At 42.9% G+C, this 288,358-nt stretch overlaps 1 protein-coding gene across 1 annotated transcript; it reads right to left on the reverse strand.

Moving 5' to 3' along the window:
• Window positions 1-35,350: 35,350 nt before the first annotated feature.
• cntnap3 (contactin associated protein family member 3) lies at window positions 35,351-224,492 on the reverse strand. The gene is made up of 24 exons (XM_071374431.1): window positions 224,246-224,492; window positions 192,347-192,457; window positions 173,235-173,428; window positions 162,608-162,755; window positions 146,455-146,664; window positions 124,520-124,701; window positions 121,928-122,068; window positions 119,978-120,278; window positions 119,615-119,764; window positions 115,710-115,881; window positions 102,863-102,969; window positions 99,610-99,729; window positions 98,763-98,960; window positions 97,168-97,324; window positions 95,812-95,939; window positions 94,491-94,661; window positions 76,289-76,510; window positions 68,409-68,648; window positions 57,526-57,750; window positions 47,903-48,036; window positions 43,907-43,994; window positions 38,612-38,830; window positions 37,687-37,758; window positions 35,351-36,626 (listed from the first exon to the last, which is right to left on the reverse strand). Exons 1-24 carry the CDS (start codon window positions 224,367-224,369, stop codon window positions 36,427-36,429), a joined length of 4,014 nt encoding a protein of 1,337 aa, XP_071230532.1. The 5' UTR covers window positions 224,370-224,492; the 3' UTR covers window positions 35,351-36,426.
• Between the last annotated feature and the right edge of the window lie 63,866 nt (window positions 224,493-288,358).

Genomic DNA, 288,358 nt, shown 5'->3' on the forward strand with positions numbered 1-288,358 from the left:
AAATGCATAGTATACATAACATTATGTAATACAATACAATACAAAATGCAAAATACAATACAAAATACAGTACAATACACAATACAAAATACAGTACACAATACAATGCAAATTACAATACAATACACAACACAATGCACAATACACAATACAAATCAAATAAAAAAATCTAAAGAAATTCTATTTGTCACATGCGCCGAATACAACCTAACTGTGAAATGCTTACTTAAAATGCAGTTTTAAGAAAATTGAGTTACGAAAATATTTACTAAATTAACAAAAGTTTTTAAAAAGTAACACAATAAAATAACAATAACGAGGCTATGCAGAGGTTAACGTTACAATGTGCAGAGGTACAAGTTAGTTGAGGTAATTGAGGTAATTTGTACATTTAGGTAGGGTAAAGTGACTATGCATAGATAATAAACAGCGACTAGCACCAGTGTAAAAACTATCTTTCCACAGTCCCCGTTGTGCTGTAAGGTCTTCTTTTATCTGGTTTTTGGATCTGGTTTCGTTGCTAGCTTGAGTTACCTGGGGTGGCATGGAGTTCCATGTAGTCATGGCTCTATTCATGTAATACTGTGCATTTCCCAGCCTCTGTTCTGGACCTGGGGACTGAAGAGACCTCTGGCTGCATGCCTTGTGTTGTACCGATGAGTATCCTAACTGTGTGCCAACTGCTTGAACAGACAGTTCTGTACCTTCATCACATCAACACAGCCAGGAGAGATTGGCAGGCATACCACTGACATTTGTCCTCAGTGTACATCTAAGTGCAATATGTGCTGCTCTGTTCTGAACCAACTACAATTTACCCATGTCCAATTATCAAATGGTACATACCAGAAGTCTTTAATGTCAAAGGATATAAAATATCCAACTACCTTTCACAGTCTTGCATCAGAATTAGACGTTCATCCATGTTTCTCAAACATCAAATTTAGAAGTTGTTGCAAATGTAAATTGTTGAAGTGTTTAAGGTTAAGTTTAGGCAATAACTCCGAATGGTTAAGGTAAGGGTCAAGGTTTGGGATAGGCTTAAAGCAAAAATCTCAAAAACAACTTTCTCTCACTGAATTTGAACTTGCAGACTTTGGAATCCGATGCTTATGCTCATCCACCATCCCCATCCACAATGCCCTAGCAAATCCCAAACCTACTTGAACGTAACAGCGCTCACTGTTGCCCCTAGTGGCCAGTTCTACATCATCTCCTGACGTCCTCAGACATAGGTGGATGTCCAATACTGACTTGTATCACAGGTCACCTGGCTGAAATATCTTTAGTATAAAAATATAAAAAACACACTATAGTGTAAAGAAACCTATACCAGGAGATATTTTGGTTGTCCCGCATATTATTTGGAAAGGTTAATCTTTCTGCTTTGTTTGCTTAGCCTACCTATTGAAACCACATATTTTTGGCATTATTCACACACTCAGAATTCGCTGCTTCATCTTCAGTTGCCTACCCCTCCTCTCCTAGTTGGGCGTGCAAGTTCAAGTGCGCCTAGTATGTGTGGTCTCGTTAAAATAGAGTAGTCTGCCTACATGGGCTGGGAATCACATGGCAGTTAATGTAAATATGTAATTAACTTAAATATGATTAGACTGTAGTTTACTACAGTGTCTGTAAATAAATATTGATAATGGAAAGAAGTGGAGGGCGCTCAACCAAAGTGAGTCGAGGTGCAATCAGAAAATGTGATCATCATTGAAAAGGAAAAGGCACTTTTCACTTTTCAAAATTGTATAACTGCCTTAATTCTGCCAGACCCCAGGAAGAGTAGCTGCTGCCTTGGCAGCAGCTAATGGGGATCCATAATAAATACAAATACAACAATTATTATCCATTTATTTGTCTCTGAATTCAAATCGTCCTCCTAAAAGGTAAGCTATATCTTATATCCAAAACTAGCAAGTATCACTGTCATCATTCTTGCTGCTTCAAGTTCAGTAGCCATACCTGCGAGATCAGGTGTGCGTGTGATCTCAATTAAATATAGTCGGGGCAGTTATCTTTCCAAGGAAATGTACTTCCTAAATATTATTAGCTGTAGTTTGTAGTTTACTGTAGTTTAACTACATTGTCTTTAATAAATATTGATCACCCATATTTCTCCAACTAAAAATCTTCCCACTCCTAAAAGGTAGGCTATAAAAATAGCTCCAGAGAAAATGCAAGGGTTGCGGTTGAGTTTGGGAGCAGTTCTTACGGTAGAGGGTGGGAGTCGGTCAGAAAGCATATGAAAATATGTGAGCGGGAGCTAATTAACATCACTTTGTTTGACCAAAACAATAAACAAAAGGTATAAACACGCCACATGCATTCTTGAACCTAATCATCACAACTCTTATCTAAATGATAGGAGCGCACATCTGTGTTTGAACCGACCGGCATCCAACAAACAGATTAACACAGTAACTCTGTAAAAATAAATCCCTAAACCATACAATACAAGAAGAACTAATTGAAGCTCTAGATGAACTCTTGAAACAATCCAAACAAGACAATTTAATTCACACAGTAACATTCATTTAGTCATTCAAGTGTCTGTGCTCCCAGGGTTCTATGGGAACATCACACCCCTGAGAAGTCACGGATAAGGTGTGTTTTGACTCTTGTGATAGCCAACAAATGGTCAGCCATCTTGACAATGCCTTGAATCGCGATTGAGTCATCACACTGGGCCTCAGTGCCTGCAAGTCACTAGATAAATCTTCATCACTAGCCTTCAACATCATTCACATTTGTTCACTCTCTATATTTTTCGACTACACACACACACACACACTACCTGGGGCCCTCTCTGCCCAGTTCCCTGTCTCCCAACAGAAAATGACTGGGGATGCTGTAAGATAGAGCAGCTGAATATAAAACACAGCACTAATGTCTCTCCTGTCTCTCCTGCAGAACATATACCAGTATCATGGGAAATTGAGGGAGTAAAAGGGAAAATAACAGCTATCAAAAATGAAAGAACATTCAGGAGTCAAATTTTTCAAGCCTTGGTTCCAGCTGGCCATTCAAACTGAGTTTTTTATATTTTGTAGGCAGAATGATACCTCTGTTTGAGTACAAAGGCTCCTGTATGAAATATCATTAAAAAAAAAATTATTATACCATTTCCAAAGCATTAACTGAGTACTGGACAGAGATAAACTGCCATGTACTGGACAGAGCTAAACTGCCATGTACTGGACAGAGCTAAACTGCCATGTACTGGACAGAGCTAAACTGCCATGTACTGGACAGAGCTAAACTGCCATGTACTGGACAGAGCTAAACTGCCATGTACTGGACAGAGCTAAACTGACAGGTATTGGACAGAGCTAAACTGCCATGTACTGGACAGAGCTAAACTGCCATGTACTGGACAGAGCTAAACTGCCATGTACTGGACAGAGCTAAACTGCCATGTACTGGACAGAGCTAAACTGACAGGTATTGGACAGAGCTAAACTGCCATGTACTGGACAGAGATAAACTGCCAGGTACTGGACAGAGATAAACTGCCAGGTACTGGACAGAGCTAAACTGACAGGTACTGGACAGAGCTAAACTGCCATGTACTGGACAGAGCTAAACTGCCATGTACTGGACAGAGCTAAACTGCCATGTACTGGACAGAGCTAAACTGCCATGTACTGGACAGAGCTAAACTGACAGGTATTGGACAGAGATAAACTGACAGGTACTGGACAGAGATAAACTGACAGGTACTGGACAGAGCTAAACTGCCATGTACTGGACAGAGCTAAACTGCCATGTACTGGACAGAGCTAAACTGCCATGTACTGGACAGAGCTAAACTGCCATGTACTGGACAGAGCTAAACTGACACGTACTGGACAGAGCTAAACTGACACGTACTGGACAGAGATAAACTGACAGGTACTGGACAGAGATAAACTGACAGGTACTGGACAGAGCTAAACTGACAGGTGCTGGACAGAGCTAAACTGACAGGTACTGGACAGAGCTAAACTGACAGGTGATGGACAGAGCTAAACTGACAGGTACTGGACAGAGATAAACTGCCAGGTACTGGACAGAGATAAACTGCCAGGTACTGGACAGAGATAAACTGCCAGGTACTGGACAGAGCTAAACTGACAGGTACTGGACAGAGCTAAACTGACAGGTGCTGGACAGAGCTAAACTGACAGGTACTGGACAGAGCTAAACTGACAGGTGATGGACAGAGCTAAACTGACAGGTACTGGACAGAGCTAAACTGACAGGTACTGGACGGAGCTAAACTGACAGGAAGGTTATTAGTTACTAATGAGTAGGAGAAACATCACAGATTAATATAATTACTTCAGTATAGTAGGAGATAGTCACAACACCTGATAAGGAACTGGAACTACACACCTGATAAAGTGATGGAACTACACACCCATAACCCTAACCGTAGCCCTTTTAGCTAACCCTTCGCATAACCCTAACCTTGACCTTAACTCTACCCCATAACCCTAACCCCTAGCTAATGTTAGACACCTAGCCAACTAGCTAGAATTCGTAACATATCATACATTTAGCAATTCATAACATATTGTACGTTTAGCAAATTCATGACATATAATACGAATTGTAATTCGTTACATATCGTACGAAATGGGGGGTGGACATCCACAAATTAATACATACAATACAAAACGTAACACATCATACTAAACGGAGGGTCTCGGATTTAAGTACAGAATAATACGAAATACTCTGAGACCAGATTCGATAAGGAGCTGGAACTACAAATCTGATAAGGAGCTGGAACTACACACCTGATAAGGAGCTGGAACTACACACCTGATAAGTAGATTGAACTACACACCTGATAAGGAGCTGGAACTACACACCTGATAAGGAGCTGGAACTACACACCTGATAAGGAGCTGGAACTAAACACCTGATAAGGAGCTGGAACTCACACCTGCAAGCTGTGTTCATCAAAACAGTCTGCAAAGAAAACAATATGTCCCTTATTCAAAGACTGAAATCTGAACAAAACTCTTACGATATTGATCAAAATGAATAAGCAGTTTTTCCACACTAAATGCTACAATGAATCACAAACATGTATACCCATTGTATCTATAGCACATCATCCTTCAAGATAAAGTAATGAACCACCCCAAGAGGAGATAAATATGAATCCCAGCCCAGACAGGGCTGTGTCCCAAATGGCACCATATTCCCTATTTAGTGCACAACTTTTGATAGGTCTCTGGTCAAAACGAGTGCATTAAATAGGGAATATGGTGACATTTGGGACATAGCCCTGATTAAGGGATTGGAATGTGTGACCAGGTAGAATTGGAGGAGGCATACATACGACTCTAATCAATGATTTGTCACAGTGTACTCTAACGGGAAATTGCTGTCTTGGAATGTGGAACGTAGCAGTCTTGTCTGGCTCAAGGTAAACTGTGCTTAATTGCTGTTACACTTGATTATGCTCCAAATATTAGGCAGCCTAAGAAACCTGTAGTGTGGTGCATCTTAAGCAGTATGCTGTAACAGTGTATGCATAATATACAGATTTCTGTTCACATTCCGGGATATCTCTGCTGCCAATATTCTATTTATATTCCAATAGCGCTCATCCATGCAAAGTCAATTTACTCATCTGAAATCATATTGTCTTTACACGCTTAATATGGGTTACTATGGTTATGAATTAAGGAGTAAAACCACATATTTCTCTGTTTTGCATATGTGACCAACCGGCTCGATTCGGTCTTAAGTAGCAAAATTTGAAATAGTGTTTTTTTTATTTTTATTACAAGCCATGAGGCCGAAGGAATTGTCTGCAGAGCTCCGATACAGGATTATGTCGAGGCACAGATCTGGGGAAGGGTACCAAAACGTTTCTGCAGCAATGAAGGCCCCAAGGAACACTGTAGCCTCCATCATTCTTAAATGGAAGAAGTTTGGAAACATCAAGACTCTTCTTAGAGCTGGCTGCCCAGCCAAACAGAGAAATCGGGGGAGAAGGGCCTTGGTCAAGGAGGTAACCAAGAACCCGATGGTCACTCTGAGAGAGCTCCAGAGTTCCTCTGTGGAGTTGGGAGAACCTCCCAGAAGGACAACCATCTCTGCAGCACTCCACCAATCAGGCCTTAATGGTAGAGTGGCCAGAAGGTCAAACACAGATCAAACATGTAACGTTAGCTAGCGAGTCAGCCAGATAATGTTAGCTTGCTTGCTAATAGTACGCTTTAACTTGAAAATAAAATGACTTTCTGACAAATTAGAAAAGTATAATATCTGAAAATGTAGCTAGCTAGATGATCTTACCCATATACATGGATGGACGTTTCTCCCTCTCTGTCACGGATGCCATGGTTGCCTTTAGTTTGAAGGTAATACAGAGACAGGCGTTTTATACGACAGCCTTCTGTGTGTTCTCTTTTTGATTCCCTCTACATATTTGCAATCAATTTCCATAATTTTCTCTATCTCCTTAGCTATCATACTCTAATTCCACTGGGCATCCCACTGATTTCAAAACTCGGTCCTTTAGAAAGTGGAGAGCAACACTTTTGCAGTTCTACTGAGTGACATCTTTCAAAAAGAAGCTTTAGAAAGGATTACCTACACATACTGACCATCTCATGTTATAGACAGAAGCCTTCTACATGGCAGACCAATCCAAACTCATCTCTCGACATCTCCAGTCCATCCATTATCTCAGCCAATCATGGCTAATGGAAATTAACTCTTGGAAGGAAGATATTCGGGAGGACATAGTCTTGGACGAATGGAGTAGTATATGTACTAAGGCTCAGACACAGATTGTGAATACTCGGCTAAAACTATTGCAATACAATTGGTTGATGCGAACATATGTAACCCCTGCTAAGTTAAATACGTTTAATAGTATAGTTCCAGATATATGCTACAAGTGCAATCACTCTAAAGGGATTCTTTTCCATTGTCTGTGGGACTGTGAGAAAATTCTAGATTTTTGGAAGGAGGTATCACGTATGATATCCCAAATAGTATCAGTAAAATTGCCTCTCCATCCCAAAGTGTTTACCCTGGGGTTGTACCCAATCAATCATCATCTAAAGAACCAAGAACAAACTCTTATAGATATGTGCTTGTTGCAAGCAAAAGGCTTGATAGCTCTTGCCTGGAAAAGTGTGAACAGGCCTAGTATTGCCCAATGGCATAGGGAAAGGTTGTCTTGCCCAACAATGGAAAAGATAACATATAAGGTTAAGGGTAAACAAGACACTTTTGAAAAGGTTTGGGGACCATTTTTGGATTTTGTTGAGCAGGGTGATGTGGGTGAAATATTGGCTAATAAAGGAAACTCAGGGTAGTGTGCTATGCTTTGTGTGCATGTGGTGTGGTGTGGTGGTGAGAGATATCCAATTGGCTTCTGGCACTGTGTTTCATCTTAAATTTGCACCAAATATATTCTATCCTATTGGATCAGACCACTGTAAAATGTAATTTTGGTGGTTTTATGCTTCTGTAACACTTTTGTTTTGCCTTAGATGTTTCATAATATACTATATATATATTTTTTTTGCTGTTAACTTTTGATGTGGTTTTTGCTGTTATATTTTTTTCATGTAATATTTCTGCTAATATATGTCTTGTTAAAGAATAAAAATAAATAAATATATTGTTTAAAAAATATATATAATGGCTAATGGGAAGGTTTTACTTTTTTTCCGTGGCTAATCCAACTAGGCTCGTAATTTTCCAATTTTATTCGTATTTACATATGGCATACTAGTTTGTTATTAAGGCACATGAAAGCTTAAAAAAACAATGTTAACATGCCTCTCCTGTGAAGTAGTGATGGTGACATACAGTACCAGTCAAAAGTACTCATTCAAGGATTTCTCTTTATTTTACTATTTTCTACATTGTAGAATAATAGTGAAGAGATCAAAACTATGAAATAACATATGAAATCACATAGTAATCAAAAAGGTGTTAAACAAATCAAAATAGATTTTATATATTAGATTCTTTAAAGTTGCCACCCTTTGCCTTGATGACAGCTTTGCACACTCTTGGCATTCTCTCAGCCAGCTTCATGAGGAATGCTTTTCCAACAGTCTTGAAGGAGTTTCCACATATGCTGAGCACTTGTTGTCTGTTTTCCTTCACTCTGTGGTCGAACACGTCCCAAACCATCTCAATTGTGAAGGCCAGGTCATCTGATGCAGCACTCCATCCCTCTCCTTGGTCAAATAGCCCTTACAAAGCCTTGGGGTGTGTTTTGGGTCAATGTCCTGTTGAAAAACAAATGATAGTCCCACTAAGCGCAAACCAGATGGGATGGCATATCGCTGCAGAATGCTGAAGTAGTCATGCTGATTATGTGTGCCTTGAATTCGAAATATATCACTGACAGTGTCACCAGCAAAGCACCTCCACACCATCACACCTCCTCCTCCATGATTCACTGTGGGAACCAAACATGCGGAGATAATCCGTTCACCTACTCTGCGTCTCACAAAGACCGAGAAGGAGAGTGATGGAGTGCTGCATCAGATGACCTGGCCTTCACAATCACCCTACCTCAACCCAATTGAGATGGTTTGGGATAAGTGGGACTGCAAAGTAAAAATGTGAAGAGTGTGCAAAGCTGTATAATCAAGGCAAAGGGTGGCTACTTTGAAGAATATAAAATATATTTTAATTTGTTAAACACTTTATTGGTTACTACACTTCCATATGTGTTATTTCATAGTTTTGATGTCTTCACTATTATTCTACAATGTAGAAAATAATAAAAATAAAGAAAAATCCTTGAATGTGTAGGTGTGTCCAAACTTTTGAGTCGTACTGTATATGTACAGTTGAAGTCGGACTTTTACATACACTTATATCGAAGTCATTAAAACAAATTTTTCAACCACTCCACAAATGTCTTGTTAACAAACTATAATTTTGGCAATTCGGTTAGGACATCTACTTTGTGCATGACACAAGTCATTTTTCCAACAATTGTTTACAGACAGATTATTTCACTGTATCACAATTCCAGTGGGTCAGAAGTTTACATACACTAAGTTGACTGTGCCTTTAAGCAGTTTGGAAAATTCCTGAAAATTATGTCATGGCTTTAGAAGCTTCTGATAGGCTAATTGAAATCAGTTGAGTCAATTGGAGGTGTACCTGTGGATGTATTTCAAGGCCTACCTTCAAACTCAGTGCCTCTTTGCTTGACATCATGGGAAAATCAAAAGAAATCAGCCAAGACCTCAGAAAAAAAATTGTAGACCTCCACAAGTCTGGTTCATCCTTGGGAGCAATTTCCAAACGCCTGAAGGTACCACGTTCATCTGTACAAACAATAGTACGAAAGTATGAACACCATGGGACCACGCAGCCGTCATTCCGCTCAGGAAGGAGACGCGTTCTGTCTCCTAGAGATGAACGTACTTTGGTGCGAAAAGTGCAAATCAATCCCAGAACAACAGCAAAGGACCTTGTGAAGATGCTGGAGGAAACAAGTACAAAAGTATCTATATCCACAGTAAAACAAGCCCTATATCGACATAGCCTGAAAGGCCGCTCAGCAAGGAAGAAACCACTGCTCCAAAACTGCCAAAAAAAAGCCAGACTATGGTTTGCAACTGCACATGGGGACAAAGATCGTACTTTTTGGAGAAATGTCCTCTGGTCTGATGAAACAAAAATATAACTGTTTGGCCATAATGACCATTGTTGTGTTTGGAGGAAAGAGGGGGACGCTTGCAAGCCGAAGAACACCATCCCAACCATGAAGCACGAGTGTGGCAGCATCATGTTTGGGGGTGCTTTGCTGCAGGAGAGACTGTTGCACTTCACAAAATAGATGGCTCCATGAGGAAGGAAAATTATGTGGATATATTGAAGCAACATCTCAAGACATCAGTCAGGAAGTTAAAGCTTGGTAACAAATTGGTCTTCCAAATGGACAATGACCCCAAGAATACTTCCAAAGTTGTGGCAAAATAGCTTAAGGACAACAAAGTCAAGCTATTGGAGTGGCCTTCACAAAGGCCTGACCTCAATCCAATTGAAAATGTGTGGGCAGAACTGAAAAAAGTGTGTGCGAGCAAGGAGGTCTACAAATCTGACTCAGTTACACCAGCTCTGTCAGGAGGAATCGCCCAAAATTCACCCAACTTATTGTGGGAAGCTTGTGGAAGGCTAGCCGAAATGTTTGACCCAAGTTAAACAATTTTAAAGGCAATGCTACCAAATACGAATTGAGTGTGTGTAAACTTCTGACCCACTGGGATTGTGATGAAAGAAATAAAAGCTGAAATAAATAATTCTCTCTACTATTATTCTGACATTTCACATTCTTAAAATGAAGTGGTGATCCTAACTGACCTAAGACAGGAATTTTTTAATAGGATTAAATGTCAGGAATTGTGAAATACTGAGTTTAAATGTATTTGGCTAAAGTGTATGTGTTGAGTCAAGTAATGCTGACTTGCTGACTTGCAACTGTATAAAGGGGTCCTAAAGGGGTCCTAAAATTCTAATAGCTTAATGATTCTTGGTATGACCATTTTGCTCGAACAGCACTCCACCCATGGTACAAACACAGTATTTCACCTGACAAAGTCACAATGACTGCAGTGGACCATCATCACTATTGTCTTCAGTGGAGGCTACTCAGAGTAGGAAAGGGAATTTCACACACCCTTCAATAGACTTAAACAATAATTATTGTTGACTCAAAGAAAGAGAAAGACAATAGTTGAACAGATTTTAACAATTTATTTAAAAATGAAAGAGAAGTAAGAGAGAGAGAGAAAGATATATTTCTAATTTTTTTCCACTTTCACTCAGCTAGCGAATACAGCTAGCTAGTTTAGCCTACTCAAACACCTGGCTCAAGCGGAGAGGGAAGCTATTCAATACTAGAACTCTTCCAAGTCAGGGTAAGCTTTTCATTTTATAAATGTATTTGCACCGGGGCCCGCCAGTGGAACTGCTAAACTGCTTGCTGACTGTACACTGTACTGCAGGATTGTAGCAAGTTTACTGCTGCATTAGCTGTAGTAGCTATGGTATCTATGACATTAGCTTATGTGGTGACAACGATGTAGGCTGGGTGTAGTGGTTATGATATGAAGGTTTGACTTGGAAAGGTTTTTTCACCTGGTCAAAGACAGCTGATGAGTTGAGCACTGAAGTCCACAAGCGAAGGGAAAGGGTGAGAAGGTGAGAGCGCGTAGCAAAATGTTCATGCTGTTTGTATGTGGCTGCTATGAAAGTGAACTATGTTTAAGTGTGATCAAGGGTGTATTCATTCCAGCTGATTCTGTTGGAAAACATAAAACGGAATCAAATGGAACAAAACGGGGAAAAGCAAACCTGAACCTTGTTTGCAACTGTTGGACTAATGATTACACCTTAGATCAGCTAGTGTGTGCAAGGTGGTACTGAATTTGTCACTGTCTGTCACCGTGATTACACAAATTTTTCTCAACCTGTGCACCTAAGTTGTAAACGTTTATTCATAGGCTAGCTAGGTTGTCGGAACCTCATGATGCATAAAGGGAAATGTTGAGTATCACGTAGTAGACTTAACCTATCGATGTTATATTGAGCTGGGTGAATAGAATATGAATGACAGTCATCCAATATGTGATAATAGAAATAAGGCCATGCTCATAAAAAATATAACCTTCCTCCCTCATTTTAAACGTCACCGACTGCCACTGATTGTCATGCATGAGCACGTTAAATACAATGTCCTAACAACAATGAGATTTATTCAAATGAACACTTTCCATGTTCGATGAAAACCCAGAGATGAATATTTCCCCTGAAACAGAATCTGAGTTTTTTTATTTTTCAGAACCAGACTCACTGACGGTTGGGCATGATTCATTTACTGTAAATTGGAGTCTGTAATTTCCATGCGGTTTGAGTGTATCCAGGAAATTGTGTGCCCATGTGATGTCATAGTGGTAATGATGACTTGCATGAGATCAGAATAATTAATTGATAATGCCCGAGAAGCCGGTGTGTGGAGAATATATTGCCACGGGTGTTGTTAGGCCCGAGACTAATATACAGGTTACCAACATATTCAAATAATGATTGACATATTTTCATAACATTTTCATTTTGATGAATTTATTCGTACTATTTCGTCCTTCCACAAGACATAGTCCCGACACTAATCTAGGGTTGCGCTACCAAAGCCGGCTGGTTTTCGTTCTATGGGTTCAGTTGCTAGAGACGCCACCAGGTCGTTCAGTCTTTTTGTTCTGTATCTATCTATGGACGCAACAGTCGTTCGTTCTAAGTGATCCGTTGCCATACTGGCTGGCAACATTCTCATCCCTTGCTTGCTAGCTAACCAACTACAGCTAACTTACAGTCACGTAAAAAAAACAGAAAAATGCAAAGTAGTTGCATTTGAATAAGTTGTTTTCTTCTGAGATTTATTTGGATACATCCAAAACAATGAACTAATGAGGAGCAATTTTGCCTGGCATAGAAAGTGTGCTTACTTGTCAGAACACTGTTGTTTAGAGCAGAGGAGCTAGCCAACAACACAGCTAACACAATCACTTCAAATTGATGCTGTAAAAACTGAAAACTAGCTTCAGTTCAATTTACCTTTTTTCCAATTTATATTTCTATGTATCCATAAACATTTTGTCAGCTGATTCATGATTTAGACTGGCTGAGAAACGCTGCCCGTCACGTTCATTAGTATGGGACAGCTGGAGATCGAATTTGAATATTGAAACAATGTTGCAAATGTTGAGGAGACAGACAGACAGCAAGGTTTATACAAATGTCCGCTGTTGAAAACGAAATGTTAGTCTTAAAGAAATGTGAGATAACGCCTTGATGCTTTTTATAGTGGAGATCAAGTTTTTACATTGCTTGGCTGATGAGACAGTGGATTGCGCAGTCAGATGGAACAGAGTAAATAGGCATTTTAACTTCATGATTTAGCCGGTGGAATAGACACTGGATGGAAGTCGCTTTTAACCAATCAGCATTCAGGATTAGACCCACCCGTTGTGTACTGATCAGAGAACTTGTTATGGATAGGGGGCAGCATTTTCACGTTTGGATGAAAAGCGTGCCCAGAGTAAACTGCCTGCTACTCAGTCCCAGTTGCTAATATATGCATAGTATTAGTAGATTTTGATAGAAAATACTCTGAAGTTTTTAAAACTGTTTGAATGATGTCTGTGAGTATAACAGAACTCATATGGCAGGGGCAAAACCTGAGAAATTCAACCAGGAAGTGGGAAATCTGAGGTTTGTAGATTTTCATCTCTTGGCCTATCGAATACACAGTGTCTATGGGGTCATTTTACACTTCCTAAGGCTTCCACTAGATGTCAACAGTCTTTAGAACCTTGTTTGAGGCTTCTACTGTAAAGTGGGGGCGAATGAGAGGGGAATGAGTCAGAGGTCTGCCAGAATGCCTTGAGCTCGTGACGCTCGTTCACGTGAGAGCGAGCTCTGTTACATTGCTTTTCTACAGACAAAGGAATTCTCCGGTTGGAACATTATTGAAGATTTATGTTAAAAACATCCTAAAGATTGATTATATACTTCATTTGACATGTTTCTACGAACTGTAATATGACTTTTCGTCTGAACTTTTGCCTGGACCTGCTCGCGCATCGTGAGTTTAGATTGTGTACTGAACGCGCGAACCAAAAGGAGTAATTTGGACATAAATGATGGACTTTATGGAATAAATCAAACATTTATTGTGGAACTGGGATTCCTGGGAGTGCATTCTGATGAAGATCATCAAAGGTAAGTGAATACTTATAATGCTATTTCTGACTTATGTTGACTCCAACCTGGCGGATATCTTTTTGGGTTGTGTTGGTCTCTGAGCGCCTTACTCAGATTATTGCATGGTTTGCTTTTTCCTTAAAGTTTTATTAGATCTGACACAGCGGTTGCATTAAGGAGAAGTATATCTTTAAATGTGTGAACAACACTTGTATCTTTTATCAATGTTTATTATGAGTATTTCTGTAAATTGATGTGGCTCTGTTCAAATTCACGGGATGTTTTGGAGGCAAAGCCAAATGTAAACTGAGGTTTTTGGATATAAATATGAACTTGATCGAACAAAACATACATGTATTGTGTAACATGTTGTCCCGGGAGTGTCATCTGATGAAGAATATCAAAGGTTAGTGATTAATTTGATCAATATTTCTGCTTTTTGTGACACCTCTCTTTGGTTGGAAAATCGCTGTATGCTTTCTGTGACTAGTTGCTGACCTAACATAATGATATGTTCTGCTTTCGCCGAAAAGCCTTTTTGAAATCAGACACTGTGGTTGGATTAACGAGAATGTTATCTTTAAAATGGTGTCTAATACTTGTATGTTTGAGAAATTTGAATTATGAGATTTCTGTTGATTGAATTTGGCGCCCTGCACTTTCATTGGCTGTTGGCGAGGGGTTCCGCTAACGGAACGGGGTTCCGCTAGTCCTAGACAGGATAACCGAATTCTAAAGGTCTGACTATGGCTCTGAGGGAACTAGTCACAGAGGCATATACCTAGTACTGAAAAGTCAATGGTATGGTTTCTTGAGCGGAGCTAAACTTACAAGTACTGGACAGAGCTAAACTGGCAGGAGAGTTAATAGTGAGTAATGGGTAGGAGAAACATCAGGGATTAATATCATTACTTCAGTATAGTGGAGTTAGTCACAACATCTGATAAGGAGCTGGAACTACACATCTGATAAGGAGCTGGAACTACACATCTGATAAGTTCAGGAATATACATTTGCTTAACAAGTCACATAATAAGTAGCATGGACTCACTCTGTATGCAATAATAGTGTTTAACATGATTTTTTAATGACTACCTCATCTCTCCACCCCACCTGTACAATTATCTGTAAGGTCCCTCAGTCGAGCAGTGAATTTCAAACAGTTTCAAGCACAAAGACCAGCGTGGTTTTCCAATGCCTCGCAAAGAAGGGCACCTATTGGTAGACAAATAAACAACAGACAATGAATATCCCTTTGAGCATGGTGAAGTTATTAATACACTTTGGATGGCCTATCAATACACCCTGTCACTACAAAGATACAGGTATCCTTCCTAACTCAGTTGCCGGAGAGGAAGGAAACTGCTCTGGGATTTCACCATGAGGCCAATGGTGATTTAAAACAGTTACTGAGTTTAATGGCTGTGAAAATATCAAACTGAGGATGGATCAACAACGGGCTCCCGAGTGGCACAGTGGTGTAAGGCACTGCATACAGTACCTGGTTCTAATCCAAGCTGTATCACATCCGGCCATGATTGGGAGTCCCATAGGGCGGTGCACAATTAGCCCAGCGTCATCAGGGTTTGGCCAGGGTAAGCCGTCATTGTAAATAAGAATTTGTTAGAAAAAAATAAATACAAAAATAAATAATTTATTCTTAACTGACTTGCCTAGTTAAATAAAAAATACATTGTAGTTAATCCACAATACTAACCTAAATGACAGAGTGAAAAGAAGGAACGCCTTACAGAATACAAATATTCCAAAACATGCATCATGTTTGCAATAAGGCACTAAAGTAATACTGCAAAAAAATGTGGCAAAGCAATTAACTTTTTGTCCTGAATACAAAGTGTTATGTTTAGGGGCAAATCAAATACAACACATTACTGAGTGATGGGTGATGGACATCCACAAATTAATACATACAATATGAAATGTAACATATCATATAAATGGAGTGTCTCAGATTTACATACAGAATAATACAAAATGCTCAGAGAACAGATGGGATTAGGAGCTGGAACTCACACCTGATAAGGAGCTGGAGCTCACACCTGATAAGGTGCTGGAACTCACACCTGCAAGCTGTGCTCATCAAAACAGTCTCCAAAGGAAACATTGTACCACACAGCAGGAATATGTCCCTTCTCCAAACACTGAACAAACCTCTTACGATATTGATCAAAATTCTACACTAAATGCTTCAATGAATCACAAACATTCATATCCATTGTATCTATATCTACATCTTCCCTCAAAGCAAAGTAATTAACCACCCCAAGAGCACAGAAATATCAACGCCAGACCTGTACTGCGTCCCAAATGAATGTACTACTTAATGTACTACTTTTGATAGGTCTCTGGTCAAAACGAGTGCATAAAATAGGGAATATGGTGACATTTGGGACGTAGCCCTGATTAAGGGATTGGAATGTGTGACCAGGTAGAATTGGAGGAGGCATACATACGACTCTAATCAATGATTGGTCACAGTGTACTCGGAAAATTGCCTTCTCGGAATGTGGAACCTAGCAGTCTTATCTGGCTCAAGGTAGTCTTCGCTTAATTGCTGATACACTAGATTATGCTCCAAATATTAGGCAGCCTAAGCAACCTGAAGTGAGGTACATCTTAAGCATTAAAATTTAACTGTGTATGCATAATACAGATTTCTGTTCACATTCCTGGCTATCACTGCTGCCAAAGCCAATATAACATGTATATTCCAATAGCTCTCATCCATGCGATTTACATATATTTATGTGAAGTCACCTTGTCTTCAAACACTTAATGGTGTTAAGAATTTACAAAAATTCAGGAGAGAGGACCAGACTTGAATGCAACACTTAACTGGTTACCTTGACCGCAGCTCCCTACTAACTCAACAAGCACCAGCTGCTACTAACTTCCAATCAGCTTCCACACCTGTTGCAATACTTTAACTAGTTGCCGTGAACGCAGCTCCTCAACAGCATCAGCTGCAACTCATTGCTAATCAGCCTCCACACCTGTCCTGACTCTCCTTAATCACCACTGCCACCCTACGTAAACCTTACCAAACTAACATTCCTCCCGTGAGGGGATACAGGAAATGAGTTTATTATTAAGGGGCATATTGAGTAGAACATGATTAGATACGGTCTCAAATATTTAGTTGTCTTTTTATTTTTAAGAGAAACTGGGCTGGCAGGTAAGCTGTAGTTTCTCTCTGTCTCTGGCCCTCACTCCAGAACAGTCGGTGACGGTAATGCATCATAACGTTGGATGCCATCCACCAATAATCCCCACCGAAGAAGCATTCCTCCTGTGTTCCACAGTGCGTGTTGTAGAACGCTGGCGTTACTAGCCTTGTCAAGTTCTGCTGAGCAAGTTTGCTGCACAGCAGGTTATTTGTAATATTTTGTCGAATCTCGCACCAGCTCCTCTCAGGTCTTGTTCTCTAACATTGTATTGTTTCTATCTTTAACCTTGCTGATGAAGTCAGTTGGTCCTTGCTGCTTAATGCTTTAGTTTTATTTCGTTGTCAATTGCAATTTCTATCCCTTGTTCCTCTCATATAATGGCCCAACAAGCTGCTTGCTTTCACACCGTTTCCTCTCCGACAAGCTGGCCAACTCCATGGTCCATTTCCACGTGCCCGCCCGAACGCATTTCCCAAAGATCCATGACTCTGCTTCACTGAACGTACCAGCACATCTTCCGGCCACATGCCCTGCTCCTTTGTGTACCTATTTACCATATTGGCCACATCCATATCCTGCAGACCGACCTTCTCACTCTAGAAATGCCATCTTCATGTCACTGCATGGTCCAGCCATGATTGTTCTCACTTTTGTTGCTATCTCCCTCATGCCCCCACTAAACTAATTCTCACTCTCTCTGTTTGGTTGACTATGGCTGCCAATCCTGGTGGGACCACAACCACCTCCACCCATGTTGCTACGGCATGAGGACACCACGCATCCAAGGGCCACCATGATAACATCGCAACACCACCAACTTGGCTTCCAAGTCTCAGATCAGGCCTGAAAGACTTCGACCCAGGCCCCCAAACCAGCTCTGGACCTGGCTTCTCCCTCAGCCTCAGATTACGACTTGACATTGGACACAGCCTAAGTCAAACAGCAGCTACCCCCAACAGCTCAGCAGGCCCACATTCTTTCCCGCCCTCTATCTAATACCCGACACAGGTACACATCCCTCTCCCTTATCTCATCCACTCTCCAAGCCGGCAGTGCACTACCTGCATCCAATGGCCTCTCTGGCCCCCAGGCTCCCTTGCTTCTTGCAACTACTTTTTATTCCGGCCCCACTGATCGCTGCTATGGAAGTGGCTCACCTACCCTCTCTGCCAGCGTCAGCCTATCTCTCTCAGCATACTGCTTCCTCTACCCCCCCATATGCTCTGTCTCTGCCGCTGGTGCAACTGGTTTTCCAGTTGCCCGCTCTGGCCTCCCGGCTCCCTTGCCAGCTCGATTTTCACAGCCTTTGGATCCTCTTGCCCCCAGGTCTCACTTGCTCCATGTGTGCTTCTCTGGCAGCAGCTCACCCTCTTTCTCTGTCAGTGTTGACTGCTTTCCCTCAGGTCTCGCTGACCTCCTGGCTACCTTGCCTGCTCCTTCTTCACAGCCTCTGGCTCCCCTCCCCCATGCCCAGGTCCTCCTGGCCCCGTCTCAATCCAGTGATTCACCCTCTATCTGCCAGTGTTGACCACTTTCACTCAGGCCCCGCTGCCACCACTGCAATGTCTCCTCTGCTCTCTGCCAGCAACGAATCCTCACATCCCCCACCTACTTAGCCAGATGTGCCCACTGCCACCACAGCAGTGCTGCCACTGGCCTTCCCAGCTGCAACCCTGTCCCAGTTCAGTGAACCAACTGCTTCGCGGTTCATCATAACTGCTGGCCGTCTGGCCCTGGCTATAGCCACCAGAAACTCTCCCCACCTCAGGCCCCGCTGGCCCATGACTGTGACACACAGTGGTGGCTCATCCCCTCTGCCAGTGACGACTTCTCTTTTCATTGCTGGTCCCATGACTGCAATCTGTGCAGTGCGTCACCTTCCATCCCTACCAGCCATGAAATCCCAGACGGTTACGTGCCAACTAATCCTGCAGCGGTTCGGCCCCTGGTTTTACCAGCTGAAACCCTCTCCTCGATCAGTGAACCATCTGCCTCTGTTCAAGTCTTCAACTGCCTGCCACAGCCCAGCCTTGCCAATATCCCCCAATCTCCTTTTTCATCCTCTCTGTATGCATCCAGATGCTGAGGTTATTTCTCCATCGCAGTCTCTACGCTGGGATTTGTTTATTTTGGTGTTCTTTGGCTTCCTGCGATGTTCTGAGTTTATATCCTAATTTTCTACCTACATCTCTTCTCAGCATATCAGACATCGCCATCCTCGACAAAGATACCTTCACCATCACACAGGAAACTGACCAGTTTGGCAGAACCTCAAGTCTACCTGTTCTGGCTAACATCTGCCTTTACTAACCACTCACCTACTTCCTACAGCTCGGACAATCTCAACATGCCTCACTCTGATCCACTGTTCATCACCAAATGTGGTTTCATCGCCTCACCAATGGTTCCATTCCCATCTGAGACAAATACGATCACTGTATGGCTATCTTGTTGATCAATTCTCCGGACACTACTTCCACATCGGCGCTGCATCCATGGAATCTCGAAACAGCATCCCAGACCATACCATACAATTCCTTGCACGCTGGTCCTCTCAAGCCTATCGTCCAATAGAGCCCAAAGTGTTCTTCAATGGAAGCTTCGAGAACCTTTTCACGAGTGAGTTCCAAATCAAACTTTTTATTTTATTTATGAAGAACATTTCAAACAGGGAATGCAATGCAGTGTGCTTAACAGGAAAAAACTATGAAAATAAAAGCTGAAATATTTACTACACAACAAACATAAGATAAAATAATGACAAACTGAACAACTTAAAAGCACCCTAAGGAAAAGCAAAACTACAAATCTTTTAAGATTTCTTGTAAATATGTCCAGTTTCGGCCCCCCTCAGGTTCTCTGGCTGGGGGCATAATAACTAAAGGCTGCCTCTTGGTCCTAGGCTGTGGGGTAGTTTAAAGGCCAGTGCCAGAGGACCTGAGGGAACAGTATCAGACCCAAAATGTAACCTTGTGGAAGGCCACATGATATGTATTTTCTCTGAGGTCCTAAACCAATTTTAAAACTGGACTGGCGATGCCAACCCACCTCTCCAGTTTTTCCAGGAGGACATGATGGTCAACAGTGTTAAATGTAGCACTTTTTAAATCTCAGAGGACAAGGACAGAAAGCTGTTTGGCATCTAAGAACATTTACCACTTTAAGTAAGGCTGTCGCTTGGCTGTGATGGGCACAGAAATCAGATTGGAATTTTTCTGAAATACAGTTGTCACTTAAATCATTTAGCTGTTTGAACCCCAATTTCTCCAGACTTGTGCTTAAGAATGGAAGGTTGGAGATTATTCAGCTCAAAGCAATTTTGAACCAGTCTAGATTTCACCATAGCAATTTTTTGTGCAGTGGGGAAAGTGCCTGTGAACAGGGAATGATAAACAATATTTTGCACTTCAGATATGTAATTCACCCTTTTGAAGGTGGTGGGGATAATATTGAGAAGGCAGGTAGAAGGTTTAAGTTGTGATGCCACTTTCCTGAGCATGTCTGTGTCAACCAGGGACAATTAAATCCATAGTGCCTGTGTGTGTGGTAGGCTAGGGCACATATTATCAAACTTCTCATCAGGTCTTGCTTGACTGATACCCAGCCTAATGTTGGTTATCTTATCTCTGAAATATGCAGCAAACTCATCACATTTAGATGTGGAGGAAGGTTCGCAGGTTTGTGGGGGTAGGCTTTATCAGGCCATCCATGGTTGAGAAGAGCACTCTCGACTTATTCTGATTAATAATGATCAAGTTAGACATCAACATCAGGAGAGCACACATGCTCATCTCTCAGAACCTGCATTAACTCAAGCAGTGTCCTCTAGTCCCTGCCTCCTATTACGGACATCATCTACCTCACGCACTGAATCCTACCGATCCAGCCAAAAGAGGATTGGCTTCCTAGCTGAACCTGGTTCCTCAAGGTTTTCTTCCTTCAAGGGATTTTTTTCTTTCTTGCCACATTCACTTCTTCTTGCTCTCCTGGGGTCTACACGCTGTACTACCTCAACTACACTGCTCAAAAAAATAAAGGGAACACTTAAACAACACAATGTAACTCCAAGTCAATCACACTTCTGTGAAATCAAACTGTCCACTTAGGAAGCAACAATGATTGACAATAAATTTCACATGCTGTTGTGCAAATGGAATAGACAACAGGTTGAAATTATAGGCAATTAGCAAGACACCCCCAATAAAGGAGTGGTTCTGCAGGTGGTGACCACAGACCACTTCTCAGTTCCTATGCTTCCTGGCTGATGTTTTGGTCACTTTTGAATGCTGGCGGTGCTTTCACTCTAGTGGTAGCATGAAACGGAGTCTACAACACACACAAGTGGCTCAGGTAGTGCAGCTCATCCAGGATGGCACATCAATGCGAGCTGTGGCAAGAAGGTTTGCTGTGTCTGTCAGCGTAGTGTCCAGAGCATGGAGGCGCTACCAGGAGACAGGCCAGTACATCAGGAGACGTGGAGGAGGCCGTAGGAGGGCAACAACCCAGCAGCAGGACCGCTACCTCCGCCTTTGTGCAAGAAGGAGCAGGAGGAGCACTGCCAGAGCCCTGCAAAATGACCTCCAGCAGGCCACAAATGTGCATGTGTCTGCTCAAACGGTCAGAAACAGACTCCATGAGGGTGGTATGAGGGCCCGATGTCCACAGGTGGGGGTTGTGTTTACAGCCCAACCGTGCAGGACGTTTGGCATTTGCCAGAGAACACCAAGATTGGCAAATTCGCCACTGGCGCCCTGTGCTCTTCACAGATGAAAGCAGGTTCACACTGAGCACATGTGACAGACGTGACCGAGTCTGGAGACGCCGTGGAGAACGTTCTGCTGCCTGCAACATCCTCCAGCATGACTGGTTTGGCGGTGGGTCAGTCATGGTGTGGGGTGGCATTTCTTTGGGGGCCGCACAGCCCTCCATGTGCTCGCCAGAGGTAGCCTGACTGCCGTTAGGTACCGAGATGAGATCCTCAGACCCCTTGTGAGACCATATGCTGGTGCGGTTGGCCCTGGGTTCCTCCTAATGCAAGACAATGCTAGACCTCATGTGGCTGGAGTGTGTCAGCAGTTCCTGCAAGAGGAAGGCATTGATGCTATGGACTGGCCCGCCCGTTCCCCAGACCTGAATCCAATTGAGCACATCTGGGACATCATGTCTCGCTCCATCCACCAACGCCACGTTGCACCACAGACTGTCCAGGAGTTGGCGGATGCTTTAGTCCAGGTCTGGGAGGAGATCCCTCAGGAGACCATCCGCCACCTCATCAGGAGCATGCCCAGGCGTTGTAGGGAGGTCATACAGGCACGTGGAGGCCACACACAGTACTGAGCCTCATTTTGACTTGTTTTAAGGACATTACATCAGTTGGATCAGCCTGTAGTGTGGTTTTCCACTTTAATTTTGAGTGTGACTCCAAATCCAGACGACCATGGGTTGATAAATTTGATTTCCATTGATAATTTTTGTGTGATTTTGTTGTCAGCACATTCAACTATGTAAAGAAAAAAGTATTTAATAAGAATATTTCATTCATTCAGATCTAGGATGTGTTATTTTAGTGTTCCCTTTATTTTTTGGAGCAGTGTATATTGCCAACCATTCAGCACCTGCAGTCCAGAATGGCTCACTTCCTCTCCAGAGTAATTTGGCCTTCTCTTCTTGGGGATTGGCACTACCAGGGCCTGACGATAATGTCTACCTGAGACGCCAAACCAAAATCTAAAGTCCACTTCCGGATCCTTCATCTGGAGCCTTCGGCTTTATCCGACCCATTTTCATTCCCCTCCTGAATTTTTCTCATGTCCATTAAATTTGCTCTAAATATTTTTAACTAATTACAATGTCTGGTCCTTAAACTTGAGAAATATGGGTTATTAAGGTTATGAATTTAAAAATAGAAGCACATTTATCTGTGCTGCGTATGGGTACATTTGTGATAAAGGCCTGCAATTAATACCTCATAGATGCAATTGGTAAAATGTAGTGATGTCGACAGTACTTGAGAATAAAATCACACTCTTGTTTATCACAAATGTTCTGTTATCTGGTGCTTCCTTTCTCTGGCGAGGATATTAGTGGATAGCAGATGCAGCGCCTTTAAAAACACCTCAAGACACCCTTGCAAAGCACCTGCCTAATTTCCACCTGACGTTTCCATGTCATCTTTTCAGATGCAGAGAAAATTAACTTGCCGTGACCCAAGAATTGTAGTCCACCATTGTCAAGGTGGCTGCTTGCTGGAGGAACATTTTGCACAGCGCTCTCTCACCTGCATATAGGCTTTGTAAGCAGTGATGTGGTACATTTTTTTTTGTTAAACTATAAACTCCAGTGGACGATCAAGATAATGAGACAGTTTTTTGTTTTATTTGGCCTTGTACAGCCACTTGCCGTTGGTCAGTTGAGCTCGACTCCAAGCTGGGGTAGTTCATTTCACGTCTCACTGGGCATCGGCTTGTGCCGCATCTCGTGAGAGGGTGGAGTTAGCCGTTTGAGTAGTGAATTTGCTTGCTAACTGGGCAAACTCTGGACTGATGGTTATTGCATCATGGTAGTCACGGTGCTTTCAAGACAACTGGGAACATTGGAGGTGGGGGGGAACGAGGTCAAATCATGTCAGTGATTGGAAGGTCGGAGCTCTAGAAAGATGTTAGTCTCAGTGGAGGGAGCAGCAAAGGGTCCGCCCCTCATGGTCCCTGCTCTCTCCTTCCTTTCCTCTGGTGAGACTGACCAGAGAGAGGGGACACAGTCTTCCACCTGACGGCAAACTGGAGTTGCACCGCATCTGCCTCATGCACAAATTCATGTTGGTCTTATGACCAGAAAATGTGAAATATTCCTCTATTAAAATAGACAAGACACCCTGCTAATAATAATAAAAACTGCAGCGCGGGTGGAAGTAGGGAGAAGCGTTTCTAATGTTGTAAGAGTCTTGAATAAAAACTGTGACAATGCTGAATAAAAACTTAGACATGAACTCAATAAAAACAGCAGCTATTTGCCCTATTCTATTAGTCTTTCTCTCTGGTCATGGTTTTAAAAGTTACGAAATCTCACATAGGCTAGGGGTTGTGGAAGCTGTAGGAACAGTGATATGAGCTAACCGAGTAGGCACACTAGATGGCTTTTCTACATAAATTACTTCTAGGAATGCTTTGACTGATTTGGTTGGTGACCACTGGATTAGTGTCCGCACTGAGATTAAAAGGTTGGGATTACGATCCCCATCTGAGTCATACCAAAGACTGTAAAAATGGGACCTGGTGCTCCTCTGCTTGGCACTCAGCATTACGGAGATAGATTGGGGGTAAGGCCCTGCAATAGACTAGCGTCCTGTCCAGGGGCTGTACTTGTGCAGCAAGCTGCCTCACACTACAGAAACACTAGATAGGCTCCTGCTCCTATTAGCTCTTCCGATTGCACAAGCCAATGCTCGTGCAAGGCTACTTAGTATACCTATTCTAGCCTTTGTCTTCAATTCAGTGCCTTTGAACATTGAATGAACTACTGTAGAATATTCTTTGTGTTCACAGTTGGCAATGCATATAGTAGTTCGTCCTACCAATAGAAGTCTTAATGCCATAGGGACATTCATATAGAGCATCAAAGAGTACTATCAAATATTTGTAGCCATAGAAATGCTGGGTAACTATTCTGTGATGTTGATGACAGATCATTTAAAGAGGGTTGTATTCTGGGAAATGAGTGGTCGGGGGAGGGTTGATCCCATGGGTTCAAGATTTTATATATAATTCAGATACAAATCTCATATCAATTGGCTGTTCAATAACAGTACGTACCGGTGGCTTAGTAATATTTTTGTAGGGGAGAGAGCACATTTTTTTCTCAGTTTGACAGATGTAGCCAATTGAATAGCCTATTATTATAGAAATCAAATCAAATTTGTATTTCACGCTTCGTAAACAGGTGTAGACTAACAACGAAATGCTTACTTTTGGGTCCTTTTCCAACAATGCAGAATTAAGATGAAGATTTAAAAAAAATATATAGAAATATGCATAAAATGCAACCTCCAATTGCAACGTCTGCCCATGCCTCCACATATTGTCTAAATATTTTTTCTTTATATATGTTTAATACCCTCAAACACCAAGTTAGGCATAGGCTACCTAATTTCAAAATAGGCCATCATCAATGCCAATCGTGAATTATAATTCTTCACGTTTTACCGGTGAAATGTCCAAACTGCAACTCCATTAAAATCTTCTTGAATTACCTTTTCGTGTGCGAATTAGTGTTGGTGTTGACTATTAGCCTTGTATTTTGTTTCAATCAAGTCATATATCCTGCCCAGTGGAGGCTGCTAAGGGGAGGACGGCTCATAATAATGGCCAGAACGGAGTGAATTTTGAGGGGTTTGTCATGCGTTTGATACCATTCCATTCACTCCATTCCAGCCACTGCACTCCATTTCTGCCATTATTATGAGCAGTCCTCCCCTCAGCAGCCTCCACTGATTTGCCTGGTGGCACGCTCTGAGTTTTGATGCATTTTCATAATTTTTTGACTTTTCAGCTTTAGCTAAGCATCCTAAAATCTCATTAGAAATGAGGATGTGTTTTTAGTGTAACAGTAACGTTAGAGGCCTACAATGCTATGCTATTATATTCAGTTCTGTTATGTAACATGCAAATTAATCATCATGTGATCTTGCAAGACATTGATTCAGTTTTGAGATAACTTTACTTAACGAGCACCATTGTGAGAAGTTATAATCTTCTACTTGTAATAGAAATTTGTCTTGGCACCTAAAACCCTCACACACTTTTACAGATGCACAATTGAGAGCATCCTGTCGGGCTATATCACCGCCCGCAACTGCAGAGCTCACCAGAATGTGGTGCAGCCTGCCCAAAGCATCACCAGGGGCAAACTACTTGCCCTCCAGGACACCTATAGCACCCGATGTCACAGGAAGGTCAAAAGGATCCGGACAACAACCACCTTTACTGACCTCCAGAAGGTGAGTGCATCAAAGCTGGAACCAAAAAAACGGAAAAACAGCTATCTCAAGGCCATCAGACTGTTAAATAGCCTTCACTAGCACATTAGTGGCTGCTGCCTATAGACCTAGACTTGAAATCACTGGCCACTTTAATAAATGGAACACTAGTTCCTTTAATAATGTTTACATAGTTTGCATTACTCATACGTATATACTGTATTCTATTCTACTGTATCTTAGTCTATGCCGCTCTGACATTGCTCGTCCATATATTTATATATTCTTAATTCCATTCCTTTACTTAGATTTGTGTGTATTGGGTATATGTTGTGAAATTGTTAGATATTACTTGTTAGATATTACTGCACTGTCGGAGCTAGAAACATAAGCATTTCGCTACACCCGCAATAACATCTGTTAAACATGTGTATGTAACCAATTAAATGTGATTTAATTTGAATAAGTGATGCTGAAGGATAGCTGAAAGATAGCTCTGCCATTTGGCCAGTTCACTAACAAACAACAATTTCCAGTAGGCCTATATCCTAATAGCTATATCATGTAGTCGTAGGCCTAAATGTAGACTATAGCCTGATGTAAATACAAATACATTTAACTTAAAAATCTAGAGTTGATGTCCCCACCACGTGGAAATTGAATTAGCATAATAAAAAAGACCCCATAAAAATCTGTCTGTGAAAGCTAGATATCAGTTGTTTTGCATGGGGTATGTCTCAATCGATCACATCCACCGATGTCAGCCATCTGCAGCTGTGGTGAAAGGTAGCAAAGCTACAGCGGTGTGTCAGACCATGAGACATACAAAAATAATCAGTCTTATCGCGAAAACGTCTATCGTTTCTGAGCAGAAAGATGAGACACTCACGAACACGATGGTGTTCTCTGTTTTGCTCTACACGCTGCAAAGACACCCTAACTCTTCGCCATTGTACACGATGGCCCATTGCTCTGAGACTTCCTTTGACCATTCTAAAGCCCGCATGGGGCATCCTTGCCTTAATGGCGCTGACTTTCTGGTCTAACTCTTCATCTGAGATATCAGAATAGCATTCCCTGACAGACATATTATGTTCTTTCATCCTTCTGTAAAAAAAGCTAACTGTTACACTGTCATGAAATATGATTATATATTGACTATGAAACTAATAGGACATGGCCTGCTTATGAGTTGCCATGAAAGAAAGTTTGATTAGTTCAACTGAAATGACAAGAACAGGTGTTCGTAGCTAAATGCTTTTGGTAAGCTTGAGAATACAAATTGTATGATTTATCATTCTACGGTGTGTATGTGTGTAATGTAGTAGAATGTTATGAACCGACACTAAATCGTAGAAGCTAACTACCTGCTATGTAAAAGTTGGATGGAAGAACGCCCAGTGCTGCTTACCTGAGATGCCATCATCACACAGTCCTTCTTCGTAGGTGTCCGCTATGACTTCCTTTGTGTTGGAAAAAAGGTGCTTTCAGGAAGAAAAAAAATTGATTGAAAATAAAGAAGTTGTGCTCTTGACAAAAATACACAAATGTACCTCAATAGCATATAACAATTTGCCTGTGAATAACCAGACCGTCATACAAACTTGCTCTGCAGAATTCTTGACACATAACTGAAGGTGCTGCCATAACCTGCCACCACGCCAACAAGCGAGCCACTCAGGCGCATAATGACGCGTGGAAGAGGGCGAAGAACGAGTTGGGAGTAACAACAATTTGTTGCAAGTTGGGGAGGGGGGCTAATAGCTGAACAATAGACTATTCAACCTTTACTAAAGACCAGTCTCAATGTCAACAGTGAAGAGGCGACTGGCCTTCTAGGCAGAGTTGCAAAGAAAAAGCCATATCTCAGACTGGCCAATAAAAAGACAAGATCAAGATGGGTAAAAGAACACAGACACTGGATATAGGAACCCTGCCTAAAAGGCCATCATCGTGGAGTCGCCTCTTCACTGTTGACATTGAGACTGGTGTTTTGCTATTATTTAATGGTACTATTTAATGAAGCTGCCAGTTGAGGACTTGTGAGGCATCTGTTTCTCAAACTAGACACTTTGATGTACTTGTCCTCTTGCTCAGTTGTGCACCAAGGCCTCCCACTCCTCTTTCTATTCTGGTTAGAGCCAGTTTGCGCTGTTCTGTGAAGGGAGTAGTACACAGCATTGTACAGGAATAGACTGACATGTTTCAGAAGAAATGTCTTTGTTTCCTGCCATTTTGAGCCTGTTACTGAACCCACAAATGCTGATGCTCCAGATACTCAACTAGTCTAAAGAAGGCCAGTTTTATTGCTTCTTTAATCAGGACAACAGTTTTCAGCTGTGCTAACATAATTGCAAAAGGGTTTTCTAATGATAAATTAGCCTTTTAAAATGATAAACTTGAATTAGCTAACACAATGTGCCATTGGAACATAGGAGTGATGGTTGCTTATAATGGGCCTCTGTACACCTATGTAGATATTCCATAAAAAAATCTGCCATTTTCAGTTACAATAGTCATTTACAACATTAACGATAACTACACTGTACAGTGGCTTGCGAAAGTATTCACCCCCTTGGCATTTTTACTATTTTGTTGCCTTACAACCTGGAAAAAAAATATTTTTTGGGGGGGTAATCATTTGATTTACACACCATGCCTACCACTTTGAAGATGCAACATATAATTTTTTATTGTGAAACAAACAAGAAATAAGACAAAAAAAGGTAAACTTGAGCGTGCATAACTATTCACCCCCCAAAGTCAATACTTTGTAGAGCCACCTTTTGCAGCAATTACAGCTGCAAGTATCTTGGGGTATGTCTCTATAAGCTTGGCACATCTAGCCACTGGGATTATTGCCCATTCTTCAAGGCAATACTGCTCCAGCTCCTTCAAGTTGGTGTACAGAAATCTTTAAGTCATACCACAGATTCTCAATTGGATTGAGGTCTGGGCTTTAACTAGGCCATCCAAGACATGTAAATGTTTCCCCTTAAACCACTCGAGTGTTGTTTTAGCAGTATGCTTAGGGTCATTATCCTGCTGGAAGGTGAACCTCCGTCCCAGTCTCAAATCTCTGGAAGACTGAAACAGGTTTCCCTCAAGGATTTCCCTGTATTTAGTGCCATACATCATTCCTTCAATTCTGACCAGTTTCCCAGTCCCTGCTGATGGAAAAACATCCCCAAGGCATGATGCTGCCACCACCATGCTTCACTGTGGGGATAGGGTCTCGGGGGGATGAGAGGTGTTGGGTTTGTGCCAGACATAACGTTTTCCATGATGGCCAGAAAGCTCTCATCACCCTGAGTACCTTCTTCCATATGTTTGGAGAGTCTCCCACATGTCTTTTGGCAAACACCAAACGTGTTTGCTTATTTTTTTCTTTAAGCAATGTATTTTTTTCTGGCCAGTTCCGTAAATCCTAGCTGTGTGGAGTGTACTGCTTAAAGTGGTCCTATGGACAGATACTCCAATCTCCGCTGTGGAGCTTTGCAGCTCCTTCAGGGTTATCTTTGGTCTCTTTGTTGCCTCTCTGATTAATGCCCTCCTTGCCTGCTCCGTGCGTTTTGGTGGGTGGCCCTCTCTTGGCAGGTTTGTTGTGGTGCCATATTCTTTCAATTTTTTAATAATGTATTTAATGGTGCTCCTTGGGATGTTCAAAGTTTCTGATATTGTTTTATAACCCAATCCTGATTTGTACTTCTCCACAACTTTGTCCCTGACCTGTTTGGAGAGCTCCTTGGTCTTCATGGTGCCGCTTGCTTGGTGGTGCCCCTTGCTCAGTGGTGTTGCAGATTCTGGGTCCTTACAGAACAGATATATATATATATATATATATATATATATATATATATATATATATATATACAGTGGGGAGAACAAGTATTTGATACACTGCCGATTTTGCAGGTTTTCCTACTTACAAAGCATGTAGAGGTCTGTAATTATTATCATAGGTACACTTCAACTGTGAGAGACGGAATCTAAAACAAAAATCCAGAAAATCACATTGTATGATTTTTAAGTAATTCATTTGCATTTTATTGCATTACATAAGTATTTGATCACCTACCAACCAGTAAGAATTCCGGCTCTCACAGACCTGTTAGTTTTTCTTTAAGAAGCCCTCCTGTTCTCCACTCATTACCTGTATTAACTGCACCTGTTTGAACTCGTTACCTGTATAAAAGACACCTGTCCACACACTCAATCAAACAGACTCCAACCTCTCCACAATGGCCAAGACCAGAGAGCTGTGTAAGGACATCAGGGATAAAATTGTAGACCTGCACAAGGCTGGGATGGGCTACAGGACAATAGGCAAGCAGCTTGGTGAGAAGGCAACAACTGTTGGCGCAATTATTAGAAAATAGAAGAAAATAGAAGAAGTTCAAGATGATGGTCAATCACCCTCGGTCTGGGGCTCCATGCAAGATCTCACCTCGTGGGGCATCAATGATCATGAGGAAGGTGAGGGATCAGCCCAGAACTACACGGCAGGACCTGGTCAATGACCTGAAGAGAGCTGGGACCACAGTCTCAAAGAAAACCATTAGTAACACACTACGCCGTCATGGATTAAAATCCTGCAGCGCACACAAGGTCCCCCTGCTCAAGCAGGCGCATGTCCAGGCCCGTCTGAAGTTTGCCAATGACCATCTGGATGATCCAGAGGAGGAATGGGAGAAGGTCATGTGGTCTGATGATTCAAAAATAGAGCTTTTTGGTCTAAACTCCACTCGCCGTGTTTGGAGGAAGAAGAAGGATGAGTACAACCCCAAGAACACCATCCCAACTGTGAAGCATGGAGGTGGAAACATCATTCTTTGGGGATGCTTTTCTGCAAAGGGGACAGGACGACTGCACCGTATTGAGGGGAGGATGGATGGGGCCATGTATTGCGAGATCTTAGCCAACAACCTCCTTCCCTCAGTAAGAGCATTGATGATGGGTCGTGGCTGGGTCTTCCAGCATGACAACGACCCGAAACACACAGCCAGGGCAACTAAGGAGTGGCTCCGTAAGAAGTATCTCAAGGTCCTGGAGTGGCCTAGCCAGTCTCCAGACCTGAACCCAATAGAAAATCTTTGGAGGGAGCTGAAAGTCCGTATTGCCCAGCGACAGCCCCGAAACCTGAAGGATCTGGAGAAGGTCTGTATGGAGGAGTGGGCCAAAATCCCTGCTGCAGTGTGTGCAAACCTGGTCAAGAACTACAGGAAACGTATGATCTCTGTAATTGCAAACAAAGGATTCTGTACCAAATATTAAGTTCTGCTTTTCTGATGTATCAAATACTTATGTCATGCAATAAAATGCTAATTAATTACTTAAAAATCATACAATGTGATTTTTGGGATTTTTGTTTTAGATTCCGTCTCTCACAGTTGAAGTGTACCTATGATAAAAATTACAGACCTCTACATGCTTTGTAAGTAGGAAAATCGGCAAAATCGGCAGTGTATCAAATACTTGTTCTCCCCACTGTATATATATACTGAGATCATGTGACAGATCATGTGACACTTAGATTGCACACAGGTGGACTTTATTTAACTAATTATGTGACTTCTGAAGGTAATTGGTTGCACCAGATCGTATTTAGGGGCTTCATAGCAAAGGGGTTGAATACATATGCACACAAGTTATTTTTTTCATTTCACTTCACCCATTTGGACTATTTTGTGTATGTCCATTACATGAAACACAAATAAAAATCAATTTAAATTACAGGTTGTAATGCAACAAAATAGGAAGAACGCCAAGGGGATGAATACTTTTGCAAGACACTGTATTTCTGATCAATTAGATGTTATTTGAATGGACAAAAAATTTGCTTTTCTTTCAAAAACAAGGACATTTCTAAGTGATCCCATACTTTTGAACGGTAGTGCATATATATAAATATATATTTTTTGTTTTGCTAATTAAAATAAACTGAATAGCAACTATAAGGCATTAGCAATAGGCTAATATGATAAACATAGCACACAATATATACAAGGCCAACTTGCATAGGTAATAAGTTAGCATGCTAGGCTAGCAGGCTGGATAAGGCCATGGGGGCCGTTATCTTAGATTGCATAACAACAACAACAACAACACTGGCCGGCTGCCATCTTAAGGCCGATGTCAGGAATGGCAATCAGATAGTTACATACTAGCTTACAGTACAACCAGACATAAAGTGCCCAGAGTGCTCCTCACTCTGCCACTGCTTGCTGAAGACTGTCCTGCCACCCCAATGGTGGAACCAGCTTCCCCCTGAAGCTAGGACAGCAGAGTCCCTGCCCATCTTCCCGAAAACTCCTGAAACCCTACCTCTTCAAAGGGTATCTTAAATAATCATCCTCTTCACCTTGACCCCCCCCCCCCCCCAAAAAAACCACATTTAAAAAAAGACTGAACCGCCCCCACCCCTTCTAGTTCTTTCTTTGCTGATAGCTACTTTGAGGAAATGTGTACCTACTATGTTGTCCCACCTAGCTAGAAGATGAAGGCACTAACTGTAAGTCGCTTTGGATAAAAACGTCTGCTAAATGACTAAAATGTCAAATGTAACAATGAGATTTATTCAATTGAGCACTTTCCATGTTTGATGAAAACCCAAAGATAAATATTGCCCCTCAAACACAATCTGAGTGTTTGAGTTTATAGATTTTTTTTGAGAACCACACTGACTGAAGGTTGGGCATGATTGATTTACTGTGAATTGGGGTCTGTAATTTCCAATGCGATTCGAGTGTGCCCTGGTGATTGTGTGCCCATGTGATGTGGTGGTGGTCAGCATAATGAGCAGATAAGGAAGTTCTAAACGTCTGACTATGGCTCTGAGGGAACTAGTCACAGAGACATATACCTAGTACTGAAAGGTCAATGGTATGGTTTCTTCGCAAATCAAAAGATTAAAATGGGGGGTATATTTCTTTATCCTAACAGCTGCCCTATATGCAAAGAGAAGACACTCCAAATCCGCCTACATATCGTGTTTCTGAATTCGGCAGCAAATTGCTTCACTGTTTTTATCAATGAGCTGCTTCCTTTGGCACACAGTATCTTGCATATCAATAAAAAAGCAGATTTTCCTGCAATTGTAAAGATCATCGCTATACATGAGGAACATATGCCAACACTAACTGTGTTTTCCTCTGAACAGACTCATCTGACTGGCCCTCAGTTTGTTCCCGGAGTCTAGCTCTCAGCATGTGGACTGGGTGACAAAGTCAAGCATTTAGCCATCTGTTCTTGGTTATTGTCTGCAGTGGCAGGCCAATAACCCAGCATTCAGCAGCAGATGTATGGACGGGCCACAAGGCCTGGGAAATGTAATCTCACTGCTCAAAAGTGTGAATTGTTACAGAATGGATAAAAAAAGGTGTGAGGAGAATGAAGCCAAGATTTTTCCATCTGTGTGACACACCAGACAGGTATTTGGGCAGAGCTAAAGTAGCGGGTCAAATTTAGAAGGATAATTCCTTGAACAATGAGAGATACTGTTGAAATGCTTCTCAGAATAATGTTGCATTGTCATATCTTTTCTTGCATGGACATATACATTTTTGGAATAGATATTACCTACATAAAGACAAACAACCAACATAAACAAATCCTTAAGCCTTGTGCCATAGGTTTCTCAATCTTCAAATGCATCTTGCCATAAAGTTACACAGAATGAGCTCTTCCATTATGGACAGTGGACAGGAGTTTGATATTGAATGGAAGCGTTAGTAGTGACAGAAGTGGTGGATGGTTTCAATTGTCAACACTTCCTTACAATCCTTTACACATATATGGTGTATCATGATGTTGTCTATAGTGCATCAAAAACATGTTTCTCATTCAACACTATTCAATAACTGATAGATTTGAATTGTTTTGAACAGGATATAGTTGTTAATCAAAACAACCTGAATATAATGAAAACAGTGACTGACGTTATACTGCTAATCACCAATAAGCATCATTCCATTATAGTTACATTGAGTAGTGTTCAGTTCAATCCCAACCATGTGTAATGTACAAAAAAAGTGAAACTAAAGGCTCCCAAAAAGAATAAACCTTTAATACCCATCAAACTTCAGTTATGACAACATGCCCATTACTGTATAGTTAGCACTTCGTTTCTTCAACTTACGGTATACACAGCTTGTCCCAGAAATCAAAATGAATGTCTTCACACCTCCGATTGGATCTATTCCCAGGCATATTGACACTGCTTTGCATGACAAAATACCACAGGGATGTGAAGAGTAGGTCGTTTAGGTTTTTATACTCATTAGGCAGACTCAATATGCTGTTTCTGTCCATAGGTATTTTAGATTGGACTCTCTGTGGTCCTATAATCCATGATATTGTCTAGTATCCTGCCCTAAAACATACCAACATGGGAGTGTGAGGGTTTTTATACTGAATAAAGGGATACTAGGCAGAGACTCCATATCAGCTATCCATTTGTTTCTGTCCATGGGTATTTTAGACTGCACTCTCTGTGGGCTTATTATCAGAGGTTGTGTCCCAAATGGTACCCTAATCCCTATATAGTGTACTACTTTTCACCATTGCCCTATGGGTCCTGGTCAAGGGCTCCAGAATGGTGCAGCGGTCTAAGGCACTGCATCTCAGTGCTAGAGGTGTCACTACAAACCCTGGTTCGATACCAGGCTGTATCACAACCATCTGTGATTGGGAGTCCCATAGGTCAACGCACAATTGGCCCAGAGTCGTCCGGGTTAGGGGAGGGTTTGGCCGGGTAGGCCGTCATTGTAAATAAGAATTTGTTCTTAACTGACTTGTCTAGTTAAATATTGTGCAGCGGCGTGACTTTGAGGGCTGTAGAAAGACCTCCTTATGGTCACCTGTCTCCAACCAACATCTAGTAGATTCATACAATGTTTAACGCTTGAGAACATCTAATCTGACCAGGAAAAAAAGCACTGTGGAAGTGTAGAAATGTAGAAATTGTCTAAATTCTTCCATTTAAAGTACTAGCTATGTTCTCCAGGGTTCCAACTAACACAGAGAGCAGAGCAGTGTTTGTGTGATGAACAGCAACTGATGACGCCAATCCTCTCCTCTTTATCTTCCTGATCTAGTCTGTACCGCTGTTTGAACCGAATGAAGACACGCAGACAGATCGACAGGTTGGCATTCATCAGATCCATCTCCTCTTCTCTGACAGCGTGTCTCAGATGAACTTCCTCTGATTATCATTCTGCTTCCTATGAATCACCAATCCCACCAAACCTGTCTGTCTGTGTGACAAACCAAACTGTTTATTCTCATAAAGATTAGCACCTTGTGAAAGGAAGGTGGCGATTAGCCAGAGTGTTTTAGAGTGAGCCTAATGTTGTGAGTTCCGTTCAAAGCTTTTCTGAGAATTTGGTCTGTCAACGTGTTCTAGCTGTGGGTGGTAAGGAAGCAGTGTTTCAAAGAAAATCGTTAAATGGCTATGCTTTTATTTTTATCCAGGATAATGCAGAGCAAGCACACAAAATTACAGGTTATGCTTGCCACGGAACTTTCTGAAGTACAGTGAAGTAAAAAAAAAATAAAATAGACAAAAAAAACAACATTTGGAACATAATACTGTATTTACATAAGTTTTGTCAGTGGGATGTTCGATTCGATATGTTTGTTCAATACATGTTCTCATGTATATTGGTCAACAGATTTTGAGATGTTATTACTGTGTGTGCTGTAGAGGGAATCTCTATGGCTAAGACATCTAAATCTCTCAATGAAGCAAATGCATCATCATAATACCAAAATACTTTCAACTCAATAGTCCAAACATGTATTGTATCATCTTCATAACCGTACTGCAGGTACATACAGTATAAATCCATCCAGGCATTATTATATTTTCAGTACTGTACCACCGGAGAGAAATATTAGACAGCGATTGTTATAAAGACATTAATTAATTCAACATTTACATTTTTAAAGAATATTTACACTCCCATGAATGACAGTATCAACACCTTTCAAAGTCTATCATCTACACTTGTGTCATATTACCAGTACAAACAGTGTGTACAAAACACAGTAAACAATATGTGGTCATCACTAGTTACTACAGCCACAAAGTCATAAACCCAGCCTATTTCTACAATTTCTCTAAAATATGGTTTCAAACCTAACCCTAACCTTAACCCAATCCTTAACCACACTGCTAACCTTATGCCTAACCCTAACCTTAAATTAAGACCGAAAAGCAAACTTTAGTTTCCATTATTGTTTACGATATAGCCAATTTTTGGTTTTGTGGCTGTGGTAACTACTTGAAACCACAATACATGGATGCATTTACATATTATTTGTTGTCTTCTTCAAATCTTGGTCAGCCATCTTGTTTTGACAGTTGCTGATGGTCTTTTACTGCATGTACTGTGTGTATAATGTACTGTGAATGTAATTAACGTCTCTAGGGCTTGGCAAGGCATGTCCTTCCTTAATCAGATTCACTGGATTAGTCCAACATCGAGAAGGTCGGGAGGTGGATAGTTGGACCTATATGAAATACTCCTTTTGGTTTTCACTTAGTATGTTCTGTGAGGTGGGCTCGCTGTGGAAAGGGTATTCAGGACTGTCGGCCTCAGGTTTGATTCCCTGGGGTTCTTGGGTGTGGAATGTCTCTTTCCGTCGATACAGGAACCTTGCCATTATTGCCAACGCACACAGAATCACAAATATCCCCACAGCAATCACACCTGCGAAGGAGTACAAAACATTAAGTTAGGAAACAACAAAACAGCACTCATTTGAAAACAGAAAGATTAAGTCCAATTTAATGGTGTAAAAATGCACTTTAACAGAGTGCTTTTTTAAGACATAAAACACTGAAGAATTCTAACGTGAAACCAATTAACATCATTTCACATTGTGACATCTCTATAGGTTTCCTTTTTCAGAAGCAAAAATAGAGAAAGCACAGTGGCTTTCAGAACACATTAACTCCTTTCTCAGCATTCTCAAGTTTAGTTCTGCGACATTTGTCTGCGGCGTAGAAGCCTTAAGATAAATAATATGCCAATTTCTCTTGTGGGTATTTCATTGCTATTACCCGGCCTGCCTGATTTCCGTTGCTAATCTAAACTCTAAAAGGCATTACACAAGCTTCTAAAAGCTGTAAATGCATCTCTGTACAAGGCACAGCACAAAGATCTCCAGTTCAATTCTCACAAACGTAGCAGGCATTCATTTCATAAACCTTAGCTACAGTCCTTGTACACTGCAATGCTATGTATGGTGCGTTTTATTATCAAGAGAAAATGATACATCTTTTTGGGAAACCAGAACACACCCAGACTCAATTTAATGGTAAATTACAATGGTTCTAAAAAGAAAAAATATTTGAAGATAGCTGTAAAAGTTCCTTAATCAGCAAATAATTTCTTTAAAAGTTTAATTCGTTTTGGTGTCCTTTGTGCATTTGGCACTGAGTCAGCCTGTATAAGGAGGACTTTGAACTACTTTCTATATTCCAGCAACTGAACCAACTGGAACCTAATCAACCACCGCTTCAAAGCTTTGGGATGTGATGCTGCAAACATGCCATATCTTATCTTGAAATATTGTATTTATTTATTTCACTTTTATTTATCCAGGTTTGTCTCATTCAGAAAAACATATTTTTTTCAAGTGACCTTTATCTTTGTCTATTTTGAACAGGATAATTTCTTATCTGACATGTTGTTTTACTGACTACAATATAAGTATGGTTTATTATGACACTATAAGTGAAACACATGAGAAACATGTTCCCGTTACCTCCAATCAATGCAGAGTCACTCTTGATTGCATTGACTATAGGCTCACCAGTACCTACTGTACCTAAATGATCTACAGCAGAGAGAGACAGAGATTGAGAGAGAGAGAGAGAGAGAGAGACAGAAAGACAGAGAGCGAGCAAGAGAAACACAGACAGAAAGAGAGAGATACACAGAGAGAGAGCGAGCGAGAGAGAGAGAGACATACAGAAAGAGAGAGAGACAGAAAGACAGAGAGAGCGAGGGAAACAGACAGAGAGAGATACACAGAAATAGTGAGAGGCAGCAGAAAGAGAGAGATACACAGAAAGAGAGAGAGAGAGGCAGCAGAAAGAGAAAGAGAGAAAAGGGGACAGGAGAGAGAGAGAGTCAGTAACATCAAGGGTCATCAGTCCATGCAGGATTCATTTAACACTACACCCTCAGTCCTAAACTGCATGAGGAGGACTACAGAAGATAGATTATGCAAATGAGAAATGCCTCTCATCCAAATGAATGAACTCATCTGTCACAATGTAATCACTTTCATTCTCATCTAATTAACAAGGAAGATGGTGTATGTATTAAATGGGCCCTTGATAAAGTTTGAAAAAGCAGTTTGGAAAAAAGTGTAGATTCTCAAGTGGAATTAAAGAAAAACAAAAGGCACTCAAGCAGGAGAGAGAGAGAGAGAGAGAGAGAGAGAGAGAGAGAGAGAGAGAGAGAGAGAGAGAGAGAGAGAGAGAGAGAGAGAGAGAGAGAGAGAGAGAGAGAGAGAGAGAGAGAGAGAGAGAGAGAGAGAGAGAGAGAGAGAGAGAGAGAGAGAGAGAGAGAGAGAGAGAGAGAGAGAGAGAGAGAGAGAGAGAGACGGAAAAGGGTTGACCAAGAGTCCCTGCTATTACCACAGACTCCGCCCATCATAGGGAACTTGACACCTCCCCTCTTACCTGATAGGGAGTGTGTAGTTTCAGCTGGGTAGGGATTGGCTGGAGATGAGGAGCCACAGGTGGACTCTGCTAGGGATCCAATCACTATAACTGGGCTGGTGTTGGGGTAGAGCAGCGCTGCCTTCAGTGGGGCTACAGAGTTAAACTGGACCACCGACAGACAGCCACTGAAACCCTGGGAGTTCAGCCTGGCAATCTCTGGATCCAGCTCACCAGACTCTAAACACAAACGCACACACACACACCCATGCACACAACCAAAAATGCAGAAACAGTCAGTGAGATCAGAGGTAAGTCAGATCATTACGTACTGTAATGGATGAAGGTATAGATTAAAATAGATCCCCTACATCAGGGGTGTCAAACTCAATCCATGGATGGCCTAGTGTCTGCTGGTTTTTGTTTTTCCCCTTTCAATAAAGACCTAGTCAACCAGGTGAGGGGAGTGCTTACTAATTAGTGATCTTACTTCATCAATCAAGTACAAGGGAGGAGCGAAAACCCGCAGATACTCGGCCCCCCACTAATGTGCAGTATAGTGATCAGTCTAAGGTAAAAGAAGTGGGATTCATTGCTCTCAGAGTAATATTGATTGATTAGGCAGAAAGTTCATCAACAGCTCACAATACACAAAGTAGATAATGAGAGACCCCAGTAACACTGCTTCCATTTGAAAGTAGATGAGAGACCCCAGTAACACTGCTTCCATTTGAAAGTAGATAATGAGAGACCCCAGTAACACTGCTTCCATTTGAAAGTAGATAATGAGAGACCCCAGTAACACTGCTTCCATTTGAAAGTAGATAATGAGAGACCCCAGTAACACTGCTTCCATTTGAAAGTAGATGAGAGACCCCAGTAACACTGCTTCCATTTGAAAGTAGATAATGAGAGACCCCAGTAACACTGCTTCCATTTGAAAGTAGATAATGAGAGACCCCAGTAACACTGCTTCCATTTGAAAGTAGATGAGAGACCCCAGTAACACTGCTTCCATTTGAAAGTAGATGAGAGACCCCAGTAACACTGCTTCCATTTGAATGTAGATAATGAGAGACCCCAGTAACACTGCTTCCATTTGAACGTAGATAATGAGAGACCCCAGTAACACTGCTTCCATTTGAAAGTAGATAATGAGAGACCCCAGTAACACTGCTTCCATTTGAAAGTAGATAATGAGAGACCCCAGTAACACTGCTTCCATTTGAAAGTAGATGAGAGACCCCAGTAACACTGCTTCCATTTGAAAGTTGATAATGAGACCCCAGTAACACTGCTTCCATTTGAAAGTAGATGAGAGACCCCAGTAACACTGCTTCCATTTGAAAGTAGATGAGAGACCCCAGTAACACTGCTTCCATTTGAAAGTAGATGAGAGACCCCAGTAACACTGCTTCCATTTGAAAGTAGATGAGAGACCCCAGTAACACTGCTTCCATTTGAAAGTAGATGAGAGACCCCAGTAACACTGCTTCCATTTGAAAGTAGATAATGAGAGACCCCAGTAACACTGCTTCCATTTGAAAGTAGATAATGAGAGACCCCAGTAACACTGCTTCCATTTGAACGTAGATAATGAGAGACCCCAGTAACACTGCTTCCATTTGAAAGTTGATAATGAGAGACCCCAGTAACACTGCTTCCATTTGAAAGTAGATAATGAGAGACCCCAGTAACACTGCTTCCATTTGAAAGTAGATGAGAGACCCCAGTAACACTGCTTCCATTTGAAAGTAGATAATGAGAGACCCCAGTAACACTGCTTCCATTTGAAAGTAGATAATGAGAGACCCCAGTAACACTGCTTCCATTTGAAAGTAGATAATGAGAGACCCCAGTAACACTGCTTCCATTTGAAAGTAGATAATGAGAGACCCCAGTAACACTGCTTCCATTTGAAAGTAGATAATGAGAGACCCCAGTAACACTGCTTCCATTTGAAAGTAGATAATGAGAGACCCCAGTAACACTGCTTCCATTTGAAAGTAGATAATGAGAGACCCCAGTAACACTGCTTCCATTTGAAAGTAGATAATGAGAGACCCCAGTAACACTGCTTCCATTTGAAAGTAGATAATGAGAGACCCCAGTAACACTGCTTCCATTTGAAAGTAGATAATGAGAGACCCCAGTAACACTGCTTCCATTTGACTGGCTAATATCCAGTAAAACCCTATGTTTGCCAGGGTATCTGCCTCTTCAGAATGACCAAGTGACTATGCATTTAATTAATGGTATGAATTTGCATGGTTCTCAGGACCCCTGAGCAAGGCAGTTAACCCACTGTTCCCCGGGCGCACGAAGACACGGATGTCGATTAAGGCAGACACATTTCAGTTGAAGGCATTCAGATGTACAACTGACTAGGTATCCCCCTTTCCCTTCCTTAAAGAAGTCAGTGAGCCGATGGCATTGTACTGCATCACACAAGCTACTGTATCCTGACTGTAACTTTCCCTTCTTACAGCAGAGGAGCTATTCCTCCTCAGTCAGGCCTCATCTCTCTGTCTCTCTCTGTCAATTCAATTCAAGGGGCTTTATTGTGGGAAGAAATGTGTGTTTTTGCCTATTTTAACCGCACACTTGTTGTTTGTGTACATGGATTTTATAATGTCGTATGTTTTACCCCCAACACCACTTTCCATCAATTTGTATAGCAGCCCCTCATGCCAAATTGAGTCGAAGGCTTTTTTTAAATCAACAAAGCATGAGAAGACTTTGCCTTTTGGTTTTGGTTTGTTTGGTTGTCAATTAGGGTGTGCAGGGTGAATACATGGTCTGTTATTTGGTAAAAAGCCAATTTGACATTTGCTCAGTACATTGTTTTCATTGAGGAAATGTACGAGTCTGCTGTTAATGATAATGCAGAGGATTTTCCCAAGGTTGCTGTTGATGCATATCCCACGGTAGTTATTGGGGTCAAATTTGTCTCCACTTTTGTGGATTGGGGTGATCAGTCCTTGGTTCTAAATATTGGGGAAGATGCCAGAGCTAAAGATGATGTTAAAGAGTTTTACTATAGCCAATTGGAATTTGTTGTCTGTATATTTGATCATTTCATTAAGGATACCATCAACACCACATGCCTTTTTGGGTTGGAGGGTTTTTATTTTGTCCTGTAGCTCATTCAAGGTAATTGGAGAATCCAGTGGGTTCTGGTAGTCTTTAATAGTTGATTCTAAGATTTGTATTTGATCATGTATATGTTTTTGCTCTTTATTCTTTGTTATAGAGCCAAAAAGATTGGTCTCTCTCTGTCTCTCTTCAATTTTAATTTAGAGGCTTTATTGGAATGGGAAACATATGTTAACATTGCCAAAGCAAGTGAAGTAGATAATAAACAAAAGTGAAATAAACAATAAAAATGAACATTAAACATTACTCACAAAAGTTCCAAAAGAATAAAGACATTTCAAATGTCATATTGTTTGCAAATAGTTAAAGTACAAAGGGGAAAATAAATAAACATAAATATGGGTTGTATTTACAATGGTGTTCGTTCTTCACTGGTTGCCCTTTTCTTGTGGCAACAGGTCACAAATATTGCTACTGTGATGGCACACTGTGGTATTTCACCCAGTAGATATGGGAGTTTATCAACATTGGGTTTGTTTTTGAATTCTTTGTGGAATATTTGTGTAAACTGAGGGAAATATGTGTCTCTAATATGGTCATACATTTGGCAGGAGGTGCACCTCAGTTTCCACCTCATTTTGTGGGCATTGTGCACATAGCCTGTCTTTTGAGAGCCAGGCCTGCCTACGGCGGCCTTTTTCAATAGCAAGTCTCTCTCTCTCTCTCTCTCTCTCCATTCATTACACTTCAATTTGTTAGCGTGATTGATGACAGGCGTCGCTGGGAATGACACAGAATCCACTTTCATGCCAGCTCTTTGATCCTGATATGACACACAGACTGTGGCGGGGTTAGAAAAGAGAGTATGGGGAGGACCCGGTCACGCGTTAACATGGTCCATGGCACCTGAGATACATTCCACTACCACAGAGCAGTTTGTTTGTGTGTGTGTATGTGCCGGATGACTGCACCTGCAGGCATAAGAAGTTAAACTAATGGAGCTTTTGGATTAGTCTGACTTTATACTAATGGAGCTGTTGGATTAGTCTGACTTTAGACCAATGGAGCTGTTGGATTAGTCTGACTTTAGACCAATGGAGCTTTGACTTTAGACCTATGGAGCTTTTGGATTAGTCTGACTTTAGAATAATGGAGCTTTTGGGTTAGTCTGACTTTAAACTAATGGAGCTTTTGGATTAGTCTGACTTTATACTAATGGAGCTTTTGGATTAGTCTGACTTTAAACTAATGGAGCTGTTGGATTAGTCTGACTTTAGAATAATGGAGCTTTTGGATTAGTCTGACTTTAGAATAATGGAGCTTTTGGATTAGTCTGATTTTAGAATAATGGAGCTGTTGGATTAGTCTGACTTTATACTAATGGAGCTGTTGGATTAGTCTGACTTTAGACCAATGGAGCTGTTGCATTAGTCTGACTTTAGACCAATGGAGCTGTTGGATTAGTCTGACTTTAGAATAATGGAGCTTTTGGGTTAGTCTGACTTTAAACTAATGAAGTTTTTTGAAAGTTCATGAATAAGTCAATAACAATATCACAGTAGCTACTGTTTAACTTTGTTATTGTGACATTCTTGACATTGTTACATATGGATAGAAATGGATTTGCATCTGAAATGAGTAGCAGTGCATTGTGTATTTTTGTATACAGGCATAGTATGGGAGTATTATTTCCATTTGACATGGAATATTTTGTTAATTATATTGTATCAGAATGTACTGTACGACTGTAACTGCTGTATTTTATGTGTCTGTTTCCTTTAATCATTCCTCATTACAATTGAAAGCAGGCCTCCTATTTTAAAACAAAGACATTAGCAATAGGCCTTCATAAAGTGGCCTATTTCCGAAGCAGGGGATAGACAATAATTACACATAAAGACAATATTATTCAGATTTTAAGTAAACAGACACACAACAACGCTCCGATGATAACATGTCATGTCGAACTGTGATTACCTGAGTGAACAGGTAATATTTTCATTTTAACAATCTTTATGTCATTTTAACAAGCTTTAGGTTATATTAACAAGCTTTATGTAACAGCTTCAGACAGGAGGGATCCTCACAAGCTCTCCAGTTCTGTTAATGAAACATACAGCGAAACACCTCTGAGCTCTTTATTAAATCACAATTTCTTTGCAAGTTTTAACTTAAATGGCCTTCTCCTTTGTCATTTGAATGGAGTCTTCTATAACTCACCATGCACTTTCCCCAGGACAACTGACTTGATAGCATTGAATTCTGCATCAGATGTGAGATTGAAGTCTTCCCTTTCGTGCTGGTCAATCTGAAACAAATTGCAGAACAGGACCTGTAAACACTTTGTCGAATGGTCAAATTGAGGATTTAAAAAAAGACAATTAACACTTTCAGATGATGGAGAATGTACTCTTCCATGTAGACTGTTTAATTAAACCCTGCTCTTCAAAGTACTTTAAACACATTATCACGTGGCTGTTTAGTATCTGTCATTCAACTAAAAAAGGAAAGTAGTGAAATAGCTTGGAAAGGTTTTCTAGTTGAACTTATATGATTGAAAATGTGATTACGACTCAAAGCTTACAATAATTGATGCAGTTTTGCTGGGACTTGCCAAACAGCAGCTTTACAAAATGGATTGTTTTTTTGACTGGTCAAACTAGACAGACTGAAGAAGGCACAACGTGCCAAAACATTTGGGAGCATAATTAGAATGTGATACTTTCATTCTTTCTTTTATAGTTTACTCTCCATTAGTCAGCACCTGTAAAAAACATTTTGGGTGTCCGCAGTGCTGGAAAAAGTACTCAATTGTCATACTCAAGTAAAGATTACTGAGTAAAAGTCATAAAGTAAAATACTAGTTGAGTAACAGTCTAAAAGTATCTGGTTTTAAATGTACTTAAGTACAGCGGTGGAAAAAGTACTCAATTGTCATACTTGAATAAAAGTAAAAAGTAATTGTTATATATCAAATTACATATATTAAGCAAACTAGACAGCGTACTTATTATCATTTGTTTATTTATGGACAGACAGGGGCACACTCCAACACTCTGATATAATTTACAAATGCAGTATTTGTGTTTAGTGAGTCCACCAGATCAGAGGCAGTAGGGATGACAATGTGTTATATTGATAAGTGCGCACACTTAACCATATTGGAAGGGAAAGGGGGATACCTAGTCAGTTGTACAACTGAATGCCATCAACTGAAATGTGTCTTCTGCATTTAACCCAACCCCTCAGAATCATATTGCTGTCCTGTCTGAGCATTCGAAATGTAACAAGTACTTTTGGAAGTCAGGGAAAATGTATGGGGTAAAAAGTACATATTTTCTTTAGGAATGTAGTGAAGTAAAAGTAAAAGTTGTCAAAAACATAGATAGTAAAGTAAAGAACAGATACGCCAAAAAACAACTCAAGTAATATTTCAGATAGCCTAATGGTTAGAGCGTTGGGCCAGTCACCGAAAAGTTGCTGGATAGAATCCCCAAGCTGACAAGGTAAAAATCTGTCGTTCAACCCTGAGCAAGGCAGTTAACCCACGGTTCCCTGGGTGCTGTAGATGTCGATTAGGGCAGCCCCCCCAACCTATCTGATTCCGAGGGGTTGGGTTAAATGCGGAAGACACATTTCAGTTGAAGGCATTCAGTTGTACAACTGACTAGGTATCCCTTTTGATGTATTTTACTTAGTTACGCTACACCACTGGGTGTGCGTCATCTTATTCCTTTTACTAGTCAGACTAGTACATGCTGGGTGGTCGGAAACATGGAAGTAAAAACTTCTAAGTGTGCTGTCCACTAAGTGATTACTATGGAAGGGTAGTACATTAAAGAGGTTTATAAATGGGGTGTCTAAATTTGGGCGTTTGTATGGCCTTGCTGTTATAGTTGGGTTGCTGTACTGTAGTTCAAATCCTCAAAGAAGGGTTAATACAGGATGATCCCTGGCGAAAAAGACTTTACCTTGCTTCAGCAAATAGCCAGCAAGCCATGACCTTCAATTTGTATTGCAGAGCACTTAGTTAAGAACATTACACTGTAATTAAAAATAGCTAAGGGTGATGCGGTGGGGTTAATATCATGTTAACTAGAGTGGCAGTTTCAGATCACATCAGGGCAATGCTAAACAGGAATTCAGAATTATCTAAATAATAGATTTTACTATATGGGGTAAAAAACGCAACTTGCTTTCCATGTGTCTGTCGAAGAATGGCTGAAAAGAAGAAGGTCGACCAACTTTGTGGTTCAATTCTTGAAATGTGTGTTCAGTCTCCTCACAGATTTCAGTCCCTTACGCTAAAACTGTATCGATTTCTCTCTACTGTTCTCTTGTCTGCCATCCTATTCCTTTAATTCTTTAGAGTCATTCATGTTGCCTGAAATGTCTCTGAATTGTGAATGAGTGGGCCTACTAAATGACTGAGAGTTGGAATGTGTCTGTGCATTCTGAGTAAGTACAGCTCTGGAGCAAGGCCTGGGTTTGTGTCCTGCTGTGCAAAGGGCTTGGACTTGATAGATACATATGTAGGATCTTAATTTGATCACCCTGTTGCAGGAGAACTTTCCTGCACTGCAGGAAAAACTTGTAGTGTACAGTGATCCCTCGCCACTTCGCGGTTCACTTATCGCGGATTCGCTATTTCGCGGATTTTCATAATGCATTTTTTATTTTTTTTTGGTGCATTGTGCTCTGCATTCTGATTCGCTAAAAACTCACTCCCGCTTCTTGTATCAAAACATGCTACGAATTGTGCTATCATTTTGTCGTCTCGTGCAGTTATGTGTACGTACATAAAACAGCTTGGCAAATTTACATTAAGTTGGCCAGGAAGGAAGGAAGGACTAACGCTTGGTCGCTTAGCAACCATGGTGCGAATGGCCACTGAACTTAAGCGAGTAGCTGAGGAATGGGACCCTTTGATGAGCCGTTCATTACAGTTCTCCAACGTAATCGATGGTGGCATGTCGGTGTACAAGGATCTTTTTGCAAAGAAGAAAAAAGAGCGACAACAGCTGCCTATCACTATGCTCTTCTCCCGAACAAACACACCTGCACCGCGGGCTTCAGAAGAAGAGAACACTGCAGAGCGCAGTCAGGATGCAGCGGCCCAGTCTGAAGAGCAGTGAAACGGCCTACACGTGAGTCACTGTATTTGTATACATGTAATAGTTGCTAATTGTAAAAAAAAAAGAAGTTTTCTATTTCGCGGATTTCACTTATCGCGGGTCATTTTCGGAACGTAACCCCCGCGATAAACGAGGGATTACTGTATTTGAGGTTTAAGAAGTATCCTGACGTTTCTCATCAATGACCATTACTCATAATCTGAATAATTATTTCCTGTTGCTGTAGGATTATTTCCTTGATGTAGCAAACTGTCTCAAATTAAGATCCAACATCTGTAGGGTTGGCTTCTCATGTGAGGTTAGCAAAGAACTTGGACTCCATGATAGGTACAGAGTCCCAAGAGGTAGAACTACACTATAGAAAAAACCTGCATCACTCTTTATCCACTATCCTCAAGTGGTATCACATATCACTGTATATTTAAATATTTTGGGAGTAATGTTATTTTCCTTTCGAATTAGTTTTACTCACCATGATAAAGATCCCACACTGCTAACATGTATACACTTACAGCTCAGCAGGTTAGTTACATTACATATAGGCCTACTTGTCTTTAAATACCCCTTGCTGACATTCAAGGCAGTGATTCTCAATCTTTTTACGTTATGCTACACCCAATTACCCTTTTCTCTGCCTGCAGAACCTCCTCATGTGCAACTAATTTTTAGGCCTATGTTTTTATTAATATTCCCAAGTACCCGTTGTGGATAGGCCAGGTACCCCCAGGGGTACTAGTACCTAAGGAAGAGATCCACTGCACCAAGGTAACTGCTCAGCTTTACTTTATTTTGAATGAGAATAAGTTACTTGAACAGTGACAGAATAAATGACCTGAACAGTGACAGAATAAATGACCTGAACAGTGACAGAATAAATGACCTGAACAGTGACAGAATAAATGACCTGAACAGTGACAGAATAAATTACCTGCACAGTGACAGAAAAAGTAACCTGAATGGTGACAGAATAAGTTACCTGAACATGGACAGAATAAGTTACTTGAATAGGAACATAATAAGTTAAATAAGTTACCTGAACAGTGACATAATAAGTTCCCTGAACGGTGATGGAATAAATTACCTGAACACTGACAGTCTCTGAAAGCCTTCTGATGGAGACTCTGTGAAGTTGTCCGTTGGCCAGGTTCCTAACGCTGGTCCTGAACACCTCCGCATCTCTACTGTTCTGCAGCTTGTATTTAACGTCCAGGTAACCTTTGAGAGATATAGAGACAACTTTCATACCAGGTAACTTTCAGAAACATTATGGGACAGTTGTCCAGAAACAGATTAAACAGACTCCTGCACTGAAAACATTCTAAACTGATATTCTCATTTGAAAGACACTTTTAGTCCAGGACTAAAGTTAACTGAAACTCCCATAGAGATTAAACTTGAACAATAATCAACACCATTTAAATGCAGACAGCCACTGAACAATCTCACTTCTACATGCGCAGCATTCACAATGTACCCAGAAAATCGTTTTTTTAATTTTTTAAATACAGCAGTACAGATGTAGGATCTTAAATTGAGCCAATTTGCTACAGCAGGAGAATAATCCTGCAGCAACAGGATATGGGAATTATTATGTTGATTATAATTAACTGACATTTTTATGCTAGGGCAAAAACAAAAATGTGTACCCTTGGGGTCCCCAGGACCGAGTTTTAAAAACTCTGTACTAAGCGGATTAATCTCTAATTCCCTATCAATAACAGAGATAATAAATCAAATTAATTTTCATAATTTGCAGGGAATTAAGTGTCTGAGGGGCTCTGAGTAATACACTAGTGTGTTTGTATTGTCAGTCAGCACCAAACGAATCATTCACATTCAGATGAATGGACAAATTGGAAATGTATTACATCGCTTAAAAAACACATTCTCACTGATGCTGCAGCACACAAATGATCACTTCATACAAAGGTGTCTTTTTTTATTATCTTTAAGCCAACATGAAAGCCCTTCATGATAATTACAATAACATAATTACAATTCTTCATGGAGGGATTGGGGGTACAAATATTATACTGAACGAAAATATAAATGCAACATGTAAAGTGTTGATATCATGTTTCATGAGCTGAAATAAAAAATCCAAGAAATTATTCATACGCACAAAAAACGTATTTATGTCAAATTTTGTGCACATATTTGTGTACATCCCTGTTAGTGAGAATTTATCCTTTGCCAAGATAATCCATCCACCTGACAGGAAGCTGATTAAACGGCATGGTCATTACACAGGTGCACCTTGTGCTGGGGACAATAAAAGGCCACGCTAAAATGTTTTGTCACACAATACCGCAGATGTCTCAAGTTGAGGGAGCGTGCAATTGAAATGCTAACTGCAGGAATGTCCACCAGAGCTGTTGCCAGAGAATGTAATGTTCATTTCTCTACCATAAGCACAGACCATGTGTAACCATGCCAGCCCAGGACCTCCACATCTGGCCTCTTCACCTGCGGGATCGTCTGAGACCGGCCACCCGGGCAGCTGATGAAACTGTGGGTTTGCACAACTGAAGAATCTCTGCACGAACTGTCAGAAACCATCTCAGGGAAGCTCATCTGCGGGCTCGTTGTCCTCACCAGGGTCTTGTCAGTCACTGTCTGTATTTAAATAGTGTTGATTATTGTTGAAGTTGACCTGACTGCAGATCGGCATCTTAACCGACTTCAGTGGGCAAATGCTCACCTTTGATGGCCACTGGCAGGCTGGAGAATTGTAAGAATTTGGCACGCTGTTTCAACTGTACCGAGCAGATGGAAGACAGCGTTTATGACGTTGTGTGGGCGAGTGGTTTGGTGATGTCAACGTTGTAAACAGAGTGCCCCATGGTGGGGGTCGGTTATGATATAGGCAGGCATAAGCTATGGACAACGAACACAATTGCATTTTATCAATGGCAATTTGAATGCACAGAGATACCGTGGCAAGATCCTAAGGCCCATTGTAGTGCCATTCATCCGCCGCATCACCTCATGTTTCAGCATGGTAATGCCCGGCCCCATGTTGCAAGGATCTGTACACAATTCCTGGAAGCTAAAAATGTCCCAGTTCTTCCATGGTCTGCATACTCACCGGACATGTCACCCACTGAGCATGTTTTGGATGCTCTGGATTGACGTGTACGACAGCGTGTTCCAGTTCCCACCAATATCAAGCAACTTTGCACAGCCATTGAAGAGGAGTGGGACAACATTCCACAGGCCACAATCAACAGCCTGATCAACTCTATGTGAAGGGGATGTGTCACGCTGCATGCGGTGAATGGCGGTCACAGCAGATAGTGACTGATTTTCTGATCCACGGCACTACCTTGTTTTTAAAGGTATCTGTGACCAACAGATGCATAGCTGTATACACAGTCATGTGAAATCCATAGATTAGAGCCTAATGCATGTATTTCAATTGACTGATTTCCTTATATGAACTGTAACTTAATAAAACCTTTGACATTGTTGCATGTTACATTTATATTTTTGTTCAGTGTTAATAAAACATGAATTAGTTACACACATCCAGGTGAAAGAAAATAATCTTTGAGAGGGTAAGAGTGTTAAATAGACATTAAAATGATTTGCGCCATTGGACAAATGAAACAACTATTTTATAAATGAGGGAGATGGCCCATTCTTCGATTAAAGCACAGGGCCATCATATCAGAAAGTCTACAATTACTGAGGCACTGTAAGGGCAGGAGTATTTCATTTTATGATTTATGATTTGTGCCCTGGGAAAAATAAACTCTTATATAAGTGGAAAGGGCGCATTCCTATATTCAAGTAGAGGGCCATCACATTAGATAGGCCACAATTACTGTCACACATTGACATGGGCAGAGTGTAGACTGTGTGCCAGTGGGACGTCGCTGACCACTCGGAGAAGAAGCTATCCAGGGTTTCCGAGAACAACCGCTCACTGAGCTCTAAATGGACGATCGTTCAGGAAGAAGTGCGTTAACTAACTGGATGACTGTACACTGCACGGTAACGCACTTGGCAGTCCATCACACTTCTCAGGACCATAAAAAAATGTATCAGAAGCAACCTTTCTGAATTAGCATATTCGTTAGACATACAGCATAGCAGTGGAGGCTGGTGAGGGGAGGCCGGCTTATATTAATGGCTGGAATGAAGTGAGCCGTCCCCTCCCTCACCAGCCTCCACTGCAGTACAGTACATGGTAATGTAGAGGCAGTCTTACTGCAACTTCTATACAGTAGAGAATATCAAACTTCTTAAACACCTACTACACTTTGAGTTTCTTTAACCTCTGCAGTTAGTTTTTGAACATGCTGTAGCTAACAGTATCTACTTAAACCTTGCGTGGTGTTCATGTTTTTGTTATTCACCCAATGTTCGCGGGTCTGATGGACCCACAACATTATTGGGTTTTTAAAACAATACAGCCATAACAATTTACGTAAAAATACTTAGATGCTGACTTATATCAATTACAAGCAATATAGACAGCATACATGGTTAATATTTGCCATTTACCTCTGCTAGATCACATTTATCAATAAAAGCGCTAGTCGTTATTTTTGATAAAATGTGATTTTTGTAAACAAAAATGTATTATAATCAAGACACGGGTGGAATAAATCATGTACATCGCGAACAAATATAAATGAAACATGGTTTTCATCACTATTGATGTTTATTGCTTTGAACTGAACAAATTGGAAGAACTAATTTTACATTCAGTATTTTATGGAAATGATAAATGAGCCCCCGGTCTAGAAACCACATGAGGGACAGAGTTTTACTGTGTGTGTGTTGCAAATGTATTTCCTGCACTTGATGCATGTGTCCTTGTCTTCCTGTTCTTCTTGGGTCCACACACATCGCAACGCTTCTTCTTGTTGCTACCGGTTGCAATCTAGAATGATGAAACACTTAGTTCAGGAATTTTACTAACATCTCCCTCACTCACTCACATATATAGTCATAGCAGGCCAAGGTAGGAGAGTCAGACAAACACACATGCAACAACATCACTCACACTTACTTCCGGTATTGAAGTTGTTGGTTCTGTGGGTCGGGCGGATGGGGCACCAGCATCCTCCTCACAATGGCTGCAGAAGCTGGGGTCCTTGGGATATGTGGCCTCATCTGGATTTGAGGTCTTACCAATGCCTTGCAAGAAAGAGCCGTCTCCTCTGGAGCTTCCCTCTGTTCCAATCTGGGTTCAACGCCATCCAGTTGACAAACGCGTTGTACGCAGCGTACTCATGAGTACCACATTTTTGCCTTTCTTTGGCATGTAGGACACTAGAGACGTGTCGGCCGTGAACACAAACTTAGAGGAATTGATAGGCCAGTTGTGTATTCAACAGCTGAGGTGGGAGCTCTGACTTGTTTTTTCGTACTGTTTCTACCATCGTCAGCTTCCTCGAGGAGCTCCTGTCCCAGCTTGTGCGAAGTAAAACAGTTATTGCATGTAATGTTATGGCCACGGTTGTCCCTGTCACGTCCAGGACAACCTGCATCCCTTGGTTCTTCTCAGGGGCTCCTACATCTGGCGTCCCTGTTCTTAACTGACTTGCCTAGTTAAATAAAGGTTAAATAAAAAATATATCAAACACTACACTTGCAAGTTCCACGCATATGAGGAAGCAGCACCACAGGCAGCCCAGATCTTGATTCCATATTTTCCAGGTTTAAACAGTTTGTACTGCCTGAAGGGGCAGCGACCCCTAAATGGCATAAGCTGCTCATCAACAGTAACGTTGGGCCCAGGGTTGTAAAACAGGGGAAGGCGGTCCACCCACTTGTCCCACACTGACCTGATTACAGCTATCTTGTCTCTCTGCCGACGAGCTGGTTTGGTGTCTTGATTATCGAAGCTCATAATCCTGGAAATAATGTGGAAGTTTTCCAGAGACATTGTTGCATGGAAAAGTTCTGTGCCAGTTTCTGCATCCCGCAGGTATTCTGTGGATTCCCCATTGGATCTGAAAACACCAGCAAGGATAAGAACCCCAAAGTATGCATGTAAATTAGTTTGGTCCATCTCCTTCTATTTCTCTCCAAAAACACCAGTCCAGAATTATTTTCTTTAAGGACTTTATGTCCTGCACATTTGTAACCGCCATCCACGTCGGCCCTGGTTGCATCCTTATCACATTGGCAGCCATGCGGGGTGGCTCACTCCTTGGGCAGGCAGACCATTCAATTTCACAATTTTTTGACATCCATATTTCTCCTCCTGCAGGCTGTTGATGAGCTGGTTGCTGACGGGCTGGTCCTGGGGCTGGCTGAGGGTCAATCTCATCCTCTTCTTCTAGCTCACTGTCAGACTCCGAATTGACATGGACATTAGCTTCTCTCTCTGCACATTTTTTTGTAATACTGATTGATTGTTGTAAGGAGCCACACATGCAAAGCTATTTATTTTTTGTGTCCCTCCCCCAATTTGCACCTGGCTGGGGTAGTGTGGGAAAATACAGAATTTTTTATCGAAAACATTTATTTAAATAATGTATTGTAATAACATTGTGCAGGTTCCCGCAAGACATTCGGTAGTTTCACACACTACAAAGGGTAAAGAGTTCGAGAAAAGCGGCAGACAGGAAGGGAGACAGACAGGTTCTTGGTGCTATGTTGAAACAGCAGGGCCAGGGAGGAGGAAGACAGAGTGAAGGCACACAGCAAACTTTTGTTTCATTTTTTGTAGTTTTCACCTACACACACCTGAACACCACATACGTAATATAAATGTGTAGGGGGGTGCACAGTATGCACTTAATGAAAATCTGTTATTTTACATGTTCTTCACAGAAAATGAGCCAAGGCCAATGAGTCTCAGGATGAAAAAAATAATGAATTGTGTAATTTTTATTTTAGTAAACATTGAAAATGGGTCCCACAGACCCGAACACCACACAAGGGTTAAAGGAATTTACTGTGTAGCTGGAGACACTAGTAGTAGCCTAGCTACCAGGCATAATATATTCATTTTATATTCAAATTCTCCTCATTAATATCACATCTAATACAGAACAAACAGAAGATCCAAATCAAAAAGAGGCATGGCAAGTTGATAAACTGTCCCTTTGTATTTAGATATGTTGACTATATTTACTATCAAGAAAGACATATTTTGCACTTTCTTACTCTTACTGAGATATCTTGCATGTGCTCTCTTAGAACAACAGACAATGCCACCCATGTTACTGTGGATGAATTAAGAGGCAGTGGTGTCTGACAAGCCTGGTGTCTACAGGGATGAAATCCGAGCAAGGGTAGCATTCCAGAGAGACATCAGACACTGTAACGTTCTTTGCTTCCCGGAAACATGGCTCACTCGAGAGACGCTAACGGAGTCAGTGCAGCCAGCTGGTTTCTTCACGCATCGCACCAACAGAAACAAACATCTTTCTGGTAAGAAGAGGGGCGGGGGGTATGCCTTATGATTAACGAGACGTGGTGTGATCATAACAACATACAGGAACTCAAGTCATTCTGTTCACCTGACTTAGAATTCCTCACAATCAAATGTCGACCGCATTATCTACCAAGGGAATTTCCTTCGATTATAATCACAGCCGTATATATTCCCCGCCAAGCAGACACATCGACGGCCCTGAACGAACTTTATCTGACTCTATGTAAACTAGAAACCACACACCCTGAGGCTGCATTCATCGTAGCTGGGGATTTTAACAAGGCTAATCTGAAAACAAAACTCCCTAAATTCTATCAGCATATCGATTGTGCTACCAGGGCTGGTAAAACCCTGGATCATTGTTATTCTACCTTCCGCGACGCATATAAGGCCCTCCCTCGCCCTCCTTTCGGAAAAGCTGACCACGACTCCATTTTGTTGCTTCCAGCCTACAAACAGAAACTAAAACAAGAAGTTCCCGCGCTCAGGTCTGTTCAACGCTGGTCCGACCAATCTGATTCCACGCTTCAAGACTGCTTCGATCACGTGGATTGGGATATGATCCGCATTGCGTCCAACAACAACATTGACGAATACGCTGATTCAGTGAGCGAGTTCATTAGAAAGTGCATCAGTGACGTAATACCCACAGCAAAGATTAAAACATTCCCAAACCAGAAACCGTGGATTGATGGCAGCATTCCCGCAAAACTGAAAGCGCAAACCACTGCTTTTAACCAGGGCAAGGTGACCGGAAACATGACCGAATACAAACAGTGTAGTTATTCCTTCCGCAAGGCAATCAAACAAGCTAAGTGCCAGTATAGAGACAAAGTAGAGTCGCAATTCAACAGCTCAGACACAAGAGGTATGTGGCAGGGTCTACAGTCGATCACGGATTACAAAAAGAAAACCAGCCCCGTCGCGGACCAGGATGTCTTGCTCCCAGACAGACTAAATAACTTTTTTGCTCGCTTTGAGGACAATACAGTGCCACTGACACGGCCCGCTACCAAAACCTGCGGGCTCTCCTTCACTGCAGCCGAGGTGAGTAAAACATTTAAACGTGTTAACCCTCGCAAGGCTGCAGGCCCAGACGGCATTCCCAGCGGCGTCCTCAGAGCATGCGCAGACCAGCTGGCTGGTGTGTTTACGGACATATTCAATCAATCCTTATCCCAGTCTGCTGTTCCCACATGCTTCAAGAGGGCCACCATTGTTCCTGTTCCCAAGAAAGCTAAGGTAACTGAGCTAAACGACTACCGCCCCGTAGCACTCACTTCCGTCATCATGAAGTGCTTTGAGAGACTAGTCAAGGACCATATCACCTCCACCCTACCTGACACCCTAGACCCACTCCAATTTGCTTACCGACCCAATAGGTCCACAGACGACGCATTCGCAACCACACTGGACACTGCCCAAACCCATCTGGACAAGAGGAATACCTATGTGAGAATGCTGTTCATCGACTACAGATCAGCATTTAATACCATAGTACCCTCCAAACTCGTCATCAAGCTCGAGACCCTGGGTCTCGACCCCGCCCTGTGCAACTGGGTACTGGACTTCCTGACGGGCCGCCCCCAGGTGGTGAGGGTAGGTAACAACATATCCACCCCATCCTCAACACTGGGGCCCCACAATGGTGCGTTCTGAGCCCTCTCCTGTACTCCCTGTTCATTCACGACTGCGTGGCCACGCACGCCTCCAACTCAATCATCAAGTTATGCAGACGACACTACAGTGGTAGGCTTGATTACCAACAACGACGAGACGGCCTACAGGGAGGAGGTGAGGGCCCTCGGAGTGTGGTGTCAGGAAAATAACCTCACACTCAACGTCAACAAAACAAAGGAGATGATTGTGGACTTCAGGAAACAGCAGAGGGAGCACCCCCCTATCCACATCGACGGGACAGTAGTGGAGAGGGTAGTACGTTTTAAGTTCCTCGGCGTACACATCATGGACAAACTGAATTGGTCCACCCACACAGACAGCGTTGTGAAGAAGGCTCAGCAGCGCCTCTTCAACCTCAGGAGGCTGAAGAAATTCGGCTTGTCACCAAAAGCACTTACAAACTTCTATAGATGCACAATCGAGAGCATCCTGTCGGGCTGTATCACCGCCTGGTACGGCAACTGCTCCGCCCACAACCGTAAGGCTCTCCAGAGGGTAGTGAGGTCTGCACAACGCATCACCGGGGGCAAACTACCTGCCCTCCAGGACACCTACACCACCCGATGTCACAGGAAGGCCATAAAGATCATCAAGGACAACAACCACCCGAGACACTGCCTATTCACCCCGCTATCATCCAGAAGGCGAGGTCAGTACAGGTGCATCAAAGCAGGGACCGAGAGACTGAAAAACAGCTTCTATCTCAAGGCCATCAGACTGTTAAACAGCCACCACTAACATTTAGTGGCTGCTGCCAACATACTGACTCAACTCCAGCCACTTTAATAATGGGAATTGATGGAAATTTATGTAAAAATATATCACTAGCCACTTTAAACAATGCCACTTAAAATAATGTTTACATACCCTACATTACTCATCTCATATGTATATGTATATACTGTACTCTATATCATTTACTGCATCTTGCCATCTTTATGTAATACATGTATCACTAGCCACTTTAAACTATGCCACTATGTTTATATACCCTACATTACTCATCTCATATGTATATACTGTACTCTATACCATCTACTGCATCTTGCCTATGCCGTTCTGTACCATCACTCATTTATGTATCTTTATGTAAATATTCTTTATCCCTTTACACTTGTGTGTATAAGGTAGTAGTTGTGGAATTGTTAGGTTAGATTACTCGTTGGTTATTACTGCATTGTCGGAACTAGAAGCACAAGCATTTCGCTACACTCGCATTAACATCTGCTAACCATGTGTATGTGACAAATAAAATTAGATTTTGATTTGATTTGACTTGGAGACTCAAATTAATCTAAATGAATCTGCTAGTGGAGGAAAATGAGCAGCGAGATGAGGACCTGCTCAGTTCAGCAGCTTTTTCCAACCATGCTCTCTCTTCCCCATCCCCCCTCTTTCTATCTCCCCCCTCTCTCCCAACCCTCTTCAGGCCACCCCCCTCTCTCTCCTCTCTCGCTCTCTCTCCCAACCCTCTCCCCACCTCTCCCTCTCCCAAACCTCTTCCCTCACCCCCACCCCCTCTATCTCTTCCCTCTCTCTCCGCCATTGTTAATAACCGTTCTAAATGTAGTAATACGACATAACTAATAGCACAGGTTGGATTTTGAAATCACTCCGCCTCTTACCATTCCTATTGAGCAGCACAGCCAGGTACTCTCTATAGTAGGAGTTGACATAGAGGAGCAGCGCTGGGCTCTGGGAGCTACGGAAGCTGAATGACACGTTCTCTCCCCATAGCTTGAGGTCAGAGTAAATGGAGGAGGACTGGGTGCTGGTGTTCCTGTTCAGCTCATACGGCTCCTTGAATGTGTACTGGACCGATGTCCCAGGTTTGAAGTCAGCCGAGACCTCTGGAGGACAAGGAAGAAAAAGAGGGGGGGGGGGGGGGGAGGGGGGTTGGTTTCTGGTTTGAATTTAATGGTTTTGCTATGACTCTTATGTGGATGACGTTAAACATACTTGGTTGTCTGATGTGATTAATAAGGAGCAAGCACCTGTTAAGAAACTGACTGTTTGAACTGTTAAGGCTCCATGGATTGATGAGGAATTTTAAAACTGCATGGTTGAAAGAGATGGGGCAAAAGGAGTGGCTAATAAGTCCGGCTGCACATCTGACTGTCTAACTTACTGCAAATTGAGAAATGATGTAACTAAACTCAACAAAAAGAAGAAGAAACTGTATTATGAAGCCAAGATCAATGATATAATGAATGATGGAAAAAAAACTTTGGAGTACTTTAAATTAAATTATGGGCAGAAAGATAAATTGAACTCCATCTTTCATCGAATCAGATGGCTTATTCATCAAAAAACCATTTGATAGAGCCAATTATTGTAATGGTTACTTCATTGGCAAAATGGGCAAACTCAGGCAGGAAATGCCAACATCGAACAGTGAGCCATTCTACTCATGAATAAAAAAACTAATAATGAAAGAAAAGCATTGCAAGTTAGAATTTTGTAAGGTTAGGTGGACAGGTGGAAAAATATTGTTATCGATCAATAATGACAAACCTCCTGGCATTGACAACTTAGATGGAAAGCTACTGAGGATGGTAGAGGACTCTATAGCCACTCCTATCTGTCATATCTTTAATCTGAGCCTAGAGGAATGTCTTTGTCCTCAGGCCTGGAAGGAAGCCAAAGTCATGACGCTACCCAAGAGTGGTAAAACGGCCTTTATTGGTTCTAACAGCAGACCTATCATCTTGCTGCCAGCTATTAGCAAATTGTTGGGTAAATTAGTGTTTGACCAAATACAATGCTACTTCTCTGGAAACAAATTAACAACAGACTTCCAGCATGCTTATAGAGAAGGGCACTCAACATGTACTGCACTGACACAAATGACTGATGCTTGGCTGAAAGAAATTGATAATAATACGATTTTGGGAGCTGTACTGTTCGATTTCAGTGCAGCCTTTGATAATATTGAACATAACCTGCGGTGAGAAAACTTGTGTTATGTCTTTTCAACTCCATGCCATATCATGGACTCAGAAGTCGAAAGTTTACATACACTTAGGTTGGAGTCATTAAAACTCATTTTTCAACCACTCCACAAATTTCTTGTTAATAAACTATAGTTCTGGCAAGTTGGTTAGGACATCTACTTTGTGCATGACAAGTAATTTTTCCAACAATTGTTTACAGACAGATTATTTCACTTATAATTCACCGTATCACAATATTTCCAGTGGGTCAAAAGTTTACATACACTAAGTTAACTTTGCAGAAAATGATGTCATGGCTTTAGAAGCTTCTGATAGGCTAATTGACATCATTTGAGTCAATTGGAGGTGTACCTGTGGATGTATTTCAAGGCCTACCTTCAAACTCAGTGCCTCTTTGCTTGACATCATGGAAAAGCAAAAGAAATCAGCCAAGACTTCAGAAAAAGAATTGTAGACCTCCACAAGTCTCATTCATCCTTGGGAGCAATTTCCAAACACCTGAATGTACCACGTTCATCTGTACAAACAATAGTACGCAAGTATAAACACCATGGGACCTCGCAGCCGGCATACCGCTCAGGAGGGAGATACGTTCTGTCTCCTAGATATGAATGTACTTGTGTGAAAAGTGCAAATCAATCCCAGAACAACAGCAAAGGACCTTGTGAAGATGCTGGAGGAAACAGGTACAAAAGTATCTATATCCACAGTGACACGAGTCCTAAATCGACATAACCTGAAAGGCCGCTCAGCAAGGAAGAAGCCACTGCTCTAAAACCACCACAAAAAAGCCAGACTACAGTTTGCAACTGCACATGGGGACAAAGATCATACTTTTTGGAGAAATTTCCTCTGGTCTGATGAAACAAAAATAGAACTGTTTGGCCATAATAACCATCGTTATGTTTGGAGGAAAAAGGGGGAGGCTTGCAAGCCGAAGATGTCACGTTCGTCTTAAGGAGGAGACCAAGGCGTGATAAGAATACATTCTTCTTTAATAGATGAAGAACACCAAACAAACTAGCAAAAATAACAAAATGAAAGTGAAGCTAAATTACAAGAGTGCTGCAATGCAACTACACATAGACAATAACCCACAAAACCTAAATGGGAAATGGCAACCTAAATAGGATCCACAATCAGAGACAACGATAAACAGCTGTCTCTGATTGGGAACCAATTCAGGCCACCATAGACCTACAATATGCCTAGACTAACCAAAACCCCTAGACATACAAAAACCCTAGACAGGACAAACAAGCAGACCCATCCTCGTCACACCCTGACCTGACCAAAATAATACATAAAACATAGAAAAACTAAGGTCAGGGCGTGACAGTACCCCCCCCCCCCCCCCCCCCCAATGGTGCGGACTCCCGACCGCAAACCTGAACTTATAGGGGAGGGTCCGGGTGGGCATCTACCCTCGGTGGCGGCTCTGGTTCTAGACGCGGCCCCCCATCTTTACACTGGTCCCTCCGCCTTTGTTGAGCTGAACCGTGGCTCATCGCTGGAGGCTCTGGACTGTGGATCATCGCCGGAGACCCCGGCCTGGGGACCGTCGTTGGAGACCCCGGGCTGGGGACCGTCGCTAGAGGCTCCAGACTGGGGATCGTCGCTGGAGGCTCCGGACTGGGGATCGTCGTTGGAGGCTCCGGACTGTGGCCCGTCTCTGGAGGTTCCGGACTGTGACCCGCCGTAGGGGGTTCCGGACTGTGGTCCGTCGTTGGAGGTTCCGGACTGTGGCTCGTCGCCGGACGCTCTGGACTGGGTACTGTCGCCGGACGCTCTGGACTGGGTACTGTCGCCGGACGCTCTGGACTGGGTACTGTCGCCGGACGCTCTGGACTGGGTACTGTCGCCGGACGCTCTGGACTGGGTACTGTCGCCGGACGCTCTGGACTGGGTACTGTCGCCGGACGCTCTGGACTGGGTACTGTCGCCGGACGCTCTGGACTGGGTACTGTCGCCGGACGCTCTGGACTGGGTACTGTCGCCGGACGCACTGGACTGGGTACTGTCGCCGGACGCTCTGGACTGGGTACTGTCTCCGGACGCTCTGGACTGCCGAGGCGCACTGTAGGCCTGGTGCGTGGTGCCGGAACTGTTGGTACCAGGCTGAGGACATGCACCTCAGGGCGAGTGCGAGGAGCAGGAACAGGGCGTACTGGACCTTGGAGGCGACTGGAGGCCTGGTGCGTGGTGCCGGAACTGGTGGTACCGGGCTGGGGACTCGCACCTCAGGGCATGTGCAGGGAGGAGGAACAGGACGTACTGGACTCTGGAGGCACACTGGAGGCCTGGTGCGTGGTGCCGGAACTGGTGGTACCGGGCTGAGGACACGCACCTCAGGGCGAGTGCAAGGAGGGGGAACAGGATACTGTGGACCGTGGAGACGCATTGGAGATCCAGAACATAGAGCTGGCTCAATATGTCCTGGCTGGATGCCCATTCTAGCCCGGCAAATGCGAGGAGCTGGAATAGAGCGCACCGGGCTAAGAATGCGAACTGGAGACACCGTGCGCATCTCTGCATAACACAGTGCCTGACCAGTTACACGCTCCCCACGGTAAGCACGTGGAGTTGGCTCAGGTCTCCTACCTGACTCAGCCATTCTCCTGGGGGCCCCCCAATTTTTTTTATTGGGGCTGCCTCTCGGGCTTCCGTGCTAGCCGTGTACCCTCAAATCGTCGCCGTTCCTCTATTCTCCGGTATTCCTCCTGCGCTGTTTCCACCTGCTTCCATGGCAAGGTCTTGTCCCCTGCCATTACCTCGTCCCAGGTAAAGGATGTCCTCCACTCATTTTTCTCCCGGGTCCATGATGTCCACTCCTCTTTATCACGCTGCTTGGTCCTTTTATGGTGGGTTATTCTGTCACGTTCGTCGTAAGGAAGAGACCAAGGCGCAGCGTGATAAGAATAAATTATTCTTTAATAGATGAAGAACACTAAACAAACTAGCAAAAATAACAAAACGAACGTGAAGCTAAATTACAAGAGTGCTGACATGCAACTACACATAGACAATAACTGTCCTGCTGGAGCGCGTGCTACGGGTGGGTGTTGTTATCGTGAACAGTGAGCTGAGATAAGACGGAGCTTTACCTAGCATAGACTTATTGATGACCTGGAGCCAGTGGGTCTGGCGACGAACATATAGCGAGGGCCAGCCGACTAGAGCATACAGGTTGCAGTGGTGGGTGGTATAAGGGGCTTTGGTGACAAAACAGATGGCACTGTGATAGACTGCATCCAGTTTGCTGAGTAGAGTATTTGAAGCTATTTTGTAAATGACATCGCCGAAGTCGAGGATAGGTAGGATAGTCAGTTTTACGAGGGTATGTTTGGCGGCTTGAGTGAAGGAGGCTTTGTTGCGAAATAGGAAGGCGATTCTAGATTTAATTTTGGATTGGAGATGTTTAATATGAGTCTGGAAGGAGAGTTTACAGTCTAGCCAGACACCTAGCTATTTGTAGTTGTCCACATATTCTAAGTCAGAACCGTCCAGAGTAGTGATGCTAGTCGGGCGGGCGGGTGCGGGCAGCGAACGGTTGAAAAGCATGCATTTGGTTTTCCTAGCCTTTAAGAGCAGTTGGAGGCCACGGAAGGAGTGTTATATGGCATTAAAGCTCGTTTGGAGGTTACTTAACACAGTGTCCAAAGAAGGGCCAGATGTATACAGAATGGTGTCGTCTGCGTAGAGGTGGATCAGGGAATCACCCGCACAACCGCATTTATTCACCGCATAGATAGCATTCGCAAAAACCAGTAAAAGATATAAAATTAATCACTAACCTTGACCAACTTCATCAGATGACAGTCTTATAACATCAGGTTATACAATACACTTATGTTTTGTTCGAAAATGTGCATATTTAGAGCTGCAAACTGTGGTTATACATTGTGAATATGTAGCATCGATTCACCAGAATGTCCGGAGCTATTTTGGACACTCACCTAATCTGACCAAAGAACTCATCATAAACTTTACATAAAAATACTTGTTGTATGGCAAATGAAAGATACACTGGTTCTTAATGCAACCGCCGTGTTAGATTTTTAAAAATAACTTTACCATAACAAACAGCTTGCGTTATTGCGAGACAGCGCCCGCCAAAACAGCAGAGAATAGGAATCAACATTTTCCACAGAAATACGAAATAACATCATAAATTGTTCTTACTTTTGCTGAGCTTCCATCAGAATCTTGTACAAGGAGTCCTAGGTCCAGAATAAATCGTTGTTTGGTTTTAGAATGTCCTTTTCTCCTGTCGAATTAGCAACCTTAGCTAGCCATGTGGCGTGAACATGCCCATCTTCTCTTGACGCAAAGAACGGAAAATTCCAAAAGTCCCAATAAATGTTGAATAAACTGATACAACTCGGTTGAAAAAAACTACTTTATGATGTTATTATCACATGTATCAAATAAAATCAGAGCCGGAGATATCCGCCGTGTATACCGAACGCTTTTCAGAAGCCAATGTCAACGTACTTCGCGCGCCAGAGAAGACAAAGAAATGTCCAGACCTGTCACTCCAAAAGCTCTTGTTCGGCCTCAGATCAAGCTAGACACCCCATTCCACCTTCCACTGCCTGTTGACATCTAGTGGAAGGCGTATGAAGTGCATGCATATCGATAAATATAAGGCAATTGAATAGGCAGGCCCTGGAACAGAGCATCGTTTTCAGATTTTTCACTTCCTTTATGGAAGTTTGCTGCAAAATGAGTTCTGTTTTACTCACAGATATAATTCAAACAGTTTTAGAAACTTGAGAGTGTTTTCTATCCAATAGTAATAATAATATGCATATTGTACGATCTAGAATAGAGTACGAGGCAGTTTAATTTGTGCACGATTTTTTCCAAAATGATAACAGCGCCCCCCTATTGACAAGAATTAAGCTGCAGCTGACCCAGAACAGAGTGACACGTCTTGCTCTTGATTGTAATCAGAGGGCTAATATTAATACAATGCATGCCAGTTTGTCTTGGCTAAGAGTTGAGGAAAGACTGACTGCGTCACTTTTATGAGAAACATTAATGTGCTGGAAATTCCAAATTGTTTGCATAGTCAACTTACACACAGCACTGACACACACACTTACCCAACCAGACATACAACCAGGGATCTTTTCACAGTCCCCAGGTCCAGAACAAATTCAAGGAAACGTTCAGTATTATATAGCCAAGAGTGCATGGAACCCCCTTCCATCTTATATAGCGCAAGTGAACCGCAAACCTGGTTTCAAAAACAAATAAAGCAACACTTCACGGCACAACATCTCTCCCCTTGTGAACTACTTGTGTGTATGTACTGACATGTACAGTATCAGTCAAAAGCTTGGACACCTAATCATTCACACATTTTTCTTTATTTATACAATTGTCTAAATTGTAGAATAATAGTGAAGACATCAAAACCATGAAATAACACATATGGAATCATGTAGTAACCAAAGTGTGAAACAAATCAAAATATATTTATATTTTAGATTCTTCAAAGTAGCCACCCTTTGCCTTGATGACAGCTTTGCACACTCTTGGCATTCTCTGAACCAGCTTCATGAGGAATGCTTTTTCAACGGTCTTGAATGAGTTCCCACATAATGTATGCTGAGCACTTGTTGGCTGCTTTTCCTTCACTCTGCGGTCCAGCTCATCCCAAACCATCTCAATTGGGTTGAGGTCGGGTGATTGTGGAGGCCAGGTCATCTGGTGAAGCACTCCATCACTGTCCTTGGTCAAATAGCCCTTACATAGAATGGAGGTGTGTTGGGTCATTGTTCTGTTGAAAAACTAATTATAGTCCCACTAAGTGCAAACCAGATGGGATGGCGTATTGCTGCCAAATGCTGTGGTAGCCATGCTGGTTAAGTGTGCCTTGAATTCTAAATAAATCACAGTTTCACCAGCAAAGCACCCCCACACCATCAACCTCCTCCTCCATGCTTCACGGTGGGAACAATACATGCAGAGATCATCCGTTCACCTACTCTACGTCTTACAAAGACACGGCGGTTGGAACCAAAAATCTCAAATTTGGACTCATCAAACCAAAGGACAGATTTCTACCGGTCTAATGTCCATTGCTCGTGTTTCTTGGCCCAATCAAGTCTTTCTTATTGGTGTCCTTTAGTTTTTCAGCAATTCGACCATGAATGCCTGATTCACGCAGTCTCCTCTGAACAGTTGATGTTGAGATGTGTCTGTTACTTGAACCCTGTGAAGAATTTATTTGGGCTGCAATCTGAGGTTCAGTTAACTCTAATGATCTTATCGTATACAGCTGAGGTAACTGCTTAGATTTGTTTAACACTTTTTGGTTACTACATGATTCCATATGTCTTATTTCATCATTTTGAAATCTTCACTATTATTCTACAATGTAGAAAATAGTCAAATAAAGAAAAACCCTGGAATGAGAAGGTGTGTCCAAACTCTTGACTGGTACTGTATGTAAAGTATTTGGTCTGTAATGCATTTTTTGTTATATGTCGGACCCCAGTAAGACTAGCTGTCCGCATTGGCATCAGCTAATGAGAATCCTACTAAAGCAAATCAAATAGCAATCAATGCTATTGTGTCTTTCACTTTACTTTATTCTTTACAAAGATTTTGTAAACTCTGTTAACATTCTGTCCTTGTGTTAACTATTATTAAGCCAATGCAGAGTTTTGAACATGTATTTAAAACGTCAATATATTTAATAACCTACTTAGTTGTTCTTCTATAAAATGTTCTTCTTACAGACATAATTAACACTGTTATGACCTTGTTACTTACAGAACAATACACTCTTTAACTGACAAGAGCTAGACTGTGGAGTAGTAGAGCATCTATAACAAGAACACTAATTAAGAACAGTCTTCAAGTGTTGTGACCAGCGGCTTGGCATAGATGCGGTAAAGAGGTCAATGGAACTCGACCCCAAAATGTGGAAATGCCATGGAAATGTGTGGGGGAAAGGGCCATGAGGGAAATATCACTTATCTCCTCATTGCCTCCCAGTAAAATTTGCTTGCATTTAGGCTATTGTTTATATGTGTATTTTACACTATGTTGAGGTAAAAATCTGAGTATGATGTTTGTATGGGTGTCAACCCCAACACATGTTCATGTCATCGTTACCAATCAACTGCATTATAGTTAAAGATGACTTTGACTACCATCAATCATTTCCGTATGCTAGCTTTACTAACCAGCTTATGAGAACAGGTTTTAGAATTTAGCAGTCACTTCTTTTAAACCTGAAAAAGGAACAACATCTAAATGCTAAGCAGCGAAAACAGCCAAATATATCCAAATCGGACATACACTACATGGCTAAAAGTATGTGGACACCCCTTCAAATGAGTAGATTCAGCTATTTCAGCCATACCTGTTGCTGACAGGTGTATAAAATCGAGCACACATCCATGCAATCTCCATAGACAAACATTGGAAGTAGAGTGGCCCTTACTGAAGAGCTCCATTACATTCAATGTGGCACCGTCATAGGTCACCACCTTTCCAACGAGTCAGTTCGTCAAATTTGTGCCCTGCTTGAGCTGCCCCGGTCAATTGTAAGTTTTGTTATTGTGAAGTGGAAATGTCTAGGAGCAACAACGTATCAGCCGTGGAGTGGTAGCCCACACAAGCTTACAGAACGGGAAGTGTGCAGAATCGTCTGTCCTCGGTTGAAACACTCACTACCGAGTTCCAAACTGCCTCTGGAAGCAACTACAGCACAAAAACTGTTAGTCTGGTTCTTCATGAAATGGGTTTCCATGGCCGAGCAGCCACACAGAGGCCTAAGATCACTATGTGCAATGCCAAGTGTCGGATGGAGTGGTGTAAAGCTTGCCGTCATTGGACTCTGGAGCAGTGGACACACGTTCTCTGGAGTGATGAATCCCGCTTCAACATCTGTCAGTCTGTTTGACCAATCTGCCACAATGTATAGTGCCAACTGTAACGTTTGGTGGAGGAGGAATAATGGTCTGGGGCAGTTTGTCATGGTTCGGGCTAGGCCCCTTAGTTCCAGTGAAGGGAAATCTTAACGCTACAGCATACAATGACATCTAGATAATTCTGGCCTTCCAACTTTGTGGCAACAGTTTGGGGACGGCCCTTTTCGGTTTCAGCATGATGCCACTGAGCACACAGCGATGTCCATAAAGAAATGGTTTGTTGAGATGGTTGAGATGGTGTGGAAGAACTTGACTGGCCTGCACAGAGCCCTGACCTCAACTCCCTCGAACACCTTTGTGATGAATTGGAACGCCGACAGCGAACCAGGCCTAATCGCCCAACATCGTTAGCTGAAGCAAGTCCCTGCAGCAATGTTCTAACATCTAGTGGAAAGCATTCCCAGAAGAGTAGAGGCCGTTATAGCAGCCAACTGCATACGCCCATGATTTTGGAATTAGATGTTTGATGAGCAGGTGTCCACATATGTTTGGCTATGTAATGTAAGTAACCACATTGTGGGCCTGTTACAATGCATACATCATGACAGATTTGACGAATATCGTCTTTGTTAGATGAGATTTGTTGAATGTGCGCAAGTCTGGTCAATGGAACCTCTGTATTCCGTTGACTCCGTTACCACATCTACTGTGTCAGTCAGCACTGCCACCATAACTACTGACCGATTCTACCAGGAAGTGGTCCAAGTCATTCTTATTAATTATTCAACACATCCAATTTTCCAGCCTGCGTCATACAGTTGACCTGCTGATGGCGATGACTCAGAGACATCAAAAGGTGTACAGAAAACACTCCTATATTATTAAGCTCTTGATGAAGCTAACTCACACAGCTGGTAAGTGCATGTTAAGTCGTGTTTTAACTCAAGCTCGCTAAGACAGTCCTCTGAAATAAACTGGATTCTTCACCTTTTGATCGTCATCGTTTAATATGTAAAAAATTCTAATGGCTGTTCTGGAAAGAATTGGAGCCTCTAGAGCATTTCAGACAGTTGCTAGGGGACCTTTTTACCAAAGAATGTGTTTTTTATGATTGTGTTTTGCTTTTCGTGTACTGTATAATAACGTGCGGTCTTATTGTGTATGTGAATGTGTAGTTTAACGTGTTTATTGTATTTTGATGTGTATTGTGGTGCTATACAGGGCTCATCTGGAAAAGAGACCTTGGTCTCAGCATTGACTCCCTGTCAAAATAAAGGTTAAATAAAATGCCCACTCCTTGGTAGGAAGCTACTAAGGGTCAAAATCAAATGATTACAAAAAAATGTAGCTATAAATATGTTCTGTAGAGCTAACCGTATGTTAGTCTTACAATAAAATAATTAAAAACAGTAGGCTAAACATCATAAGTTTAATATTGTTATATTTATCAAATGTTTATATAACCTTTATTTGACTAGGCAAGTCAGTTAAGATACTGTAACCATGGAGATGGTTTAGAATAGATTGTAGTGTAATAACATATGAACATATCCTCTGGTGTTGTGTTGACTGCATCAACATGAACGCCACATCCTCTCACGTTGAGATGATCACCAGAACCTCAGAGGTTAGAGGTCGATGTGATGCTCATGGTCTATTTACCTCTCTTGCAGAAAGGGCCTGCGAAGGCTGAGAGGCCACAGTCGCAGGAGAAGCCGTTGTACATCTCCACGCACCTCCCTTGGTTCTGGCACAGCTCCCCGTAGCTGCTGCAGTGTCCCGGGCAGCCCGGCCTCACCCCGGGCGTGATCTTAGCCCTCTCCTCCAGGTCCAGAGTCCTCCCGTTCAGCTGCAGCGAGCGGATACACCCCAGGAAACCTTTCATTCTGGAGGCTGTGCCACCTGTCAACACCCAACACAGCACACAGTAAAAACCCATTGTTCCTGTTTCTCTATCTGAAATTCCAAGGGTAGTGGATAAGTCAGATCTCCTATAGTGTATGTACAGTACATACAAACTTCTGTATCTCCTGCCACTTTCTCTATTTCTTCTTAGTCTGTGTGACGGGGCACGTACCAGAGCTATGTGACACGTCACCCGGCCGCCCTGTGACGGGACACGTACCAGAGCTACGTGACACAACACCTGGCCGCCCTGTGATGGGGCACGTACCAGAGCTATTTGACACGTCACCCAGCCGCCCGCCCGCCCGCCTGCCGCTCCCGAGAACATAACTTTGTCAACACTTTTTGAAAATTACAAAAACCATTTAAACTACGACTGGGGGATGAAAACTAAGTTGTGGGTGGAAAACACATTCAGAGTGCTGACTTTTATCAGCTGTCTGTCTGTTGCCACTGCTCTTGCTGCTAACCTCCCTCTCCTCCTTGTCTTTTCTTTCTCTTCTCTGGCATCTCCCCATACTTCAGAGCTGGCAGTTCAGATTGTTCTTGGAGTTCAGGCAGGGCTTTTCACAACAAAGAATCAATGAGCCTCTCCCCCTGCAAAGCAAGACTCTCTGGGTCTGAGTTCTCTTCGATCTGAAAAACGTTTTATTTATTTTTATTTTTTACAAAGCAGTAACACAATGTTGAAGCATTTCTTAGGCAGGCTGTCAAATCTTTAGTCAAATATAATGTAAGAAATCTTTCCCTTCAGGAACTGTTGAATAAAATGTAACTTTCTCATTTTAGACTAACTGATGCTGCAACTGAAGAAAAAAAATTGAAGCAAAGAAACCCTACAAAAAATATATATATTTACCCAGATGAGTCAATTAAGAACAAATTCTTATTTACAATGACGGCCTGGCATCAAATATTATTGAATACTCTTATGCTACAGTAGTAACTGTTGAGTTGGAATAAACTGTAATTTGGTCATCGCAGAGCGGACTTTGGGTAACTGCCCGATGGGATATAATCACGTTTGGGTAATTGTGCATCAGAATGAGCTCATGATTCTGGTGTACTGGAATGGTGACCTGAGGCAAATCCCTGAGCAGAGGAGATGTCACTCCGCTTGGACCACTGGAGCAGGAAAAGGAGAGGAAAGCTGTCTCTCACACAGACAGACAGACAGACAGACAGACAGACAGACAGACAGACAGACAGACAGACAGACAGACAGACAGACAGACAGACAGACAGACAGACAGACAGACAGACAGACAGACAGACAGACAGACAGACAGACAGACAGACAGACAGAGAAAAGCTGTCAGAGAGAGAGACAGACAGAGAAAAGCTGTCAGAGAGAAAGAAGAGAGAGAGAGAGAGAGAGAGGAGAGGAAAGCTGTCAGAGAGAGAGAGAGAGAGAGTGGAGAGGAAAGCTGTCAGGGTGAGAGAGAGAGAGAGTGGAGAGGAAAGCTGTCAGGGTGAGAGAGAGAGAGAGAGAGTGGAGAGGAAAGCTGTCAGGGTGAGAGAGAGAGAGAGAGAGTGGAGAGGAAAGCTGTCAGAGAGAGAGAGAGAGAGAGAGTGGAGAGGGAAGCTGTCAGAGAGAGAGAGAGAGAGAGAGTGGAGAGGGAAGCTGTCAGAGAGAGAGAGAGAGAGTGGAGATGGAAGCTGTCAGAGAGAGAGAAAGAGAGAGAGAGAGAGAGGAAAGCTGTCAGAGAGAGAGAGAGAGAGAGAGGAGAAGAAAGCTGTCAGAGAGAGAGAGAGGGAAACAGCAGTTCTACCTGGCCCTAAATCGACAGTACACCGTGGCTAAATATTTGACCATGGTTACTGATCAAAACCGTAGAAAAACCTTGACAAAGTACAGGCTCAGTGAGCACAGCCTTGCCATTGAGAAGGGTAGACACAGGAAAACCTGGCTCCCTGTAGAGGAAAGGCTGTGCAACCACTGCACAACAGCAGAACCTAAAACAATTATAGAGTGTCATTTTCCCAAATTTGAAACCCTTATTCAAGGTTTCAAAGACCTCTCTGATGAGGATAGGCTACCCGTCCGGTTGGGGGAGGACGCAGAGAGCTGTGGGTTGGCAGCGCACTACATTGCTGCTTGCCATAATTTGAGGGACAGTGTCTGACAGACCAATCAACCTGCACATGTACTCTACTGTATGCTTATTGTTATTGTTCAATGTATGGTTATTTTGACACTTGGTTATTGTTGTTACTGTTGTCCCGTTGACAATTTTATTTTGATTCTCATTTTTATATTGTAAATAAGCTTTGGCAATATGTACACTGTTACGTCATGCCAATAAAGCAAATTGAATTGAATTGAGAGAGAAGAGAGAGAGAAGAGAGAGAGAGAGAGAGAGAGAGAGAGAGAGAGAGAGAGAGAGAGAGAGAGAGAGAGAGAGAGAGAGAGAGAGAGAGAGAGAGAGAGAGAGAGAGAGAGGAAAGCTGTCAGAGAATAAAAACACTTAACAGGAAAACATGTCAGTACGAACTTCAGGGGGCAGTCAGTGTATTTAAACCAAATACAGGTCAGTTCTAAACTAGCAGCCCCAGCGAGATCCCAGAATAGTATCAAAATGATTTCTGAAAATATACTACAGTTTAACATTTGTGCATTGAATATTTTGTAAAGTTCATATTTCAGTAATCCTATAACATAAAGTGAGTTGAATGCTTTGTAAGGTATACTTGAAAGCCACAGTATCAACAAACAAGCAACAGGTAAAATAATGGAAACACTTGAGTAAATGAGGGATACAATGTATATTGAAAGCAGGTGCTTCCACACAGGTGTGGTTTCTGAGTTAATAAGCAATTAACATCCCATAATGCTTAGAGTCATGTATAAAAATGCATTATTTTGGCCAAAATGTCTATGCCCCCATAGGATGACAATGCCCCCATTCGCAGGGCACGAGTAGTCACTGACTGGTTTGATGAGCATGAAAACGATGTAAAACATATGCCATGGCCGTCTCAGTCACCAGTAGGGATGCGAGCAGACCACTCTCTGCTAAAAAAAGTACTTTAAAGTTTGTTAAATACCGTGACTTACCAAGACATTTAGTAGAAAGAAAACACATATTCCGCCAGGAATCAACTCCTAAGAGTCTGTATTTTTAAACGGAGGAGATTGATTAGTTGCCATACATAAGAGAACCCAAACACTCACATCTTTCATAGAGAGCTAGCGAGGGACGGAGAGAGGGGAGGGGCACAGTATAGGCAGGTCGGCTGTCAGGCAGAGAGAGTTCGAACCGTGCACTAGGCCTATCTATCGGAATTAGAAGCTGTATCTTGCAATGGAATGCTGTATTTCACAATTTCTTGGCTTGTAATGTCTCGCAACTTCAGTAAAGCTGGGCCTATCTATCATCAATGAATAGGCTAGGATATTCTACATGCAACAGAACGAAGACCGAATACACACTTGCATCCTTAGTGAAGAGAAAGAGCAGGAGAGCCAGCTGAACTGTGATTTAAAATTTGTAGTGAAAAAAACAAAAAAACATTGTTTTTCCATTATGGATTTTTCTTCAAGTTAAGGATACCAAATTCGCTACACCCCTAGTCACCAGATCGCAACCAAATTTAACACAACATGCTTATGGGAGATTCTGGAGCAGCGCCTGAGACAGCGTTTTTCCTCCACCATCAACAAAACACCAAATGATTGAATTTCTTGTGGAAGAATGGTGTCGCATCCCTCCAATAGAGTTCCAGACACGTGTAGAATCTATGCCAAGGTGCATTGAAAGTGTTCTAGCTCGTGGTGGCCCAATGCCCTATTAAGACACTTTATGTTGCTGTAGTGAGGTGCGTACTCGCGGCAGAGAAGTCAGGCGCAGGAGAGCGAGAACTGATTTACAACGGTGTCGTTTAATATCCATAAACCACCGTCAACAGAACAATACAATAAATGGTTCAAACAAAACCCGGTAAATACCAGCATACCGTTTCATAAGCACTACAAGAAACAATTACCGACAAGGACATGGGGGGAACAGAGGGTTAAATACACAACATGTAATTGATGGAATTGGAACCAGGTGTGATGGAAGACAAGACAAAACCAATTGAAAATGAAAAGAGGATCAGCGATGGCTAGAAGGTCGGTGACTTCGACCGCCGAACGCCGCCCGAACAAGGCGAGGGACCAACTTCGGCGGAAGTCGTGACAGTTGCTGTTTCCTTCATTTTGTCAGTTAGGCTAACTGTAGATGGTGTGTTCATCTACTGGCATGCCGATGTGTGCGACAGTATCGGTTCACAGTGTGTGGCCACATCATAAGATGTATACTGAAAAAGAGTGCCACTATGTGGTGGTCTCCGATAGAAATGCAGGTTCAGATTATAGGTGCACATCCCGGTAAGAGGACAGAAATCACCAGTAGGACACAGATGTACAGAACACACGTTTATTGCCACGCTCAAGACAGGCGCACACACATAGTAAACAGGAAGTGGACTAGGTGGAAGTGAAAGTGATAGTGGTTTCTGTAATGGAACAGAAAGGGGAATGAATTACACAACAGTAATAGCAGTGATGCTAGTAGCTATGTAGCATAGGCTAGCGGTAATAGCATAGCTATATAACAGTATAGCAGCAATGAACATGGCATACTATACAGCCAGTAGAAGGTATTACCTTAACATCCTATTAGGCTGGTAGCCTAGTGGTTAGAGAGTTGGGCCAGTAAGCTAAAGGTTGCTGGATTGAATCCCTGATCTGACAAGGTCAAAATCTGTCATTCTGCCCCTGAACAAGGCAGTTAACCCACTGTTCCTAGGCCGTGTCATTGTAAATAAGAATTTGTTCTTAACTGACTTGCCTAGTTAAATAAAGGTTAAATAAAAATAAAACACAGTATGTACAGGTCAACTAGAGTTAGTGAGGTTAGCAATATTGGCTAGCGTAGCACACAGTATAGCAATATATATATATATATATATATATATATATATATATAGCAGCTATAAGATGTTAGCAATAGGAAAATAAGATAAACATAGATAAACATCAACTAGCATAGGTAATAAGGTAGCATGCTAGGTTAAGCTAGGCTAGCAGGTTGGATATAGCCATGGGGGCTGACATCTTAAGGCCTATGGCAGGAATGGCTATCAAATAGTTATATAAAAGCTTACAGTACAACCAGACATAAAGTGCCCTATCCCAGTGCAGTGCACTTACATAGGTCAGAGACGCACTAACACTATAGTGTGTTGGGAGAGTCCAGGGCTGCAGGATAATTGGTCCGTGGGTTATGGCCCAGCTGTAGGGCAGAGATTTATGAGAGAGCTCCTTACTCTGCCACTGCTTGCTGAAGACTATCCTGGCACCCCAATGGAGTAGCTTCCCCCTGAAACTAGGACAGCAGAGTCCCTACCCCCCCAGCTCTGACTTTGCTGATAACTACTTTGAGGAAAAGTGTACTTACTAGGCCTGTGATATGTAGTTGTCCCACCTAGCTATGTTAAGACGAAGGCACTAACTGTATGTTGCTCTGGATAAGAGTTTCTGCTAAATGACTAAAATGTCAAATGTAAAAATGTAAGACTGAGCCCAGACTGGGTTGGACTGTGCTTTTATACATGTCCCGGTCCCACCTGCCTATTGGATAGATGCCCTGAGGTCACTGTGTGTGGCATGCAACTAAAGAGCTCCAGAGGGGGACACAGAGTAGCCTGTAAACAATGAGGATCCTTCCCCACCTCTGTTCTCTGCAGGGTCAGGGAGTCAGGCTTAAATCCTTAAGCCGAAACAGTTCGGTATAGTTTGTGCATATATTATGACAAAAAAGTTGATGTTTTTGTTTTTGTTTTGGACTTCCATGAGGGTTTTTGAGACTGTTCAGACACACCCATTTTTTCTGGAGGCAAGACGGACTTCAGAGCCGAAGTCTATGCACCTTTGTCGGAGATTGGTCAACAGTAAGGATTTTTCATTAAAGTCTTTGTTGTCATTCAACGAGAGAAAACTCGTTTTAATGCAAATTTTTTAATAGAAAAATACTGCACAAAACATCTTAGTTAGATGTAAAAAAAAAAAAAAAACGTCAAAATGAATGACAGATTTCTTGAGTTAACTTAGAAAAATGTTGACTATTTTGAGGAAGCGTATACTGGCTACGGCACACTAGCCGAACTTAAGCATGCTGACACCTTGTTGGGGGTAGGTAGGCTACTTGTTTTAAGAGTTAGAGAGGGCTGTAAGTTAGTGTTCAGGAGAGGGGCTGAAAGCGTTTTCTACATATTCGTTCTGAATATAAATCATAAAATGTGTATTTATTTATTAATGCCAATAGAGGCAAACTTCCTATGAACCCCAGGACAATCTGTAGGTTTTACATACAGTATGGTCCCTCACAATCACTGTAAGGGATTACTGGCTAAAGACATCCAACATATCAATATTCATTCCCTCATTCTGACTCTGCCTGCATCCACTGTTTGTTCGTTTTTCCAGCAAAGTGGATGTTTGCGGATATAACAGACCGAAAGACGCATCCTCAATATTTGCTTGTAGATAAAGTGTTATACAACAGCCTGTTTTTCCTAGTGTTTTTCCTAGTGTTTTCCTTTCTTTAAATCATTGGAATAGTCTGGGGCGAAAACAGACTGAAGACCAGCACAATGGTACTGATAGGCTCTATATGGCAAAGAATTTTCCCAATATAGATGTCTGACGTAGGTACAGAATAGATTTATTAAACCTAGCTTCAAGCAAATGCATATCAATGGACAGATGGCCTGAGAGCAAGGTTGTTGGAGAATGCATGAGCGTTCTCAAACTATTACTATGACGGCAGCTGCTTCTTATAGGTGGTGCGTCCACTGCATCTTACTGTTGGAAGCAGGGCCTTCTCCTTCTCTTATTAACTTACCTCTTGAACTATGCTGTACTGATCAAAAAAATTTAAAAAGGAGAGAAATGTCACAATATTTCAAACACCAATTCCATCTGGAATTACCGCTACCTATATTTGGAAGCTATGGATTCATAGTCTCTGTTCACCACCGGCAGAGGAAACAGGAAACAGAGGAAAACAGAGGAAACAGAGGAAACAGAGGAAACAGAGAAAACAGAGGAAACAGGTACCAGAGGAAACAGATAAAACAGAGGAAACAGAGGAAACAGAGGGAAACAGAGGAAACAGAGGAAACAGAGGGAAACAGAGGAAACAGAGGAAATAGGGGCCATAGGGCTCTGGTCAAAAGTAGTGCACTATGTAGGGAATAGGGTAGCTTTTGGAAAGCAGACAAAAACGGCATTATTACAAATGACAGACGTCCCTCCCTGTGGATAGGGCTGGTGAATGTAGGAAGCCTAGCACCTCTCACTGAGCCATTTATATCATGCATGCTTATTCCTCTTAATGGCAGACCTGAGTTCAAATGCTATTGAAATTCCCTTCAATACTTTTTCTGTGTGTGCTTGAGCTTGCCTTTATGAAATGATATAGTAGTCCCACAACTGCAAACCCCACCCAACTGGCACTCCCAGGGCAGGCTAGATCAAACGCTTAAAGTATTTGAAGGATTTCAAATAGTATTTGAACCCGGGTCTGGTTTATTTCTGTCTCGAATGAGGGAGGGATAGGTAGTGGTCTGAAGCAGCAGTGTTTTCCTACCTACAAATAACTGGCTGTTGAGCTGCAGATGGATGTGACCGTCGGCGGGGGCCTTCTGTGTGGCGTTGGGGAAAGCATCCACACGCAGCGAAGCCTCTTTTACATTCCGCTCCGCTCGAACACGGTGCCACCTGTCGTCGTTTAGTGCCACATCGCCTGTCTCCACCCGCACTTCAAAGGGGCCGTTGCCCACGTCAAACGAGAAGACCACCTCTGTCGGCGCTGTGGGGGAAGGGAAGGAGGAAAGGAGAAGGAGGGAGGAATGGGGAGGGAGGGAAGGAGGGAGGGAAGGAAGGAAGGAGAAAGAGATGGTTAGACACACCAGATAAGTAGCATTTGGATAGGCAGTTAAATATCCCAAAATGCAGAGTGACAAATAAAAAAATGTAACCTCCAGACATCTAGATAATTTTCCTCCCCTTGTCTTCTGACATTTTCTTTCCAATCTTGTCTATAAAAATACTCATCTGACCCATGTAACTTTCACTGCTCGGACAAAATCACATTCATAACTTCCGGCGCCGGAAAGAGATGGCTGCCTCGCTTCGTGTTCCTTGGAAAATATGCAGTATTTTGTTTTTTTACGTGTTATTTCTTACATCGGTACCCCGGGTAATCTTAGGTTTCATTACATACAGTCGGGAGGAACTACTGAATATACGATTAACGTCAACTCATCATCGTTCCTACCAGGAATATGACTTTCCCGAAACGGATCCAGTGTCTTGCCTTCCACACAATACAATGGATCTGATCCCAGCCGGCGACCCTGTGCGACGCCGAAAAAGGGGAAAACGTGGCGGTCTCGTGGTCAGGCTTCGGAGACGGGCACATCGCGCTCCACTCCCTAGCATACTACTCGCCAATGTCCAGTCTCTTGACAATAAGGTTGATGAAATCCGAGCACGGGTAGCATTCCAGAGAGACATCAGGGATTGCAACGTGCTCTGCTTCACGGAAACATGGCTAACTCAAGGGACGCTAACGGAGTCGGTGCAGCCAGCTGGTTTCTCCATGCATCGCGCCGACAGAAACAAACATCTTTCCGGTAAGAAGAGGGGCGGGGGGGTATGCCTTATGATTAACGAGAAGTGGTGTGATCATCATAACAACACACAAGAACTCAAGTCGTTCTGTTCACCTGATCTAGAACTCCTCACAATCAAATGTCGACCGCATTATCTACCAAGGGAATTCTCGTCAATCATAATCACAGCCGTATACATTCCCCCCCAAGCAGACACATCGATGGCCCTGAACGAACTTTATCTGACTCTTTGTAAACTGGAAACCACACACCCTGAGGCTGCATTCATCGTAGCTGGGGATTTTAACAAGGCTAATCTAAAAACAAAACTCCCTAAATTCTATCAGCATATCGATTGTGCTACCAGGGCTGGAAAAACACTAGACCATTGTTACACTAATTTCCGCGACGCTTATAAGGCCCTCCCCCGCCCCCCTTTCGGAAAAGCTGACCACGACTCCATTTTGTTGATTCCAGCCTACAAACAAAAACTCAAACAACAAGCTCCCGCGCTCAGGTCTGTTCAACGCTGGTCCGACCAATCTGAATCCACGCTTCAAGACTGCTTCGATCACGCAGATTGGAATATGTTCCGCATCGCGTCCAACAACAATATTGACGAATATGCTGATTCGGTGAGCGAGTTCATTAGGAAGTGCATTGACGATGTCGTACCCACAGCAACGATAAAAACATTCCCAAACCAGAAACCGTGGATTGACGGCAGCATTCGCGTGAAACTGAAAGCGCGAACCACTGCTTTTAACCAGGGCAAGGTGACCGGAAGCATGACCGAATACAAACAGTGTAGCTATTCTCTCCGCAAGGCAATCAAACAGGCCAAGTCTCAGTACAGAGACAAAATCGAGTCGAAATTCAACAGCTCAGACACAAGAGGTATGTGGCAGGGTCTACAGTCAATCACGGATTACAAAAAGAAAACCAGCCCCGTCGAGGACCAGGATGTCTTGCTCCCAGACAGGCTAAACAACTTTTTTGCCCGCTTTGAGGACAATACAGTGCCACTGACACGGCCCCCTACCAAAACCTGCGGGCTCTCCTTCACTGCAGCCGAGGTGAGTAAAACATTTAAACGTGTTAACCCTCGCAAGGCTGCAGGCCCAGACGGCATTCCCAGCCGCGTCCTCAGAGCATGCGCAGACCAGCTGGCTGGTGTGTTTACGGACATATTCAATCAATCCTTATCCCAGTCTGCTGTTCCCACATGCTTCAAGAGGGCCACCATTGTTCCTGTTCCCAAGAAAGCTAAGGTAACTGAGCTAAACGACTACCGCCCCGTAGCACTCACTTCCGTCATCATGAAGTGCTTTGAGAGACTAGTCAAGGACCATATCACCTCCACCCTACCGGACACCCTAGACCCACTCCAATTTGCTTACCGACCCAATAGGTCCACAGACGACGCAATCGCAACCACACTGCACACTGCCCTAACCCATCTGGACAAGAGGAATACCCATGTGAGAATGCTGTTCATCGATTACAGCTCAGCATTTAACACCATAGTACCCTCCAAACTCGTCATCAAGCTCGAGACCCTGGGTCTCGACCCCGCCCTGTGCAACTGGGTCCTGGACTTCCTGACGGGCCGCCCCCAGGTGGTGAGGGTAGGTAACAACATCTCCACCCCGCTGATCCTCAACACTGGGGCCCCACAAGGGTGCGTTCTGAGCCCTCTCCTGTACTCCCTGTTCACCCACGACTGCGTGGCCATGCACGCCTCCAACTCAATCATCAAGTTTGCAGATGACACTACAGTGGTAGGCTTGATCACCAACAACGACGAGACGGCCTACAGGGAGGAGGTGAGGGCCCTCGGAGTGTGGTGTCAGGAAAATAACCTCATACTCAACGTCAACAAAACAAAGGAGATGATTGTGGACTTCAGGAAACAGCAGAGGGAGCACCCCCCTATCCACATCGACGGGTCAGTAGTGGAGAAGGTGGAAAGTTTTAAGTTCCTCGGTGTACACATCACGGACAAACTGAACTGGTCCACCCACACAGACAGCGTTGTGAAGAAGGCGCAGCAGCGCCTCTTCAACCTCAGGAGGCTGAAGAAATTCGGCTTGTCACCAAAAGCACTCACAAACTTCTACAGATGCACAATCGAGAGCATCCTGTCGGGCTGTATCACCGCCTGGTACGGCAACTGCTCCGCCCACAACCGTAAGGCTCTCCAGAGGGTAGTGAGGTCTGCAGAACGCATCACCAGGGGCAAACTACCTGCCCTCCAGGACACCTACACCACCCGATGTCACAGGAAGGCCATAAAGATCATCAAGGACAACAACCACCCAAGCCACTGCCTGTTCACCCCGCTATCATCCAGAAGGCGAGGTCAGTACAGGTGCATCAAAGCAGGGACCGAGAGACTGAAAAACAGCTTCTATCTCAAGGCCATCAGACTGTTAAACAGCCACCACTAACATTTAGCGGCCGCTGCCAACATACTGACTCAACTCCAGCCACTTTAAAAATGGGAATTGATGGAAATTATGTAAAAATGTACCACTAGCCACTTTAAGCAATGCCACTTAATACAATGTTTACATACCCTACATTACCCATCTCATATGTATATATACTGTACTCTATATCATCTACTGCATCTTGCCATCTTTATGCAATACATGTACCACTAGCCACTTTAAACTATGCCACTTTATGTTTACATACCCTACAGTACTCATCTCATATGTATATACCGTACTCTATACCATCTACTGCATCTGCCATGCCGTTCTGTACCACCACTCATCCATATATCTTTATGTACATATTCTTTATCCCTTACACTTGTGTGTGTGTGTAAGGTAGTAGTGTGGAATTGTTAGGTTAGATTACTGTTGGTTATTACTGCATTGTCGGAACTAGAAGCACAAGCATTTCGCTACACTCGCATTAACATCTGCTAACCATGTGTATGTGACTAATACAATTTGATTTGATTTGATTTGATTTGATTTTCACTTTTTCAGTTGTATGTCTGACACAACTGTGAAGCTTTTTTGATGGTTGCTGTGACCTTGAGTATCAACAGGAATAGAGAAAGATGAGGGGTTGTCATGCCAATACCAGTACAAAGTGGCCTGACAACATTGTGTTCCAGTTATTTTCCCCCAGATCTATCTCACACACTACATCAAAAACGTCCACTGCTGGCCTGGCACTAAACTCCACTATACAGTAGCTAGCTATAGGTAACTGCCAAAATAAAGGATAGACCAATGTCTTAATAGGGAGTTGGGCCACAATGAGCCAGAATAGCTTCAATGCCCCTTGACATAGATTCTACAAGTGTCTCTAACTCTATCGGAGGGATGCGACACCATTCTTCCACAAGAAATTCCATCATTTGGTGTTTTGTTGATGTTGGTGGAAAACGCCGTCTCAGGTGAGGCTCCAGAATCTCCCATAAGTGTTCAGTTGAGTTTAAATCTAATGACAGACGGCCATGGCACATGGTTTACATTGCTTTCATGCTCATCAAACCATTCAATGACCACATGTCATTGTCATCCTATGGGGGCATAGCCATGGTAGCCAAAATAATGGCCTGCCCAGCATTTTTATACATGAACCTAAGCATGATGGGATGTTAAAGACGCACCATGCAGAAATTGCTCTGCCATTTCCTGGTTGCTAAATTTCTAATAGTTTGCCTAATTTCAGTTATTGTGACAAAACAAGCAAGTGTAGTGTAGAGAATCATTGTACCATCTAAACCGCTGTGAAATATATTTTCCATGACAAAATATTATATTTTCAGCTGTTTGAAGCTAGTGTACAAAACCGAAAGTAAAAGACACAAAAAACAATTTAAAAACGGGAAGCATAGAAATAACACATAGAACAGATCTTCCTCTTCTAAGACTTCCTTTCAATGAGAATGACAGATCTATAACTCACATTTCTATGTGAATTTGGTCAGGTTCCACATAGTTACATATTGCAGCTTTAACTTCTTCGAGGTAGGGGGCAGTATTTTCACGTCCGGATGAAAAGCGTGCCCAGAGTAAACTGCCTGCTACGCAGGCCCAGATCCTAGGATGTGCATATTATTAGTAGATTTGGACTCTGTTTTAGAAACTCTGAAGTTTCTAAAACTGTTTGAATAATGTCTGTGAGTATAACAGAACTCATTTGGCAGGCAGAAACCAGAGAAAAAATCCAACCAGGAAGTGGGAAATCTGAGGTTTGTAGGTTTTCAACTCTTTGCTTATCCAAGATACAGTGGAAATGGGGTCATGTTGCACTTCCTATGGCTTCCACTCGATGTCAACAGTCTATAGAACCTTGTTTGATGCTTCTACTGTGAAGTGGGGGCAAATGAGAGGAGATTGAGTAAGGTCTCTCCCAGAGTGCCACGAGCTGACCAGGCACTGACCATGCGCATTCATGTGAGAGTTCCATCGCATTTCTGAAGACAAAGGAATTCTCCGGTTGGAACATTATTGAAGATTTATGTTAAAAACATCCTAAAGATTGATTCTATACATCGTTTGACATGTTTCTACGGACTGTAACGGAACTTTTTGGACTTTTCGTCCGTACTTTCCGCTGGACTTGCACGCGCGTCGTGAGTTTAGATTGTGTCCTGAACGCGCAAACAACAACGAGGAATTTGGACATAAATGATGGACATTATCGAACAAAACAAACATTTATTGTGGAACTGGGATTCCTGGGAGTGCATTCTGATGAAGATCATCAAAGGTAAGTGAATATTTATAATGCTATTTCTGACTTATGTTGACTCCAACATGGCGGATATCTCTTTGGGTTGATTTGTCGTCTGAGCGGTGTACTCAGAATATTGCATGGTTTGCTTTTTCCGTAAAGTTTTTTTGAAATCTGACACAGAGGTTGCATTGAGGAGAAGTGGATCTAAAATTCTATGTGTATCACTTGTATTTTCATCAACATTTATGATGACTATTTCTGTAAATTGATGCGGCTCTGCAAAATCACCGGATGTTTTGGAACTACTGAACATAACGCGCCAATGTAAACTGAGATTTTTGGATATAAATATGAACTTTACCGAACAAAACATACATGTATTGTGTAACATGAAGTCCTATGAGTGTCATCTGATGAAGATCAACAAAGTTTAGTGATTAATTTTATCTATATCTCTGCTTTTTGTGACTCCTCTCTTTGGCTGGAAAAATGGCTGTGTTTTTCTGTGAATAGGCACTCACCTAACATAATCGTTTGGTTTGCTTTCGTCGTAAAGCCTATTTGAAATCGGACACTGTGGCTGGATTTACAACACGTGTATCTTTAAAATAGTCTGAAATTCATGTATGTTTGAGGAATTGTAATTATGGGATTTCTGTTGTTTTGAATTTGGCGCCCTGCCGTTTCACTGGCTGTTGAAGAGGTGAGACGCTACCGTCCCACATACCCTAGAGAGGTTAATTGATTTTAACTCAGGGATCAGACCTATGTGGAAGCACCTGATTTCAATATAGATTTTTCCCTCATTTACTCAAGTGTTTCCATCATTTTGGCAGTTACCTGTATGTATTTTATTCCCGGAAAACATTTGTCATGCATTTTTCTTTCATTTAGTGTATATGTTTATACAAAGGTCTTCCTAACTGCCCATCTTATCTGAATGGATCATTTTAATTAATTAAAGTTGTAAAGTTATGGGGCGGCTTGCTTTAGCTCTTTAAAAATATTTTTGAGGTAGTGGAAGAAGTTTAAAAAGTTGTACTTTACTATTTAAAGCAAAGCAATAACATATAGTCAAAGTTATATTTAGTAAAATAATTGGTCTAATTATTTTGATAGACTACTATAATACTGTTTGTGTACATGTAGTCGGGTGTGCTAGTTTGGGCACTTTGGCCCTGCAAGCTTTCAGAAATGAAAACTTATTGAAACACCATTTTACCAGTATTATAATTGGTTTTGATAATGGCTGCGATCGTACTATTCAGGAATGTAAATATTTTTGTCATTTTTCTCAGACAGCCATAGACAAATGTAATTTCCATCTCATCATTAAACATACATTTTAGTTGAAAATTTTAGTTGAAAATTAAACCATACAATTAATTTATAACACATTTCTAATACATGTGTACATTAACTTGTATTGAAGATTATTTTAAGTGATTTTTAAGGTTATTCTAATCTTAATAATTCAACAAAATGCCTGAATGTATAAACTTGCCTTTGTGACAGCTGAAAACATGTATTTATCATAAAAAAATTGATTTTTCCTAAGGGAGCAGTCCGTGTACATGCACTCCTTCTTCAGGTTCTCACAGCACAAAGACGCAATAAGGTTCTCAATGTTGCTGCAGCTGATCACTTTGTGATACCGTAGTTTGTCCGCCATGGACTGGAGGTTGGTGCGGGTTTTGCAGAGGCATGTGTCCCTATCCTGGCCAGTTGGCTTGACAACCCAAAAAGGACATATTTTGTAGAATTCATAGTAGGACATTTTAATCTCTGAAAATTCCCTCTTAAAATTCTGATAAAGGTTCTGAATTGTGCCATTCAAGAGGCACTTCTGCTTTTTCTTCTTGTTCCTCATTAGTGTGTCCTTTTTCCCTGTTGGTACTCTACTGTTGGCATCACGTTCATAGAATCTACTGATTTTCTCTTCTGTGGCTGTGCTAATTATGTTACACTGCTTTTCCCTGGGGTATTTAAGACTTGTTAGCCTGTTTTCATTTGCCCTTTAACCAGACCATACTTTCTCAGGATGTTGCCTCTGAGAATTTTTGTTGCCACTTATTTGTCCTTGGCACTGCGCATTTTTTTAAATAATTTTGCTTTAACTGTGGTGGAAATGACAGAATCTGGCAGAAATTACAAAAATCTATTTTTACTTTTTTTTTTAACTTTAGGCTTATTTAATAATGTTTTACATTAATTTAATCTAGAAAATGCTCCAAGGTGTGCACAAGTTGATACCTTTGTATTTTTCTTTGTTTTTAGAAGATGCTACATAAAACACCACAGAGGTGACAGACATAGAATCAAAATAAAGAAATATCCTATATGATACCAGGAACATGTGCAAAAAGACAAGGAGAGATACTGGAAGAAAAAATAAATCTATCTCTGAGCATACAAAGCGAGAACAAAGAAGCAAGAGAAGGCAATGGAAATGCAACCAACGGAATATGACAGACTTTAAAGAGAACCGTTGCAATGGAGACCTACCTATCAAGCAACACACCATCTTAGTCACCAGATGACTTGCAGCCAGAACATGAGGCCAACATTCCTGCCCTTAACTTACCTGCCCCTGATGCATGCCTTGATATCCCTTCCTCATCTGCAACAGGAATGAGAAGTCGAATACTTGCTGGAAGGATAAAGACTGGAAGAGGTCGCTCAAAATCATACCGAGATCTTTGCATGACAAATGTCAAACTTGGCAAAGCTTTACGGAAAGCTGAGAAATACAAAAAAAAGGTATGACCAATTGATGAAGAAAATGGAGAGACAAGATTCCCCAAAGACAAAACAGCAAATGAAGGGAATTCTGAAGGACTTGAAAAGGATTTTGTTTCAAAATGCCATCATTGCAGAGTTAAGTTTGTAATGGAAATGACACTTCTACAGTTTTTGGAGAAAAATGACAGACTGCTTAGCATGCTTTGGCTATTATTACAGCTAGCATATAGTTTACACTAAATACATAAAATATACAATTTCTTTCAAAATACAACAAATTAAAGACATTCTAGCCTGTTTGAAAATTACTTATTTACATAGATTTTTCTTAAACTTCTGGACATCACATCTGGAACAACTGCATGTGCTTCACTTTAATACGTTTCCATGCTAACTAACTTAACATTCTCTTGACAAAACTTTATTAAAGAGGAATTTGCCCTCAGTGGTGGAAATTACGCCACTACCAAAGGACAGGTATATTTTGTGTAAATCACAATGTAAAGGGGATACTCACAATAAATATTGATAAAGATTTTATTTAATCGACTCAATCTCTCGTAGATAACATTATATAATGTGAAATTATTAATGTTTTCTCATATAAAAACATAGTAGAAGCTCAAAAGTCTGGGTCAGGGACAAGGGCAAAACAGTGAAATTGAGGTATAAAATACATATGAAAAGTAACTTAAATACTTGATAGAGAGGTGTAAAAAAAAACGGGGTGATTGTAGTGTGAACTTAACATAAAGAATAACATTTTTTTTTTTTATTAAATCTAAAAAAAATTGACCCTGAGGACATAGAAATGCCCGTAGTTGCAGAATCACCCAGTTATCTTTTACCTTTACTAATGGTCTTCAGGCTGCCTTGCACATTAGTAAACCCCCATTCAGCTGGCGGCGCTGTTGTGCGTTTCTGACTAGGAACCATCATCTTCAACCAATGACTGTATATATGTGTCACACCCTGACCTTAGAGATCCTTATTATTCTCTATGTTTGGTTAGGTCAGGGTGTGACTCGGGTGGGAAATTCTATGTCTTCTGTTTCTTTGTTTTTGGCCGAGTGTGGTTCCCAATCAGAGGCAGCTGTCTATCGTTGTCTCTGATTGGGAATCATACTTAGGCAGCCCTTTTTCCCACCATTAGGTTGTGGGATCTTGTTTTCTGTTTAGTGTCTTAGCCTGACAGAACTGTGCGCTTTCGTTTTCGCTTTTGTTATTTTGTTTGAGTGTTTTTTGAATAGAAGGAATCATGAACACTTTCCAAGCTGCGCTTTGGTCTACTCTTCCTACTACCAACGAGAGCCGTTACAATATGAATGGACAAAGCCATCGATCACGTGACACCGTTCCTTCCTATGTAAAGACTAATTTGCGCATTTTAGCCATATTATGTCGGTTAAGATGGCATCTCATGGAGACATAACATGTGCAGTTTAAGCTACTCCAGGAAGTGACTTTGCAGGCTAGGTCAGTGCAGCCCCCTTATTAGCCTCGTTTGTACCTGGTGCTAACATGCCTCCTTTGTCCAGAGAGGTATCTTATGAATCAGGTTTGAGGAGTTAGCGAGGTAACTTTGGTCAACTCTGAGTTCAAGTCGGGATTATCAGTCATGCGAATGTGGCTCACCGTTTAAAGTCAGGTACATTTCTATGGCAACAAATCCTTCAGAACTAACCTGCTCCTGAGCAGGTTAACTCAGGGATAACTCAATTTATCCTGAATGAAGCGGCTGAGGCATGAGTTGAGGACCAATGAAATCAGACACAAATGACACTCTCTCAAATAGTGTCATCATCCCCTTCATTTGAGGAAGACCACTAATGAAATATTAAATTAATTAAATGTTTTCCTGCGTAAAAATATTGCATGTTAAAATACCTAACACATTACACACTTAGCAATGACTGTATTTGCTTTCCAAACTGAATATTTTTCGCACAATTGTATTTAGAAATTTGCGAAAGGCATACTGACAGCCACAACCAACCATAGACACATAATCCATAGATGGCAGTTCCCATTCAAGTCAATACTGGCAGCAATTGCTAGTGTACTCATGAGTTTAACAGTTGAATTGCTAGGGTTAGAGATTCCAAAACCCTTCTATGGATTATATGGCAACAACACATCAAACCAAATGTTATTTGTCATATGCGCCGGATACAACAGGTGTACATTAGAACTTAAAGTGAAATGCTTACTTACAAGCCCTTAACCAACAATGCAGTTAACAATAGCGGGGCTATATACAGGGGGTACCGGTACAGAGTCAATGTGCGGACGCACCGGTGTCGAGGTAATTGAGGTAATATGTACATGTTGGTGGAGTTATTAAAGTGACTATGCATAGATAATAACAGAGAGTAGCAATGCAACTGTTCTGGATAGCCATTTGATTAGATGTTCAGGAGTCTAATGGCTTGGGGGTAGAAGCTGTTTAGAAGCCTCTTGGACCTAGACTTGGAGCTCCGGTACCGCTTGCCATGCAATAGCAGAGAGAACAGTCTATGACTAGGGTGGCTGGAGTCTTTAACAATTTCTAGGGCCTTCCTCTGACACCGCCTGGTATAGAGGTCCTGGATGGCAGGAAGCTTGGCCCCAGTGATGTACTGGGCCATTCGCACTACCCTCTGTAGTGCCTTGCTGTCGGAGGCCGAGCAGGTGCCATACCAGGCAGTGATGCAACCAGTCAGGATGCTCCCGATGGTGCAGCTGTAGAAACTTTTGAGGATCTGAGTACCCATGCCAAATCTTTTCAGTCTCCTGAGGGGAAATAGGTTTTGTCGTGCCCTCTTCATGACTGGCTTGGTGTGCTTGGACCATGTTAGTTTTGTTGGTGATGTGGACACCAAGGAACTTGAAGCTCTCAACCTGCTCCACTACAGCAACATCGATGAGAAGGGGGACGTGCTCGGTCCTCCTTTTCCTGTAGTCCACAATCATCTCCCTTGTCTTGATCACATTGAGGGAGAGGTTGTTGTCCTTGCAGCACACGGTCAGGTCTCTGACCTCCTCCCTATAGGCTGTCTCATTATTGTCGGTGATCAGGCCTACCACTTGTGTCATCGGCAAACTTAATGATGGTGTTGGAGTCGTGCCTGGCTGTGTAGTCATGAGTGAACAGGGAGTACAGGGCGGGACTGAGCACGCACCCCTGAGGGGCCCAGTAATACAATAAAGACGTCACTTCTCAAAGCCTACTTCACACCACAGCCTGCTGAATTTGGAAGAGAACTTTATTTTTTATTTTTTTTCGGTACAAATGAAGATGTGGCGCTGACTTGTCCATGTATTGATGTTTCAGCATTCTCTCAATTAAGAGTTCAGCGGACGAGTAATATCCACCATCTTAGTACGTATGAAGCCTGACCTGGAATATGAATCTAACTGAAGCTGGCTAGCTTTATAATATCCTGAGTAGATTTAGCTTGCTTCATAGTATACCACTCTGATCTTGTCCACATTCTGACTGTGCCCACATTTTCCGAAATATGTCTACACATGGTATTAAAATGTGTCTCATATCCGTCCACTGTGTCCGCATTGTGACCAGATTACCTGGTCCGTCCCTGTATGCAAAATATTTAGCTATTCTTATAAAATAAAATAAATAAATAAATATTAAGACACATAATGATTCCATCAGTCAATGGTGCCACCTGTCAGTGATTTTAGAAAGTGGAATAATTTTAATTGATTTAAATTATTTGATTGTCCAGATCTGTTTACACTTGTAAGATATCCAGACATAATGTGTCCCTGACTACCTCCAGAGGTGGTCAAGAAGATCTGATCACAATCAGATCACAATGCAACTCAAGTTACTCTAGTTATTTGGGGCGGCAGGTAGCCTAGTGGTTAGAGCTTTGGACTAGTAACCAAAAGGTTGCAAGATCAAATCCCCGAGCTGACAGTACAAAAAACTGGTGTTCTACCCCTGAACAAGGCAGTTAACCCACTGTTCCTAGGCTGTCATTGAAAATAAGGAGTTGTTCTTAACTGACTTTCCTAGTAAAATAAAATAGTTGAAGGCCAACTGTGGTACTGCAATTAGCAACAAAATTATCCTTTTAACTTCTTCTGTGTGCCATTTTTAAATAATCGGTCCAAGGACATATATCTGGTGTATTAGAAGCAATTATTGGTACCATGAGTGTCTTTGAATGTTTTATTTATTTACACAAAGATTGACCACGAAGATCTACATTTTTACATTCACTATAATGGGGGATCATGTTTTCTGCTAACAATGCCTGCAGTACCACGGTCGTTTCACTTCCTTGGCTTCAATGGTAGTCGTTCTCCCCTGTCTTCAACCTAGCTAGGAACATGGTAGTAGGATTGGAGACAACTTTGTTTTCATTTCAAACATTCTTTGTGTGGAGTAAAGAAAGACAGACTGACTGAACTGAACAGGCTACACAACTCTCATTCATATTCAAATGTCTAACCTACAATTGTTTGGTGTGAAAACTGAAAGAAGAAGACAGGACAAAGCAGTCTTCTGTCACAAGATGGGAATAAAAGGATAGGATAATGTGGACCACACTCTTAGGAAAGCAAAGCAACTATGAATCATTCATGCTGTTGGTTTCAGATAAATAAAAGTATGATTTACTTTTGTAAAACGTTCAGTGTAAATTAAGTTTGTTTTTAATAATAATAATTGATTTCTCTAACGCTTTCATTACAAAAAATTATCTCAAAGTGCTTGAAAAAGCAAAACATACAATAATAAAATAACACTGATACATGATTATAGGTCTGGACTATGATTTTCAGCCAGTTTCAGTGTTTCAAGCCTCCAAAGGATGGAGTGACAGTCAAGAAGGAACCACATGGCTGGAACAGAGGGAGGAATAGCAGTGAAGTAGAGGAAGATGTCATCCACTCTGTTTCTGTCTAACCTGTTGGGAAAGTGGTCAGAATTTTGAAAGAAAAGTAGAAAGGAATGACATTTTAGTGCGAGTCCTACCGCCTATGTTCCGGCCCTACCCTACCCGGGCCCGTTTGCGCAACCCAAAATTAGAAATACAGTAACTTCCTCTGTCAGTATCCATAGCTGATTGTCTTTATCTGTCCATCACTCTGTGCGCTGCCCCATGCGCTCCTCTGCAAGTGTGAGTATCCATAGCAACATCTCCATTTGGGCTGCTCAATGACGAGACTAATAGAGCTGTTAGCTGGCATTAGCTACTGTAGCTACTTTCGTAACTCTAAACTCAGACAAACCACTAACTTTTGTAATTATGTTCCAGATTTGAATACCAGAGAAGTAGACTATGATTTCATACCCTTTAAATTGATGTCTAAAGTGCTGGAAAAGTGGTCAAAATTGCAGTTGTTTGTAAAAAGTTTTGGGGAAAAATGCGGTTACTGAAACAGCTGTATCGCTAGATTAGAAGCAGATATTGTTGTTCCGATTCGAATAGCAGAGAATAAAAGGAACATTTCATAAGCTCTAACTTTTTGTCTAACTTTTTGGGAAAGTGGTAAAAATTGCAGTTATTTATAAAAAGTTTGAGAAAATGATGCGATAAAACCGCTATCTTTTGATTCGTATGTGTTATTTTTGTACCGATTTGATTATCAGAGACATAGAGGACCTTCCTATATTTTTTGTCTAACTGTTTGGGAAAGTGGTCAAAGTAGCTGATTCGTCTGGGAGGTGATGTCACAATGGGACCTTTAGAATGTTGAAGAAATCCCATGAAAGAGAATGAAGATGTACAAAAAACGGACAAAAAGCTTAGGAATAAAATATATAAAAAAAGTTGTATCAAGCACTCTGGTCCTGACCACTCTGCACGTTTTAAAGTTTGAATGATTTATCTAGCTGAAACGGTGTAAGAGGAGTAGCGTTCCAAATAATAACAATAAGAAGTATGACAGAGATTTAAAGTGGGGACTCACTGTTTTTTATAAGATAAGTTTAATGCTAGCTAGCAACTTACCTTGGCTTACTGCATTCGCGTAACAGGCAGTCTTGTGGAGTGCAACGAGAGAGAGGCAGGTCGTTATTGCGTTGGACTAGTTAACTGTAAGGTTGCAAGATTGGATCCCCCGAGCTGACAATGTGAAAATCTGTCGTTCTGCCCCTGAACAAGGCAGTTAACCCACCATTCCTAGGCCGTCATTGAAAATAAGAATGTGTTCTTAACTGACTTGCCTAGTTAAATAAAGGTATAAAAAAATTATTTTACAAAAAATATAATTAATTAATTAATTTAACAAATCGGCAAATCGGCACCCAAAAGTACCGATTTCCGATTGTTCTGAAAACTTGAAATCGGGCCTAATTAACCGGCCATTCCGATTAATCGGTCGACCTCTAGTAGAGATGCATCCTCCTTCTATTGGCATTTGTTAAGTCAAGTATACCTACATACAGAAGCAGATGCTATTTACATATGTGGGGATCTTAACAGTCGAATTGGGAGGTTAGATGACTATATACAGTTGAAGTCGGAAGTTTAAAAAAATGTGTAGACCTCCACAACTCTGGTTCATCCTTGGGAGCAATTTCCAAATGTAACGGATGTGAAATGGCTAGCTAGTTAGCGGGTACGCACTACTAGCGTTTCAATCAGTTACGTCACTTGCTCTGAAACCTACAAGTAGTGTTGCCCCTTGCTCTGCAAGGGCCGTGGCTTTTGTGGAGCGATGGGTAACGACGCTTCGTGGGTGACCGTTGTTGATGTGTGCAGAGGGTCCCTGGTTCGCGCCCGAGGTCGGGGCGAGGGGACGTACTAAAGTTATACTGTTACATTGATGCTGTTGACCCGGATCACTGGTTGCTGCGGAAAAGGAGGAGGTTGAAAGGGGGGTGAGTGTAACGGATGTGAAATGGCTAGCTAGTTAGCGGGTACGCGCTACTAGCGTTTCAATCAGTTACGTCACTTGCTCTGAATTCTACAAGTAGTGTTGCCCCTTGCTCTGCAAGGGCTGCGGCCTTTGTGGAGCGATGGGTAACGACGTTTCTTCGGTGACTGTTGTTGATGTGTGCAGAAGGTCCCTGGTTCGCGCCCGGGTATGGGCGAGGGGACGGTTTAAAGTTACATCTGTTACACTCCAAACACCTGAAGGTACCACGTTCATCTGTACAAACAATAGTACCCAAGTATAAACACCATGGGACCACGCAGCCGTCATACCGCTCAGGAAAGAGAAGCGATCTGTCTCCTAGAGATGAACGTACTTTGGTGCGAAAAGTGCAAATCAGTCCCAAGACAACAGCAAAGGTAGGTGTATGTAAACTTCCAACTTCAACTGTGCATGATATTGATGATATTCCATTGACTGTTGCTTTGGATGACTCTGTTAATCATCATGGGGAAACACTATTAGAATTCCTTCAGGACTCTAAAATGTGTATCATTAATGGAAGGATATTCCCCTTAAGAGATAACTTTACATCCATATCTGGCAAAGGAAAAGCTGTGGTAGACTATATAGTTACCTCCACGACTGTCTAGAAACTTGTTTGGATTTTAAGGTGTTACCCTCTTAACAGATGGTGGAAGACTGTGGATAATGGTGGAAGACTGTGGATGTTTTGACTAAATTGGAGAAAAATCTACACTTCCTGACAATTCTCTTTTATTTATGATCTTTTCTGTTGGCCACAAACTTTCTCAACCAGGTATTACTGTGCAGCAAAATATACTGTACATACCCCGCATAGGCCTAAATATAAGAAAACAAATGTGCGAAATGACTTTCTGTTTCCTGAATGGTGGAACTCTGGTGGAACTCTGCAAAGATGCCAAGACACTAAATTTGATTTAGATGTGTGGTATGAAACATTTTGTGATGTCATATATTCTGAAATGGGAAAACAATTATGAAAATAGAAATACACCCCCAAGTCCAGGACATTTTACGAGCCGAATAAGGCTTGTTGGAATGATGAGTTAAGGGACCCCCTATGGTCTAGAATGTACTTATAATGACAGTGTAAAGATAGGAATACAAGAGAACCGTGTAGGAAGGAGTTTTAGAAAAAACAGCATGTGTTTGATAAAAGACTGCACCTATTCAAACTGAGATATCAGAGAAGGCAGTTATTATGTCTTGAGGAGATACAGACAAGAAATCCTCAAACGTTTTGGAGCCAAATAAACAAGGTAGGACAAAAACGACATAAGAAAATTATAATGGAAGTCAGGGAAGAGCTAGGGGGGGGCTGAACTCTGATGTTACACAGGTACTGAAGAGTGGGAGAAGGGGTTTGCTAGTTTGTTCTCAGGTAACAAAAAGTTAAGGTGATTGACGCTGCAAAGTTTTAAAATACTCTAAATTAATTTACATCCTATATGATTTGCTCCAAATTTGTTTTGAGTACAGTATACTGCCATCCACTTGGTATAAGTCTATAGTGAATCCCATTCCCAAATCTTCGAAAAATTACCTGAGAGTACCACTGAACTATAGAGGCATAGTTTATTAAGTTCGGTCTATAAATTATATTCATCCATCCTCAACAATAGGCTAATGGCCTTTTTGGAGGATCAAAACATTCTGGTGTATGAACAAAATGTATTTCGTAAATCCAGAGCCTGTATAGATCATATCTTCACGGTCTGTACAATAATCAGAAATAGATTACACAAAGAGAAGCCTACTTTTGCATGTTTCACTGATTTCCAGAAAGCTTTTGATTTTGCAAATAGGGATATTTTAGCCTATAGTTTGTTAAAGACAGGGGTTGATGGGAAATGTTATCTTACAAAGTAACAATTGCTTGTGTGCGTGTTAATGAATATGGTACAGATTGGTTTCCCACACCCTCGGGTGTAAAACAAGGAGACACCTTATCACCGACTTTGTTTGCTTTGTTTATAAATGACTTAGCAAAATAAATTAAACAGTTAAATATTGGAGTAAGATATGATGATGAAATGCTAAGTACATTTTTATATGCTGATTATATTATTTTGATGGCAGAAACTGAACAGTCAATATGTGCAGTCAATTGGTGTAAAAGATGGAGATTTTCATCCACTCTATTTCAGTTTACTTCATCCACCCTATTACAGTTGACTTCATCCACCCTATTACAGCTGATATCATCCACCCTATTACAGCTGACATCATCCACTCTACTTATAGCTGAGTTCATCCACTCTATTACAGCCAACTTCATCCATTCTATTACAACTGACTTCATCCACCCTATTACAGTTGACTTCATCCACCCTATTACAGCTGATATCATCCACCCTATTACAGCTGATATCATCCACCCTATTACAGCTGACATCATCCACTCTACTTATAGCTGAGTTCATCCACTCTACTTATAGCTGAGTTCATCCACTCTATTACAGCCAACTTCATCCATTCTATTACAACTGACTTCATCCACCCTATTACAGTTGACTTCATCCACCCTATTACAGCTGATATCATCCACCCTATTACAGCTGATATCATCCACCCTATTACAGCTGACATCATCCACCCTATTACAGCTGACATCATCCACTCTACTTATAGCTGAGTTCATCCACTCTACTTATAGCTGAGTTCATCCACTCTACTTATGGCTGAGTTCATCCACTCTATTACAGCCAACTTCATCCATTCTATTACAACTGACTTCATTCACTCTAATTACAGCTGACTTTATCCACCCTATTACAGCTGAGTTCATCCACTCTGATTACAGCTGACTTTATCCACTCTATTATAGCCGACTTCATCCATTCTACTTACAGCTGAGTTCCACCCGTATGAAGTCTTTGATGCCCAGGTTTTCCAGGAAGACTCCTGAAGCGGCGGTGGTTTTGAACAGGAAGGAGATGTCTGCACTCAGCTCTCCGTGGAACGTGGGGAAGTGCAGATATGACGTCTCTTTGTTGAAGAATGCTGCGTTCCAGAAGTTCTCTGAGGAAATTATGGAAATCAATACATTTACATGTACATACATTTTGGTCGTTTAGCATACTCTTATCCAGAATGACTTACTCAGTGCATTCAGCTAAGGTAAATAAGACAACCACAAATCACATAGGTGAGACAACCATAACATGGTGTTGATTGAGAAAAAGGGTGCTTTTTGGAAAATAAGGTCTAAATAGACTGAGAACAAAATAAGATGCGGCTTCGAGAGTATATGTCCTCAACTTGTTTCGTTCTCAGTTCATAATAATGATCTGTTGATGAGACTGTCAGGCACAAGAGGCCAACTGTTTCTTCTAATTCATCTTAATTATATTCCACCTCTGTTTCCCCCGTTTATGTCTAATTTACTAAGATAAATATTTCAGGTAACCAAGGATGCAATTAGGAATAAAAAAGAGATTGGGACTCTTGATTCATTATTGCCTGATTAACAACTACCTACCGCCATCAGCATAAGAGCATAAAAGAGAGAACATTGTTTTTGTAACCATTCTGCTAATGTGGTACAGATAATTAGGTTATGTGCATAATCAGAGTGATTAACATGATGATTGATGGAGAGGAAGAGAATGTTGCATTAGCATCAAACAGGTATGGGAAAATAAACGACTGTGCTGAGGACTCAGCGTAGGAGTAGCTTGTAAAGTCTACAGTGCTCAGGTCATTTATCTGCATTTGTTTGAATCACAGCCTTTGTGCATTGTAAATACTCCATGTCCATATAGAAATAATGGAGTGATAGATTGACTGATATATCAAAAGCGAGCACACACTATTCAGTAAAACCCAGTCAGTTTATTGGAGGAGGGTCAGTAATGGATTAAATAATGGACTGATTTAGTAGAACGATTAATTGACTTGATCCTTACTTTCTAACCCAGAGTAAGGCACTGTGTGCCGAAACTTTGGTGATACCCAATAAATAATTGGGAATATACACAGGGTTCCAAAGGGTTCTACGGCTGTACACATTGGTTTCAGGTAGAACCGTTTTGGGTTCCATATAGAAGCCTCTGTGGAAAGGGTGAATAAGCTGAATAACCCTTTTAGGTTCTAGATACAGTAGCACTTTTTTCTAAGAATGTAGATCGAGTGTGAGACTATCTTTACTATGTCATAATTTGATACTTACTGTCGCCATGACACCTGAGTGGTCCGACTTTATAGGCTGCCTCTGACCCAGGTCTCTGTATATCCCCAACAACCACCCATCTGACCGGCAGATTCTCCTTATGGGTGAGCAGACCAGAGTCAGTCGCCCTGGGTTACATAAAACAGAGGAAGGATGCATTAAAACAACAGAGGAACAAAGGACCAGATCAAAATCAGTGTATATCGTCTATGTTGCTTTCTTCAATTGAACCTAATTAACAGCCATCCTGAGTATTTGATTTCTGGTTAGTTTATGAAGCGCAGTAACGGTAGGTTGTCTTTGTGTCTGGATTCACAGTGTGACAGTAATAGCAGGCAGCTGGTCTGGTTCCTCTCAATAATATGTATTGCTATCAATGAGAGACATGGTGTTGGGTGGAGGTGTATAGCTTCGGTCCTCCAGAGCTAACAGTATACACCATTTGTTGCATTTCAATGGCAAGTTGATTACTTGGGCTACCAGGTGTGTGGAATCTATAGCCAATCAATATGAGAGAGAGAGTGAGAGCGAGAAGCAGGATGGGAGCCTTCGAGAACTGGAGTTGTGCACTACTGGTGTTGTAGGAAATACACATACAGAGATGTAGGATGAATGTTATTTTTATACAATAGAGTTGTAAGTACAGTATACTTCTGCTGCATCTTTGGAGATGTAGGCATTTGACTCATACTCCTAGAATAGAACCATTCCTTCTGGCCAGCTACTTCCTGTTCTGATTATTGCTTTATCAAATACCACTAGGGCACAAACAATCACAACAGGAAATAGAAAAGAAAATTGTGCCGATTATAACAACCTCCATCCAGATGATGTTTACTCTATGTGATGTTTATGTTCTTGTAGTCTTATCACTGTTGCGGGGGCTCTAAACATTTCATGAAAACAAATATAAATGCCGGTGAGAGAACAAGGCCGTTTCTGAATATGATAAAAAATTGAAAGGTGAATCTCAGTCAGTAGAGAATCACACTGAGTGTTGAGTACAGCAGATGGTATACTATAGCATGTTGGGGCAGAGATCCATACATTACATAGGGAAGGGTGGACTAAAAGGAGCTGAAGAGTAGTGGTGATTTGTGTTCAGAAGAGGAGGAAGAAAGAAGAAGTATATATATAGAGAGAGATATAAAGAAAGAGGGGAACAGATAGAGAAAGACAGTGAGAGAAAGAGGGGAGCAGATATATATATAGAGAGAGAAAGAGAGGAGCAGATATATAGCGAGAGAGAGAAAGAGGGGAGCAGATATATATAGAGAGAGAAAGAGAGGAGCGGATAGAGAGAGAATGAGAGAAAGAGATTGAGGGAAACATATAGAGAATGTGATGGTATTGTACCATTCTTTGCGGTCAGCGTCACAGTTGCAGTAGTGGTCTGAGTCGATGCAGTTCCCCTGAAGACCGCAGCCACACTGCTGGCTCCCTGGTACCGCCCCGCCCCAGTACGTCTGGGGCTCATCTGTACGACCCACCCACCAGGTGAACGGAGATCCATCTGAGACAAAGACACACACACACACACACACACGCACACACACTTAGAAGGTGTTGGATTCTGGAGTAAACTTTGAACATTGTTATACTCAGAGTATAGGAACATTAGTTACACAAGAGACATGAGGGGTGCCATAATGAGGGGCTGAGTGCAGGGAAAACGATTGCATGTGACAGTACTGATAAGGGGAGAAACCGTTGAAGGCTCATTTCACTTAGTTCCCTGCTTAGCAAGAATGATGCAATGTTTGGAGATAAGGAGGAGACTCCACCCAAAGTGGGGTATGAATACCACCACGGGGGAAGCTATTTATTTGTCTGAATACAGCTGTGTCGACCCTTTGGGAAGAAGAAAACTTGGTCAAGCTTCTCTAGTGTCCGTGAGTTATTTACTCTGAAAAATTTGAACCTAACAAAGGGGTGTGTTCAAAAACACTACAGACTCCCAAACTCCTGTTCATTTATTTACTATGTAGGGCATGAGATGTTTGGGTAGTAATGTAAAAACAGATCAGACAAGATGTGTTTTACCTAAAGATCAATTTGGTGCTATTTGCAATGAGGACACTAATGACATAACAGAGACACGTTCCACAAAAAGACTGTAACAAGAGGAGAGAGAGTGCGTAATTGAGAATGGTTTCAGTCACCACTTTCCCCCAAAAAACAGGCCAGACTCCAGAGTGCTGCCTTGAAAGAGAAAAGAAAGTCATTCTCATTGATTCTCTCTTCCATCACTCGTCTGATCACGTTCCCCCACCTGAAGCAGGCTGTCTGGTTTTAAACAGAAACCTAACACTGTACTCTATCCCTCATTATTCTTCATTTGACATTTTTCAGCATTATTTATTTAGCTTTGACATAGTTTTCCTCTTCCCTCAGTCACCCTCTACAGTAACGAGACAGCTAATGGACAGCCATTATATTGTGAAGCTGTGAGTTGCCTTGTTTCATGTTCATTTGCAGGTTTAAAAGAGTCATTACAAATTAATATCATATGGCAAACACCAACGACACACCAATCAACGCAAAAACCAATCACCTAAATGCTAACTCACTCAGTGCATGTACCATAACACATCCAGAAATGAAGAATATTCTAGTATAACACAATGACGGGTAAGCCTACATAGAAGAACCCCCCCCAAAAACCGAAATTAATTTGCAACAATGAGCACGATAATCAATATGTGACATCTGCTTAAGCTCTGCGGGTGGAGAGCAGCACTCCCTCTCACAGGGTGTCTCCCAAATGGCACTCTATTCCCTAAATAGTTCACTACTTTTGCCGGCTCTGGTCAAAAGTAGTACACCATATAGGGAATAGGGTGCCATTTGGGATGCGTACACTGACTCACAGTTGACTGAGTGAGCAGGTTTTTAATCATCCTGACCTTTATGGCTGGCTGGGATCAATACTGTTAATAAAAATGATTCACCTGGTGTGTTTAAGAGGAGTGACTTTCTGCAGTGGTAGAGGACTTCCTGCTCGCAGTGCTCTGCCTGGGTAATTATGGCCCAGAGCTGTTCCGCGTCGGCAGAATAGTTAAAATAGGCTAAATGCTGATTTATCCCAGATGAGGCCTTTAATTTGGTTAGCTCCGTGTTATTGTGTTGGATCACCAGCCATGTTTTATCTGGAGGAGAAGAGAGAGAGAACAGAGGGAAATCCTAGGATCATTCGAAATAATTATGAAAATGTTAATGATAGCAGAGACAGTGTGAAAATGGGGATGGGGTGGGTGGGAAGACGAGATGTTTCCGATAGCAGCTGGTGCCAGCCCTGAAGGATGGAAATCCTGTCAGAAGATCTGGGATCCCAGCCACAGCTCAGTTACTTACCGAGAGCCATCAACAGCCCCCTAAACGAGGTGTCTTTCTGTTTCCGTCAGTGAGAGAAATAACTAAACTGCCACTGGCGGGCAATAAGGAAGTACCATATGCCAGATTGTTGGTGGCACTTTAGCTGAACCCTACTTCTCTGTCATAACAGATTTGCATTAGGAAATAGTAAAAACTGAGTGGAGATTATTTGTCACACTGCCACCAGTGGTTATGTATGCAGGAAACCCTAACTATCCCTGCAGTGGTATAATGTAACAGGAAAACCATAGCTCGTCATCCAGTGGTTTAATTAGCTTGTGTGTGTGTGTGTGTGTGTGTGTGTGTGTGTGTGTGTGTGTGTGTGTGTGTGTGTGTGTGTGTGTGTGTGTGTGTGTGTGTGTGTGTGTGTGTGTGTGTGTGTGTGTGTGTGTGTGTGTGTGTGTGTGTGTGTGTGTGGTTTACCTGTCATGTTGCAGTAGATCAGCTGTGACTTGATCGGACCACTTCCGTCCACATCTATGTAATACAGGCCTGATGTGTTACCCTGGTGTTTATACGCTTCACATGACTTCTCATAGACAGCTGAGGAGGAGAAAATATACACAAACACTCAGGTTACCTACTGCCAGTGTGAAGTACTTATGTAAAAATACTTTAAAGTACACCTTAAGTAGTTTTGGGGGGAATCTGTACTTTACTTAACTATTGATATTTTTTACAACTTTTACTTTTATTTCACTACATTCCTAAAGAAAATATCAACTTTTTACTACATTTTCGCTCACAACCAAAAGTACTCGTTACATTATGAATAATAAGCAGGACAGGAAAATGATCTAATTCACATACTTATCAAGAGAACATCCCTAGTCATCCCTACTGCCTATGATCAGGCGGACTCACTAAACACAAATGTTTAATTTGTAAAGATGTCTGAGTGTTGGAGTGTGCCCCTGGCTAGCCTTAGAATAAAATAAAAAAATAACATGGTGCCGTGTAGTTTGCTTAATATAAAGAACTTGAAATGATTTATACATTTACTTTTGATACTTAAGTATATTTTAGCAATTACATTTACTTTTGCTACTTGTAAGTATATTTAAAACCAAATAGTTTTACTCAAGTACTATTTTACTGGGTGACTTTACTCTTACTCAGTGTATAACATTCACTGCTTTTTCCACCCCTGCTGAAATTAGTACTGACTGAAATAATTAACTGAAACAAATACAGCCACCAACAGACACATGCGCAAGAATTCCAATTAAATGTACATTACACAGGAACAACTTCTAGAGCAAACACTGCCATGTTTCCACTAGATGTGAAAGTAAGTATGATAAGTTAAGAACTTGAGACCTGGCATGTGGTCTATATGTAAATACCCAAATCAAGTCTTTAACACCACTTCCTGAAAGAAAACAATTGTTTATAATTTATGCTGTTTATGAAGATTTTGACATCTAGGATTGCTTTGGAGGAAAATATTTAAATGTTTCAGCTGAGGAGCATACTTAATGCCTTTGGGTGGCAAGGGCTGTCCAATGATACTTTATAATGTATTCACATTTCTAAATTAATAACTAACTCACAGAATATACGTATACCAAACACAAATGCATCTTTTGTAAATAATGTCTGAGTATTGGAGTGTGCCCCTGGCTATCAGCAAAATTTTAAAAACAAGACAATTGTGCCATCTGCTTTGCTAAATAATAGGAATTTTAAATGATTCAAACTTTTACTTTTGATACTTAAGTGTATTTAAAACCAAAAACTTTTTGACTTTACTCAAGTAGTAATTCACTGCCTGACTTTCACTTTTACTCGAGTAACTTTCTATTAAGGTATCTATACTTTTACTCAAGTGTGACAATTGGGTACTTCTTCTACCACTGGGTGTTCTTAATGTTTTGTATACTCAGTGTACATAACATATACATACAGTACTCAAAGCAAATAAAACTAATGTTCATATTCTAATCTATGACACCAAGGGACATTGGGTGTGCCTACAGAACACACACATACACAAAGCAAACAAAACAAACTTTTATATTCCAAGACACTAAGCCATGTTGGGGTGTGCCAGACAACAAGGCTCCACTGACGCAGAGCAACGAAGGCGTTCTTTGTCTTGGGCACTCAACTCTCTCCACTCTGATTTACAGTAGCTTTGTGTGCCAACAGTCTGTTCTGTTGCTATAATGTGTGTGTTTGAGCCAGCAGTCTGTTCTGTTGTTGCAGAGGTTGTTACATTATTGATGTGCTAACCATAATTATTTGAAAGGAGACGCACAGAAAACTATTGCATTCTAGATTAAAGGGCGCTAGCTGGTGCCCCTAAGGAAAGCAGGCCCCATCACTGCAGATGTTGCCGTTTCTTTGACTCTGTCCGTAATGGCTAACTATTCCCTGTATAGTGCACTACTTTTGACCAGAGCCTTTGGAGCCCTGGTCAAAAGAAGTGCACTTTATAGGGAATAGGATGCCATTTCAGATGCACACCATGTGTATACCAGTCTATGTTATTCTGAATAGCCATTGGTTAATGGCTAGTGGGCATGTCTGACTGATAAATAATTAATACAAGGCCACATCAATAACAACGTTAACAGGAGGTTGTATTCAGTATATTCCCTTTCACTGTTACCCTGAGCAGGGTTCCTCAGTTAATTCTTTGTTCCTGCCAAAAACAGACACACCTGCAGCTAATCAAGAGCTTGTTAATCGGGTGTATAAGTGCTGGGCAGGAACAAAAATGTGCACCTCTGTGGTTCCCCCTGAACATGACTATGAAACCCTGCTGTAACTAGAACACATTGACCTGGCATAATACAAACCCTCATGAAATAAATAATAGGTACACTGATGAATGCTCCTGTTGTTTTACTGTGCACCATTTTGACCCGAAAGTCATTGTCTGGCTATTTGTACCGAGCACCATGCAAGTCATTGTCTGGCTATTTGTACCGAGCACCATGCAAGTCATTGGATGTGCGTACACAACGTATGAAACAATACAAACCCTCCCCTCTTGTCAGAAAATAATAACTAACAACCTCTAACAGTTTAGTCACACAGGATATCTCCAATCTCGTAAATATCTTATTTCCTCCTCACCTGAAACACTTCCTGTGATGGATCTAAGTTTAATTCCAATTTAATTATAGAGACAAAGAAAATCACCAGTCCTTTTCCGGTCTCCACCAGCACTTCAATTTCAACGCAACTCAAGTGTGAATGTGTTAAATGGTGAGGCGATTATGTTTGACTGACAAGTCGCTTAATTTAACGTTCAAATCTTCCACACAATTTATGATGACACTGAGCGGACTTAGAGAGACAGAGCGAGAGAAGCTCTCACATCATTAAAGGCTTTGTCCTAATCCTTATCAATGGTGAGGCTTTGTCAAAAGGGTCTGGCACTGCAGCAGGCTATTGCGGCATCAGAGATAAGACGCTTGACCTTGAATTCAACTGGCTCTGTCTCTGTGCATGTTTAAGGAACAAACACAATATCCTCTCGACAGTATGTCTGTTTAGTCTGTTTAGTTCTGCGCTAGCTTTACAGTTTGGATATACGCCTTCTGCTTCGAGCACGTACTAATCGCAAGCAAGCAAGCACACACACACAGGTTTTGAAAGAATTCTTCAGTTATAAAAACAACACTGTGGTTTTAAGATTTTTAAGAAACACACAAGGTCTCCTTACAGCTGTGACATGTTGCTCCACTGTAGCCCGTGTTCGAACAGTTGCAATGGAAGGTACTCCAAGACTGGGTGCATCTGCCCCCGTGTTCACAATGGCTTGGAGAGCATCTGAAAAGAGAAGAGAGATTTATCCCCCATAGGTTTCTGAAGGTCAGAAATCTTTCTGTTCCTTTTTATACCTCGGAAATATACATTTAGCTCAATATTAAATTACTTCACCAATCAGTGAGGATAGAGTGAATTCTCTATCTGAACTCCCGAGTGGCGCAGCGGTCTAAGGCACTGCATCTCAGTGCAAGAGGTGGTTCAAATCCAGGCTGCATCACATCTGGCCTTGAATGGGAGTCCCATAGGGCGGTGCACAATTGGCCCAGCATCATCCAGGGTAGGCAGTCATTGTAAATAAGAATTTGTTATTTAACTGACTTGCCTAGTTAAATAAAGGTTAAATTAAAATAGAGCAGCTTGCTGTGGAGCGGGTAAGCGATTTAATCTGTACAGGAAAGTCATTAAGAGCAACTTGCATTTTGCCGTAATAGCATGGTTTAATCATACTGAAAGACAAACACACACACACTGTGCTGCCAGTCACAGTGTAGGGCGTGAGATGCAACTGAAATTATGACGGTGAGGAGAGAGTGAAAGAGGATGGAGGAAGCTTGGGCATCTTGTTATAACATGCATTATCGGAATTCGGCCCAAAGAATTATACCTATGGAGGAGCGGCTTCTATGGAGGAACTCTGAATATCTTTGAACTTCAGAGTTGGTTTAACGTTGGACCAGCTCACAGGGTTGTGTGTGCAGAGCAGCACTAGAATTAAAAACACATCTTACCTTTTTGTAGTTAATAAATCCAATGGGAAATGTGATAACTAAAGTATCCTTAACTAGTATTGAAAAAGTATTCTGTAATTAAACCTCTCTCCCTAATTTCTTAATTACGTTTGTAATATCAGTAGGCTACAGTAGGCTAACCAATGCTTCAGAGGGGAGGGGAGGGGCAGGTAGCCTAAGATTTCCAGCTGGTAGGCAGACGCTGGAATACGTTTCTGAGTGACAGAGTGAGTGCTTTGCATAGGCTGTTGTGATTTTTGTGGGACTGGAAAAAAATGCCCAGAATGTAAAATAACGTTAATAACTGGTTCCCACACTTTTAAAATAACGGTTTTGTTCCGGGAACAGTATAGATCACTTTAGTTTTCCGTTCTGTTCCTCAAATAATTTCGTTATTTTCCATTTTTTGGTTCTGTTCCCTGAATTGGTTACAACCCCTGGCGCATAGTCAAACTATTTTCTCAGAGAGACGTATCTGACTAAAAACAAAAAAAATTGGGCATCCACTGTGAATGCCAAAAATAAATACATCTATTTATGTTTTATAATACTGTCCTTAAGCTCAATTCATCTGCTTTTGGTTCAAGGCCCAGTATTCTTTTGATTTTCTACACCTTTCTCAAGTTTTTTCAAGACCTGTAAAGAAAAATTTTCTGAACTCCAGTTAGGCATTCTCAGAATGTCCTCTGAAATTGTCAGTTCTGAGAACTAATAATGGGCACCATTACAATTACACTACCGTTCAAAAGTTTGGGGTCACTTAGAAATGTTTCAAATGTTTTTGAAAGAAAAGCACATCTTTCATCCATTAAAATAACATCAAATTGATCAGAAATACAGCCTAGACATTGTTAATGTTGTAAATGACTATTGTAGCTGGAAACGGCTGATGTTTTATGGAATATCTACATAGTCCTACAGAGGCCCATTATCAGCAACCATCACTCCTGTGTTTCAATGTCAAATTGTGTTAGCTAATCCAAGTTTATCATTTTAAAAGGCTAATGGATCATTAGAAAGCCATTTTGCGATTATGTTAGCACAGCTGAAAACTGTTTTCCTGATCAAAGAAGCAATAAAACTGGCCTTCAACGTCAACAGTGAAGAGGCGACTCCGGGATGCTGGCCTTCTAGGCAGAGTTGCAAAGTAAAATCCATATCTCAGACTGGCAAATAAAAATACAAGATTAAGATGGTCAAAATAACACAGACACTGGACAGAGGAACTCTGCCTGGAAGGCCAGCATCCCGGAGTCACCTCTTCACTGTTGACGTTGAGACTGGTGTTTTGCGGGTACTATTCAAAAAAGCTGCCAGTTGAGGACTTAATTGAATTAAAACATAAGTTAGTTGAAATCAAATCAAATAATTTAAATACAGTAAGACATTGTTAGTTTGGCAAAAAAAAAACTAAACCAACATGTGGGTTAAATCTTTTGTCCAATGGAAAATAATTGAAAAAAAGGCAGATGACCTATGTAGCAAATTAGGCTAAAGTATCATTTGAGGGCTCACTAATGCAATAAAGTGAGCAGAAAGTACTCAAACTAGACACTCTAATGTACTTGTCCTCTTGCTCAGTTGTGCACCGGGGCCTCCCACTCCTCTTTCTATTCTGGTTAAAGCCAGTTTGTGCTGTTCTGTGAAGGGAGTAGTACACAGCGTTGTACGAGATCTTCAGTTTCTTGGCAATTTCTCGCATGGAATAGCCTTCGTTTCGCAGAACAAGAATAGACTGACGAGTTTCAGGAGAAAGTTCTTTGTTTCTGACCATTTTGAGCCTGTAATCAAACCCACAAATGCTGATGCTCCAGATACTCAACTATTCTAAAGAAGGCCAGTTGTATTGCTTATTTAAATCAGCACAACCATTTTCAGCTGTGCTAACATAATTGCAAAAGGGCTTTCTAATGATCAATTAGCCTTTTAAAATTATAAACTTGGATTAGCTAACACAACGATCAATTAGAACACAGGAGTGATGGTTGCTGATAATAGGCTTCTATACTCCTATGTAGATATTCCATAAGAAATCAGCCGTTTCCAGCTACAATAGTCATTTACAACATTAACAATGTCTACACTATATTTCTGATCAATTTGATGATGTTTTCATGGACAAAGAATTTGCTTTTCTTTCAAAAACAAGAACATTTCTAAGTGACCCCAAACTTTTGAACGGTAGTGTATATTCTAATAATCTGTTAACAGTATCTTGTAACTAAAAGGCCACCCGTATATTCTGGACGTATACGTTTGTGTGTGGAGATGATGCATCCCTTTTTGCAGCCTATGTTACCATATCTGTGTGTGCATTTTGGAGCTATAGGCTCTAAACGCAGCATGGGTACAGATTGAGACCTTTCTGACATGAACGGAATGACATAATGTCAGACTGGAGAATCAACACTGTTCTCTACTCTCCGATAAATATTTTACATGGCATGTGAAGGAGGCAATCCTGCCTGCCATTCTCATCAGCATAATGATGTTTATTAACATAAGTTTTGTCCTGGTGGCAGAACTGAGCAATTTCCCCCTTTGATAGGCCAAATGCAAAGTCAAAATTGCCTATATTGTAAAAATTTCTGAAAACAAACATTTTTGCTTTTTAACCTTCATTTAAGGTTAGGGTTAGGCATTAGGGTTAGCAGTGTAGTTAAGGTTAGGATTAAGGTTAAACATCTGGTTTTATGACTTTGTGGCTGTGCCAGCTAGTGATCACTCTGCAGAGCTGCCTCCAGAACAAGATTCATTACGAAAAACACTAACCTGCTCCCCATCATCCCCAGCCCAACCTGAGACACATCCAGCCCAACCTGAGACACATCCAGCCCAACCTGAGACACATCCAGCCCAGCCTGAGACACATTCAGCCCAACCTGAGACACATCCAGCCCAGCCTGAGACACATCCAGCCCAACCTGAGACACATCCAGCCCAGCCTGAGACACATCCAGCCCAACCTGAGACACATCCAGCCCAACCTGAGACACATCCAGCCCAACCTGAGACACATCCAGCCCAACCTGAGACACATCCAGCCCAACCTGAGACACATCCAGCCCAACCTGAGACACATCCAGCCCAACCTGAGACACATCCAGCCCAACCTGAGACACATTCAGCCCAACCTGAGACACATCCATCCCAACCTGAGACACATCCAGCCCAACCTGAGACACATCCCGCCCAACCTGAGACACATTCAGCCCAACCTGAGACACATCCAGCCCAGCCTGAGACACATCCAGCCCAGCCTGAGACACATCCAGCCCAGCCTGAGACACATCCAGCCCAGCCTGAGACACATCCAGCCCAGCCTGAGACACATCCAGCCCAGCCTGAGACACATCCAGCCCAGCCTGAGACACATCCAGCCCAGCCTGAGACACATCCAGCCCAGCCTGAGACACATCCAGCCCAGCCTGAGACACATCCGTCTGCCTGACCTGCTGGCACTGATCCCAGAACAGCCACTGGGCTGAATCACAGGATTTCACAGGTAGCCTCACACACTCTCACTGCTGCCTCATACACAGAGAAAAACTCTCTTTCTCAATCTCTCTCAAACACTTTCTCTTTCACTGCAGCCTGCTGTTCACATGGGCAGCTTTCTTCTCATTCAATATCTCCCTCTAAGAGAGCAGAGGATGGAAAGCTAAGCCTGCCATGAGTCATGTAAAGATGGACCTGACAACTTCATACACCTGCTAACAGGTTCACATATAACAAACAGGATGCACTGAGCTAGATACTCTTATTACGTACCTAGATCCTGTTCAACACACACACACACACACACTAAAACACAGGTTCAGGTGCATGCATTTCAGGACATTCACACACACACACACAATATTCCTTTCTTTTCTCCACACTATTGTATCACATTCTATGGATCATAGAGATCATATTAGTATTCTAATTCCTAATTATGTTATGGATGCCCTTGGTCCCATAATCTTCCACACAGTGCAACTCCATTTTGTAAATACTGGAATGGGATCAATCCAGCGAGACACCACTGCTGTGTATCACCGCACTGTATATCACCACACTGTATATCACTGCACTCTATATCATCACACTGTATATCACCACACTGTATATCACCGCACTGTATATCACCGCACTGTATATCACCACACTGTATATCACCGCACTGTATATCACCACACTGTATATCACCGCACTGTATATCACCGCACTGTATATCACCGCACTGTATATCACCAGACTGTATATCACCACACTGTATATCACCACACTGTATATCACCACACTGTATATCACCACACTGTATATCACCGCACTGTATATCATCACACTGTATATCACCACACTGTATATCATCACACTGTATATCACCACACTGTATATCATCACACTGTGTATCACCACACTGTATATCACCGCACTGTATATCACCGAACTGTATATCACCACACTGTATATCACCACACTGTATATCACCGCACTGTATATCACCGCACTGTATATCACCACACTGTATATCACCACACTGTATATCACCACACTGTATATCACCACACTGTATATCACCGCACTGTATATCATCACACTGTATATCACCACACTGTATATCATCACACTGTATATCACCACACTGTATATCATCACACTGTGTATCACCACACTGTATATCACCGCACTGTATATCACCGAACTGTATATCACCACACTGTATATCACCACACTGTATATCACCACACTGTATATCACCTCACTGTGTATCGCCACACTGTATATCACCACACTGTATATCACCGCACTGTGTATCACCACACTGTATATCACCGCACTGTATATCACCACACTGTATATCACCGAACTGTGTATCACCGCACTGTATATCACCACACTGTATATCACCGCACTGTATATCACCGCACTGTATATCACCACACTGTATATCATCGCACTGTATATCACCGAACTGTGTATCACCGCACTGTATATCATCACACTGTATATCACCACACTGTATATCACCACACTGTATATCACCGAACTGTATATCACCACACTGTATATCACCACACTGTATATCACCGCACTGTATATCATCACACTGTGTATCACCGAACTGTATATCACCACACTGTATATCACCACACTGTATATCACCACACTGTATATCACCACACTGTATATCACCGAACTGTATATCACCAAACTGTATATCACCACACTGTATATCACCGAACTGTATATCGCCACACTGTATATCATCACAGTGTTTCCGTCCAATTCTACTCAACATGACTCCAAGTCATTACAGTTCACAGCCAAGTCACTGAACCCCCCGGTAAAGACTATTACCGAGAAAAGCTAGCTAGAATGTCCTAAAAAGGGCATCAAAGAGCTACAAAGTAAATAACCTCATTCCCCTGAACAGCATGATGGGACAGAGAGTCAACTTTTTTTTCTTCTCGGTACTGTCTGAAGTGTGTGTGTGTGTGTGTGTGTGTGTGTGTGTGTGTGTGTGTGTGTGTGTGTGTGAGTGAGTGAGTGAGTGAGTGAGTGAGTGAGTGAGTGAGTGAGTGAGTGAGTGAGTGAGTGAGTGAGTGAGTGAGTGAGTGAGTGAGTGAGTGTGAGAGTGAGAGTGAGAGTGAGAGAGAGAGAGAGAGAGAGAGAGAGAGAGAGAGAGACGCAAAAACTTCTGACCCACTGGGAATGTGATGAAAGAAATAAAAGCTGAAATAAATCATTCTCTACTATTATTCTGACATTTCATATTTTTAAAATAAAGTGGTGATCCTAACTGACCTAAAACAGGGAATTTTTACGAGGATTAAATGTCAGGAATTGTGAAAAACTAAGTTTAAATGTATTTGACTAAGGTGTATGTAAACTTCCGACTTCAACTGTATTATTTTGAACATAATGTTTACCGTTAATTTCTGAATGTTCATTTAATTTTTTCATACACCTTTTTTGGCCAATAAAGCCCCTTTTAAATTGAGATTGAGAGAGCACCTGCTTGAGAGCACCTGCTCCACGGCTGTATGCCACAGCTCACAGATAGGGTGACAGGAGGCTGGGGCAGCTAGGTACCCTCAGCTACCCATAACCCCCCTCTCTCTCTGGGCCCTGATGCCGCCTCCCACCCAACCCTCGGCAGGCTAAGCCACGTGCATCGTGATCCCAATTACAGAGGGGTGATAAATATAGCCGTGTCACAACGCGGGAAAGTCACCGGCTGAGAGACAGGCAAAGCAGGCCCGGAGAAACAATGGTGAAGGTTACAGTGTTGTTTTCTTAGTTGCCATTCGCTGGTGTTGTCTGAACTGTAGTGTTTTCAAGGGTTGGCTGAGCCTGACAGGGGCCCTGCAGGAGACAGGTGAGACAGGTCTTCAGGTCCTCTCCCCTAAGCCTGGAGACCAAAGGTGGCCCAACGTCACATTATGAGAGACGGACCCCATGTCATCAACACAACCTCAGGAAGAGATACTGGTGCATCCTGGTGGTGGGGGGTGTGTGTATGTGGGGGGGATCACTGCTGGCTGACAGAGTCTAAACTCACTGGTCCAACACTACTCACTGCAGCAAAATACAGCCAGATCTGGGTTCAAATCCTATTCGCTAACTTTCAAATACTATAGCTGCCCTTTATGAAGCGTGCCAGGTGAAAGAAAATAACAAAACTATTTAAACCCAGGTTTGGATAGGATACAGCAAATGTCTTACAAAACTCACTGCTGCAGCCATAGATAGCCTGGATATACAATGCCGTAGCCTACAGTACATGTCTATGGGTCTGCTGCAGAGCCAAGGGGAAAACAAAGTATTGTTGCAGCACAGCACAGCCAGGAGCTTAAATGCAGGAGATGAATTGCTGGACATGAATGGCAGTAAGAGCGAATGCTATGGTGGATTATACGTAATTAGCTAGACATCAGTAAGAGTGATAAAACTACACATTAGAATGGAAGTCGTTGTCACTACATTGTAAATATAGTTAAGTGTGACAATTATGGGGTGGAATTCTTAAATGATTCAAATGGAGCAGAATGGTAATCCTAATGTTGATTACGATCTAAAGATAATCATTCTGTTTGCATTGTATAAGAGCGGCATAATCATATCTCTGTTTCTTATTGTCTAAGGTGAGGTGGCTATGCACCTGATCGACCTGGTTATTTTCTCTGTTCCTGAGCTACTTGGCCTCTCGATAAATTCCGGTAGCTAGCTAACAGAGAGAGAGAGAGTGGACTAAAATCACTGCATTATAAATGATTCAATTCCCCACTCCACTCATAGGGCTAAGCTACCAGCTTTGTGCTACTGCCTTACTCCCTTTGTCGTGCACACACACACACAAACAACACAAACACGTGTTTTGAGGTAATGGAGTGTGCAGGTAGCCTGCCTGATGTGCACTGGCATTGTCATTTCATTTATACAAAATGCACTGTTTATGACCCGTTTATTTATCACAGGATCACTTTCAACACCCCTCCTGCCTGATGCTGAGGTTCCACACAGAGCATAGGGCCATTGAGGGAGCTAAAAGCAGTGCTTTCCCTCCAGCTTCCACGAACGCACAAAGGCAGGCGCGAGCAGGCAGACACACACACACAAGCCTCACAAATTAACTCTCTCTCTCACCCTGTCCCTAGCTCACACACACACACCTCGCCAAGGGAGAGAGTTTTTACTTTTCACTTTCTTCATCCCCTGATAGCAGCAGAGCAACAGCACCACACACACAGGTATTCATATACGCAGAGTGTGGAAGAAGTAACGTAACAGTGCGGGGGGGGGGGGGGGGGGGGGGGGGTTGAATAGAACCCCAAGATGTGGTTGATTAGAATATTACCTAGTCAACAGGCTTGTCAAACACCATTTTCCTCTGTATTCGGTCAACCACATCTTGGGGCCAGGTTTCTGGACCGAGATGAAGCTTTCCCCTGGACTGATAAACACGCTGAAAATGTCCATTAAAAACCCATAGAGTTGACTGACACACTGGAAATCCCTATCAAAATCAGTCATTTTATACTAGAGGTATGTGACAGAGCTACAGTCCAGCGGTGTTTGTCAGACCGTGAGACTTCCTGAAAATCGGTCTTCGCATGAAAACGTCTGTAACTTCCTAACGGTTTCACCTATAAACTACCATTCAATAAAAAGGGGAGACTCACGAACACGACGATGTTCTCCTTTTTTCTCCGTTTTGCTCACGGGACTTGTCTGAAGGTAACAAGTACTGGTTTATTTAACTCCCAAAACGCGGGTTAAATATGTCAAACACTTCAAAACTGAATTTATTTTTATTACATTTTTTTTGACTGAGACGAGGCGTAATCTGTGTCTAGGAAACTAGGCCACGGTGTTTGATTCTAACAACTTGACTCATGTTTATTATACAGTATTAAAATGGTGTGGGAGTCACTAGATATATCTGTACATAATGTTTATGATATTATGTACAATACATGCAACTGCTGAAACAATTACTCACTAGAGTGCCTTCAATGTACAGAATGTAAACTGAAAAACATCACATAAAGTTGATTAAAAATGTGTTTGCCATAATGTATATTTAATCGATCAGGTTTCTACCTATGCCAAGCTGACATTTTTGAAAGGTCTGTGACAGCTAGTTTGATTTATATCATCTTAAGCATGTAGGGTACAGTATTTTCACACAACAATATTGACCGTGGCAGTAAAGATGGTGTCTGTCTCTGTCTCTTTCTCTGTTCCCCTCTGTCAGTCTGTCTATCTTTTTCTACCTGTCTCCCATTGCGCACAGACAGACGTCAGTTCAACATATAATTTCGATTTATATTTGGTTGAGTTGTCAACTAACGTGAATACAAGTTGGGTGAAAAAAAAGACGAAATGCCCTTACTTTGATGACTTCTTGCAAATCCATCACATTGATTTTTTGGGGTTGAAATTGACTCAACCATTTTTTGGGGGTTGGTTGACTCAACCATTTTATCCCCAATGGGCTGTCAATCAGTCTGTCTGTTGTTTCGCTACCTCTCTGTCTGTCTGTCTCTGTCCATCTGTCTGTCTCTCTCTCTCTCCCCCTGTCTGTCTCTCAGTCTTTCTCTACTTGCCTTTTTGTATCTCTTTCCTTTTTTCTTCCTGTCTGTTAGCCTCTGTCTGTCTGTCTGTTTCTCTACAACTGACACACATGCACACTCGCACGCACACACACGCGCCCACACATACGAGCGTGCACACACACACGAGCGCGCGCACGCACACGCACACACACGCCTGCAGATGTAATAAGTTCCACTGAAATGAGAAGAAAGCTGGACACACACACCCCCTATCTTTAGACCACAATAACGTCTGAAATGGAGTCACAATATCAAAACTTTATTTCCGCTGGCTGTGAATGTTTTAGCTATGCGATTCTGTCCAGTTAAAAACTGAAAATGAATAACCCCAAATCCTCTTCTTTTTACCTTTAACTAACTAAGAACAAATTCTTATTTACAATGACGGCCTAGGAACAGTGGGTTAACGGCCTTGTTCAGGGGCAGAACGACAGATTTTTGGATTTGATCAAGCAACCTTTCGGTTACTGGCCCAACACTCTAACCACCAGGCTACCTGCTGCCCCTCTATGGCTACCTGTGGCATGTAACTAAGCCAATAAGGAATCCTGTAGCACTCACACCACTATTTCAGGTTTTCACTTGGAGTGGTACATGAAAATACACAGTGTATTGTCCTCTTTGCATTGTATTTTGGCCCCATTCTGGTCTCATGTGGATGAGTTGGTAGAGCATGGATTCGATTGCCATGGAGGACCAGTACGAATGAAAATGTATGCACTCACTACTGTAAATCTCTCTGGATAAGAACGTCTGCTAAATGACTCAAATGTAGATGTATAATGAATTTTTGCATCACCACCAAGGGTTGGTGGCTAGCGGAACAGTGATATGGCTTGTTTGCAGTGCAGGCAGCGCATTCCTTCCAATACAACACAATCTGAATACGCCAATCAACTATACAGCTAAATCTCAAAGTTCAAAGCATCTGCTTCAAGTGAGCCATAAAGTCTCCAGACCATCAGAGACAGAGGCAGATCCAAATTAAATAATAGGATCAGGTCCAGATATTCAATTAAAACCAGTGAAGCAGGAGAAATGTGTCTCTCCGACAACGAGCTACAACCAGTACAGACAAACTGTTTGCTGAGACTGCGTGAATTTGTATGTGCGTGTGCGCGTGCGCGTGTGGCCACAAGGAGAGTTGATAATTGTCACAATAATCGTGTTCCTATTTGAGCGTGGAGAAAGCCGACAGTAAAACATTAGTTCCGCTCCTCATGAGTGGCTTTGACTCGCTGTCTCTCACATATATCAGATACAATCTGAAAAAGATGGCCGGCAAGAACTATGGCGAAGATGAAGATTACAATGTCTCCATCCCAAATGGCACCACATTCCCTATATAGTGCCCGGGCCAGGGCCCGTGGTCAAAAGTAGTTTACTACAGAATATAGGGAAAAGGGTGCCATTTGGGATGCACCCAATAACAATACTGATAGATGGTGATGACAGTGGTGATGATAAGAATGAAAATGGAGGATGAAAGTGATGATGACTTTGATGATAATGGCCGTAACAAAGATGACAATATAAGAGGAAGGCGATGGGAGACCAAACAGTGAGCCATTTAAAATCAAGGAGAAACGAGAGAAGAGAGCGGCATTAGAAAAACAAACCATGCCCTCTAAACTAAAAACTACAGCATAGAGTTGACAGGGCAGCAGCAGCAATGCAGCAGCAATAATAGAATTGTAACAAATCAGACTCTGCAGGGAACATCATATTGGTTATTTCCAAACCACGGCCTCCACTGAACAATACTTCTACATTTCATATAGGACCAATCTTTCTGCTGCTGATTCCTCATCTCTGGGACTCCACAGGGTGGTGTAATCTCCCCCTTTCACTTCGCACTGTTGTATTGTCAAAATAGCACATCTTACCTCAGAAAAGTTTTCACTTCATATAAAAGGTAGATGTGAAAACAATCAAGAAAAGTGTCGGGGAAGATCTAAAGAGATTTCAGAGATAAGCGTTCGAGTGACAAGCAAACAATGCACATAGACTTCTCTGTGTAGCAAAACCAAACCTATCGGGTAATCAGTTTATTTAAGAACAAAGTCCTCACATAAGGCTCAGTGAAACAGATGACAAAGTCAGCCTCAACACAGAACTAGATCTTGCAAATATAGTATCTACCAGGTAACCCAGTGGATAAGAGCATTCGGCCAGTAACTGAAAGGTTGCTGGTTCATATGCCTGAGCAGCATAGGTGAAACAAATCTGCTGATGTGGCCTTGAGCAAGACACGTAACCCAAATTACTCCTGCTCTGTATGTTGCTCTGGTTAAGAAAGTCTGCTAAAGGACTTCAATGTAAAATGTACCAAACTCAACACTGCATTACATGAAGTTACAGCAGGTAGCCTAGCGATCAAGAGGTAGGTCCAGTCACCGAAAAGTTGCTGGTTCGAATCTCTGAGCAAGGCACTTAACCCTAATTCCTCCTGTAAGTCGCTCTGGATAAGAGCGTCTCCTAAAAATGACTCAAAATTAAGTTAAATCGGGAGCTTTCATAATACCATTAGTTCATCCAATAGTCCACACACCCAGGTTGCCATTGTACCAGTTATATCTGGATAGGTTTGTGTGTGAACTGAGGAAGATATAGCATTAGCAACATTTTGACACTGACACTCGGTTATCCAGAAATTCCTGTTACAAGATTCCTGGAATCAGGAGGAATAAACAGGAAATCAGAGAATCCTTCAACCAGGATTTCTGGAAAACATGGGAATTCTGGGAATGTTGTGCAACCCTAGTAACAATCCTATCAGGGAATGGTGTGCAACCCTAGTAACAATCCTATCAGGGAATGTTGTGCAACCCTAGTAACAATCCTATCAGGGAATGGTGTGCAACCCTAGTAACAATCCTATCAGGGAATGGTGTTTTGTACTGACCTGTCGATGATTCCACACATGTCGATTTGGAGATCGCTGTAGTTTCCTATCAGCATCTGTTGTACCTTGATCAGATCCACAGCATTGTTATCCACATGGATGTGTCTCATACAGCCTTGGAACACGTTGAAGGGGTTTCTGCACTCCTGGTTATTCTCACTGTCCGGGCAACCTGTATTAGACCAAACGACAGCCATAAATCAACGGCCATTTACAAGTAGGCCTTACAAAAGACAGGTGGTCAATAAAAACAGGCCAAAGCCATTGCCCCATGATAAAGGATTACAAAGATATGTTGTATCTCATACAGTAGCGAAGAAGAGTACAGCTTGTATATTCAGAGGACAGCTTGTATATTCAGAGGACAGCTTGTATATTCAGAGGACAGCTTGTATATTCAGAGGACAGCTTGTATATTCAGAGGACAGCTTGTATATTCAGAGGACAGCTTGTATATTCAGAGTACAGCTTGTATATTCAGAGGACAGCTTGTATATTCAGAGGACAGCTTGTATATTCAGAGGACAGCTTGTATATTCAGAGTATACAATATAAGAGGAATATTCAGAGTACAGCTTGTATATTCAGAGGACAGCTTGTATATTCAGAGTATACAATATAAGAGGAATATTCAGAGTACAGCTTGTATATTCAGAGGACAGCTTGTATATTCAGAGTATACAATATAAGAGGAATATTCAGAGTACAGCTTGTATATTCAGAGGACAGCTTGTATATTCAGAGTATACAATATAAGAGGAATATTCAGAGCACAGCTTGTATATTCAGAGGACAGCTTGTATATTCAGAGTATACAATATAAGAGGAATATTCAGAGTACAGCTTGTATATTCAGAGGACAGCTTGTATATTCAGAGTATACAATATAAGAGGAATATTCAGAGTACAGCTTGTATATTCAGAGGACAGCTTGTATATTCAGAGTATACAATATAAGAGGAATATTCAGAGTACAGCTTGTATATTCAGAGGACAGCTTGTATATTCAGAGTATACAATATAAGAGGAATATTCAGAGCACAGCTTGTATATTCAGAGGACAGCTTGTATATTCAGAGTATACAATATAAGAGGAATATTCAGAGTACAGCTTGTATATTCAGAGGACAGCTTGTATATTCAGAGGACAGCTTGTATATTCAGAGGACAGCTTGTATATTCAGAGGACAGCTTGTATATTCAGAGTATACAATATAAGAGGAATATTCAGAGTACAGCTTGTATATTCAGAGGACAGCTTGTATATTCAGAGTATACAATATAAGAGGAATATTCAGAGCACAGCTTGTATATTCAGAGGACAGCTTGTATATTCAGAGGACAGTTTTTATACTCAAAGGACAGCTTGTATATTCAGAGTATAGCTTGTATATTCTGAGTATAGCTTGTATATTCAGAGTATAGCTTGTATATTCAGAGTATAGCTTGTACAGTATATACACTGAGTATACAAAATATCAAACATTAGGAACACCTTCCTAATATTGAGTTGTACCTCTCCCCCTTTTCCCCTCAGAACAGCCTCAATTCGTCAGGGCATGGACTCTACAAGGTGTCGAAAGCGTTCCACAGGGATGCTTCCCCATGTTGACTCCAATGCTTCCCACAGTTGTGTCAAGTTGGCTGGATGTCCTTTTTTGGTGGACCATTCTTTATCCACACGGGAAACTGTTGAGTGTGAAAAACCCAGCAGCGTTGCAGTTCTTGACAGAAACCGGTGCGCCTGACACCTACTACCGTTCAAAGGCATTTAAATCTTTTGTCTTGCCCATTCACCCTCTGCATGTACAAGTATATGCTCCCAAGTGGCGCAGTGGTCTAAGGCACTGCACCTCAGTGCTAGAGGTGTCACTGCAGACCCTGGTTCGATCCCAGGTTGTATCAGAACTGGTAGTGATCGGGGGTCCCATAGGGTGGTGCACAATTGGCCCGGGTTAGGGGAGGGGTAGGCTGACATTGTAAAATAAGAATTTCTTCTTAACTGACTTGCCTAGTTAAATAGAAATATAATTAATTCTCAATTGTCTCAAAGCTTACAAATACTTCTTTAACCTCTCTCCTCCCTTTCATCTACAGGTGAGATCAATAAGGGATCATAGTTTTCACCTGGATTCACCTATGTCATGGAAAGTGTTAAAAATGTGGAAAAAGTCAATGGGTCTTGAGCAAGACACGTAACCCTAATTGCTCCTGCTCTGTATGTTGCTCTGGTTAAGAAAGTCTGCTAAAGGACTTCAATGTAAAATGTACCAAACTCAACACTGAAGTTACACAGGCAGCAGGTAGCCTAGCGATCAAGAGGTAGGTCCAGTAACCGAAAAGTTGCTGGTTCGAATCTCCGAGCAAGGCACTTAACCCTAATTCCTCCTGTAAGTCGCTCTGGATAAGAGCATCTCCTAAAAATGACTCAAAATTAAGTTAAATCAGGAGCTTTCATAATACCATTAGTTCATCCAATAGTCCACACACCCAGGTTGCCCTTGTACCAGTTATATCTGGATAGGTTTGTGTGTGAACTGAGGAAGATATAGCATTAGCAACATTTTGACACTGACACTCGGTTATCCAGGAATTCCTGTTACAAGATTCCTGGAATCAGGAGGAATAAACAGGAAATCAGAGAATCCTTCAACCAGGATTTCTGGAAAACATGGGAATTCTGGGAATGTTGTGCAACCCTAGTAACAATCCTATCAGGGAATGGTGTTTTGTACTGACCTGTCGATGATTCCACACATGTCGATTTGGAGATCGCTGGAGATCGCTGTAGTATCGATCTCCAAATCAATATACAGTCCCGAGTGCATTGTATATTCAGAGTATAGCTTGTATATTCCAGAGTGAAGGCCAAGTGTTGAACACAGGAGATGTTCTAAGCGTAACTGTTATTCTGCTTGATTTCCAGTGTGTGTGGGCTGTGGACACAGAGATGCTGCTGCCTGGCTCTCTGCTAAAGGTAATTAAATGACATGACAAGCCTTCCAAAAAGATTTTGCTGAGGGGAAGAGGGGAGAGGGGGACAGAGAGACAAACACAGAATCCAAACAGAGAAACAATGCTCTGAGGGAAGCTAAAGTGGAGGAGGAGGAGAGTTCCTGCAGTCTGGTTAAGAAGCTCTATGCTTCTCTGCACTAAGCCCTGAGATCAAACACTACTGGTCCAATACAAATCTTGATACACATATGCACCAACAGTTACCCTTGCCTATCTAACTGCAATTAGGATTAGTCTCTGGAAAGCCAAGTAGTATTTATGATTAGGGCGAAGAGTTTTTCCTGGTCATGTGACACAGTCAGAAAAAAAACCTGGGGTCCAATGTACACTAAGTGCACAAAACATTAGGAACACCTGCTCTTTCCATGACATAGACTGACCAGGTGAATCCAGGTGAAAGATATGATCACTTATTGATGTCACCTGTTAAATCCACTTCAATCAGTGTAGATGAAGGGGAGGAGACAGGTTAAAGAAGGATTGTAAGCCTTGAGACAGACAATTGAGACATGGATTGTGTATGTGTGCCGTTCACAGAGTGAATGGGCAAGATAAAATATTTAAGTGCCTTTGAACGGGGTATGGTAGTAGGTGCCAGGCACACCGGTTTGAGTGCGTCAAGAACTGCATCGCTGCTGGGTTTTTCACACTCAACAGTTTCCTTTGTGCATCAAGAATGGTCCACCACTCAAAAGATAACTTGACACAACTGTGGGAGGCATTGGAGTCAACATGGGCCAGCATCCCTGTGGAACGCTTTCGACACCTTGTAGTCCATGGCCAGACAAATTGAGGCTGTTCTGAGGGCAAAAGAGGGTGCAACTCAATATTAGGAAGGTGTTCCTAATGTTTTGTACACTCAGTGTATGATGCATGTTGCTTTCTCTCACCTCCAAAGAAGAGGTTGTTTCCTGATACCACGGGGAAAGATGGGCTGGCATGAGCCGCAGAGTCTTCCTCTTTATCCACAGTGATGGTCAGATGACCTCTCCTTGCAGTTAGGTCTACTGAATGCCACTGGCCATCGTTCAGACCAAATCCTATGGACAGAAAGGAAACAAGAGTTTATTAGCTACCTATAATATAGGACATTATCCTGCTCAACTCAACTCAATATTTTGCGTAACAGTCTTAGGGTGCAATAAGGATGTTTTTGTTTTTCCAGTGATTAGCTATTTAGGGTAATGAGATTGTGTTATTCTCAGAGATCAAAACTTCACAAAACAACAACCGTATGTTACTGTTGATCTGACCTGCAGTGACGTCCACTAGGATTGTGTATCTTCCAGCCTTGTGTATCTGCAGCCTGACTCTGGCCTCACTCAGGTAGAGCCACAGGCTCCCCGCCTGCTGCTGGAGGTCAAAGGTTAACAGAAGGCCCGCTCTGTTCCAGGTCCGGAACTGCAGGCTGATCGCCACGCCAACCGCCGCCACGGCAACCCTGCCGCCATCTCTCTGCTGCTGCGCTGCCCCTGGCAACTGGAGGAAACTCTGCGCGCCGGCGAACGTCACGGGGACAGAGACTGGTTCAGCACATGTAAAGGTCACATTGCCCTAAGAAAAAAGGGTGTGTATGTATATATATATATAATGGAATGGAAAACAACTAAATATTAATTAGTCCTCAGCAAGAAGGTGAAATCAAGCTAAGGGACATCTTACCTGAGTCTATTGCGAATGGCATTAGAAGAGATCCATCTAATCAGCAAAATGTCCAGCAGGAGGACATTCATAATACATATCATAATGAGAGTCCTCAACCTTATAGGGATCTGAGGTATATGATCTCAGGGCATTAGCAAAGCAAACAAAGACGATTGCTGTCATGCTAGCCGGGTTAAACCAGACTGAATTCAGCACTCAACCATTGTTTTGCTTCAGTGAAACAATGGTGAGCCCAGCATTCAGTCTGGTTTAAGCTAGTAATAACATGGACCATCTTAATCAGGCTAGTCAAATGCAACTTTCTGAAGTTATGACTGAAATCATACTGTGTGTCTGTCTGGGAGTAGGGTCTAGCCATCTAATGTGTTGACCATTGTTGTTGGATGGTGGTTGTACAGTAATGATGGTTTCATGGTCTGCTGCTGAGCGAAAATGGTGTATTACAGTACTGTCTAGCTCAAAGTGATATCAGAGCAGTATCTTTATAATAGTATGACATTGTTGTACAGTAACTACAACAGGGAAACAGTAGATCATGTCTCCAAGCTGTTTGCAGCAGCAGTGAAAGTGATATACTGCAACAGAGTGTTTTCAGTATGCTACGGTAGTGAGCAGAAACTTTAACCACTGAAACATAAGAAAGAAATATGTCCTCAAAAGTATACTCCAGAGACTGACTTCACTTTCATTTCCCTAGCATATTTATTACATTTAAACAAGTGGTCATATCTCATCTCTGGCTACTGGTATTCTCTGTGTTAGATGTGTGGGTGTTTATTCATTTCAGTTTTCCCGCATGAATTATTTCTGCTTATTCCTCCATTCGCTACTTCATTTTGGAGCAGTTAAGGTATTAATTTACAAGACGGTAAAATGTGTTTAGGAGAGAGCTAAACACCATCTAGAGGGATTCAGACTCTCTGTTCAATGTACTCCCCTCATTAATGGACCAATCAACATGAAAATAACCCATTTGTATTGAGGGGATTCTGTTATATAGAGGAGCAGCTAGATGCAGGGAGGTCTGATTTTCCAGCAGTTCACACAGACACACACACACACAAGGTGCGCTATGGGATTTGTAATATCTCTGTTTCCTTTTAAATACTTTTGCGACTATTCCACCTGTTCAATTTTGCTCAATCAAGCTCAGCTAATGTATTTGAAAGAAAACAAATACTATTTGAATCCAGGTCAGCAGATAAATCCCAGATAATTCCAGGTCAGCAGAAAAATCCCAGATAATTCCAGGTCAGCAGATAAATCCCAGATAATTCCAGGTCAGCCTAGTTAAATAAAGGTTAAATAAATAAAACATAGAAATAATAAACCCATCACCAACCACCTACAGTTCAACAGGCTGAGGTAGCAAACCCGGAGGATGGCTAAGGGCCGAAACAAGTTGGTTTTATAATTTTTTTTAATCAACCTCCAAGAGTTGTTCAATTTTCTTTCAAATTCAGTTTGCTACTTAATTCATGCACCTTGGTTGGAGAGTGATGTAGAGGTGATGTGTTCCCTCCCCTTTGCAAACGTACCGTGATGGAGACCTGCTGTTGCTGTTTGGCCAGATCTATCACGTTCACATCGTTCCAGAGCAGGTTCTCAAGGCACCCATGGAAGTTCCTCCTGGACATAACCCTCTGACTTCCATGGCACTGGACGCCACCATAGCTAATCTTGTGAAAGAACATCAAGCCAAAGTTAATATTCCAACATGTTCTTACCTACAGTATATTAGCATGATATGGGAATTTGATATAGTAACACCTTCAACAAGTGGTGATAGACCAAATGAGATTGGAAATCGTTCATTGATGGCATATGTTTTGGAAGGAATAAAAAGGTAAAGTAAAGTAGAGTAGGACAGAGCAGAGTTGAGTAGACGAGAAGAGCAGAGCAGAGTAGAGAAAATCAGAGTAGAGTAGAAGAATAGAGCAGAGTAGAGCAGAGTAGGGTAGAGCAGGACAGAGTGGAGTAGAGAAGAGCAGAGTAGAGTAGAGGAAAAGAGCAGAGTAGAGCAGAGTAGAGTAGAAGAAATTAGCAGAGTTGAGTAGTGTAGAAGAAAAGTGCAGAGTAGAAGAGAAGAGCAGAGTAGAGCAGAGCAGAGTAGAGTAGAGTAGAGCAGAGTAGAAGAGTAGAGTAGAGTAGAGTAGAAGAGTAGAGTAGAGTAGAATAGTAGAGTAGAGTAGAGCAGAGTAGAAGAGAAGAGTAGAGTAGAAGAGAATCGCAGAGTAGAGTGGAAGAGCAGTGTAGAGTAGGGTAGAGTAGAAGAAAAGAGCAGAGTAGAGTAGTAGAGCAGAGTAGAAGAGTTGAGCAAAATTGAGAGGAAGAGTAGAGGAGAAGAGCAGAGTAGAGCAGGGTAGAGTAGAAGAAAGGAGCAGAGTAGAGCAGAAGAGAAGAGCAGAGCAGAGGAGAAGAGCAGAGTAGATTAGAGCACAGTAAAAGACCAGAATAGAGTTGAAGAAATATCAAAGTAGAAGAAAAGTGCAGAGCAGAGTAGAACAGAAGAGAAGAGTAGAGTAGAGCAGAGAAGAAGAAAAGAGCAGAGTAGAGTAGAAGAGCAGAGCAGAGTACAGAAGAAGAAAATAGCAGAGTAGTGTAGAAGAAAATAACAGAGTAGAGCAGAGTAGAAGAGTAGAATAGAGTAGAAGAGTAGAGCAGAATAGAATGGCAGAATAGAAGGGCAGAGCAGAGTAGAGTAGAAGAGTAGAGCAGAGTAGAGTAGAGTAGAGAAGAAGAGAAGAGCAGAGCAGCGTAGAGTAGAGTAGAGTAGAATAGAAAAGCAGAGTAGAGTAGAATAGAAGAGCGGAGCAGAGCAAAGTAGAAGAGTAGAGTAGAGTAGATCAGGACAGAGTAGAGTAGAGGAAAAGAGTAGAGCAGAGTAGAGAAGAAGAAAAGAGCAGTGTAGAAGAGCTGAGTAGAAGAGTTGAGCAAAGTTGAGTAGAAGAGAAGAGTAGAGGAGAAGAGCAGAGTAGAGCAGAAAAGAAAAGAAAAGCAGAGTAGAGTAGAGCAGAGTAGAAGAGCGAAGTAGAGCAGAGCAGAGTTGAAGAAAATAGCAGAGTAGAGCAGAGTAGAAGGAAAGAGCAGAGCAGAGCAGAGTAGAGTAGAGTTGAAGAAAATAGCAGAGTAGAGCAGAGTAGAAGGAAAGAGCAGAGCAGAGCAGAGTAGAGTAGAGCAGAAGGGTAGAGTAGAGCAGAAGGGTAGAGCAGAGTAGAGTAGAGTAGAGTAGAATAGAATAGAAAAGCAGAGTAGAGTAGAATAGAATAGCGGAGCAGAGCAGAGTAGAAGAGTAGAGTAGAGTAGATCAGGACAGAGTGGAGTAGAGGTAAAGAGTAGAGCAGAGTAGAGTAGAGAAGAAGAAAAGAGTAGCGTAGAAGAGCTGAGTAGAAGAGTTGAGCAAAGTTGAGTAGAAGAGAAGAGTAGAGGAGAAGAGCAGAGCAGAGCAGGGTAGAGTAGACGAGCAGAGTAGAAGAGCAGAGTAGAAGAGTATAGCAGAGCAGAGCAGAATAGAGCAGAGTAGCATAGAGCAGAGCGCAGAAGAGTAGATTAACGAAATTATCCCAATCTGTGTATTCAGGTGGGGACTACAATGGCAATGTACATAAATGTCTCAATAGAACTTATGTAGATTATGACCAGTAGCTCAACTGTGTTTCAATTTCAATAGAGAAGTATTTCTATAGGCCATTTATTAAAACAGTCTAGAAATATTGTATGGAGGTTGGGTTAATCTTAATCATTAGCAGCCTTGAATGAATCCCTCTTGGAGAGAATTCAATGGCATAATCAACACCCCTGCTACAAAGCTATATTTATTTTGAGTGTGTGTCTCCTATGTGTTTAAATCGTACAGTATCTATGAACGCATCGGTTAGAGACAAATGGAGGGTGATATTTGAAAGAGCAAGCATGCAGGAATGGTTGTGTGTGTGTGTGTGTGTGTGTGTGTGTGTGTGTGTGTGTGTGTGTGTGTGTGTGTGTGTGTGTGTGTGTGTGTGTGTGTGTGTGTGTGTGTGTGTGTGTGTGTGTGTGTGTGTGTGTGTGTGTGTGTGTGTGTGTGTGTGTGCGTGCGGAATTATTTGAGAAACAGGTCACAGGCAACACACCACAGGTCACAGACAACACACCTCGTTTATCTCGGAAGGACTGAGTTCTGCAGGAACCTGGATTTGCTGAGAGCTTTTGTCCACAGTGAAGTTGAGGTGGCCACTAAAGCGCTCGATGGCTACGTGGTGCCAGTGCTGGTCATCTAGAAGACTACCCAGTGACACGACCATGTGGCTCTCAGGACCAGGAGAGACACTTTTACCTGGAATACAACAGAGACACAGAAAGAAAACCATACATTAATCACAGAGGAAAACATGTTCTGGTAATAGTCTGATAGAAGTGTTTTCCTTTCTAGGACAGGCAATGCTAGAATAAGGAAATACTGTACGTTTCAAGCAGTGGAGACTGGTAAGGCGAGGATGGCTCATAGACTACATGAAAATAAATCTCGTTCCAAAATCATGGGCATTAAAATGGAGTTGGTCCCCCGTTTGCTGCGATAACACCCTCCCCTCTTCTGGGAAGGATTTCCTCTAGATGTTGGAACATTGCTGCGGGGAAGTTCTTCCATTCAGCCATGAGAGCATTAGTGAGGTTGGGCACTGATGTTGGGCGGTTAGGCCTGGCTTGCAATCGGCGTTCCAATTCATCCCAAAGGTGTTCGATGGGGTTGAGGTCAGGGCTCTGTGCACGCCAGTCAAGTTCTTCCACAACGATCTCGACAAACCATTTCTGTATGGACCTCGCTTTGTGCACAGGGGATTGCTATGCTGAAACGGGAAAGGGCCTTACTCAAAATGTTGCCACAAAGTTGGAGGCACAGAATCGTCTAGAATGTCAGTGTATGCTGTGGCGTTAAGATTTCCCTTCACTGGAACTAAGGGGCCTTGCCCAAACCATGAAAAACAGCCCGAACCATTATTCCTCATCCAGCAAACTTTACAGATGGCACCAAGCATTCGGGCAGGTAGCGTTCTCCTGGCATCTGCCAAACCCAGATTCGTCCGTCAGGTCCCCCAGATGGTGAAGCGTGATTCATCACTTCAGAGAATGCATTTCCACTGCTCCAGAGTCCAATGGCAGCAAGCTTTACACCACTCCAGCCGATGCTTGGCATTGCACATGGTGATCTTAGGCTTGTGTGTGGCTGCTCGGCCATGGAAACCCATTTCATGAAGCTCCCGACAAACAGTTATTGTGCTGAAGTTGCTTCCAGAGGCAGTTTGGAACTCGGCAGTGAGTTTTGCAATCGACACACGCTTCAGCACTCGGCGGTCCCATTCTGTGTGCTTGTGTGGCCTACCACTTCACGGCTGAGCGGTTGTCGCTCCTAGACTTTTCCACTTCACAACAACAGCACTTACAGTTGACCGGGGCAGCTCTAGCAGGGCAGATATTTGACTAACTGACATGAACTCTTCAGTAAGGCCATTCTACTGCCAGTAATTGTCTATGGAGATTGCATGGCTGTGTGCTGAATTGTATACATCTGTCAGCAAAGGGTGTGGCTGAAATATCTGAATCCACTCATTTGAAGGGGTGTCCACATACTTTTGTATATATATATATATATATATATATATATATATATATATATATATATATATATATATATATATAGTGTAGTTATGACTGGAATGGAATGGTATATTACACATGGAAACCATGTTTTTTGATGTGTTTGATACCATTCCATTAATTCCATTCCAACCATTACTGTGTTTCCAGTGTTTAGGTCACCACATACTAAATCATTCAAGAGACACAAACATCAGTAAGAGAGATGCCAGTCAACTACTCAATATATCATCAACATGGCTTCATCTGTGCAATCAACCGAAAATGCTGACAAAACGGCGTGTTGATTTTGTTTATCCCCACCAGACGCGTTCATGACACGTAAGTTAAAATACCCAAACCAACTGTGAACCAAATATACTGAACAAAAATATAAAACGCACTATGAAACAGTTTCAATGAGTTACAGTTCATATTAGGAAATCAGTCAATTGAAATACATTCATTAGGCCCTAATCTGTGGGTTTCACATGACTTAGCAGGGGTACAGCCATGGGTGGGCCTTGGAGGGCATAGGCCCACCCACTGGGGAGCCAGGCCTAGCCAATCAGAAGTAGTTTTTTCCCACAAGGGGTTTATTACAGACAGAAATATTCCTTGTTTCATTAGCTGTCCGGATGGCTGGTCTCAGACGATCCTGCAGGTGAAGAATACGGATGTGGAGGTCCTGGATTGCTGTGGTTACATGTGATATGCAGTTATGAGGCTGGTTGGACGTACTGCCAAATTTTCTAAAACGATGTTGGAGGCGGTTTATGGTAGAGAAATTAATATTAAATTATATGGCAAAAGCTCTGGTGGACATTCCTGCACACAGGATTTCAATTGCACCCTCCCTCAAAACTTTAGACATCTGCGACATTGTCTTGTGTGACACAACTGCACATTTTAGAGTGGCCATTTATTGTCCCCAGCACAAGGTGCACCTGTGTAATGATCATGCTGTTTAATCAGCTTCTTGAAATGCCACACCTGTCAGGTGGATGGATTATCTTGGTAAAGGAGAAATGCTCACTAACAGGGATGTAAACAGATTTGTGCACAACATTTTTGAGAAATAAGCTTTTGAAACATGGGACCAACACTACATGTTGCGTTTACATTTTTGTTCACGATTGCTAGCTGATTTGTCCTGGAAAATAAACATTGTGATGTTGTTTTACCTGAAATGCATATGGTCCTTTTTTTATGTTGCTGGATCTTTGTATAATTTTGACACATGTTGAATCATACAAAATCCTGTGTTCTCAACTCTGACAATTAATCCACAGATAAAAAGGGGAAACCTAGTACATTCTTCTTCTTCTGATTTTATATGGCAGTTGGCAACCAACTATAAGGAGTATTACCACCATGAAATGGACTGGAGTGTGGCCCTAGTTCATCTTTCAATCACCCACGTGGGTATATGCTCCTAAAAAACAATGAGGAGATGGTAGAGGCGGGACTTGCAGCGCGCCAAACATGTAAAATAGAACCAAGTTCTATTTTAGCACCTGGCTAGGCAGAAGCCCGTTGACGGGTATCAGCAGTTTCAACGAAATGATTGAATAGCATATACAGTATGTGTACATTTATTTTGCAATACTTGCACACGCAACGCGGGCGGTGTGGTAAGCATGTAAGTGACTTAGTGAAAAAACCTTTATCACAATCCATGACTTAATGGCCCATACCAAAAAGTGAAAATTAAGATACATGAGTGTGCTTCCTTTGAGAAGACAGACGTCATAAGGTTGTACAGGGCAGGTGTCTTGTTTCAATGTTTTAAACTACAGTAGCTTTTTAACTGTATTTCAGGCATGAGACTCGGGATATCTGGCACTCTATTCCCTACATAGTACACTACCTTTGAAGTAGAGCACAATATAGCAAATAGGGTGCCACTTGGGAGACACACAGCCACATTGAGAACCCATGAACTTCACAGTCATGTTATTCTTGTTGGGGACTGTCTTGTACAGTATACCATACCAACCATACTGGCTAAAGAAAGACTACCAATAAGTAATGATGCATCATTTAAAAAACTGCAGCTTGTAAAAGATAGCAGGACATAATTCATGATATAGTATGAACTCTAGCAGGTTCATCTTTACAGTCCGCAACCTCATAACATGTTGGGAGAACATTTTTGTCTTGCAGTAAATAACAAACCTGGGTTCAAATACTATTTCAAATATTTCAAATACTTTAAGCATTTGCTTTAGCCTGCCTGGAGTGCTAGATGGGTAGGGTTCTGAAGTTTTGGGACTTTACTATTGGTTCCATTGTACCAGGCAAGCTCAATCAAACACAGCTACCTGTACTTCAAATAGTATTTGAACCCACGTCTGGAAAAGAAGCAGTGCAGTACTGTGGTGCTTGGGAAGAAGGAATGAGTGAAGCAAATGCACTCTGTAATTAAATATGTATTAGACATTCTTCGGAGAAGCTGGTTATAGTGTAGAGAGCTGCATCCCAAATGGCACCCTAATCCCTACATAGTGCACTACTTTTGATCAGAATTTTAAAGGGCCCTGGTTGAAAGTAGTGAACTATATAGGGAATAGTAATTTGGGACATACCTAGAGGCTACAACATCATTAAGAGAGAGAGACTTCTGCAAATGATGAATGTGTGTCACTTTAACACATCAATTATGTAGAGGTTATTTGTATGATGTCAGATTAGTTGAGAAGAGAGATGGGATGAGACACGTTTAAGAGGTCTTGAGGTCGAGCTTCACAAACAAATAAATATCCATCTGTTGGTATTGATTAACTGAGCTCTCTTCGTGGCAGAGGCAGTTTGGCCCATACCTAATGCGTTACAAATGGCACCCTATTCCCCAGGGTCAAGGGTCAAAATTAGGGACAGAATACAGGTGTAGGATCTCACCTAATTTCAGTTTGTGACAAAGGCTGTAACGTAACAAAATATGGAAAAAGTGAAGTGGTCAGAATACTTTCCGAATGCACCGTACACCATATACACACTCACTCACACTATATTGACACTTTCACACAGAACCCACACACATGCACACACACACTTTTACACTCATCATTTGATGCTGCTACTCTGTTCTTTATTTTACTCTTATTATAATCTATCCAGATGCCTGGTCACTTTACCCTGCCTTCATGTACATATCTACCACAAATACCCTGTACCTCTGCACATTGATGTGGTACTCCCTATATATTGCTCCATTCTTGGGCATTTTATTTTATTCCTTTTGTGTAAGCAAGCATTTCACGGTAAAGTCTACACCGGCGCATGTGACAAATAATACACCAGTTGTATTCGGCGCATGTTGACCAGCGGAAATGCAGAGATCTTATTTAAAGGGGCAACCATGAAAGCCATAGCTCTTCCTAAGGTTAGGTAGTGAATGCCTTGTGTCTCTGAACAATCTGTCTCATATAATCTCACTATATTTGATGGAGAATAAACTGGAGTACTCATGGGGTCAACCTGAAAACAGCATAACTTAATTGTATTGCACATGTTACTGTTGTTTGCTGCAACTTAAAATCAGATTACCAATGGCAAAAAAATTATGTTATCTAGATACAGGCCGTTTAAATTATTTCAACATGTCATACTCATATTGCTGTGATCGTAAACACTTGCTCTAAAACACTGCATATACATAACCTACAATCAATTGTGCAAAAAAAGCTGAAAACAGCAGCTATCCAGCTGCAGTACATGGCAAGGAATACACCTTGTGCTTAGTTCAGTGAACCATAAACATTTAATAGATGCCACGCCCTGACCTTAGTTCCTTTTTTATGTCTCTATTTTGGTTTGGTCAGGGCGTGAGTTGGGGTGGGAATTCTATGTTCATTCTATGTTTTTCATTCTATGTTTTGTATTTCTATGCGTTTGGCCTGGTATGGTTCCCAATCAGAGGCAGCTCTCTATCGTTGTCTCTGATTGAGAACCATACTTAGCCTTTTCCCACCTGGTGTTTGTGGGTAGTTATTTTCTGTTTAGTGTTTTGTTGCACCTTGCAGAACTGTTCGTTTGTCGTTTTGTTGTTTTTGTTCGAGTGTTCATCTTTATTAAAAGTATTATGAATACGTACCACGCTGCACTTTGGTCCTCTTCTCCTTCTCCCGACGACAGTCGTTACAATAGGTCTACATATAATCATTGACAAACTTTAAGTCATTAAGAATGATGAAGGAGAAGCATGTTGAAATGTTCTGACTGATATTATGACTGTGATATTATGACTGTACTTTCAGAGGAAAACTGATCACATGTTATATTGATTATAATAAAACGTCTTGTTCGAACCCTGATTGGCTGACAGCCGTGGTATATCAGACATTATAATCTGGGTTGGTAGAGCCCTGAATGATGTAAGATGGAGCCAGAGAGGATGGCTGCCGTTACAAGGCCGCAGGGCCAGACTGATTACCAGGACGTGTACTCCGAGAATGCACTGACCAACTGGCAAGTGTCTTCAATGACATTTTCAACCTCTCCCTGTCTGAGTCTGTAAATCCAACATGTTTCAAGCAGACCACCATAGTCCCTGTGCCCAAGAACACAAAGGTAACCTGCCTAAATTAATACCGACCCGTAGCACTCACGTCTGCAGCCATGAAGTGCTTTGAAAGGCTGGTCATGGCTCACATAAACACCATTATCCAGAAACCCTAGACCCACTCCAATTTGCATACCGCCAAAATCAGATCCACAGATGATGCAATCTCTATTGCACTCCACACTGCCCTTTCCCACCTGGACAAAAGGAACACCTATGTGAGAATGCTATTCATTGACTACAGCTCAGCGATTTGTCAGATTTGTCATTGGTCCTCAGATCCTCAAAAGGTTCTTCAGCTGCACCATCGAGATAATCCTGACTAGAGGTCGACCGATTATGATTTTTCAACGCCGATACCGATACCGATTATTGGACGACCAAAAAAAGGCGATACCGATTAATCGGGCGATTTTATTTATTTATTTGTAATAATGACAATTACAACAATACTGAATGAACACTTTTATTTGAACTTAATATAATACATCAATCAAATCAATTTAGCCTCAAATAAATAATGAAACATGTTCAATTTGGTTTAAATAATACAAAAACAAAGTGTTGGAGAAGAAAGTAAAAGTGCAATATATGCCATGTAAAAAAGCTAACGTTTAAGTTCCTTGCTCAGAACATGAGAACATTTGAAAGCTGGTGGTTCCTTTTAACTTCTTGCAACTATAGGGGGTGCTGTTCCGCATTAGCATTTTTTGGTCTCCAAATTAAACTGCCTCGTGCTCAATTCTTGATCGTACAATATGCATATTATTGTTATTATTGGATAGAAAATACTTTCTAGTTTCTATAGCCGTTGGAATTTTGTCTCTGAGTGGTACAGAACTACTTCTACATCACTTTTCCTGACAGGGAGTCAGATTTCAGAAATTTTTACCCCTGATCTGGGATCGGTTTTAAGGTGCCAGTAGATGCTATAGAGAAACCGACACTGCCTACGTCTTCCTCTGGGTGTCAGTACGTCATCACGTTTTGAATGGATTCGATTGCGCAATCAGAGCCACTATAAAACACGAAAACGTAGAAGTACCGCTCTCTTCCTGCATGCGTCATGCGCAAAATGGACATCAGACCTGCCTCCTTCCAAATCGTTGTTTAGAGAGTGATATTTCTCCGGTCATGTTTTTAGTCGTTATAGTTGTTAAAAACATCATAATGTAGTTAATTTGAACCGTTTTATAGCAATTTATATCCGTTTAGTGCGATTTTGAGGAATTTCTTTGTCGTGCACTCTGAAACTTTGGACACGTTTCGGGGTCCCGTTCGATCGTTAGTGGATATTTCGAAGGACAGAGGACATCTATCGACCAAAAGAAGATTCGACCCAAGAAAGGATTCTTTGCCCAAGATTCTGATGGAAGAACAGCTCACAGTAAGAACAATTTATGATGATAAATCGTGTTTCTGTCGATAAATGTTAAACGTTTATGTCGCCATCTTGTTTGCTATAGCTTCGCTTGGCGCAACCTGTATTGAAAAGTAAGGATAATTTAAAAAATGTAAATCAGCGATTGCATTAAGAACTAATTTGTCTTTCGATTCCTGTCAACCCTGTATTTTTTAGTCAAGTATATGATTAGCTTTCAATTAAACTAGATCACTCTGAAAGATGACGTCAGACATTTTGAGGCTTGATTTCCTAGTATTTTCATTGTGTAACCACGGTTTTGTATGGCTAAATATGCACATTTTCGAACAAACTGTATATGTATGTTGTAAAATGATGTTACAGGAGTGTCATCGGAAGAATTCTGAGAAGGTTAGTGAAAAAATTAATATATTTTGGCGGTGATTACGTTATAGCGCTCTTTGGCTGGAATCGGTGCTCTGGTAACGTTTTCACATGTGGTATGCTAACTTATCAATTTATTGTGTTTTCGCTGTAAAACGCTTAGAAAATCTGAAATATTGTCTGGAATCACAAGATCTGGGTCTTTCCATTGCTATGCTTTGTCTATTCTTATGAAATGTTTTATTAAGAGTAAATTGGTCATACACGTTGCTCTCTATAGTAATTCTAGTCGTCTTGTGATGGTCGGTGCAATTGTAAACTGTGATTTCTACCTGAAATATGCACTTTTTTCTAACAAAACCTATCCTATACCATAAATATGTTATCAGACTGTCATCTGAAGAGGTTTTTTCTTGGTTAGTGGCTATCAATATCTTAGTTTAGCCGAATTGGTGATAGCACCTGAAGTAGTAAGAAACTGATGGAGTTAGAAAAGTGGTGTATTTTGCTAACGTGTTTAGCTAATAGATTTACATATTTTGTCTTCCCTGTAAAACATTTTAAAAATCTGAAATGGTGGCTTTATTCACAAGATCTGTATCTTTCATCTGGTGTCTTGGACTTGTGATTTAATGATATTTAGATGCTACTATCTACTTGTGAAGCTATGCTAGCTATGCTAATCAGTGTGTGGGGGGGTGGGGGGTGATCCCGGACCCGGGGTAGAGGCTCGTTAGAGGTTAACATGAGTCTGCAATATTCCCAGGTAAGAAGTTTTAGGTTGAGGTTATTATAGGAATTATAGGACTATTTCTCTCTATACCATTTGTATTTCATATACCTTTGATTATTGGATGTTCTTATAGGCACTTTAGTATTGCCAGTGTAACGTATAGCTTCCGTCCCTCTCCTCGCCCCTACCTGGGCTTGAACCAGGAACACATCGACAACAGCCACCCTCGAAGCATCGTTACCCATCGCTCCACAAAAGCCGCGGCCCTTGCAGAGCAAGGGGAACAACTACTCCAAGTCTCAGAGTGAGTGACGTTTGAAACGCTATTAGCGCGCACCCCGCTAACTAGCTAGCCATTTCACATCGATTACACCAGCCTAATCTCGGGAGTTGATAGGCTTGAAGTCATAAACAGCGCAATGTTTGAAGCATTGCGAAGAGCTGCTTGCAAACGCACGAAAGTGCTGTTTGAATGAATGCTTACGAGCCTGCTGCTGCCTACCACCGCTCAGTCAGACTGCTCTATCAAATATCAAATCAGACTTAATTATAACATAATAACACACAGAAATACGAGCCTTAGGTCATTAATATGGTCAAATCCGGAAACTATCATTTCGAAAATAAAAAGTTTATTCTTTCAGTGAAATACGGAACCGTTCCGTATTTTATCTAACGGGTGGCATCCATAAGTCTAAATATTCCTGTTACATTGCACAACCTTCAATGTTATGGCATAATAATGTACAATTCTGGCAAATTAGTTCGCAACGAGCCAGGCGGCCCAAACTGTTGCATATACCCTGACTCTGCGTGCAATGAACGCAAGAGAAGTGACACAATTTCCCTAGTTTAATATTGCCTGCTAACATGAATTTCTTTTAACTAAATATGCAGGTTTAAAAATATATACTTCTGTGTATTGATTTTAAGAAAGGCATTGATGTTTATAGTTAGGTACATTTGTGCAACGATTGTGCTTTTTTCGCAAATGCGCTTTTGTTAAATCATCCCCCGTTTGGCAAAGTTGGCTGTCTTTGTAAGGAAGAAATAGTCTTCACAGTTCGCAACGAGCCAGGTGGCCCAAACTGCTGCATATACCCTGACTCTGTTGCACAGAACGCAAGAGAAGTGACACAATTTCCCTAGTTAAAAGAAATTCATGTTAGCAGGCAATATTAACTAAATATGCAGGTTTAAAAATATATGCTTGTGTATTGATTTTAAGAAAGGCGTTGATATTTATGGTTAGGTACACATTGGTGCAACGACAGTGCTTTTTCGCGATTGCGCTTGTTAAATCACCCGTTTGGCGAAGTAGGCAATAATTCAATGATAAATTAACAGGCACCGCATCGATTATATGCAACGCAGGACAAGCTAGATAAACTAGTAATATCATCAACCATGTGTAGTTAACTAGTGATTATGATAAGATTGATTGTTTTATATAAAGATACGTTTAATGCTAGCTAGCACCTTACCTTGGCTCCTTGCTGCACTCGCCTAACAGGTAGTCAGCCTGCCACGCAGTCTCCTCGTGGAGTGCAATGTAATCGGCCATGATCGGTGTCCAAAAATGCCGATTACCGATTGTTATGAAAACTTGAAATCGGCCCTAATTAATCGTCCATTCCAATTAATCGGTTGACCTCTAATCCTGACTGGTTGCATCACTGCCTGGTATGGCAACTGCTCGGCCTCCGACCGCAAGGCACTACAGAGAGTAGTGCGTACGGCCCAGTACATCACTGGGGCCAAGCTTCCTGCCATCCAGGACCTCTTTACCATGTCAGAGGAAGGTCCTAAAAATGACACTTGCCAGCTGGTCAAACTAGCCACCCTAGTCATAGACTGTTCTCTCTGCTACCGCATGGTAAGTGGTACCGGAGCGCCAAGTCCAGGTCCAAGAGGCTTCTAAACAGCTTCTACCCCCAATCCATAAGACTACTGAACATCAAATCAAACGGCTACCCAGACTACTTGCATTTACACTGCTGCTACTCTCTGTTATTATTATTATTTTTTTTTACTTGGCTGTCACGCCCTGACCTTAGAGATCCTTTTTATGTCTCTATTTTGGTTTGTCATGGCGTGAGTTTGGGTGGGCATTCTATGTCTGGTGTTCTATGTTGTCCTTGTTTTGTATTTCTATGTATTTGGCCTGGTATGGTTCCCAGTCAGAGGCAGCTGTCTATCGTTGTCTCTGATTGAGAAACATACTTAGGTAGCCTGTTCCCACCTGTGTTTGTGGGTGGTTATCTTCTGTTTAGTGTTTGTTGCACCTTTCAGAACTGTTCGTTGGTCGTTTTGTTGTTTTTGTTCGCGTGTTCATCTTTATTAAAAATATTATGGATACGTACCACGCTGCACTTTGGTCCTCCTCTCGACGACAATCGTTACATTGGCAAGTCAGTTAAGAACAAATTCTTATTTTCAATGACGGCCTAGGAACAGTGGGTTAACTGCCTGTTCAGGGGCAGATTGACAGATTTGTACCTTGTCAGCTCGGGGATTTGAAACTGCAACATTTTGGTTACCAGTCCAACGCTCTAACCACTAGGCTACCCTGCCGCCCCATCTATGCATAAGTCACTTTAATAACTCTACCCACATGTATATTTTACCTCAATTACCTCGACTAACCTGTACCCCCTGTATAAAGCCTCGGTATTGTTATTTTACTGTTGCTCTTTAATTATTTATTACTTTGTTTCTTTTTTTGTTTGTATTTTTCTTAAAACTGCATTGTTTGTTAAGGGCTTGTAAGTAAGCATTTCAATGTCATGTCTACACCTGTTGTATTCGATGCATGTGACAAATAAAATTTGATTTGATTGGCTAACAGCCGTGGTATATCACAAAACATGTATTTTTACTGCTCTAATTACATTGGTAACCAGTTTAAAATAGCAATAAGGCACCTCTGGAGTTTGTGATATATGGCCATTATACCACGGCTAAGGTCTGTGTCCAGGCACTCCGCGTTGTGTCATGGAGAAGAAGAGCCCTTAGCCGTGGTGTACTTGCCATATACCATACCTCGGTCCTTATTGCTTAAGAATACTATGGGTATGACCCATTTTATTTTTACTGTTAGAATTATGTTGGTAACCAGTTTATAATAGCAATAAGGTATCTCTGGGGTTTGTGATATATGGCCAATATACCACGGCTAAGGGCTGTATCCAGGCCCTCCGTGTTGCGTTGTACATAAGAACAGTCCTTACCGTGGTATATTGGCTGTATACCACGCCCCCTCGAGCCTTATTGCTTTATAATAAAACGGGTTGTTTGTTATATTGATTAGTACACAGAAAGTAAGAAAGTTGGTTCTCGTTCTGCAAAGTGAACATAATGACATGGAACGGGTACCAATACAAACAAACAGCCTGACTGACTGACAGTCCTATTGGCCAGAGCAAAATGCTTTTATATTTTAGTTCACAAAACTATCCTCAATATACCTCTGTGAATTTACAGTATGTAACCCACAATATTTATGGCTGACCAGTGGAGGTTTCTGAGGGGAGAACGACTCGTAATAATGCCCGGAACGGAGCAAATGGAACGGCATCAAACACCTGGAAACCATGTGTTTGATGCATTTGATACCATTCCACTAATTCCGCTCCAGTCATTACCACGAGCCCGTTCTCCCCAATTAAGGTGCCACCAACCTCTTGTGTGGCTGACATAATCTCAACTCAGTTGGATACAGTTATCACCCCACTTCCAGAATGCACTGGAGCAGGTCACATTGACCCTCATATATTTGCATCCAATAAATATTACAGTTGACAGTTAAGAATTGGAGTGAAATATGAGCCAATGGTTTACAATATAAACAGGCATTTTGATTAATGTAAACTACAGAGGGAATAGAATGGTTTTGGATACCAGAAATAAATCTTGGCAATGCATTTATTTCATTCATTTCCACATACAGGCAGCAAAGTTGGTGCAAACAGCTTGTGGCTGTCTGTCTGCTCCTTGGCGGGTGAACAGCCTATGTTTTTCAATGTGAGCACTGCAGCCATATTGATTGCACAGGCTTGCCTCATGAAAAGCCTTGGACCAAAGCTTTGTTGCGACTGTGTGTACATACAGTATGGCTGTGCTTGTACATATACTGTATTTGCGTGTTTGGATAGATGTATGGGCAGAGTGTATGTGGAAGAATGGTATTGTGGTTTTCCTCAACAATAGGTGTATAGGTTATAGAGAATTCAATATTTATCAATTTTCACAACAAAGCCATATGTATTTGTTTGTGTGCGTACTTGTTGTTTGAGTGTCTGTGTACGTATGCGTGTGAGTTTGTGAGCATGCACATGCATATATGTTTGAATGTAACTGACAGAGCAGATACAGGGGGTGGCATTTGTATCGTGCTATAGTAGTTCTCCATGTTCTCTATAGAGGGTTCCTGCCAGAGCCTGTATAGTCACAGCTTTAAAGTGCAGTGTGCCCCTATAGCACCGTAAATCTGTCCTTTCCCCAATCCTCAGAGAAGCAGAGGAAGAATGGCCTGCCACCCCTCCCTCCCTCACACAGCCATTACAAGACCCTGCCACCCTCCCTCACTCTCCCTCACACAGCCGTGATAAGGCCCTCTTACAAACAGAACTCACTGGTTACCTCAAAGAGGAAGACCAGGACTGCGTCCCAAATGGCACCCTATTCTTTTTATACTATAGTGCACGACTTGGTCTAAAGAAGTGCACTACATAAGGGAATAGGGTGCCATCTAGGACGCAACCAAGGAGACCAGCGTTTAATTTAAGGCTAGCCATCACAGTAACACAAACTGCGCAGAGAAAGATTCTTGACAGGGGAATGACAAGAGTTACAAAGCAATAGTAAACTGCAGAGAGGTCAATCCCCCCAGATAACCATCTCTGTCTACTCTACATTGTTATGGTCATAGTGTGACATCCATCAACGTTGAAGGTACGAGAGGTACAGTATGCTGGTTACTGTTGCTTTCGAGGCACTTTTACTATCCTGTATAGAGGACTCAATGTCAATGCTGTTCTGTATTGGGACTGTTTCTTATCAGGATTTGACTCTTGAGTAAATAGCTGCTTAATCATAGCTTCAGGTCTAATACACAGTCAGAGAGGTACTGACCTAAATTACGCAGATAATTCAACCTTGCATTAAAACCGAGGAAGAGTCACACTAATTCAATAGACACAACATTACATTCATGTGAGAGAGAAGAGAAAGACTGAGTGAAAGAGACAGACAGAGCTTACATTGGTAAATTACTGCATGAAACAAATTGGAAAGCGAGGGGGAGGGAGAGAGGGGGAAGGAGAGAGGGGAAGAGGAGAGGGGAGAGAGGATAGTTGTAAAAATGTGAAAAAAACACTGATAAATAATATATGCTATTTAGCAGACACTTTTATCCAAAGCGACTTACAATCATGCGTGCATACATTTTATGTATGGGCCTTCCTGGGAATTGAAGCCCCTTTCCTTCTGTTGCAAGTGCCATGCTCTACCAACTGAGCTACAGATGATAAGTAAAAAGGTAATCAAATGAAATCCATTTTACCTCATTTCTACCAGCATATCATGTGTGCAACTAAAAAAAAAACTCTCGACCACCTTCACTCCACACAGAGACGCAGACAAAGCTCTCTGTTGCCCTCTATTTGGCAAATCTGACCATAACTCTATCCTCCTGATTCCTGCTTACAAGCAAAAACTCACAGGAAGTACCAGTGACACACTCAATTTGGAAGTGGTCAGATGACGCGGATGCTAAGCTACAGGACTGTTTCGTAGCACAGACTGGAATATGTTCCAATATTCATCCAATTGCATTGAGGAGTTTAACACATCAGTCAACGGCTTCATTAATAAGTGCATCGATGACGTCTTCCCTACAGTGACGGTACGTACATATCCCAACCAGAAGCCATGGATTACAGGCAACATCTGCACGGAGTTAAAAGCTAGAGCTGCTGCTTTCAAGGAGCGGGACACCAATCCGGACATTTATAAGAAATCTCGCTATGCACTCCAACAAACCATCAAACATGAAAGCATCAATACAGGACTAAGATCGACTCCTACTACACCGGCTCTGATGCTTGTCGGATGTGGCAGGGCTTGCAAACTATCATGGATTACAAAGGGAAACCCAGCCGAGAGCTATCCCAGTGAGCCTACCAGACAACTTACCCTCTCTTGGGTACGTGAGACGTTAGCGTCCCACCTCTTCAACAGCCAGTGAAACTGCTGGGCGCCAAATTCAAATACAGAAATACTCATTATAACAATTCAGAAAACAAAATATATTTTACATAGGTTTAAAGATTAACTTCTTGTGAATCCAACCACGGTGTCAGATTTAAAAAATGCTTTACGGCGTAAGCATACCTTATGGTTATTTGAGAACATAGCCCACTAGACAAATCATTACAAACAGTAACCAACCAAGTAGAACAGTTACACAAGTCAGAAATAGAGATCAAATTAATCCCTTACCTTTGATGATCTTCATATGGTTGCACTCAGCAGACATTAATTTACTCAATAAATGTTCCTTTTGTTCGATAAAGTCTCTTTATTTCCAAAAACCTCCGTTTTGTTTACGCGTTTTCTTCAGTAATCCACAGGCTCAAACGCAGTCAAAACAGGAAGACAAAAAAATCCAAATTGTATCCGTAAAGTTCATAGAAACATGTCAAACGATGTTTATATTCAACCCTCAGGTTGTTTTTAGCCTAAATAAACGATAATATTTCAACCGGACAATAACGTCGTCAATTTAAAAGGTAAACAAGAAACGCACTCTCTCGGTCTTGCGCATGAAAAAGCTCTGTGACACTTTAGGGTCCACTCATTCAGATTGCTCTTACTTCCTCATTTTTCAGAATACAAGCCTGAAACAATTTCTAAAGACTGTTGACATCTAGTGGAAGGCATAGAAACTGCAATTTGAGTCCTGACTTCCTGAATGGATTTTTCTCAGGTTTTTGCCTGCCAAATCAGTTCTGTTATACACACAGACACTATTTTAACAGTTTTGGAAACTTTAGAGTGTTTTCTATCCAAATCTACCAGTTATATGCATATCGTATCTTCTGGACCCGAGAAGCAGGCAGTTTAATTTGGGCATGCATTTCATCCAAAATTCCCGAATGCTGCCCCCTACCCTAGAGAAGTTAAATGTCTTCTATGCTCGCTTCAAGACAAGCAACACTGAACCATGCGTGAAAGCACCAGCTGTTCCAGACAACAGTATGATCACGCTCTCCATAGCAGATGTGAGTAAAACCTTTAAGCAGCTTAACAATCATAAGGCCGCAGAGCCAGACGGGTTACCAGGACGCGTATTCGTTGACCAGCTGGCAAGTGTCTTCAATTACATTTTTTATCTTTCCCTGACCCAGTCTGTAATACCTATATGTTTCAAGCAAACCACCTTAGTCCCTATGCCCAAGAAAACCAAGGTAACCTGTCTAAATGACTACTGCCCCATAGCACTCACATCTGTAGCCATGAAATGCTTCAAAAGGCTGGTCATATCTGACATCAACACCATCATCCCAGAAACCCTGCACCCACACCAACAGGTCCTCAGATGAAGCAATCTCAATCGCACTCCACACTGCCCGTTCCCACCTGGACAAAAGGAACACCTAGGTGAGAATGATGTTCATTGACTACAGCTCAGTGTTCAAAACCATAGTGCTCTCCATGCTCATCATTAAGCTAAGGACCCTGGAACACCTCACTCTGCAACTGGATCCTGGACTTCTTGACGGGCTGCCCCCAGGTGTTGAGGTTAGGCAACAACACATCCACCATGCTGACCCACAACATGGGAGCACCTCAGGGGTGTGTGCTCAGTCCCCTCCTGTACTCCCTGTTCACACACGACTGTGTGGCCACGCACAAATCCAACACCATCATTAAGTTTGCAGATGACACGACAGTGGTAGGTCTAATCACCAACGACGATGAGACAGCCTATAAGGAAGAGGTCAAAAATCTGGCAGTGTAGTGCCAGTACAACAACCTCTCCCTCAACATCGGCCAAACAAAGGAGCTGATCTGGACTACAGGAAATGGAGGGCGAACACGACCCTATTCACATCGACAAGGCTGTAGTGGAGTGGGTCGAGAATTTCAAATTCCTCGGTGTCCACATCACTAAGGTCCTATCATGGTCCAATCATACCAACACAGTTGTGAAGAGGTACGACAACGCATCTTCCCCCTCAGGAGAATGAAAAGATTTTGCATGGGCCCTAAGATCCTCAAAATGTTCTACAGCTTGTGACGGCCCTGAATTTTTCTGAACTGTCTCAGTGCTTCTCCTTCCAATATGGCGCTTTTCCTTTAATTCCCAATTAAATAGTGCTTCTCCTTCCAATAGGGGGCTTCCCCTTTAATCCCCAATTAAATAGCCAGCATCAGCAGCGCAAAAGTGGAGTTGTGATGGAGACGTGAATGAGGATGTGTTCAACCCTCAGTTCTGAAGCTTCTCTCTTCAGTTTGTTTTGTTGCATTTAAAAGTGTGCTTTTGTAGCTTAATAGCTAGTTTACCCAGGATCGGATACACTCTTTGCATCCGTGGACTACACCTCTCTGTTGTTCTTCGTGGCCTTTCGCTGGAGATCTGTTGGCGGATTGGATTGTCTGACTGACCGACTGACTAAAACCTTTTTGTATACGGTATTTAATTTGTTTTGGGGTGCTGTATACCGTGATGATTTATGTAGTTAGTTGTAAGTGAGGACGTATTAGTATTTGATACGCTTTATAGTTGTGTAAAATAATTGTTATTTTGATTGTATTAATACTGGGTTTACGCTACACTTGAATGAACGGGCAAACATTGCGTGACAAAGGTCACTTGAGTTCCCTGAACTCCTTTACCGGGCTGGACTCTTTTTAGGCCCGAGGTACAGGACATTTCTGGAGGAACCAGAGCTCATTATTTGATATATTGTTATGTGTGTGTGATCATTTATGTTGGTAATACAACCCACGCAAAAGAATAGTTGCTTTTGAAGTTCTTCCCAATGTTTTAAGGGTTTATGAAAAGTGTATTTCCATCCTGACTTTTACATGAGTCCTTTGTATTGGTGTAGACTTGAGGGACCAGATGGGACTCATTCCCTCCCTGTCACGATTGTCGTTGGGAGAAGGAGAAGAGGACCAAAGTGCAGCGTGGTACGTATTCATAATACTTTTAATAAAGATGAACACTCGAACAAAAACAACAAAACGGCAAACGAACAGTTCTGCAAGGTGCAACAAAACACTAAACAGAAAATGACCACCCACAACTAACAGTGGGAAAACAGGCTACCTAAGTATGGTTCTCAATCAGAGACAACGATTGACAGCTGCCTCTGATTGGGAACCATACCAGGTCAAACACAATAGAAATAGAAAACGTAGACAACAAACATAGAATTCCCACCCACATCACACCCTGACCAAACAGAAAATAGAAACATACAAAGCACTCTACGGTCAGGGCGTGACAGTACCCCCCCCTCAAAGGTGCGGACTCAGGCCGCAAAATCTGAACCTATAGGGGAGGGTCTGGGTGGGCATTACTTCGCGGTGGCGGTTCCGGTGAGGGTCACTTCTGGCTCGGCCCTCTTTAATAATGCCTCTGGAGCGGGAACCCTCACCGCCGACCCCGGATTAGAGGACGCCACTGGACTGATGGTCGAGTCTGGAGTGAGTGGCGCCTCTGGACTGACGGGCGGCTCTGGCGCCTCTGGACTGACGGGCGGCTCTGGCGCCTCTGGACTGACGGGCGGCTCTGGCGCCTCTGGACTGACGGGCGGCTCTGGCGCCTCTGGACTGACGGGCGGCTCTGGCAGCTCCGGACTGACGGGCGGCTCTGGCAGCTCCGGACTGGGGAGAGAACCTGGAGGGAGGAGACGGAGAGACAGCCTGGTGTGTGGGGCTGCCACAGGGCCCACCAGGCTAGGGAGACCTACAGGAGGCCTGGTGCGTGGAGGAGGCACCGGATGGACCGGGCTGTGGAGGAGCACTGGAGCTCTGGTGCACAGCCTTGGCACCACTCCTCCAGGCTGGATGACCACTTTAGCCCGGACCCTCCAGAGTGCATGCACAGGTTGAACCGGGCTGTGGGGGAGCACTGGAGATCTGATGCATACCACTCGCACCTCTCCCTTAGGCTCAATGCCCACATTCGCCCGGCACGGGCGGAGCGCAGGCATAGGGCGAACTGCACCCTCCCAACGCCCCGGAGACACAGTACACAGAGCCGGCGCAGGATACCCTGGGCCGAAACGGCGTACCGGAGACCAAGTACGCTGAGCTGGCACAATCCGCCCTGACTGGATGCCCACTCGCTTGGCACTTGCGGGGGGCTGGTCTATAGTGCTCCGGGCTATGAGCGCGTACTGGCGACACTGTGCGCTTCACCGCATAACACGGTCCCTGACCAGTACTATGCTGCTTCCGGTAAGCACGGGGAGTTGGCTCAGGTCTATCGCCAATCTCCCCGTGTGCTCCCCCCCAAAAATGTTGGGGTCTGCCTCTTGTGCCTGTTGCGCTGCCGTGCTAACTCCTCATAGTGTTGCCGCTCAGCCTTAGCTGCCTCCAATTCCTCCTGCGGACGGCGATACTCCCCAGCCTGTGCCCAGGGTCCCTTACCTTCCAGTATCTCCTCCCATGTCCATTTCTCCAGATAGCGTTGCCTCTCGTTACCACGCTGCTTGGTCCTTTTAAGGTGGGTGGTTCTGTCACGATTGTCGTCGGGAGAAGGAGAAGAGGACCAAAGTGCAGCGTGGTACGTATTCATAATACTTTTAATAAAGATGAACACTCAAACAAAAACAACAAAACGACAAAAAGAACAGTTCTGCAAGGTGCAACAAAACACTAAATAGAAACATACAAAGCAATCTACGGTCAGGGCGTGACACTCCCAAACCAAAAGGAGAAACCAATATTTTCTCTGGTAGGCACACCCTACCTGGCACCCCATTAAACAATAACCTCAAGTCAAAACCGTTACAAGCTGCACCATTGAGAGCATCTTGACTGGCTGCATCACCACCTGGTATAGCAACTGCTCGGCATCCGACAGGAAGGTGCTACAGAGGGCAGTACATCACTGGGGCCGAACTCCCTGCCTTCCAGGACCTCTATACCGTTGTCAGAGGAAGGGCTTAAAAATTGTCAAAGACTCCAGCCACCCAAGTAATAGACTGTTCTTTCTGCTACCGCACGGCAAGTGGTACCAGAGTGCCATAAGACTGCTGAACAGTTATTCAAAAGGCTACCCAGACTATTTACATTGACCACCTTTATTATTACATTTTTCATGCACTGACTCTCTTGCCCTGACTCTATGTACACTCACTAGACTTTACCCACACATACTATTCTGACACTCCAACACACACATGCACCCACATTAAATATGATCACTCTCACATAATACATGCATATTGACGCCACACACACTCACACTCTTCACACACGCTGATGCTACTTTGTTAATTAATTATCCTGATTGCCTAGTGACTTTAACCACTACAGTACCTACATGTACATACTGTATTACCTCAATGACCTCAACTACCTGGTACCCCTGAAAATTGACTCTATACTGGTACTCCTTGTTATATAGCCTCATTATTGTGTTAATATTTCCTTTTTTATTTAGCAAATATTTTTCTTACTTTTTAACTCTGCATTGTTGGTTAAGGGCTTGTAAGTAAGCATTTCACAGTAAAGTCTACACCTGTTGTATTCGGCGCATGTGACCAACAACATTTGATTTTGATTTGAAGAGGGAAAGAGAAATAAAGAGGCAGAGGGAAGGAGAGAAAGGGTGATGTAAAATACGGAGAGAGGGAGAGCATCCCGACAAACGCTTTGATTGAGGCAGAGCCGCAGTTCTTTTGTCAGCGCCAGTCCATATCAAGATAAACAGAATGACATAATCTCTCGTCCGTCATAACAACGGATGGTTTTCATTTTCTCCCTTTGAGCTTTCCTTTAAAAATGACAGCACTAACGGTGGTTTACTGTCGGCTAGTTGACTATCAGCGTCATTCAATCACATTGTGTAGAAGAGAACAGCTATTGCAGGGAAAACTGGAGCTGCTGTTGAGGGAATTTAGTGTATTGGAGAGGTCTAGCTAGAGCCATGCATGTGGCATGGCTCTAAGGTAGACAGAAACGGCAGTGCCTAGACTTTAGGCCCTAGAGGGAAAACCTAACCTGCCTAGCGGATTGCCTATAAGTGTTATGATTGGAATTTCTATACATGTAGAAACCCCAGTTCTTGCCATCAATGGGAAAACCTGGTTAAATATATAAATGTTAAATAAAAAATGGATAGAAACTCTCATAAACTGAGTTTTTGAAATGTGCAGAAGATGATCAGACAAGGAGACTGGCCTATCCAGGTTCGTCACTACTAGTTCTACCAATAACAAAATGTTTAAACCGGGTCACTCAAATAGTTTGTGTACTCACAAGTTACAACCCTCTTCAGTATGGCCTTATTCATCATGTAGTGTAAAATGTTATACTGTAGCCTATGGCCATTTGGATTGATTAAGTGCAGCAGACAATTTTGATCCCTTCAACTAGTTTGATAAACTATGATTGTTTTTTGCCTTTTATTCTGTTTTGGCACAGGTCCAGTCTGTCACCTGCTGTTTTCATTTCCTCTTATGTTGACAATCACATTATTCCAGTGACAAATTGTGGGGTTTTCATTTTATTCCACTAATAACGAATAGTAGAGCATCCCACAGTAAAGACCCTTTACTGGGTTTTGGATTGGATAACCTAAGTAACCGACTGCAGTATACAGCAAACTGCAGATTGCAGCAATAAGGTATCCTGCCTTAAATCATTCAGTAGTTGCAGAATTTATTATGGTCCTAAGTTATCATAAGTGTCTCAATAATTATGTGTAGGTCTGCAGTGTATTAGACACGTTTAGTGTGCTGATAGTACAGTACAGTGTGTGTGTGTTTGGGTGTGCTGATAGTGCTTAGTGGATATCTACTGTACTAACCTCCCTGTGAAGATAGAGAGGTGTCTCTCTCTACCCTAGTGGTATGCAACAGACAGATGGTCCTGCTAAGAGGTGCACCATATGTTGATGCCTTGGACAGTCTGGTTAGCTGAGAACATAAGACCACCTGAAGTTTAGCCCCACTTATGCCTGGTAAACATGAAACTTTCTTTCCATCTCTGCTGTGCATCGTAGTAAGTATAGTAGTTGATGTAACATTTTTACTATGGTAGGCTAATCCCCTAAAACACTGGGTAAGCTCCAAACACATTCTAAACTATTTATCACAAAAAAGTAGAGTGAACGTCATAAAGGACATGAGAGATGAATGGATTGTTATTGTACTAGAGGCCACTGTACCTTTTCTGAGATGGAGTAAAAGTTTTCCTTTGTGTAACTCCAGCGTGACGGTGTGATCATCTTGTCCCTCTGTGTGTATCAAGGTCCCATAGTTCTGCAGGGTTTTGAACTTCAGAGAGATGGTGTCTTTGGCTGTTTGACTTGGTGTTGGGTTAGGGCTGAACCTGTAGAGCAAGCAGCTGCTGCCGTCAAACCACGCCACGTCAGACTCTGCAAACAACACATTTACAAGTAAAGATTATACTGTATAGTATAGTAGTACCATCAACACATTCACAAGTAAAGATTATACTGTAGAGTATAGTATTACCATCAACACATTCACAAGTAAAGATTATACTGTATAGTATAGTAGTACCATCAACACATTCACAAGTAAAGATTATACTGTATAGTATAGTAGTACCATCAACACATTCACAAGTAAAGATTATACTGTAGAGTATAGTATTACCATCAACACATTCACAAGTAAAGATTATACTGTATAGTATAGTAGTACCATCAACACATTCACAAGTAAAGATTATACTGTATAGTATAGTAGTACAACCAACACATTTACAAGTAAAGATTATACAGTAGAGTATGGTAGTAAAATCCAACACTCCAAACATTACATTTAATTGTTTACATTTTAGCAGAAGCTAGAATCTAGAGCGACTTACAGTATTGGGTCCATACATTTTCATAGAGGTCCCCCTTAGGAATCAAACCCACAACCCTGGCGTTGCAAGCGCCATTCTCTACCAACTGAGCTATAAGGGACTACATTACGATCCTGTGATAGTAGAAATTAAAATCACAACCCTCATCTTCAGCGGGAAAACAAATGCATATATTCTATTCAGAAACCCAGTGGGAAACACTTGTTGAAATAACATCAGCTGTAATGCTGGTTGTAATGAGCCAATTTCAACCAGATTTGACCACTGGGATACTGAAGAGAATAGTAGAGACGTTATTCACACTCAAAGTGGAGGCCATTCATTGCGTTCAGTGTTTTTATTAGCAATTAGATGTGCATTATAGGCTCCAGTGTGTGCTGGTTGAGTGAGATTTAGAGCCGAAGCTAATTTCTCCTTACTTAACTGCCTCTAACGAGGCAGGGTAGCCTTGGTCCGTCACACATCAAACCACTTCAATCACTAGATCAGTCTTTTTCATGATTATGATTGAAGAGCTGTGATTAAAGACTAAAGAAGACTTTCATGTGAGAGTACTGACACCTTTAATCTTGTGCTTTTACCTTATTGATATTGTTTGCAATGCATTGTAAGTTGAATATGACAGACAAAAACATATGTCATTTTGGGTTTACAGGCCTACTTCCCTGGCATTTACTTTCATGGTTACAAATGACATTGTTAAATGGTCATTACAGAATAATAATAACTATAGCACAGGTAACAGTTACTGAGGGTTAAAACAAAAACCCTTCAGAATGCTGTTCCATAGCCAAAAGCCAGATAAATAAGTATAAACAAACCGTGGGCAATAATCGTTTTAAGAGTAAAACTGTCTGCTCTTATGTATAATCATTCAAAACACAATATAAAATATCAAAACACATCCACTCTGTCCTTGCTCATCCGCAACTTAATACATCTCCCAATAGTGCTGCATACAAAAAGAACACAAAACTATTCATATTTGTTTAATATACATCATAAATCACCGCTCTACAATGGAGGACTGATTAAAAAACAAACAATCCAGGGACAGGTTGTTGGACTGAGGGAGAAACAGAGCCACAGTGTGAGACATAACAGATATGGATGTCTGTGTGAGACATGTTCGCTGTAAACAGAAATGACAACAGTGATGAAAAATAAAATAAATGGATCTTTTGCATATTGTTTGTTGGCTCATCCACAGAGCATGCAGTTAGTACACCTACAGTCATTCCCTAGCGTTGTTTAATACTGGAAATATGCACAACGTCAATACAACCAGATTAGAGTATTGTCATTGTAATAATGCAAAGATGGAAAACTTTGATGTGGGTGGGGGCCATGAAAAATCTGAGCTCATCATGAGGGGCCGCAGTGGCTGAGGAGCCGCAGTCAGAGCCGGCTTTAGCCTAAGTATTTTTTTGGTTGTTTTAGAGTTTATTTCCTGCTAATCTGCACATTTTGCTATTGGGCGTGGAGAAAATGTTGCCGTTTTTAAAATAAGTTTGCTGCAATTCTACACATTTTGCCATGGGGCAGAGAAGATTTTGCACTTGTCTAACTAATGTCATGCAATTCCCCAAAAAAAATCAAAGGGGAAGAAAGAAAATTGTGCAGTTTTACAGCTAATGTCCTGCAATTCCACACATTTTACCATAGGGTGGAGAGAAAGGTTTTCAGTTTTTAATATGATATCTGAGTGAAAGAGACTAACAAAATAATGTACACACAATATTCGGTAAGTATTCAGAACCCTTGACTTTCTCCACATTTTGTTACGTTACAGCCTTATTCTAAAATGGATAAAAGCATTTGTTTTCGTCATCAATCTAAATACAATACCCCATAATGAAAAACAGGTTTAGAATTTTTGCAAATGAAATAAATTATATTTACATAAGAATTCAGATCCTTTACTCAGTATTTGTTGAATCAATTTTGGCAGCGATTACAGCCTCAAGTCTTCTTGGGTATGACGCTATAAGCTTGGCACACCTGGATTTGGGGAGGTTCTCCCATTCTTCTCTGCAGATCCTCTCAAACGCTGTCAAGTTGGATAGGGAGTGTCCCTGCACTGTTATTTTCAGATCTCTCCAGAGATGTTCGATCGGGTTCAAGTCCAGGCTCTAGCTGGGCCACTCAAGGATATTCAGAGACTTGTCCCGAAGCCACTCCTGCATTGCCTTGGCTTGGTTTAGGGTCATTGTCCTGTTGGAAATTGAACCTTTGCCCCAGTCTGAGGTCCTGAGCGCTCTGGAGCAGGTTTTCATCAAGGGTCTCTTTACTTTGCTGTGTTCATCTTTCCCTCGATCCTGACTAGTCTCCACATCATGATGCTGCCACCACCGTGCTACAGCATAGGGACGATGCCAGGTTTCCTCCAGACGTGATGCTTGGCATTCAGGGCAAATCTTGTTTCCCATTATCTGAGTCCTTTAGGTGCCTATTGGCAAACTCCAAGTAGGCTGTAATGTACCTTTTACTGAGGAGTGGCTTCTATCTGGCCACTCTACAATAAAGGCCTGATTGGTGGAGTGCTGCAGAGATGGTTATCCTTCTGGAAGGTTCTCTCGTCTCCACAGAGGAACTCTGGAGATCTGTCAACCCTGATGCCTTCCATTTCCCCAGTTTGCTCAGTTAGGATGAGTGGACAGCTCTAGGAAGAGTCTTGGTGGTTCCAAACTTCTTCCATTTAAGAATGATGGAGGTCACTGTGTTCTTGGGGACCTTAAATGCTGCAGAAATGTTTTGGTACCCTTCCCCAGATCTGTGGTTAGACACAATCCTGTTTCGGAGCTATATGGACAATTCCTTCAACCTCATGGTTTGGTTTTTGCTCTGACATTCACTGTCAACTGGGACCTTATATAGACAGGTGTGTCCCTTTCCAAATCATGTCCAATCAATTGAATTTACCACAGGTGGACTCCACAATCAAGTTGTAGAAACATCTGAAGGATGATCAATGGAAACAGGATGCACCTTAGCTTCATTTTTGAGTCTCATAGTGTACAAAAGGCTGTGAAGTATTTGTAGTTAATCATATCAGAGCTGTAGCTACGCCCGGCTGTTACGGACAGCAGCTCCTCTTCTCCACTTGAGCAGAGAACCCTTTCCATCATTTATGTACAGGACTAGAGTTTTTTTGTTATTAGTGGTTATACCTAGCCAGGCCCTCTGTTGATGGAGCGGCTAAACACCCCTAGACATCTCGTATCATGTCTGTTAGGTCTGGGTAAGATATGTAAGAGAGTCTCAATACTTAACTTTATTAGGAGTGAATTAACATAGTCAATTCAGGGGTAGCAGTACAAAAGTCTGAAGTATTTGTAGGTAATCATTTCAATAATGTTAGTTCATCATATCAGAGCTGGAGCTCCGCCCACCAGTGAAGTGGAGCAGAGCATACGGTGTGATCTCCAGCTCAGAGAAGGTCAGCTCGTGAGTAGTCAAGTGAGAGAAAGTTCCAGGCATCCTTGTGTTTTCCCACCAGTTAGCTTTTTATTGTGTTAGCCATGTTAGTACATATTTCATATCTTGTCTGAAGAAGCACTCTGTGACGATAATGTCATATTTATGGTTATGCTAATTAGTAGTTTCAACTGCGAGCTAGCAATTGTGAGCTGGCTAGCTCTGTTTTGGTTATTATATCATTAACCCTATATTGGTATAGAATAATGTCCCCCAGTGCATTGCCATATCTCGGACTGGCCAATAAAAATTAAAGATGTGTATGAACAAAAGAACACAGAAACTGGACAGAGATGGCTTTTTCTTTGCAACTCTGACTAGAAGGCCAGCATCCCGTAGTCGCCTCTTCACTGTTGATGTTGAGACTGGTGTTTTGCGGGTACTATTTAATGAAGCTGCCAGTTGAGGACTTGTGAGGCATCTGTTTCTCAAACTAGACACTATATACTTGTACTTGTATGTACTTGTCCTCTTGCTCAGTTGTGCACCGGGGCCTCCCACTCCTTTCTATTCTGGTTAGAGCCGGTTGGTGCTGTTCTGTGACGGGAGTGGTACACGGCGTTGTACGAGATCTTCAGTTTCTTGGCAATTTCTCGCATGGAATAGCCTTCATTTCTCAGAACAAGAATAGACTGACAAGTTTCAGAAGAAAGTACTTTGTTTCTGACCATTTTGAGCCTGCAATCGAACCCACAAATGCTAATGCTCCAGATACTCGAATAGTCTAAAGAAGGACAGTTTTATTACTTCTGTTTTCAGAAAAACAGTTTTCAGCTCAAAGTACTACACCGGCTTCGACGCTCGTCGGATGTGGCAGGGCTTGCAAAATATTACAGACTAGAAAGGGAAGCACAGGCGAGACCTGCTAAGTGACACAAGCCAACCAGACGAGCTAAATTACTTCTATGCTTGCTTCGAGGCAAGTAACACAAACATGCATGAGAGCATCAGCTGTTCCGGAAGACTGTATGATCAAGCTCTCCGCAGCCGATGTGATTAAGACCTTTAAAAAGGTCAACATTCACAAGGCCGCAGGGCCAGACGGATTACCAGGACGTGCACCCCGAGCATGCACTGACCAACTGGCAAGTGTCTTCACTGACATTTTCAACCTCTACCTGTCTGAATCTGTAATTCCAACATGTTTCAAGCAGACCACCATAGTCCCTGTGCCCTAGAACACTAAGGTAACCTGCCTAAATGACTACCGACCCGTAGCACTCACGTCTGCAGCCATGAAGAGCTTTGAAAGGTTGGTCATGGATCACATCAACACCATTATCCAGAAACCCTAGACCCACTCCAATTTGCATACCGCCTAAACAGATTTACAGATGATGCAATCTCTATTGCACTCCAAACTGCCCTTTCCCACCTGACAAAAGGAACACCTATGTGAGAATGCTATTCATTGACTACAGCTCAGTGTTCAACACCATAGTGCCCTCAAAGCGTATCACTAAGCTAAGAACCCTGGGACTAATCACCTCCCTCTGCAGCTGGATCCTGGACTTCCTGACGGGCCTCCCCAGGTGGTAAGGGTAGGTAACAACACATCCGCCACTCTGATCCTCAACACGGTGACCACTCAGGGGTGCGTGCTCCGTCCCGTCCTGTACTCCTTGTTCACTCATGACTGCACGGCCAGGCATGAATCCAACACCATCATTAAGTTTGCCAACGACACAACAGTGGTAGGCCTGATCACCGACAACGACGAGACATCCTACAGGGAGAACATCAGAGACCGGCCATGTGGTGCCAAGACAACAAACACTCCCTCAATGTGATCAAAACAAAGGAGATGATTGTGGACTCCAGGAAAAGGAGGACTGAGCACACCCCCATTCTCATCAACTGGGCGGTAGTGGAGCAGGTTAAGCTTCAAGTTCCTTGGTGTCCACTTCACCAACAAATTAATATGGTCCAAGCACACCAAGACATTCATGAAGAGGGCACCTCAAAAGGTTCAACAGCTGCACCATCGAGAGCATCCTGCCCGGTTGCATCACTGCCTGGTATGGAAACTGCTCGGCCTCCGACCGCAAGGAACTACAGAGGGTAGTGTGTATGGCCCAGTACATCACTGGGGCAAAGCTTCCTGCCATCCAGGACCTCTATACCAGGCGGTGTCAGAGGAAGGCCCTAGAAATTGTCTAAAAAAAACTGTTCTCTCTGATACCGTATGGCAAGTGGTACCGGAGCGCCAAGTCTAGGTCCAAGAAGCTTCTAAACAGCTTCTACCCCCAAGCCATAAGACTCCTGAACATCTAATCAAATGGCTTCCGAGGACAATTTGCATTGGCCCCCCCCCTTTACACCGCTGCTACTCTCTGTTATTATCTATGCATAGTCACTTTAATAACTCTAGCTACATATACATATTACCTCGACTAACCGGTGCCCCCAAACACTGAATCTGTACCGGTGCCCCCTGTTTATAGCATCGCTATTGTTATTTTACGGCTGCTCTTTAATTATTTGTTTTATTTCTTATTCTTAATATATATATATTAAGAAATGAAATATATGCACACACACTCAGAAAAAAAAAAAACGTCCTCTCACTGTCAACTGCATTTATTTTCAGCAAATGTAACGTGTAAATATTTGTATGAACATAACAACGTTCAACAACTGAGACATGAACTGATCAAGTTCCAAAGACATGTGACTAACAGAAATTAAATAATGTGTCCCTGAACAAAGGGGGCGGGGGTCAACATCAAAAGTAACAGTCAGTATCTGGTGTGGCTACCAGCTGCATTAAGTACTGCAGTGCATCTCCTTCTCATGGACTGTACCAGATTTGCCAGTTCTTGTTGTGAGATGTTACCCCAATCTTCCACCAAGGCACCTGCATGTTTCTGGGGGGAATGGCCCTAGCCCTCACTCTCCGATCCAACAGGTCCCAGACGTGCTCAATAGGATTGAGATCCGGGCTCTTCACTGGCCATGGCAGAGCACTGACATTTCTGTCTTGCAGGAAATCACGCACAGAAAGAGTAGTATGGCTGGTGGCATTATCGTGCTTGAGGATCATGTCAGGATGAGCTTGCAGGAAGGGTACCACATGAGGGAGGAGGATGTCTCCCCTGTAACGCACAGCATTGAGATTGCCTGCAATGACAACAACCTCAGTCCGATGATGCTGTGACACACCACCCCAGACCATGACGGACCCTCCACCTCCAAATCGATCCCGCTCCAGAGTACAGACCTCGGTGTAACGCTCATTCCTTCGACAATAAACGCGAATCCGACCATCACCCCTGGTGAGACAAAACCGCGACTCATCAGAGAAGAGCACTTTCTGCCAGTCTTGTCTGGTCCAGCGACGGTGTATTTGTGCCCATAGGCGACGTTGTTGCCGGTGATGTCTGGTGAGGACCTGGCTTACAACAGGCCTACAAGCACTCAGTCCAGCCTCTCTCAGCCTATTGTGGACAGTCTGAGCACTGATGGAGGGATTGTGCGTTCCTGGTGTAACTTGGGCAGTTGTTGTTGCCATCCTGTACTTTTCCTGCAGGTGTGATGTTCAAATGTTCCGATCCTGTGTAGGTGCTGTTACAAGTGGTCTGCCACTGTGAGGACGATCAGCTGTCCATTCTGTCTCCCTTTAGCACTGGGTTAGGCGTCTCACAGTATGGACATTGCAATTTATTGCCCTGGCCACATCTGCAGTCCTAAGGCATGTTCACGCAGATGAGCAGGGACCCTGGGCATCTTTCCTTTGGTGATTTTCAGAGTCAGTAGAAAGACCTTTAGTGTCCTAAGTTTTCATAACCGTGACCTTAATTGCCTAACGTATGTAAGCTGTTAGTATCTTAACGACCGTACCACAGAAGCATGTACATTACTTGTTTATGGTTCAATGACCAAGCATGGGAAACAGTGTTTAAACCCTTTACAATTAAGATCTGTGAAGTCATTTGGATTGTTATGAATTAACTTTGAAAGACAGGGTCCTGAAAAAGGGACGTTTCTTTTTTTGCTGAGTTGATATACAGTATATACACAGTTGAAGTCAAAGTTTACATACACCTTAGCCAAATACATTTAAACTCAGTTTTTCACAATTCCTGACTCTTAATCCTAGTAAGAATTCCCTGTTTTAGGCCAATTAGGATCACCATTTTATTTTAAGAATGTGAAATGTCAGAATAATAGTATTGAATGATTGAATGATTTTATTTCAGCTTTTCTTTCATAACTGAGTCAGGTTTGTAAGCCTCCTTGCTCCCACTCACTTTTTCAGTTCTGCCCACAAATTTCCTATAGGATTGAGGTCAGGGCTTTGTGATGGCCACTCCAATACCTTGACTTTGTTGTCCTTAAGCCATTTTGCCACAACTTTGGAAGTATGCTTGGGGTCATTGTCCATTTGGAAGACCCATTTGCGACCAAGCTTTAACTTCTTGACTGATGTCTTGAGATGTTGCTTCAATATATCCACATCATTTTCCTGACTCATGATGCCATCTATTTTGTGAAGTGCACCAGTCCCCTCCTGCAGCAAAGCACCCCCACAACATGATGCTGCCACCCCCGTGCTTCACGGTTGGGATGGTGTTCTTCGGCTTGCAAGCTTCCCCCTTTTTCCTCCAAACATAACGATGGTCATTATGGCCAAACAGTTCTATTTTTGTTTCATCAGACCAGAGTGCAGTTGCAAACCGTAGTCTGGCATTTATGGCGGTTTTGGAGCAGTGGCTTCTTCCTTACTAAGCAGCCTTTCAGGTTATGTCTATATAGGACTCGTTTTACTGTGGATATAGATACTTTTGTATTGTCACAAGGTCCTTTGCTGTTGTTCTGGGATTGATTTGCACTTTTCGCATCGAAGTACGTTCATCTCTAGGAGACAGAACGCGTCTCCTTCCTGAGCGGTATGACGGCTGCGTGGTCCCATGGTGTTTATACTTGCATACTATTGTTTGTGCAGATGAACGTGGTACCTTCAGGCGTTTGGAAATTGCTCCCAAGGATAAACCAGACTTGTGGAGGTCTACAATGTTTTTTCTGAGGTCTTGGCTGATTTATTTTGATTTTCCCATGATGTCTTGCAAAGAGGCTTTGAGTTTGAAGGTAGGCCTTGAAATACATCCACAGGTACACCTCCAATGCTGTCAATTAGCCTAACAGAAGCTTCTAATGCCATAACATAATTTTCTGGAATTTTCCAAGCTGTTTAAAGGCACACTCAACTTAGTGTATGTAAACTTCTGACCCACTGGAATAGTGATACAGTGAATTATAAATTAAATAATCTGTCAACAATTGTTGGAAAAATTACTTGTGTCATGCACAAAGTAGATGTCCTAACCAACTTTCCAAAAGTATAGTTTGTTAACAAGACATTTGTGGAGCAGTTGAAAAACAAGTTTTAATGACTCCAACCTAAGTGCATGTAAACTTCCGACTTCAACTGTATGACTGCATTGTTGGTTAGGGCTTGTAAGTAATCATTTCACTGTAAGGTCTACACCTGTTGTATTCAGTGCATGTGACAAATAAAATGATTTGATTACACTGTATTTCACTGTTTAGAGGTATTCAAGTTAATTGTGCTGTTTTAGCCTGTACTGGAGATGGTGCTATGCTTTGTAGTACACGTGCGGCAGCACCCCTTTAATCTCAAATTAGTGCAGTCAGTCACGTTGTATTGCGCTGTATGGTCCTGTATAGCATTAAGTCATCATAGTCATGTTATATCCATGCATATTGTTTATAAGAGATGTGAATTGGAGATTGTGTTATGTCATTCACTATTGTATGTCTTCACTTGCAGATCACACACACACTTTGGTAGAAGCAAGTTGCCAGACCACTAAGTGCCTTAGTCCATCCACACTACATACACTGTGCGGTGCTGGTCCGTGCCTGTGCATCTTCAGCGTTATTAAACCACCTCAACTGGAATCCTACCTGTCTGTCATCTGTGCCCTTACCAGCACACGGGAGCAAACACATCAAGTAAAACCTAAAGAATACAGTCCACCAAATCCTCACTTACACATAGCAACGGGTCTGAATACGTATGTAAATAAGGTATTTCTGTTTTTTATTGTTATACATTTGCAAAAATTGTCACACCTTGATCTGTGTCACCTGTCCTTGTGATTGTCTCCACCCCCTCCAGGTTCCGCTTATTTTCCCCAGTGTAATTATCCCGGTGTTTCCTGTCTCTCTGTGCCAGTTCGTCTTGTCTGTTTCAAGTCAACCAATGTGTTTTTCCCGTGCTCCTTCTTTGCTATTCTCTCTTTTGCTAGTCCTCCCGGTTTTGACCATTGCCTGTTTTCTGGACTCCGTACCCGCCTGCCTGACCAGTCTGCCTGCCCTGACCTCGAGCCTGCCTGCCCCTCTGTACCTCCTGGACTCTGATCTGGTTTTCACCTTTTGCCTGTCCACGACCATTCTCTTGCCTACCCTTTTGGAACTAATAAAAATAAATTACTCAAACCATCTTCCTCCCGTGTCTGCATCTGGGTCTGGCCCTGAGCCCTTATAGTACGAACTGGTCGTGACAGACCCAGCAGACCTGGACCAGCTCCGCCACGCTGTCTCCCTGCAGGGAGCCACCATTGGGAGGCATGAGGAGCTACTTCAGGAAGGACTTCATTCCCTGACGGAACGCTACGGCCAGGGGTTTAAGGCTATAATGGCGCAAATCAGGGAGTTAGCTCATAGGCAGCCTACCACCTCTGAGAACCCCAAACCACCCAGTAACTTTTCTCTATGAGTGCTGAGTTTGTACAGCCTACTCCGGCTCCCCGCGAACCCCGCTTACCTCCTCCGGAGCGTTACTCTGGGGATCCTGGTACCTGCCGGGGTTCTCTTTCTCAATGCTCCCTTTTTTTTGAGCTACAGCCATCTTCGTTCTCTTCGGACCGATCTAAGATAACGTAATAATATATGCTAATGTCGGGAAGGGCGCTCTCCTGGGCGACGGCTGTTTGGGAGCAACAATCCGTAATTTGTCATCATCTGGAGGATTTCATGGCAGAGGTGAGGAAGGTGTTCGATTCTCCGGTATCCAAGAGAGAGGTGGCCCCTAAACTTCTTGAATTACATCAAGATTCCCGTGGTGTGGAAGACGATGCTGTTGATTTTCACACGTTGGCCCACGAGAGTGCCTGGAATCCTGAGTCCCTTTTTCGATACCTTCCTTCATGGACTATCTGAGGTGATAAAGGATGAGCTAGCTGCTCGGGAATTGCCGGTGGACCTTGATTCCCTCATTGCCCTCACCATTAGAATTGATGGGCGGCTAAGGGAATGCAGGAGTGAGAGGAGGTCTGGCCTGGGTCACACTCGTTCATCCGCAGTGGTTCGCTCATCGTCGAAGGAATCTGGAAGTCCTCAAAGGATATTTTTCTGAGAGGATCTGAAGCCACCCGAGCCTCCTCGAGAATCATCGATGACGGGTGAGTCTGACACACCAGAACCTATGCAACTGGGAAGGGCTAGGTTATCACCTAGGGAACGTTCCCGCAGGCTAAGCTCCAATTGCTGTCTGTATTGTGGAGCTGTAGGACATTATATAGCCACCTGCCCAGTTAAGAGACCAGACACCTTCGTAGGTACAAGCACTCTGGTGAGTCAGAGGATTCCCAGTCAAAGTCCCATTACCCATACTCCTTTTTATGTGAGCTTGCTGTGGGGAGACCAGTCTAAGTCTCTCCGGGTGCTTATTGACTCTGGGGCAGATAAGGGTTTTATGGACGCTACCCTGGTATCAGAACTGGGTATCAATACTCAACTCCTCTGTTCCCATGGATGCCAGGGCACTGGACAGTCGCTCCATTGGTAGAGTCACGCACAGCACAATTCCCCTAAATATGCGGGTATCTGGAAACCACAGTGAGTCAATTCAGCTCCTCCTCATTGAGTCTCCCCACATACCTGTTTTCGTTTTTTCTTGGCTCCAAAAACAAAACCCAGATATTGACTGGACTACGGGTTCCATTCTGTTGGGTTGGAGCCCATTTTGCCATTCACACTGCCTAAAGGCGGCTAAGCCATCTCCGAAACGTATGTCTCCAAGATTAAGTACGGCGTCGGATCTCTCTGCCGTGCCCGCAGAGTATCATGACCTCCTGGAGGTTTTCAGCAAGGCTCGTGCTACCTCCCTTCCCACACATCGTCCCTATGATTGTGCTATTGAGCTCCTTCTGGGCACCACACCGCCTCGAGGCCAGCTCTATTCCCTGTCCGGATCTGAGACCAAGGCCATGGAGGAGTACATTGAGGACTCACTGGCTGTTGGGCACATTCGCCCTTCTGCATATCCTGCCGGCGCAGGATTCGTCTTTGTGGGGAAAAAGGACAAGACCCTGCATCCATGTATTGATTACCGGGGTCTCAACAATATTACGATAAAAAAAAATAATAATAATCGGTATCCTCTACCACTCCTCTCCTCAGTTTTCGAGCCTCTCCAGGGGGCTACTATCTTCTCCAAACTGGACCTTCGGAATGCCTAACATCTTGTGCGGATACGCAAATGAGATGAGTGGAAGACCGCTTTCAACACGGCCAGTGGACATTATGAGTACCTGGTTATGCCGTTTGGACTCACCAACGCGCCTGCTGTTTTCCAGGCTCTGGTCAACGATGTGCTCTGGGACATGTTGAATAGTTTTCATTTTGTCTACCTCGATGACATCCTGGTTTTCTCTCGTTCTGCCCAGGAACACATTATCATGTTCGACAGATTTTCAGCGCCTCTTGGAGAATCAGTTGTTTATAAAGGCTGAGAAGTGTGAGTTCCATCGCTCCACTATCTCCTTTCTAGGATACATTATAGCTGGGGGGAATGTTCAGATGGATCCGGAGAAGGTGAGAGTGGTGGTGGATTGGCCCCAGCCCACGTCCAGAGTGCAGCTCCAATGGTTACTGGGTTTTGCTCATTTCTACCGTGGTTTCATTCGGGGCTACAGCAACCTGGCGGCTCCCCTCTCTGCACTCACCTCTCCGAAGGTACCGTTCACATGGTCTCCAGCAGCAGACAAGGCCTTTGGGGATCTTAACTTTTTAGGGATAGGGGGCAGCATTTTCACTTTGGATGAATTGTGTGCCCATAGTGAACTGCCTCCTACTCTGTCCCAGATGCTAATATGTGCATATTATTATTACTCTTGGATAGAAAACACTCTGCAGTTTCTAAAATGGTTTGAATTATGTCTGTGAGTATAACAGAACTCATATGGCAGGCAAACTTCCAAACAGGAAGTGGAAATTCTGGGGCTGGTTGATGTTAAAGTCATCGCCTGTTCAATTCCCAGTAAGATATGGATCTGTTCGCACTTCCTATGCCTTCCACTAGATGTCAACAGTCAGTAGAACACGGAATGAAGCCTCTAGTGTGATGTAGGAGTACATTTACATTTACATTTAAGTCATTTAGCAGACGCTCTTATCCAGAGCGACTTACAGGAGGCAGTTCACTATGGGCACCAATTCATCCAAAAGTGAAAATGCTGCCCCCTATCCCTAAAAAGTTAAGCAGCGATTCACTACTGCTTCTATCCTCATCCATCCGGACCCAACTTGTCAGTTTGTGGTGGAGGTTGATGCTTCTGACGTGGGAGTAGGGACCGTTCTTTCCCAGCGATCAGTCCAGAACCAAAAGCTTCTTCCCTGTGCCTTCATGTCCCATCATCTCAATTCTGCAGAAAGGAACGATGGTGTTGGAAACCGGGAACTCCTAGCTGTGAAGATGGCTCTGGAGGAGTGGAGACACTGGCAGGAAGGAGCGGAACATCCATTCCTGGTATGGACGGATCATAAAAATGTAGAATACCTTTGTACTGCCAAGCGCCTCAACCCAAGGCAAGCTCGTTGGGCTCTGTTATTTACCAGGTTCAATTTCAACATCTCCTACCGACCAAGGTCAAAGAACGTGAAGCCGGGCGCTCTATCCCGTCTGTACAGTTCCACTTCCACTCCCTCTGAATCTGAGACCATCCCCCCTGCCTCTTGTTTGGTGGCTTCTGTTTGGAAAATTGAGGCTCTGGTTCGCAGAGCACAGTGTTCCCAGTCGGACCCTGGGGGGGGCCGGCTAACTGGCTGTTTGCTCCTGGTCCGGGTCTCAGGTCCTGGATTGGGCTCACTCCTCCAGCCTTACCTGTCATCTTGGTACTCCTCGAACACTGGCTTTCCTCCGTCAACGCTTCTGGTGGCCCACCATGGTTCCTGATGTCTCGGCCTTTGTCGCCGCATGCATGGTGCGCACAAAGCAAGACTCCGCGGTAAGCTCCGTCCAGCCTCCTACAGACACTCCCTGTCCCTCATCACCCCTGGTCCCATATTTCCCTGGATTTTGTCACTGGGCTTCCTCCGTCAGATGGCAACACCACCATCCTGACGGTGGTTGACAGATTCTCCAAGGCTGCCTATTTCCATCCCTCTTCCGAATTTACCTTCAGCCAAGGAGACTGCCCAGCTTATGGTGCAGCACGTCTTCCGAATCCATGGCTCCCGGATGACATGGTCTGAGACCAAGGTTCTGAGTTCTCGTCCCAATTCTGGAAGACGTTCTGCATTATTATTGGGTCGTCAGCCAGCCTGTCCTCTGGGTTTCATCCCCAATCTAACGGCCAGTCGGAGCGAGCAAATCAAGATATGGAGACGGCACTCCGGTGTCTTGTTGCCAGTAACCCCACCACCTGGAGTCGGCAACTGGTCTGGGTGGAATATGCCAGGAACACTCTCCCCTGCTCGGCTACTGGACTATCCCCCTTCGAATGCTCCATGGGGTATCAGCCCCCGCTCTTTCCAGAGCAAGAAGTGGAGGTCAACATACATTCAGCAGAGCTGTTCGTCCGCCGCTGTCGGCGTACCTGGAGAAGAGCTCGGGCGGTTCTTCTCAAGACCACCTCCAGGTATCGTTGACAAGCGGAACACCACCGGACTCTGGCTCCTCGCTATTGGGTCAGGCAGAGGGTATGGTTGTCCACTTGGGACCTACCCCTTCAGGTAGAATCCCGTAAACTTTCTCCCCGTTTCATTGGTCCTTTCCCCATTTCTAGAGTCATTAGTCCCACTGCTGTCCATCTGTTGTTGCCCCGTACCCTCCATGTTCACCCCACTTTTCATGTGTCCAGGATTAAGCCCTTGTCACAGTCCTCTGTCTTCTGTTTCTAGGCCCATCCTTCCCCCCCGGGTCATCGATGGCCAGCCAGAGTATACGGTGAGACGCATCCTGAGGGTTCGACCACGGGGCAGGGGTTTCCAGTACCTGATTGACTGGGAGGGTTATGGCCCGGAGGAGAGGTGCTGGGTTCCTGCTAAAGACATCCTGGACCCAGTCCTCATCGCCGATTTTCACCGCCGGCACCCCGGTCAGCCAGGTATGCGCCCAGTTAGGACGCCAGGTGGTGCCCCTAGGGGGGGTTACTGTCACGCCCTGATCTGTTTCACCTGTCCTTGTGATTGTCTCCACCCCCTCCAGGTGTCGCTTATTTCCCCCAGTGTATTTATCCCTGTGTTTCCTGTCTCTCTGTGCCAGTTCGTCTTGTCTTTCAAGTCAACCAGCGTGATTTCCCCGTGCTCCTGCTTTGCTATTCTCTCTTTTGCTAGTCCTCACGGTTTTGACACTTGCCTGTTTTCTGGACTCCATACCCGCCTGCCTGCCCTGACCTGGACTCTGATCTGGTTTTGACCCTTTGCCTGTCAACGACCATTCTCTTGCCTACCCTTTTTGGAACTACTAAATATCAAATACTCAAACCATCTCCCTCCCGTGTCTGCATCTGGGTCTGGCCCTAAGCCCTCAAACATTTCTACAAATCACTTTTCACATTGTGTGTAGATTGATGAAGTTTTTAATTTTTCTCATTTAATCAATTTTAGAATAAGGCTGTAACAAAATGGAAAATGTCAGGGGGTCTGAATACTGAATGCATTATATATACTCTATATAGGGGGGAAATTGATCTGCGGGACTACAGGGAGTTGCCCATATCTGTTAAGAGGTTCTGTCCAACTCCCCTGGTTGTACTTACTGTAAGGGCATCCATAGGCTTCCAGTCTCAGGCCTATCCTCCCGTTGGGGTTCCAATCTAGAGGAAGTAACCGCAGGAACCTGGCGAAGACTGGCTGCTGCAGTTTAAACTGCACCACACTGTCTGCATTACTGTTCCCTGTGAACGCCTGGAACACACAGAGGGAACAGTATAATTATCTGCTTGATTGACACATTATACTTACCTTATTTGGATGTTACACATCATTGGAGTCTGCTGAGGGGCGAACGGCTCATAATAATGCTTGGAACGGAGCAAATGGAATGGCATCAAAAACACATGGAAACCATTTGTTTGATGTATTTGATATCATTCCCCCAATTCCCCAAAGCCATTACCACGAGCCCGTCCTTCCCAATTAAGGTATCACCAACCTCCTGTGCTACACATCTATTAGCCATATATACTCCTATATCCTCCACACACTCCTTCCGTGGCATCCCAACTGCTCTTAAATGCTAGTAAAACTAAATGCATGCTCTTCAACCGATTGCTGCCGGCACCTGCCAGCTCGCCTAGCATCACTACTCTGGACGGTTCTGACTTAGAATATGTGGACAACTACAAATACCTAGGTGTCTGGTTAGACTGTAAACTCTCCTTCCAGACTCACATTAAGCATCTTCAATCCAAAATTAAATCTAGAATCGGCTTCTTATTTCGCAAAAAAAGCATCCTTCACTCATGCTGCCAAACATACCCTCATAAAACTGACTATCCTACCAATCCTTGACTTTGGCGATGTCATTTACAAAATAGCCTCCAACACTCTACTCAGCAAATTGAATGTAGTCTATCACAGTGCCATCCGTTTCGTCAACAAAACCCCATACACTACCCACCACTGTGACCTGTATGCTCTCGTTGGCTGGCCCTCGCTACATATTTGTGGGCAAACCCACTGGCTCCAGGTCTATATACAATGACTGGAACGAATTGCAAAAATTACTAAAGCTGGAGACTTATATCTCTCTCACTAACTTTAAGCATCAGCTGTCAGAGCAGCTCACCGATCACTGTACCTGTACACAGCCCATCTGTAAATAGCATACCCAACTACCTCATCCCATACTGCTATTTGTTTTTTTGCACCCCAGTATCTCTATTTGCACATCATCATCTGCACATCTATCACTCCAGTGTTAATGCTAAATTGTAATTACTTCGCCACTATGGCCTATTTTTTGCCTTACCTCCCTAACCTTACTACATTTGCACATAGATTTTTCTATTGTGTTATTGACTGTACGTTTGTTTATCCCATGTGTAACTCTGTTATTTTTGTCGCTTTGCTTCATCTTGGCCAGGTCTCAGTTGTAAATGAGAACTTGTTCTCAACTGGCCTACCTGGTTAAATAAAGGTGAAATAACATTTTTTTTTTTATACAATCCTGTTGTGTAGATTATAGAGGTAAGTTTGGGAAACCCACTGTTCAACTTGTTTCTGTGTAGTACAGCCAAGCCAGTACTTGCCTCGCAGAACGGCCGGCCTCATTCACAAGCATACAGTTTAAGTCGGAAGTTTACATACACCTTAGTCAAATACATTTAAAATCAGTTATTCACAATTCCTGACATTTAATCCTAAAATTCCATGTTTTAGGTCAGTTAGGATCACCACTTTATTTTAAGAATGTGAAATGTCAGAATAATAGAGATTTATTTCAGCTTTTATTAATTTCATAACTGAGTCATGTTTGTAGGCCTCCTTACTCGCACTGGCTTTTTCCGTTCTGCCCACAAATTTTCTATAGGAATGAGGTCAGGGCTTTGTGATGGCCACTCCAATACCATGACTTTGTTGTTCTTAAGCATTTGCCACAACTTTGGAAGTATACTTGGTGTCATTGTCCATTTGGAAGACCCATTTGCGATCACGCTTTAACTTCCTGACTGATGTCTTGAGATGTTGCTTCAATATATCCACATCATTTTCCTGCCTCATGATGTCATCTATTTTGTGACGTGCACCAGTCCCCTCCTGCAGCAAAGCACCCCCACAACATGATGCTGCCACCCCCGTGCTTCACGGTTGGGATGGTGTTCTTCGGCTTGCAAGCTTCCCCCTTCTTCCTCCAAACATAACGATGGTCATTATGGCCAAACAGTTCTATTTTTGTTTGATCAGACCAGAGGACATTTCTCCAAAAAGTACGATCTTTGTCCCCATGTGCAGTTGCAAACCATAGTCTGGCTTTTTTTGGGCGGTTTTGGAGCAGTGCCTTCTTCCTTGCTGAGCGGCCTTTCAGGTTATGTTGATATAGGACTTGTTTTACTGTGGATATAGATACTTTTGTACCCGTTTCCTCCAGCATCTTCACAAGGTCCTTTGCTGTTGTTCTGGGATTGATTTGCACTTTTCGCATCGAAGTACGTTCATCTCTAGGAGACAGAACGCGTCTCCTTCCTGAGCGGTATGACGGCTGCGTGGTCCCATGGTGTTTATACTTGCGTACTATTGTTTGTACAGATGAACGTGGTACCTTCAAGTGTTTGTAAATTGCTCCCAAGGATAAACCAGACTTGTGGTAAAAAAAAAAAAAATCTTAGGTCTTGGCTGATTTATTTTGATTTTCCCATGATGTCAAGCAAAAAGGCACTGAGGTTGAAGGTAGGCCTTGAAATACATCCACAGGTTTCTTTTGAAGTCACAGTCCATTCAAATACTTTTGTATGGGATATTCAAAGGAATTCCTCCCAGATTGCAGTTCCTATGGCTTCCACTAGATGTCAGTCTTTAGAAATGGTTTCAGGTTTGTTTTTTGAAAAATTTGTTAGTTGTAGTTTTTCAAGGTGGCTCTCATTTGGACTGTAGTCTTGTGGCGCTCGTGGGTGAAGGCACGCACTTCGTTATTTATCTCCGGAATTGAACATACTACATTCCGTCTTAAAATGTATAGTTTATTTACATATTAGGGTACCTGAGGCTTGATTAGAAATGTTGTTTGATTTGTTAGGACGAAGTTTATTGGTAACTTTTCGGATTGCTTTCTCTGCATGATCAAAGAATGGAACGGGTGGATTACTGAATCAAACGCGCCAACTAAAATTATATTTTGGGATATAAAGAAGGACTTTATCGAACAAAACAACCATTTGTTGTGTAGCTGGCACCCTTGGGATTGCAAACAGAGGAAGATCTTCAAAGGTAAGTGATTTATTTTATCCCTATTTCAGAATTTTGTGACGCCTCTGTGGTTTGGAAAATGTTTTTAATGCTGGAGTATGCGGGGCGCTGTCTTCAGATAATCGCATGGTATGCTTTCGCCATAAAGCCTTTTTGAAATCTGACAAAGAGGTTGGATTAACAAGACGTTAAGCTTTTAAACGATGTAAGACACTTGTATTTTCATGAATGTTTAATATTACAATTTTGTATTTTGAATTTCGCACTCTGCAATTTCACCGGATGTTGTCGAGGTGGGTCGCTAGCGTCCCACCTAGCCCAAAGACGATTTATAAAGGCACAGTCAATTTAGTGTATGTAAACTTCTGAGCCACTGGAATTGTGATACAGTGAATTATAAGTAAAATAATCTGTCTGTAAACAATTGTTGGAAAAATGACTTGTGTCATGCACAAAGTAAATGTCTTAACCTACTTGCCAAAACTATAGTTTGTTAACAAGAAATTTTTGGAGTGGTTGAAAAATTTGTTTAAGAACTCCAACCTAAGTGTATGTAAACTTCCGACTTCAACTGTATCTTGAATGGAATGCGCCCCTCTGGTGTTGTGCCCATCCCATCCCTCCCCTCCTTGAAATGAAATATTTTGTAAACATGCCATCTACATCTTGACTCTAGCGAGCAACAAGCACGTCGCAAACAATGTTCTGTTAAGGTAGATATTCGATGTGACATTTTTTCTTTACGTTTCTCTTAGCGACCAATGACCATGCATTGCATTAAGCTGGCCCAACGAAACAAGCTACTTAAAGTAGATTATTTCGCAGAGACAACTAGAATATTTTGCAGAATTTATCAGTAGCTAGGTTTCCATCTAATTGGCAACAGATTTTCATGCAAATATTCTAGAATCTGCATAAAGAAAATTCGCATTTTCCCACTGGTGGTGTTTCCACCAAATGAACTTGTTGAGGATAACATCATCAGTGTGTGTGATGAAGTAGTGCAGACAAAATGTACTTTTCCACTTATGCTTTCATGTACCAAATCTAAAGTTCAATGTGCTTCCATCACATTTGCAACTCTACCAATAGTTTTGCCACAAAAACTGTTGCGTTGAATAGCAAATGTGCCTAATCTGGTTTTGGCACCTGCACTCTTGCCAACATCTTGCAGATACAGTGCATGTAGGCTGTGCGGGTTGGCTAATCAACATGAGATTATTATGGATAAGAGCGAGAACATTTTTATTTGTCAAACGGCAATCAAGCATCAATCATCTTGTCACCAGAATAAGACACTTAATATTTATTGGAAAGCAGCATCAAGCTCATCACCGTGCACTTTCACCACCCTGTGAAGTTCGTAATTTATTTCATCTGTAGCCTAATAAACTGCATGGTTTCACGAGTTGTAGTGGGAGAAGCACGCACCATGTCACGTGACTCCAAGTTTACTTTGATATGATGGTTGTTATATAAATATTTGTGCATAGACGTTTTCACCACCATTTCCTGCATTTCCTTCCACCCGCCATGTGGAACAGACAAATTGTCGGCATTTATAAAATTACACCGAAACGTCCTGTTTCCATCACAGCTGTCGTGATTTTATTTTATACGATATGACTTTACACGCATAAAAACTGTGAATGGAAATATGGTTAATGCTGTGCACATGCACACTTCATATAAATGGTGCACTGTGCAATGTGTGCATCATCGAACAAACAGTTGCTAGCATTGACCTTTAACTCACCATTGTAAAAAAGTTCAAAAATACATTTTAAAAAGTTGGTGTATTAGTGACATGGCATTGCATTAAACTGGCCCAACGAAACAAGCAAGTTGAATAGATTATTTCACCTAAATAACTATGATATTTTGCTGAATAACTCAGCAGCTATATGCACCAGTGTTGCACGCTATTCATTAATTGGTGTGCATCAGTGAAAAAGCAGAGTAGCTTGCATTTCAATTGAACCTCAACTGCCCCCTTGAAATTCAAAAAATAAAAAATAATAATATGGAAATAGAGCTACTAAGGTTTTGTTGTGGTGGTGTGATGTAATCCATGCACTCATTGAATCTACATCATATTTAACTGGTTGACTCAATGAACAAGCTAGATCTAGTTACTGTAATGAACACCAGGGGAGACAGAGAGCTGGTTTCAAGCGCAGGGCGCAGCGGGTGTTTATTGCAAAGGACCACAGGAGGCAGGTAGCTGGGTCCAGGCAGGCAGAAGTTCATACATGGGGGTCCAAAAGGGCAACAGTACAGGCAAGGAAAAGGCTAGTAACGTCGTCTGGGAGATCAGGCAATAGTTAGATAACAGGAAACCGATAGGCCAAAGTACAGGCAGGGAATAGACAAATGGCGTTGTTAGTGAGGCAAGCAAAAACTATCATACACGGGAGGAGTAATTCACGGGAAACCCAGCGCTCTGAAAGCCATGTGTCACAAAACAAACAATACCTCACAGTGATAGGGTGCAAAGAACTGAACTAAATAGTGTGTGGTAATGACATACAGGTGTGTAGTGAGCTGCGTTCAGGGGATCTAGGTGTCTGAGAGTGTGAGCTAGAAAGTGGGCTGGAAAGTGAGCTGCGTCCAGGGGATCTACGTGTTTGAGGGTGTGAGTTGGAAGCAGACGTTACAGCTACGTAATCTCGCCTACCAGCCAGCTTGCTCTCTGTCTGGATGTTTGGTTTCAGAGCGCATCAGAACAGGACTTGGTAGTGTATGGCAGGAGCAGAGAAAATAGACACTAGACACCGCTTTTAATGGGCTGATCTCTGTCCATCACCAGGCATCTAGCACCTCCCCCTCTCTGTGGATTTCAATGTGCAAGCATTGCAAGTAATGGGCCAAACAAAGAAGTGAGTTCGGGAAATCGGAAAGTATGCGTCAACATTTTTTTTTGCACATATACATTTTCTATGTCTGAATTCAGAATCAATTGGGCTCTCGAAAAATAATGTGGTCGCTGTGATAGAACATTTTCTTTGATTGGCGATCTCTGCAATTTTTAAATGTCCCATCTCACACAGCTGTAGCAGGCTTTCTCCCTCTCCCACCTCTATTTTAAAGGTAGGCTCAGCGACATGACATTGCCACAAGCAGCACCGGAGATATTGAGATGAACGAGATGCAACACAGTCACACACATTATTTGAGCATGTGCACAGGTTCGCTTCACGCTGTGTATAGTGTGGTAGCAAAGGGACCAAAACTTGAGCCTCGCGCTTCAACACTCTTCTTGTTGTGGAAATTGACCCACTAAGCTGTTTACTTCGGCTTCTATGTCATATCGCTGAGTCTACCTTTAACCACACACCTTTGAAGTCTCACTTTGAGGCACAGTGTTACCAGGCTCTATGCGGCAGGATTTGTGACTAGCTACGTGCACAATCATCCATGTTTCCCATATTTTCATTCTCATTTTATTCACAGTGTGAGTGAGTGAGTAGTGAGTCTCAGCCTAGTCTGTCTCCACATGCCACCGCCAGGTAAAATAAATGGTCCAGATATTTGCCTTTTTTTTGGGACATCATCCTAAAAGAAAAGTAAGTTAGTAGCACGCACATCCCCCCTAGGAACTTCTGTCCCACTGAGCTGGAAATTCTGTCCCACTGAGCTATGCACACTGCACAGCTCAGGCTGAGTGGAAGACAGTAGATCAGAGGGGGGATGGAAACTGTCATTTTATACAGCAGGCCAGGTGTAGCACTTATTTGGTCATGTCATTTAAAATCTTGAAAGAATCATGTAGGGAAAGGGGGATACCTAGTCAGTTCAACGGAAATGTGTCTTCCGCATTTAATCCAACCCCTCTGCATCAGAGAGTTGCGGAGGGCTGCCTTAAATCGACATCCACGTCATTGGCGCCTGGGGAACAGTGGGTTAACTGCCTTTCTCAGTGGCAGAACAATAGATTTTTACCTTGTCAGCTTAGGGATTCGATCCAGCAACCTTTCGGTTACAGGCCTAACGCTCCTACCCGCCAGGTTACCTGCCACCCCATGTAGTCCGAGTTAAGTGTGATTGCTGAGCAACTCAGCTGTAAATGTGCCCTTTTAAAGTAAACTTCGTAGATTATCCAGAAACACAGGACATTGTTCACTGGCTCAGATGTCCTTGTCTGCTGTGATTGGGTGTGAGAGGCAAGAGACCGTGAGGAGAGGGAAGTCAGTGCTGGCAAGGGCAGCAGCATTGTTGATCTACAGGTGAGAGAGTGAGTGACTAAGATGACTTATCCTCTAATGTGAAAATAAACAGTCACAAAACTGTGTGTTCCCTGTCAAGGTGTATATATATAAATATATATATAACTGATGTTGATAGTCACAAAAAAATAAAACATTTGGCTTCCTTTGGAAACCAGTCATGTACAGCATACACATAACATCAACCTGTGCACTCTCTGCCTTCAGTGATCATGACATACTTTTACCTGGGTTAAAATAGATTACATGGAACTAGGCCCTGCATGTTCAATGTACGTAGCTTGAATGAATCACGTAGATTTGGACAAATGTGATTTTTGATAGAGCAACCGACTGTAAATGTGTCCTTTAAAGTATACTTTATAGGTTATCCAGTAACACAGGACATTGTTCACTGTCTCTGTCTGGCTCACCGTATGTTCTTGCCTGCTGTGATTGGGTGCTAGAGAGGCAAGCAACCGTAAGAAGAGGTCAGTGCATGCAGGAGCAGCGGCAGGGTTGGTATTGAGGTGAGTGAGAGGAGAGTTAATCTCAAAAAGTGAAAAAAAGTTGTCTCACAAAACTGGAGTCCCTTTCAAGGTGTATACAGTATTGTACTGATGTATGAAGGTGGCAAAATGTCGGCATGTGATGATCAACCTCTCCACAACACCAATCACGTCTACAAATCATATTTGTTTTACCCTGCATCCTTATAATACAACTGTCTTCATCTTCTGTGTCTTCTTAATATTTGCAGTGAATTACCTTCATTAATGATGGTGACGACTTATCCTTTCACTTATCCTTCCACTTATAGTGTTTTCAAAATACCCTTACATATACCCCTCAAAATGCCCCTGAAGAGACTGTGTTTCCGGGAGAGGACCCATGGACCCCCCTCTAACCGCCCCACCACCACAATTGTGTCCTTAGTATAGTAATTTCAAAAAACTTTATTGGTACAGTATGACGAAAAATGTATTTGTATTGCCAAGAGTAGTATAGTAAAGTTATTATATAACAAACTTTGCCTCATATGACTGAGGACAACACATAGCCGCATTGATGAAGTGGGTACTGAAAAATGGTGTCAGTAAAAGATAGACAGATTAATAAGAAATGTAATACTGAAGCTCTCTTTCTCATGTTTTGCTGGCAAACACTTAGGTCTACTCTATGAATAATGAGCGTAGTTAACCTCTCTGATCCTAACTTATGTGGCTAATAAGACATGGAAATATTACTGTGTCCTATTATTGGTCCTCTCCTCCAGCTCTCTGTCTGCGTCCCAAATGTATGGGCCCTGGCCAAAAGTAGTGCACTAAATAGGGAATAGGGTGGTATTTGGGACACAGACCCTGTCTCTCTTTAAGAAAAGGTTAATAATGGGGTCATCACCCCAGAAGTTCCCTACTCACTATTCCATCCTCCCATTAAAGTTGACAGTCTGGTTGGCGGTTCAAACTCCAAAATAATGGTGAAATACCTAATTAACATAGAATTTGCTAACTATTATTGTGAGATAGATAGGAGCCAGTCCAGTAGCTCCTTCTCATGTTGGCTAGAGGTTACACACTGTATAGATAGAAGCCAGCTCCCTTTTACACTGGCTAGCATCAGTTGGCCATAAAGATGCGGTTACAGCAATGTGTGGCCAGCAGCAATCGATAACCACATGACTTATTCAGTACCCATCCTGAGCCTTTCTCATAAGAGTAATGGGGACTGTTTCCCCCTCCAGTCACCTGCCTATTGTAAAGGAAATCAATGGAACCCACTTCAACTGAAACTTAAAATGAAAAGTGAGGTCTGAGGTGGCATTGGAATTTTCAAAAATGAAGTGCTGTGTGCGATACTACAGTGATTTAAAAATATATTTTTTACCTACGTTTATACTATATCATTTTACGTCTGTCTTGGAGTGAAATGTACTTTCTTATCATTGTTGCATAATTTGAAAGGCTGAGAAGCATCTTCAGTGTCTTTAAAGCAGGTTGATGTTTATTGGAATGAGTGTTCTCCTGGAGGCAGAACTGAGATTCCTCTAGATAGGCCAGCTACAAAGGCAAAATTTGCTATATTGTCAAAATTCCTGAAAATAAAAAATGTGCTTTTTGGTCTTAATTTAAGTTTAAGGTTTGGCATTAGGGTTAGCAGTGTGGTTAAGGTTAGGGTTAAGGTTAGGTTTAGGTTTAAATCTGATTTTATGACTTTGTGGCTGTGCCAGCTAGTGACCACGCTGCAGAGCTGTCTCTAGAACAAGATTCATAATGAAAAATGCTAACTTGCGTCTTTAAAGAGGGAGGATGAGCCATGCGTCTGGTGAAGTGGAGCATTAAGCCCAACAAATTGCACTGCCTCCCTGCTGAGGAAGCTCAGTATGCTGCATGTCATTTGTGTGTGTGTGTGTGTATGATAAAGCTCATGAAGCAGCATCTCATTTGCTCCTGGAGTGAGGTGTCCCTTTGAAATATACCCAGAGTCAAGGAGCAAATCTCTCCATTGCCTGCCCCCTGTCTGAAAAGCCTTCGCTCATGGAGAGAGAAAGAGAGAGAACAACACTCAACCCTAAAACCTATAACTTACTAAGCCCTGTCTGAGGAAACAAAAAAAACACACTAGTACTTTTGACCGATACTGATACTAGACTGCTGCTGTCATAGACTTAGCTAGCTGGGAAGACTAGCATCTGGAGTTTAAAAATCCTTAAAAAGGTTCTTAGGATTTATCAGAATATGTGCAGACACTTTATGCTAAGTACTTTTTATAATATGCATAGTCAAACTGCGAGTAGATGAGAATACTGTAGTTGTGAAATACATTAATTTAATTGACAATCTTTCAAATTTTCTCCTCATATCAGCTAAAATTATCAGAATGTTATTTAGTACAGAAAGCAAGTAACAAGGATGGTAACACTAAAAAGCAGCTACATCTAATAATTACCTCAGTCAACAGTACAGAGCTAAGCTGAGCTGTTCCTGCCTTCCGGTGTTTCATCTATTATTCATTGATAGTGAAAGGACTCTTATGAGTCTATTTGTGAGTTGGCTACATGGTGTACTGGTCTGCATCTGAAAAGGCTCCCTATTCCCTATATAGTGTGCTACATTTGACCAGGGCCCTCGTCTAGGCTCTGCCGCAAGCTTCCACCCCGCCACAACGTGAGCCGAGGGTAGCCCTGGTAAAACGTAGCACACTATACAGGGAAAAGGGTTCCAAAATGTGCCATTTTATACACAGCCATTATGGTCTTGTCCCACTGACTTACCCGGATGTTGTCCTCCTGACGGTACTGTTTCCAGTTGCAGCCCGTGTCGCTGAACATGAGGAGGAAGGAGGAGACCCAGTCTGAGCTGCCGTAGCGACCCTGCGTGGCCACGGCTGTGATCTCTGTCCGCTCCCCCAGGTCCACCTCCAACCACTGGTACTTATTAGACTCCACAGGAGCCCAGCCTCCAGCACCTGCAGGAAATACCGCACAGAGATACCACATATTATAACTCTTTGGGAAGGTTTCTCTGACACAGATTAAGCCTAATAGTGAACTAAAGAGCATTTTCAAAGGAGATTATCCAAAATGTAATTTATTGTTAATAATAATAATCTATTAATAGATTGTTGAGCAGCATTGTGCCTCTCAAAATAAAGTGTTACCGTGAACCATTTAAGAGGAGCACATGCGTAAGACATAATCAGTATACACATACAGTACAGTGTATATCCTCAGGGGGAATGAACCAGTACAGTGCATATCCTCAGTGGGGATGAGGCAGTACAGTGCATATCCTCAGTGGGAATGAAGCAGTACAGTGCATATCCTCAGTGGGAATGAGGCAGTACAGTGTATATCCTCAGGGGGAATGAAGCAGTACAGTGTATATCCTCAGGGGGAATGAAGCAGTACAATGCATATCCTCAGTGGGGATGAAGCAGTACAGTGCATATCCTCAGCGGGAATAAAGCAGTACAGTGCATATCCTCAGTGGGAATGAGGCAGTACAGTGCATATCCTCAGTGGGAATGAGGCAGTACAGTGTATATCCCCAGGGGGAATGAAGCAGTACAGTGTATATCATCAGTGGGAATGAAGCAGTACAGTGCATATCCTCAGTGGGGATGAAGCAGTACAGTGCATATCCTCAGTGGGAATGAAGCAGTACCGTGCATATCCTCAGTGGGGATGAAGCAGTACAGTGCATATCCTCAGTGGGAATGAAGCAGTACAGTGCATATCATCAGTGGGAATGAAGCAGTACAGTGCATATCCTCAGTGGGGATGAAGCAGTACAGTGCATATCCTCAGTGGGAATGAGGCAGTACAGTGTATATCCTCAGGGGGAATGAAGCAGTACAGTGTATATCCTCAGGGGGAATGAAGCAGTACAATGCATATCCTCAGTGGGGATGAAGCAGTACAGTGCATATCCTCAGCGGGAATAAAGCAGTACAGTGCATATCCTCAGTGGGAATGAGGCAGTACAGTGCATATCCTCAGTGGGAATGAGGCAGTACAGTGTATATCCCCAGGGGGAATGAAGCAGTACAGTGTATATCATCAGTGGGAATGAAGCAGTACAGTGCATATCCTCAGTGGGGATGAAGCAGTACAGTGCATATCCTCAGTGGGAATGAAGCAGTACCGTGCATATCCTCAGTGGGGATGAAGCAGTACAGTGCATATCCTCAGTGGGAATGAAGCAGTACAGTGCATATCATCAGTGGGAATGAAGCAGTACAGTGCATATCCTCAGTGGGGATGAAGCAGTACAGTGCATATCCTCAGTGGGAATGAAGCAGTACAGTGCATATCATCAGTGGGAATGAAGCAATACAGTGTATATCCTCAGTGGGAATGAAGCAGTACAGTGCATATCCTCAGTGGGGATGAAGCAGTACAGTGCATATCCTCAGTGGGGATGAAGCAGTACAGTGCATATCCTCAGTGGGGATGAAGCAGTACAGTGCATATCCTCAGGGGGAATGAAGCAGTACAGTGCATATCATCAGTGGGGATGAGGCATTACAGTGCATATCCTCAGTGGGGAATGAGGCAGTACAGTGCATATCCTCAGGGGGAATGAAGCAGTACAGTGTATATCCTCAGGGGGAATGAAGCAGTACAGTGCATATCCTCAGGGGGAATGAAGCAGTACAGTGCATATCCTCAGTGGGGATGAAGCAGTACAGTGCATATCCTCAGGGGGAATGAGGCAGTACAGTGCATATCATCAGGGGGAATAAAGCAGTACAGTGCATATCATCAGTGGGAATGAAACAGTACAGTGCATATCCTCAGGGCGAATGAAGCAGTACAGTGCATATCCTCAGTGGGAATAAAGCAGTACAGTGCATATCCTCAGTGGGGATGAAGCAGTACAGTGCATACCCTCAGTGGGAATGAAGCAGTACAGTGCATATCCTCAGGGGGAATGAGGCAGTGCAGTGCATATCCTCAGTGGGGAATGAGGCAGTGCAGTGCATATCCTCAGGGGGAATGAAGCAGTACAGTGTATATCCTCAGTGGGAATGAAGCAGCCTTGCACTGCGAGACCTAACCTGAAAACATCTACATCCATTACAGAGCTGGTGGCAAAATGAGGATGCATGATCCGCCAGCAGGTACTGTGCACACAACCTGATGTTTATTTCAAGACATACAAACACATGGGAGAAATACTTCTCAGGTGTCATTGACAGTCAGGGCCATTTTGTGAGCAGGAGTCACTCTCCATTGTATGATAAAGAAGAGCAGTTTCTATCATGCAACTGGTTAAAATGTGCAGAAAGTGTCCAAGTCTCTCATGGGATTCACATTAAAGTAACCACTCAAACTGGAGCTCTGCATGGTCATGACTGCAGTAGTTTATATAGTCAATCCCCTAAACAGACACTTGTCAAGTGCAGTACCATTAGCTGCTTTTTGGGGGGAAGATTTTACTTGCAATGACTGTGATATATGGTTGTCTTACCTACCTTAGTTGAATGTACTGACTAAGTGGCTTTAGAAAAGAGCGTCTGGTAAATGACCAAACGTTCATGTTAATGTAGATAGAAGACAAATAGAGCAATCTGATCAACAGAGTGACGTATTCCATGAAACATCACAACAGGTTGTGGAACAGGAACAGGCATTTGGCTTCTGCAAGAGCCAGGAGGAAGGAGAGAGGGAAGCCAGCCGGATAGAGACATGAAGGAGAGAGGGAAGCCAGCCGGATAGAGACATGAAGGAGAGAGAGAAGCCAGCCGGATAGAGACATGAGGGAGAGAGGAAAGCCAGTCGGATAGAGACATGAGGAGAAGTGATGAAATGGCACTCTGTAGAATGGAGACGCCGCCGTGAGAAAGGAGGTACGACAGGATGAGAAGTGTGCTAATGTCTGTGAGAGAAGGGAAGCATAAAGTGCTGAGTCGGGCCAAAGTGCAGCCTCAGAGCCCCGGACGCCAGATGGACAGAACGGGAGCAGAGCTGTCTAGAGGAGTTGCCCAGGCTTCCAGCAGGGTCGGCACAAAGACAGAACACAAGACAGCTAGAGGGCCTAGTACAGAAATGACTCATACCGCATCTGCCAATAGAAATGCCCCAATAAGCTGCAGCATGCTTTACTCTATACAGAGAGAACACACAGAGCCTTTTAAGTACCCAACACAAAGACACCGAGGTTAAAGACCATTTAACATTTGGTACCAAGTTGATGTCATCTAACTAAGCTGACGCAAATAGTCTCCAGGAACCCCACAGGGACTTAGGGACCAGACTCCCCTGATTCTCCACCCTTAATATTCCTACTTTACCGTTTATATAACCGTCTGTTGGTTGTACTCACACTACTGTCTGGTCTGGTCCGGGTTAAGGCAACAAGCTGCCTGTATGGGTTGGCATTTAGGACATGAGGCAGTGAAAGGCCTGGTTTAATAAGTACTTAACTTTAGTAGCAGACAGACATTGCCATTGACACAGCGATGAGAGGGAGAGCGAACACGTTGACCTTTGTTCATTACTGGTGATGGAATAGAGAGCAGAGAGAGCATGTAGGGGAGACAAAGAGGAGCAGAATACACAATACCAGGAGGGTATCCAGCTATGAAGACTCTGGCCCTGGTCAAAAGTAGTGCACTACATAGGGAAAAAAGTAAAGCACTATAATAACATGGTGCCATTTGGGACGCAAACCAGAGACAGAATATAGAGGTGTTTTTTTTCAAGCAATTAACACATTCATATTTTTATTCTGTCTTGAAAATGGGCAATTATTAGCTACCACGGGAAGGCTAATGGCTGCTAATAGTTCCTGGGAAGGCCTGTATGGGTTGCGTTCCAAATGGAACCCTATTCCATATTTAGTGCAATCAATGGACCAGGGCTCAAAAGTAGTGCACAGTGCACTAGATAGGGAATATGATGCCATTTGGGACATATCCCTGGATTCCCATTGTGTTGTCCCTCTCCATCTGCAGTGCTGTCTGTTCAAATGAAGGAAATCTCCCCTGATCTTCTCTTTAGTCCCTGACTGGAACGGACAGGGCTGCTGCTTTTCCCACTGTGCATGGTTATTAGGGTTAATGTAGGGTCAGGAACGTGGTCATTATACCACCGCTGTGCTGCTGCCCATTCAAATAAACACATCATATACAGTGTATTCAGACATTCATATTCCTTGACTTATTCCACATTTGTTAGTGTTACAGCATGAATTCAAAATGGATACAAATAAATACATTTTTTTTTAAATCACCCGCCTACACACAATACCACATAATGACAAAGTGAAAACATGTTTTAGAAATTTTTGCAAATGTATTTAAAATGAAATATAGAGATTTAATTTACATAATTATCCACACGCCTTTGCTATGACATTCCAAATTGATTTATAGATTGAAAGTTTCCAAGAGCACAGTGGTCTCCATCATTGGGAAATTGAAAAAAATATGGAACTACCCAGATTCTGCCTAGAGCTGGCTGTCCGACCAAACTGAGCAACCGGGCAAGAAGGATCTTGGCCAGGGAGGTAACCAAGAACCTAATGACCACTTTGACAGAACTACAGAGTTCCTTGGCTGGACCCTTACAAATCAGCCGGGCTAGACAATCTGGACCCTATCTTTCTAAAATGATCTGCTGAAATTGTTGCAACCCCTATTACTAGCCTGTTCAACCTCTCTTTCGTATCGTCTGAGATTCCCAAAGATTGGAAAGCTGCCATGGTCATCCCCCTCTTCAAAGGGGGTGACACTCTAGACCCAAACTGCTACAGAGCTATATCTATCCTACCCTGTCTTTCTAAGGTCTTCGAAAGCCAAGTTAACAAACAGATTACCGACCATTTCGAATCCCACCGTACCTTCTCCGCTATGCATTCTGGTTTCAGAGCTGGTCATGGGTGCACCTCAGCCACGCTCACAAGGTCCTAAACGACATCATAACCGCCATCGATAAGAGACATTACTGTGCAGCCGTATTCATCGACCTGGCCAAGGCTTTCGACTGTCAATCACCACATTCTTATTGGCAGACTCGACAGCCTTGGTTTCTCAAATGATTGCCTCGCCTGGTTTACCAACTACTTCTCTGATAGAGTTCAGTGTGTCAAATCAGAGGGCCTGTTGTCCGGACCTCTGGCAGTCTCTATGGGGGTGCCACAGGGTTCAATCCTCGGGCCAACTCTCTTCTCTGTATACATCAATGATGTTGCTCTTGCTGCTGGTGATTCTCTGATCCACCTCTACGCAGACGACACCATTCTGTATACTTCTGGCCCCTCTTTGAACACTGTGTTAACTAACCTCCAGATGAGCTTCAATGTCATACAACTCTCCTTCCGTGGCCTCCAACTGCTCTTAAACGCAAGTAAAACTAAATGCATGCTATTCAATCGATCACTGCCCGCACCTGCTCGCCCGTCCAGCATCACTACTCTGGACGGCTCTGACTTAGAATACGTGGACAACTACAAATACCTAGGTGTCTGGTTAGACTGTAAACTCTCCTTCCAGACTCACATTAAGCGTCTCCAATCCAAAAATACATCTAGAATCGGCTTCCTATATCGCAACAAAGAATCCTTCACTCATGCTGCCAAACATACCCTCGTAAAACTGACCATCCTACCGATCCTCGACTTCGGTGATGTCATCTGTAAAATAGCCTCCAACACTGTACTCAACAAACTGGATGCAGTCTATCACAGTGCCATCCGTTTTGTTACCAAAGCCCCATACACTACCCACCATTGCGACCTGTACGCTCTCGTTGGTTGGCCCTCGCTTCATACTCGTCGACAAACCCACTGGCTACAGGTTATCTACAAGTCTCTGCTAAGTAAATCCCCGCCTTATCTCAGCTCACTGGTCACCATAGCAGCACCCACTCGTAGCACGCGCTCCAGCAGGTATATCTCACTGGTCACCCCCGAAGCCAATTCCTCCTTTGGTCGTCTTTCCTCCCAGTTCTCTGCTGCCAATGACTGGAACGAACTGCACAAATCTCTGAAGCTGGAAACACTTATCTCCCTCACTAGCTTTAAGCACCAGCTGTCAGAGCAGCTCACAGATTACTGCACCTGTACATAGCCCATCTATAATTTAGCCCAAACAACTACCTCTTCCCCTTCTGTATTTATTTATTTTGCTCCTTTGCACCCCATTATTTCTACTTTGACATTCTTCCACTGCAAATCTACCATTTCAGTGTTTTACTTGCTATATTGAATTTACCTCGCCGCCATGGCCTTTTTTTGCCTTTACCTCCCTTATCTCACCTCATTTGCTCACATTGTATATAGACTTATTTTTCTACTGTATTATTGACTGTATGTTTTGTTTACTCCATGTGTAACTCTGTGTTGTATGTGTCAAATTGCTATGCTTTATCTTGGCCAGGTCGCAGTTGCAAATGAGAACTTGTTCTCAACTAGCCTACCTGGTTAAATAAAGGTGAAATAAATAAATAAAAAATATGGGAGAACCTGCCACAAGGACAACAGCACTTCACCAATCTGGGCTTTAAGGGAGAGTGGCCAGATGGAAGCCTATCCTGAGAAAAAGGCACATGACAGTACACCTGGAAAAAGAAACATGAAAGACCCTGAGATAAGGCAAAATATTCTGTGGTCTGATGAGACAAATGTAACTCTTTGGTATGAATGTAAAACGCTGTCTGGAGAAAACCAAGAACAGCTCTTCACCCGTCTACCACCATCCCTACCGTGAAGCATGAGGGTGGCAGCATCATGCTATGGGGATGCTTTTCAGTGGCAGGGACTGGGAGACTGGTAAGGATAGAGGGAACAATGACTGGAGCCAAATACAGGCAAATTACCTTAGACTAGTGCAAAGGTTACTGTTCCAACAGCACAATGACCCCAAGCATACAGCCAAAGCAACGCTGGAATGGCTTCAGAACAACAATGGGAAAGTCCTTGAGTGGCACAGCCAGACTTAAATCCCATTGAAAATCTGTGGAAAGACTTGAACATCGCTGTTCACCACCACCCCACATCTAACTTAACAAAACTTCAGTAAATCTGCATGAAAGAATAGGAGAAAATCCCCAAATCCAGATGTGCAAAGCTGATACAGACATACCCAAGACGACTCAAAGCTGCAATCGCCGCCAAAGGTGCTTCTACAAAGTATTGATTCAGGGGTGTGAATACTTATTTACATTTGATATTTCTGCATTTGATTTTCAATAAATTTGCAAAAATGTCTAAAAACACGTTTTCACTTTGTTATTATGGGGTATTGAGTGTAGATGGGTGAGAAAACAAATATATTTAATACATTTTTAATTCAGGCTGTAACAACAAAATTTGGAATAAGTCAAGGGGTATGAATATTTTCTGAAGGCACTGTATCTGACTAAAATATAAACATTATCGGTGGCATCTAATCATTTGTCCGTAAATTTCTCTAATGCCATATCTACTACCCAGCGGGAAAAACTTGTTGAAATAATGTCATCACAACCTTGTAAATTATGTTATGATTTCAACCAGCTTTGCCTTATCAGAAGTACCCCACAGAGAGAGCCATGGTTGGTTACCACACTGAGTGGAATCACACAGTACTGCAAACACTATCCTTTTCTGAGGTTCTACAAAATACAACTTTTCTTTTCTTCACAGATCAGTGGTGAATTCCATCACGAGTCACCAATGTAGCTGTAGGGTATCTAAATTGAATAATCCCTTTACTCTCTGTTCCAATAAATCTCTACCCTCGGTCTTTAGATTTGGTCATATTGTGTATGACAGGCCTTCCAACCAGGAAGATAAAATCACTCAGACTTTTCTCCTCTTCCTGTTATGGGGTGCGTCCAAAATGGCACCCTATTCCAGGTATCATCCACTAGATAGAGCCGCAGTACCATTTTTTTGGACAGGAGGCTGGAACATAATTATAATATCATTTGTAGACTGTAAATATATCCACAGGAAGCCCAAACAGATTTAATATTTGACTAAAACACAATTTCAAACCTTGCTTACATGTATTTTTTTTATTTTAACCTTTATTTAACTATGCAAGTCAGTTAAGAAGAATTTCTTATTTTCAATGACGGCCTAGGAACAGTGGGTTAACTGCCTTGTTCAGGGGTAGAACAACAGATGTTTTCCTTGTCAGCTCAGGGATTCGATCTTACAACCTTTCGGTTGCTAGTCAAACGTTCTAACCTCTAGGCTACATGCTGCACTGTATAAGACCACATATCTATTTATTAATACATTGGAACATATTTCTGGTGTTTTTACAGTCTTATGTCCAACAATTAATTAATAAAAAAAAATATTTTGGTTAACAAATATATATTTTTTTATATTATTGGCACCTAGTTTTCAATATTTTGTCCACCCTCCCCTTGCGAGGGTAACGGCACTTTTTCTATAATGTTTTATGAGATTGGAGAACACATTGGGAGGGATCTTAGACCATTCCTCCATACAGAATCTTTCCAGATCCTTGATGTCCTTCGGTCTGTGCTTGTGGACTGCCCTGTTCAATTCAAACCACCGGTTTCCAATGAGGTTCAAGTCTCGAGACTGAGATGGCCATTGCTAATGTTGATTTTGTGGTCAATTAACCATTTTCTTTGTGGATTTTGAAGTGTGCTTGGGGTCATTGTCTTGCTGGAAGATCCACTTGCGGCCAAGTTTCAGCCTCTTGGCAGAGGCAACCAGGGTTTTGGCTAAAATGTCCTGGTACTTTGTAGAGTTCATAATGCAGTTGACCTTAACCACATACCTAGGGGCCCTTGTTATCTTCTGCATATGCATCCTTTCGAGGCCAAACCCACCTCTGGTGTGCGTGGTCAAAGAGCAATTTTGTAACTCCAGTTGTTTACATGTGTTGGTTGTTCTCAAGAAAGGCTGTTTTATGGCAACCCTTACAAAGAGCCTATTGGCATGGAGATGGCGTCTAATTGTAGATTTGGAGAATTGGTGACCCCAAGATACGACCAAGTTCTGTAATTCTCCAAATGTGACCACTTTTCTTTGCGTTCCAAAATATCTTCCTCACTGTGCGTGGGGACAAGATACACATGCGTCCAATACCAGGCAAGTTTAGCACTGTTCCAGTGGTTTTAAATTTCATAATTGTTGCCCTTATAGTAGTAAGTGGTATATTTGTTTTTTTCAGTAGTTTTTCTGCACCCATTTCCTGATTTATGAAAGTCAACAACAATTAGTATATTTTTATTTGTGAGTTTTTTGCTATTACCCATGCTGATGGATGACAAAGCAATTGTATATGCGTGTTACCTCATTTTTATACCCCAGTGAAAAAGGAAGCTATGGAAGGCCACAACACAGTTCCTTAAACTGAGGTTAATTTAAGTAGAATGTTAATGTAGATTTTATTTAGTTCATATTTATTTATAAGAATCTTTAGAGGTGCCAACCATTTTGACACATAAAGTACTTTTTTAAACTTGTTAAACAAAATCTCTTTCTCAGAGTAATTGTATTAGTACAAAATAATACAAACTGTGCACTTTTAGGACGACACAATATAGCTTGGTATTTGTATTATTTATATCATACAGTCTTTTTTGCTCATCTTTATGTTTGTATTTATTAGGGATCCCCATTAGCTGCTGCCAAGGCAGCACCTTCTCTTCCTGGGGTCAAAACACATTAAGGCACTTACATTATATTTAAAACAAAATATAAAACACCATTTGTAATTTTCCTAAGTCCTTTGTGGCACCTGACCACACGACTGAACAGTAGTCCAGGTGAGACAAAACTAGGGCCCGTAGGACCTGCCTTGTTGATAGTGTTGTTAAGAAGGCAGAGCAGCGCTTTATTGTGGACAGACTTCTCCCAATCTTAGCTACTGTTGTATCTACATGTTTTGACCATGACAGTTTACAATCCAGGGTTACTGCAGGCAGTTTAGTCACCTCAAATTGCTCAATTTCCACATTATTCATTACAACATTTAGTTGAGGTTTAGGGTTTAGTGAATTATTTGTCCCAAATAAAATGCTTTTAGTTTTTCAAATATTTAGTACTAACTTATTCCTTGCCACCCATTCTGAAACTAACTTTGTTAATTGTTGCAGTCTTTTCAGTCGCTGTAGTAGTTGACATGTATAGTGTTAAACAGATAAAAAGATAAGATGACGCCGACAGAAAGGGCCGCCTCGCTTCTAGTCCTTAGGAAACTCTGCAGTATATATATTTTTTTCCTGTATTATTTCTTATATTGTTAGCCCAGAAAATCTTAAGTGTTATTACACACAGCTGGGAAGAACTATTGGATATCAGAGCAACGTCAACTTATCAGCATTACGACCAGGAATAAAACTTTCCCGAAGCAGATCATTTGTCCAAACCACCCAGGGCATTTGAACAGATTCCAGAGGCTGACCCAAAACAACGCCGCCGAAGAAGATGTAGACGGAGCGGTCTTCTGGTCAGACTTCGGAGGCGCGCACACCACCCACCGCTTCCAAGTATATTACTCGCTAATGTCTCTAGATAACAAGGTAGACAAAATTAGTGCAAAGGTTGCTTTCCAGAGAGACATCAGGGATTGTAACATACTCTGTTTCACAGAAACATGGCTCTTTCTGGATATGCTGTCGGAGTCGGTACAGCCACCTGGATTATTTGTGCGTCGCGCCGACAGGAATAAACATCTCTCCGGGGAGAACAAGGGCGGGGGTGTGTGTTTCATGATTAACGACTCGTGGTGTAATTGTAACAACATCCTGAGAGCATCCTGTCGGGCTGCATCACCGCCTGGTACAGCAACTGCACTGCCCACGACTGCAAGGCTCTCCAAAGGGTGGTGCTGTCTGCACAACGCATGACCGGGGGCAAACTACCTGCCCTTCAGGACACCTACAGCACCTGATGGCCAAAAAGATCATCAAGGACAACAACCAACCGAGCCACTGCCTGTTCACCCCGCTACCATCCAGAAGGCGAAGTCAGTACAGGTGCATCAAAGCTGGGACCGAGAGACTGAAAAACACCTCTCTCAAGGCCATCAGACTGTTAAACAGCCGTCACAAACAGGGAGGCTGCTGCCTACACAGACTTAAAATCATTGGCCACTTAATAAATGGATCACTAGCCACTTTAATAATGTTTACATATCTTGCGTTACTCATCTCATATGTACAGAGGAAGTCGGAAGTTTACATACACCTTAGCCAAATACATTTAAACTCAGTTTTTCACAATTCCTGACATTTAATCCTAGTAAAAATTCCCTGTCCTAGGTCAGTTAGGATCACCACTTTATTTTAAGAATGTGAAATGTCAGAATAAAAGTAGAGAGAATTATATATTTCAGCTTTTATTCTTTCATCACATTCCCAGTGGGTCAGAAGTTTACATACATTCAATTAGTATTTGGTAGCATTGCCTTTAAATTGTTTAACTTAGGTTAAACGTTTTGGGTAGCTTTCCACAAGCTCCCCACAATAAGTTAGGTGAATTTTGGCCCATTCCTCCTGACAGAGCTGGTGTAACTGAGTCAGGTTTGTAGGCCTCCTTGCTTGCACACGCTTTTTCAGTTCTGCCCACAAATTTTCTATAGGATTGAGGTCGGGGTTTGTGATGGCCACTCCAATACCTTGACTTTGTTTTCCTTAAGCCATTTTGCCACAACTTTGGAAGTATGCTTGTGGTCATTGTCCATTTGGAAGACCCATTTGTGACCAAGCTTTAACTTCCTGACTGATGTCTTGAGATGTTTCTTCAATATATCCACATCATTTTCCTTCCTCATGGAGCCATCTATTTTGTGAAGTGCACCAGTCCCTCCTGCAGCAAAGCACCCCCACAACATGATGCTGCCACCCCCGTGCTTCACGGTTGGGATGGTGTTCTTCGTCTTGCAAGCGTCCCCCCTTTTCCTCCAAACATAACGATGGTCATTATGGCCAAACAGTTCTATTTCTGTTTCATCAGACCAGAGGACACTACTCCAAAAAGTACGATCTTTGTCCCCATGTGCATTTGCAAACCGTAGTCTGGCTTTTTTATGGTGGTTTTGGAGCAGTGGCTTCTTCCTTGCTGAGCGGCCTTTCAGGTTATGTCGATATAGGACTTGTTTTACTGTGGATATGGATATGTTTGTACCTGTTTCCTCCAGCATCTTCACAAGGTCCTTTGCTGTTGTTCTGGGATTAATTAGCACTTTTCGCACCAAAGTACATTAATCTGTAGGAGACAGAACGCATCTCCTTCCTGAGCGGTATGATGGCTACGTGGTCCCATGGTGTTTATACTTGCGTACTATTGTTTGTGCAGATGGACATGGTACCTTCAGGCATTTGGAAATTGCTCCCAAGGATGAACCAGACTTGTGGAGGTCTACAATTTTTTTTCTAGAATGTGTAGATAGAATGTGTAGAATGGTGGGGTCTGAAAACCATTCTATTTCCGAACTGACTAGAAAGGTGAACCCATAGAATTAGGAATTAGAATTCTTAATTAAGTCATTTAATAGGATCTACGGGTGAACCCATAGAATTACATAATAGGATCTCTGTGGATGACCATCCAACTCTGCGGACAGTTTGAGAACAAACAATATAATTTGCAAGGATCAGACAATGTGCCATTTTGATATGTTCTTATACAATGACCTTACTGACTATACATTGTATACAATCATATCACCACCTGTATCACCTGTTCTCATGTTGCTGCTTTCTGACTACAATCGGTGAACGGGAATATTTAATTCACTATTTCAATCAACTTAGTTGTCAGATCACGAAATACCATTCTCAATAAACAAGCCTGGTGAGAAGATACAATACCAGCAGGACTGAACAGATCTTAATTTCAACCAGTTTGCTACAGCAGGAAAACAATCATGCAGCAACAGCAAATGTTACTATGTGGATTATAATTAATTAACATTTTTGTAGTGGTTGATACATTTTTCGAAAGGGCAAATCAAGTCTGAAATTTCAAAGTGGAAATTACTATCTTTAGAAGCTTAAACGAGTGATCAAGTTAAGATTCTACATCTGTATTAAAGCTTTTGATAGTTACCACTGTTCATTTTGTCAGTAAATTAAATCAGTAATGTGAATATCTTCTGAGAAACATTAGCTAGAGGATGCTAAGTGTGAACATGTGCAGGCAGATTTGTAAATTAGATGGATTCATTCATTTATTCATTGATTTCTTCTTAGAACAGCTGGGATTATGTCGTCTTGTGCCCTGCCTTGTAAAAAAAAGCAATTTGAGAGTCACTGTATTCTCGTCTTCGTAGGATAAATTAAGCAGCATCACCGTTTCAACCCTCTGGGATGCCATGTTGTTAGAGTCTCCTCCATTCACAGAAAGGACAGAGAGTGAGCTTGAAAACAGTCAAAGGTCAAATAGAAGAGAGGTTATTTAGAGGCATCTTTGCAATGTCCTGTAAACAACCGATTACAGTTCTGTACTCCATCACTAGAAATGTTCACTCACAGAGCAAAGCTGGTTGCAATTACATCATTACAGCCAGAAATCTGGTTTCAATTATGGTGATTTCTGATTGTAATGTAATTTAATCCTATACACTCGTACCCGTATACAGGTTGAAAATGTCTGATTTGGTCAGTGATAAATGGCTAAATTGGTATGCAGTGGCTGTACAGTAACATGCTATACATGACCTCTGTAACGGCTTTCCTCCTCCTCTTCATCAGAAGAGGAGGAGCAGGGATCGAACCAAAATGCAGCGGAGTTTGTAGACATGATTTATTAACAAAAACACGAACACGACTAATACACTAACAAAACAAATAAACGGTGTAGACAGATCTGAACGACGGACTCACATAAACCACGAAGAACGCACGAACAGGGAAAAAAGCCTACACATAAATGACACTGAACAAACAAACCGAAACCAGTCCCGTGTGGCGCAACGACATACACAAACACAGGAGACAATCACCCACAACGAACACTGTGACAACGCCTACCTAAATATGACTCTTAATTAGAGGAACGCCAAACACCTGCCTCTAATTAAGAGCCATACCAGGCAACCCAAAAACCAACACAGAAACAGAAAACATAGAATGCCCACCCAACCTCACGTCCTGACCAACTAACACACATAACAAACTAACATAAATAGGTCAGGAACGTGACATAACCCCCCCCATAAGGTGCGAACTCCGGGCGCACCAGCACAAAGTCTAGGGGAGGGTCTGGGTGGGCATCTGACCACGGTGGTGGCTCAGGCTCCGGGCGAGGTCCCCACCCCACCATAATCCATCCTAGCCTCCATCTCCCCCTAAGAATGTCCACCCTCCTTTTACCCCCACAAAATCTTCTTAGTAACATCACTGATAGGGACAGCACCGGGACAGAGAGATAGATCAAGACAGAGGGATAGATAAGAATATAGAGGTAGATCAAGATAGAGAGGGAGATAATGATAGAGGGGCAACTCTGGACTGAAAGGCAGCTCCGGACAGAGAGACAGCTCTGGACTGATGGGCAGTTCTGGGTATATAGCCGTTTCAGGCTGAAGGGCAGCTCATGGCTGACTGACGAATCTGGACGCTCATGGCAGGCTGACGGCTCTCGACGCTCATGGCAGGCTGACGGCTCTCGACGCTCATGGCTGGCTGACGGCTCTCGACGCTCATGGCTGGCTGACGGCTCTCGACGCTCATGGCTGGCTGACGGCTCTCGACGCTCATGGCTGGCTGACGGCACTCGACGCTCATGGCAGGCTGACGGCTCTCGACGCTCATGGCTGGCTGACGGCTCTCGACGCTCATGGCTCTCTGACGGCTCTGGCTGCTCATGGCTCGCTGGCGGCTCTGGCAGATCCTGTCTGGTTGGCGGCTCTGGCAGATCCTGTCTGGTTAGCGGCTCTGGCAGATCCTGTCTGGTTGGCGGCTCTGGCAGATCCTGTCTGACGGGCGGCTCTAGCGGCTCCTGTCTGGCGGGCGGCTCTAGCGGCTCCTGTCTGGCGGACGGCTCTGTAGGCTCATGGCAGACGGGCGGCTTTGCAGGCTCATGGCAGACGGGCGGCTTTGCAGGCTCATTGCAGACGGATGGCTCAGACGGCGCTGGGGAGACGGATGGCTCAGACGGCGCTGGGGAGACGGATGGCTCAGATGGCGCTGGGGAGACGGATGGCTCAGATGGCGCTGGTGAGACGGATGGCTCAGATGGCGCTGGTGAGACGGATGGCTCTGGCCGGATAATGCGCACTGTAGACCTGGTGCGTGGTGCCGGAACTGGAGGCACCGGGCTAAGGACACGCACCTCCATACTAGTGCGGGGAGCAGGGACAGGGCACACTGGACTCTCAAAGCCCACTCTATACCTGGTGCGTGGTACCGGCACTGGTGACACCGGGCTGAGGGCAAGCACATCAGGATTAGTAGGGGGAGAAGAAACAGTGTGTACAGGGCTCTGGAGACGCACAGGAGGCTTAGTGCGTGGTGCCGGAACTGGAGGCACCGAACTGGATACACGCACTACAGGGAGAGTGCGTGGAGGAGGAACAGGGCTCAGGAGACGCACTGGTAGCCTAGTGCGTAGTGTAGGCACTGTAGGTACTAGGCTGGGGCGGGGAGGTGGCGCCGGAAATACCGGACCGTGCAGGCGTACTGGCTCTCTTGAGCATTGAGCCTGCCCAACCTTACCTGGTTGAATACTCCCGGTTGCCCGACCAGTGCGGGGAGGTGGAATAACCCGCACCGGCCTATGTAGGCGAACCGGGGAAACCATGCGTAAGGCAGGTGCCATGTATGCCGGCCCGAGGAGACGCACTGGAGACCAGACGCGTTGAGCCGGCCTCATGACACCTGGCTCAATACCCAATCTAGCCCTACCAGTGCGGGGAGGTGGAATAACCCGCACTGGGCTATGCACTCGTACAGGAGACACCGTGCGCTCTACTGCGTAACACGGCGCCTGCCCGTACTCCCGCTCTCCACGGTAAGCCTGGGAAGTGGGCGCAGGTCTCCTACCTGCCCTTGGCCCACTACCTCTTAGCCCCCCCCAAGAAATTTTTGGGTGTTACTCACGGGCTTTTTGGGCTTTTTGGGCTTCCGTGCAAGACGCGTTCCCTCATAACTCCGGTTCCTCTCTCCGGTAGCCTCTGCTCTCCTCAGTGCCTCCAGCTGTTCCCATGGGAGGCGATCCCTACCAGCCAGGATCTCCTCCCATGTGTAGCAACCTTTTCCGTCCAATATATCGTCCCAAGTCCATTCCTCCTTCTTTTCCTGTCCCTTACTCCGTTTACTCCGCTGCTTGGCTCTGGAATGGTGGGTGATTCTGTAACGGCTTTCCTCCTCCTCTTCATCAGAAGAGGAGGAGCAGGGATCGAACCAAAATGCAGCGGAGTTTGTAGACATGATTTATTAACAAAAACACGAACACGACTAATACACTAACAAAACAAATAAACGGTGTAGACAGATCTGAACGACGGACTCACATAAACCACGAAGAACGCACGAACAGGGAAAAAAGCCTACACATAAATGACACTGAACAAACAAACCGAAACCAGTCCCGTGTGGCGCAACGACATACACAAACACAGGAGACAATCACCCACAACGAACACTGTGACAACGCCTACCTAAATATGACTCTTAATTAGAGGAACGCCAAACACCTGCCTCTAATTAAGAGCCATACCAGGCAACCCAAAAACCAACACAGAAACAGAAAACATAGAATGCCCACCCAACCTCACGTCCTGACCAACTAACACACATAACAAACTAACATAAATAGGTCAGGAACGTGACAACCTCTGAGCTCTGGCTCTGTACTTCACAACTCTGTATGGGTTTTGACTGACAGCCGTTCTGAACTTGAGCACCTTGCATGATAAGAAGTTGCCCCAATCCCTCCTGCTAATTGGGCAATTTTTGTAAATTTGATGTCTGAGTGAGGGAAAAGCTGTAAATTAAGAGAGAATGTTGCTGAGGCACACTCACCTGAATGCACTCATTACTTAATTATATACGCACAAATTATCTGTTTCTCCGAATTGCCTTGTGAAAGCCTAACACTGTAATATCATATTTTATATCTTAGCTAGTCATGTTGGCAACAGAACAAGCTTTCAAATGATGCTCGCCTCACCCAGATTGCGTTTTATATGGGACCATTTTTGGATTGCGTAAACAACAACAGTAATTGTGTGATGCAGGGCTGTGTTCCAACCAAAACAACTACAATTGTGTTTACTCTAGTTTCTCAACGGCACAGCTAGAAGAGCTAAGAGAAAAAACACCTTATACAGTAGTTGAAGAATCTTCTTTGAGTCATAAAAGTGCATTGAAATGACTTAGGAACTGTGCACACTTTGGAGAAGTGTGTGGCCACTTGGAGATACCCGTTAGTCCTTTGACTCAAACCCTTGTACTTTTTTTTGTCATATGTTGCACATACGCTACATTTTCTAGGAATATTCTTATCATGTTACCGAATGTATCCAGAGTATTTTAAGATTTCATTATCAACCAACGCGGCAAAAAGTACAGTAAATATAAAACACACAAAATCAACAGTGTAATGTTTGGATTCAGTCTTGTGTCAGGTGAACTGTTGTGTCCTCATATTTGGTCTAGTAATTTCCCCATAATTTCCAAACTGTTCCCTTTTAATTGCTACCATGGTTATGCATATGCTTTTCATATTTCTTCTGTAAGAAAAACATTTTACTTTAGCCCAATCCATATAGGCCAATTCCCACATGTGTAAAGGGTTTTAAGCAATCTTCTACCTCTGGTGCAGACATTAACTGACATCTAAAACAAGTAGCCTGACTGACACTGATTCATCATGATCAAACACAGGGAAATATACCAAACTGATGATACCATAGAGTTTTAGACACCTATCGATCCACCCAGATCAATTCAGATGGGAATAGTGAAAAACCAACCCTGTGTGCTTACTGCTACAGCCATCAAAGACAGCATGGAAGCAGCATCCAACAAGCTTAGTTTGCTTTGGTCTCAAAATCATTCACACAGACCCTCTTATGTGGCTGCTAAAAATCCCTGCTTTTCCCAAATGATTTTCTGCTTTCAAACTAGAAACAAAATAGATAAACCCTACTCGTTTTAAAACATTCAAACAAAGAACCACCGTGATAGCATTTCCCCATGTAAGCAAGGCAAGCACACCCTATATCAGCATCCAGCATACCATCCAATCCCCTCTTCATTTATTTTGTTTGGATGAATCGCCATTCAGATGGTAATGGTGGGCGACCTTGCATTGGAGCTTATGATGATGTACTCCAATATCTACTTACAGTAGGTGACCAGCTGGGTACGCTACTCTGAAGGGATGTGGTAACAACAGCATCTCTCTCTCAAAGTAAATCATCTGGATCCTGTGCTACTGCTGCTGAAACCTGCCTTTGATGTTCTTTATGCACAGTCCTATGGGGAACCCAATCCTTTTCTCCCTCTCCGCAATGATCAGCTGAGCCTCAACACCACAGTGTACGGCTGGAACACAGCCTCCCAATAACAGTGGGGGATACTACAATCAATACAGTGTCTATATCAGACTCTTTTCTCAAGCCAAACAATGCCTTATTATTTTTCCCATCCTTTACTCCAACTTGAAATGGGGAATGGATGAGGTCAATGTGTGTGAAGCATTGCAAAAAGCCATTGGGACTACACAACCCGTTTCCTCAGAACTACTGCAGTAGAATGGTACACTCTTAGCACCTTTTTTTCTATATAGAACCTAAAATGGTTCTTCCATGAAGAACCATTTTCCACACACGGCTCTACTTGGAACCCAAAAGGGTTCTACCTGAAACCAAAAAGGGTTCTCCTATGGGGACAGCTGAAGAACCCTTTTGGAACTATTTCTTATTCAAGAGTGTATGTATCAAAAGTCCAGTACTCACCATCTCTCCTGTTGACTTTAGCGAAGCCGGGCCCATGGCTGTTGGATAACTGTGAGGAGCTTCTGAAGGAGGACTGGGGCAGGTTGGACACCAGTGGGCGATCACAGCTGTCTATCAAGCAAACATGAAACACAAAGCAAAGGATTAGTCTTTGAGCTCTGGACTAGTAGTAACTCAGCATATTACCTCCAAAGAACATTATCAAGGAGGAATCATACTTAAAGTGAGTTGACACAATATTGTAAGCAGCGATAGAAACACCATCGACACCATTGTGGTGACATCACAGGATGTCATCACCATTCTAATGACATCACTGTAAAATAACGCAGATCACTGTTATGTTCCAACACCACTAATGTGTGCTATGGCTTTATTAGAAGAGATCAAAACACCAAGACCAAAACAATATCACAAAACATGTTACAGAGTGACTTGAAATCAACTGTAATATGTTGTAAAACCAAAGTATTGATAAACCAAACTGCAAAAGCAGGGTGTTCTTGTCACATTGAAGAAGCCCATGTGTAAATAATTACTACTAAGGAGCATGCCATACTATTCAAATAGGAGCTGCACTTTGCAGTACTTTCACTAGATGAGAAGAGAAGAGAATCATTGACCACCTCTAACATGGCCCCCATGTGATCAAGCATTTTTGCTCTGATGATGTCAGATTGGGTGTTGTATTGCAGTTATGTCTGTTATGTATTGTATTGCAGTTATGTCCGCCTCAGTAATAAAACAAGCTGGTGACTCGTGTTGTTTAGATACAGAGACTCTCAGAGACCTGTTCATGCTCCATACACTTTAATGATTATGACTGGAGGTTTAGATTACAATAAAAACCCACACACACACATTGGCATGCACGTACGCATATGACCAAATGCTCACACACATGCTAGGGGTGCGTGATTACATGCACAAGCAAACAAATGCACACACACACACAGACAAAGTTGGCTTATCTCTTATGACATTAAAAACAGAAGAATAAGAAACAAATATTACAAAACCGTGCTAGGGCCAAATAAGCTTTAATGCTTGTTTTAGGCGTGTTTTAAATTGGTCATACCATGGATCATTTAGCTATTTTATTTAGAATTGTAGGACCCCTGTAGGTATCCCCCAAAATAATGAAACATTATTTGATAACATACTGAATTTTGGCCTTTACTACTATAGCCCATAGAAACGCATTGAATAACACATTCATGAATGGCAAAGCAGACAGTCAAAAAATAAATCATGAGGAATAAGGTTTTAAAGCGCCTGTCCTATATCTAGAAGAGATCACAGGGAATAGGGTTTTGAAGTGTCTGTCCTATATCTAGGAGAAATCACAAGGAATACGTTTTTTTTACTTCTGTGCTATATCTAGGAGAAATCACAAGGAATAAGGTTTTAAAGCGCCTGTCCTATATCTAGAAGAGATCACAGGGAATAAGGTTTTAAAGCGTCTGTCTTATATCTAGGAGAAATCACAAGGAATACAGTTTTGACTTGTCTGTCTTATATCTAGGAGAAATCACAATGAATAAGGTTTTGAAGTGTCTGTCCTATATCTAGGAGAAATAAGAAAGCTCATAAAGAAAAAAATTTGGACAATATTTTACCCCCTTTTTTTTTGTTGGCACAAAATGACCTCCATACCTCCAGCACGCACCCCTGAGGCCCATGCAAAAACAGATATCTAAACTGACTCATTTTGATGGGGATTTTTGTATTATGTTAATCATACAGCTTGCAAACCTCTCATTAGTAGTTCGCACACACTCTCATCGTGACCAACCTACAATCACTATCTCTCAATGAGTGTACATGAGGTTGTTTGTTGAGTATTCAGTGTGAAAAGCATTTCAATTATAGTGTTTGAGGGTGAGAAGTGCACTCCAAAAAGAGAGCAGAGGAGTAAAAGCTGATTTGATCATCACTAATGAGATGAGACTCGTTGAAAACTAGAACAGAGTTTGAAAAAACAATAAAAAAAATGGTGTTCAGAGTTAGGCATTTCACTGCCTTTAGCCACATCTCTGACTGACTCTGTGTTCAGTCATGCACAGACATCATGGTGCGGTGGAGGAAACTGGAGGTTAATGCTGAATACCTGTGTGGCTCACATCCACTGAACCTCGACAATAAACTCACCTTTCCTCGTGTTAGAGCCACCTTCGCAGAACAGGCTTACAGGTACCATAGCTAATTTATCTATCTCTAAACCAGGGGTGTCAAACTTATTCCAAGGAGGATTTCCATAGAAATCCCACGTAAAAAACAACAACAATACTTACATCCCAAAGTAATGCTTTATTTGTTTTTTAGAGACATAATATACAGTGGGGAGAACAAGTATTTGATACACTGCCGATTTTGCAGGTTTTCCTACTTACAAAGCATGTAGAGGTCTGTAATTTTTATCATAGGTACACTTCAACTATGAGAGACGGAATCTAAAACGAAAATCCAGAAAATCACATTGTATGATTTTTAAGTAATTAATTTGCATTTTATTGCATGACATAAGTATTTGATACATCAGAAAAGCAGAACTTAATATTTGGTACAGAAACCTTTGTTTGCAATTACAGAGATCATACGTTTCCTGTAGTTCTTGACTAGGTTTGCACACACTGCAGCAGGGATTTTGGCCCACTCCTCCCTACAGATCTTCTCCAGATCCTTCAGGTTTCGGGGCTGTCGCTGGGCAATACGGACTTTCAGCTCCCTCCAAAGATTTTCTATTGGGTTCAGGTCTGGAGACTGGCTAGGCCACTCCAGGACCTTGAGATGCTTCTTACGGAGCCACTCCTTAGTTGCCATGGCTGTGTGCTTCGTGTCGTTGTCATGCTGGAAGACCCAGCCACGACCCATCTTCAATGCTCTTACTGAGGGAAGGAGGTTGTTGGCCAAGATCTCGCGATACATGGCCCCATCCATCCTCCCCTCAATACGGTGCAGTCGTCCTGTCCCCTTTGCAGAAAAGCATCCCCAAAGAATGATGTTTCCACCTCCATGCTTCACGGTTGGGATGGTGTTCTTGGGGTTGTACTCATACTTCTTCTTCCTCCAAACACGGCGAGTGGAGTTAGACCAAAAAGCTCTATTTTTGTCTCATCAGACCACATGACCTTCTCCCATTCCTCCTCTGGATCATCCAGATGGTCATTGGCAAACTTCAGACAGGCCTGGACATGCACTGGCTTAAGCAGGGGGGCCTTGCGTGCGCTGCAGGATTTTAATCCATGACGGCGTAGTGTGTTACTAATGGTTTTCTTTGAGACTGTGGTCCCAGCTCTCTTCAGGTCATTGACCAGGTCCTGCCGTGTAGTTCTGGGCTGATCCCTCACCTTCCTCATGATCATTGATGCCCCACGAGGTGAAATCTTGCATGGAGCCCCAGACCGAGGGTGATTGACCGTCATCTTGAACTTCTTCCATTTTCTAATAATTGCGCCAACAGTTGTTTCCTTCTCACCAAGCTGCTTGCCTATTGTCCTGTAGCCCATCCCAGCCTTGTGCAGGTCTACAATTTTATCCCTGATGTCCTTACACAGCTCTCTGGTGTTGGCCATTGTGGAGAGGTTGGAATCTGTTTGATTGTGTGTGGACAGGTGTCTTTTATACAGGTAACGAGTTCAAACAGGTGCAGTTAATACAGGTAATGAGTGGAGAACAGGAGGGCTTCTTAAAGAAAAACTAACAGGTCTGTGAGAGCCGGAATTCTTACTGGTTGGTAGGTGATCAAATACTTATGTCATGCAATAAAATGCAAATTAATTATTTAAAAATCATACAATGTGATTTTCTGGATTTTTGTTTTAGATTCCGTCTCTCACAGTTGAAGTGTACCTATGATAAAAATTACAGACCTCTACATGCTTTGTAAGTAGGAAAACCTGCAAAATCGGCAGTGTATCAAATACTTGTTCTCCCCACTGTATGTACTAAAAGCTAGATTCTCTACTTAACATGTTGCTACATAATAGTACTTTTTTTCTTTTTTCTATTGAATTATAAAACATATAATACACCTGCAGTGAAGCCGCTCAACATTTACATGACATTTTTGTCATTTAGCAGATGTTCCCATCCAGAGTGACCCACAGGAGCAACCAGGGTCAAGCGCCCCGCTCAAGGGCACATCGACAAATCAAATAAATACAAAATTGTCAAATGGCAAAATACAACCGGTGTAGACATTATTGTGTAATGCTTGCTTACGATGCAGTGTTTAAAAATACAAACAAAATAGTACCACAAGTGGAATCAAAGTAAATACACAAGAATAGATCTATATACAGGGAGTACCACATCAATGTGCAGAGGTACGAGGTATTTGAGGTAGATATGTACATAGAGGCAGGGTAAAGTGAGGCATCAGCATAACCTCCCACTCATCTCCAGTTACACCATCCAAACCTCACCTATCTCTGCTGGCCACCCTCTTTGGATTTCTATGCGCCATATATCTTTTAACTATGCTGTGATGTTTAACATACAATTTAAATCTATCTTATCGAATAGAGTCCACCGATTGTGAGTTGAAGATAAATACTTTTGCTAAGAGTAATAATATATTAGCGATTGACTGACCAGATCTCTCCAGATCTCTCAACAATGCTATTTCTAGAGTCAATTTTAGATTAATGGTATGCTTTTTCAGCCACTCCTGAACCTGAGACCAGAAGCAGGCTACCCGAGGGCAATACCAATAGTACTATCTTAGAAAAGGATGATATATTGTGTGTGTCCCGAATGGCCCATAGGGCTTTGGTCAAAATTAGTGCACTAAATAGGGAATAGAGTTGGGATGAAATCATTAACTCATTCCAAAGTATTCTTCTCAAGGAGTGTCAGTGGCCTCAGAACCCATCAGAAGTGTTTAATCAGTATTGATAAAAGACAGATCCTTGGCAGGAGCTACAGGCAATAGAGTGAGACAGGCCACCCTCTCCTCTCCTCTCCTCTCCTCTCCTCTCCTCTCCTCTCCTCTCCTCTCCTCTCCTCTCCTCTCCTCTCCTCTCCTCTCCTCTCCTCTCCTCTCCTCTCCTCTCCTCTCCTCTCCTCTCCTCTGTTCTCCTCTCCTCTGTTCTCTTCCCCTCCCCTCACTTCCCTTCCCCTCCCCTCTACTGTGTCCCATTTCACATTTTGCTGAAATAAGTCCAGATGATGGAAGTGGAGAATGAATACGGATGAAGATGATGCATCACCTTCACAATCAACAACTAGAAATAGAGTATGGATAAGGCGCTGGACTGAACTCCAAGACTGAGTTCAATATGATTCACTGTATGTCTTTTGGATGTATTAAAAAATTCAGACCATGCTGCATTCAGCAGAAATAATAGTCTAATGAGGCCAATAACATGCTTGTTTGTGAACTGGAACTATGGCATGGAACACTAACAGTCATCCTCAATCCAAACTAAACACCAGTGTTCTGTTCTTGTGTTCCATTCTGCACAACTTGGTTCCACAGTATATTGACCCATGGGGCCTATAGTCTTTCAGCTCTCCAGACAGATTGAAGAGCAGAACTGTAGCAGCACACCCAACCTAATGTGCTAACTCCATGTAGTGACATTGTAGGGGTGCTTCAGTCCCTGTTTTAATTAGCTTGTTCCTCTGGCAGGGAATTAATTGGCCAGATTGAGAGAGAGGGAGAGACAGATTGGGCTTGTGGCCAGCTAGCACAATGTAGTTGACTATGGCTGCTTCCTAAATGGCACCCTATTACCTATATAGTGCCTCATAGGCTCTGGTCAAAAGTAGAGCACTATATAGGGAATAGGATGCAATTTGGGACATATCCTATAACATTTACACCAACTGCCACAGGAAGTAGAGCAGCTAGAAGCTTCTGTAGAGTTAAACACGTGCAGCACCAACCTCCACAGGAAGTAGAGCAGCTAGAAGCTTCTGTAGAGTTAAACACGTGCAGCACCAACCTCCACAGGAAGTAGAGCAGCTAGAAGCGTCTGTAGAGTTAAACACGTGCAGCACCAACCTCCACAGGAAGTAGAGCAGCTAGAAGCGTCTGTAGAGTTAAACACGTGCAGCACCAACCTCCACAGGAAGTAGAGCAGCTAGAAGCTTCTGTAGAGTTAAACACGTGCAGCACCAACCTCCACAGGAAGTAGAGCAGCTAGAAGCTTCTGTAGAGTTAAACACGTGCAGCACCAACCTCCACAGGAAGTAGAGCAGCTAGAAGCGTCTGTAGAGTTAAACACGTGCAGCACCAACCTCCACAGGAAGTAGAGCAGCTAGAAGCGTCTATAGAGTTAAACACGTGCAGCACCAACCTCCACAGGAAGTAGAGCAGCTAGAAGCTTCTGTAGAGTTAAACACGTGCAGCACCAACCTCCACAGGAAGTAGAGCAGCTAGAAGCGTCTGTAGAGTTAAACACGTGCAGCACCAACCTCCACAGGAAGTAGAGCAGCTAGAAGCGTCTGTAGAGTTAAACACGTGCAGCACCAACCTCCACAGGAAGTAGAGCAGCTAGAAGCGTCTGTAGAGTTAAACACGTGCAGCACCAACCTCCACAGGGAAAGACGTGTCCCCAATAATAAACTAAACGTACTAGAGCTTGTTTTTCGTCTTTCATATTGGCCCCGAAAGATAATGTGCCCATCTACTGGTGGATCTACAATAATACAAAATGCCAGAAGTTAATTCCTAATGAAATACGCCTGAAAATGGAACTAAACTCGATGGAGGAACTTTGTGAATGACCTAAGTGAATCAAGAACAAATAACTTCGGCCCAGTCTAGGTCTGACCTAAGTGATTCAAGAATATGGATAAATAACTTTGGTCCCATCTAGGGCTATAGAGGACAAATTGTGTGTTTATCTTTTGAAGAAGAAAGAACTGAATGACTTGTATCTTCCTTCGCAGCATGTGAGACCAGGATGTGAGTGAGCATTACATAATGTAATGTACTACAGGGCCTGCAAACTGCCTTGTAGCTTGATCTGATCTGTGATTGACTGCTATTACCCAAAAGAAAGTCCTGGCTCGCCAGAGCAACACTATCCAATCATTGAGTTATTGTGATGGTATGATAGGTGCAGCCCTCATAGAGCATCATGCTGTTTCTGTCTGTGGCTACGGAACCCTGACCTCTCTCTCTCTCTCTCTCTCTCTCTCTCTCTCTCTCTCTCTCTCTCTCTCTCTCTCTCTCTCTCTCTCTCTCTCTCTCTCTCTCTCTCTCTCTCTCTCTCTCTCTCTCTCTCTCTCTCTCTCTCTCTCTCTCTCTCTCTCTCTCTCTCTCTCTCTCTCTCTCTCTCTCTCTCTCTCTCTCTCTCTCTCTCTCTCTCTCTCTCTCTCTCTCTCTCTCTCTCTCTCTCTCTCTCTCTCTCTCTCTCCTGTTGAAACCTCTGTAGCCACTGCGGTTAATTATTTGACCCTGCTGGTCATCTATGAATGATCGAACGTCTTGAAGAACGATCTGGCTTTCATGCGCATATACTCTTGCCTTTCAAGGGAGCTTTTCCTGTTAATCACTGTGCTTTTATCTGCATTGCTTGCTCTTTGGGGTTTTAGACTGGGTATCTGTATAGAACTGTTTGACAACTGCTGATGTACAGTACCCGTCAAAAAATATATATATATTTTAATTTTCGACATTGTATTATAATAGTGAAGACATCAAAACTATGAAATAACACATATGGAATCATGTAGTAACCAAAAAAGTGTTAAACAAATCAAAATATATGTTTTCTTCAAAGTAGCCACCCTTTGCATTTGATGACAGCTTTGCACACTCTTGGCATTCTCTCAACCAGCTTTGCCTGGAATGCTTTTCCAACAGACTTGAAGGAGTTCCCACATGTGCTGAGCACTTGTTGGCTGCTTTTCCTTCACTCTGCGGTCCAACTCATCCCAAACCATCTCAATTGGGTTGAGGTCGGGTGATTGTGGAGGCCAGGTCATCTGATGCAGCACTCCATCACTCTCCTTCTTGGTCAAATAGCCCTTACAGCCTGGAGGTGTGTTGGGTCATTGTCCTGTTGAAAAACAGTGCAAACCAGATGGGATTGTGTATCGCTGCAGAATGCTGTGGTAGCCATGCTGGTTAAGTGTGCCTTGAATTCTAAATAAATTACAGACAGTGTCACCAGCAAAGCACCACAAATGCAGAGAACATCCGTTCACCTACTCTGCGTCTCACAAAGAAAGAAAGAAACAGCGGTTGGAACCAAAAATCTCAAATTTGGACCAATCAGAACAAAGGACAGATTTCCACCGGTCTAATGTCCGTTGCTCGTGTTCCTTGGCCCAAGCAAGTCTCTTCTTCTTATTGGTGTCCTTTAGTAACAATTTGACCATGAAGGCCTGATTCACGCAGGGGACGTGCACAGTCCCCTCCTGTACTCCCTGTTCACTCATGACTGCACGGCCAGGCACGACTCCAACACCATCATTAAGTTTGCCGACGACACAACAGTGGTAGGCCTGATCACCGACAACAATGAGACAGCCAATAAGGAGGAGGTCAGAGAGTGTGGTGCCAGGATAACAACCTCTCCCTCAACGTGATCAAGACAAAGTAGATAATTGTGGACTGCGGGAAAAGGAGGACCGAGCACGCCCCAATTCTCAACGACGGAGCTGTGGTGGAGAAGGTTGAGAGCTACAAGTTCCTTGGTGTCCACATCAACAACAAACTATCATGGTCCAAACACACCAAGTCAGCCATGAATAGGGCATGACAAAGTCTATCCCCCCACAGGAGACTGAAAAGATTTGGCATGGGTCCTCAGATCCTCAAAAAGTTTGACAGCTGCACCATCGAGCGCATCCTGACTGGTTGCATCACTGCCTGGTATGGTAACTGCTCGGCCTCCGACTGCAAGGCACTACAGAGGGTAATGCGTACGGCCAAATACATCACTGGGGTCAAGCTTCCTGCCATCCAGGACCTCTATACCAGGCGGTGTCAGAGGAAGGCCCAAAAATAGTCATAGACTGTTCTCTCTGCTAATGCACCGCAGCAGTACTGGAGCTCCAAGTCTAGGTCCAAAAGGCTTCTTAACAGCTTCTACCCCCAAGACATAAGACTCCTGAACATCTAATCAAATGGCTACCCAGACTATTTGCATTGTCCCCCCCCCCCCTCTCGTTTACGCTGCTGCTTCTCTCTGGTTATTATCTATGCGTAGTCACTTTAACTCTACCTACATGTACATATTACCTCAATTACCTAGACTAACCTGTGGCCCCGCACATTGACTCTGTACCGGTACCCCCTGTATATAGCCTCCACATTGACGCTGTACTCGAACCCCCTGTATATAGCCTCCACATTGACTCTGTACCGGTACCCCCTGTATATAGCCTCCACATTGACTCTGTACCGGTACCCCCTGTATATAGCCTCCACATTGACTCTGTACCGGAACCCCCTGTATATAGCCTCCACATTGACTCTGTACCGGTACCCCCTGTATATAGCCTCCACATTGACTCTGTACCGGTACCCCCTATATATAGCCTCGCTACTGTTATTTTACTGCTGCTCTGTAACTACTTGATTTTTGTTCGTATTTTTTTTGTACTTTTCTATTTTTTACTTATTTGGAATGCAATTTCTGAGGCTGTTAACTCTAATGAACAGCAGAGGTAACTCTGGGTCTTCCTTTCCTGTGGCAGTTCTCATGAGAGACAGTCACTTATTTTTCTTAAAACTGTATTGTTGTTTACACTTTTTTGGTTACTACATGATTCCATGTGTGTTATTTCATAGTTTTGATGTATTCACTATTATTCTACAATGTAGAAAATAGTCAAAATAAAGAAACACCTTGGAATGAGTAGCGTTGTCCAAACTTTTGACTGGTACTGTAAAAAGGGCTTTAAAAATAAATTTGATTGATTGATCGATCATGCCCCACTTCTCCAATCTATAGTGGAACATGCTGTGTTGAAGAGGCGCTATGTTATGCAGCAGTCACAGGCGGGTATTGAATGAACATGTGCTCACAGCCCAAGGTTATTATATACGTAAAACTAAAACTGAAATAAAACAAAATGGAGTTTTCAAACTTTTTTTCTAATGGGGTTTTCAAGCTTCTGAATCTGGTGGGTCACATTGAGGTTGACTTTCATTTAACGGTACACTCGGCGAGATGACGTTGTCCTGAGCAGCACTTCTGCTGATCCAGTTAAACAATGCAGCAAGACAATAGCTGATTACGCCAGTAAGAAAAACAATGTATCAATTGGATAACTAACGCTCATCTAGCCAGACAAACTATCCCCATCTCTAAAATGACCTGACAACAATCAACCCTCTCATTTGTGCTTTACATTAAAAGCATAGCACCCTGGGTTGACTGCAGCCAAGATCAATGTAATCAGTGAACAATGATCAAACGGAGGACGCTGTGACAATGTAGCCGTTAAAAACTCTTTATCCTGAATCTGTCAGTCTGCCAGTCTTGGGGAGTCTCTTTACAATAACACACAGACACAGAGTTGAGACAAGCTGACGGCAAAGCTGCAAGGCTGTCACTCCCCTGACTGGGTTCAAACACGTTTATTACTAGAGCAAAGGCACCACTAGGAACAGTCACTGACTCCAACACTTTGCCGTGTGACCATGCTAATGCAGATTTCATCTAGAATCCTTCAGGCAACTTCACTTATGCTAATAGCTCCCAAGACTGTTGTGAACACAAGCAAGTAATTAATGGGTAATCTAATGCTGTTTGAAAAACATAAACTAAGATGCTCTATAACCCAGAAACGAGACTAAGGATTTGTCCCAAATGACACCCTGTTCCCTATAATGCACTAGGCCCGGGTCAAATGTAGTGCACTATAAACAGAATACGGTGCCATTAGGGACGGACCCTAAGATGTTTTTTATCCTGTCCTCTCCTGTCCTCACCTATTCTGTCCTCTCCTGTCCTCTCCTTTTCTGTCCTCTCCTGTCCTCTAATATTCTCTCCTCTCGTGTCCTCTCCTTTTCTGTCCTCTCCTGTCCTCTCCTATTCTTTCCTCTCCTGTCCTCTCCTATTCTCTCCTCTCCTGTCCTCTCCTCTCCTATTTTGTCCTCTCCTATCCTCACTTATTCTGTCCTCTCCTCTCCAATTCTGTCCTCTCCTCTCCTATTCTGTCCTCTCCTCTCCTCCTCTGTGACGGGCCTGGACATGAAGAAAACAGAAAGATAAACCTGTAAAATGGACGTGTTCTATGCATTCACTTCTCCAACTACAGCTCTAAGGCCTAAATTTTACATAAGCCTGGAGCATCCAAAGGACTATGGTGTGTGGGTGGATAGTGTACTTTCTCCACAATAGGCATAAACGTGACTGATTTATCGCCACCCAGCCCTGGTCCAGGGGATAGGCATACTGTAAGTCTATCCATCAAGACATACTAAGCACTCCTGTTTTAAAAAGTCCTCCTATGATAATTACATTCCCTCTGTGTTTTCTCCCCCACGGCTGATACCAAAATCCTTCTGCAGGGTTGGAGAAAAACACAATTAGCAGACCGGGGTTCAAATACTATTTCACATCATTTCAAATACTATATGCTAGCTGTGCTTGTTTGAGCTTGCCTGGTGCAACGGAACCAATAAAAAAGTCCTAAAACGTGTCACTCCAAACCCCGCCCACCTGACACTCCAGGCAGGCTGAAGCCAAACGGTCAATGTTTTTGAAAGATTTCAAGTACTATTTGAACCCAGGTGTGCCAATGAGGTGCTCTTTCAACAGTCAAGCCTCATAACACGAAACAGTCAATGCACACTCCATATCAGGTGTGGAACCGAACGTTCAGTACAGTAAAGGGGAAAATGCCATTACTTTCCAACAACATTTGTCACGTTTCTTTCCCTTCTTCCTAGAGGTGTCATAATTCACTCAAGCTACACTTTTTAAAGTGTTTTTTCTAAGTGTCGCTAATGTACTTTACAGTCATCCATTTTACTTTATGTGTTGTAACTACGTCGTGTCAATGTGTGTGTGTTTTTTCAGTGTTGAGATATGCCTGTGTACTTACTGATAATCACCAGAGACGCAGACAGACAGATGCTGCTGCTACACTTCTGGACCCCTTCACACATAACGGATGACTATCTTCTCTGAGTTAGTCAGCACTCAGCAGCAACATCAATACACACACATGTTGTAAATACAGCTTGTTTTAGCAGTACTAAATTAGGCTTTGTCGAAAAATATAATATGTGAAATATGACTGACAGTCAGAGTTGCAGCCTGTACTCCATTAAATCATAATGGGGGTCCTAAATGGCACCCTTTTCTTTGTATATAGTGCACTACTTTTATCCAAAGCCCTATGGGCCCTTGTCAAAAAGAGTGCACTATAGTTGGTAACAGGGTGCCATTTGGGAAGCATACATATTATTCTACTGCTAAGGAGGAGCCACTTGGGTCGTGCAGTAAAATGGAGTGAGTAATTATGCTCGTAGCTAGAAAAGTGATTATTATTATTTATTTTAGAAGACCCGGTCCCCTGGCTGTGCTATTCCCATAGACATATGGCTATTCCACTCTGTACGGGTGTACTAGCACACAGCTAATGGGGAACGGAGAGGGCATGTGTTGAGGAGGTTTGGGGATCTCTGGGAGTGAACGCAGGTAGTAATACAATTATAGACTACACTCAATTATAGACTACACTCAAATACAAACACCTAAGAATACACATACATGCACATTGAACACACACACACATGCACACACACAAGCTTCTACCCTGCCAATAAGCTTGTGGGTGACTGTCATTCAATGGGTGATGGTCTACCAATCTACCCTTGGTATAGTACTGTAGCCCTCTTCCCCTTACATCTGGTTTCTTTGTAGTCAGGGGACAGAGAGGTAACCGAGTCTCTGTTGAACCAACGCCCTGCTTCTATCTGTAGCCTTGATCACTGCTTAGCTTTGAGCTTATGAAGATGCCGATGGAAAACCCCTTCAGAAGGTCAGACTAACTCTCCCTCCCAGTCATGTTTACAAAGTAAGTATTTTGGTGAGCCTGAGTTAACTTATAAAATATTGAGGTGCCTGCCCTCCACCCAGCGGTGGCATAGCTTGGCTTGGAGTGTTCAGATACTGTATAGAATACTCAGAGTTGAACAGCTGAGAGCAGGGGAGGGGAGGGTAGAGAGGAGGGGAGGGGAGGGTAGAGAGGAGGGGAGGGGAGGGTAGAGAGGAGGGGAGGGTAGAGAGGAGGGGAGGGGAGGGTAGAGAGGAGGGGAGGGGAGGGTAGAGAGGAGGGGAGGGGAGGGTAGAGAGGAGGGGAGGGGAGGGTAGAGAGGAGGGGAGGGGAGGGGAGGGTAGAGAGGAGGGGAGGGGAGGGGAGGGTAGAGAGGAGGGGAGGGGAGGGTAGAGAGGAGGGGAGGGGAGGGTAGAGAGGAGGGGAGGGGAGGGTAGAGAGGAGGGGAGGGGAGGGGAGGGTAGAGAGGAGGGGAGGGTAGAAGAGGGGAGAAGAGGGTAGAAGAGGGGAGAAGAGAAGAGAACAGAGCTGAAAGAAGAGGGTTACTTCAGTTCTGACCCACATTTGTCACTGGGTCAGCCTCTCTGACTGGCCTACCCAAGGGAAACCACTGGGGAGTGAAATGGAAGAGCTCAGAATGTCCCAGAAGAGCTGGGAGTTGGACGGTGTCAACAAGACAAGATTATCCTAATATCTCCTCCTCTGTAACCGACTCTCCTAATATATCTTCCCCTCTGACCGATTCTTATAATATCTCCTCCCCTCTAACCGATTATCGTAATATCTCCTCCCCTCTAACCGATTATCGTAATATCTCCTCCCCTCTAACCGATTATCGTAATATCTCCTCCCCTCTGACCGATTATCGAAACATCTCATCCCCTCTGACCGATTATCCCAATACCAACATCCTCACTCTCCCACTACCTCACTCTCCAACTACTACCTCACTCTCCAACTACTACCTCACTCTCCAACTACTACCTCACTCTCCAACTACTACCTCACGCTCCAACTACCTAACGCTCCAACTACCTCACTGTCCAACTACCTCATGCTTCCAACTACCGCAGGCTCAAACTACCTCACGCTCCAACTACCTCACGCTCCAACTACCTCACGCTCCAACTACCTCAGGCTCCAACTACCTCAGGCTCCAACTACCGCAGGTCTCCAACTAGCCCTCTCTCTCCAACTACCTCATGCATCCAACTACCTCATACTTCCAACTAGCGCACTCTCCAACTACCTGACTCTCCCAGCTACCTCATGCTTCCAACTACCTCAGGCTCCAACTACCTCAGGCTCCAACTACTTCAGGCTCCAACTACCTCAGGCCTCCAACTACCTCAGGCCTCCAACTACCAACGGCTGAATGGTAGCCAACGGCTGAATGGTAACCAACGGCTGAATGGTAGCCAACGTCTGAATGGTAGCCAACGTCTGAATGGTAACCAACGGCTGAATGGTAGCCAACGGCTGAATGGTGGCCAACGGCTGAATGGTGGCCAACGGCTGCATGGTAGCCAACGGCTGAATGGTAGCCAACGGCTGAATGGTAGCCAACGGCTGAATGGTAACCAACGGCTGAATGGTAGCCAACGGCTGAATGGTAGCCAACGGCTGAATGGTAGCCAACGGCTGAATGGTAACCAACGGCTGAATGGTAGCCAACGGCTGAATGGTAGCCAACGGCTGAATGGTAACCAACGGCTGAATGGTAGCCAACGGCTGAATGGTAGCCAACGGCTGAATGGTTACCATCGGCTGAATGGTAGCCAACGGCTGAATGGTAACCAACGGCTGAATGGTAGTCAACGGCTGAATGGTAGCCAACGGCTGAATGGTAGCCAACGGCTGAATGGTAACCAACGGCTGAATGGTAGCCAACGGCTGAATGGTAACCAACGGCTGAATGGTAGCCAACGGCTGAATGGTAACCAACGGCTGAATGGTAGCCAACGGCTGAATGGTAACCAACGGCTGAATGGTAGCCAACGGCTGAATGGTAACCAACGGCTGAATGGTAGCCAACGGCTGAATGGTAACCAACGGCTGAATGGTAGCAAACGGCTGTATGGTAGCCAACGTCTGAATGGTAACCAACGTCTGAATGGTAGCCAACGGCTGAATGGTAACCAACGGCTGAATGGTAGCCAACGGCTGAATGGTAACCAACGGCTGAATGGTAGCCAACGGCTGAATGGAAGCCAACGGCTGAATGGTAACCAACGTCTGAATGGTAGCCAACGGCTGTATGGTAGCCAACGGCTGAATGGTAACCAACGGCTGAATGGTAACCAACGGCTGAATGGTAACCAACGGCTGAATGGTAACCAACGGCTGAATGGTAACCAACGGCTGAATGGTAGCCAACGGCTGAATGGTAACCAACGGCTGAATGGTAACCAACGTCTGAATGGTAACCAACGGCTGAATGGAGGCCAACGGCTGAATGGTAACCAACGTCTGAATGGGAGCCAACGGCTGAATGGTAGCCAACGGCTGAATGGTAACCAACGGCTGAATGGTAACCAACGGCTGAATGGTAACCAACGGCTGAATGGTAACCAACGGCTGAATGGTAGCCAACGGCTGAATGGTAACCAACGGCTGAATGGTAACCAACGTCTGAATGGTAGCCAATGGCTGAATGGTAACCAATGGCTGAATGGTAACCAACGGCTGAATGGTAACCAACGGCTGAATGGTAACCAACGGCTGAATGGTAGCCAACGGCTGAATGGTATCCAACGGTTGAATGGTAGCCAACGGCTGAATGGTAGCCAACGGTTGAATGGTAACCAACGGCTAAATGGTAGCCAACGGCTGAATGGTAGCCAACGTCTGAATGGTAGCCAACGTCTGAATGGTAACCAACGGCTGAATGGTAGCCAACGGCTGAATGGTAGCCAACGGCTGAATGGTAACCAACGGCTGAATGGTAGCCAACGTCTGAATGGTAGCCAACGGCTGAATGGTAGCCAACGTCTGAATGGTAACCAACGGCTGAATGGTAGCCAACGGCTGAATGGTGGCCAACGGCTGAATGGTGGCCAACGGCTGCATGGTAGCCAACGGCTGAATGGTAGCCAACAGCTGAATGGTAGCCAACGGCTGAATGGTAACCAACGGCTGAATGGTAGCCAACGGCTGAATGGTAGCCAACGGCTGAATGGTAACCAACGGCTGAATGGTAGCCAACGGCTGAATGGTAGCCAACGGCTGAATGGTAACCAACGGCTGAATGGTAGCCAACGGCTGAATGGTAGCCAACGGCTGAATGGTTACCATCGGCTGAATGGTAGCCAACGGCTGAATGGTAACCAACGGCTGAATGGTAGTCAACGGCTGAATGGTAGCCAACGGCTGAATGGTAGCCAACGGCTGAATGGTAACCAACGGCTGAATGGTAGCCAACGGCTGAATGGTAACCAACGGCTGAATGGTAGCCAACGGCTGAATGGTAACCAACGGCTGAATGGTAGCCAACGGCTGAATGGTAACCAACGGCTGAATGGTAGCCAACGGCTGAATGGTAACCAACGGCTGAATGGTAGCCAACGGCTGAATGGTAACCAACGGCTGAATGGTAGCAAACGGCTGTATGGTAGCCAACGGCTGAATGGTAACCAACGTCTGAATGGTAGCCAACGGCTGAATGGTAACCAACGGCTGAATGGTAGCCAACGGCTGAATGGTAACCAACGGCTGAATGGTAGCCAACGGCTGAATGGAAGCCAACGGCTGAATGGTAACCAACGTCTGAATGGTAGCCAACGGCTGTATGGTAGCCAACGGCTGAATGGTAACCAACGGCTGAATGGTAACCAACGGCTGAATGGTAACCAACGGCTGAATGGTAACCAACGGCTGAATGGTAACCAACGGCTGAATGGTAGCCAACGGCTGAATGGTAACCAACGGCTGAATGGTAACCAACGTCTGAATGGTAGCCAATGGCTGAATGGTAACCAACGGCTGAATGGTAACCAACGGCTGAATGGTAACCAACGGCTGAATGGTAACCAACGGCTGAATGGTAACCAACGGCTGAATGGTAGCCAATGGCTGAATGGTAGCCAATGGCTGAATGGTAGCCAACGGCTGAATGGTAACCAACGGCTGAATGGTAGCCAACGGCTGAATGGTAACCAACGGCTGAATGGTAGCCAACGGCTGAATGGTAGCACACCTGTGCTATTTCCTTGTAAGCGTCCAAAATGGCACCTTGTACCCTTCAGTGAACTATTTTTGACCAGAGCCCTGTCCCTGGTCCAAAATAGTGCACTAAATAGGGAATAGGGTGCCGTTTGAGATGCGTAACCTGTTGAATGTCACAGCTGTGATTTGACCTGACATACATGAGGCGAAATTGAAAATAATATTGCATATTGAGAAATAAAAGCAGGTGTTGTTGTGAATGATGACTGTATGAATGTTAAACAACTGCAGCCTAATCTGTAGCAGCAAGGTTGACTATTCTAGTTATTACAGCAAAGTAGGACTGAAGCTAAAAGAGGCTGAGAGAACATTTGGGCAACCTATCAAGAGAACCAACATGACAGATTTTTGGTCCAGTACCAACTCATCTACGATGATGACAGGGCTGTGTGATGAATGCGTCCATTTTGAGGGTGCCAGGCTTTTGAAGAATTTGGCCTTGAGCTAATACAGAATGGCCTGGGTCAGAACCAAAGTTAGATGAACTGCCGTTTTCTGTCAATTTCCTACTTAAATACTGCTCTCTGGATTAATAAATCTAGATTCATAACTGCCAGAGCCAGACTCAAGTTCACACAGTAAATATAGTTTTTTTTAAATACGACCAGCGCTACCCGCCGCTACCTTTGTATAACCTTGACTTCATAAGATCTCATTCATGGCTCGACTTCCCCAACACACATTTCATAAATGACAGTAAAGAAGAAATATGAGGGTGATTTATCCTCTGCTCGCTATCTGCTTTCCCCTTCCCTCATTCAGCCTCCGTGAGACGCCACCCGTCTCATGAATCATGATGGACAGTGGGCTTTGCAGGGAAATACCTACGCCACACAGACAGTTGCACCAAATTGATTTTATTCACTGGTTTATGTTCTTCACAAAACAAACAACCAGCTCATTGAAAAGTAATACATTCCGAAGAGGCAGGGAGCTGTGTGCTGCATATGAAGCACTGAAGCACCCGGTCAATCGGTTTACTGGCCAAATATACATCATTTCCAACCCAGGCACATTTTTTTTACTTGATTATTAATCTTATTGTCTGTGGGAATAGTGGAGGAGGGAGGTCATTCTCTGACTCTGAAGTCTAAGGATCCAAATTGAACCCTACTCCATATTGTTGCCCAGAGCCCTACACTCTTAGAGAAAAAGGTGCTATCTGGAATCTAAAAGGGTTCTTTGGCTGTCCCCATAGGAGAACATTTTGAAGAACTATTTTGGTTGCAGGTAGAACCTTTTTGGGTTCCATGAAGAACCCTTTCCACAGAGGGTTCTACATGGAACCAAAACGTTTGTTGTTTTTTTTACCCTTTTTTCTAAGAGTGTATGGGCAAAAGTGCCGCATTATATAGAGGATAGAGTAGCATTTGGGATGTGGACAAAGTCTAATTTAGAGGCATAAAAAGTTTCCCCACAGCCTCAATCACCAGCCAAACTGTCTGCTTGTTCCTAAACACCTTTGGGACACATACAGCTGACTCACAGCCAAAGAGGTCATCTCTTTCCACTGTTCTCTCCTGCCCCAGCTAGTCAACTTTATTTGATTCTGTATAGTCTTACTAAAAAGCCTACTGAAATCACACAGTAATGACTTATAGGAGAATACTGCATATTGTCAGTGTGAGTGTAGTCTCTACCCACAGCTGCTGTGTCTCTTTGGGCCCTGGTCATAAGTAGTGCACTACATAAGGAATAGGGCTCTGGTCAAAAGTAGTGCACTACATAAGGAATAGGGCTCCTGTCTAAAGTAGTGTACTACATAAGGAATAGGGCTCTGGTCAAAAGTAGTGCACTACACAAGGATTAGGGCTCTGGTCAAAAGTAGTGCACTACATAAGGAATAGGGTGTCATTTGGGACGCATCCTTAAGGCGCCATCATTCTAGCAAGACTAGTGTGAGTGTGACTCACTATCTGTGTACACACCCAGGGTAGGGGACTGAGGTGTCATGGTGTTATCTGCCATTAGGCCATGATTAGAAGGAGTGCTCCACTGACTCCAGATCAGCTGTGAGAGAAGATAAAAGCCCTGAGAGGACTGGTAATATGCCTAGTACAGAGAGAGCGAGAGCGAGAGCGAGAGCGAGAGCGAGAGCGAGAGCGAGAGAGAGAGAGAGAGAGAGACTCAGTTCTTTGGGGCATGGACTACAATTTGTCAAAAGCATTCCACAGGGATGCTGGCCCATGTTGACTTCAATGCTTCCCACAGTTGTGTCAAGTTGGCTGAATGTCCTATGGATTGTGAACCATACTTGATTCACACGGGAAACTGTTGTGCATGAAAAACCCAGCAGTGTTGCAGTTATAGACACTAACTGTTGCGCCTGGCACCTACTACCATACCCCATTCAAAGGCACTCAAATATTTCGTCTTTCCCATTCACCCTCTAAATGGAACACATACACAATCCATGTCTCAATTGTATCAAGGCTTAAAAATCCTTCTTCAACCTGTCTCCTCCCCTTCATCTACACTGATTGAAGTAGAATTGCGCCGGAGGGGATGGCTGACGTTTTACGTGCTCCTAATCAACTGCTATTTTGTTAGGTTTATTTTTTTTTTTGTAACTTATTTTTTTACTTAATTTATAAGTTATGTTGCTGACCGAAAATAACTTCTGGACATCAGAACAGCGATTACTCACCTCAAACTGGAAGAAGCTTTTTCCTTTAACGAGTCCGACGCGAAGGATACTGTATACTGCTTTCTCGGGAACAGGCCCAAATCCCCGTCATTTGCATGAAGAAAATACAAAGAAAAAGGGGGCGGAAGTCGGGCTGCCTTCTGAGAATTCGTAGGCGAGCGAGTAATCCCCCACTGCCATCCGTTCTATTGGCCAACGAGCAACCATTGGAAAATAAAATCGATGACTACAATCAAGATTATCCTACCAACGGGACATACATTTTTTTATTATCTTATGTTTCACCGAGTCGTGGCTGAACGACTCGGATAATGGAAATGGAAAATCCCGTCAGCTCTATATTATCCGAGTCGTCGTTCAGCCACGACTCGGTGAAACATAAGATAATTCAATTAACCTCTCCCTGATCGAGTCTGTAATACCTACATGTTTCAAGCAAACCACCATAGTGAGCAAGACAAAGGAGCTGATCGTGGACTGCAGGCAAAGGTGGGCCGAACAGGCCCCCATTAACATCGACGGGGCTGTAGTGGAGCAGGTCGAGAGCTTCAAGTTCCTTGGTGTCCACATCATCAACAAACTACTATGGTCCAAACACACCAAGACAGTCCTTAAGAGGGCACAACAACACCTTTTCCCCCTCAGGAGACTGAAAAGATTTGGCATGGGTCCCCCTGCACAGCATCTGCACAGTACTGCACAGTAAGGCGCTACAGAGGGTAGTGTGTTCGGCCCAGTACCTCACTCGGGCCAAGCGTCCTGCCATCCAGGACCTATATACTAGAAGGAAAGCCCAAACATTTTTCAGAGACTCCAGTCACCCAAGTCATAGACTGTTTTCTCTGCTACTGCACGGCAAGCGGTACCGGAGTGCCAAGTTTAGGACCAAAAGGCTCCTTAACAGCTTCTACCCCCAAGCCATAAGACTGCTGGACAACTCATCAAATGGCCACCAGACTATTTACATTAATACCCACCCCCATTTGTTTTGTACACTGTTAATACTCACTGTTTATTAACTGTGCATAGTCACTTCACCCCTACTTACATGTACAAATGACCTTGACTAACCTGTAGCCCGGCACATTGACTCGGGTATATCGTATCGGTACCCCCTGTATATAGCCTCGTTATTGTTATTATTATGTGTTACTTTTTATTATTTTTTACTTTAGTTTCTTTGGTAAATATTTTCTTAACTCTTTCTTGAACTGCGCTGTTGGTTAAGGGCTTGGAAGTAAGCATTTCACGGTAAGGTCTACACGTTGTATTCGGCGCATGTGATAAATAAAGTTTGATTTGATTTGATTTAACAAGTGACATCAATAAGGGATCATATCTTTCACCTGGATTCACCTGGTCAGTCTATGTCATGGAAAGACATATACACTGGGTCATATTCAAATACCCAACTGAATTTGTGCATCAACCTAATTCAATTTTCATTCCGTATGAAAAAGAAGCAATTCACGTAGCTGTGTGATGACTGTAAAGGACTCTGTGTATACACATAAAAAACAAGTTAAAATGAGTCACTAGGAGCGATCTATAAACAGTCGACTGTAGGTCTCCAGCTGAGAACTACTAAGGTTCTTCACCCGGCTACAGTGACTACGGTGGCTGCCTCTCTCTCTCTCTCGTCTTGAGAGTTGGACCAAAGCGCTGCGTAGCTCTGATTAAGGCTGATGCTCACAGACCCTCAACCGGTAAGAGGATAGCCTTGGAATAATTCAGGGATACTCTAATCTTTATACAATACACAGTATACTGTACAGTACCCCCCTACGATCCCTACGAGAAATTAACCCACAATCTTGGCATTACCGGCACCATACTCTTACCAACGGAGCCACACCGGACCTTAACCTGACATTGGAGGGCAGGCAGACCCTCTCATGAAAAGTACTAAACTGACTACTCAGACAAGCAGTTAGTGTATGATGAGTCAGCAAGTTGTTTGATTATACATGCTGCTAACTGGCCAACAAATCAAATATCAAGTCCTGTTCTCCAAAGATACAGATGGACTGAAGCAGCTTGGTCATACTGTCTTTGTAACGATCTTCGTTGGGAGAAAGAGAGGAGGACCAAAGCGCAGCGTGGTAAGTGTTCATGATGAATATTTAATGGATCAAACTGAACACTGAAATACAAAACAATAAAGTGAATGAACGAAAACCGAAACAGTTCCGTGTGGAACATACAGACACAGAAAACAACCACCCACAAAACACAATAGAAAACAGGCTCCCTAAATATGGTTCCCAATCAGAGACAACGACTAACACCTGCCTCTGATTGCGAACCATATCAGGCCAAACGAAAAACCCAACATAGAAAAACAAACATAGATAACCCACCCAACTCACGCCCTGACCATACTAAAACAAAGAAATAACAAAAGAACTAAGGTCAGAACGTGACAGTCTTGGAATACAGTGAACAGCACCAGCCAAGCATGATGTGAAAGGAGGAAAGATATACTGCCGTGTTAGAGTAGAAAAATGCAGTTATTTAATTGAGGTTTGACTTCTTAATAGGCTTAAATCAAAGTATGGAAAGATTATCATTTTCTATTGCAATCACATCAAGTAAAAACAAAAATGTTTGCATCTCTGGGCGAAAAACAACTCAAAGTCAGCTAGGCAGCATCTGCAGATTTTAAAATATATATCCTTTGGTTTGCTGTCATTAAACCCTGATGAAGACAGCTTGGCTGTCGAAACGTTGGACATTAAATGTTTGCATCTGAGCTCCTAGAGTGTGTGGCTCTCCTTTGTTTGTGTGTGTGTGTGTGTGTGTGTTTGTGTGTGTGTGTCTGTGTGTGTCTATCTGTGTCTGTGTCTGTGTCTGTGTCTGTGTCTGTGTCTGTGTCTGTGTCTGTGTCTGTGTCTGTGTCTGTGTCTGTGTCTGTGTCTGTGTCTGTGTCTGTGTGTGTGTGTGTCTGTGTGTGTGTGTGTCTGTGTGTCTGTGTGTGGGCGCGTGCGTGTGTGTGTGTCTATATAGAGAGAATCAGGCAGGGTCTGTGACACTGTGGCTCTAACCGTATCCCCGAATGGCACCCTGTTCCCTATATAGTGCATTACTCTTGACCGGAGTCCTATGAGCCCTGGTCAAAAGTAGTGCACACTATATAGGGAATAGGGTGCCTTTTGGGATGCAAAGGACTCTGACTCAGGGATGCACTCAGAGTGGCAAACAGCCAGGGGCGGACTGGCCATCTGGCATTTCGGGCATCAATAAAAAAATGGGCCGATGTTATAAATGCCAGGGCTGATTTCTGGTCCCAGTCCACCCCTGCAAGCAGTAAAGCAGTGGAGGAGTGGAGGGCCAGGGGCTTGCAAAATGTACAGCCATCTGCTCCAATTACAATACATATGTATCTAATTACCAACCACCATACCCTTCTCTCTCTCAATGCTTATCTGTAGCTCTCTCTACCTCCTCTCTCTCTCTCTCTCTCTCTACCTCTATGTCTCTCTCTCTCGCTCTCTCTCTCCCTACCTCTGTCTCTCTCTCTTGCTCTCTCTCTCTCACTGCTTATCTGTAGCTCTCTACCTCTATATCTCTCTCTTTCCACTTTTATGTCTCTCTCCCTCTCTCTCTTTCTCTCTCTACCTCTGTATATTTCTTTCTCTCTCTCTCTCTCTCTCTCTCTCTCTCTCTCTCTCTCTCTCTCTCTCTCTCTCTCTCTCTCTCTCTCTCTCTCTCTCTCTCTCTCTCTCTCTCTCTCTCTCTCTCTCTCTCTCTCTCTCTCTTTCTACCTCTGTCTCTTTTTCTCTCTCTACCTCTGTATCTTTCTTTCTTTCTTTCTCTCTCTCTCGTTCTACCTCTGTCTCTTTTTCTCTCTCTACCTCTGTATCTTTCTTTCTCTCTCATCTCTCTCTCTCTACCTCTGTCTCTCTCTCTCTATGTCTCTCTCTCGCTTTACCTCTATATCTCACTCTCTCTCTCAATTCAAATCAATTTCAATTCAATTTAAGGGCTTTTTTGACATGAGAAACATATGTTAACATTGCAAAACCAAGTGAAGTAGATAATAAACAAAAGTGAAATAAACAATCAAAATTAACAGTAAACATTACACTCACAAATGTTCCAAAAGAATAAAGATATTTCAAATGTCATATTATGTGCAAATACTACAAAATATGGGTTGTATTTACAATGGTGTTTGCTCTCACTGGTTGCCCTTTTCTTTTGGCAACAGGTCACAAATCTTGTTGCTGTGATGGCACACTGTGGTATTTCACCCAATAGATATGGGAGTTTACAAACATTTGGTTTATTTTCGAATTCTTTGTGGATCTGTGTAATCTGGGGGAAATATGTGTCTCTAATATGGTCATAGATTTGGCAGGAGATTAGGAAGTGCAGCTCAGTTTCCACTTATTTTTGTGCACAGTGCGCACAAAGCCTGTCATCTCATGAGAGCCAGGTCTGCCTATGGCAGCCTTTCTCAATAGCAAGGCTATGCTCACTGAGTCTGTACATAGTCAAAGCTTTTCTTAAGTTTGGGTCAGTGACAGTGGTCAGGTATTCTGCCACTGTGTACTCTCTGTTTAGGGCCAAGTAGCATTCTAGTTTGCAATTCTTCCCAATGTGTCAAGTAATTATCTTTTTGTTTTCTTGTGATTTGGTTGGGTCTAATTGTGTTGCTGTCCTGGGGCTCTGTGGGGTCTGTTTGTGTTTGTGAACAGAGCCCCAGTACCAGCATGCTTAGGGGACTCTTCTCCAGGTTAATTTCTCTGTAGGGTATGGCTTATTTATGGAAGGTTTGGGAATCGCTTCCTTTTAGGTGGTTGTAGAATTTAACCGCTCTTTTCTGGATTTTGATAATTAGCAGGTATCTGCTCTGCATGCATTATTTGGTGTTTCACATTGTACATGGTGGATATCTTTGCAGAATTCTGCATGCAGAGTCTCAATTTGGTGTTTGTCCCATTTTGTGAATTCTTGGTTGATAAGCGGACCCCAGACCTCACAACCTTAAAGGGCAATGGGTTTTATAACTGATTCAAGTATTTTTAGCCAGATCCTAATTGGTATGTCGAATTATATGTTCCTTTTTATGGCATAGAAGGCCCTTCTTGCCTTGTCTCTCAGCTCGTTCACAGCTTTGTGGAATTTACCTGTGGCACTAATGTTTAGGCCAAGGTATGTATCGTTTTTTGTGTGCTCTTGGGCAACGGTGTCTAGATGGAATTTGTATTTGTGGTCCTGGCAACTGGACCTTTTTTGGAACACCATTATTATTGTCTTACTGAGATTTATTGTCAGGGCCCTGGTCTGACAGAATCTGTGCAGAGGATCTAGGTGCTGCTGTAGGCCCTCCTTGGTTGTGGACAGAAGCACCAGATCATCAGCAAACAGTAGACATTTGACTTCCGATTCTAGTAGGGTGAGGCCGGGTGCTGAAGACTGTTCTAGTGCCCTCGCCAATCACGCCCTGACCTTAGAGAGCCTTTTTATGTCTCTATTTGGTTTGTTCAGGGTGTGATTTGGGTGGGCATTCTATGTTCTTTATTTCTAGGTTTTGTGATTCTATGTTTTGGCCGGGTATGGTTCTCAATCAAGGACAGCTGTCTATTGTTGTCTCTGATTGGGAATCATACTTAGGCAGCCTGTTTTGCCACTTTAGGTTGTGGAATGTTGTTTTTTGTTAACTCTGTGTAGCCTTCAAGACGTGACGTTCGTTGTTCTTTTGTTGTTTTGTTTGGTGTTCGGTTTTAATAAAGAAGCATGAACACGTACCACACTGCACCTTGGTCTCATCCTTCCGACGAGCGTTACTTTGCCTTTGTTTTGGTTTGTGTGTTTGTCAGTTAGGGTGTGCAGGGTGAATACATGGTCTGTCGTATGGTAATTTAGTAAAAAGCCAATTTGACATTTGCTCAGTACATTGTTTTCACTGAGGAAATGTATGAGTCTGCTGTTAATGATAATGCAGAGGATTTTCCCAAGGTTGCTGTTGAAGCATATCCCACGGTAGGTTTTTGATTCAAATTTGTCTCCACTTCTGTGGATTTGGGTGATCAGTCCTTGGTTCCAAATATTGGGGACGATCCCAGAGCTAAGGATGATGTTAAAGTGTTTAAGTATAGCCAATTGGAATTTGTGGTCTGCATATTTTATAATTTCATTGATGATACCATCAACACCACATGCATTTTTGGGTTGGAGGGTTTGTATTTTGTCCTGTAGTTCATTCAATGTAATTGGAGAATCCAGTGGGTTCTGGTATTCTTTAATAGATGATTCTAAGATTTGTATTTGATCATGTATATGTTTTTGCTGTTTGAACTTTGTTATAGGGCCAAAAAAGATTGGAGAAGTGGTTTACCCATACAATTCTGTTTTGGATAGATAACTCTTGGTGTTGTTGTTTGTTTGGTGTTTTCCAATGTTCCCAGAAGTAGTTAGAGTCTATGGATTCTTCAATTACATTGAGCTGATTTCTGACGTGCTGTTCCTTCTTTTTCCGTAGTGCATTTCTGTATTGTTTTAGTAATTCACCATAGTGAAGGCGTTCTGGGTCTTCAAGTTTTTGGTTGGATAGGTTTCATCATTTCTTTCTTAGGCTTTTGCATTCTTCATCAAACCATTTGTCATTGTTGTTAATTTTCTTCGGTTTTCTGTTTGAAATGTTTAGATTAGCTAGGGAAGCTGAGCGGTCAAATATAATGTTTAGGTTTTCTACTGCCAAGTTTACACCTTCACTATTACAACGTTTTGTCCAGGAAGTTGTCTAAAAGGGATTACATTTGTTGTTGCCTAATTGTTTTTTGGTAGGTTTCCACACTGCTTTCCTTCCATCTATAGCATTTCTTAATATTATTCAGTTCCTTTGGCTTTGATGCCTCATGATTGAGAATTGCTCTGTTCAAGGAGACTGTGATTTTGCTGTGATCTGATAAGGGTGTCATTGGGCTGACTGTGAACGCTCTGAGAGACTATGGGTTGAGGTCAGTGATAAAGTAGTCTACAGTACTACTGCCAAGAGATGAGCTATAGTAGGAGTCCACTCAAAGCCTACCATGGACTATGTACAGTCGTGGCCAAAAGCTTTGAGAATTAATTTTCACAAAGAATTTTCACAAAGTCTGCTGCCTCAGTTTAAATGATGTCAATTTGCATATACTCCAGAATGTTATGAAGAGTGATCAGATGAACTGCAATTAATTGCAAAGTCCCTCTTTGCCATGCAAATGATCTGAATCCCCAAAAAAACATTTCCACTGCATTTCAGCCCTGCCACAAAAGGACCAGCTGACATCATGTCAGTGATTCTCTCGTTAACACAGGTGTGAGTGTTGACGAGGATAAGGCTGGAGATCACTCTGTCATGCTGATTGAGTTCGAATAACAGACTGGAAGCTTCAAAAGGAGGGTGGTGCTTGGAATCATTGTTCTTCCTCTGTCAACCATGGTTACCTGCAAGGAAACACATGCCGTCATCATTGCTTTGCAAAAAAAGGGCGTCACAGGCAAGGATATTGCTGCCAGTAAGATTGCACCTAAATCAACCATTTATAGGATCATCAAGAACTTCAAGGAGAGCAGTTCAATTGTTGTGAAGAAGGCTTCAGGGCGCCCATGAAAGTCCAGCAAGCGACAGGACCGTCTCCTAAAGTTGATTCAACTGCAGGATCGGGGCACCACCAGTACAGAGCTTGCTCAGGAATGGCAGCAGGCAGGTGTGAGTGCATCTGCATGCACAGTGATGCGAAGACTTTTGGAGGATGGCCTGGTGTCAAGAAAGGCAGCAAAGAAGCCACTTCTCTCCAGGAAAAACATCAGGGACAGACTGATATTCTGCAAAAGGTACAGGGATTGGATTGCTGACGACTGGGGTAAAGTCATCTTCTCTGATGAATCCCCTTTCCGATTGTTTGGGGCATCCGGAAAAAAGCTTGTCCGGAGAAGACAAAGTGAGCGCTACCATCAGTCCTGTGCCATGCCAACAGTAAAGCATCCTGAGACCATTCATGTGTGGGGTTGCTTCTCAGCCAAGGGAGTGTGCTCACTCACAATTTTGCCTAAGAACACCGCCATGAATAAAGAATGGTACCAACACATCCTCCGAGAGCAACTTCTCCCAACCATCCAGGAACTGTTTGGTGACAAACAATGCCTTTTCCAGCATGATGGAGCACCTTGCCATAAGGCAAAAGTGATAACTAAGTTGCTCGGGGAACAAAACATCGATATTTTGAGTCCATGGCCAGGAAACTCTCCAGACCTTAATTCCATTCAGAACTTGTGGTCAATCCTCAAGAGGCGGGTGGACAAACAAAACCCCACAAATTCTGACAAACTCCAAGCATTGATTATGCAAGAATGGGCTGCCATCAGTCAGGATGTGGCCCAGAAGTTAATTGACAGCATGCCAGGGCGGATTGCAGAGGTCTTGAAAAATAAGGGTCAACACTGCAAATATTGACTCTTTGCATCAACTTCATGTAATTGTCAATAAAAGCCTTTGACACTTATGAAATGCTTGTAATTATACTTCAGTATTCCATAGTAACATCTGACAAAAATATCTAAAGACACTGAGGCAGCAGACTTTGTGAAAATTTATATTTGTGTCATTCTCAAAACTTTTGGCCACGACTGTACATACGCAGCATGTGACATAGCTGCAGGAATTGTTACCTGTTTTGTTGCTTATATTGTCATAGTTAGGGGGGCATATAGGGGAGGGAATTCTGTCACCTCCAGGTAGGTGACAGAATGTGTGCTGAGGGTGTCAGGTTCTTGTCCAGTTCTGGTATGTAGGTAGCCACAGACTAGTACATGTCCCTGGGCCTGGAAATGATTGATTTCCCCCTCCAGGATGGGGAAGCTGTCTTCATTAAAGTATGGGGATTCTAGTGGGGGGGATATAGGTAGCACGCAGGATGACATTTTTCTCTGTTGAGATCATTTCCTTTTGAATTTCTAGCCAAATGTAAAACGTTCCTGCTTTGATCAATTTAATAGAGTGAGTTAGGTCTGCTGTATACCAAATTAACATACCCCCTAAGTCTATTCCCTGTTTCACACCTGGTAGTTTGGTGGATGGGACTACCAGCTCTATGTAACCTAGAGGGAAACCAGTGGGTCCATCTCCTCTATACCTCCCTCTCTCTACCTCTATATCTATGTTTCTCTTTCTCTCTCTCTCTCTCTACCACCATGTCTCTCTCTTTCTCTCTCTCTACCTCTGGCTCTATCTCTATGTCTCTCTCTCTCTCCATCCATGTCTCTCGCTCTCTCTCTCTCTCTCCCTCTGTCTCTCTCGCTCTCTCTCTCTCCCTTCATCTTTCTCTCTCTCCCTCTGTCTCTTTATCTCTTTCTCTCTACCTCTCTGACTCTCTCTCACTCTACCTCTGTCTCTTCCTCTCTGTCTCTTCCTCTCTGTCTCTCTCTCTACCTCTACCTCTCTCTACCTCTATGACTCTCTAAAAGGTCCTCAGTGATGTCACCATTGCCCTTGATTCTAAGCAATGTTGTGCTGCTATTTTTATTGACTTGCCCAAAGCTTTTGATACGGTAGACCATTTCATTCTTGTGGGCCGGCTAAGGAGTATTGATGTCTCTGATGGGACTTTGGCCTGGTTTGCTAACTACCTCTCTCAAAGAGCACAGTGTATAATGTCAGAACATCTGCCATCTCAGCCACTACCTGTCACCAAGGGTGTACCTCAAGGCTCGATCCTAGGCCCCACGCTCTTCTCAATTTACATCAACAACATAGCTCAGGCAGTAGGAAGCTCTCTCATCCATTTATATGCAGATGATACATTCTTATACTCAGCTGGCCCCTCCCTGGATTTTGTGTTAAACACTCTACAACAAAGCTTTCTTAGTGTCCAACAAGCTTTTTCTGCCCTTAACCTTGTTCTGAACACCTCCAAAACAAAGGTCATGTGGTTTGGTAACAAGAATGCCCCTCTCCCCACAGGTGTGATTACTACCTCTGAGGGTTTAGAGCTTGAGGTAGTCACCTCATACAAGTACTTGGGAGTATGGCTAGACGGTACACTGTCCTTCTCTCAGCACATATCAAAGCTGCAGGTCACTCGTCTTTTCAGTTCGCTGCAGCTAGCGACTGGAACGAGCTGCAACAAACACTCAAACTGGACAGTTTTATCTCAATTTATTCATTCAAAGACTCAATCATGGACACTCTTACTGACAGTTGTGGCTGCTTTGCATGATGTATTGTTGTCTCTACCTTCTTGCCCTTTGTGCTGTTGTCTGTGCCCAATAATGTTTGTACCATGTCTTGTGCTGCTACCATATTGTGCTGCTGCCATGTTGTGTTGCTACCATTTTGTTGTCATGTTGTGTTGCTACCATGTTGTGTTGTCATGTGTTGCTGCTATGCTATGTTGTTGTCTTAGGTCTCTCTTTATGTAGCGTTGTGTTGTCTCTCTTGTCGTGATGTGTGTTTTGTCCTATATTTTATTTAATTTATTTTTATTTTTAATCCCAGCCCCCATCCCCACAGGAGGCCTTTTGTCTTTTGGGAGGCCTTCATTGTAAATACAAATTTGTTCTTAACTCACTTGCCTAGTTAAATAAAGGTTCAATAAAAAATATATAAAAATGTCTCTCTCTACCTCTCTCTACCTCTACGACTCTCTCTCTCTACCCCTCTCTACCTCTACGACTCTCTCTCTACCTCTCTCTACGACTCTCTCTCTCTACCTCTCTCTACCTCTACGACTCTCTCTCTCTACCTCTCTCTCTCTACCTCTCGCTCTCTCTTTCAGTCTCTTCCTCTCTGGCTCTCTCTATATATACACTTCTGTCTCTCTCTTCATGTTGTACACACACACACACGCTCACGCACATACACACACACACGCACAGACACACACACACCATAACTAGACAGGTGTCATGTTAGTTGCAGGGAGATCACATGGTGTTGCCTGTAGACACAGCATGCAAAATGACTTTGAATTAAAACTTGTTTTACATTTATTTCTCTAAATTTACAGTAACTGAGAGACCATTCCATTACCCAACCTGTTATCTAAAATTATCTGTGAAATTGTAATATTATGTTTTCTTGCCATTTGCCAGCTGTAACCTATGTCCATTGGTCCTGTAATGCATTATGATTGCCTGCAAAACGCACCTTCAGAATCGAAGCCGCAACCATGGCTACACTGATGATCAGAATCAGAGGGTTAATTTACACAAGCACTAGCTTACTGGACCATTTCTATGTCTCTCTCTCTCACACACACACACACAGACACACACACATATATACACACACATACCATTCCGTGGGACCCCGTTGAAAATAAGCTTGTTCAGGAGATTACGCAGTATGTGGGAAATTAAGAAAATAACAAATGCATTGTCCTTTTGAACGTTGATTAATGCAACCTATGATCGACTATATACGCAGTGGCCAAGCTTCTAATAGGCTACTCTTTATAATACTGTATCTTCAAGTGCATAATTGTATCATTTGTTTACCCTGTCGCATTTGGTGTAGCAAATACATATTTGCGGGGATAAGCACTGATACCATAACCATTACACTTAACCGCAGGGTTATCACCTAATAATAACAGCTGCTAAAAATATATGATACTGATATTCCCTGCACTGCAAACTCTGACAGCTCAATGCATGTTTCCTTTTGACACGCTGGATGGGCTTGCTGCGCATTTCTGTCAAGTCAGAACATCATCATCCATGGCGGGTATCCACATGGCTAAAGGGAAAGCTCTGTTTAATCCATGACAGGCAAATAATATTCTGAAAACCATATTCAACCACTCGGCGCAAGAGGTTTAACACATTAACTACAACGCCCAAACGAATACACATCAATAATGTCACCGCTGACTGTGGTAATTTGTCAACAAAAAGTTGCCTAAAGGTTTATATCCCCATAATACAAGTAACAAATAAACCACTATATTAAATCACTCAGACTATATAGAAAGCAGAGAAAAAACTTGTCTTAATAAATCCAGTACAGCAAATGCCACGCCATCCCTCCCCGCTTAAGTTGCAGGAATCTTGTTGCGTGTGCTCACCTTTTCCAATTGCCCCATGTGAACACCAGAGAAGGACGGCGAGCTGTAAAATCATTCCACTGTGTCTTCTGGTCCTCAAATCCATGTTCAAAACGAAATGATGCTGCCGGAGGAGAGCGACCATTCCTGTCCTCCTCTAGCTCAGTAAATAATTTGCGTGTGCCTCTCTCTGTGCTGCCTGTGCGTCCGCTCTGTGAAGTGCTCTGCTCACGCCATGCGACTGGTTCCGACTCGAGGAGGAACAGTTCAGAAAGAGCTGAGAGAGAAATAGACACACCTCTACAGCCCAGCCTCTGATCAGTAGCACATATTTTAAAGTGCCCATTATTAAGCACAGACTTCAAGACCAATAAACTATAAAAATTCCTGGCTGTTATCAACTGACATTTTTAAACATTTAGCCTGTGTCATGATTAGTTTAACTCTATATAGTCCTTTGTGAGAAGGGTAGGCCGTCGCGGTGGCAGTGAGGAGCGAGGGAGACTGATATATCATCGAATAAATAAATATTGGCCCCAACTTTACAATATTTACAAAATAACAAACCGGACGATGAACATGCCTTGGGATGGGATAGCACCTTCCCAGCCAACCACTTACTGTACCTGTTCAGCCAGTGGCGACAAGAGGAAACGATGGGTTTAAAGTAACTGTCCAGTGAAAATGGCACTTTTAAAAGCTCATAATCTGTTAACTTATACCCAAATAATGATGTTGACTCATCATATAATTGTAATTGTGTCCAAAGAATACATTTTTAAGGGGGGAAACACTTTTTTTTAAATGCTTGCTATTTCCTCACAATAAGCTGCTTTTTAATGTACTTAATTACAATAATATACTTAATTTTGTAAGGAAAACTATTTCACTCATATTGTAATTAATTACAGATCATATTTCATAGAAATGTGGAAACACTGGACTAAATCACTGGTTTAACCACCTACACCAGTAGAAATGTACTTTTTAGAGATTTAAGACAATGGCCAGAGCTTCACTAGAGGTTTACGTCAATAAAGTAATCGTTTTAGTCAAAGTATGATATATTTGGACTTGAAGTGGCAAATCCACGTGATGTCTATTCTATTATACACATTCTTTTCAACCTACTTTTTGTTTCAGGGTTTTATTTGAATGCTACACAAGCATGACATTGTTTATTCATCAGAAACAGATGCACAGTTATTCCTCTTCATGACCGAGACGAGCCAACAGTCTGGCGTCAACTAGGCCACCTGTGCCATTGAGCAAATCAAAATAGGGGCGCAAACTTGTGTTTTCGTACCACTTTTTTTACTAGACAATTATCATAATCCATTGAATAATTTTTTAATTGTCACTTATTTTTGAACTAGTCTGTATACATTTTTTTTATGCATGACCAAATTATAAATCGTATAAATACGTGATATGATAGCATTTTGCAAACCCGTTCCCCTTTTGCCCCAAGATGAATGGTTTTGATCACAAGTTTTCCTTCACTACACACTCCACTGCTTTGATAGGTGTAACGTTAGCTAAAAACTACAAGTGTCGATACATATAATGGAAAGGCAGCCGCGAAAGAAAATTCAAGGAACTTATAGTTACATGTCATTTGCGGCGTGCATGATCATTAGCAAGCCTGTCATTTCACTTCCCGTGTGAGAACCATGAGCACTGGTTGATTTGGCTTTGCCGTGTTGAAACCAAAGCCTCCAAGCAGCCTACCTACAAAGGTTTCACCGTGTACATTACAATGTAGAAAAACACATATCAGCTATCATTCATTAGTTATCCATATTACTGTAGCTTCAATTAGTTATCCATTTGACTGTAGCTTCATCTTATTCTTTCGAACTATATACAGTGGGGAGAACAAGTATTTGATACACTGCCGATTTTGCAGGTTTTCCTACTTACAAAGCATGTAGAGGTCTGTAATTTTTATCACAGGTACACTTCAACTGTGAGAGACGGAATCTAAAACAAAAATCCAGAAAATCACATTGTATGATTTTTAAGTAATTAATTTGCATTTTATTGCATGACATAAGTATTTGATACATCAGAAAAGCAGAACTTAATATTTGGTACAGAAACCTTTGTTTGCAATTACAGAGATCATACGTTTCCTGTAGTTCTTGACCAGGTTTGCACACACTGCAGCAGGGATTTTGGCCCACTCCTCCATACAGACCTTCTCCAGATCCTTCAGGTTTCGGGGCTGTCGCTGGGCAAAACGGACTTTCAGCTCCCTCCAAAGATTTTCTATTGGGTTCAGGTCTGGAGACTGGCTAGGCCACTCCAGGACCTTGAGATGCTTCTTACGGAGCCACTCCTTAGTTGCCCTGGCTGTGTGTTTCGGGTCGTTGTCATGCTGGAAGACCCAGCCACGACCTATCTTCAATGCTCTTACTGAGGGAAGGAGGTTGTTGGCCAAGATCTCGCGATGCATGGCCCCATCCATCCTCCCCTCAATACGGTGCAGTCATCCTGTCCCCTTTGCAGAAAAGCATCCCCAAAGAATGATGTTTCCACCTCCAAGCTTCACGGTTAGGATGGTGTTCTTGGGGTTGTACTAATCCTTCTTCTTCCTCCAAACACGGCGAGTGGAGTTTAGACCAAAAAGCTCTATTTTTGTCTCATCAGACCACATGACCTTCTCCAATTCCTCCTCTGGATCATCCAGATGGTCATTGGCAAACTTCAGACGGGCCTGGACATGCGCTGGCTTGAGCAGGGGGACCTTGCGTGCGCTGCAGGATTTTAATCCATGACGGCGTAGTGTGTTACTAATGGTTTTCTTTGAGACTGTGGTCCCAGCTCTCTTCAGGTCATTAACCAGGTCCTGCCGTGTAGTTCTGGGCTGATCCCTCACCTTCCTCATGATCATTGATGCCCCACGAGGTGAGATCTTGCATGGAGCCCCAGACCGAGGGTGATTGACCGTCATCTTGAACTTCTTCCATTTTCTAATAATTGCGCCAACAGTTGTTGCCTTCTCACCAAGCTGCTTACCTATTGTCCTGTAGCCCATCCCAGCCTTGTGCAGGTCTACAATTTTATCCCTGATGTCCTTACACAGCTCTCTGGTCTTGGCCATTGTGGAGAGGTTGGAGTCTGTTTGATTGAGTGGGTGGACAGGTGTCTTTTATACAGGTAACGAGTTCAAACAGGTGCAGTTAATACAGGTAATGAGTGGAGAACAGGAGGGCTTCTTAAAGAAAAACTAACAGGTCTGTGAGAGCCGGAATTCTTACTGGTTGGTAGGTGATCAAATACTTATGTCATGCAATAAAATGCGAATTAATTACTTAAAAATCAGACAATGTGATTTTCTGGATTTTTGTTTTAAATTCCGTCTCTCACAGTTGAAGTGTACCTATGATAAAAATTACAGACCTCTACATGCTTTGTAAGTAGGAAAACCTGCAAAATCGGCAGTGTATCAAATACTTGTTCTCCCCACTGTATATGGTGGATTCGTGGCCGCAATTTTTGGAAGACGCCAAAACTTTGGAGATAACAATAAATGGCGAAGTCAAAGATTGGCTCTGTGTCAATGTATTGTCTGCAGCCTAAAACCAACATGCTAGCTAAGCCATTCAGGATGCCCCCACGCTAGTATTTAAACATTTTTTTTGACAAAGTCTGCCAATACTTGAGATGCGCACACACACACACACACACACACACACACACACACACACACACACACACACACACACACACACACATACCCTTACAAAAAACAACAACATGTTTCATAAGTTTATTTTTCACCACTTCCAGCTGCATTGAGGAAAAACAGCAGAGAGATGCAGGGTGCCAAAACTTGCAACTGGAAAAAAAAGCAGCGATGGCAAGGCCAGGGTAACATGACCAAAGATAGGGAGGATTGCAGGAAAGAGGAAGGCGTTTTATTTAATCACTATATCTCACCAAAAAATTCACTGCAAACTATATTGCCTTCACTTACAATTCATTTGTTCTCGCATTTGGAAATGATTTCCTTGCAATATTTTGTTATGCAATCAATATTTTTGCTTTTATGTTTTGCTTTCAATATGATTATTTTTGTTTGCAATACTATGAATTTTGTTCTTGACTTCAGAAGTTTTTCGTGATATTAATGGCACAAAAGTGAATCACTCACTAGAGGATTGTACCATGTAATAACACTATTACTTGATTAAAGGATTTTTAAGTGCCAATCCTTAATTGAGCAATTAACAAAGTGTGCTCTCTGCCACAGTTTCAGTAGAAAGCTGAGGGATGGGGCTGGAGAAATGCAACCACTCTCAAATCCTTAGTCTACAGTATGCTATGGATGCAACGACTGACCATCCATGATATCAATAACATGGTTTTAGACTATACAGTGGTTGTTTACATTTACTTTGTTAACAGACACTGGAGTAAAACAAGTTTATATTTTGAGTTCTGAGGGGTACGACAGTTGAACTAAGCTCACGAGGTATTGAAATACATTATATTCTTCTAGAATCAATGGGTTCATATCACACAAAAGAAATGCATCAACGTCAACATAATCACTCTCATCTGCTAAACCCGCTGGTGGGAGAGATGTTATCATGTTGCATTTATATGGTAATAACTGTTGTTAGGTTCCCCAATGAGAAACCAAAAATCGTTGCTCAATAGAAAAAGGGAATTAACAAATGAGCCACTGACAACCAAAACAAAACATGTGGGGTTTTAAAATGGGTTCTGAAAGGCATCCACAGGGGGCCTACTGAGTGGTGGCCAAGCAACCTGCCACATACAGTGCATAGAGGAACTCTGGAGCTCTGTCAGAGTGACCATTGGGTTCTTGGTCACCTCCCTGACCAAAGCCCTTCTCCCCTGATTGCTCAGATTGGACGGGCGGCCAGCTCTAGGAAGAGCCTTGGTGGTTCCAAACCTCGTCCATTTTCGAATGATGGAGGCCACTGTGTTATTGGGGACCTTCAATGCTGCAGACATTTTTTGGTACCCATCCCCAGATCTGTGCCTCGAAACAATGGAGAAAAACCAGAGAAAAACCTAAGCCTGTAATAATGTTAAAGTCACTGGCTTGCTGCTACATAGCTCATCCCTCTTTGGAGAAAGACCTCCAGTACATACTGTTGTAGAAGGTATGCCAGAAGAGGATGTGTGGGCTATATTGTAGCTGTGGGAATCTGCCTTTGAGCCAACTGCCAAGGACACATACAGTACATAGGCCTTAGACCAACAGACACAACAACAACACGCTGTATTGTTGGCATGAAAGCAGTTTGAAATTTGTAGTATTGCATGTTGCTTCACCCATGGAACCATTTACAGATATCCTTCACATGATCCACAGCTCATTTGTGAAAAGGGTAAAAGAGCTTGCATCCGAAACATTTGAATTCAAAATACACAAAGGAGTAACACTGACTCATAACGCATTTATAGACTAACTAATTATTAACCGATATGGTGAGAGAGCACTGAGACAAAGACAACAAGGAATTATAGACCTTTTGTACTGAGGGCACTGCCCGTGAGACAGATTTCACACAAGCACGCGCGCACACACTAACCATAAGGATCACACCCCAGTGCACTGCTGACAGACTACACTTAGATGAACCACTGGGCTAGTTAATGGCCGTATCAGATGTCCTGTCAGGTAAAAAGGCTTTTAAACACAAGAGTCTGACTGACTGACAGGGAGAACCTGAGCTTCAAAGGGTTTCCAGCCATTTGCTGCACACACTACGGACTGTATTCTGTCAATGGAAACGTATCACTGTGTGTTGAGTGACATGTGCCTCCACAATACCCAAAAGCCTTTATATTGACCAGCTTTGTAAATTCAAGGACAAAGCTTTCCTTTTACTATTTTGTGAGAAATCACTACTTGGCAATGAATGTTTGTATCTCTTCTTTAGAAATGTAGCTCCATCCATTTTTTGGGGACCTGTACTTTCATGTTTAGATAGATGCATCTTGAAAATGTCATAAATTCCACTCTTTTGATTGAACCCCTTGTTTCCCCATGGTTGCATCCAAAATGGCACCCTCTTCCCTACATAGTGCACTACTTGTCACGGTCGTCGAATGAAGAGGACCAAAGTGAGCGTACATGTTCCTTTTATTTAGAAATGACGCTGACAAAAACAATAAACAATACAAAACAACCGTGAATTAAGGGCTATGTGCCACAAACAAAGTTAACTTCCCACAACGAAAGGAGGGAAAATATGGTTCCCAATCAGAGACGATAGACAACGATAGACAACGATAGACAACGATAGACAGCTGTCCCTGATTGAGAACCATACCCGGCCAAAACATAGAAATACAAAATCATAGAAAACAAAAAACATAGAATGCCCACCCCAAATCACACCCTGACCAAACCAAATAGAGACATAAAAAGGCTCTCTAAGGTCAGGGCGTGACAGTACCCCCCCCCCCCCCCCCCCCCAAAGGTGCGGACTCCGGCCGCAAAACCTGAACCTATAGGGGAGGGTCTGGGTGGGCATCTATCCGCGGTGGCGGCTCAGGTGTGGGACGCAGACCCCGCTCCACCACTGGCTCACCCCACTTTGGTGGCACCTCTGGTGCGGGGACCCTCGTTGCGGGCCCTGGACTGGGGACCATCGCTGGAGGCTCCGGACTGGAGAACGTCGCTGGAGGCTCCGGACTGGAGGCCGTCGCTGGAGGCTCCGGACTGTAGACCGTCGCTGGAGGCTCCGGACAGGTGACCGTCGCTGGAGGCTCCGGACCGGGGACCGTCGCTGGAGGCTTCGCGCCATGACTCCTCACTGGAGGCTTCTTGCCATGGATCATCACTGGAGGCTTCGTGCCATGGATCATCACTGGAGGCTTCGTGCCATGGATCATCACTGAAGTGGAGAGACACACAGAAGGCCTGGCTCTGGGAGCAGGCACAGGACTCACCAGGCTGGGGAGACATACAGGAGGCTTAGTTCTGGGCGCAGGCACAGAACTCGCCAGGCTGGAGAGACATACAGGAGGCTTTGTCCTTGGCAGAGGCACCGGATACACTGGGCCGTGGAGGCGCACTGGAGGTCTCGAGCTTAGAGCTGGCACAACCCGTTCTGGCTGGATGCTCACCCTAGCCCGCAGATGCGGGGAGCTGGGATGTAGCGCACCGGGCCGTGAACGCGCACTGGAGACACCGTGCGCTCCACCGCACAACACGGTGCCTGACCAGCACGACGCTCGCCACGGTAAGCACGGGGAGTTGGCTCAGGTCTCCAACCTGACTCAGCCAAACTCCCCGCTGCCTCTCGGGCTTCCTCGCTAGCCGTGTACGTGTCGCCAACTCCATTCTCCGGTATCCCTCCTCGCACTGCTCAATTGAATCCCAGGCAGGCTCTGGCACTCTCCCTGGGTCGACCGACCACCTCTCTACATCCTCGCAGGTTGTCTCATACTCCTGGCCACGCTGCTTGGTCCTTTTGCGGTGGGAAGTTCTGTCACGGCCGTCGAATGAAGAGGACCAAAGCGCAGCGTAGTGAGCGTACGTATTCCTTTTATTTAGAAATGACGCCGACAAAAACAATAAACAATACAAAACAACCGTGAAGCTTAAGGGCTATGTACCACAAATAAAGTTAACTTCCCACAACGAAAAGAGGGCAAAGGGCTACCTAAGTATGGTTCCCAATCAGAGACAACGATAGACAGCTGTCCCTGATTGAGAACCATACCCGGCCAAAACATAGAAATACAAAATCATAGGGGAAAAAAACATAGAATCCCCACCCCAAATCACACCCTGACCAAACCAAATAGAGACATAAAAAGTCTCTCTAAGGTCAGGGCGTGACACTACTTCTGACCAGAGCCTGTTAAAAGTAGTGCATTATAGGGAAGAGGGTACCATTTTGGACGCACCCACTATTTCCAAGGCTGGGTAACCCAAAGGGTTTGATTTTTCCAGCAACATATTGTAGCTGTCTTGGGAAAACCACTCTACTCAAGTGTAGACTGTATAACATATTTATTTACAGCTCAATACACATTTAATTTTCTATTTCTCACCCAAAATTAAATCCAAACCTATACTATTCTCCTGTGTTGACAATGTCCAGGAAATTCCAAAGATATTGAGTCTTAGCCTTTTGGGTATTGTGTTGTTGTGTTGCTACCGATATTTGCGAAAGTGTTCATAATTGTTTGCCCGTAGTTGATTATGTTCTAATGAATCGCTACTGCAAATGCTAAAGTGATTCAAACATTAAGGCTCATTTGTAAAACCAGCAGTGTCCAATCTCTCTATTGATATCTGTTTCTATTTGCATGCCGTAAGACACACTGTGAATGCATCACAGTGTATAATTGCAATGCACTCATACAAACGTTAATGGAGATGATTCCTACTCACACAGTCAGCGTCAAAGAGTCACCGGCGGAATTACATTTCACAGAAGTGAGTCCTGTAACACTGCCTACCCGCTGAGCTGCCTTTGTTTAGGCATCACGGTTGTTGTTTTTCGCTTTCAGATGTCCATTTCCCATGGTAACTCCCTATCCCACAGAACAGAGATGTTGAAAAGAGCACTAAAAAAGAGAGATGTGAGGAGAATGTGAATTAGTAGAGAGCTCTGTGTATAAGAGTGGGCAAGATGGAGGGTTATAGTGTTCGATATAAGCCCACCTTTAGTTTCAGGGGTGCTAGGAATTGAGGTTATGTGGTTTTCGTAACAAGGAGTATGGAGTGGTTTCAGTAATCAAAGCAATAAAATGGAAGGAAAAACTGTTTGTTCTTTAAAAGAAGTTGGACAACAAAGACAACATATCTCTAAAATAGCATGGAGATATACAGTGCTCAAAAAAATAAAGGGAACACTTAAACAACGCAATGTAACTCCAAGTCAATCACACTTCTGTGAAATCAAACTGTCCACTTAGGAAGCAACACTGATTGACAATAAATTTCACATGCTGTTGTGCAAATGGAATAGACAAAAGGTGGAAATTATAGGCAATTAGCAAGACACCCCCAATAAAGGAGTGGTTCTGCAGGTGGTGACCACAGACCACTTTTCCTATGTTTCCTGGCTGATGTTTTGGTCACTTTTGAATGCTGGCGGTGCTTTCACTCTAGTGGTAGCATGAGACGGAGTCTACAACCCACACAAGTGGCTCAGATAGTGCAGCTCATCCAGGATGGCACATCAATGCGAGCTGTGGCAAGAAGGTTTGCTGTGTCTGTCAGCGTAGTGTCCAGAGCATGGAGGCGCTACCAGGAGACAGGCCAGTACATCAGGAGACGTGGAGGAGGCCGTAGGAGGGCAACAACCCAGCAGCAGGACCGCTACCTCGGCCTTTGATGAGATCCTCAGACCCCTTGTGAGACCATATGCTGACACATGCACATTTGTGGCCTGCTGGAGGTCATTTTGCAGGGCTCTGGCAGTGCTCCTCCTTGCACAAAGGCGGAGGTAGCGGTCCTGCTGCTGGGTTGTTGCCCTCCTACGGCCTCCTCCACGTCTCCTGATGTACTGGCCTGTCTCCTGGTAGCGCCTCACATTTTCTTTTCTCATATTTGAGCCCCGTGGGAATGGAACTCACAACCCTACTGTAGCATTGCAAGCACCATTCTCTACCAACTGAACCACACGGTGCCACAACATCCCCAGCATACAAATTAATATGAAATAGAGCAATATTCCATACAGTACTTGCAATCTTTGACGAATCTAGCAGTAATCCAGCCTGCTGGTAATTTTGTAAAAATAGTCATAATCTTGCTTGGAGTGTCAAAATGCAAATGAGACGTCTGTTTCCTCCGTGCAAAACATTTTATTGGAACCTTCCTTATTCAGTGTGCTGTAAATAGACTAAATATGATATGATTGGGTTTAACTCCTTTGTGTGTGATGAATTCAATTGTTTCCGATGTAAGGCCTTCTCACACATGAAACGTGAAATCATGTGAAGTAAATCAACAATGGTAAAACGGTTAGACTCATTCAGTGTGCTGCTGTAACATTCTCAAGCACAAACATTTGAAGGAGTTCTTCATAATGGAAAAATTAAGCCGACATTAGGCTCATGCAGTGTAGAGGCTCTAGTTTTGCTATTAGTTAGTTAGCTTGTTGCCTACAGTAAATGAGTCATTTGGCTTGGCAGCTGTTCTAAAGCGCTGTACTGCTTTCTACCTTGTCTCTTTTTGCATTTATTCTGCTTTATATTCCCTCCCTGATCCAGCTGGTCTCTGTTGTGTAGTGTTTTATTCTGAATTGTTGTATTGTGTTTTGTAGTGTAGTGTTGTGTTGGTAGTGTTGTGTTGTGTAGTGTTGTGTTGGTAGTGTTGTGTAGTGTTGTGATGGTAGTGTTGTGTTGTGTAGTGTTGCATTTATTCTGCTTTATATTCCCTCCCTGTTCCAGCTGGTCTCTGTTGTGTTGTGTTGTGTAGTGTACTGTTGTGTATTGTTGTGTTGTGTTTTGTAATGTAGTGTTTTGTTCTGTATTGTTGTGTTGTGTTTTGTAGTGTTTTGTAGTGTAGTGTTGTGTTGGTAGTGTTGTGTAGTGTTGTGTTGTGTTGTGTAGTGTTGGTAGTGTTGTTGTGTAGTGTTGTGTTGTGTTGTGTAGTGTTGGTAGTGTTGGTGTATAGTATTATGTTGTGTAGTGTTTTGTTGTGTATTGTAGTGTAGTGTAGTGTTGTGTTGGTAGTGTGGTGTTGTGTTGTGTAGTGTTGTGTGTGAAGTGTTTTGTAGTGTAGTGTTGTGTTGGTAGTGTTTTGTAGTGTAGCTTGTGTTGTGTAATGTAGTGTTGTGTAGTGTTGTGTTGGTAGTGTAGTGTTGGTAGTGTTTTGTTGTGTAGTGTTGTGTTGTGTAGTGTTGTGTTGGTAGTGTTGTGTTGGGAGTGTAGTGTTGGTAGTGTTTTGTTGTGTAGTGTTGTGTTGTGTTGTGTAGTGTTGTGTTGGTAGTGTTGTGTTGGTAGTGTTGTGTTGTGTAGTGTAGTGTTGTGTAGTGTTGTGTAGTGTTGTGTTGGTTGTGTTTTGTTGTGGAGTTGTGTAGTGTTGTGCAGTGTTGTGCGGTGTAGTGTAGTGTTTTGTAGTGTAGTGTTGTATTGTGTCGAGTAGGGATGTGTTTTGTTATGATGTGTTGGTTAGTGATATGTTGTGTTGTGATATGTTGTGATGTGTAGAATTGTGTTGTGATGTGTTGTGTTGGTTGTGTTGTGTAGAGTAGTGTAGTGTTGTGTCTTTTTCCCCTCACAAAGAAGAATGTGCTTAGCCAGTTAGCTGAGAAAGTATCTGTTTCGATGAGAGAGCGTAGAGAGTTTAAGAGATCAAGGTGTTTCCAGCTCCTCTCCTTGGTGTGTGAGAAACAATAAAGAGTAAATCCTGGGTTTGGAGAGCGAAGGTCTGTATGTTCTCACTGACCATACTGCAAATTAGCTGCTTTACTTCAACAGGGGAGGTGATTCTGATGTGACCTGACAGGAGACAGTCAGGGCAGAGAACCACTAAATGTATGGAGAGAAATAGACTGTCTACAATTTGTAGACTAACTGGACGTGGCCTTTTACAGGCTCAATAAATTCATCGGGCCACAATTCAGCGAACACAAGGAAAGGAAATAAAGCTGGAGGAATGTAGTACAGTCATTTATGATGCTGCTTTCCCATTCAGAGAAGGCGGTGTGAGATTAGGTATCTGAGCAGCTGGTACTTAGCCAGAGCAGTGGGTCCAGTCGCTTTACAGCAACGAGCCCTGACAAACTTCCCCCTCAATCTCTACAGAAGGCTCACTCTAAATGAGGCTTTGTTTAAAAATGTACTCACTCTCATATACTTACCTATCTAGTAGGGTAAACGGTTTACAGTGAAGTTTAATAGCTAATGGTTACACACTATGTCTTACTGTGGATCTTACTGTGGATCAAATAGATACCCTGTCATTTTGGACCTGGGTAGTCAAGATGACTGATTTAAAAAGTCCTCAAACCGAATCACAACAACAGTTACTGAACGTTTTATAATCCATGAAATATCTCTTTCTCCCAAAGGTTATAACCTTCACCTGCAGTGTCAACAGAGTGAGATAGAGGTTGAAGTGGTTGTTGCACAGCTGCATGGGCCTTCAGCTCCCATCAAGGGCATCTTGACTGGCTGCATCACCGCTTGGTATGGCAACTGCTCGGCATCCGTCTACAAGACGCTATAGAGGGTAGTGTTTACGGCCCAGTATATCACTTGAGGCCAAACTCACCGCCATCCAGGCCTCTATACAAGGCAGTGTCAGACGAAGGCCCCAAAGAATTGTCTGTAACCAAGCGCCAAGTCTGTGACCAAAAGGCACCTGAACAGCTTCTACCCGTAAGCCATTAGACTGCTGAAGAGCTTCTACCCCCAAGCCCTAAGACTGCTGTACAGCTTCTACCCCCAAGACATAAGACTGCTAAACAGCTTCTACCCCCAAGCCATAAGACTGCTGTACAGCTTCTACCCCCAAGCCATAAGACTGCTAAACAGCTTCTACCCCCATTAGACTGCTAAACAGCTTCTACCCCCAAGCCATAAGACTGCTAAACAGCTTCTACCCCCAAGCCATCAGACTGCTAAACAGCTTCTACCCCCAAGCCATTAGACTGCTAAACAGCTTCTACCCCCAAGCCATCAGACTGCTAAACAGCTTCTACCCCCAAGCCATCAGACTGCTAAACAGCTTCTACCCCCAAGCCATAAGACTGCTAAACAGCTTCTACCCCCAAGCCATCAGACTGCTAAACAGCTTCTACCCCCAAGCCATAAGACTGCTAAACAGCTTCTACCCCCAAGCCATAAGACTGCTAAACAGCTTCTACCCCCAAGCCATCAGACTGCTAAACAGCTTCTACCCCCAAGCCATCAGACTGCTAAACAGCTTCTACCCCCAAGCCATCAGACTGCTAAACAGCTTCTACCCCCAAGCCATCAGACTGTTGAACAGTTCATCAAATGCTATTTACATTGACCCTCTATTGTTTTATTTTTTTCTCTTTATTGTTTTGCACTGACTCCCATGCACTAGACTCTACGCACACATTTACACATACTACACTGACACACACACACACACACACACACACACACACACACACACACACACACACACACACACACACACACACACACACACACACACACACACACACACACACACACACACACACACACACACACGCTCTCACACACACACGCTCCCACACACACGCTCTCACACACACACGCTCTCACACATAGACAAAGTTTCACACTTCACATACGCTGATGCTACTTTGTTTATTAATTATCCTGATTGCCTAGTTACATTTACCACTATCTACGTGTACATACCGTATTAACTCAATGACCTCAACTACCTGGTAGCCCTGCACATTAACTCTGTACTGGTACTCCTTGAACATAGCCTCGTTATTGTTTTTATTGTGTTACTATTTTATTTTATATTCAGCAAATATTTGTCATATTTTATAACTCAGCACTGTTGGGACTGGGCTCGGAAGTAAGCAATTCATTGTAAAGTCTACACCTGTTGTATTCGGGCACAAGTGACCAATAAAATGTCATTTGATTTGCATGGCACTGCAGCCATAGAGATCCTGTAATGTATCTACTGTATGTGACTGTAGGAATAGAGATCCTGTAATGTACCTACTGTATATGACTGTAGCCATAGAGATCCTGTAATGTATCTACTGTATATGACTGTAGCCATAGAGATCCTGTAATGTATCTACTGTATGTGACTGTAGGAATAGAGATCCTATAATGTACCTACTGTATATGACTGTAGCCAAAGAGATCCTGTAATGTACCTACTGTATATGACTGTAGCCATAGAGATCCTGTAATGTATCTATTGTATATGACTGTAGCCATAGAGATCCTGTAATATACCTACTGTATATGACTGCAGCCATAGAGATCCTGTAATGTATCTACTGTATGTGACTGTAGGAATAGAGATCCTGTAATGGACCTACTGTATATGACTGTAGCCATAGAGATCCTGTAATGTACCTACTGTATGTGACTGTAGGAATAGAGATCCTGTAATGGGCCTACTGTATATGACTGTAGCCATAGAGATCCTGTAATATACCTACTGTATATGACTGTAGCCATAGATATCCTGTAATGTACCTACTGTATATGACTGTAGCCATAGAGATCCTATAATATACCTACTGTATATGACTGTAGCCATAGAGATCCTGTAATGTACCTACTGTATATGACTGTAGCCATAGTGATCCTGTAAGGTACCTACTGTATATGACTGTAGCCATAGAGATCCTGTAATGTACCTACTGTATATGACTGTAGCCATAGAGTTCCTATAATATACCTACTGTATATGACTGTAGCCATAGAGATCCTGTAATGTACCTACTGTATATGACTGTATCCATAGAGATCCTATAATATACCTACTGTATATGACTGTAGCCATAGAGATCCTGTAATATACCTACTGTATATGACTGTAGCCATAGAGATCCTGTAATGTACCTACTGTATATGACTGTAGCCATAGAGATCCTATAATGTACCTACTGTATATGACTGTAGCCATATAGATCCTATAATGTACCTACTGTATATGACTGTAGCCATAGAGATCCTGTAATATACCTACTGTATATGACTGTAGCCATAGAGATCCTGTAATGTACCTACTGTATATGACTGTAGCCATAGAGATCCTATAATATACCTACTGTATATGACTGTAGCCATAGAGATCCTGTAATGTACCTACTGTATATGACTGTAGCCATAGAGATCCTGTAATATACCTACTGTATATGACTGTAGCCATAGAGATCCTGTAATATACCTATTGTATATGACTGTAGCCATAGAGATCCTATAATGTACCTACTGTATATGACTGTAGCCATGGTGATCCTGTAAGGTACCTACTGTATATGACTGTAGCCATAGAGATCCTATAATATACCTACTGTATATGACTGTAGCCATAGAGATCCTGTAATGTACCTACTGTATATGACTGTAGCCATAGAGATCCTATAATGTACCTACTGTATATGACTGTAGCCATAGTGATCCTGTAAGGTACCTACTGTATATGACTGTCGCCATAGAGATCCTATAATATACCTACTGTATATGACTGTAGCCATAGAGATCCTGTAATGTACCTACTGTATATGACTGTAGCCATAGAGATCCTATAATATACCTACTGTATATGACTGTAGCCATAGAGATCCTGTAATGTACCTACTGTATATGACTGTAGCCATAGAGATCCTGTAATATACCTACTGTATATGACTGTAGCCATAGAGATCCTGTAATGTACCTACTGTATATGACTGTAGCCATAGAGATCCTATAATGTACCTACTGTATATGACTGTAGCCATAGAGATCCTATAATGTACCTACTGTATATGACTGTAGCCATAGAGATCCTGTAATATACCTACTGTATATGACTGTAGCCATAGAGATCCTGTAATGTACCTACTGTATATGACTGTAGCCATAGAGATCCTATAATATACCTACTGTATATGACTGTAGCCATAGAGATCCTGTAATGTACCTACTGTATATGACTGTAGCCATAGAGATCCTGTAATATACCTACTGTATATGACTGTAGCCATAGAGATCCTGTAATATACCTATTGTATATGACTGTAGCCATAGAGATCCTATAATGTACCTACTGTATATGACTGTAGCCATGGTGATCCTGTAAGGTACCTACTGTATATGACTGTAGCCATAGAGATCCTATAATATACCTACTGTATATGACTGTAGCCATAGAGATCCTGTAATGTACCTACTGTATATGACTGTAGCCATAGAGATCCTATAATGTACCTACTGTATACGACTGTAGCCATAGTGATCCTGTAAGGTACCTACTGTATATGACTGTAGCCATAGAGATCCTATAATATACCTACTGTATATGACTGTAGCCATAGAGATCCTGTAATGTACCTACTGTATATGACTGTAGCCATAGAGATCCTATAATATACCTACTGTATATGACTGTAGCCATAGAGATCCTATAATATACCTACTGTATATGACTGTAGCCATAGAGATCCTGTAATATACCTATTGTATATGACTGTAGCCATAGAGATCCTGTAATGTACCTACTGTATATGACTGTAGCCATAGATATCCTGTAATGTACCTACTGTATATGACTGTAGCCATAGAGATCCTGTAATATACCTACTGTATATGACTGTAGCCATAGAGATCCTGTAATATACCTACTGTATATGACTGTAGCCATAGAGATCCTGTAATGTACCTACTGTATATGACTGTAGCCATAGAGATCCTATAATATACCTACTGTATATGACTGTAGCCATAGAGATCCTGTAATGTACCTACTGTATATGACTGTAGCCATAGTGATCCTGTAAGGTACCTACTGTATATGACTGTAGCCATAGAGATCCTATAATATACTTACTGTATATGACTGTAGCCATAGAGATCCTGTAATGTACCTACTGTATATGACTGTAGCCATAGAGATCCTATAATATACCTACTGTATATGACTGTAGCCATAGAGATCCTGTAATATACCTACTGTATATGACTGTAGCCATAGAGATCCTGTAATGTACCTACTGTATATGACTGTAGCCATAGAGATCCTATAATATACCTACTGTATATGACTGTAGCCATAGAGATCCTGTAATATACCTACTGTATATGACTGTAGCCATAGAGATCCTGTAATGTACCTACTGTATATGACTGTAGCCATAGAGATCCTATAATATACCTACTGTATATGACTGTAGCCATAGAGATCCTGTAATGTACCTACTGTATATGACTGTAGCCATAGTGATCCTGTAAGGTACCTACTGTATATGACTGTAGCCATAGAGATCCTGTAATGTACCTACTGTATATGACTGTAGCCATAGAGATTCTGTAATGTACCTACTGTATATGACTGTAGCCATAGAGATCCTATAATATACCTACTGTATATGACTGTAGCCATAGAGATCCTGTAAGGTACCTACTGTATATGACTGTAGCCATAGAGATCCTGTAATGTACCTACTGTATATGACTGTAGCCATAGAGATTCTGTAATGTACCTACTGTATATGACTGTAGCCATAGAGATCCTGTAATGTACCCACTGTATATGACTGTAGCCATAGAGATCCTGTAATGTACCTACTGTATATGACTGTAGCCATAGAGATCCTGTAATGTACCTACTCTATATGACTGTAGCCAAAAAACCTTAACAAACTCTAGAGATGGCTACTCAGTCGCTATGCTGGAATATTGCTTGATGCTGATTCGCTTGATGTATCATCTAAAATATAGTATAGTATAGTAACAATGGCGCCGGAGACGGCTGATGTTTTACGTGTCCCCAACCGATTGTGTTTTTTTGTGTTGTTTGTAACTTTTTTTAAACTTATTTTGTGCATAATGTTGCCGCTACCGTCTCTTATGACCAAAAATAACTTCTGGACATCAGGACTGCAATTTCTCACCACGGACTGGCATAATCCTTTTTTTCCTTTAACGAGTCTGATGAGCCCAATGCGAATGATATACTGCTTTCTCAGGAACAGGCCCAGATCCCCATGATTTGCGTGAAGAGGAGGTGGAGAAAAAGGGGCCAGAGGGCGGGCTGCCTTCTGAGAATTCGTAGGCGATCAAATAAACCTCCACTTCCTTCCGTTCTGCTAGCAAACGTGCAATCTTTGGATAATAAAATACAGTATTTGACCTAAGCGGAAGATTAAACTACAAACGGGACATTCAAAACTGTAATATGTTATGCTTCACGGAGTCGTGGCTGAACGACGACACTGTTGACATACAGCTGGTTGGTTATACGCTGTATCGGCAGGATAGAACAGCGGAGTCTGGTAAGACAAGGAGCGGCGGACTATGTATTTTTTTAAATAACAGCTGGTGCACGATTTCTAAGGAAGTCTAGAGCTATTGCTCGTCTGAGTTATCTCATGCTAAGCTGTAGACCACACTGTCTACCTAGAGAGTTTTCACCACACTGTTTACATACCACCACAGACTAAGGCTGGCACTAAGACAGCATTGAATGAGCTGAATTCCGCCATAAGTAAACAAGAAAACGCTCACCCAGAGGCGGCGCTCCTAGTAGCCGGGGAGTTTAATGCAGGTAAACTTAAATCCGTTTTACCAAATTTCTATCAGCATGTTCAATGTGCAACAAGAGGGGGAAAAACTCTGGACCCCCTTTACTCCACACACAGAGACACATACAAAGCTCGCCCTCACCCTCCATTTGGCAAATCTGACCATAATTCTATCCTCCTGATTCCACCTTACAAGCAAAAATTAAAGCAGGAAGCACCAGTGACTAGACCAATAAAAAAGTGGTCAGATGAAGCAGATGCTAAGTTACAGGACTGTTATGCTAGCACAGACTGGTATATGTTCCAGGATTCCTCCAATGGCATTGAGTAGTACACCTCATCAGCCATTGTCTTCATTAATAAGTGCATGGATGACGTCGTCCCCACAGTGACCGTACGTACATACCCCAACCAGAAGCCATGGATTACAGGCAGCATCCGCACTGAGCTGCCGCATTCAAGGATTGGGACTCTAATTTGGAAATGTATAAGATATCCCGCTATGCCCTCAGACGAACCATCAAACAAGCAAAGTGTCTATAAAGGATTAAGATTGAATCGCACTACATCGGCTCTGACGCTCGTCGGATGTGGCAGAGCTTGAAAACTATTACGGACTACAAAGGGAAACCCAGACGCGAGCTGCCCAGTGACACGAGCCTACCATATGAGCTAAACTACTTCTATGCTCGCTTCGAGGCAAATAACACTGAAACATGCATGAGAGAACCAGCTGTCCTTGAAGACTGTGTGGTCACGCTCTCCGCAGCCGATGTGAGTAAGACCTTTAAACAGGTTAACATTCACAAGGCCGCGGGCCAGACGGATTATGAGGACGTGTTCTGCGAGCATACGCTGACCAACTGGCAAGAGTCTTCACTGACATTTTCAACCTCTCCGAGTCCGTAATACCAACATGTTTTAAGCAGACAACCATAGTCCATGTGCCCATGAACACTAAGGTACATTTACATTTACATTTAAGTCATTTAGCAGACGCTCTTATCCAGAGCGATTTACAAGTTGGTGCATTCACCTTATGATGTCCAGTGGAACAACCACTTTACAATAGTGCATCTAACTCTAAGGGGGGGGGGGGGGGGGGTAGAAGGATTACTTTATCCTATCCTAGGTATTCCTTAAAGAGGTGGGGTTTCAGGTGTCTCCGGAAGGTGGTGATTGATTCCGCTGACCTGGCGTCGTGGGGGAGTTTGTTCCACCATTGGGGTGCCAGAGCAGCGAACAGTTTTGACTGGGCTGAGCGGGAGCTGTACTTCCTCAGAGGTAGGGAGGCGAGCAGGCCAGAGGTGGATGAACGCAGTGCCCTTGTTTGGGTGTAGGGCCTGATCAGAGCCTGAAGGTACGGAGGTGCCGTTCCCCTCACAGCTCCGTAGGCAAGCACCATGGTCTTGTAGCGGATGCGAGCTTCAACTGGAAGCCAGTGGAGAGAGCGGAGGAGCGGGGTGACGTGAGAGAACTTGGGAAGGTTGAACACCAGACGGGCTGCGGCGTTCTGGATGAGTTGTAGGGGTTTAATCGCACAGGCAGGGAGCCCAGCCAACAGCGAGTTGCAGTAATCCAGACGGGAGATGACAAGTGCCTGGATTAGGACCTGCGCCGCTTCCTGTGTGAGGCAGGGTCGTACTCTGCGAATGTTGTAGAGCATGAACCTACAGGAACGGGTCACCGCCTTGATGTTGGTTGAGAACGACAGGGTGTTGTCCAGGATCACGCCAAGGTTCTTAGCGCTCTGGGAGGAGGACACAATGGAGTTGTCAACCGTGATGGCAAGATCATGGAACGGGCAGTCCTTCCCCGGGAGGAAGAGCAGCTCCGTCTTGCCGAGGTTCAGCTTGAGGTGGTGATCCGTCATCCACACTGATATGTCTGGTAACCTGCCTAAATGACTACCGACCCGTAGCACTCAAGTCTGTAGCCATGATGGGCTTTGAAAGGCTGGTCATGGCTCACATCAACACCATTATCCAGAAACCCTAGACCCACTCCAATTTGCATACCGCCCAAACAGATGATGCAATCTCTATTGCACTCCACAATGCCCTTTCTCACCTGGACAAAAGGAACACTTATGTGAGAATGCTATTCATTGACTACAGCTCAGCGTTCAACACCATAGTGCCCTCAAAGCTCATCACTAAGTTAAGGACCCTGGGACAAAACACCTCCCACTGCAACTGGATCCTGGACTTCCTGACGGGCTGCCCCCATGTGGTAAGGGTAGGTAACAACACATCCGCCACGCTGATCCTCAACACGGTGGCCCCACAGGGGTGCGTGCTCAGTCCCCTCCTGTACTCCCTGTTCACTCATGACTGCACGGCCAGGCACAACTCCAACACCATCATTAAATTTGCCGATGACACAACAGTGGTAGGCCTGATCACCGACAACGTCGAGACAGCCTATAGGGAGGAGGTCAGAGACCTGGTCGTGTGGTGCCAGGACAGCAACTTCTTCCTCAATGTGATCAAGTCAAATGAGATGATTGTGGACTACAGGATTAAGAGGACCAAGCACGTCCACATCACCAACAAACTAATATGGTCCAAGCACACCAAGACAGTCGTGAAGAGGGCATGACAAAACCAATCCCCCCTAGGAGACTGAAATTATTTGGCATGGGTCTTCAGATCCTAAAAAGGTTCTACAGCTGCACCATTGAGAGCATCCTGACTGGTTGCATCACTGCCTGGTATGGCAACTGCTCGGCCTCCGACCGCAAGGCACTACAGAGGGTAGCTTGACCCCAGTACATCACTGAATCGTAGATATGGGACAGGGCATCGGCCTTGATGTTCTTAGAACCTGAAGTCGAACCTGGTGAAGAAAAGAGCCCACCTGGTTTGGCGCGGATTCAGTCTCCTTGCTGTCCGTATGTACTCTATGTTTCCGATGGTCGGTGAGGATGACGAATGGTTCCTTGGCACCCTCCAGCCAGTGTCGCCATTCCTCTGATCAACTTCACCGACAGGAGCTCCCGATCACCGACGTCGTAATTCTTCTCTGCAGAGGACAGCACAAGGATACAATTTCAATGGGTTACTCTGTCTTTGTGACAAAACTGTCCCGACGCCCACCACAGATGCGTCTACCTCAACCACAACAGGTAGGGTGTTTTAGCATGGCGGCTGAGGTGAAAGGCCTCATCGGCTGCTGGAGACCACACCAACCTACGAGGCCCATCCTTGAGGAGGGAGGTGAGAGGGGCGGCAATGGCACTGAAGTTCCTGATGAAGCGGCGGTAGAAGTTGGCAAACCCCCAAAACCACTGTAAACCCTTGATGGTGGTTGGGACTGGCCATGACCTTAGCGCATCTACCTTCTTGTCCTCCAACTTCACTCCCTGCAGGCTGATTTGGTAACCCAAGGAGGATACAGCCCTCTGATGGAATTGGCACTTCTCCACCTAGACGAACAGGTGATTGGCCAATAGGCGTTCCAGGACTGCTCGAACGTGGGTGATGTGATCCTCCAGGTTGGTCGAGAAGATCAGGATGTCATCGATGTATACAATCACCTGACATCCGAGCATATCCCTGAACACCTTGTTGATGAATGCCTGGAAAACCGACGGAGCATTGGCTAAGCCAAAGGGCATAAAGTACTCCTATTGACCAGACATCGTGCTGAACACCGTCTTCCACTCATCCCCCTCCCGGATGTGGATGAGATTATAGGCACTCCGCAGATCCAGTTTGGTGAAGAACTGTGTCCCGCGGAGCCGCTCGATGGCACCAATAGGAGAGTGTACCGATACTTCGTGGTGATGTCATTGAAGTAATCGATACATGGGCGTAATCCTCCCTCCTTCTTGGCCACGAAGAAGAAACCATCCAACGCAGGAGACGTGGATGTGCGGATGAAACCCTGTTGGAGCGCCTCTTGAACGTAATCCTCCATGACCTGGGTCTCAGCCACAGACAGAGGGTACAGTAGATGCATCTGCGCGGAGGTGTAGCACCGGGAAACAGGTCATGACATAGTCCCAGGGGCGATGATGAGGGAGACAGGTAGCACAGGTCTTGGAGAATACCTGCCTTAGGTCCTGATATTCCTCTGGGATGTTGGGCTGATAGGCCACCACAGGACTCTCAACCGACGTGGAACCACAGGGGACAGGAAAGTAGGTCTTCCGGCAATCAGGTGACCAGTGTTATTCTCATCCTCGACCATGGCGTTGGAGCCAAGGGAGGCCGAGGATGATTTTGTGAACTGGAGCACTGGTGATGAAGAAGGGGATGTTCTTATGATGATTGGACTCCACGGTGAGGGTAGGTGATGTGTGTGATGGTTCCAGATCCTAATGGCCAACAGTCGAGACCTTGAACCGGAAAAGGAGAGGAGAGCGGGTAGATGGTAATGTTGAGGGAGGAGGCAAGGGTCTGATATATAAAAAGTTCCCTGCGGTGCCGGAATCCACTAAAGCTGTAGACACAGTACATGAGGGACAGGCAAGGGCTGATTTCAAGGTTTTATTGCTAACCTACAAAGCATTACATGGGCTTGCTCCTACCTATCTATCCAATTTAGTCCTGCCGTAGATACTTACACGTACGCTATGGTCACAAGACGCAGGCCTCCTAATTGTCCCTAGAATTTCTAAGCAAACAGCTGGAGGCAGGGCTTTCTCCTATAGAGCTCAATTTTTATGGAATGATCTGCCTATCCATATGAGAGACCCAGACTCTGTATCACCTTTTAAGTCTTTATTGAAGATTCATCTCTTCAGTAGGTCCTATGATTGAGTGTAGTCTGGCCCAGGAGTGTGAAGGTGAACGGAAAGACACTGGAGCAACGATCCACCCTTGCTGTCTCTGCCTGGCCGGTTCCCCTTTCTCCACTGAGATTCTCTGCCTCAAACCCTATTACAGGGGCTGAGTCACTGGCTTACTGGTGCTCTTCCATGTCGTCCCTAGGAGGGGTGCGTCACTTGAGTGGGTTGAGTCGCTGACGTGGTCTTCCTGTCTGGGATGGCGCCCCCACCCCCCCCCTTGGGTTGTGCCGTGGTAGAGATCTTTGTGGGCTATACTCAGCCTTGTCTCAGGGTGGTAAGTTGGTGGTTGAAGATATCCCTCTAGTGGAGTGGGGGCTGTGCTTTGGCAAAGTGGGTGGGGTTATATCCTGCCTGTTTGGCCCTGTCCGGGGGTATCATCGGATGGGGCCACAGTGTCTCCTGACCCCTCCTGTCTCAGCCTCCCGTATTTATGCTGCAGTAGTTTATGTGTCGGGGGGCTAGGGTCAGTCTGTTATATCTGGAGTATTTCTCCTGTCTTATCCGGTGTCCTGTGTGAATTTAAGTATGCTCTCTCTAATTCTCTCTTTCTCTCTTTCTTTCTTTGTCTCAGAGGACCTGAGCCCTAGGACCATGTCTCAGAACTACCTGGCAGGATGACTCCTTGTTGTCCCCAGTCACCTGGCCGTGCTGCTGCTCCAGTTTCAAATGTTCTGCCTGCAGCTATGGACCTTGGCCTGTTCACTGTGATTAACATTATTTGACCATGCTGGTCATTTATGAACATTTGAACATCTTTGTCATGTTCTGTTATAATCTCCACCCGGCACAGCCAGGAGAGGACTGGCCACCCCTCATAGCCTGGTTGTCACGTTCGTCGTAACATTTAAGTGAGGAGGACCAAGGCGCAGCGTGATAACAATACATTCTTCTTATTTATTGGAAGACGAAAACGGAACGAACATTATACAAACTAATCAAAACAACAAACTGACGAACGTGAAGCTATACAAACAATAAGTGCAGACACTGGCAACTTACACATAGACATAGACAATCACCCACAAACTACCTAATGACTATGGCTGCCTAAATATGGCTCCCAATCAGAGACAACGATAGACAGCTGTCTCTAATTGAGAACCAATCTAGGCAACCATAGACATACATACACCTAGACTAAACACTGCCCCATAAACATACAAAAAACCCTAGACAATACAAAACACATACATCCCCCATGTCACACCCTGGCCTAACTAAAATAATAAAGAAAACAAAGATAACTAAGGCCAGGGCGTGACACTGGTTCTTCTCTAGGTTTCTTCCTAGGTTTTGGCCTTTCTAGGGAGTTTTTCCTAGCCACCGTGCTTCTACACCTGCATTGCTTGCTGTTTGGGGTTTTAGGCTGGGTTTCTGTACAGCACTGTGATATATCAGCTGATGTAAGAAGGGCTATATAAATACATTTGATTTGATTTGATTTGACAGTCAGCCAGAGTGATGGACATCAAAAAGAGTCTCGTGGGAAGAGTTGAATCTGGAATACTCACTCCTGGTCCAGGGGATGGAACATCACGTGACCGTCCCTCTGCTCTAGTGGATCCCGGATTCTGAAGTACCGGACACCGCTGGAGCTTGTGCCCTCCTTGCCCACAGTACAGACATAGCCCCAGCTGTATCCGTCTGCGTCGTTCTGCCGCGGAAAGGCGTGTGACCCCTACCTCCATGGGTTCAGGCTCTGAGAATGCAGACGCTCCCGGAGAAGGTTATCCAGACGGATGGCCATCACAATGAGTGTGTCCAGGGTGAAGTTGTCATCCTGACAGGCCAGTTCTGTCTGGACCTCCTTGCGCAGCCCTCTTCTAAATAGAGTGAGAAGCGCTGGCTCATTCCATCCACTGGAAGCTGCTACTCTCCGGAAGGTGAGCGCATACTCAGCAGCCGTCTGATTCCCCTGCTGTAGCTGAAGCAGACGCTCACCTCCTTCTCTGCCCTCCGCGGGATGATCAAAAATGCATTTAAACAGAACCATGAACCTCTCATAAGAATCTAGCTCCTCCTCCTCTCTCCCAGACGGAGCCCATTACAATGCCCGCCTGGTCAGCAGAGAAATAACCATGGCAACCTTGGACCTCTCAGTGGTGGGGGCTCCCAACTGGTATGAAAAATAGAGGGAGCACTGAAGGAGGAAGCCATGGCATTTGGATGATGTACCATTGTATTCCTCCGGGATAGATAGACGGGCATCGCTGACCTGAGTGGGTTGCTGAATGGGCTGCTGCTCTGGCTCGCTGGGTAGACTGGCTCTAGAGTGTCCTTCGCTGCTGGGCTGCAACGTCTCTCGGGGGTGTTCGAGACGCTGCAGACTGTGGAGAACCTCTTCCACAGTTGGGCCAGCTGGTCATGGTGTTGACGTAGAAGGTACCCTTGGTCGTCGACCGTCTGAGAGATATCCAATTTTACTGCTGCTTCCATAGTTTGAGTTGGTATTCTGTAATGATGAAGCTGTGAGTTGGGAAGCAGGTGCAGGTGAAATGGTTAATAAAACCAGGAATGAGACAATTCCATATGGCTCCATGCCGGTACACAAGCATAATACCAACTGGTGAGTGGACATGAGGGAGTGACTTATAAAGGGGAGGAAATTATGAAGGTAATGAAGTACAGGTGTGTATCATTATGATGAACAGGTGTGTGTAATGATGAGTGCCATGTGTGCGTAATGATGAATCCCAGGACCGGTGGTAGGTATTCCGGTGACATCGTACGCCCGAAGGGAGGAGCAAGAGAAGATGTGACAGGTGTCTACAGGTTTAAGGGTTTTTCGCTCTTCCGTAGTGCCTTGCTGTCGGATGCCAAGCAGTTTCCATACCAAGCTGTGATGCAGCCAGTCAAGATGCTCTCGATGGTGCAGCTGTAAAACTTTGTGAGAATCTGAGGGCCCATACCGAATCTTTTCAGCCTCCTGAGGCGTTGTCATGCCCTCTTCACGACTGTGTTGGTGTGTATGGCCCATGATAATTCAAATCAAATCAAATCAAGTTTATTTTATATAGCCCTTCGTACATCAGCTAATATCTCGAAGTGCTGTACAGAAACCCAGCCTAAAACCCCAAACAGCAAGCAATGCAGGTGTAGAAGCACCTAATTCCTTAGTGATGTGGATCACTGCCGCTCTAAACCTGGATCTTGACGCTCTAAACCTGCTCCACTACAGCCCCATTGATGTGGATGGGCCGTGTTTGGCCCTCCGTTTCCTATAGTCCACGATCAACCCCATTTGTCTTGCTGACATTGAGGGAGAGATGCCAGGACAACTCCTGGCACCACACTGCTAGGTCTCTGACCTCCTCCCTCTAGGCTGTCTCATCAGCGTCTGTGATCAGGCCTACCACCGTCATGTCATCAGCAGACTTAATGATGATGTTGGAGTTGTGCGTGAACAGGGACTATAGGAGGGGACTAAGTATGTACCCCTGAAGGGCCCCTATGTTGAGGGTCAGCAGAGCAGAGCAGATGTGTTGTTGCTTTTTTTTTAAATTATTTATCCATTATTTTACCAGGTAATTTGACTGAGAACACATTCTCATTTACAGCAGCAACCTGGGGAATAGTTACAGGGGAGAGGAGGGGGATGAATGAGCCAATCGTAAACTGGGGATTATTAGGTGACCATGATGGTTTGAGGGCCAGATTGGGAATAAAGCCAGGACACCATGGGATCTTTATTGACCTCAGAGAGTCAGGACACCCGTTTAACGTCCCATCCGAAAGACGGCACCTTACACAGGGCAGTGTCCCCAATCACAGCCCTGGGGCATTGGGATATTTTTTAGACCAGAGGAAAGAGTGCCTCCTACTGGCCCTCCAACACCACTTCCAGCAGCATCTGGTCTCCCATCCAGGGACTGACCAGGACCAACCCTGCTTAGCTTCAGAAGCAAGCCAGCAGTGGTATGCTGGGTGGTATGCTGCTGGTTTAATCTCACCACCTGGGGACAGCCCATCGGGAATTCCAAGGTCCGGGTGTGGGATGTGGGATGTGTTTAATCCCAGAGTCCTTAGCTTAGTGATGAGCTTGGAGGGCAGTATAGACGGGTTGGTTGTTTAGCAACAAAACCAACGCGTGTGCAACTATGGCGCAAAACAGACGGGCATAGATTGTTTCAATACATGTAAACTATATTTAATCTCCAATGGAGATGAAACCCATCTATGGTATTGAATACTGAGCTGAAGTCAATGAACACAGCATTCTTATGTAGGTGTTCCTTTTGTCCAGATGGGAAAGGCAGTGTGGACTGCAATAGAGATTGCATCATCTGTGGATCTGTTGGGGCAGTTTGCGAATTGGAGTGGGTCCAGGGTGTCTGGGATGATTGTGTTGATGTGAGCCAGGGACAGCCTTTCAAAGCATTTCATGGCTACAGATGTGAGTGTTACGGAGCGATAATTATTTAGACAGGTTACCTTGGTGTCCTTGGGCACTGTGACTATGGTGGTCTGCTTGAAACATGTAGGTATTACAGACTGGGTCAGGGAGAGGTTGAAATGTCAGTGAAGACTCTTGCCAGTTGGTCATTGCATGCTCTGAGTATGCTTCCTGGTAATGTGTCTTGCCCTGCAGACTTATGAATGTTTACTTGTTTTAAAGGTCTTACTCCCAAAGAGCTACTTCAGGATTTGGGTGACACCCCTGTCCTAGGGGGTCCAGAGCTCTTGGGGGTGTAATTGTTCCAGTAGATGGTGGTGCTGGAGGCCACTGTGCACAGATTGCGTCCAGAGACCCCCTATCTGACTGATACAACTGAGTTTCAGCTGGAGATTGTTCATGTGACTGTGATGTGTTGCCTCCACATCATTGTGTTACAATATCAATAACTCAACATAGGAGATAGATCCACTGGCACAGTTAGGGGGTATGTGTCTTTCAGTGAGGTTGGTCAGCTTGTGCGTCTTCTCTCCCTTATTAAATGCTTGACCTGTAAAAAGACTGATAGAGACAGGATTGAATGGATAATATTAACAAAAGCAGATAGCAATGATAAGATTCCATTGTGCAAAACATTCTTATGGTGGAACAGTATTTTATGATACCCAGCCACCAACACCAGTTTATCCTTGAACCCCTGATATCATTAAGGATTTGTCTGGCGACCTCCCGTTTGAAAACATAAGTCACAGTACCTGGTCAACCTTGATATTTACCAAAAAATAACATCTCAGTTGATCCTATTTGTTTGTGCTGCTAGGGGTCTCCTACTTTCCTCTTCTCGTTCAAATTTTTATGCAGCAGCTCAACAAACAGGCAGAATCATATAAGCCCTTCAACAATGTTATTACTTGTTGATTCAACATGCCACAGAAGCTGGCTAGCATAACTCTCCATGTCAAGGATTAGCATGCTTACAGCGCGGATTAGCCGAGACCGGAGCGAGACTGAGCCTCACTCTGATCCATGACTACTAACTCCCCTTTCTTACAGATGAAAACAGCAACAGAATGGCAGAAAAACTTTTAATCACAAAGGTGTTTTGAATAGAAGTAGATTGCAGTGTCAATGTTAACTATTCCTACACTGAACTAAGGTAGCCTGGTGTTGTCTTGCAATTTTGCCCACAGCACAAACAGATGTGGAACCAAGCTAGAACTAAAGACCATAACTCAGGTAGAGAATCTGTCTGTGGGTTCAGCCAAGAATAGGATCAAACATGGAGCAAGTAACAACTGTACAGTATTCAGATGTAGTCTGGGTCCCAAATTACACCCTATTACCAACAGCTGTACAGTATTCAGATGTAGTCTGGGTCCCAATGACACCCTATTACCAACATCTGTACAGTATTCAGATGTAGGCTGGGTCCCAAATTACACCCTATTACCTATATAGTGCACTGCTTTTGACAGGAGCCCCATGGTTTATTGGTTTATTCTGATGTCACGCCCTGACCATAGAGAGCCCTCGGGGTTCTCTATGGTGTTTTAGGTCAGGGCGTGACTAGGGGGTGTTCTAGTCATTATTTTCTATGTTGGTGTGAGTATGGTTCCCAATTGGAGGCAGCTAATGATCGTTGCCTCTAATTGGGGATCATACTTAGTGTGGTCCATTTCCCACCTGAGTTGTGGGATATTGTTTTGTCTAGTGCCAGTGTGCGCTACGAAATGCACGTTCGTTTATTTATTTGTTGTTTGAAGTTTCACCTCAATAAATATGTGGAACTCTACTCCCGCTGCGCTTTGGTCCACTCATTATAACGAACGTGACATCCGATCTCTATTAACTGTTGCTGAAGCAGAAACTATTCTTCCTGGGGTCCACAAAAAACACAAAACATGACAACTAACAAAGCACCGATACACTGATAGACAAGGACAGTCACACATATTTTAAATTCAACCAATAAATACAAAAACAAATAATAATAATAATTGTACAAACAATACCCCAAACATGATGTGTGTTAAACCGTGTGTTTGTGAGTGTGTGTCCCCTCACAGTCCCAGCCGTTCCATAAAATGTTGTTTAATTTATTTTTAAAGGTAATTTTGCTGTTTGGGTGAGTAATTTGATATGGAAGGGAGTTCCATGTGATCATGGCTCTGTATAATACTGTGCGTTGCCGTGAATTCATTTTGGACTTGGTGGCATGTCTTGTGGAGTATGTATGGGTGTCTGAGTCTGAGCATGAAATCTAGAAAATAAGCAGCTAATAGCTAATCTCTCGTCAACCCTCAACCAGTAAAGACCGGCATGCATGTTGTTGATTTTAGTTATGTATGTGCAGTTAAGGGCAAGGCGTGGTGCTCTATTTTGAGCCAGCTGCAGTTTTGCTAGGTCTTTTCTTGCTGCACTTTATCATATTACCGGACAATAATCAAGATGGGATAAGACCAGAGCCTGAACAACTAGTACAGTTGAGTTTTGTGTAAAAACACAGAACATCCTTTTTATAACAGACGGGGGGGTCTGTTATAAAAAGGATGTTCTGTGTTTTTACACAAAACTCAACTGTACTAGTTGTTCAGGCTCTGCCCCCCCCCCCCCCCCCCCCATTGTCACAACAACTTTGTCAATATGACTTGACCATGATAATTGAGCATCCAATGTTATAACTAGGAGTTTAGCTTTCTCAACTTGCTCAACTCCAACTGAGGTCTTAGAGAATGTTTTGAACCAAATAAGTCAACTGCCCTGAGGGACACCGCACTGTACGTATCTGATGTTAGAGAAACTTCCATTGAAGAACACTCTCTGGATTCTATTGGATACATAACTCTCCAACCATGTGATGGCAGGTGATGTAAATCCATAGCAAGTGAGTTTTTCAATAGCTGTTTATGATCAATAACATCAAAGGCTGCACTGAAATCTAACAATATAGCTCCAACTATCATCTTATTATCCATTTATTTGAACCAATCATCTGTCATCGGAGTCAGTGCAGTGCAAGTGTTGTGTGCACTACTCTGTAGGCATGCTGAAAGTGAGTAATTAACTTGTTCTCTGAAAAATAGCATTGTCATTTATTTGGTCCATCACAATTCTCTCCATCAGTTTACTAAGAAGAGGCAGCAAACTGACTGGGTGGCTGTTAAAGCCAGAAAAGTGTCCTTTACTATTTTTTGGAAGTGGAATTACTTTAGCTTCCTTCCACGCCTGTGTACACAAATATACTGGTTAAATATATACTGTAGCAAATAGGGGTGGCCTTACAGTCTGATGCCATTCTCAATAGTTTCCCATCAATGTTGTCTATACCTGGTGGCTTATTAATATTGATGGATAACAATATATTTTCCACCTCTCCTACACTAACTTGACCAAATTCAAAACAGCAATCCTTCTCTTTCATTATTAGATATTTTATACAAAAATATGATGGTTCACTGTTCATTGTTGTCATTTCACTTCTGTTGTTATAAATTAACTTCAGTGGATGATGTAGATTAATTAGGTGTTCTGCCCATGATATCATTTAACGTACTCCAAAGTATTTTTCCATTGTGTTTTATGCCATTTATCTTGGTTTGGTAGTGTAATATATTCATATTTTTGTTAAGTGTAGTCACAACATTTCTATGTTAACCAATCACCTTGCCACCAGTTATTCCACAGAAAAAACAAACATTCACGCTCAAACACAAGTGTGCAGACCTCATGTACAAAAACTGTATTGTCTCAAACAAGGCCCTTGACATTTAATTCTAATGATAAATACAGTCTGGTATATACAATATAGTCTTATGGGAACCCTACTAATAGTTGTTTTTCTCCATCTTTCCAAGTATTAATTATGACCGAGATAATGATCACTGCTAAGAACAGTAATCTACTGTGCCAATGACACAACCTCCATTGATCAGTACAATACCCTCACAGGTATCCCATTGATCAGTACAATACCCTCACAGGTATCCCATTGATCAGTACAATACCCTCACAGGTATCCCATTGATCAGTACAATACCCTCACAGGTATCCCATTGATCAGTACAATACCCTCACAGGTATCCCATTGATCAGTACAATACCCTCACAGGTATCCCACTGATCAGTACAATACCCTCACAGGTAACCCATTGATCAGTACAATACCCTCACAGGTATCCCATTGATCAGTACAATACCCTCACAGGTATCCCACTGATCAGTACAATACCCTCACAGGTATCCCATTGATCAGTACAATACCCTCACAGGTATCCCATTGATCAGTACAATACCCTCACAGGTATCCCACTGATCAGTACAATACCCTCACAGGTATCCCATTGATCAGTACAATACCCTCACAGGTATCCCATTGATCAGTACAATACCCTCACAGGTATCCCACTGATCAGTACAATACCCTCACAGGTAACCCACTGATCAGTACAATACCCTTACAGGTAACCCACTGATCAGTACAATACCCTCACAGGTATCCCACTGATCAGTACAATACCCTCACAGGTATCCCATTGATCAGTACAATACCCTCACAGGTATCCCATTGATCAGTACAATACCCTCACAGGTATCCCACTGATCAGTACAATACCCTCACAGGTAACCCACTGATCAGTACAATACCCTCACAGGTAACCCACTGATCAGTACAATACCCTCACAGGTAACCCACTGATCAGTAAAATACCCTCACAGGTATCCCACTGATCAGTGCACTGTAGTTACTGGAATATACATGTTTTTTCACCTTTGTGAATGTACCGCAAGGAGACATTTAAAAGATATATAAGGGAGTTTTTTTGTATGTATTATGCATAAAGCTAATATAGAAAGTATTAGGGGGAGTTGAGAATTGTTAGGGTAAGCATATCTGATAACCGTAAACAGGTAAATGCCATGGTGTTTACGCAGAAATAAACATACACAGAAAATAATGTATTTTAATTTTAACTTCTTATCAAGCAGCAGCAGTAGTAGTAGTAGTTACCTAGCATTGCAAAGGTCAGTTGAGAGAGTTGCTTTATCTATTAGATCATAATTATCCCACAATATCAGTTTGTTGCCACAGCATTCTCCCCTCTGACCCAAAGAGAGAAAGCCAAAGGCGATTAAATGCAATGAGATCCAAGTTGACATATAATTACTAAATGGATTTAGTCTTATTTTTTTGCTTTAATTGGCTTGCTGGCACATCTACATCATGGTATTGAGTTTGGATTCAACATGACATACAGCAATTTAACTTTCCAAACATCAGAATATTTGTTTTCCGCATCCATTTTGCCAATAAAGTTTGTATGCCAGGAATGGGAAAAGCTCTTCATTGGACCGATTTTGCAATATCTTACCCTACACCTCTCTTTATACAAAAGCCTCAGTATTGTACCAATATTTTGAGAAGGATTGATTTTCTGGATGGAAGCTGTTATTTTTTTCAAAAGCAGAACAGTGTACAATAACAGTCAGTAAGGATATGATCTCTACAACCATTCCTGAAGGCCTGCCTGTGAGATCTGTGAGCTCTGGTCATAAGAACAACCCATTGTCAGTCAGTTTCAGTCTGTCCCACAGCTTAGCCTCAGCTCAGACACAATCTACAATCCTACCATCCAGACGGTTTAAGGGATGCTAAATAAATGGCCTGTGTCACAGAAAAGTGTCTGTGTCTTGACAGGGCTCGACGTGAAGGGAGAAATGGCATTGGCTCTCCGGACCAGTAATTAATCACAGCCAGCGGCCCGGTCAGCCGAGCCGCTAACCCACTGTGACCTCATTCCAGTACACCAGGTGCTCTGAGGCTCACACAGACCTGGTCAGAGAGGCTAGGTGTGTACGAAAAGATCCTAGGGGCTAGACCTCTAGGTGTTCCACCTCATGTTCTACTGAGAGGGGCTAGACCTCTAGGTGTTCCATCTCATATTCTACTGAGAGGGGCTAGACCTCTAGGTGCTCCACCTCATATTCTACTGAGAGGGGCTAGACATCTAGGTGCTCCACCTCATATTCTACTGAGAGGGGCTAGACCTCTAGGTGTTCCATCTCATATTCTACTGAGAGGGGCTAGACCTCTAGGTGTTCCACCTCATATTCTACTGAGAGGGGCTAGACCTCTAGGTGTTCCATCTCATATTCTACTGAGAGGTGCTAGACTTCTAGGTGTTCCATCTCATATTCTACTGAGAGGTGCTAGACCTCTAGATGCTCCACCTCATATTCTACTGAGAGGGGCTAGACATCTAGGTGCTCCACCTCATATTCTACTGAGAGGGGCTAGACCTCTAGGTGTTCCATCTCATATTCTACTGAGAGGGGCTAGACCTCTAGGTGTTCCACCTCATATTCTACTGAGAGGGGCTAGACCTCTAGGTGTTCCATCTCATATTCTACTGAGAGGTGCTAGACTTCTAGGTGTTCCATCTCATATTCTACTGAGAGGTGCTAGACCTCTAGATGCTCCACCTCATATTCTACTGAGAGGGGCTAGACTTCTAGGTGTTCCATCTCATATTCTACTGAGAGGGGCTAGACATCTAGGTGTTCCACCTCATATTCTACTGAGAGGGGCTAGACCTCTAGGTGTTCCATCTCATATTCTACTGAGAGGCGCTAGACCTCTAGGTGTTCCACCTCATATTCTACTGAGAGGTGCTAGACCTCTAGCTGTTACACCATAGCACGTACTGAGTTCTGGGAAAGTAAGAGGTGCTTTGAGGCGCACAGCACATCAACCCTACTGAGAAGGGCTAGATATGCATCTGACATTGCACCCTATTCCCTATATAGGAATAGGGGTCTGGTTAAAAGGTAGACCACTATATACAGAAGAGCGTGCCATTTGAGATGCAGACTACTGTATGTGTTGCACAACGAACCCTACTAGGGCCTGTGGAGTATTGGAAAGTCAAAGGACAGTTGTTTTCTCTGGAAGCTTCATGTCAAGACATGCAGGGTTACAAGAAGTCAATACCCTGAGATTTACCTTACTTGGACGCAAGGTAATGTTGGATTTTGAGAATAGTCTGCATATTGACAGTACAGGAGAGATGATAGTCTGCCTATTGACAGTACAGGAGAGATGATAGTCAGCCTATTGACAGTACAGGGGAGATGATAGTCAGCATATTGACAGTACAGGAGAGATGATAGTCAGCCTATTGACAGTACAGGAGAGATGATAGTCAGCATATTGACAGTACAGGGGAGATGCTAGTCAGCCTATTGACAGTACAGGAGAGATGATAGTATGCATACTGACAGTACAGGAGAGATGAGAGCCAGCCTATTGACAGTACAGGGGAGATGATAGTCAGCCCATTGACAGTACAGGAGAGATGATAGTCAGCCCATTGACAGTACAGGAGAGATGCAAGGTTATTGATCCAAATTGCTGGGATACTTAACAGTCTGTAATATATAGATACTATAATATATAGATACTGTAATATATAGATATTATAATATATAGATAATGTAATATATAGAGAGTATAATATATAGATTCTGTAATATATACAGTAGATACAATAATATATTGATACTATAATATATAGAGAGTATAATACATAGATACTATAATATATAGCGAGTATAATATATAGAAATATAATATATGAGAGTATAATATATAGATTATATAATATATAGAGAGTACAATATATAGATACTATAATATGTACAGCGTATGATATATAGATACTGTAATATTTAGAGAGTATAGTATGTAGATACTATAGGGTCACGACTTAACCACAGGACTTGACTCTAGAGAGTGTAAACTTTGTGTTGTGAGCGGCACTTGGTGGAGTTTGACCAGGCAGTGTGATATTGAGTGTGATGTGGAGCGTGATATTAGGCGATGCGATACACACCGCAGGGCTCCAGCGTCATAATGACCCCTGAGCATCTCCACGGTAACAGCCTGTGACTGACAGATAGGCCTCTCAGGTGGAACATTGTCTCCGTCCTAAATGGCACCCTATTCCCGTTATATTGCACTATTTTGTACTTTTTACCCTGTGGGCTCTGTTCAAAAGTAGTGCACTATAAAGGGATAGGGAGCCATTTGGGATGTAGTCATTGTTAGAGCAGCTATGGGGGTCCAGTTAGGGAAATGTATGTATTTTTCATGTGAGGGAGAGAGGGAGTGTCAGTTACAGTATGTAACCCTCCATCAGTGGGATATCTGTGGATCAATGGGCAGAATGGTAATACTGAAAATGGACTGACCCCTCAGGAGTAACTGACCCCAGATACATAACAGGAGTGGGACTGCTTATGCTGACTTAAGGAGATGCACTGTTAAGGCCCTTTGCTGCACTGTAGAAGCTAAAAAAAAGAAAGAAATCAAAGACTAGTTAAATGACATTTTAGATTTTCAAATGGGTGTAAATCAGGTTTCTGTAAGGAGCACTTTGCTTCATGCTAAAGAAATCTGTAATTTCACAAAATGGTGGTGGAATTAAATGTAGTCACGCCCGAAACCTATAAAAAGGAAATTGTTTTTTTGCATGTGATTTTGACAATTAGTCATTTTTAATAACATATGTCTCACTCTTGAGTAAGTCTTAATGTGTTTAACACTGCCCAAGGGTATATTATCCGATTTGAATTAATTTCCTCCTCTCCAACACAATTTCCTCCTCTCTCCTTTCCGTTCTTTTACCTCTGTGGGCCCTGTGCTGTGCAGATCTTGTATCCCTTCCAGCCCAGTCTTGCTTGTCACACTGCATTGGCCATTTCCTCAACACAACAACGCTGCCTGTCACAACTGACACCTGTTTCCTCTCTGCAATCTACCGGGGACAGAAGCTGAGCTCATCTGAGCAAACTATATATCTTCCCGTGTAAATATCCATTACCTCACTGAGCATGTCCTGTTGTCTGCCCTCTCTCCTCTTCCCCGCTTGCCCTATCTATCTGCAGAGAGGACTTGGCTGCAGCTCCAGTCTGCGGCTCCAGGATGAAGCCGGTAAAAGGAAGTTTGACAGTGGTTGAGCCTAAAGCATAGCGGATGTGTGTATCGTATCATGACATCAGTAAAAGACAGACAACACCCGCTGCATTTAAACTTAAAGGTAGGCAGAGGTAGGTAAGTGGATTCCTATTGTCTGTCTTTCTGGCCACAGAAAACATTCAAGTTCTTTAGGTTTAGAAGGAGACACAATGCCATGGAGGATTGATTTATTCACATTGCTCGTCCAATACATCTCCAGAGTAAACCCATGAAAACCTTTGATCCCAACTTGGTAAAAAGGAAAACATTTTAACATTCCATGAAAGTTACATGCCCATCTCTGTCCCCTGACATTGTTTGATAGTCTACAGTACATTTGACTGTATATGACATCAGATAAAATAGATCTATTGACGACATACTGTATTTATGACATACTGTATTGACGACATACTGTAGTAAAGGTATTGTGACCAAGGACATTGGGTGCTTCCACGGAAGCCTTTACATCCACACATGACCTGTCCAATGAACTTTTGGATACAGCGTTACATGCCCATTGCTCTTCCATGTTTGATAGTGATATATGATCACATACAGGGACTTTTTCAACATTTTGTGTTACAGCCTGAATTTAAAATGAATTAAATTTCGATTTTGTGTAACTGGCAAACAGACAATACCCCATAATGTCAAAGTGGAATTATGTTTTTAGACATTTTTACTAATTAATTAAAGATGAAAAGCTCAAATGTCATGAGTCAATAAGTATTGAACCACTTTGTTAAGGCAAGCCTAAATAAGTTCAGGAGTAAAAATGTGCTTAACAAGTCACACAAACAGTTGCATGGACTCATGTGTAGCCCTTTCCTGCAGTCAATGACCAAAAGCACCCCTTTGGTGTCATAGTTGGAATGTTATTCATATTTTTCATAATTTCATGACGAATACAAATATAATTTTTTCAAACAATGAAAATCCAGTGTTTCTATGTCAAAGAGTTTTGTTATATTTCAGTCTTCTTTGATGTATATAAAGTGTGATATTAATACATTTCAACTCGATATCTGACATGGCACAGGTGGCTTCTTCTTTTTAAGCCCATAATCATGTGTGTGAGGTGGATACATTTGTTTCAAAGTAGATTTGTTTAAGACTACCAAGAATCACACTGTGTGACCCTGATTTTGCCCACTGCAGTAAAATGATATTATCAATCATGTTTAATGACTACCTCATCTCTGTACCCCACACATACAATTATCTGTTAGGTCCCTCAGCCGAGCAATGAATTTCAAATGCAGATTCAACCACAAAGACCAGAGAGGTTTCTATGCCTCACAAAGAAGGGAACCAGTTGGTAGATGGGTAAAAAAAGCAAACATTGAATATCCCTTTGAGCATGGTGAAGTTATTAATGGTGTATCAAAACACCCAGTCAGCGTCCTTCCCAACTCAGTTGCCGGAGAGGAAGGAAACCAATCAGGGATTTCACCATGCGGCCAATGGTGACTTTAAACAGTTACAGAGTTTAATGTCTGTGATAGGAGAAAACTGAGTATGGATTAACAACATTGTAGTTACTCCACAATATTAACCTAAATGACAGAGAGAAAAGAATGAAGCCTGTACAGAAAACAAATATTCCAAAACATGCATCCTGTTTGCAACAAGTCACTAAAGTAAAACTGTAAGAAATGTGGCAAAGAAATGTACTTTATGTCCTGAATACAAAGTGTTATGTTTGAGGCAAATCTAACACATCACTGAGTACCACTCTTTCTATTTTCAAGCATGGTGGTGGCTGCATCATGTTATGGGTGTGATTGTCATCGGCAAGGACTAGGGAGTTTTTTTAGGATCAAAATAATGGAATCGAGCTAAGCGCAGGCAAAATCCTATAGGAAAACCTGGTTCAGTCTGCTTTCCATCAGACACTGGGAGATGAATTAACCTTTCAGCAGGACAATAACCTAAAGCATAAGGCCAAATATACACTGTAGTTGCTTACCAATATGACAGTGAATGTTCCTGAGTGGCCTAGTTACTGTTTTGACTTAAAACGGCTTGAAAATCTATGGCTGTCTAGCAACAATCAATAACCAACTTGACAGATCTTGAAGAATTTTTTAAAGAATAATGTGCAAAAATGGTACAGTCTAGGTGTGCAAAGCACCTTAACCAGAAAGACTCACAGCTGTAATGCTGCCAAAGTTGATTGTAACATGTATTGACTCGGGGGTGTGAATTATCATGAATAATTAGATATTTCTGTATTTTATTTTCAATAAATTTGCTAAAAGTTCTAAAAACATGTCTTAGTTTTGTAATTATGCGGTATTGTGCATAAATATTATACACTGCTCAAAAAAATAAAGGGAACACTTAAACAACACAATGTAACTCCAAGTCAATCACACTTCTGTGAAATCAAACTGTCCACTTAGGAAGCAACACTGATTGACAATAAATTTCACATGCTGTTGTGCAAATGGAATAGACAACAGGTGGAAATTATAGGCAATTAGCAAGACACCCCCAATAAAGGAGTGGTTCTGCAGGTGGTGACCACAGACCACTTCTCAGTTCCTATACTTCCTGGCTGATGTTTTGGTCACTTTTGAATGCTGGCGGTGCTTTCACTCTAGTGGTAGCATGAGACGGAGTCTACAACCCACACAAGTGGCTCAGGTAGTGCAGCTCATCCAGGATGGCACATCAATGCGAGCTGTGGCAAGAAGGTTTGCTGTGTCTGTCAGCGTAGTGTCCAGAGCATGGAGGCGCTACCAGGAGATGGGCCAGTACATTAGGAGACGTGGAGGAGGCCGTAGGAGGGCAACAACCCAGCAGCAGGACCGCTACCTCCGCCTTTGTGCAAGGAGGAGCAGGAGGAGCACTGCCAGAGCCCTGCAAAATGACCTCCAGCAGGCCACAAATGTGCATGTGTCTGCTCAAACGGTCAGAAACAGACTCCATGAGGGTGGTATGAGGGCCCGACGTCCACAGGTGGGGGTTGTGCTTACAGCCCAACACCGTGCAGGACGTTTGGCATTTGCCAGAGAACACCAAGATTGGCAAATTCGCCACTGGCGCCCTGTGCTCTTCACAGATGAAAGCAGGTTCACACTGAGCACATGTGACAGACGTGACCGAGTCTGGAGACGCTGTGGAGAACGTTCTGCTGCCTGCAACATCCTCCAGCATGACCGGTTTGGCGGTGGGTCAGTCATGGTGTGGGGTGGCATTTCTTTGGGGGCCGCACAGCCCTCCATGTGCTCGCCAGAGGTAGCCTGACTGCCATTAGGTACCGAGATGAGATCCTCAGACCCCTTGTGAGACCATATGCTGGTGCGGTTGGCCCTGGGTTCCTCCTAATGCAAGACAATGCTAGACCTCATGTGGCTGGAGTGTGTCAGCAGTTCCTGCAAGAGGAAGGCATTGATGCTATGGACTGGCCCGCCCGTTCCCCAGACCTGAATCCAATTGAGCACATCTGGGACATCATGTCTCGCTCCATCCACCAACGCCACGTTGCACCACAGACTGTCCAGGAGTTGGCGGATGCTTTAGTCCAGGTCTGGGAGGAGATCCCTCAGGAGACCATCCGCCACCTCATCAGGAGCATGCAAAGGCGTTGTAGGGAGGTCATACAGGCACGTGGAGGCCACACACACTACTGAGCCTCATTTTGACTTGTTTTAAGGACATTACATCAAAGTTGGATCAGCCTGTAGTGTGGTTTTCCACTTTAATTTTGAGTGTGACTCCAAATCCAGACCTCCATGGGTTGATAAATTTGATTTCCATTGATAATTTTTGTGTGATTTTGTTGTCAGCACATTCAACTATGTAAAGAAAAAGGTATTTAATAAGAATATTTCATTCATTCAGATCTAGGATGTGTTATTTTAGTGTTCCCTTTTTGGAGCAGTGTATTTTATCCATTTCGAATGACATGATGTAACGTCCAGCACGTCGAGCACAAGGACATTGTGTGTTGAACTGAATCCTTTTCGATCCCCATGGCGACCTGTCAAAACATTTAATTCATTTAAAAACAGTTGCTACACTGCTAGAATTCGTATTTACATTAATCGTCAGAAATTGCTCTAATACTTTAAAGTGGCTGCCTCTTAAGAACATGTCGAAACAGACTTCAGGTTAAGCATTTCATTTCAGAAGTATCTTTGAGAGAAAATGTACGACTTATTAATTTCGTCACCACTTGAAGGGTTTCCAATAACATCCCTCACACCGTAATATAACGCTCCCATCTAAAGACGCACATTGTGAAAACTTGAATTGTTTTTTCAGTAGTTTGGGCTGAATAACAGAGAAACCCATGTATTCTGTCCACAGGCAAATTAACATGTGTGTTGCATCATATTGCAGAGGCAAATACCAAGTCCTTCTTAATGACTGGACAGGTAAATCTACCAAGTCCTTCTTAATGACAGGGGCAGTGAATCTACCTATGTATATCACTGGATTCAGGGTCAAAAAGTTAATGATATAATTTCCATGTAGGTCAGTAGAGCCAAATGTTGGTACTGTCAAGGACCAGAGAGAAGGAGGAAGAGGGGGAGAGGAAGAGGAGGATGGCGAGGAGGAAGAGGAGGACGAAGAGGAGGGGCATGGGCAAGGAGGATGATGATGATGAGGAGGAGGTGAGGGGGCGAGGATGAGAGGGAGGAGGAAGCACTAATGTAATGCATATGCAGGAGGGTGTTAGTCTGTTTATATGTGCAAGGAAATACAACCGCGATTCGCCCAGGGAAAGAACATCAGAGCATGACAAATGTCAATTAGCCATTGACTGTGAGGATTGTGATGTGAACCACAAATTAACACAGATAGGAGAGAGGATCTGAGATTGATCAGTTATTCGGCTCCGTTTCTTCAAGGTTGAATAATAGTATAACATGCCATCGCATCACAACGCTCACTCTTCCACCTGCTTTGCATAACTGCAATTATTCAAAAGCTAATTTGTTAAAACTTATGCTAATTCAGTAGTCCTCCCAAAACTAATTACAAATGTAATTTTCTCTTTCGTCATGGTATTTAATTAATGCTTCAGCTTGGTTGACTAAAAGCATCATACAAGATATATTATTTTTCCTTTTTTTGAAGTGGTATTGTATAACTCGACAAATCAGTCCTGACAATTGAATATTCACATTCTGCAGTTCATAACCTAAGTTACGATGTTTATATGTATATTGTCTATAGTAAAAACAGAACCACAAATAGAATCGCATCATTCTTATTTCAATGAACAGAATACACCATAGGCCATTGTGGCAAGTCTACAAGTCCTAAAGGTCCAATGCATTTCGTTTTTTTCTCAATATCAAATCATTTCTGGGTAACAATTGAGTACCTTACTGTGATTGTTCTCAATTAAAATTATCGAAAAGAAACAAAAATAGCTTCTCAGCAAAGAGCAATTTCTCAAACAAGAATTTTGCTAGGACTGTCTGGCAGTGGTCTGAGTGGTGAGGGGAAAACTCAAAACTAGCTGTTATTGGCAGAGAGGTTTGCAACTCTCATTCTTATTGGTCTATTAACTAATTTACTGCCAGGCTAAAACTCCATCCCACCAAAACAGGCTGAAATGTCAGGCGGTCTTTCAAACAGCTCTTATCCTAAAAGGGCATTATCATCATTTTCACAATCTCACAATATTATTCCAACATCATAGTGTGGAAATATATACACAACACAGGAATCCTTTTTTTGACTGCACTGGGCCTTTAACACATTCATGGTGACATTTTTAAAGATGTTATCTCGTCTTTGTTTTAGATACAAGCCAAGAAAAGTATAAACTTTAAAAAAAAAAATGTATACATTGTTCCTCTCTAAGGAAAAATGGGAAATTTTCCACAAAATCTTTGACGAGACACATAACAAAGTTCCAGAGCTGAGACAAAAGTAATAATCCATGAAAATACAGGTTCACTCCCTGCAAACAAAACTTTGTCGTCAGGACGTCCCCAGAAAGTCACAAAATGCTCCGGATGTTGTGTCATGGTCCCCTGAAGGTTTTGTCTAGTTCCCTATTTATACCAGGTACGTCACCTGATGGTCGCAAACAAAAATTTGACCCAGGCCACAGGCACCCTAGTTTCATTACATATCACTCCTTATTGCCAAGGTCATCAAAGCCATGATTGGTGAACCACTGATCCACTCACAGCTCTTTTGGCAATGTTAGGGACACCCACAAAAACAGTGTTTTTAACGTACTGTACAGGGTTTTCAACTTACATATTTGACATACATGATTACATTGTGTATGTTATTTAAACAGTAATTATTATTCAACAATTCCTCACCTGGGATTTGAACTCACAACTTCTTGGGTCAAAACATTCCGATCTTCCAATCTTTTCTTTGTGTCCCAGTTTCACTGTGAAATTGACTTACACAGATTTATACAAACTCCATGTCCATTTATCTTCACAGTACAAAGACCTTCCTCTGCGTCATTGCTAGCACAATTCAGCTTAGTTGGGATCAGTAAGATGACACAGGCCTTGAAGCTGGGCTCGCCAGTGTGTAATTCTGAATTAACTTCATTTGAAAGTGTCTGTGCTCTGTCTTGAATATGAATGAGAGAGAAGACAACAACATCAGATCATAGGGCTTGTACCTGAAAGCATTATGAATGCCTCAATTCCCATCAATGTACTTGCTAAGCTTTGCAAGAGGGCTAATTATTTCTGGACACTTGCAGACACTGCTCGGAGCGGTAATTTATTTATTTTGAGAAACAAAATTAGCCTTTATTGTTTAAAGAAATTAAGAAAAAGATTGGTGTGTGTTTTTGCTCTCTTATCATGGTATGGGGTTGTTCAATGACAGACATCTATTTGTTTAAAATCTATGTCTTGATAGTTTCATTTCAGAGATACAAATAATCATGTTTTTTTGCAAAATACTATACACACAGTGGCCAGTTTACTAGGTACACCACCTCGTTCACAAAAATGGTTTGTGGCCATGGCTTGCTGTATAAAGCAGGCAGACAGGCATCAAGGCATTGTTACTGTTCTATTGAACATTAGAATGGGCAAAACGAGTGACCTAAGCAACTTTGAGCGTGGTATGATTGTCGGTGCCAGGCGTGCCAGTTTCAGTATCTCAAAAACGGGCTTTTCACACACAAAAGTGTCCAGGGTTTACCGAGAATTTTTTTTAATATTTTTTTATTTCACCTTTATTTAACCAGGTAGGCTAGTTGAGAACAAGTTCTCATTTGCAACTGCGACCTGGCCAAGATAAAGCATAGCAGTGTGAACAGACAACACAGAGTTACACATGGAGTAAACAATAAACAAGTCAATAACATGGTAGAAAAAAAGAGAATCTATATACAATGTGTGCAAAAGGCATGAGGTAGGCAATAAATCGAATAATTACAATTTAGCAGATTAACACTGGAGTGAATGGTGCGACAAACAAAAAACATCCAGTCAGCGGCAGTCCTGTCGGCGAAAACAGCTCATTGATGAGTCTAAAGAGAATGGCAAGAATCATGCAAGCTAACAGGCCTGCCACAAATAGACAAATAACAGCGCAGTGCAACAGTGATGTGTAGAACAACATCTCAGAACACACAACTCGTCGGTCCTTATCACAGATGGGATATTTCAGCAGACGACCACCCCGGGTTCCACTCCTATCAGCTAAAAACAAGAAGAAGCTGCTCCAGTTGGCACGCGATCAACAACACTGGACAACTGAGGAGCGGAAAAACATTGACTGGTCTGACGAATCCCGGATCCTGTTGCGTCATGCTGACTGCAGGATTTGGCATAAGCAGTGTAAGCAGCATGAATCCAGGCCCCATCCTGCCTGGTATCAACGGTACAGGCTGGTGATGGTGGTGTAATGGTATAGGGAATGTTTTCCTGGCATACGTTAGGTTCCTTGATACCAATTGAGCAACGTTTCCATTTAACAAATAATTCAGGCTGTTCTGGAGACAAAGGGGGGCCTGACCCGGTACTAGATGGGAGTACCTAATACATTTCCGCTGAGTGTATATCCGCCGCACTCCAGGGAAATAAGTAGTACTGCTAGGTTTTACAAGCTAAATGTAACAAATCATTTAAAAAATATATATATATATAAAGAACTGTACAAATGATACGTGACATCAATATAACATATTTTTTTTATAATTCAGTACAGTAATATGAGATCTGTATGTAAACATTTTTCATTTGACATTGTAGTCCGTTAACAGATGCTCATATCTATCCAAAGTGACAGGAAGTGCATTCATCTTAAGATAGCTAGTTGAGACAACCACATATCACAGTCAAATATACAGGATACGAACATTCCATTCCAATTTTTCTTTTGCAGAAAAACACATTTTCTTTTTCATATACATCTAAAATCTATTAATTAAAAAACAGTAATATTTTACATACACATGAAGGTACCCATAACCAATCATTTCTGATGAAAAAACACAAATGTGATCAATTTGTGGATATAGCGTTTTGGAAATAAACTCTTCACATGCTCATGGGAATTACTCAGATGGTTTCCCAGAGCACAGGAAGGTCAGGCATCAAGCAATTTGCCACCACTTCCTGTGCACTGACCTTTGGGAGAAAACAACAGGAGAATTCGTGTTTTACGGATCCTCTTTAGCCTAACCCCTCCTTAAAAATGCTAATTAGCTAGGCCTTGTCCAAAGGCATCCAAAGGCGTCTTTGGAAATCCTGTACGCCTCGTCTCTCTACAAAAACCCTAGCCCAAATATGTGACAAAAGAAACCCAAATCCCTTTTTAAGTGATACCTTACTGAAGAAAACCATGTAATTTGCTGAGCCTTTTTGCCACTGATACCTCAAAATGTGGTTTAATGGGCCTGTTGACACAAATCAGTATCCTTGGTAAACTCATGCAAACAATAGATCCACCGGCTACTAACTGGCATTGGCAGGTGTCCTAAGCATCCTGAGTGAAATGGTCCACACACAGCTGTCTGGCTGAAGCTGATAGGATAGCATACAGAAGGGAACTTTGGCCTGCATCCTGAATGGCACCCTATCCTCTACAGGGCACTACTTTTGATGAGGGCTCTGGTCATGTCAATAGCAATATAAAAGCTCACATTAAAAGCTAACATTAAACGTTACGCTTAGTCATAATCACCATTGGCTCTATTGATTGAGTCATTAATGGTTTCACAGCATTGATGTTAGTGTTCATCTGTCATTCACTGCTTAAGCCGTGATTGCAGAGCCAATGGTAAAAGAGTGCATCACAATGCTGATACTATAATCACTGCCAATTTGTCTATTTTAGAATCAGAACCTTTATATTTCTGCCACATAAAACATGGTACAGCATGTCTTTGGGTCGAACTGCAGATATGAGGACTAGCTGGGCATTGGTTGGGCTGAGAAAAATGATAAGATCAGATGTGAGGAATGAAGGGCCGCTCACATCTTAGGGCAGAAGCATGGGGCATTTTTTTTTTATAGGAATGATAGGATTTCAGACACTCAACAATCATCCCTTCTTCACCATCCACCTCACTGAAATGGCATGAGGGATTTTGGATTGTTCTATTATTTTGTGCTTAATTTAGAGATGTTTTTGATCGATTCCCATAAAAGGATGTAAAGCCTCCTTGAATTTCCTACAACACAATGGGAATCCTGAATGTTCCAAGACTTGGGCAAAGTTCAATGTTCGGGGAGCAAGAAGTTATACTCAGGCGGAATAATTTCAAAGATCAATGAAAAAGAGAGAAGGGTATAAATCTTAGATGTACTTTGCGGTATTTTTGGAATTGGTTTCCAGAGTCGTGTTTGAAAAACATTTGAAGAATCTGCCATTCACATTATTTACATTTAAATGAACAGGCAAAATCATGTTTTTAATGAAATTTGATTATTTTTGGATGAAAACGGATCAAAGTATGATGACCAAAGTATGAAAAATCAGTGTTGCTTCTACATTGATAACGTTTGATCAGAAAGTTACTGGTCCCCTCCCCCATGTCAAACTTGGATTCAGGAGGGGGGATTATTAAGGGGATAGGGTGACATCACCCTAACTCTTATTTGAATACACCAATGGTAACATGATATTCTCTTACCTAATTTAAATAAGTACCGACTTGTAACCAACATTGGAGAAGGCGTGTTTGCAGAGGGGCGTGCTTTATATAGCTAGATAGCTACTCTACTGGTGCCAACATTTGACTATAGGGTGTCAGCAAATAGAATAAAAAGTTTACACTATGGCAAAGATATCCATATGTCTTCCCTTTCATCTGTGTCTGGTTAGCTAGTTACTGGCTAGCTAGGTCTTCATCTGTGTCTGGTTAGCTAGTTACTGGCTAGCTAGGTCTTCATCTGTGTCTGGTTAGCTAGTTACTGGCTAGCTAGGTCTTCATCTGTGTCTGGTTAGCTAGTTACTGGCTAGCTAGGTCTTCATCTGTGTCTGGTTAGCTAGTTACTGGCTAGCTAGGTCTTCATCTGTGTCTGGTTAGCTAGTTACTGGCTAGCTAGGTCTTCAGCCAGCATGGAACAAAAGAGGGGGGAAGGGTCGTTCAAAACTCTGACGCCGTTGTCAAGTTGTCAGTGCTACTGTGAACCAAATCACAAGACACATGCCAAACAGCATTAAAATCATTAATGGAATTTCAATGTTGTTTGAGTTGCTTTGTGTATCACCAAATTTGCTTGGGATGATTTTGCTGCAACACTGCTCACTGTATCCAAGTTTCTTGACATAGGCGTTTCAAAGAGCTGTCAGTCAAAGCGAGCTCATGAATATAAGCTCCACACCACTCAGCATGTCTTTTCAAACTTCCTGGTAGTTAGCCATGATCATTTTTCTTTTTTTTTATGTTATGCATTTATATCCCCCCAAAATATTATGGTGAATATTTTAGTCACTCAGAAGGCTATTTTACATTGTAATCAGAATGACTGTTCGGGACCTGTAATTAAACTGATCAATGCTGTCCAGTATCCACACATTTACTGACATACTGACATACTGTAAAAAAAATCTGTACCATACCTCTGCCATTCTTTTGCTTCACTGAAATTGAGTATGTTATACATAGACTGCCATGCATTCTCACGGCTGGTACATGAGGAGCACATTTCAGCTAATACACATCCTCTAGATGTCTTGTGGAAATGAATGGAAAACCAGGTTTCACATCCTAGCAGGAGGTCAATAAACTGTGACTACACACTTCTAGCTGGTTATTCAACGCATGAATGAAAGCCTTTAGGGAGTTTTCAGCTACAATATCCAGAGTGACTCTTCCATTCTTCTGTCTGATAAGCCAAGGGCCAGGTTGAAACTGTCCATTGTGCTAGGTCTCAAAGAGCCTGATAGCTCAGGGAATCTGGACATTAGATCTCACAGACAGTGGCACTGTACAGGACAGCCAAAGTCTCAGCCATCTGAGTCAAACAAAGTGCTCTGTCTACAGTGTAGTGAGGAGAAATGAATGGCAAGTTTTGACACCAAAAAACTAGGCTCCAAATAGGAAAAGCACTCGCACATCTGAGGTTGCTTCCTGCAGGTTCGTGGGAATAATTTGGTACCTTGAAAAGCAAAGTAAGCTTAAATGAAACTAATGTGATACTTGCAAACCTAAATAACCAGGCTATATATATTCGTTCTTTTATATTCGTTCTTTTTGCCATGCAGACAATGAAACCTTGCTGTATGGTTGCTAAGCAGCGGTCAGAGGGCAATCATAGGTTAGAATACTTTGAACAGAATACCCAGAACATTGTATAATTAATCTGCTTTGCTTCTGCTTGTGGAGAAAACAAGCACAATTTGTTATGTCTAAGCATAACACTTCTCTTTTGAAAGGCTAAGTAGAAGAGAATAAGATCAGAGACATCATTGCACAGTTGTAATCAGAAGGAAAATTGGCAGCAAACAATGCTCATATTGAGTAACAAAATTATTGACGGAACTGTTAAAATTGTATCTTTCATGTCCATTTTCTCATCATTAATACACAGCAAAGCATGGAGTCCCATCACAAAGCAACGGTGACACATGAAAGGAATGAATTCTCTCAAAGCCACCCAGTCAGCAGCCCATTTAATGTATTCCTATCTCTTTGTAAATGTGTCATTTGTAGCGTTTCAGTTTGACGCTTGCGAATGCTGATAAGGAAATGTAAAAGGGAGGTTACGGATCTTTTCCCAGTTGTTAGGGAAATTATTTTCCTCCCCAGCCTCTCTCCGTCAGGCACTCATTTCATCAAAGATTTGGAGTATTATGTGTTTCTTTCTGTTTGTTCCACAGCCAGGTCATTTTTGTTCATGCCAAATCTAAGATTCACAAAGAAAACTTTGATTACATTTTGTAACAAAATTGCAGCTTTGCAGATCCACAGAGGAGTAACACTGTTCTGATTTTGTGTCTTTGTAATTCTGTAGGAATGTGTAATTGTGAAAGATTACCTGGCTTCGCCATCAACCCACAGCCACGCACACACACACACACACACACACACACACACACACACACACACACACACACACACACACACACACACACACACACACACACACACACACACACACACACACACACACACACACACACACACACACACACACACACACACACACACACACCTCCACAACCGTCAATCTGTCTGACAAACATTTTGCACTCTGATATTAGTTATGTTTCCTAGGTGTCCAAAAAAATCTACATTCTGCTATGGTGTCCATATTAGGATAGCCTCGGATACAGTTCACCGGATGAAGCCTTGACCAGCCTTTTTGCTCACACAGCAGTCTTTTACAAACCCCATGCAGCAGCACATCAGACAATACCTACAGAAAGTGCTTATGGCTGAGAGTCAGGGGACTGCCTGGGAATAACACAGGAATAAACTCTATAAACCCTATCTGCTGAGGGGGGGAGTAGATTACTGCAGACAAACAACAGAGAGAATGATATCAGGAGGAATAATGTGTGTGCCAAAGTGTCTGGCGGCAAGATATATCTGAAACAAATAACATCTTCAGTATTAGGGGCTCTTTTTTCAGATCTCAGAGCCCTCATATTGTCCATGCCTGAATCGCAAATGTTACCTTATTACCTACTGTACATAGTGTGCTACTTTTGACCAGAACCCTATGGGCCCTGGTCAAAAGAAGTGCTGTATATAGACAGGTTGATTGTTTAGCATCGCTTGAAGCGATGGGCATCTTGTTGTCACATGCATTATCTGAATTAGGCACACAGAATTATACCTACGGAGGAGTCTCTTCTGTGAAGGAACTTTGTATGTCTTTGAACTTCAGAGAGTTAGCTTAACATTGGACCAACTAGCTAAGCTAACAAGCGTGTGTGTGCAAAATGTGGCACCAGAATTTTCAGGTCTCTCCAGAGGTGTAAGATCGGGTTCAAGTCCTGGCTTTGGCTGGGCCACTCAAGGACATTCAGAGACTTGTCCCGAAGCCACTCCTGCATTGTCTTGGCTGTGTGCTTAGGTTTGTTTTCCTGTTTGAAGGGGAACCTTCGCCCCAGTCTGAGGTCCTGAGCGCTCTGGAGCAGGTTTTCATCAAGGATCTCTCTGTACTTTGCTCTATTCATCTTTCCCTCAATCCTGACTAGTCTCCAAGTCTCTGCCGCTGAAAAACAACCCCACAAAATGATGCTGCCACCACCATGCATCACCGTAGGGATGGTGCCAGGTTTCCTCCAGACGTGACGCTTGCCATTCAGGCCAAAGTGTTGGTTTCAGCCCACTTGGCAAATTCCGACTACTGCCTGGTTTTTTTCCACAAGGTTCACTCTACCTCCTAAATGGCACCCTATACCCTACATAGTGCACTACTTTTGACCAGGGCCCATAGGGAAAAGGGTGTAGGGAATAGGGTGCCATTTGTACACAGCCACTCACTCACACAAAGAGCTCTCCTCCCAGGAGAGGCCCGCCTCTTATTTTTGGCTCCCAGGCATATTGATTATCCTGCTCTGGTCCGCGGAGATTAGCTGTGATGGCGGGATGAGAGCTGAGCGATTAGATTATACAGATAAATGCACAGCAGCACATCATGATGAACATAGCGTGTTGAGCCCGTAATTAGAAACATGTAGGTATAAAGGACAGGGACGTGAAAGATATTAAACAGCATGTAGCAGGTAGTTATCGGATTTGTAGGTAAGCAGCTCCACTATAGGCCTACAGATGCAGGATCTTTTGTTGCTGCAAATTTTCCTGCACCACATGAACATAACAGGGTTGACAATTTTTTCTTGGTAGTCTTAATCACACCTACTTAGCAACAAAAGTGTACATCTCACACATATGGTTATGGGCAACAACAAAAAAATAAGACACCTGTACCATGTCAGATATAGAGTGGAATTTTGAGTTTGAATCCCAATATTACGCTTTATATACAACCCAAAATACTAGGTTAATCATGGTGTTCTGCTGTGCATTTATCTGTATGATCTTTTAAAATATTATGTTTATTGATTATGAAATTATAAAAAATATGAATAATATCCCACCCATGAAGCCACTAGGTAATTTGACTGCAGGAAAGGGCTACATAAAAAATGAATCACCTTGTGACGTTGGTAGGCCTAGTGTGTATGTTATTTCCCTCACATGGAATATTTAACTCTTGCGTCTTCTCTCTTGTCGCTGGTGAGCGTGACATATGCCCCTGTGTCCAGTGTTGCCACGTCACCCTAGGAGCTATGAATCTGTGCGAACCTGACTGGTACTGGATGAAAAACACTACCTGCCCTGGATGGTATATCCCCATATAATGTACATAGTAACCAATGGAACATCTGCAGTGCAGCCTAGTATAATGGAATAATTGTACACTGAACAAAAATATAAACGCAACATCTAAAGGGTTAATCCCATGTTTCATGAGCTGAAATAAAATATTTTTTCCATATGCACAAAAAGCTTATTTCTCTAAAATGTTGTGCACAAATTTGTTTACATCCCTGTTAGTGAACATTTCTCCTTTGCCAAGATAATCCATCCACCTGAGGTGTGGCATGCCAATAATCTAGTGCTGGGGACAATAAAAGGTCACTCTAAAATGTTTTGTCACACAACACAATGCCACCGATGTCTCAAGTTTTGAGGGGGCATGCAATTGGCATGGCCTGCATACTCACCAGACATGTCACCCATTGAGCATGTTTGGGATGCTCTGGATCGACGTGTACAACAGCGTTTTACAGTTCCCGCCAATATCGAGCAACTTCGGCACAGCCATTGAAGAAGAGTGCAACAACATTCCACAGGCCACAATCAACAGCCTGATCAACTCTATGTGAAGAAGATGTGTCGCGCTGCATGCGGCAAATGGTGGTCACACCAGAAACTGACTGGTTTTCTTGTCCACACCCCTACATTTTTTTATGAATCAGTGACCAACAGATGCACATCTGTATTCCCAGTCATGTGAAATCCATAGATTAGGGCCTAATTTCTTTATTTAAATTGACAGATTTCCGTATATGTACTGTAACTCAATAAAATATTTGAAATTGTTGCATGTTGCATTTCTATTTTTGTTCAGCATATATTTTCACGTAGTAATGGGAATAGGGTTTCATTTGGTGGCAATAGTGTATAGCGTATATAGTGCACATAGTGTGCATAGTGTATATAGTGCACATAGTGTGCGTAGTGTAAATAGTGTGTATAGTGTACACAGTATACATAATGTATATAGTGTATATAGTGTATGTAATGTACATAGTGTATATGGTGTACATATTGTGCATAGTGTACATAGTGTGTATTTTGTATATAGTGTATATAGTTAATACAGCGCACATGCTGTATATAGTGTATATAGTGTGCATAGTGTATATAGTTTATATAGTTTACATAGTGTATATAGTGTGCATAGAGTACATAGATGACATAGTGTGCAGAGTGTATATAGTGTACGTAGTGTAAATAGTGTGCATAGTGTATGTAGTGTGCATCGTTTAAATAGTGTACATAGTGTACATATTGTACATAGTGTACATATTGTACATAGTGTATATCGTGTACATAGTGTACATAATGTGCATAGTGTTCACAGTGTAAATCGATTGCATAGTGTATATAGTGTACATAGTGTGTATAGTGTGCATAGGGTACATAGTGTGTATAGTGTACATAGTGTGCATACTGTATATAGTGTACATTGTGTATGTAATGTACATAGTGTAAATATTTTACATAGTGTACATAGTGTAAATAGTGTTTATTGTGTACAAAGTGTGCATAGTGTACATATTGTCCATAGTGTGCATAGTGTACAAAGTATATATAGTGTACACAGTGTGCATAGTGTACATAGTGTATATATTGTATATAGTGTACATAATGTCATAGTGTATATAGTGTACATAGTGTAAATAGTGTACATAGTGTACATGGCGGCATAGTGTATACAGTGTACATAGTGTATATATTGTATATAGTGTACATAGTGAACATAGTGTACATGTTGGTCTTAGTGTACAAATGTGTATATAGTGTGTAAAGTGTATATGGTTTATATAGCGTCATAGTGTATATGGTGTACATAGTGTATATAGTGTACATAGTGTAAAAAGTGTACATAGTTTGCATAATGTATATAGTGCACATAGTGTACATAGTGTGTATAGTGTATATAGTGTACATAGTGTGCATAGTGTATATAGTGTACATGGTGTATATAGTGTATATTGTGAACATAATGTATATAGTGTACATAGTATACATAGTTTATATAGTGTATATGGTGTACATGGTGTACATTGTTTGCATAGTGCACATAGTGTGCATGGTGTACATAGTGTGTATTGTGTGCATAGTGTACATAGTGTACATACTGTATATAGTGAATATTGTGTATGTAAGGTATATCGTCTATATTTGGTACAGAGTGTACAGTGTGTATGTAGTGTATATAGTGTAGATAGTGTGAATAGTGTACCTAGTGTACATAGTGTGCATAGTGTACATAGTGTATGTAGTTTATATATGTAATGTACATGGTGTGCATAGTGTACATAATGTATATAGTTTAGAGAGTATACATTGTGTATATAGAGCAGATAGTGTACCTAGTGTACATAGTGTGCATAGTGTACATAGTGTATGTAGTTTATATATGTAATGTACATGGTGTGCATAGTGTACATACTGTATATAGTTTAGAGAGTATACATTGTGTATATAGAGCAGATAGTGTACATAGTGTACAAAGTGTGCATAGTGTGCATGCTATATATAGCGTACATAATGTACATCGTGTATATAGTGTACATAGTGTGCATAGTGTAAATAGTGTACATATTGTGCATCGTTTAAATAGTGTACATAGTGTACATAGTCTATATAATGTACATATTTTACATAGTGTATATAGTGTGCATAGTGTATATAGTGTACATATTGTGCATAGTGTACATAGAGTGTATAGTGTATATAGTTGACATAGTGTATACTGTGTACATAGTGTATATAGTATATATAGTGTACATGTTGTATATAGTGTATGTAGTTTGCATAGTGTACATAGTGTACATAGTGTATATAGTGTACATAGTATACATAGTGTACATTCACTCTCACTCATGCGTGGGGTTTTGTATTCAATATCGAACACACTAATAATTCATTCTATAAATTCAACCACCCGTTCAACGTATTTAATCACAGCTCAATACTGTGTAAGTATTGATATTTCCCCGATACACATTCTAATCTGCAGAGTTTGATTGTATTGCACTGTATACTATATCTTAGCCTTACCATCGCCAATTAAAACTGGACAACCTTATAGCAAATGAGCAGCTCTCCCATCTTAACCGTGACGCCTTCCAGCATCAATGTACTTTACATGCTTCTATAATTATAATACTGTGTGGCTATGCTGCCTGCGATAACACCAAAACAGCAATACACTCACTCACTCACTCACTCACTCACTCACTCACTCACTCACTCACTCACTCACTCACTCACTCACTCACTCACTCACTCACTCACTCACACACACACACACACACACACACACACACACACACACGCACACACGCACACACGCACACACACACAGACACACGCAAACACACAAACACACACACGCAGACCACTGCTGCTGCAATGACACCAACACAGCAATCTCAGACACACACACAGCAATCTCAGACACGCACGCACGCACGCACGCACGCACGCACGCACGCACGCACGCACGCACGCACGCACGCACGCACGCACGCACACACACACACACACACACACACACACACACACACACACACACACACACACACACACACACACACACACAGAGACCACTGCTGCTGCAATGACACCAAGAAAGCAATCTCAAACACACACACACACACACACACAGACCGCTACTGCCGCAATGACACAAACGCAGCAATCTCATATAGTAAAGCATTCTCCAAGGGTCCCTCTCGGTTGGTTTGGTGACCTTATTTCCTTGACACAGAAACATAATCCGAGGTTTAATGTTAAGTTGCCTTTTATCTGTGTGGTCCTATTAATCACCTCCCGCAGGAATGGAATACTTAATGACCTTTTGTAATGATGCGTCTGGGATGTCATCTGGAATGAGGAACTTTCCTCTAAACGCAGATTTCCATTTCAGGAAGAGTGCAGTTTTTTTCTTATTTTTCCCATCTGGACCTTTAATGAGCTTTCTTTTTAAAATTCCACTAGATTAATGGTGAGATAAGGCACGCGTCCCAAATGGGACCTTATTCCTGACACAGCGCACTACTTTTAACCAGAGACCTATGGGTCTTGGTCAAAAGTTGTGCAATATATAGGCAATAGGGTGTCATTTGGGATGTACACAGATATGGAACAAAGGGTCTCTCTTCCAGAGAACAAAGGGTCTACTCTTTGTGACACTAAGACTTCCATAACCATTATGCTGGCTATTATCATTATTGTAATCAGGTGGCTTCGCGACCAGTTTTGGATACATTTACATTTTAGTCATTTAGCAGACATTCTTATTCAGAGAGACTTACAGTAGTGAGTGCATACTTTTTAAATGATGTTTCTTAGTTTTTGGTCATACTTGATATGAACAACTACTTATGCAGCCTTCATAGAGCATTCATAAGGTCTTCATGAACACTACATACTGGTTGATGCTTCATTAACAATTCATAAGAAAAGGCATAAAGTTTGATGAAGTCAGGAAATAAAACATCAAAATACTGAAGTGACTTGAATGGTCTCTACCACCCACTGATGTTTAACCTGGTAATTGAAATAACCTCAGGCAAAATGACTACCAAATCGTATCCAAGCAAATTCAGTATCCTCAGCTTGGATGTTGTTTGTTGGCTAACCAAACTATTTACCTTATCAATCCTTATAATGTGTAAGACGTGCCCACAACTAGAGTCCTCAGAAGGACTGTATCAAGGCAAATTCAGTCAAATTTCTCTCAGCTTTGAGGGTCAGGGTTAGAGATACAAATGAGATGTGTTCATTTCCTACCTGACATTGTTCTAATCTTGAATGAGAAACAACTAATCTACCAAATACTGTAGCAGTAGGTAGGGGGTAATTTTGCTCAGCCGCTGCCCGATGGTTCAGTCCAGTGTTAAAGTTAAGTGCTTGCCCTTACATTGTTACCATGGTAACTGAGCAGGGCCAGTGACACAAGTGCTCTGGACTGACTGCTGTGGTTCTGTCATGTACCAATGAATCTCATCAAGTTATGAGTCCAAAACAGGCCATTACTAATCCAGCATGGACATGGCAGCACTTGATTGCGTCCCCAATGGAACCCCATTCCCTACTAAGTGCACTACTTTTGACCAGGACCCATAGGGTGGACTAAATAGGAGATAGGGAAATAGAAGATAGTGGGTCCTTATTGGTAAAGGACTCAGTGGGCAGCACTTGATTACACACAAGTAGCTAGTATACTCCCTGACTACCAATGACACCAACACAGCAATCTCAGACACACACACACACACACACACACACACACACACACACACACACACACACACACACACACACACACACACACACACACACACACACACACACACACACACACACACACACACACACACACACATAAATAAATAAACAAACAAACACACACTACAACATAATCTGTTATTCCCCATACTAACTCTACAACAAAAGCAATGTTTGGACTTGTTCACACCCCAAGACCCCCAAGACTTCGCCTCGAATATCTTGAATGTCCCACTCAGATGTTCCTCTCCCTCCTGTCTCTCTGGCTGGCAGCATCTGAGAGCCATCTGTTTGGACTGAGGAGGTCATCCTTTGGATGATTATGCCGTTGCTTTTGGGGACTAAGCGCTCCACTCTCACATTCTCTGCTTCACTCTCTCTCATTTTAAACTGTGTCCTCAGACACATCAAACAGGCTGCCGAATTACCATAAGTCTCATCATTCAAATGTTATGCAAATCAGTGTCAAAACAGCCAGAATTCACATGCCTGCATATGCTGTGTTCTGATTTTGAATGCTGCGTACTGCATATGTTATGCCTGGAAAGATATTCCAATATGTTCCAACGGTTGGATTGTGAATCTGTTCTAACAGACATTTTAAACCTAATGATTATGACATGATTACAAATCACTTTCAGCAGAATGTTGTTGTTTTTTCAGGCTCATGGTTGTCCCCAGGGTTTTAATAAAGGTTTACTTTGTAGAGCCGGACGTCAGTGTGCAGATAGTAACAAATATTGTACCTAAACTTAGCTCCTGTTCTGAAGCTACCTTTAGAAAAGTATGTCACAGGGATTTCATAGGTTACAAGTAATCCAGGAAGTCACTGACCCCTTACAGAATGACACAAATGTTCCAATAAAAAATTGCTGCCTGTTCACATCAGCTAGACTGATGGTCAAAGCAAAAAGCACTTCATATAGCAAAAATTAGGTATAGATACATACTCTCTCAAGAACAGATTGGGACAACACCAAATAAAAATCTATTTATTGCATGCACAGGATACAACAGGTGTCAAACGTACCTTGAAATGGTTGCTTACAAGCTTTTTCACATCAATACAGTGATTAATATCAAAGGTAAGAAAATAGAAAATACAGAATAGGATCCATGGGACAAAGCGTATTTCTGATTAATGTATTATGATTACTGTATTCTGATTTCTGTATTGTGATTAATGTATTCTGATTAATGTATTCTGATTAATGTATTCTGATTAATGTATTCCATCTATTGCCACAATGTTTTCAAAGGAAGTAACGCTACAAGTGCAACCAAGAACACCTGTCTCCAATCACAGGTGCAGACACATACTCCCCAGGTAATACAAATACAAATACATTGAACAAAAGCTCGAAGGAAGTCCATTGTTATGATTGAACGACCCTGACGGTGTGAGTTGACATCTTTTTTTGAGGAACAATACTTATTCAATGTGCTTTGACATGGGGGCAGGCAAAAGACAGGTCAACGGCAGGCAGAGGTCCATAATCGGGTCAAAGTCAGGCAGGTACAGAACAGCTCGGGGTCAGGGCAGGCAGAATTGTCAGAACCGGGGAAACTAGGAAACAGAACTTGTGAAAGCAGGGAGATGGGAAAACACGCTGGTACGATCTGACAAGACAAGACGAACTGGCAACAGACAAACAGAGAACACAGGTATAAATACACTGGGGATAATGGGGAAGATGGGTGACACCTGGTGGGGGGTGGAGACAAGCACAAAGACAGGTGAAACAGATCAGGGTGTGACACTAGGTCCAGGGCCAACCCTGTATAGGAGGTCTATGGCCTGTGTACTAGGTCCAGGGCCAACCCGAGGATAGAAGACAACTTTCTCTCAAGACTGAATTTGAAGATCTGTCAATCGTTGAATCATTACATAGCTTGGGTGACATAGCTATCTATAGCTACAATGGTTAAACGTTACTGCTTTTGACATATTCTAATGAAACTGTGTAGTCAATTAGCATAGACTTTGATGATCCAGAGAGGATTACAGTAGTAGCATAAAAGGATGAACAACGACAGCGTAAAAACAGGCATCATAAACGCTTCCTTATATGACTTGTGTTTTTGAAAATCCCTTTTCATCCTCCTACACATGCTCTGGCATGGACATAATAGAAAACATTTTGCTGCAGCAAAGCATTAAATTAATGATTGGAGTGCAAACAACCCCATTCCAAATATCTGTTTGTCCTGAGCCAAGAGCCAGCAGTCAAGCAGATATCTCACTCTGCTTCTACTGAATTATTGTCTTATGTTAATATATTCCCCCTCTCCCAGACACTTTGAACAGATTCCCAGTTACAGTATGTTTACAGAGTGATGCAGAGAAATACTACTTTTGGCAAATCCCTGGGTTGCTGGGTAAGCTTTCCAGTTGACTGGGTTCCAATTGAATCCAACAGAGATTGCTCTCCACCAAGGCTTTATCGGCTCCGAACAGCCACCAAAATGACAGAATCAACAATGACAAAGGTTTGCTTATAAAATAATGTGGGAATTAACATTACTGTGAGCTGGCCAAAGTTATTATTACTCAAAAACCAATATGGCTGTTCATTTGGTAAAAACTGATCTCTGGTGCTGCAGAGTCAAATCCGTTAATATGGAACACATATTAACGGATTTGGAACACATGGAAAAAAGATACAACTAGTAGATTGATTAAGATTGCCTTTGATTGTCTGGGACATTTGGAAAAGGCAGGGGGCTCAGGAAAAATGGTGATTAGTGCTGAACGCATGGAGTGAGCATTCATTATTGTCGAAAGCAGCAACACTTACAGGATCTACAGATTACTGTGGGGAGGTGGAGGGGCTTGTCGTTCTAGATGTCCTCCTCCACCCAATTAGCAAATAGCATTTGGCATATAGGTTCCCTGTCATGTTCAGAGACCTTAACAGAAATTGTTGCGGGGAGGATAAAATTAAATGCTCCGATTCCAGATTTGAGGCAGAAGACGATAAGGGGAGAAGGCCGGGACTCAGCCAATGGAAAACATTGTAGTCTAAATGGGCCTCATTTACTATCAGTGGCTGCAGGCTGCTCTGTTTCCCTTGCTTCATTACTCTGTTCTGTGGAGTCTGTCCGACTCGAGGTACCTCAGCCCAAGAAATACAACGTGCAAATCAGGAAAACAACAAAAGCACAGGGAGATTTTTGTTAGAAATATTGAAAGAAAAGTTTTGAATAGATGTTTAACCCTTTACTATCACGTTGTTGAGTGTGCTTCATATACAGCTGAGTTCAGACACCAGAAACCGTCTAAAGAACCCAGCAAACAATAACGAGTCGTTAGGACATCCCTGGGACATCACAAAATCGTTGCCTAAAGTCATCAGGACTTGCAAAGCCAGGGTTGTGGGTTAGATTCCCACGGGGGACAAGTACAAACAAATATGAAAATGTATGCACTCACTAGTGTAAATTGTTCTGGATAAGAGTGTCTACTAAATATGTCATGGTCCCCTGAAGATTTTGACTAGTTCTCGGTTGGTCCCGAGGACATCCCATGTGGAGGTTTTTAAGACGTTCTTGGGACATTGTGTCATGGTCCCCTGGAGGTTTTGTCTAGTTATTGGTTGGTTCCGAGGACGCTTTTAGGACATTCTTGGGATGTTGTGTCATGGTCCCCTGGAGGTTTTGTCTAGTTCCCAGTTTGTCCCAGAGATGTTCTTAGGACTTTCTTGGGATGTTGTGCCCATCAAGGCCCTGATCAAGCTCATCAAGGCCCTGATTTGTGAACCACTGATGTCTTTCAAATATGGAAGATAAAAGCACTATTTGTGTGTGTCCCTTGCATTGCCAAAAGACAAAGAGCTGTGACTGGATGACTACATTGTGTATGTTTATTAATACAGTAATTATTATTTAATTTTTGAACACACAACCTCTTGGTTTACAGCACTCCAATCTTCCAGCTACACCACCATGGCTACATCGGTGACTGATTTCACCTGTAGGTGTCACGTTCGTTGAAATTAGTGGACCAAGATGCAGCGTGGTATGTTTCCATCCTTTTCTTTAGAAGATAAACTTAAAGCACAAAAACAATAAAGCGAATAAACGAAACGTGAAGCTACATGCAGTGCAGAAAGCAACTGCACACAAACATAGTCAAGATCCCACAAAGTACAATGGGGAAATGGCTACCTAAATATGATTCCCAATCAGAGACAACGATAAACAGCTGCCTCTGATTGGGAACACCAGGCCAACATAAACATACAATTCCCCTCGATAACCCACCCTTAATCACACCCCGACCTAACCAACATAAAGAATAAACAGCTCTCTATGGTCAGGGTGTGAAAGTACCCCCCCACCAAAGGTGTGGACTCCGACCGCAAAACCTGACTCAATAGGGGAGGGTCCAGGTGGGCATCTACCGTCGGGGGCGGCTCCGGTGCAGGGCGAAGTACCCACTCCGCTCGTGGACACGTCATCGGAGGAACTGGACTGTGGCTCGTCGCCGGAAGAACCGGATCATGGGTCGTTGCCAGAAGAACCGGACCGTGAATCATCGCCGGATGCTCCGGACCGTGGATCGTCGCCGGGGGCTCCGGGCCATGGATCGTCGCCAGAGGCTCCGGACCGTAGATCGTCTCCGGGGACTCCGGACCGTAGATCGTCGCCGGGGACTCCGGACCGTAGATCGTCGCCGGGGACTCCAGACTGTGGTTCGTCGCCAGGGACACCGGACCGTAGATCGTAAGTGGAGGCTCCGGACTGAGAACCCCCGCTGGAGGCTCTGGACCGCAGACCGTTGCTGGAGGCTCTGGACCGCAGACCGTCGCTGGAGGCTCTGGTCCGCAGACTGTCGCAGGAGGCTCTGAACCGCAGACTGTCGCAGGAGGCTCTGGACCGCAGACGGTCACAGGAGGCTCTGGACTGTGGACCGTCGTAGGAGGTTCCGGACTCTGGACCGTCGTAGGAGGTTCCGGACTGTGGACCGTCGTTGGAAACTCTGAACTGGGAACTGTCGCCGGAAGCTTGGTGAGTGGGGACGGCACTGGTGGTACCGGGCTGGTGACACACACCTCAGGGCGAATGCGGGGAGGAGGCACAGGACGTACTGGACTGTGGAGGTGTACTGGAGGCCTGATGCGTGGGACCGGTACAGGTGGCACCGGGCTGGTGACACGTACCTCAGGACGAGCGCAAGGAGCAGGCACAGGACGTACTGGACTGTGGAGGCGCACTGGAGGCCTGATGCGTGGGCCCGGTACAGGTGGCGCCGGGCTGATGACACACACCTCAGGGCGAGTGCGGGGAGGAGGCACAGGACGTACTGGACTGTGGAGGCGCACTGGAGGCCTGATGCGTGGGACCAGTACAGGTGGCACCGGCTGATGACATGAACCTCAGGGCGAGTGCGGTGAGGAGGCACAGGACGTACTGGACTATGGAGGCGCACCCGGAGGCCTGATGCGTGGGACCGGTACAGGTGGCACCGGGCTGATGACACACACCTCAGGGCGAGTGCAGGGAGGAGGCACAGGACGTACCTGACTGGGGACATGCACTTCAGGGAGAGTGCGAGGCGCAGGCACAGGACGTACCTGACTGGGGACACGTACTTCAGGGAGAGTGCGAGGAGCAGGCACAGGACGTACTGGGCTGTGGAGGCGCACTGGAGACCTGGTGCGTAGAGCTGGCACAGATGGTGCCGGACAAATGACACGCTCCTCAGGCCGAGTATAGGAAGCTGGCACAGGTGGCATCGGACGGCTAAAACGCTCCTCAGGACAAATGCCGTGCATACTACGCCAAACCAATAGCTCTCTTGCTTCACTCTCCTCCAATTTGTCCAATAACTCCTCGGTCTCTGACTCACACCTCAACATCGCCGACCACTCCGTGTGCCTCCCCCCAAAAATGTATTTGAGGCTGCCTCTCGGGCGTCCGTCGTGGTCGCGAACCCCGGTGTCTTTGTTGTCCTTCCTTCACCATTCCTGCCATTATCTCCTCCCAAGTCCAGGATGTCTTTACCTCCTGGATATCCTCCCAGGCCCAGGATACCTGCTCCTCCTGGCCACGCTGCTTGGTCCGTTTGTGGTAGGATCTTCTGTCACGGTCGTTGAAATGAGTGGACCAAGATGCAGCGTGGTATGTTTCCATCCTTTTATTTAGAAGATAAACTTAAAGCACAAAAACAATAAAGCGAATAAACGAAACGTGAAGCTACATGCAGTGCAGAAAGCAACTACACACAAACATAGTCAAGATCCCACAAAGCACAATGGGGAAATGGCTACCTAAATATGATCCCCAATCAGAGACAACGATAAACAGCTACCTCTGATTGGGAACAACACCAGGCCAACATAAACATACAATTCCCCTAGATAACCCACCCTTAATCACACCCCGAACTAACCAACATAGAGAACAAACAGCTCTCTATGGTCAGGGCATTACAGTAGGCCTATTTCTACACTTTAAAGTAACTCTGAGCTACACCGAAGAAAAACTAATATATAGTACCTTAAAACCCCCATACCATTTCATTACTTTACTTATAATGGTTTGGGACACCTGGGACCATCACTTGACAAAAACCTCCAGGGGACCATGACACAATGTCCCAAGATTGTGTCATGGGACAGGAACTCACAAAACGTCCCCGGGATAGATCAAACAGGGAACTAGACAAAATGACCATGACACAATGTCCCAAGAACGTGGAAACTATAAAAATGTCCCCCAGAGAACGTGACATCCTGAGGATCCTAAGGATTAGTCAAATGAAAGTCCTGAGAGCGTCCTAAAAAGATCCTGACATGGTCCTCAGTGAGGTCCTGGTAACTTACAGGGAACTAAACAAAGTCCCCCAGAGAACGTTCTCTTGGGACCATCACTCAACTTTCTTAGATAAAGTTGCTACGAAACCCTTAAGGGACCTAATGGGAATGTCGTCGAATGTCGCCAGGACATCCTGTGTTTGCTGGGAAGTAGCAAGAGATTCCTCTTTGACAGTCAAATAAGAAACATGAAATACTGTATGACACCTTTCAAATAACTTTAACGTATGTTATATAGTTCACCAGTCCAGTCTGTGGTTTGTGCACTCACTGATGGCAAGTGTCTTGTATTACTGAATGGCAATACACCACACATTTTTTCAGAGCCAACATTGAAAAATGTCTAAGACTAGAATCCAATCAGGCCACAGCGCTCCCTTGGTTAATAACAGTCCCTTGCTTCAGTCTGCTTATGCTATATTTCCAGGAGTGTTCTGTCTACCGGATAATTGATAGACTCACTAACTAATACACTGTGCAGTATAATGGATTAAGTCTGTTCCCACTCCACAGATTTGGTGCACATTTGAGCTAAAAACATTTTTAAAAATCTAAAATTTGAAATGCAGGGAGGGATAAACAACCCTCAGAGGAACTCAGAGAACATAGCTATTATGCAAATTATAAAGAAATCGGTACTTTTGACTTTCTTAGCAAGGCTTGTTGAAAGCAATCAAGCAGAGATGCAGAACCCCAAAGTAGACATGGTAAACAAACTTAATTATGCATGTAAAATCTTAACACTCCCCACCAACCCCGTCCCCCTATCTGCCAAAGCTGTCGCCCCGCCTTGTACAACCGTCCCTTAGCTGTGGAGTCAGCAAGCTAATCTAATCAAGCATGTGCTGTAGGGAGAACCTTTGGAGATATTTCATATTTTTTTATTTAATGTTATTAGTTGTGCGAGTTTGTTCTCCCGTTCTTT

Source organism: Salvelinus alpinus, chromosome 1, assembly GCF_045679555.1.
Source record: "Salvelinus alpinus chromosome 1, SLU_Salpinus.1, whole genome shotgun sequence".
NCBI classification, from domain to species: Eukaryota; Metazoa; Chordata; class Actinopteri; order Salmoniformes; family Salmonidae; genus Salvelinus; species Salvelinus alpinus.

Excerpts from the sequence above, each read along its gene's own strand:
- cntnap3 (XM_071374431.1), bottom strand. The coding sequence starts at position 224,369 with ATGGTCGCTCTCCTCCGGCAGCATCATTTCGTTTTGAACATGGATTTG. Across the intron at positions 122,069-124,519 it reads GTCCTTCCGAGATAAACGAG|ATTAGCTATGGTGGCGTCCA; the intron begins GTGTGTTGTCTG and ends TTCTTTCACAAG. Across the intron at positions 94,662-95,811 it reads ACTCAGGTGTCATGGCGACA|AGAACTTCTGGAACGCAGCA; the intron begins GTAAGTATCAAA and ends TAATTTCCTCAG.